Source organism: Delphinapterus leucas, chromosome 3 (assembly GCF_059928025.1).
Source record: "Delphinapterus leucas isolate spDelLeu-1000000601 "Yukka" chromosome 3, BTC_Dleu_Yukka2, whole genome shotgun sequence".
Lineage (NCBI taxonomy): Eukaryota > Metazoa > Chordata > Mammalia > Artiodactyla > Monodontidae > Delphinapterus > Delphinapterus leucas.
In genome coordinates this window covers 14,141,519-14,429,876 of record NC_143131.1, presented here as the reverse complement: position 1 = coordinate 14,429,876, position 288,358 = coordinate 14,141,519, and the positions used below count along the sequence as shown (strand labels likewise).

The window sequence follows — 288,358 nt, the reverse complement described above, 5'->3', positions numbered from 1 at the left end:
ATTTTACAACTGTTTATTTACCACATGCTTATTGTAGACCCACTTGATGAACTCCTATTTTGATTTAAGCAGAAAATAAAGAGTAAAATGTGTCATCGATGCATTTTTGCCAACTTTAAATATTGACGGGTGAAGAAAGAAGAAAATGCCCCCAACCTTTTGCAAACATTTACTATAAAGTCAATTCAAACACAGAAATAGTACTCACGGAGTTCAGGTTCAACATAAAATAAATAAGCATCGTACGAGAGGGCAGATCAGACGGCTTGTGTCAGAACTTGAGGCCCTGCTCTACCTGTTAGCATTGTACTGGACAGGTCTTAACCTCTCTGAAGTTCAGATTTTCCATCTGGAAAATGCCATAGAAGTCCTCAGTCTTACCAACTGCAAGGTAAAGCTGTCATAAGACTCAAAGAAAATAATGCAAATGAAAAAGTTTTAAACAGTAAACACAGTGAAAATACTAATGGATTATCTGGTGGGAAACCTCTGAGAGAATTAGATGCTGGGGGCAACAGAGTCTAAGAATCTCTCCCAGCAGATAAACTCGTCCTGACTGCATAGCTCACACTCCGGTTTCTTCTGTTCTTGCCAAAGCAAGGGGGAAAGAAATGGGAGCCAATTGCTTTTCGATGATGTGTACTTTTCTGAAGACCCTTGGAATCAGAGTTTAGAGTTGCTCTCAAAGGGGATTTTTTTTTGAAGTAGAGTTGATTTACAATATTGTGTTAGTGTCAGTTGTACAGCAAAGTGATTCTGTGATATATTTTTTTCTCCTTCAGATTCTTTTCCATTATAGGTTATTACAAGATATTGAATATAGTTCCCTGTGCTATATAGCAAATCCTGTTGTTTACCTACTGTATGTATAGTAGTTTGTACCTATGAATCCCAAACTCCTAATTTCTCCCTCCACTGACCCCCTTTCCCCTTTGGTGACCATAAGTTTGTTTCCATGTCTGTAAATCTGTTTCCATTTTATATATGGACTCATCTGTATTATTTTTTAGATTCCACATGTGAGTGATAACATATATTTGTCTTTCTCTGTCTGACTTACTTCACTGAGATATTCTCTAGGTCCATCTGTGTTGCTGCAAATGGCAATATTCATTCTTTGTGGCTAATATTCCATTCTATACACACACCACATCTTAAAGCAATTGTCTGTTGATGGGCACTTACGTTGCTTCCATGTCTCAGCTATTGCATATAGTGCCCCTGTGAACATTGGGGTGCATGTATCTTTTTGAATTAGAGTTTTTATCCTTTCTGGATATATGCCAAGGAGTGGGATTGCTGGATCATATGGTAGCTCTATTTATAATTTTTTAAGGAACCTCCATACTGTTTTCCATAATGGCTGCATCAATTTACATTCCTACCAACAGAAGAGGATTTTATTTCTTCCTGATCATTAGCTAAAAGTGTTTTCCTCTAGAGAGTTATTATCTCCAGTTCTGCTGGATTTTGGACTTCTAGCCTCCAGAACCGAGAGAGAATAATGGTTTTAAGTTTGTGATAATTTGCTACAAATAACACAGTATCTTTTTTTTTTTTACATCTTTATTGGAGTATAATTGCTGTACAATGGCATGTTAGTTTCTGCTTTATAACAAAGTGAATCAGTTATACATATACATATGTTCCCATATCTCTTCCCTCTTGCGTCTCCCTCCCTCCCACCCTCCCTATCCCACCCCTCCAGGTGGTCACAAAGCACCGAGCTGATCTCCCTGTGCTATGCGGCTCCTTCCCACTAGCTACCTACCTTACGTTTGGTAGTGTATATATGTCCATGCCTCTCTCTCGCTTTGTCACAGCTCACCCTTCTTGCACTGCTGGTGGGAATGTGAATTGGTACAGCCACTAGGGAGAACAGTATGGAGGTTCCTTAAAAAACTACCAATAGAACTACCATATGACCCACTACTGGGCATATATCCTGAGAAAACCATAATTCAAAAAGAGTCATGTACCAAAATGAGTCATTGCAGCTCTATTTACAATGTTCATTGCAGCTCTATTTACAGTAGCCCAGAGATGGAAACAACCTAAGTGTCCATCATCGGATGAATGGATAAAGAAGATGTGGCACATATATACAATGGAATATTACTCAACCATAAAAAGAAACGAAATTGAGCTATTTGTAATGAGGTGGATAGACCTAGAGTCTGTCATACAGAGTGAAGTAAGTCAGAAAGAGAAAGACAAATACCATATGCTAACACATATATATGGAATTTAAGAACACAGTATCTTTTAAAACATGGATACTGTATGCAGCCACCAAGAGAGTAGATATTGATAGAGAAGAGGATGTAGGGCTGAGCTTGAAGGCTCTTTTACTGCAAAAGGCTGAGGAGAAGGAGAATCTAGAAAAGGACAGTGATGCAGGAGGAAACTATGGAGGGTGGTTCTGGAAGTACGTGAAGAAGGAGTGTTGGCTAATGTGTCAAAAGCTGCTCTTTGGTCAGGTAGGATGAGGAGAGCTGATTGGTGGACTTGGCGACCTGGAGGTTGTGGGAGACCTCGACAAGAAAAATTCAGTGAAGCAAAACCTGATTAGGGTGGATTTAAGGCCGAACTGGAGAAATCAGAGACTGCGAGTATCTAGACAACTCTCTCAAGTTTTTGCTGCAAAAGGAAGCAGAGAAATGAGGTGACAGCTAGGTAGGAAGTAAGGTCAGGACAAGGCTTTTCAGACAGGAGGAACTCCAGCAGCATCCTTAGATGTTGATGGGAATGATCAAGACAGCACAAGAAATATATTACTTAAGAGAGAGGGAAAATTGCTGGAATGGTGTACAAAAAGTTTTTGTTAATTTTTTATACCTCCTTCTGCCGAGATAACTTGTTCAGTGAATTGCCTTAAAGTGCTTTCTATGCCTTTTTTACATGGTTGAGATTATAGCTCAAGGAATATATAGAGAGATATTTAAAGATAGTTAACTCAGTAATACACACAGATGCAGGATTGAGTATCATTTGAACAAGAGTTTAGGGACTAAAAATATATGCTATTTGAATAGTTTAAGAAAATGACTCAGTCCATTTACTATAATATGTTCAAAATGGTTAAATTCCTTGGAAACTAAATGGCCATTGTGGAATTCTCTGCAATTCTGCTTTTGTGAGAGCAAAAAAAAAGGTTTTTTGTTTAACAATTCTCCTTACACTATGTCCTGCTGTATTATTAGTTGGGGTATTCTTAGCAAGTGCTGGAAATTGAAAAGCACAGTAATTTTTTTTACATAGTTATCAAATATGTCAACAAGTCAATCTGAACGCTGCGTTGAAAGAGAGGTACATAAAACACGTTTCCTGATGTAGAAAAAGAAGGCAAAGAAGAGCTAAGAGGAAAGCAAGGAAGTATCAAGTTTCACAGTGAGCTCCTGAATTAAAAGGACAGCAAGTGATACAAAGGGTTCTTGATTTAACATTCCAACCTTCAACACAAGAATATACGAAATAGGTGAAGGGGATTAAGAGGTACAAACCTCCACTTATAAAATAAATAAGCCACAGGGATGTGACATACGGCATAAGGAATATAGTCAGTAATACTGTAATGACTTTGTATGGGGACAGATGGTTACTAGACTTACCGTGGTGATCATTTCATAATGTGTGCAAATGTTCAATCACTGTGTAGTACACCTGAAACTAACATAATATTATACATCGATTATATTTCAATTGAAAAAAAAGAATATACAGCATCCACATTCTTGAGTTCTTCATTTATATTTTGAAAACTTGCATACCTGATAGTTTATTTCTGATACTTTTCCTATGAGAGACAACTTCTCCATACATAAGATCATTTGATCACACAGTTTTCCCTATAACCCCTTTAGATTGCTCTCCATGGTTCATGGTCCTTAGATTCTGCAGAAGAGTATTACTTTTCTGTTGGAATTTTGGGTAATTTTCTTCTCCGTCATCCCAGTTCAAAATTTTAACTAGGATTTCTCTGGGTATGTATTTCTCTGTGGTTATTTAATCTGAAATAGTGTGAAAACATTTAAGGGAAATAATCAATTCTGTGTTCTCTCTCTCATATGGAAGCTATGCTCCAGTTATTCTGATTTTAGGTTGGATGTCTCTATTTATAATTTTCTATGTCATTATTTTCTCAGCTTGATCTTTTTCCTTAAGGGTTTCTGAAGTTTATCTTCTGTAGTGCCTAGTTTATGTCAATTTGAATTTTAACTCTGGTATTATAGATTTAATTTAATTTTTCATTAAAATTTCCATATCTCTTTTATATCTGCTTTCATATTATCCTGTTTGTGTTTTAAACGTAACCTGTTTTTTTCCCTTACAATTACTGTCTCTGTTACATAACAATGAGTTCCTTTATTGTTAAAGGATTTTCTAACATTTTTTTCTGATTCTTAAAATAAGTGATTTTCAGGTATTTCTTCTTCCTTGAGGATCAATTATTTTAAATATATGATTTTTTCCCTCTATTTCTCTATTTTTTAAATGATAAAACATTAAAATTTAAATCTTGTGCTCTTCATTCTTCCAACTACAATGTAGCCATTTATGATGGTATATTATGTCTTTAGTAATTATGAGGAACAGAGATATATTTAACTTGGAAAAAAGTATTCAGTCATTGTGAGACAAAAAAAAAAGTAGTTCCTGAAGAGACAGGATAGTGTGACCCCATATTTGCTTTAAGCATAAATATACACTTCAATCATTTATTGAAAAAAATTTTATTTAGCACCTACTAACTGCCAAAGTCAGCTGTAAACAAGACAAACCTCTCACTCTCACGACGAGTACATTCTACTCAGGGAGAATGATAAAAGCAAATTTAATATTTGATTTTTTTCTAATTTTACAATTGTCTGACAAATTTTCCTAAGTACTTAAGCAATTAAGTAATTAGTATAGGTACATTGAAATACAATGATTCTTAAACTCTCTTAAATGTCCCTATAATATGTATAAGCTTAGTATGATTTCAAATTAATCACAAATCTAAAATATTCATTTTTATATCTTTAAACTGAAATCACAAGGTTAAACTATTGACCCTCTAATATGTCAACTATTCTTAAATATTACAGATACTTAGTCTAACAAATGTACTAAATACTATGAGCTTTTTTTTTTTTTTTAAACCCCACATTTGTTTATTTATTTATTTTTGGCTGTGTTGGGTCTTTGTTTCTGTGCGAGGGCTTTCTCTAGTTGCGGCGAGCGGGGGCCACTCTTCATCGCGGTGCGCGGGCCTCTCACTATCGCGGCCTCTCCCGTTGCGGAGCACAGGCTCCAGATGCGCAGGCTCAGTAGTTCTGGCTCACGGGCCCAGTTGCTCCACGGCATGTGGGATCTGTCCAGACCAGGACTCGAACCCGTGTCCCCTGCATTAAGCAGGCAGACTCTCAACCACTGCGCCACCAGGGAAGCCCTACTATGAACTTTTATTTTCTTCATATCTATACTTCATTCTAAGCCTTCCTGGAGTTAATGGGGCTTATCCACTAAAGGAAAACTGTCACTTCAAACAATTTTTTGCCAGCTTGACTGAGATATTATTGGCAAATAAAACTGTATATACTTAAAGTGTATGTAATGATTTGGTATACGTTGTGGAATGATCACCACAAACAAGATAGTATACCTATCCATCATCTTATATAGTTAGCTTTTTGTATTTGTGGTGAGAATGCTTGAGATCTACTCTCTTAGCAAAGTTCAAATATATTACACAGTTGTTAACTATAGAGTCACCAGTCTGAACATTTGATCCCCAGAACTCATTCATCTTACAACTGGAAGTTTGGGTACATCTTCCTATTTCCCCCATCCCCAAGCCCCTGGTGACCACCATTCTACTCTCTGATTCCATGAGTTTGAATTTTTTTTTTTAGATTCCACATCTGAGTGAGATCGTACAGTATTTACCTTTCTCTTCTGGCTTATTTCACTTAGCACAATGTCCTGCAGCTTCATCCATGTTGTCACAAATGTATTCAGCCATAAAAAAGAAGGAAATCCTGCCACTACAAATAATTTTGAGCTTGTTTTCCCCAGGGAAGAGTTAGGATTTCTTGGCATACTGAGACTGCTTAATAACCAGACCAAATCTTGGGCATTAGAATATCCAGTGCCACAGACATCCAGGGCAATTCTACTTCCCACTCTGACTACCAAGCCAAGTCCTGTTTAGTAGTCCTTTTTATAGCTAGGAATTGTCATTGAATTTGCATGTCAGTTTAATCTATAATCCCCATCTAAGTGGCTTTCTCCACTTGATTGCATTTAACAAATCTATATACTGCTTCAGTCTGTCCTCAATTCTTGTCCTATTCTTCCTGTTTTTTAGAACCAGAATTTTTAACTGATATTAAAATAACATCAGATTGAATTTTGGAATGTCCTCATGTCTTTGTCTGACAAGAGCAGCAAGAAGTCATTAAACAATTTTGAGCAGGGCTGTGATATGAACAGTTTTATATTTTCAAAGTATTACTCTGGCAACTCTGGGCAAAATGAGTTAGAAGAATGCAGAGGGGATTCAGAGTTCAAAGCCCTTGCGGTCTTGCGGGCAAGAGATTGCTTTGTGATTCAAGCTGGGGGTTGGTTGCATCAACTTCTCTACCCTTGACCCAAGAATAACCCTCCTCCTTGGGAATCTCTGCCTTTCTCCACTCAGGGCCAATCTGTGGAGGGAGACACATGGAATTAGAGGGGAAGCAGAACCCAGCCAGCCAACCACACCAGTCCAGTGATCCTGTCTCAATCATATCACCCTCCTGACCACTGGGCATCGAACCTAAGAGTAATAAGAATTCAGCAAAGAAAGAGGCCAAGAAGGTGAGAAACCTTCATGGCAGGGATAGACCTGAACTGGACCCCATCATAGGGTGATGAATGTCATCCACTGAAATCTGAGGAGAATTGACCACCCTGGAAAGATTTATGTGTATACACTCTTTCCAAGCTCTACAGTTGGTGATGGGAGGGAGGGAAATAACAGTACCTGCAAATTATTTTGCACATCTATATTTATTTTATCATTTTATTCAAATCTTTGAGGGAAAAGAGACCTATTATTAATCACATTTTTATATGAAGACATTGAGGTTTAGAGACACTAAATAGCCCAAGGCAACATCCAAGTGTGTGTTTACACACACAGACACACACACACACACAACAGAGTTAGGACTAGATTCTGAAAGTATTCCTTCCCTCGGGCATCTACTCATATGGTTTAGGATTGTCAGTCAGGAAACTTCTCCTCAAAGCCACACTAATGCACATTCCTATCAATTTGATTTTTTACATTATAAAAATAGTATTAAATGCTTACTAGTGCGGAGTGCTGTATGTGGAGAAAATAAAGCCTGTGAGATTTCTCTTTCGTTCATTATTTTGTCCCCTGTACTTAGCACTGAGCCTGGCATGTATTCAGTGGTCAATTAGTTGCTAGGTATGTCCACTTTTTCCCAGATGGAAGCCTTTTGGGGCTCAACAGGAGATTTAAAATAAGAGTAGATTCTTGGACTCAGTTCCTATACAATAATTGCTAGACTGACCATCCCTAAGCCCTCTGCTCTGGTTCAAAGGTGCTTCCCACATGGTTCGCAAGGACCCTCCCTCCAAGCCCTGACTCCTACAGGTAGATGCTGGTCCCACTGCTTCTCAGACCTCCCCTCATCTGTTAGCACATTGGCAGAGACTCAAAGGCAAGTAGAGGAGTGGGAAAGCTTCATAGTGGAAAACAGACTTCAGGTGTGTCCTGATTGGAGGCTGTTGTCCTGGAGAAGCTGGGGGAGGGCTAGGGAAACGCAGGACACCCTATGTGACTGTTTAGGGGTACACATTTGACTTTCTCTGGTTAGTCCTAAGTTGGAAGCAGGGACCAAAATTAGGAAAGCTATCACTTTTTAATCAAGTCCTGGCCATTTAGGGTTGATTGTTACAGGAGTTATTGTTTGGCTTCCTGAACTGGCGCTAAAGATAGTGGTTTGACTTGCTACAAGTCTGACATAGATAGCACGCTGGCTTCCTGGGCTGGGTACCCATCGATAATGGGTTGGTTTCCTGGGTTGGTTGGGTCAGAGTTCTATTTTTACGTGTATGTATAATATGGCCATAGTCCATTTGTATATTCAGTCTCTTACCCCTCTTCTGAATTCTGCTCTTAGGCCAAGATCAGAGCTGCCTCTTATCTGTTTTTTTAATGAGGCTTAAAACAATGCAATTCTTTCCTGTGACTTGCTTCTTAGTATAACTTTTTTCTTTCTTGTAACCTTATCAGGAAAGAGGACTAAGAAATAAATATCAAGAACTCATAGTTGTCCCACCCTGTGACCCCCTTCCACTGACCCCAGAAGAAGTTTGGGGACCTATACTTTCTCTCTTTCCAAGGCAAATGTTCTTCCCTTTAGCTACTCTACTTGAGGCAGATGCAGATACGTGCTGGCCAGATGGCCCTTCAAGGAAGTACAGTCAGCAGACAGCCTCCACTGTCAGCTCTTTCGGGTTCTGACTCAGCTGCTCAGAGCCTCCATACCCCATGTCCTACCCTTTTGGGGTCAGCCCTTGCCCAGCAACTGAGCAAAGCAGGGGTATGAAGATGCCGCCATTTTGGCCCATGAGGACAACATTAACGGGAGTGCTCTCCTTAGAGGTCCCCACAAGTTCGGCCAAGATTCCTCAGGCTGACAGTACTATTTCGCTCTTTCCTCTGCACAGTTTTCCCCCTTACTTTTGCAGGTGCTGATTCCTGATAAAATCTTGCACCTAAGCTTCATGTCAGCTACCACTTCTGGAGACTGTGACTGAATCTCAGAGTCTCAGAAAACACCCAGGGTGTTTTCCCTACAGATGACAGACTGGTCAACATAAGTATGGATACAGTCTCAGTTCACAGCTTCACCTCTCACGTCCTTAACTTAAGTCTGGGAGTAAACACACACACACACACACACACACGCACGCACGCACACACGCCAATCTAACCATTGTGATCAACCTGCTCTCTAATTGTGTATGTAGGTCAGACCTAAGACAGAGATGAGCCCATAGTCTGCCACTTGGTTACTGATATGCAAGGATCGAATTTATACCCAGAGAAGTGTCCGTCCATCTGTTCTCCATGGAGATGGTGGTGCAGCTGGGTACTCTCACAGTTCCCCTGTGCCTCTTAATCTGAGGTATGAGGGTAAAGTGGAACCCAAGGTGGTTGGCACAGTAATAGAAGAATAGAAAAGTGAAAGAATAGAAATCTCCATAGAAAGAAGAGTAAGATTGGATTTAGCAAAGTTGTTACTTAGAGTCATTCCTAATTTACAGTTTAACCCCCGGGCTTAGTGTCTCAGACCATAACAGGAATTTTGCATGAATCCCTCGAGCCCCAGGCTGGTCTGGGAGCTAGCTGTCTGGGCTTCAGATGGTGCATGCACAGAACCATTGGCAATCGCAGGCGCTGGCTCCAGACAGCTACTGGATTAAGGAAAAAACTTTCATTGGTGCTAAATTAAACATGATCCAAATCCTCATGTGTATAATATTTTGTACTTTTTTCTCATCAAAAGGTGATTTATTGAGTAGAGGAAATGGACATTGGGAACCAATAGCAAAGTGAATGAGCCTGAGTGTGTAGAAGGAGGGAAATGCACTGCTTTAGCCTCCGTTTGCTAGTGAATCACCCCCTATAGAATTATCACCAGCAATGAAAAAATACATCCATCAAGCAGACAGTGTGCTAGAGAGGCTGTGAACAAAAGCCAAGGAAATAGCCATTGCCTCCTGTTTCCCAATGTGAAAGCATTCCAAAATTCAGACAGCAAAGTCCAGAGTCCCCAGTTGTTCATATTACGCTCAAATGAAACCTCATTACTATGAGTCATTATGTTCCAGTAGCTTTATCTCTAGTGCTTTTAAGCTGCAAGACTGAATATTTCACCTGACATGAACGGGCCTGGGATAACTGGGGGTTTGAGGCATTATAGAATCACAAAAGGCAACAACCTAGATCACATGAAGAACATCAGATCGAATAAGATCAAGATAGACTACCTCCTCTCCATCCCAAATTCCCATAAATATGGGAAACTGGGAAAAAGTGTGTGTGCATGTGTGTGTACAAGGGAATAATTGCTTACCACCATTAGAAAGAAAGATCTATCAGTACGCCAGAAATGTGGCTGATTCCCAAAAGACAGAAGGCAAATGAGGTTGGTCTGATGGAGTAAACAGGAGCCCAAAACTCAGCCCACAAAAGGAAAGCCATGAAAAATCAAAGCAGAGCTGGGTGTGCTCTAAGTGTGGACTGGCTCTTACAGGGAGCTGGCGAGCCTTCAGGGTTATGGGATCACATCTGGAGCGTATAGAGCATCCTGGCAGGTCCTTCCTGCCTACACTGACCCTTCACTCTCCACCTCCACTTCAATCAGAAGAGAGCAGTTTCTCCTCGACTGTGCCAGTTAGTTTGAATGCTCAAGGTGGTACAGTTGGCACCAACAGTAACTTCTGACAAGTAGGAGAAAAAGGAAGCCCCCAAGCCCAAAAGAAAGAGTAATCAAATGCTCCACCAGGGAGAACTTCCAATCTTCTCCAAAATCACTCGAGGCAGGCTGCTGCAAACAGAAACACAGTCACGTGAGTCAACAGGGAATCTCAGATTTTTTAAATGAGTATGTGAGCAAGAAACAGAAAATATTTAAGGAAAACTAATACTTTGACAGAGAGGCACAAAGGCCACAAGTAGAAAAACATGCACAATAGAACAAAACAGAGGGGACTTTAATCGATGTATAATTAATAACCTCAGAGTTACAAGAGAGGCTATCTCATTTATGAAATTAAAATGAGTTATTTTGACAAACAGCCAATTAGATATCTTGGAAATAAAAGAACATGATTATTAAAATAAAAGTCTCAAATATACCAATAACAAAATAGACACCCCTGAGGAATAAATTACTAAGTGGGAAGATGGATCTGAAAAATTCTTTCAAAATTCTGTACAGGAAGATGAAAATAAGGCATGAAATAAAGTCTAAAATATGAAGCCTACTTGTGAGAGTGCAAAAGTCCAGTTAGAAAAAATTTTAAATCCAATTAGAAAAATTCAGTGAGATGTAAATGAAAATTCCAACAGACCTTTTATCGAACTTGACAAGCTAATTATAAAATGAGAGAGAAAATGTTGAATAAAAAAGAACAATGATAGGAACTTGACCTACCAAATGCTGACAAAAGCTATAAAGTTCTATCAGCTAATACAATATGGTGATGTTGTATTGGTCTTAGTACATGAACAAACATGGATAAATATTAAAAAAATAGAAAGCCTACATTGAGATAGATTTCATTCGAAATGTTAATGTGATAAATCAGAGATTTAAACTCTTCTTTTGAGAAACAGCTTCTGGCTTGATAGCGCACCTTGGAAAAGACTGAAGGCCTACCTAATCTTGGGTCATCACGTGACCATGGATCCTGAGTTTCCCATCATGAACCAAGTGTGGTCTGACCCACCCAGCCATTAGATTGGGTGTGCAGTGATCTATCGTCAAATATAAATGGTATTATGATAGCTTTATAATGTGTCAACTGGACTAGGCTGAACTACACTTCCCAGAATTCCCTTTCTCATATGCTTCTGGTTATGATGGGTCACAAGGGAGATTCTCGAGACATTTAGAAGGCTGAAAAGAAGCAGCAGCTGTGTGTCATGCACATACAGTTGTTGCTCCTCTGTTGACCCACCTCGTTAACATGAAGCAGCATCTAGGCCTGCAAATGCTCTCTTCTACTATATCTTCCTTTAGATTTCCTGAGTTCTGGGCCAGGTATGTGTGTGTTTTCCTTCCACGATAAGGGGTCATCAAAGTCAGAGGTTTCGGTTTGTCCTCATGGGGCCCCAGCTCATGCTCACCAGGTTTCAGTCTACTTATGATCTGCCCTTCCTGACTACACACTCTGTGGGTCTGCAGGGACAACAGCCTTACACAGATTGCTTAGCCATCTCCACATTGCATAAGCATCAGAAGAGCTCAAGGGAATCCAGAGGGTACAAGTAAGCTACTGCCGATGATGGGCAGGTGACTCTCGGAATTGTCTCCTGTCCCTCACCCTATGCCAGGGGCCTCCTGCGATGTTCCTATGGCCAACTGACTGAGGAAGAAGAACTTCAGGATGACGTGCTGGCGCCACCAGGAAGTGGAAAGCTGCAGCGCTACAGCCTCACCCAGGGACAACACTGAAGCTCAAGGTGAACAAAAATCCCCCAGTGGGCAGCCGACTGAGCGGCACATGTCCACTGTGCTGAGTGAAAGATGGCCGGAGGCGTGGCTCTACACTGATTCACGGGGTATCACAAATGGTTTGGCTGGATGGTCTGGGACTTGGAAGTTGAAAGTTCTGGGAACTTCCAAGTTTGGAAGATGGGTGGCACAAGGAAATCTGAGGGAAGGGTATGTGTGTGAACCTCTCGGACTGTGAGATACTTTTGTCTCAGGTCAATGTCCACCAAAGGGCATCCTCTGCAGAGGAGACTCAATAATCAGGTGGACAAAATGACTTGCTCTATGGAGGTCAGTCAGTCCCCTTCCTCAGACGCACAGTCATTCGTATTTCTGTTCACATGTCACCTTCTCAGCCTTATCCCTTCATCCTCTGATTCCTTATCCTGATGGATTTCCTTTCTTCTTCACATTTATCACAGTCACTTGCTCATGATGTTTATTTCTCTCTATTCGCACTACCCTATGCAGGTCACCATCAAATCCCACATGGACACAGAAACCACTACTAACTGGTCTCATGTTTATTCTCCCACTTATTCTCCGCATTGCAACAGAAATGACGTTCCTTGAATAGAACCTGAATGTGTCACTCTTCTTTATAAAGGCTCCGCTAACTCCCCTTTACACTTCGTGTCAAAAGCTTCGTATGCACTTTGTGATACCTCCTACCCCCACTGACTCCCTCCCCTCCTCAATTTAGAGCACCTCCAGACTCCAGGCATACTAAACTTCCTTCTGTTCCTCAGACCACACCGCACTCCACCCTGGAGGCGTCTCCACGCGTTTCCCCCCAGACTGGAACCCTCTCTCCACCTAACACTTTAGCTCGCTTCTCTTTGTCCTCGAGTCTCAGAACGGATTTCACTTTTTCCAGAAGACCTTTCCTAAACGTTCCCTCATTGTAATCGCCCCATAGCACCCTCTGTTTTTCATATTATAACTATCACCATCCTTTCCTGCAATTCCTCACTTAATTATTTATTGAGAAGTAGTGAAGTATAGAGTTTTAAGAGTCTGTGCTCTGAGTCTGCCAGCCTGGATTTGAATCTCAGCTCTGCCTTTTACCAGCTTTGTGACCTCTGGTAAATTGTACCAACAATGGTAAAAAGTTGGTGTAAAAATTAAGTGAACTAATAATATACATAAAGCCCTTATAACAATCAAATCACAGCAAATGCTCAATCATTGGTGTTTCCATTGTTGTTACTGCTTTGTCCTCCCTGGGAGATCACCACAAAAAGTGGGGACCCTGTTCACCTCTGATTCACAGTACCTGGTGCCTCATAGACAGGCAACAAGTATTTGTTGAATGAATAGATAAATGAATGGATGAAATCTTCCTTACAGTCCTAGAGCGAGTAAATGTGGAAGCTGAGACTGGAATCCAAGTCTTCTGTCTTTTCTTGTATCGTTCCCCCCACCCCTTATAATTGTGCTTCTCAAACTGAGATGAGTTTACCCTCAGGAGAGTACATGTTAATATGCTCGGGTACTCTAAACCCTGACACAAACAGGATTCACCTTCCTTGAGCATCATTTTTTTCCAATGATAAGCAATTTAAAGTGTTATCTTTACATTGGGAAATAAAATGCAACAGTCACCTGAATATTTTAAGTAACATGAGACCAGAAATAAAATTTCCTACTATGGCTATGTTTCATCTCACCCCCATGCTCCAGCCCTGCCCTTCACCCACAAACAAGGCAACCATACACAACCAGGGATGCCACTGGACGCCAAATTACTCTCCGTGCCATTATTTGCAATAATGATCAACACAACATAATTTTCTCCAGTGCTCTCTAGAATTCTGGATAGCATCTCAGATCTTATTTTAATTAGGTTTTGGTACATATGTTTGTGAGGATCATTTGGATTTTAAACAAGATTTGAAATTATGTTTTATTATTTCTGATTATGTTTTTTAAAGACTATTCAAAAAGAAAGGATAAGCTGTTAAAACATATATTATTGCCTAACATTAATTTTAGGCAAACTGATAATAAGTAGTAAGCCCACTAGCAGTGACAAAACACAGTTGGCATCATCCATTTCCATACATGGGTACAGAGTTGGCTGCTGGAGGAGAATGTAGGGGATGGAAGAAGATGTGTCCAAGAGACCAGGGTTTCTCAACAGCAGCACTACTGACATTTGGGGTGGATTCTTTGTGGTGGGGACTGTCCTGTGCAACATAGGATATTTAGCAGCCTCTCTGGCCTCTACCCACTAGATGCCAGCAGTACCTCCTACCCCGACACAGCCAAAAGTGTCTCCAGACATGGCCAAATGTCCCCTGGGGGATAAAACCATCATAGTAGAGACAACAGAACACAGAAGACAGGAGACACAGAAGCTAATGTCTTTTAAAAGTAGATAAATATTCTATTTTGACCCTTCTGTCATTTCAAAAAGAGAATAAATTCTGCTGTAGAGCGATTGCCAGCAATAAAATGGAAACCATCCTCAACGTTGCAAGAGTTGTTTTTAACTGAAACGAAGCAAAGGTGTGGGAAAATCTGCTTTTTCTGGAGCCTCTTAATATTCTTGGATTTGAATCTAAATTCCATTCCTTAAGGCACTTGGAAGAGCAGCTTACATTTTTCTTCCCCACATGCCAGAAATTATAGTAGATAAGGCCTTTTTCACACTATTACTTTCAAAATGCCTCAAACAGCAGCCTTACCTGCAGTCATCTCTGAGTCGAGAATCATTTTCCTGGCTTTCACAACACCGGCTGGAAGTGCTGACATGCTTGGCATCTTAGGTGGCATCTGAAACTCCTCTTTAGCGAGACCAGAGCTGACCTAAGGGAATGCTAATTGTTCACCTGAACTTCAAGGGCTGACCTCTTTGTGTATCAAGAGTTTATTAATTTAATTCCAACTGGATCTATTGTTGAAAATATCTGTGACCCAAAAGTCCAAAAGTAAAACTAAAATCCATTTGTGAGGACAGCTGCCAAAGAACCTCTGCCCACTCCATGAAAATTACTTCCACCTAGAAAATCTGCATATATTTTTTTCATTGCCAAGAATGTGTGCAGCTCTGGCATGGTGCACTTGGTCCCTGGGTTCCTTTACATTCTGCTTCTGTTTTTAGGTTTTGCTTCTGCTTCGAACTTGAGGAAGCCCACTTTTCCTTGGGGAAACGAAGGAATCTGCCTAATGAATATGAAAGGAAAAACTGAGGGATAGCGTATGGCAGAAGAAGTGTCAGAGCCTCACTCCACTAAAGGGACCTTCCTGTACATCTTCACATTCATCAGGCTTTTTCCCACGAAAATGGTTTGTACCTAGTAATCTAGAAAATAAAGCAACAATACATGTATTAGATATATTTTTCAAGACCTTTTGCTAAAAAAGCTACTGAGCTCATTCCATTAAACTCATCTGAAGATTACTCTGGTGCTATGGCTTTTTAAAAATCAAACTCATGTTTACCTTTCTTTTCTGTGCCCTTTCTATAGCATGGTCCAATGTTGGGAAGTTGACATTGCTGTTAATTTTTCTGTTTTACAAGAAAGGAAACTTTTAAAAGGTCTCTATCGAGGGTGTAAGTCTAACTATATCTCAGTTCTCCAAACTTTTTCGCCCAGGGTTCTCCTCATGTGATTCATACAATCTGTCACTCTCAATATTGTGATAGCACCATTATTAACCATCACATGTGTTTTCTGAATGGCTGTATTTTCAAAATGAAGGGCATACATTGGAAACAAGACTTCAAGGATTATTCTTTGACAAAGATAAAAAAAGTTCATCGTTGTAAATCTTTATCTAAAAGAAATATAAAAGGTTTAATAGATAAAACTAAAAATACAAATGACCTTGTCTGCTATCCAATAAGTTAAATAAATAGATGACCGTTAAGTTAAAATATGTGATTACAAGAGGGAAAAGTGGTGAAATATAAATGTAATTTTTCCGTGAAGGCCTTGTAAAATCTATTTAAGGAAAATTGGCCTTCAGTGAAAGATTATTTGGGAGCTTAGGACAAAAGTGGGTTAAAACTGTCCTACTTTATAGCCCATCAGATAGGTCTGGCTTTTGTGAGAGCATTTATTGGTACATGAGGAACCTACAGAGATATAAATGTGTGCATGCAATCAGCAGTGAACTGAATAGTAGGAATCTACACAAAGGCTCAAGAGGGAGTGGAATTCTTTCTGGGTAAGAATATGGACTATTTGAGTCATTCTGACACCAGGCGCATAGTAGATAGAGATCTAACTTGCCTGATCCCTTCAGCTCCGCCGTATAGGTCTGGGAATGATTCCACCCATAAAGAAAAAATGCTCAAATAATTACATTGTCTTTCAAGTGAGTGGAAGAAAAGATGCTTTGAGTTTTTACTATATTTATTGCTCTCTTCACAGGTTGGGAACTCAGAGCAGAGCCACAAATACTCACGCTTGAAATCTCAAAAGTTAGATATAGTAAGACATTAAACATAAGGCACTGGGCTCAAAAATGGGAAAGTTACTGGGTCACCACATCATTTGTCTTGAACTCAGTGTTGCCAATAGATGGCAATATTGGCACAAAACACAGAAATAATTTCCCTCTCATGCCCTTCATTCCCAAAGTCCTGACTCAAGAATGATGAGTAAGAAGATGTTGAACTAAACAGTAATAAAAATGCCTTTCAACAGGCCAGGTCAAATAAGGTCAAAGGAGAAGCTAGAGAAACAAGACATGACATTTTCAAAAACTTACCGGTATGACTTAGAAAATACAAATCAAATGACTCATCAACATGGCTTAGAAAACATGCACGAAACCCCTGTTAAAAAACAAAATGGAATGCCAATAAAAAGAGAATGTCAAAATGGTTGATAAATGTATTTCATTTCCCACTTGCCTTACAGAATGCACTAGGGGTGCCAGTGTCTTTGAATGTCCAGCCTCTCCTGGCCAGTATCCCCATGCCCAATGGAGCATGCTGTTAAACAGAAAATAAAAAACACTGTGAACAGTGGAGAGAGACCACAGAAGAAATGAAGAGGTTTATATTTTAGTATTTTAATGGCACTTTTTCCTTCTTTTTGTAAAGGGGATTCTGCATTTTCATTTAGCGCTGAGCCTAGCCGATTATGTAGCCAGCCTTGCCTAGAATATTCGAAAGCTAAAAGTCCCCCATAGACAGTGATCAGTGTTCAAGGGATTTCTGGGAGGTGAACTGTCCATGCACAAAGCTGGAAGGGACCCAATAGTAGATTCACGGCTCTCCCTGAGACTGAATCTTGAAACATCCCAATGAAGATAAAATTCTGACTGTGTCCTCCATACAACACTCGTAAAACAAACTGCCAAGCCCAAGATAAAATCCTGATAGTATTTCTGAGGTCTCCCCAAGAGGATATCTACTCTAGATACTTAAGTCTCTCAAACCAATAAATTTTCTTTGTTGCTTAAACAAATTTGAGTCGGGCTCCTGTAACTTTCAATTGAAAGAGTCCTGAGCCGTACAGAGTTCTGAGGTTGGTGGTTGCTGGGAAGGGTGATTTCCAATCTCATTCCTCACATGCTGGAATGGGGCTTGGTACGGGATATGCCCATAACATCAGATCACGCTGATACCCTGGAATCCTGTCCCACATTGACTGAAGACCATTCTCAAAGAAAACTTTAAGTTAACGGAAAGTTTGTTCCAAAGTCCATTAAGAATAATAAAAATAGACAAGACAGGAGGCCAATTCTGAAAGGAAGATAATCTTAAACAATTGATTAACCGGAAATTAAAGGCAAAAGGAGTTTCTAAATCGTCCTTTTAGTGATAATATTTATGGGAAGAGGAGATCTAGTCTTATGAAAGGGTTCACTCTTTCTTTGAATTTTATAAATGATTCACAATTGTTGGCAATAGTGTCAAGGCAATTTTGGAAACAACAGAAAAGAGTAAGTTGCTCAGTCCAGAGAACAAAAATTATGACTGCTTTGCCTGCAAGAGTTTGAGAGAGGGCTTTACAGTTTGGGTTATAACATTTGCTTTGGGATTTAGACTGTATATTGATACATCATCGCTGAAAATAATTCCAAAGGCAAAAATCTATTCTTATTTGGTTCCAGAGTACCTTTTTTATTTGATAGCAAAACTCACTATTGCAAAGAATCTGTGATGTGTTTTTTATGTCATGGTCTCCTTTGTTAATGCTAATGTATACTGTCCTTGGCGCTGTGCTAAATGCCTTCACATGCTTTAGCCCATTTAATTTTATGTCTCTAAGAGATAAATTAGATTAGTTTTCCCATTTTACAGAAATTGCTATTCAAAGGTCATTTGCATCTCAGGGAAATCTAGCAAGTCTGGACTCACTCAGGTGTGTCTGCCTGCCCGTGGTGTCAATTTTGTGTTACAGTTTCTCACAAGCTAGAGAGGCCCTGGATGTTCACAGCTTCTAGAGAAAAATTTTAAGAGGGGATGGGAGCTACACACTGCAGACCAAACTTACCTGCACGTTGTCATTTTTTAATTCACATGCTTTTTTTTTCTCCATTTATAAATGGAAAATAACATCACTATCCTGATCATTCTCTTGACTTTGGTTTCCCAAAAGACAGCATCCCTGTGAGTTCAAAATAAAAATTTATTTGATTATACTCAGAGCAAGATGGGGGGGGAAGGTTAAAATTTATTTTATTTCAAGATATTTGTTTTGAAAAAATGGTTTTAATAAAAATCCAAACTATACATACTGAGTATAAAATTTTGCCACGTGTATGTGTATGTGTACATACGTGCACACACGTGTATGTATCGTACACCTACCATGTCACGCTAAGGGAAACCCTGAACATTTTACAAACACCTGAAAACAATGTAAACTGTTTGGTTGTCATTGAATCTTAGATGCATTAAGACTCCATGTCAGGGTCTGCTACGTACTTCACAAGATTTACACCACTATTCAAACTGGTCTTTTTTAATGGACTATTTCTAGTAAGCAAAAGAAAGCACGAGTGACATTTTCAGCTTTGTTCAAATTGAAAACCTTAACCCAAAATGCCACAGAGACCTGAAATAACAAGATGGATTTGTCTTTGCAGTCACGCTTGGACCGTCCGCCACCTCTCCCAGCATGAAATAAAAAGAAACGAGCTTGAACACTAGAGGGCAACATTGTTCCTCAAATATATACATAAAGGAAAAACTAGGGATGTATAAAATTCCTTAATATTTTTGTCTTCCCTTTAAGAAGACTCCCTTTCAATATATTCAATTTGATGACTTCGGAGGTATGCATATACCCATGAGACTATCACCTCCAAAAGCTCCCTCCTGCCCTCCCCCCTCACAGCCCCTCCATTTTCTGTGTCAAGAACACTTAACACGAGGTCTACGCTCTAAACAAGTTTCCAAGTGTACGATACAGTTTTGTTAGCTGTACAGTCTATGTTGTACAGCAGATCTCTAGAACCTGCTCACCCTGTGCAACTGAAACTTTATATCTGTTGAACAAAACTCCCAGTTCCCTCCCCTACCAGCCCCTCAACCTCAATCACCGTTTTACTATCTGTTTCTATGAGTTGACTGTTCTCCATACCTCCTGTAAGTGGAATCAGGCAGCATTTGTCCTTCTGTGATGGGCTTCTTTTACTAGTATAATGTCCTCCAGGTGCATCCACGTCGTCTCAAATGGCAGAATTTCTCTTTTTTTAAGCCTGAGAAATATTTCCCTGTATGTATACACCACATTTTCTTTATCCATTCATCCATCATTGGACATTTAGGCTGTTTCCGCCTTGTCTATGGTGAATAATGCTGCAGTGAACATGGGAATACAGATATCTCTTTGAGATTCTGATTTTAATTCTTTTGGGAAGGTACCCAGAAGGGGGAATCACTGGATCATATGATTCAATGTTTAATTTTTTGAGGAAACTCCATATTGTTTTCTACAGTCACTTTTTCCAGCCTCTGTTCCTAGCAATGGCCAAACCCTCTAGTCATCTCTCACTTCCCACATCCTCTCGTGTGTTCAGACATTCCTTCAGCTCTTTATGAAAATCACCTTTTTTTTTTTTTAAAGACCTTCCCTCGTCACTCTGGTAAAAATTACATCCACAATCCATATTTCTCCTCCATACATTATATTGTTTTTGCCTATCTTCTTGCTTTTCTTATAAACTATTTTTTTCTGCTCCACACATGCCGGTAACTTTGTCTGCTTCATTCACTTCATACTAAACTAGGAAAATTCACCTTTTACTAAACCAGGATTAGAATAGTGACTACCATATAATATATATGTGTATATATGTGTATATATATAATATTCATGTGTATATATGTATGTGTGTACATACATATATATATATGAAGGAGACGCACTTTTAGAAAAAATATTCCTATTTTTCGATGGCACTAGGAAATAATGTCTTATTTTTTGTATATTCCACCTTAAACTCAACATGTCCAGAACCAGATTCATTATCTTTTCTGTCTTCTGGACTTTCTGACTTGGTCGGTAGGAAGTGCTAGCAAACACCAAGATAGCAATCTGAAAGACATTCCCCCATACTCATGCTTATCTCACTTCACTTTAAATATGTGTTTAGTTGTTTTCCATCTTAACCTGACTTGAGTTTAGTAAGAGCAGGAACCTGCTTTATTGTGCCCACCATCACGTACTCAACAGTCTGGCACCATATCTGTCATGCAGTGGGAGTTTAATAAATCTTGATTAGATAAATGTCACTGAATACATTCTAGTCTCCTCCCTTTCCCTCATTCCTCCTGTTTTGGTAACAGGATGATGGTGGCCTCGTAGAAGGAATTTGGGAGTGTTCCTCCCTCTGCTTTATTTTGGAAGAGTTTGAGAAGGATAGGTGTTAGCTCTTCTCTAAATGTTTGATAGAATTCGCCTGTCAAGCCATCTGGTCCTGGGCTTTTATTTGTTGGAAGATTTTTAATCACAGTTTCAATTTCAGTGCTTGTGATTGGTCTGTTCATATTTTCTATTTCTTCCTGGTTCAGTTTTGGAAGGTTGTGCATTTCTAAGAATTTGTCCATTTCTTCCAGGTTGTCCATTTTATTGACATAGAGTTGCTTGTAGTAACCTCTCATGATCCTTTGTATTTCTGCAGTGTCAGTTGTTACTTCTCCTTTTTCATTTCTAATTCTATTGATTTGAGTCTTCTCCCTTTTTCTCTTCCCTCTTCTTCTTGACGAGTCTGGCTAACAGTTTATCAATTTTGTTTATCTTCTGAAAGAACCAGCTTTTAGTTTATTGATCTTTGCTATTGTTTTCTTTGTTTCTATTTCATTTATTTCTGCTCTGATCTTTATGATTTCTTTCCCTCTGCTAACATTGGGTTTTGTTTGTTCTTCTCTCTCTAGTTCCTTTAGGTGTAAGCTTAGATTATTTATTAGAGATTTTTCTTGTTTCTTGAGGTAGGCTTGTATAGCTATAAACTCCCTCTTAGAACTGCTTTTGCTGTATCCCATAGTTTTTGGATTGTCGTGTATTCATTGTTATTTGTCTCTAGGTATTTTTTGATTTCCTCTTTGATTTCTTCAGTGGTATCTTGGTTATTTAGTAACGTATTGTTTAGCCTCCATGCGTTTGTGTTTTTTACGGGTTTTTCCCTGTAATTCATTTCTAATCTCATAGCATTGTGGTCAGAAAAGATGCTTGATGTGATTTCAGTTTTCTTAAATTTGCTGAGGCTTGATTTGTGGCCCAAGATGTGATCTCTCCTGGAGAATGTTCCGTACGCACTTGAGAAGAAAGTGTAATCTGCTGTTTTTGGATGGAATGTCCTATAAATATCAATTAAATCTATCTGGTCTATTGTGTCATTTAAAGCTTCTGTTTCCTTATTTATTTTCATTTTTGATGATCTGTCCATTGGTGTAAGTGAGGTGTTAAAGTCCCCCACTATTATTGTGTTACTGTCAATTTCCTCTTTTACAGCTGTTAGCATTTGCCTTATGTATTGAGGTGCTCCTATGTTGGGTGCATATATATTTATAATTGTTATATCTTCTTCTTGGATTAATCCCTTATCATTATGTAGTGTCCTTCCTTGTCTCTTGTAACATTTTTTATTTTAAAGTCTGTTTTATCTGATATAAGTATTGCTACTCCAGCTTTCTTTTGATTGCCATTTGCATGGAATATCTTTTTCCATCCCCTCACTTTCAGTCTGTATGTTTCCTAGGTCTGAAGTGGGTCTCTTGTAGACAGCGTATACATGGGTCTTGTTTTTGTATCCATTCAGCAAGCCTGTGTCTTTTGGTTGGAGCATTTAATCCATTCACGTTTAAGGTGATTATCGATATGTATGTTCCTATGACCATTTTCTTAATTGTTTGTTTTTGTAGGTCCTTTTCTTTTCTTCTGTTTCCCACTTAGAGAAGTTCCTTTAGAATTTGTTGTAGAACTGGTTTGGTGGTGCTGAATTCTCTTAGCTTTTGCTTGTCTGTAAAGCTTTTGATTTCTCCATTGAATCTGAATGAGATCCTTTCCGGGTAGAGTAATTTTGGTTGTAGATTCTTCCCTTTCATCACTTTAAGTATATCATGCCACTCCCTTCTGGCTTGTAGAGTTTCTGCTGAAAAATCAGCTCTTAACCCTATGGGAGTTCCCTTCTATGTTATTTGTCATTTTTCCCTTGCTACTTTCAATAATTTTTCTTTGTCTTTAATTTTGGCCAATTTGATTACTATGTGTCTCGGCGTGTTTCTCCTTGGGTTTATCCTGTATGGGACTTGCTGCGCTTCCTGTACTTGGGTGGCTATTTCCTTTCCCATGTTAGGGAAGTTTTCGACTATAATCTCTTCAAATATTTTCTCCTGTCCTTTCTCTCTCTCTTCTCCTTCTGGGACCCCAGAATGTGAATGTTGTTGCATTTAATGTTGTCCCAGAGGTCTCTTAGGCTATCTTCATTTCTTTTCATTCTTTTTTCTTTAGTCTGTTCTGCAGCTGTGATTTCCACCATTCTGTCTTCCATTTCACTTATCCATTCTTCTGCCTCAGTTATTCTGCTATTGATTCCTTCTAGTGTATTTTTCATTTCAGTTGTTGTATTGTTCATCTCTGTTTGTTTGTTCTTTAAATCTTCTAGGTCTTTCTTAAATATTTCTTGCATCTTCTCGATCTTTGCCTCCATTCTTTTTCCAAGGTCCTGGATCATCTTCACTATCATTATTCTGAATTCTTTTTCTGGAAGGTTGCCTATCTCCACTTTATTTAGTTGTTTTTCTGGAGTTTTATCTTGTTCCTTCATCTGGTACATAGCCCTCTGCCTTTTCATCTTGTCTATCTTTCATCTTGTCTATGTGTTTTTTGTTCCACAGGCTGCAGGACTGTAGTTCTTCTTGCTTCTGCTGTCTGCCCTCTGGTGGATGAGGCTATTTAAGAGGCTTGTGCAAGTTTCCTGATCGGAGGGACTGGTGGTGGGTAGAGCTGACTGTTGCTCTGGTGAGCAGAGCTCAGTAAAACTTTAATCTGCTTGACTGCTGATGGGTGGGGCTGGGTTCCCTCCCTGTTGGTTGTTTGGCCTGAGGTAACCCAACACTGGAGCCTACCTGGGCTCTTTGTTGGGGCTAATGGCAGACTCTGGGAGGGCTCACGCCAAGGTGTACTTCCCAGAACTTCTGCTGCCAGCGTCCTTGTCCTCACGGTGAGCCACAGCCACCCCCCGCCTCTGCAGGAGAACCTCCAACACTAGCAGGTAGGTCTGGTTCAGTCTCGCCTGGGGTCACTGCTCCTTCCCCTGGGTCCTGATGCGCACACTACTTTGTGTGTGCCCTCCAAGAGTGGAGTCTCTGTTTCCCCCAGTCCTGTCGAAGTCCTGCAATCAAATCCCACTAGCCTTCAAAGTCTGATTCTCTAGGATTTCCTCCTCCTGTTGCTGGACCCCCAGGTTGGGAAGCCTGATGTGGGGCTCAGAACCTTCACTCCAGTGGGTGGACTTCTGTGGTATAAGTGTTCTCCAGTCTGTGAGTCACCCTCCCAGCAGTTATGGGATTTGATTTTACTGTGTTGCGCCCCTCCTACCGTCTCATTGTGGCTTCTCCTTTGTCTTTGGATGTGGGTATCTTTCTGGTGAGTTCCAGTGTCTTCCTGTCGATGATTGTCCAGCAGCTAGTTGTGATTCTGGTGCTCTCACAAGTGGGAGTGAGAGCATGTCCTTCTTTTCCACCATCTTGGTTCAGGCCCCCAGAATGGGCATTCTTACCACAAGTATGTAAAGTCACCTATTTCTGTATAATTGGGAGGGTGGGGGACAGTTTTAAATACAGGCACTTTTCTCTCACAAAATTTTACCTTAGTATTTAAAGAATTGGAAGAATTTTATGCACCACTGCTGTGTAAATCAGCCATATTTCTTAGTTAATTTGAGCTTTCCTTGAGGAAAAAAACTACACATCATACGTCCTTTGCTCAAAAAACCAAGTCATCTTTGTTGCTTTTTTATTTTAACTTGGATACCTTTTCTCAAGTTCACACCATGGTTATGCAGGATTCCGCCCCTTTCTTCTGCCCCTCAGCAAACACCTTTAATTATCACGTCAAGTGCCTAGCTCTGACCCAGAATCCCCTGACCTACCTGCCGATATGCCTGGTTAGTCTAAACATTCCACCCATAGTTCTGAGACTTCCTAAAAGCATCTTCCACAGAAAACCAAAGGCCACCCGGGCCTTGAGCCAAAGCAGCTTTTCCCCTGGAATCACTCTGAAGTAGAATAATAATTTTTTTTAACATCTTTATTGGAGTATAATTGCCTTCCAATGGTGTGTTAGTTCTGCTGTATAACAAAGTGCATTAACTATATGTATACATATATCCCCATATCCCCCCCCTCTTGCATCTCCCTCCCACCCTCCCTATCCAACCCCTCTAGGTGGTCACCAAGTACCATGAAGCAGAATAATTCTTGACCCTCTTTGTTAAGTGATTTTCTATGTCTCTCTCCTCTTCGAAGGTGATTTAAGGAATGATGTGTTAAGGTAGTACTTTCTCTTAGAGTTAAGGAAAGAGAGGCCCTTGAAGAAGACAGGCTTTTACTGTTGAGAGATTACTTTTGGCTTCCCACCGCCTTCCTCCCTGCTCCCTGTATCACTGTGGCAGGCAACTCTAAGAACCCAGTACTGCCAAAATACACTGGCTGAATGAAACCACAGTGCTTCCTGACATGCTGGTCCCTCAGCCTTTGGATGACGCAAGATACTGGTACCGTTCGTCATGTGCAAACAAGAGTAGCCCTTGACTAGCTTTAGTTGCTTGGATTCCAAGTATCACCACCTACACTGTAGCAAGCCTATAACAGTAACAATAGTACTAATTCCTTTCTCCATTGATACAGCAATCATCTCTTCAACAAGATTGATTCTTTTTTTTTTTTTGGTTTATCTCTTAGTAAATATCTTTTTAAAATTTTTATCATAGTTGCTTTACAGTGCTGTGTTAGTTTCTACCATACAGCAAAGTGAATCAGCTATACATATACATATATCCCCTCTTTTTTTGGATTTCCTTCCCATTTAGGTCACCACAGAGCACTGAGTAGAGTTCCTTGTGCTATACAGTAGGTTCTCATTAGTTATCTATTTTATACATAGTGTCAGTAGTGTATATATGTCAATCCCAATCTCCCAAGATTGATTCTTGTTCAAACCATGCTAGTTACAGCAGGAACAAAGTTGAATGAAGCAGCAACCATGGTCATCCATCAATAACTCACAATCTAACGGAGAAGAGGACAATTCCAAAACAATATGGAAACCCAGTGAGAGACATGCAGCATAAAAAAATAAATAAATGAAAGGAGCTTCTAACTCAGAGAACAGGTGGAGGAAGCAAAGACCTCCTGGAAAAGGCAATGTCTGCACTGAATGCTATACTTGAAACGTCAAAGATCTACAGAGATCAAAATATTTTTTCACGCTCAGGAAAGTCCCTGTGTTTCAAGGAGATTAACTCTCAAGCCAACTTGTTCCACAAACACCCTCCATTCCCCTTGCAAAATGGGCTCCAGGGCTGTGATTTCCTTATAGAATTAAATTTTGTCCATTTGCTTTTACTTCTCCTTCTTGGAGGAATGAAACCATAAATCCTGTTCACAAAATAGGTATTTCTCGACTTTCAAAACTTTGGTTCGGAAAACATCCATTTCCTGCTCAGTTAAATAAGGCTCTCGCAGATGCTGGTTCTCACCCTCCTGCCAAAGCCATTATACATGTGGGCTGTGGTGTTTGGACAGACTTTAAATAGGAGCATTGAATCCCAACGGGTGTGTCCTGATGTGATCATTCCTTTTGGGACAGGTTATTGTGCGCGGCTCTCAGTCCAAGACATTCAGCTTAAAATACATTTTGCATATTGTGCAAATCACTTGGAAAAACAAAATCCTTGGTAAACTGCTTATAAAATTTCTAGTACAGGCTAAGTCATATCCTTGAGTATTTCGTTTTTACATTGGCCCCAACTTCCCAAGAGTTTTTTTAAAAAATAGAGACTTTAATTAAAGGCAAATTTTATTACACTCATTCTAAGGGTGGAGAAACAGAGAGACTAAAATGAATCATCATGCAGAAAGAGTTAGATGCAAAATCTATTGGTAGATACTAGTTCAGATATCTATTCATTAGCTGTAACTACTTCTTACATTTCCCTTCCATAAGATATTTTTCCATGTTTGTGGTATAATACAACAAATCTGTAGAAGTGAATGCAGGGAAAAAAAAAAAAAAGCAAACTATTGAGACTGATGCCAGGATTGTCCTGTTATTGAGCTTTGATTATACAGTACATGATACATGAACAGCATGCCTTTAATTTTTTTATCCTTCTGATGTCATATTTATGCTACCCCTCAAGATAGCATATTGGGGGCCATAAACAAGCCTATTTCTGGTCTCCATAAAGTACATTCTAAAGCTATCTTGATAATGTTAGGCTGCTTTCATGTAAATCTATTGCTCTATTAACTTATTTTTAATTAATAGTCCATACCAGTGAATATTTACTGAGAAATACACTGTCAGTAAAGCAGTTTGCACCCTGATGTTCATAGCAGCATTATTTACAATAGCCAAGTAAGTTGCAACCTAAGCAACATACACACACACACACACACACACACACATATAATGAAATACTGCTCAGCAATAGAAAAGAATGAAATTTTGCCATCTGCAACAACATGAACTGACATGGAGGGCATCATGCTTAGTGAAATAAGTCAGACAGAGAAAGACAAATACTGTATGTTATCACTTATATGTGGAATCTAAAAAATAAAACAAACTGGTGAATATAAAAAAAAAAAGAAACAGACTCACAGATATAGAGAACAAACTAGTGGTCACCAGTGGGGAGATGGAAGGGAGAGGGGCAAGACAGGGGTAGGGGATTAAGAGGTACAAACTACTATTAATAAAATAAATATGCTAAATAAGAATATATTATACAGCCCGGGGAATATAGCCAATATTTTATAACAACTATAAATAGAGCATAATCTATGAAAATTTTGTATCACCATGTTGTACACCTGAAACTAATATAATATTATAAATCAACTATACCTCAATTAAAAAAAAAATGTGTAACAGTCAAGTGGAAATATCCTCTGTCTATTGAGTACTGAGAATGTTTTTCTTGGTGAATGTTCACTGCTGAAGACAATTAATTAAAAGTAAGTTAATAGGCCAATGCTTTGTGGGAGGACTGCCCAGTGATCAAATGTAATCCTTGGTAATTCTGGTTCTTGCCAAGGCCCAGCAATCGATGCATTCCCAAGGGCAGGGAAACACTTCTCCCCAGATGATGGAATTGTGGCCGTATCCCAGCAGGGAGTCGTCCTTTTCTTAGCAGTTGTTCCATTGACTCACCATGTGGGTGCAGGTATCTGAGCTACCTCAAGCTGCAGCAGCCCCTCCTTTGGAGAGTGCCAGCTACAGGTGGTGGGAAAACTAACAAATCCACATTCCGGCTTTCATTCTTCCCTCCTAAGTGTGAGGCTCTGTGCTACACCCTTGGAGTAGAGAGGTGGATATAACAGACACAGTCTAGCAGGAGAGGTGATCAACCAATGCTGAACTGTACAGAGAGCTATAAGAACAGGTAATGAAGGAATCAACGTAGACTGGGAAATTAGGAAATTAGGCATCTTTGTGGGGAAAATATTTAATCTAAGCAATTTTTCTCAAACTTGGCTGCAGACTGTAATCACCTGGGGAGCTTTGAAAAAATGCTTTATCGTGGGTCTCACCTCCAGAGATTCTGATTCAACTGGTATGGGGTGAAGTCTGGGCATCAGAATTTTTAAAACTCCCTAAGCAGTTCTAATGTGCAGCAGAGTTTGGGACCACAAGTCTAAGGATAAGTAAGAGCGAGTCCAGTGAAGATAGTCCTAGTGGAGGGAACGGCATGTACAAAGGCCCTGCAGTCTGAAGGAGCTCAGCACATCTGGAAACAGCATCTGGAGTGTTAGGAGGAGGCCTAGAGGGTCAGGAGATGATTCTGAGGATGAGTATGTGGAATGTGGCAGGAGCTAGATCACATATGGCCTTGGTAAGTTAAGCTACAGCTTTCACACTTTTTAGTAAGAACAATAGAAGCCACTGTACGGCTGTAGACAAGGAAGTGAAATCATCAGGCTTGTGTTTATAAAAGGCATCTCTGGCTGCTGGGCAGAGAGTGTATTAGAGGTGATATGACATCATGATATGAACCAAGACTCTCTCTATGTTCAAGTAGATCAGAGCTGTAGAGAGAGGAGGAACGGGGTCATGGTCGTGTCAAAGCAAAGGAGAAAAGAGTCGTGTTCTCTGAGCTGATCCTGGGCAATGGGAAGTGTCTGATTTTCTTTTATATAAGCCACATCGGGTCCAACTCCCTCCCATACACTGTCCTCTGTCTTCCATCCTCTAGACTTCAATTCTTTACTCATTCCATACTCTCAACCCCTCCGGCAGCCACCCCAGACCATGCTGCATGAGCGGAGACAAAGTCATAGAGAAGAAAGAGCCCTGAGGCAGGAGTTTTCTCTGCTCACCCATGGTGATCCCCACAGTGCCCTGAGAATCGAGAAAGAAAGCCAAGTGCCTTCTGCCAGGGCTGGAGGGTGTGCCCTTGAGAGGGCAGAGGGCTGTTCCCAAATCTCCACCACCCACAGCGCTATCCAGGCAGGAAGAGCCATGGGCCACCGTGTGAACCTTCTCTGGACGCCTCGTGTGAGCAAACTTGCCAACAACAGCAACGCTGCGATGTGAACGAGCCACTCCTTCCTTCCACGATAGGTGACAAATTAGAAACGGGGTTACACTACTTTCTGTTCTACTCCAGATTTGCTGTTGAACCCTAAAACAAAGGCTTCTTGTCTCATTATTTTCCATCTACAAAATGAGTCTTTTGATAGCTTGGGCAGAGGTAGAGAACTCCAATCATCGTATGATTTCAGCATTCAAAGAAATTAAAATAGAAATCCACAGAATCTTTAAAAAATTTTTAAATAGTAATCTAGTAATAGCCCTTCAATATTCCCTATGAGCCAGAATCTAAGCACACATATCTCACCCAACACTGCCAACTCCTCCATGAGCAGGGTAGTATCATTTCCATTTTATAGAAGAAAAAGAGGTTCTAAGTAGATACCATAATTTGTCCAAGGATACAGGGGGAATACCTGACTGGCTGTGACTTGAATCCAGTTCTAGTCTGACCCTGGAGTTTCCATTCTCAATCAGTACTCCCCACTGCTTCCCTAGCTGCAGGTCCTTTATCAGTTTGGGAAAAATCCTTAGCCCCACCTACTCATCCTAGCAGAGGTGCTCCTGATGGTACCAACATGAAAAGGCCTGAAGATTTAATGTCAGTAAGACAAGGAAGGTTTTTGTCCTCTAAATACCAGATGTGTAACCCAGGCCAGTTATCTGAGCACTCTGTGCCTCAGTTTCCTCACCTGCAAAATAGGAAAAGTAAGAATAATATCAACCTCAGATGATAAAAAGCAGTTAGTGCAAAGTCTATCATGTTAGTGCTCAAGAAATATTAGCGATTATTAGTATTGCTCTTATTACAATGGTTTGCACGCTTCTCCATCTTTTTACCCCAATTGCGCAGTACCTTTAACTTTCAAAGTGGAAAGTGGCAACAAATTTAGATAAAAGACTATAAATAGAGTTCAATCAGCTGTGCTTTGGTGGTAATTTGTTTGATTAGGGTCGTGGGAGTGAAGAAAGGCAGCTTTGCCCAGCACCACTAGGTGGTGCTAATATGTTACAACCACCCACAATGCTTTTCATATACATTTCACAATCAAAAATATGCTTGAGGGCTGGCAGGCGCCAGAGTATTATTTTCTAAATGTGGCCTATTATTCTATGTCCGGCACAAAGACTCCACAGTGCTACTTACATTAGGCCATGCACTACCCCGAGAAAAAGACAGGGATTGTATTCCAATTGCTTTACTTTAGATAGAGGACAACTTTAAATAGTTTCCTTTTGATATCACAATCAGGGTCACCCAGTCAATGCAAGAATCTACATTTTTTGCTAAATGTAAAATGTAATGAATTATTGCAGTGAAAGAGTGACTTGATACAGAGATGAATGAAAGCATCTTAGACAAAAGTGTTCCAGTTAGTTGTTTCCTCGATTAAGAAAAATCACATGACCTCCTGGAATTAAAATGTCCCTCACAGACTCTAACTGAACAGTAATTATGGTAAATTTTCCCTGCCTAATTTTAAAAGTAAATTCCTGCCTTTTCTCAGGTTTCCCGTATCAACAGAACCCAGTTTCACCCACAGATGGAAACCCTGAACACAGTTTCAGGCTTGTTTCCATGAAAGGGTCATTCAAGGATTCCCGTTGGTTGCCACATCGCCTGGGTGATGAAATGCTCCTGCTGTTGCTTCCTGGGAACCACAGGTGGGCAGGGCTTTGGGTGTTCTGCGTCCCAGTCAACAGAGGACCCGGCTTCCCTGAGTTGCATGCCTGATTATTTCTGAGCACCAATGGAAAAGCCTTCCCTTCACAACCCTTATCAGCAGATTTCACACAAGGTGTTCAGCTCTCTCTTGCTCACCCTTATTCCAAAGGATAAGGCAAGGAGCTATTTGCCAAATGGAAAATATCATGTTATTTTCTGTTCTCACGACCAAAAATAATTTCAAAGGGAGCCTGCTTTTAATTTCTTGTTTTGGTTTCCATTTGGGCATGTTGAATAACCCTTGAAAGCTGGATCATGGGGGATTCTAGATACAAAGGAGAAAGGCTTGCCTGTGCAACCCTGGCCTGATTCTGATACCTTCCAGGATTTGAATCCCTCGCACATTTTATCTTCCAGCTCACAGCCCATTTTGCATGCATTCTCTCACGTTGGTCTCTGCACCAAGGCTGTTGGAAGATAAGTAAGCAATTGCTATTGCCTCCTGTTGATACGTAGAATCTGATTTGTCCAAGATTGAAAGTTAGCTAGTGGTACAGCTGGGACTCAAACCCAAGTCTTTATACATCAGACACTGTTTCTTAATCACTCCTGCTCATCCGATATTCATCATCAATTGTCTTCAGTTCTTCATGGGTATATGTAGTCTCTGCCCAGCTAAATGTTAAGTTTAACGACAGAGACTATGTCTAATAAACCTACTGTTCCCACAAAGCCTTAAACACACAATAAATAATTATTAGTTGGTTTTTATTGTGTGAAGGATGAGAGTAACACAATACCCTTAAATCTAAATAAAACGGAATGGTTATGTTCTCCTTTGTATAAGGGAAAAACGTATCAGGGCTGAAAAGTGGACACTTTTTCCAAGTTCATTTTAAATGGAAAAAGTATGTCAATTCAGGGCAGACTCATTTCCTATTCTATATCCCTTATGGGTTTAGGTTATAATTTTGATGACAGCAAAGAGACTAGGGTGTTTTTCTGTTTTCCTTTGCTAAATGACGTGATTTGGGTACAAGGATAATTGTGTTTCTGTGGGTTCGCCTCCATATTTACTCTCTGCCTGACTCCCATTTTCCAGTGTTTCATAGTCTGGGGAGGAAGTGTGGTCTAGTGGTCAGAAAAGCAGTTTAGGAGACTAGAGTCGTGGTTTCTATTCTTGTCTTATTCCCTGACTCATCATAAGATCTTAGGAGAGTCACTTAAACATTATGAACTTCAGTTTATCCACTCTTTTCCCACCTAGAGATGGTGCTCAGAAATAATCAGATCATCTGACAATGTGAAATAAGAAATAAGTTTGGCTCTAAAAAGCAATAATACCGTCTGAATACAAGGCTTCGTGAAATGGGTAAAATTGGCTCTAGAAGAAAAACAGGATCCTCTAATTAACTCGACCAGCTGAAAGGAGTTATCAAAAACTCTTCCGGGAAGCGTTGGTTCAGCTGGGTATTAGTATCAACTGAGATAGTATCTGGAAAGCAATTTATGAAGGACAAAAAAAATCAAGGAACCAAGAACCTATAGGAGAGGATGTCAGGAATTTACCCCTGGCCTCCAGAAGGAAAAAGTAACTCAACAGAGGCACTCAAGTTTCACTTGAGGGTCACACTCTTGGACACACTAATGACTCTTCTCCGGAACTCCCATCTGGTCAGGCTATAAATTCAAGATCTACTTGAGATCTTGGTTTCTCTCCACCCTCCATTCACACCACATTATCCTTCTCCAAGAAGAAAAGCTACAGCGGATGTTATCCCATATTGAGTTAAAAAGGGAGGAATCTGCAAAACGAAAAATCAGAGTCACCCAATTACTCACACAGAGAGAATCATTTTTATTCCATCACATGATCTCCAGGCTGGTTCATTGGCTCTGGCATTCTTAGCCATCAATAGCCACCCTAGAGAACAGGACAGGGCTGCCTTCAGAACCTCACTGTTGGCTCAGTGATTGTTGTCATTGTGTTAGGGGTTGCTGTCACCTTTGTAAGATAGAATCTGATGAATTGATCATTCAGTATAATTCTGACACTAAAAATACTAATAGCTGGGATTATAAGAATAACAACTCTTTACTAAGTGTGTCCTAATTGGCAGGCACAATGGTTAGCATGCTCTGTACATGACCTCCTTTAACTCTCTCCTAAATCCAATAAGGTAAGAATTGATATTCTCATTTTACAAATGAGGAAACTTAGAAATAAAGTAACTTGCCTGAGGTCACAGAGTGAAGGATGAAACCCAAAGCTGTCTGACTCCAAGGTCATGATCTTGACCGCTGAGACAGGATGCTTCCCTCCAACTGGAACAGGTCAAAGAGGAGCTGTCCCCAGGAGGCGTTAGGGGAGAAGCAAAGGGCTTGACACTCAATAAACCTTATTTTCCAAGAAGTAGAGAAACAGAGCAGATTGCTTCTATGGCCTGTGGGAACTTGCTAGGGTTTTTTTTTTTTCTGCTGGAGACCACCTTTGTCCAAGCTGGTCTCCCTGCTTGAAGAACAGGTAGAGAAGGTGGAACCAACTCCCGTCTACGTGCCTGCTGGTTACACACAGCAAAGTGGTCCCAGAGGAAAATAACAATTCCAGATATCAAAGATTCTCAGGATAAGGGTTGGTGCAAAAGAAGAGGAAGAGGAAAAGAAGAGACTCAGAACCTGTTCACCTGTACAAAAGGGGGAGCCCATCTTCCCACAGACCCTGAAGGTGACCCGATGAGGATTGGTCAAAACGATACATCCTGCAGGAAAGAATCAGAGGAAATGGCACATGGAAACTAAAGGGTCAAAGACCCAAGAGGAAAATAACGCATCAGGGTGGATGGCACAGTCCAGCCAGATGTGGACTTGACATAGCCAGGAGCATGTGACTGGAAAAATGCCCAAAGGCTAGAAGTTCTGTTCAGGAAATTAAAGGTCTAGGAAGCACAGATGTTGCTTTTTATCTTTATTTCCAGCTTAGGATTCAGCCTTTGAGAGAGGATACAGAATGTGAGAGGAAAAAAAAAAAAAAAAAACAAACCTTGACAGAGTACTCATCTAATTTAGAGTGCAAACTAGCACACTTTTGAAAACAAAAGGGGAGGTACTAATTATTAGTTCGCCCAGGAAGAACAGATAAACTAGGACTGTCTCAGGCAGACTGGGACATATGGTCACTCTAACCTTTGGGGAAATCTATAAATACAAGAATAAAATTTTAGTAGAGAAATCTAGGTAATGGTAGAATATATACACATATAGTTGTGTATAATAGAGAGAGAGAAGAACCAAGGAGATACTGTAATGGAAGTACGCTGAAGAAATTGGTTAATCTTGACACTGATCAAAAAATCGGCATATTGGCAAGTTATGGAAGTAAGGAGAGACTTCAGTGACCTAGAAATTTTGGAACTTTCCATCTGAAAATCAGGTCATCTGATAAATGTCTGGATTTAACCTGCCTCACTTACAATTTCACTTCTCAGAAAGTAAAGGAAGTGACAAAGGAACTGCTACTTTGCATGTGATTCTCCTTAATTATGAGGAACTTCCAGGAGATGTGAAATCCAACGCATGCTTAGGAGTCCTGCTGCCGATCCTAACAGTTTCCAGGGAAATAGAGGTAGGATCCCGCACACTGAGATGGTTCAAGAAGGAAGGGAAGCCCATGAATAAGAAAATCACACAACACAGTCACAAACGATCTCTGCACAATAAAGGGCACGATACTAAAAAGACCTGTAAACATAAAGCCAGAGGTGCCAAAGCCAAGACAAGGTGAGGCCAAAGAAAACATCTAAAGCTACAAATGAAACTCTCTTTGGAGCAAGAAGGAGACATTCATGGGACATGTCCACCCCTTAGAGAACTCCCATCACGTTGAAGGAACACAGGATGTAGAAGAGTTGAGCATTAATCTACATTATTCCTTTAACTTCCAAATTCTTCAAGCTATCTCAGGTCATTCATTTATTTCCACTGAAGAATTCCCACTCTGTGGTTAGTCCTCTCTATCAATTGAAGAAAAAAAATAACAATTATAAATATATATGCACCCTACGTAGTTAGTCCTCTCTCTTTCTCTCTCAAAATATTCCCAAGAAGAATTACATTTGCAGTTAGTAGGGACAGCTTAGAGAAGAGATATAAGGCAGCTAAAAACAGCGATAGGATTTATGAAATTTGAAGTAAGCAGGAATGTGGTTTGATGTATGAAATTTCTTCCCATAAACGCAAAAGGGGAGAAATAGAAGCAAAAGGAAAGAAAATAGTGTACAAGAGACAAATTGAATATGGCACGTTTAATTAGAAAACTTCCAGGAATTGTGTTCTGGCTGGTTTAGAAGCCATCGTGCATTACCACATTCTCAGGCACTTGGGGTCTTGTGTCTTCCTGTCGCTTCACAGTGTTCTGCACATAGTAGCACTCAGTCAATATTTGCTCAATAAGTGAAGTTAGAAATGGGACTCCAGGATCAACATGCATCAATATAGTACAATCATATCTGTAGTGCATTCCTCAAAGAAGTTACCACTTAGTTAGCAACCCAAGAAAGCTGAGAATAAGAATACACAGCTCTTACCAAGTAAACAATATTTATTAAAGACTGAACTTACCCGCTTATTAAGTGGGGATCCAAGTGTGTCATGTAAACATAAAATAATAAAGTAAAATATAAAATGGGCAAAGCAGGCAGAATTTCTGAGAATAAATTTGTTAACTCACTTGGAATGAAACCCAGGTCCTAATAATGGCGCCACGGGATGGGGTCTGGGTCTCCCTCATCTCTCTGTCTGCATCTCCTTTCACTCCTCCTCTCTCTCTCCACTGCAACCACACTGGTAAAGGGCCTCTGTCTCTGCTATCATCTCCTGTATCTGGAAGACTCTCACCCCAATTATCTGCGTGATTACTACCTCTCTTCTTCAGGTCTTTTCTTAAATACACTGTCTCAGTGATACCTTCCCTGGAAACCCCATTTATATTTGCAACACCATCCCAATCGCTGTGTTCTCCATCTCGACCTGGGATCCCCCAAAACAGAGCCCAGACAAAGGCTTACATGCAGGGACTTATTTGAGAATTCAATCCCCAGGGAGCAGAAGGGCAGGGCCAGGTGAGTGAAAGAGGCAAGGAGGGAAGGGCTGCCAAGGATGTGCAATCCAGCTGGCGGTCTCCCTGCGGTGACTGATCCTTCTGGTGCCTTGGGAGGAAGCTTAGGAAATGCACATCAGAACTACGCCTCTGGGGGACAAAAACAAGAAGCATTTATTGACTCCCTCCTGCCCGCATTTTGGGGTCATGCACATCTGAATATAAAGCTGGTTTCCATGGAGTGTCCCAGGCTCAGTAACAGGGAAGCCCCAGAGCTCTGTGCAGCTCTGGCACAGCTGGCCAAAGTCTGCCAAGACTGGTCTTGGTGGCAGAAGTTGGGGTCAAAGGGAGGACCATGAAGCAGCCCACAAGAGGAGCCCCATTCCCTTCCCTGCTCTGTGTTCCTCCGTTGCTCTTACCGGCATCTGAAGTTCTGTTTCATGTATATATTTTTTCAGTGATTGTCTCTCCCAGCTACTGAGGAAGCTCCATGAGGGAAGGAAGTAAGTTTAGTTCACTACTGTATCCACCATACCCGGAAGGGTGTCTGGCAGAGTGAACACTCAGTGTATGACCTACAAGTGAATGAATGAATGAATGAAGGCAAGCATTCATTTTGAAATACTGTGAAAGACTGCATCTTAGTGGGATTTAATGAACAGAAACTCACAGACGATGTTCATTATCACACATTATCATGTTATCCTCAAAATTTATCCAGAAATAATTCTTCAAATTTTTTCCATGCCATAACCAAGCACTGGCCATAATTAAACCCAGAGACAGCAGACAAAAGCAATGCAAAAATCCTTCAGAAGAAAACGGAAACATTTTTAGCACTTTCATTTCTCTAATTTTCTAACCAACTTTACCCAACTATATGCCATTTAGAAATGGCCAAGATCAGCCACAAAATCTAATTCCTTTTGCCCAGTGCTTTCCATTGCTTCCAGAAAATATAGCATCAGCCCTAACTGGTTTGTCTTTCATTTAAAATATATATTTTCTAATATATATTTTATATAAAAATTGTATTTTTATATATAGTATATGCACACACACGCAAATGTTATCTTATTTCCTCTCTTACTTATACAAATTAATATGTCTTGCTTCCCTTTCTTATTCCCAAACCAGTTCATATTTCTAAGCCCCTTCCTTCATGTACAATACATTTAAAAGGTGACCTGAAACGTACTCATGTAATAATTCTAGGGATATTCATCTAATTCAGGTACTGACCTCTCTGTATCACTACAAATAAAGATACTGGTGTCTCCAAGAAAATCCAAATTTGCCAGAGACATATTGTTCTGATTCAAAGAGATTTCGTTATTAAGGAGCATAACCTCCTGGTGTTTTTAAATGACTGTTTAAGGGCGGATAGCTATTTAACAGACTTCGACCGGTTGCACAGGCCTGCCCTAGTCACTTCTCTAGCCTCCCAATAACACCAGAATGGAGCTGGATAGACCCCCACTAATGCTTTTTTTTTTTTAATATCTTTATTGGAGTATAATTGCTTTACAATGGTGGGTTAGTTTCTGCTGTATAACAAAGTGAATCAGCTATACATATACATATATCCTCATATCTTATGGTAGGCTTTTACCGTATTTATCTTAAGGTGAAAGACAGTCAATCCTCATTATTCATGGATTCCGTATTTGTGAATTCACCTACTCTATAAAATTAATTTGTAACCCCCAAATCAGTGAAACTCCAGGCACTTTCATAATCTTTCACGGACACAGGCAGAACAGCAAAAAATTCGAGTTGCTCAATGCACACATTCCCAGCGAGGTCTAACAAGGCAACACGCTGCCTTCTTGTTTTAGCTCTCACACTGTAAACAAGCATCCTTTCTGTGGTCTACTTAGTGCCACAGTTTTCACATTTTTTTGTGCTTATTTTTGGTGATTTTGTTGTTTAAAATTGCCCCCAAGCATAGTGCTGTCTAGTGTCTAGTGCCACAGAGCAAAAAGGCTGTGATGGGCCTTATGTGAGAAAACGTGTGTTAGACAAGCTTCATCAGGTGTGACTTAAAGTGCAGTTGGTCTTGAGTCCAATGTTAGTGAACAGTGTATATTAAATAAGGTGTCTTTAAACAGAAACATATAAAACAAGGTTATGTGTTGATCTGTTGACTAATGGCTGGCAGGTACGTAACCCTGTGTTTTCCTCCTGGAGCAATAGTTGTGTTCTATCCTTTGGTATCCACAGTGACTTTATCAAACATTACTGCAAATAATGAGAATCAACGGTACAAGGGGCTCTACAAGCAGAAACAGGGGTTTCCCTGCTACAGCGAATCCATCAGTCAATCTGCCGTATCCCCACAGCCCTTGCCCCTCTGTCTAGAGCAAGGCTGGCGATCCCGACCCCGTCTTACTGACCACAGGACGTGCAGGTAAGCAAGACGTTCAATCACATCCAGGACCCTGGAACTGCTGCCATATCAAAGATTATGTCTGGGGACACAGGTCAGATGACACCCAGCCTCTTGGAGCCTCAGCTGGGATAAGTCCAAGGCCTGCTCTGCACTGCTTCCCAGATTTCCCCAGAGGAGTTGGGCTCCAGTTGCCTACAGGTCACTGATCTAATTATGCCATATTTAGTGGCTTCGTCCCCTTCTTGTCTCACGTGCGTGGGACCACCTCTCAGATAAACTACTTGCACTCAAATCCCTATCTCAAGGTCAGCTACGTGGGAATCCAAACCAAGACACACTCTGATTACAGAGGTGTCACAGGCATCTCAGTTAAGGTGATGCCACAGCAGAGTCATCACCAGTTCAATGATACCCCACACCACGGACTTAGAGATACACACATTGCCCACAACGCAAGGTCTCCAGAACCCCACACTAGGGACCAATTTGCAGGCTAATCCTTTCACAACCTTCTGGAGCTGCTGGGAAATCTATGACAAGAGAGCCCGTGACAGTGTCTGGCATGAGATGTGTGCTCATAACTAGTTATTCAGTGAATGAACGCGCAGTAAACTTTCAACATCATCTTGTAAGTAATGCAAAACCACTGTGGGGTTTTGAGCAATGAAACACCAGTACCAGAGAAAGTAATCTGATATTAATATAGAGGATGGGGAAGAAAGGAGATAAACTCCAGTTTTCCAGTTAAATGAAAGAAAGAAGCATTTATTTATATATTTTAATGTAAATATATGCAAAAGCAAGAGATCAAAATCTAAATGGAGAGAGAAAGGAGAGGAGAGAGAAAGAGATGGAGAGAGAGAAATTGATAGAGAGAGAGAGAGAGAGAGAACGAGAGCCCACGTCCTGTAATGAGCAGAACAAAGCCAGCCACCCCAGACAAGGGCCCTTAGACCCGGGCTTTGTAAATAAACCTAGGGAACAAAGGCCCGGTGAGAGCAGGGCTAGTGGGAGCAGGTAGTTCAGGCTTCCCCGGGCTGTCGATAGCAGACAGTAGCAGACAGCATCCTGTGTGAGGGGCAAACCGCGGGCAGGAAGCAGCCTCTGTCTTTATGTCTTTCTAAGATATTTATATGCTTCACTGTGGCCAGCAAACATAACTGGTGGAACTTGGATGAAATTTTAATTATACAGGACTTTAATGATTTAAGTTGTTGTGGGTAGAGAGGGGAAGCCAATAAGGAAGGAGCAAAGGTTGACGCAATTCCAGCTGCCCGTTTCCCCTCAGCCCTGCAGAAAAGCTGGTTTTCCAGAGGAAGGTCTCCAGGTTCATTGCGTAAGGTGGGAGAGAGCCACATAATTCTAGCTCCTGGCTCTGGGTACTGGTTTTGTCAATCCTCAGTCTCGCCACAGCATGTCAACAAGTGGACAGATCTGGAGTCGGTCATCTTGCTAGGAAAAGGATTATGGGGCCGTTGTCATCTCCATACTCCACAGTACTCTTTACCTGCCCTTTTCCCCTGGACTTTTCTTCCTTCCCTTTATCTCTTCTTTATTCTTCTGGACTAGGCTTTCCACCTTCCTCTCCATTGTCAAGAGTTGTACCAGAAGGAGACCACTCTTTTCTGCCCAGAACAGGCTTATCCTTATCTTGCAAAGAGTAAGGAGAAGGTTGGCTAAACTGGTCTCAACATGGAGCTATAGAAGGATTCTGGATGAGACTTTCATCCAACACTCAGCAGGGCTGACACCTGCCTAGCCCAGGTTGGAATGAGGTCAGCGCTTGCTCCAGTGACACTCACCAAGAAATTCAAAGGCCCTTTTTTCATTATTCCACAATCCGATTAAGCAGACCTATAACATCAGACTGTTCCTGGGGGCTTTGCAAGGTGACTGAGTTGGCCACGCAGGAGTAAAGGATGAGTTTTCATTCACTCGACCATTTACTGAGAATTAAGTGCTGTGCTGGATGCCTTGACAGCTAAAATGATGAACACCCCCAAGGTTCTATCCTCAAGTTGTTAATAATTTGGCAGGAAGTGTGATGTGTGCTCAGACAACAATAGGACATGGCAAAGCATCCTGACAGACAAGATGCGGTGACTTGGCTCTCACCTGGGAGTTCAGGAAAGCTTCACAGACAGCACTTGAACTTGGCCTGGAAGGGTGGATAGGATTTCCCTATGGACAGACAAAGGTTTGCAGGTGAAATGAACAAGGGCAGGAATGTACAAGGAGGGGGAGGTGGGTGGAGGCCAGTAAGGGACAACAAGTATTTCATTGTGGCAAAGGTATACGTATGTTAAAGGAGTTAACAGCTGAAAGAGTTAGATTAGGGCTAGGAATTTTTTTTTTTTCTGTACACGGGCCTCTCACTGTTGTGGCCTCTCCCGTTGCAGAGCACAGGCTCCGGACGCGCAGGCTCAGCGGCCATGGCTCACGGGCCCAGCCGCTCCATGGCACGTGGGATCTTCCCGGACCAGGCCACGAACCTGTGTCCCCTGCATCGGCAGGCGGACTCTCAACCACTGCGCCACCAGGGAAGCCCTAGGATTTTTTTTACAGACAAGGTGAAGGCAATGGATGTCAGAGCACCTGGTCTCACCCCTCTCCTCAAAGATTAGAGCCCCATTACCTAGAGAGGTTCGAAGTCTTTCCCAAGGTCCCATAGCAAGTCAGAGCTGGCTCAGGGTTCCCAATCCAAGGCCCCCTCACCATGTGTGGCCATTTTATAATCACAACCAAGCCTTAGGGCTAATAATTGGCAGCAAAATAAAAAACAGATGACAGGGGTGAAGACTGTGGGCATGAGAGCTGCACAGAGGCCTTTACAGGAAAGGACTACTGGGCACCTGGACCCAGCTGCTGGCAGTAGGAAGGCAAAGGAAGGTATGAGTCCAAGAGGAATTGCGGAGGGAGAGTTTACAGGACAAGATGACTGTTTGGAAGTGCAGGCTGTAGCAGGAGAGGCGGCAGAGCTGACGCCGAGGCTTCAAGCCCAAGTGACAGGGAGCCCTCTTATGGACAAAGGAGACCGCCCACTCTTTCCCCAGCACCTGGCAGCGCCCCTTCCTCTCTGCCCCTCTGCTGCGAAGAGCGCTCCCTCGGGGTTTTTCCTGACACAGCCCTTGCTCCCTGACGTGTGACCACATGACATGTTATGCCCCCCTCCTCTTTGTTAGTCTCCCCCCTTCTTGGATTTGTCTCTGTAGGCTTTTATTACCTACTCTTTAACTTTTCTTCAGCCCTCTAAGTATAATTCTTTTAAGGTTATATTCTTTTCTTTTTTCATAGTAGTAACAGAAACCCAATTCAAACTAGTTCAGGTTAAAAAAGGAAGGTATTCGTTCCTGAAATTGAAAACCTTGGAGGTATATATGGCTTTAGGTACAGCTGGATCCGGGGGTCCACACTGCCTCTCACCCCACCTCTCTCTTTCTCTCTCTCTCTCTCTCTCTCTCTCTCTCTCTCTCTCTCTTTCTCTCTCTCTCTCTCTCACACACACACACACACACACACACACTCAATGGGAATTGCCCATGCATCTCTGAGGACCAAATAAATCTCTTTTGATTAAAAAACCCACTCAAATAAAATATTATAGTACTATAAGAAAGGTTGCATTACTATATCCTCATGCAATGTTTATCAAAGCCACTGTGTTTAAAAAATTTAATCAAGAAAATTATCTATTAAGTATTTAAGGACAGCAATACTTGATAATAAAGATTGCCCCGGCTTCCTGTCAATTAATCTGCCATCGTCCCAGACATAACCCATATCTAAAATGAATACTGTGACAATTCTACCATGGAAAGCTCTCCGTTGTAAAAGAATTTCTGGAGTAGTGGTAGAGGGGGCGAGGAAGAGGGAGATGTGTTTTAGAGTAACACGGCATTTTTAAATTAAATGAAAGACTATATTTGAGGACTATTAGAGAATCTTACACCACTTAAGTCTAAACTCAATACCGTTTTTTCAGTTAGTCCAATATTTCTAGTAGCTATTCTGTTTGTTGTTTTTATTCCATTTGTTCCAAGTATAGAGGAGAAGGAAGGGCTGTTTCCTTCTGTTAACAGGTGGGGTTGAAAGTAAAAATTTTACAGTCACTCATGAAAATGAGCCCAACTAAGAATTTTATTTTTGTGGAAAAAATACCACCAGATAGGTAGAGGCCAACCTTTACAAGATCATAAAATGGGAAGAAGTAGCAAAATAAGCCTGGTCCTGATTCCCAGCACCAAAAGCCCATTCTGGTTGCAGAGCTATTGTCACACTAGGTGTGTGTTCTGCCCCCTGGGAAACATCGTTTCAACTTTGCTCTTGGAGCCTGAACTATTTGAATCTTTGTCACTGCTACAATACCCACAAACGTTCCGTAAACATATATGAGCATGGAGCAATGAGGAAATACAAATGGGGCAAAGATGACCTGATTTTGAAGGTATGAGATGAAACCTGAAATGCTCTCATGTCACAAAATAGATGCCATGCAACCTGCCATCTATCTAATCACTTAGTTTCCCGTTATTATAAGGCTTGTAAACAAATTGTCTTTTCATTTCCTATTATTAGTTATGGCACAATGCAAGAGCTGGAAACACTTTTATAATTTAGGATAAAGCATTAAAAATAACAAAAAGAAAAATCTCCTAGATCAGGTGAGAAAAAATGATGGTGGCGATGTTATCTTTTATTGACTAGCCAGAAAAATTGGAAAATGCTGTAGAGAGACAAGTTCCATTCTGTTTTATGAGAGAATACCTTCAAAGAACAGACATGGGGAAAAAATGTAGCCCTGCTTGCCAGTTGTTTATCTATATCATATTGGTGGATATTCTGATTGTCTCAAAATGCAACCCTAGGGCTATTTTTTTTTAACCTTTGCTCAGTCTCTCTTCAGGGCAAACCTCAAATGGATTTAGCTTTAAAGGGGTCATAGAAACTTCTTTAACCTTACAGCACAGTGAATGTACACAGTTAGAGGAATCTGATAGGGCAGGGCAAAGACTTGCCTCCACTAGCACTGTTGTGATTCTGTCTTCAGAACAGTGTCTCTCTATAACCATTGCTTAGTGGTTACAATGTATTGCTCCAATCTGCAAAAAGAAGAGCTGATGACCAGGCTTGTTTTGTGCAGCCACTGAGAAGCTAGTCATAATTTCAAAATCCTAATGCTCCCTACACCCTCAATTTTGTTTATGGGTCAGGAAGTTCTAAGGACACGGAGTTTCCACCTGTATCTCTGTAAAAACGTTGTGCTATCTTTTTGCTCATTGAATGGTTAGAGCTAGACTTTGACATGGCCCCAGAGACCATCAATCTTCATCTCATCTCATAAGTGAGGAAATGGAAACCTGAAGAAAAGAAAGGATTTTCCCAAGGATCACACACCCAGTCAATTGCAGAGCAAGGATGAAAAATCAGGTCCCTAGATTTTCAGCTGAAAGCTCTTTCCATTTCTGAGAAATAAGTGACCTTGAAGCTCTTGGAATTAACATGTATCTCCTTGTACCAAAGTTGTTAATGATACAATGTGGAAAATGGATATAGAAAGTGAGAATTGTGCTTCCTAAGTACATCAGAATGTTTTGTGACACAGTCTTGCAATCTAGTTGAAGAGAGCATCATTGAGAGTCACAGTGAACTTGTAACATTTTTAATATTTCTTTATACAAAAGATATTCTAGTAAGAGTAATCAAGGGTTCCATAATGTTTAAATCACCTGACAGCACATGCTAAAATTGCTATACAGAGTACCAGAGAAGATAGCAAGTATTGCTTAATAACTACTGGACATCCTCTCATGTCATTCTGGTGGTTTTTCCCATCTACTCTCGTTACCAAATCTGGGATAGTCATCACCATCCTTGAACTTCATGCAACTTGCTTGATGCATTTGACCCCAGAAGTTAATATAGAGTGGAAATTCCTATATGGGGCATAATAGCTCTGACAAAGCAAGGCAACATAAACTCAACCGTCATTTAATAAACACTTGCTCTGTACCTACACTATACTATGTACTGTATTAGATGTTACAAGGAGTACAAAAAAAAAAAAAAAAGGATAAGCTTTGATCCTTGCCCTCAAAGATTTTATAAATTTTAGCAAACTGTTAAGTGTTAGTAAAATAAATTAAATACTAAGGAAACACAGAAAAAAGCAATTAGTTCCGGGCAAGAGAGAAAACCAAGAGGTTGTAAGAGTGGCTTCATAGAGGAGGTGCTTCTGCTATTTATTGTTGTTTAACAAACTACCCCAGAATTTAGAAGCTTAAAACAATGATGACATTTATTTTCCTTTTGAATCTGCGATTTGCTCAGGACTCAGTGGGGACAGCTCATCTCTGCTTCACTCAAGGTCAGCTGAGGCTGCTTGAAAGCTCATTCAGTCACATTTCTGGAGACTGATGCTGACTCTTCCCTGGGGCCTTACCTGGTCCTATTCGCTAGAACACCTATATGCAGCAGCTCCATGTTACTTGGGCTCCCTTACAACATGGTGGCTGGTTGTAAGGGTGAATTTCCTGGAAAAGGGAGAGAGCTAGTCAGTGGGAGCCACATGACCTATGACCTAGCCTCAGAAGTCACACAACATCAACTTGGCCACATTCTGTTCATTGACACAACCACAAAATCCTGTCCACCACCTGATGGGGAAACAGTGAAGTTCTGAAAAGTTAAAATATCTGCAGAGCTAGTAAGGGAATTCCATCCTAGCTGGACGGACTCATTCCATCCATGATTCCAGATCTCACGGTCTTAACAACAGTATTATTCTAAAAGCTGAAAAATGAGAACTGGATTTGAACCCCAAACCTAGGCTTATCATATTGGTTAAGGAATTGCCAGCTGATAAACAGATAACTCCCAGGTATATATCTGAAAAAAACAATAACCCTAATGTGAAAAGATACGCACACCCCAATGTTCATAGCAGCACTATTCACAAGAGCCAAGACATTGATACAACCTGTGTCCACCAACATATGAATGGATAAAGAAGCTGTGGTAGAGGGTGGGAGGGAGGGAGATGCAAGAGGGAAGAGATATGGAGATATATGTATATGTATAACTGATTTACTTCGTTATAAAGCAGAAACTAACACACCACTGTAAAGCAATTATACTCCAATAAAGATGTTAAAAAAAAAAAAAAGCTGGGCTTCCCTGGTGGCACAGTGGTTGAGAGTCCGCCTGCTGATGCAGGGGACACGGGTTCGTGTCCCAGTCCGGGAAGATCCCACATGCTGCGGAGCGGCTGGGCCCGTGAGCCATGGCCGCTGAGCCTGCCAGTCCAGAGCCTGTGCTCCGCAACGGGAGAGGCCACAACGGTGAGAGGCCCGCGTACCGCAAAAAAAAAAAAGCTATGGTATACATATGCATTGGAATACTACTCAGCCATAATAAAGAATGAAATTTTGACATTTTCAGCAATGTGGATGGACTTGGAGGGCATTATGCTAAGTGAAATAAGACAGAGAAAGACAAATAATGTATGAAATCACTTATATGTGGAATCTAAAAAATACAACAAACTAGTGAATATAACATAAAAGAAACAGACTCACAGATATAGAGCACAAAGCAGTGGTTACCAGTAGGGAGAGTGAGGGGGAATATAGGGGTAAGGGAGTGGGAGATATAAACTATTGGGTGTAATGTAAGCTCAAGGATGTATTGTAAAGCATGGGGAACATAGCCAATATTTTGTAGTAACTGTAAGTGGAAAGTAACCTCTAAAAATTGTAGAAAAATTAAAAAGTTTTCAAAATAAAATGGATAAACACCCAAACCTCAGCAGATTAATATGGCTGAGCTTTATTTTTGCTCATGAAAATTCTGAAATGGATGTTTCTAATCAAGATTCTCCTTCAAGCAATTATTCAGGGATCCATGCTCCTTCTCTCTTATGGTTCCACTATATTCCACATTTTCCCTGCAAGGTTGACTTTGAAAGGGAAACAGCTCGGAGATTTTATGGCTCAGGCTTGGAAATGGCACCCTTCACCTCCACTCATGTTCTATTGATTAGAACTCAGTCACATGACTATATTTAACTGCAAAGGAGTCTGGGAAATGTGCCTTGGCCCTAGCCACTTAGCAAGGAAAGTCACTCTGTCATAGAGCTGTGAAATCTGCTTGAAGTGTTGAGAGGTTTTATGGAAACAAATTAGCACTTCACTCACGTTGTTTAAATCAATGGATTTTTATCCATTTCTCCTCATACTAAGGTATGGAATTCTGAAAAGCATTAGCATGTGATCTAAACATGAAGTCATCAGGAATCATTTCCCATGTTTGTTTTTAAGTGAGGCAATAGATGTTATATAATGAAGACCACAGTCAAGGGGAGAATTATAGGCTGAGTTAACCATTTGCCAAAAACAAAAGTGAATAAAGATTTTGGGTTTTCGATAGATGAGCTAAATCGTAATTAAGAATTAACAAGGAGTGGGGCTTCCCTGGTGGCGCAGTGGGTGAGAGTCCGCCTGCCGATGCAGGGGACACGGGTTCGTGACCCGGTCCGGGAAGATCCCACATGCCGCGGAGCGGCTGGGCCCATGAGCCATGGCCGCTGAGCCTGCGCGTCCGGAACCTGTGCTCCGCGATGGGAGAGGCCACAACAGCGAGAGGCCCGCATACCGCAAAAAAAAAAAAAGAATTAACAAGGAGTAAAAACACAGTCCACATGTAAATCATATTAAATATACCCCACATTTTGGAGATTGGTGACTTACACTTATATACTAACTATATTGACTGCTTTTATCAAGGTGATCCATGTCTGCCCCAGGTGCACTACTTCCCCGCTCACTGTTCCTGAACCCCAGATGAATGCTCTTATCTCGGGGTCTTTGCTCTGGGAAACAGCTAGAACTTTTCCCAGTGTAATTCATGGACAAAGAAAGATAACCCACCCAGGATGGTACATACAGTTGGAAAGTGCCTATTCATGCTGATTTTGAGGCTTTGGGGCTGATTTGCAATAAGAGGGAAAAAAATGGAAGCAACTCAAGTATTCAACAATGAGGAGGATGGTTTAGTAAATTACAGTAAGAATAATCATAATAACTAACAACTTTGAGAGCTTATTTTGTTCCTGGCACTATGCTGTTCAATTCAGGTTATCTTGGCCAATCTTCACTAATAATCCTTACTTCACATTCGACAAATTTTTACATATGACAAACGTCTTATCAAAGATGTAAAGAAACTTACCTGAGATCCCAGAACTAATTCACAGAGGTTTGGATTTAAACTCAGGGTTCCAGGGTCCTTGTTTTTAAGCGCTCTCTTATGCTGCCATGTGGTCAGATAAGATCCTTTCCCAGAAAGGTATTTATAGTCTCTAGGAGAGGCAGAGGTATAAACTAGAATAACTGCAATACCTTGTACTAAGTACAATTATAGAATTAAGTATCTAGGAGAGCTTCGCGAAGAAAGTGATTCATTTGCTAAATTTTGAGGATCTGATTGATAGACAAGGGAGGAAAGAGTGGGAGAACCATTCCCAAGAGAAGAAAAAGGGTGTGCAACGGCCCAGGGGAAAGTACAGAGACATGAGATAGCTTGGCAGGTTAGAGGAGGGTCAAGTGGTACAGTGATGGAACATCCCACAAGGGCATGACTAAGGGTGAGACTGGAGATCGAGACCCAATCACAAGAGCCCAGCCCACCGGCTAACAGGCTTGGGTAATCCGCAGAAGGACTTGAACGGGAAGTAGGAACCAAATGCTCATTTTGGAAAGTTGCATTTCAGAAGAGTGGAGGAATGGGTCAGAGGGAGCAAAGTGGAGGCAAAGAGATAGATAGGTTAGAAATTTATAGCAACAAGAGTCCAGGCAAGAGATGATGAAGTCTTGTATAAAGACAAGGGAATGGACAGCAGCCGTTAAGTTCAGAAGATATTTAAGAAGTAGAATCAGTCAGACATGATGAATGATTGCCTATGTAAAGAAGGGGTCTAAACTGACTTCCAAATTTTGGCCTCAGATGACTGAGCTGATGGTAGTATCACCATTTGAAATAGTGAAAACAGAAGAAGGAATTTGAGGGCAACCCGTGGAGATTAAGTGCCTGTAGGACATTCAGGAATCGATGCTTAGGAAGGTCGCAAGCCTGGAGAAGAGGTCATCAATTTTAGCACGCACTGATCATTAGTACGCGTTTGGGAAACATTCCTAAGAAAGCACAACCACATCTTATTTAAAGAAATGAAGTTGAAGTACAGCTAAAAACCCTGGACATTGTGTACAAAACAAACACAAGAAGAGTCTGGAAGGTGGAGAGGAAAGGCCAACCTACTAGGGGCCTTGAGACCCCAGGACAGCACTCTGCTAAGTTCCCTGGTTTTCCTTTTGCCTCATGAATCCCATACAGGGGGCCAGAGAGGCCAGCAATGCAAAAACCACAACAGGAACAGACCAAAAAGCCCCAAGAAAAGGCGGCTCCCTCCACCTGAAGGACCAGGAAAGAGATAACCTAGCAAGACTGAAACACTTTCAACAATAACCACCCTACCCCAGCCAAACACCATGGAAAAACACATGGCTCCACCCTCCCTTCCATCACCAAAGGCCAAGCAGCAGTCAGGACTTCCACACTTGCTCACTCCCAATATGACAAATTTATAAAGATGGAGAACACTGGTGGTTGCCAGGGGTTAGCAATGGTGTGGGAAGGCGAGGTGATTATAAAGGGAGCACGAGGGCCATCTCCTTGGTGATGGGATAGTTCAGTATCTTTATTGCAGTGGTGCTAATGCGAATCTACACATGAGGCAAAATGCCAAAAATATATATATACACACACACATTGTACCAATGTCAATTTGCTGGCTTTTTGATATCACATTATTGTTATGTAAGATGTATAGTTATGTAAGATGTTGGGGGAAACTGGATGAAAGGTGCCCAGAATCTCTGTACAATCTTTGCAAGTTCCTGAGGATCTATAGGTATTTCCAAATAAAAAGTTTTAAATTGTCATAGAACTACACAGACACACACACACACACACAAAAAAAAAAAAGAACAAAATTATATATAGAAAACGGTCACCAGATTATATTTGGCTTTAGTACTTTTCTCACTTGTGCTTTTTTATAAGGATGCCTGAGTTTATTAAAATTTACAGCACTTCAACAAAAGGATGAATCTATATGCTACAGATTCTACCCAGAAAGAGCTAGGCGTTTCTCATTTTCTACAATGTGCTTGGTTGTAGACCCGGTTTGTGTCTCTAGCTCCACTGGTTTCTAACTCTGTTATCCTCTCAGAGCCTCTGTGTCATCTGTGAAATGGAGATGAGAATACATACCACCTGCATTGTTGTATTTAAAGTTCTTTCCTAGCACTGAATCCAAATCGAGGGAGGCCTCAGCAGTGGTCTTTCATGAAGAGAAAAAGAAAAGATGGCAACAGCCAGATCAAGAATGACAGGGACTTCCCTGGCAGTCCAGTGGTTAAGACTCCGCGCTCCCAAGGCAGGGGCTGCGGGTTCGATCCCTGGTCAGGGAACTAAGATCCCACATGCCTCGCAGACCAAAACCCCAAAACAACATTAAATAAAGCAAAAGCAGTATTGTAACAAATTCAACAAAGACTTAAAAAAAAATGCTCCCAGAGACACCATAAAGCTAATATCCTTGCCTTTGCTCCTTTAATCCCATGAGCTACCCCTATATTCCTCCCAGCCTGGAAACAGAGGCAACAGTTAAGAGGCTGCTTCAGTAATATCGGCAAACAGTAGTAAACTAAAGCATTAGCGATGGGAAATGAAAGAAGGGCAAACTTAAGAGAGATCTTGATGATGAATTGGACTTCAGGATTAAGAATGAGCGAGAAAAAGAAAAAGAATGGCACGCAGATTTCTGGTTCAGGAAAAATGGGTTTCAGTTAAGGAGAAAAGAAAAACAAGAGAAGACTTGGGGTAGATACCGTAAGCCTGTTTGGGAATACGCTAAACATCAAGAATCTGGATATACAGATGTGGTGCTGGAAGAGAGGCCTGTGATAGATGAGTCTATTGGGATTATTGACATGCCACTCGAAGCTCCAGGCATGGGTGAGGCATCTCAGGAAGAATATGAAGTGAGAAGAGCCGCAGTCAAGGACAGTGCTCTGAGAAGAGTGAAACACCGTGAGCGGAAGAGCTTCCTGAAAAGGCATCTCAGAAAGAGCATCTCAGACAGAGCAAGTGGAAAGGAAGGAGATGACTGGGGAGAGAGTGATGTCATGGAAGCCAAATGAGGAAAGAGAGAGACATGGTTGGGTGACTGATGTCACAGGGGGCTCAATAAGACACAAAGTGTCCATGGAATGCAGCATATGGATATCAGTGGTGTTGGAGCGGAGGTCAGGTTGCAGCATGTTGGGGAGCGAATGAAAAAAGATCATATGCAGCCAGCAAATGTAGAGTGTTCTTTGGAGGGGCGGGTCCCACACTGGGTCCCCAGGTGTCAGCATCACCTGGGAACTTGTTAGAAATGCATATTTGGGACCCTACCTCAAACCTACTGAATCAGAAACCCTGGGGATGAAGCCCAGTCACTGATGCTTTAATAAGCTCTCTAGACAATCCTGGTGCATGCCAACGTTTGAGATGCCAGACCTAGAGAAGTTTACACCTGGAGAGAAGGAGAAGAAACCATTGGTGGAAGGAAGAGGAGGACGGTCAAGGGAGGACTTTGTTTTCCAAAATGGGAGAGATTTTTAACATATTTGCCTGCTATGGGAAAAAGAACTTGCATTTTAAAAGAAGGGACTGGCTAGATAGGGAATAGAAGATCTGGGTTGGAGCTGGCTCTTAGGAGAACAAGAAAGTAGATGGTGGCTATTTTGAGATACAGAGACAGAGACTAAGCCTGAGAAATTATATCCCAGTGTCAGGACCCATCTGTCCATTAGGCAAAGTGACGACAAGATATTTTTGCTATGATAATCCTGCTTCTATTGCTTCAACCAATGCCTCCTCTAAGAACCTCAGTATTTTCACTCCCTGTGTCACTAGCATGTTGAGGGGTGGAAGCATTTCACTCCATCTGAGCGGCAGGCCCACCGCGGGTTAATGATCCTCCTAGACTAGGGCTCAGGACCACGTGTAACATGGGAGCTGAATTCCATGGTGCTCAGGTACCCTGGCTCTGGTATTTGTCTCCACACTGGATCTCCTCCATGCTTGAAGCCACATGAGCCACAGTCTGAGAGTCAGATCCAGCGAGGCCGGGAGGAGGAGTATTTTCCTAGGCCAGAGGCAAATGAAAAGGGATGTCTGGGGCTTTTTCCAGACAAAGTAGGTAGGAGCTGCTCACTCAGTGGCTTCCAAAAAAACCCACAAAAAACGAGAAAACACAATATTCCACCTTCTGAGGTGATTCAAAATGTCAAATACAGACAAAATCTTAAAGGGGGAAAAAAAAGAGGTTTGTCTGGTAGGGAAATGAAAAGGAGGCTGACAGCTGCCATTAGTAATGTTTGCTTTGTTATTCCTCTGGTCCTGCTGGTCTGCAGTGACCTGGTGTACCCAGACAAGAGACGGTGGCAAAACAAGTGTCGGTAAAGGAAACCTAACAAGAGATTCAAAGATTTTTAACTTTCATTAACCCCTTTTTCTTAAAAACATGGTGCTAAAACTTTGTGGTTAAAACCCTGGGTTGACAGCCTTTAATAAAGAAGTCCAGACACTGGAAAAACCAAAACATAAACACAACTATGGGCCAAGTCACATTCTCCTTTGATAGTTGCTTTTGAAAACCCAAGGCAGCACCATTAACATCACAGAAAATGTAGGCAATTAATTTCCCCTTTTAGGGGCTTTGAGAATGTCTGCCAGAATTGACCACAGAGAGCAAACCAATGCCACATCAAGACATTAATCCAGATTACCAACTGGTCTACTTGAAATCCTGTCTGGTAGTAACTTCCGTTTACTACTAGCATGGATGAGGTTTGAGAGTTGAAAAGAGAGTTCCCGTTCCAAGCACTAATCCATGCCCAGTTCAGTTTCAACTGACACTGATTTTCTTCTTCCCCATGCCACTTCAGGGAAAGGAAAGTCAAGTTTGGGGACTATGAATGGTAAAGAGTAGCACATCCCTGTGTGTATCTGTATCACACTGAAAGAGCACACCTTTACCTTTTCTCCTCTTTTTCCTTCTCACCTTGAGGAGGAGCAGGGCTGGGCAGGAATCAGTGTATCTGTGGGACCCGGACTGTTCAGTCCAAAAGAGCTTCTTTCATTCTCATTGCTCACAAAACTGCACCACCGCTGATTTTATTTTCTAGGAGTAGATCCAGTGTTTTCTACCTGGCATTAACATGTCATAAAATCAGTTTAATGAGTCATGCCTAGCATTTTGGATATAGACAGGATAGGATGGGATGGAATGGAATGGATGGGATGGGATGGGGTGGGATGGAATGGGATGGGATAAGATAAGATGGATGGGATAGGATAGAATAGGTTGGATAAGATAGGATAGAAAGGTTAGGATAGAAAATATCAGAACCAATCATAGGTAACAAGGTTGGGAACTGGTCTGTGAAACTTCTATTTAAGTTCTGTATGTAAGTGTGTGTGCACATACACAAATGCAGTTGTGCTCTAAGTCACAATGCAAGATGTATCTTTCATAATCAAAAAGTTTGTGCACTATTATAATAGAAACGGGACTTCTCTACCTAAATCCCAGTGATTGCCGGGTTTTCACCTATAAATAAAGAACTGCTCTTATTGGCTTAGCACATCAGCAAAACATTTTAACAAGCAGTGTTCAGAGGCGAGAGTAGGCCCCTCCATACTGAACAGGGTCCTTCCAGCTCTGTGAATCTCTGAAGCATGGCCTCGCTGGGATACCGTGGGACCAGTGTTCTGGGGCTGCAGGATGGTGAAAGCAGAAAAATCATGTGGCTTATTCTCAAGATTTCTCAGAAATAATGTGCCCAGGCCTACCCACACCTCACTCACCCAACATGGGCAAACACCGAGTCTTGGTCCAGACTTTGAAGACCATCCATGGACAAACCAGTGAATCCCACAGTCTGCATTTTCAATTTCAAAGATTTAAGAAAACACTTAAGAAGAAACACTTTCCAAGAAATCTGTTGCAAGAGCCTCTAACACGAACACTCCCATTTATATTTTTGCTTCAATCTAGATGAAAAGAATTGGGATAAAAATTTTCCTTTCCATGCAGCAGGTTCCAACCCCTGAGTTTCACCACCACAAGTTGAAAGGATGCCCTGGGCCACCAGCTTGACCGCCCTCACTGCGCCCAGATGGCTTCCCTGTGGGTCCTGCTCTTGTTGGCTGGCTGGCTGTCCGCTGGGGACACCTGGAGTCACCTCCCATTTGCACAAAATGAGGACAATGTTGCTTTTTATTCAGGCAGTAAATAATATTGCAGTGTTGCTTGGGGTTTTCTTCCCCTTAGAATTCTTGAGATAATTGTGAAAATCAAAATCAAAATATTTAGACTTCCCTTTTCCTCTTCATGTATAGTAGTAGAATTTGGAGGTCTTAAAAACTAAAAAGCCAAGTTTTCATAAGGAATATCTGTCATGCTCCAGAAACATCAAAGCATCTTAGTATGTGTTTAATATGTTCTTATCAACAGAACTTGAATTTTAAAGTTACATTTGATGAAATGCAGGCTACCCAAGAAATAAGAGGATCAAAAGAGCTTTCGGTGGAAGGAGAATTTCTACAATCCCATGACAAACTACACTTAACAAATAAGTTGAGGAATTATTCCCCTTTGTACACCACTTTTTCTGGGTCAGTAGTTAGTGACCAACGAATAGAATCTAGACCTAAGTTCAAAGTCATTTTCTTTCTCATTGGATGCGTGTAACATTCATTCTCAGAGCATTCATTTTGTACGATCCAGCGTAACACATACTGAAAAGTATAAAAGACTGAACAAACTAAAGAAATTATATGAGCCACAATAAACATTACTCCAGCTACTAAAAATATGAAGCCACAATGAAAGTTACTATGAATGAATACTGATTGGCCAAGTGCATGTTTTTTTTGTTTGTTTTTTGTTTTCTCGTTGTTGTTGTTTTTGTGGTACGCGGGCCTCTCGCACAGGCTCCGGATGCGCAGGCCCAGCGGCCATGGCCCACGGGCCCAGCTGCTCCGTGGCACGTGGGATCTTCCCGGACCGGGGCACGAACCCACGTCCCCTGCATCGGCAGGCAGACTCTCAACCACTGCGCCACCAGGGAAGCCCCAAGTGCATGTTTTTTCCCAAAAGGAAACATTACCCATATGTACAGAATCCATACCTACAGAAATGTATTCATTTTGATATATTTCCAGTAAAGCATCCTTCAGAACTAAACACTGATTACAAATTCTCAAAGGCCTTTCCCTTTACGCCCTTCTCCAGAAGCAAAGGGGAAGAGGCAAAGAGATGGTGACTGAGTGTGGCTATTCATTCCGTGCCTATTTCATGAAAAATAAGAAAGTTTTGCCTTCAAGTCTAGTGTCCTGAGCACATGTCCTCCCTTGTCAAAATATCAGGAACCCTGAGAGCAGGACAGCATGATCTGGGCTTTCTCTCACACCACAAGAAGGACTCCCTTAGGAGTTGGAAAGCAGACCACGCAGAGCAGGCCTCTCACGGTTGATGCTGCTTCTAATGACTACACTGCATGGCACTTCCAGATAATTCCTTTCAAAAGAGAGGAGAGTTTTTCATGACCAGTTGTCATGGTTAGTCTCACGTGTAAACATGGCAAGGCTACGGTACCCAATTGCTCAAACACTAGTCTAAGTGAAAGTATTTTGTAGATGTGATTAACATCTATAATCAGTTAACTTTAAAGAAAGGAGATTACCCTTGATCATGTGATTGGACCTCATTCAATCCATTGAAGGCCTTAAGTGCAAAACTGAGGTTTCTTGGTGGAAGAAGAAATTTCACCTGCAGATTGAAACATTAGTTCCTGCCTGAGAGTTTCCAGACAGTTCTTCCTGATGCCTGCCCTAGTGATGCCAGACTTGCCAGCTCCCCTAGTTACTGGTTCTGTTTGTCTGGTAGAACCCTGACTGGTATACCAGTCAACTGGTCTGGGATGGCATCAATCTAAGTTCATCGGGAAATACAGGCCCCCGTTATATCCTAAAATTTAGTCAGTTGACAAATCCCAAAACATTGGTTTTGTAATCTTTAGAACACAGAGTAGCAGACCTTTAAAATGATTTGCTACTGTGTCCTTAAATGTTGTGTTGATGGGAGTTAGTAAGAATATACTCTATTGTACAATCCCAATTTCCATCAAGCTGTAAAGACACTTGAAACTGATGTTTGTTCTTAGGGGAAAACATAGGCAGAACACTCTGTGACATAAAACACAGCAAGATCCTTTTTGACCCACCTCCTAGAGAAATGGAAATAAAAACAAAAATAAACCAGTGGGACCTAATGAAACTTCAAAGCTTTTGCACAGCAAAGGAAACCATAAAGAAGACCAAAAGACAACCCTCAGAATGGGAGAAGATATTTGCAAATGAATCAATGGACAAAGGGTTAATCTCCAAAATATACAAGCAGCTCATGCAGCTCAATATCAAAACAACAAAAAACCCAACCCAACCCAAAAATGGGCAGAAGACCTAAATAGACATATCTCCAGAGAAGATATACAGATTGCCAACAAACACATGAAAGGATGCTCAACTTCGCTAATCATTAGAGAAATGCAAATCAAAACCACAATGAGGTATTACCTCACACCAGTCAGAATAGCCATCATCAAAAAAACCTACAAACAGTAAATGCTGGAGAAGGTGTGGAGAAAAGGGAACCCTCCTCCACTGTTAGTGGGAATGCAAACTGATACAGCCACTATGGAGAACACTATGGAGGTTTCTTAAAAAACTAAAAATAGAGCTACCATACAAACCCATAATCCCACTACTGGGCATATACCCTGAGAAAACCATAATTCAAAAAGAGTCATGTACCACAATGTTCATTGCAGCACTATTTACAATAGCCAGGGCACGGAAGCAACCTAAGTGTCCATCGACAGATGGATGGATAAAGAAGATGTGGCACATATATACAATGGAATATTACTCAGCCATAAAAAGGAATGAAACTGAGTTATTTGTAATGAGGTGGATGGACCTAGAGACTGTCATACAGAGTGAAGTAAGTCAGAAAGAGAAAAACAAATGCCAACACATGTCAACACATATATATGGAATCTAAAAAAAAAAAATGGTTATGAAGAACATAGGGGTAGGACAGGAATAAAGATGTAGACATAGAGAATGGACTTGAGGACACGGGGAGGGGGAAGCGTAAGCTGGGACGAAGTGAGAGAGTGGCATGGACATATATACACTACCAAATGTAAAATAGATGGCTAGTGGGAAGCAGCCGCATAGCACAGGGAGATCAGCTCGGTGCTTTGTGACTACCTCAAGGGGTGTGATAGGGAGGGTGGGAGGGAGACGCAAGAGGGAGGGGATATGGGGATATATGTATATGTATAGCTGATTCACTTTGTTATACAGCAGAAACTAACACACCATTGTAAAGCAATTATACTCCAATAAAGATGTTAAAAAAAAAATTCACCTAGAGGGGTGGGATAGGGCGGGTGGGAGGGAGGGAGACGCAAGAGGGAAGCAATATGGAAACATATGTATATGTATAACTGATTCACTTTGTTATAAAGCAGAAACTAACACACCATTGTAAAGCAATTATACTCCAATAAAGATGTAAAAAATAAAAATATAAAAAAATAATAATAAAAAATTGATGTTTGTGGAATTCCCTGGTGGTCCAGTGGTTAGGACTCTATGCCTCCACTGCAGGCGACACGGGTTCGATCCCTGGCTGGGGAACTAAGATCTCGCATGCTGCATGGTGCGCCCAAAAATAATAATAATAATAATAAAATTAAAAACACATATTAAAAAAAAGAAATTGACATTTATGCTAGTTGGGTTTTCATTGTTAAATAGCTACAGCATTTCAAGGCAGAAAGGAACACATATGGAATATGTTTCGGAAACACTATCACAACCAAAGTCACCTAAAATAAGTATGACTTGATGAACGTCAAAATGAAGTTGAAATTGGTTTCAGCCCATTTTCTAAGTTGCAGCTGTTCTTCTGATAATTCCACTTTACCTGCCTTATTTCAGTAGTTTCCTGCAGGTTTGTGGTTTTTTTGTTTTTGTTTATTTTTTTTTCTTTAATCCACATCTAAGAAAGAATTGTACTCTGAATTTTTCATGCCAATTATCACTGATGAGTTTAACAGTCCTTTCCCCACCACAAAAGACTACAAATTTTCTTCCCATTACATTCCTCTTCTGCCAAAATAGACCCCTACGGCTGGGTGGCTTTATTGTGTTCCATCATAAGAGAGTTTAATATAAGCTTGTCAAAGAAAGAGACAGCAGTGACAGTTAAATGAAAAGTGGTACCAATTAATGTATTTATAGAACCCCGTGTGCAAACAGACAACAGATGAGGAGAGAATATTTATACATGAGAAGCACACCACGCTTCCGCGATAATCAATTTCTCAGAAGGGCTGTGCCCCCAACAGATTATGAGCAAAATAAAATCCCAGAGAGCGGAAGAACATACAATGGGGTCATTTTTCCTGCCACCTGAGTTCTCCTGGGCCACAACTGCAACCTGGGAGGCAGCGGCACAGGGGTAAAGGTGATCAGAGAGCGGATCGGTAACACCCTCTGTTACCCATCTACCGAAGGGCTATGCGTCCCAGTAGGAGACTAAGACAATGAAGCCTCCGGGCCCCTCTGGTTATTATGACAATGGAAGGACCACTTGCCTCTGTCCAGACACTGCCAGACACATGATCAAAATGTTGGCAGACTGTTTTCCTCTCTTCTGCCTCTTTCTCTCTGTCATAACGTGTCTCTCCCGTGCCTGAGTCCTGCTCTGAAGGGAGAATCTGCTGTCTGTCATTCACCAGAGTCAGTATGTTATCCCATGCTCTCAGAGTTTTGAAAAGTTTAAATGGCCTCTATGTACAGAATCTGCCCCTTATTGAGGGATTTCTGGCATCCACAGCAGGCTGGGCTTGGTGAGGCAGACAAGTGAACAGAGCTTTAAGCAGTTTTACAGAGAGCCAGGAAGACACAGTGGGCTTTGAGGCTGCAGAAGAGGTCTTGAGAGCCCAAGGTAGCAAAAACAAAGAGGACACCAAGAATGAATACAGCACTCCGCAGTGGTTTTCCCCAGTATGGCAGGCAGAAGACTACAACCCGACAATATGTAGGAATAATGAGCAATGTATATTTAGGTACATCTAAATAAGTATTCATTATAAAAAACAGTAATAAAATATTAATGTCTTGTGGAGATTTAAACATGATACTATCAGCAGAATCAAACATCTAACAAGACTGATTAAAAGAAAAAGAAATTCTGCAAAATATAAAGATAAGGAGTAGAAAGGGGTATATCATTGCCAATCCTACAGGTATATAAAAGATCTTAAGGAGATCTTATAAAATGTATTCCAAAACTATATTTTGAAAATGCAGATGAAAGGACAGATTCCTTTTTTAAAATCCCTGAAAGTGACACTAAAATAAATAGAAAATCTGAGTAGTGAGATATCTAATAAAGAAATTGAAAGTGTAATCGTGGTATTAACTCTATGAAGATATCTCCAGGCTGTTGGAGAAAATAAGACTCACACAGCACTTTAGACACCTCAGTTTAGAACTGGGCTCAATTCCTAATACAGTAAAGACAGCTGGGGATTTTAGCCAACAAATAGCATGTAGGATTCACTGGATGGAAAGTGGGGGGAAGGCAGAGATTCCTGCTAAACCAGCTTAACAAAATTCTTGCTGACGTCACGCCAGAGTGAGCAGATATCAATGGGGGGAGAGTCCCTCTAACTTAGCAGGATTCTTGCTATAACTGGGCCATGCAGGAAAGCAAAGCTGGTCGCCAAGGTGAAGGCTTGGTTGAGAAAGGGCTCAGTGGAGCCTGACGACAGTTTGCTAGAGGAGAGGGCATTTGTCAAGGCTCAGGCAACTTCACCAGTGGAGTTTCTCCAGATGTTTACAGAATAATTAATACCAATATTAAACATACTTTTCTACAGAATAGCAAAAGAGATCACATTTCCTGACTCATATTATGAAGCTAGCATACACTTGATACCAAAATCTGAAAAGGATATTACAAACAAGAAAAACCTTACACCAATCTCCCTTACAAGCATAGATGTGAGAAAGAGAAAAGCAGACCCTGACATGACATCTGGCTGGGAGCTGGCTGCTACTATCAGCCAGGCCTTGTGTTATCCTGTTGAACATAAACCATTCCACAAAACACCAGCATCAGCTAAGCTCCCTCTCTAATCATGAATGCATCAAGACGAACTGAGATTATCGTGTCTGAACACAACTAAACCAAGTTCATTGTTCAAACCATAAAAATGACTAAATACTACCCCACCTCTGTCCTGGCTTAGAGCCTCCACACATTCCTCCTGCCTAATAGATAAGATTTATAAAGACCCCCGCCCCCCGCAATTATAGAATAGCCCCAGCTTCTTGACAGCATGATTGGAGCAAAGTTCTACTTCCTAAAACCCTCCCTAAAAACACCAAATCTTATAATAAATTCTTCTTAACTCCCCCTTACTGGGATACCATGATTCCCACCGTGTGCAGTTTCCCTCGTTCCAGTGAGCAATAAACCCAAATTGTTCAACTTCATGTGTGTTCCTGGTGGTCTTTGGCTGGAGGGTATTGACAGATGGAAATTACTCATCAAACGTTCACATATAAAATCCAACACTATATTAAAAATAACAATACACACAACCAATTGGCTTGATTCCAGGAATGCAATGCAATATTAGCTTAACATTTTAAAAAATCAATTGATGTAATTCATCCTGTAACAGGAAAAAAGAAAGAAATGTCATATCACATCAATAAATGCACAAAATGCATTTGGTAAAATTCAACACTTATTCATGTTAACAAAAATGAAAACTTTCAGCAAACATAGAAAAAAATTTCCTTTATCCTGATGTGGTGTATCTACAAAAACTATACAGCAAACAACATATTTAATGGTGAAATATGAAAAGATCTTCCTCTGAGGTAGAGAATAAAATAACTATGCCACTATGATCACTTCTATTCAAACAACAGGAAGTTTCAGCTAGAATACTAAAGGAAAAAAAAGGAATAAATCTGAAAAAGATTTATAAGATTTCTACTCCAAAAATTACAAAAATTGAGAGAAATCTTTTAAAATGTAAGTTAGTGGAAAACTATACCATGACCACGGATTGAAAAACTCAGCTCAATGTTGTAAAGGTGTCAGTGATTCCCGAACAAATCTATATCCCAGCAGGAATTTTTATGAAAATTATAATCTGACTTAAAATTTATGTGGAAATGCAAAGGTCCAAGAACAGCCAAGACAATCTAGAAGGTTCAAGGATAAACCAATAGACCTATGTCACAGAACAGAGAGTGAAAATACTGTCACTTGATTTTTAATAAAGGTGACACTTCAGTCCAGGAGGAAAGAATGGACTTTTTAATCAAGTGCATTGAAGCAACTGGAAACTTATATAAAAAGAAAAAATCTTAAACTCCTACCTCACATCATATATAATAATAAATTCCAGGTGGATTGTAGCTGCAAAAGGAGGTGGAAATAAAATAAAGATTCTGGGGGGGGGGAGGGGAAAGGAGAATATCTTTATGACTGTAGGGTAGGTAAAAAATATATATATTTTTAAGAAGACACAACAGCAATAACCATAAATAAAATGACAGATAAATTTGACTAAATTTAAAAGTATTTCAATTCATCAAAAGACACCATTAAGGAAGTGAAAATGCAAACAACAAACTGGGAGAAACTATTTGCAATACAAATATCCAATGAAGGACTCATATCCAGCATACATAAGTTCCCACAAGTCAATGAAAAAAAAACAAAAGGCCATCCAGTAGGAAAACAAGCAATAGACTTGGACAGGTACTTTGCAGAAAGAACATCCAAATGGCCATGAAACAAAGAAAAGGTGCTCATTTTTAGACATCAGGAAAATGCAAATCAAAACCACAATGAAATGCCAGTACGTATCCACCAGAACACAACTTCAGGTGAGGATATTAAGCAAAAGGATTCACCAACAGGGGCTTCCCTGGTGGCGCAGTGGTTGAGAGTCTGCCTGCCGATGCAGGGGACACGGGTTCGTGCCCCAGTCCGGGAAGATCCCACATGCTGCGGAGCGGCTGGGCCCGTGAGCCATGGCCGCTGAGCCTGCCCGTCCAGAGCCTGTGCTCTGCAATGGGAGAGGCCACAGCAGTGGGTGGCCCACGTACCGCAAAAAAAACAAAACAAAAAAAGGATTCACCAACAGAAGGCTATAGATAATGTAAATTAGCACAACCAATTGAAAGCAGTTTGGCCATACCCACTAAAGCTGAACATAGGCTTCCCCTATGACCAGCGATTCTACTCCTAAGTTTATCCCCCCAAAGAAAATGAGGACATTTGTGTACTGAAAGATGCACACATGCTCATAGAAGCATTCGGCTTAGTAACCGGAAACCGGAAACAACTCAAAAGTCCATCAACAGTAAATGGATGGCGATATATCCAGTAATGGAGTACTCTTGGCAATGAGAATGAACAAACTGGCTACAGGTAACAAAAAATGAATCTCACAGGCAAATGTTGAGTGAAAGAAATGACACTAAAGGTAAATGGTACCTACCATACGATTTCATTTACAGAAAGTTCAAAAACTTGCAAAACCAACAATCAGTGATTAAAATAAGGATACTGGTTACCTTTTGGGGTGAGTCTTGAGAAGGGCTTCTGAGTTATCAGTAATGTTCTGTATCTTGGCTTGGATGGCATTTATAACTTCTGTTCACTTTATGAAAATTAATATCTTTTTCTATTTTTGTAATTCTTTACTTAAAAGTTTATGTTTTGTAAAGGTAGGAGGGATAAATTGGAAAGTTGGGATTAACAGATACACATTACTATATACAAAGTAGATAAACAAGAGGGACCTACTGTATAGCACAGGGAACTATATTCAATATCTTGTAATAACCTATAATGGGAAAGACTCTGAAAAAGAATATATATACATATAACTGAATATATATGTGTGTGTGTGTATATATATATATATATATATGAATCACTTTGCTGTACAGCTGAAACATTGTAAATCAACTATACTTCAATTAAAAAAAGTTTATTTTATAAGGTACAAAAAAAATACATTTACTATTGTATATAAACAACACGACCGTTATTTTTTTTTTTTTTTTTTTTTGCGGTACGCGGGCCTCTCACTGTTGTGGCCTCTCCCGTTGCGGAGCACAGGCTTCAGATGCGCAGGCTCAGCGGCCATGGCTCACGGGCCCAGCCGCTCCGCGGCACGTGGGATCTTCCCGGACCCGGGCACGAACCTGTGCCCCCTGCATCGGCAGGCGGACTCTCAACCACTGCGCCACCAGGGAAGCCCACGACTGTTGTTTTGGATTGGGGGACATTTATTTCTTAAAAAATATATAGGTGTAGCATTGTGTAAGGGATTGATTCTGCTTGGAATTTGAATTGGAAGCTTTACAAGGCTAGAGGACCACACAGAAGCTCAAAAAAATTACTTCCAAAAGCATTATACAATTTCCTTGCACATTGAAATGACCTTTTGTTGCTTTATGTCTCATTCCATTTTTTTCCTATCCATTTTCCGAATGCCCTAAAGAAATCTTCATAATACAGTCAACAAATTGTGCCTGTTTGTTCCTGGACTATTGATACCACGTCAAGGCTTGAGAAAAAAAAAATTAAACTCTTAAACCCAAATCTCCCCCTCACTGTATCAGTGCCGCCCAAAGCACCACAACAGCCCAGAAATGGAAACGAGCATCCTGACCATTTCCCTGAGGAATGCCACAAAGGCTCATTGTGGCATCGTAAAGGGCAAGGCTTCCAGGGCAAAATCCCTCAACAGGAAGAATTTTGCCTCACCCTGGTTGTTCCAACAGAGCTTATGTAGATTGTACTGCAGCAATAAGTTCTTCCTGTTAGAGTCTGGATGAATAATGTTCACAGAGGAGACAGTAAAGAAAGGAATAGGTAATAGTAAAGTGAGAAAACGCTGCTGAATTTAAACTCTGGCTCTGTTTCTAATGAGCTGTTTGGTGCTAGCCAGCTCATGGAACTTATCAGCATTTAATGTCTTTGCAAAATGGGTACTGTATATGAATGGATGGTTACTAAGCCCCTTCAAAGTGTGAACACTGATACTCTGATGAACCTTTTAAAGTGGTTAAAAAACAAAACAGAGCCTGTCTTGGTACTGTGGCTCTACTGCTCAACTGAGTCCTGGTGCCCTCCACTGGTTGGCATATGCTAGTGCTTTTTTTTTTTTTTTTTAAACATCTTTATTGGAGTATAAATGCTTTACAATGTTGTGTTGGTTTCTGCTGTACAACAAAGTGAATCAGCTATAGGTATACATATATTCCTATATCCTCTCCCTCTAGAGCCTCCCTCCCACCCTCCCTATCCCACCCGTCTAGGTCCTCACAAAGCACCGAGCTGATCTCCCTGTGCTATGCAGCACCTTCCCACTAGCCATCTATTTTACACATGGTAGTGTATATATGTCAGCGCTACCCTCTCACTTCGTCCCAGCTTCCCCTTCCTCTCCCCGTGCCCTCAAGTCCGTTCTCTACGTCTGCAACTTTATTCCTGCCCTGCCACTAGGTTCATCAGAACAGCTTTTTAAAATTCCATATATATGCGTTAGCATACAGTATTTGTTTTTCTTTGTCTGACTTACTTCACTCTGTATGACAGATTCTAGGTCCATCCACCTCATTACGAATAACTCAATTTCGTTCATTTTTATGGCTGAGTAATATTAAAAAATCTAGAAACAATAAACGCTGGAGAGGGTGTGGAGAAAAGGGAACCCTCTTGCACTGCTGGTGGGAATGTAAACTGATACAGCCACTACGGAGAACAGTATGCAGGTTCCTTAAAAAACTAAAAACAGAACTACCATATGACCCAGCAATCCCACTACTGGGCATAAACCCTGAGAAAACCATAATTCAAAAAGACACATGTACCCCAGTGTTCATTACAGCACTATTTACAATAGCCAGGACATGGAAGCAACCTAAGTCCATCAACAGATGAATGGATAAAGAAGATGTGGTACATATGCCAGTGCTTTATTACACATACTGGAATATTCACTGGGCATTTTGTAAGGCAGCCATTCTTCATCCATTCCCAGCCAGTAACTTGCATCCTGAGAACCTAAGGTTACACTCCCTGTGCTGAGCCTCAACCTGGCGATTTTGCTGTTTAAGCCCATGACTTCTAGTTCCTTGCTTTTCACATATCAGGGACTACAACAGTGCACTGTAACAAAAATAATTCTTAAAATGGAGCCCAAAACCAGCATCATTCTTTTACTCTAACCAGCTAGATGGTCATAAACAGGAAGAAAAATTTTACTTCTATTTTCCCAAATGTTTGGCCAGGATGTGATTGCCAATCAGAGGCATTTAAAGTTGTTCTGGGCAAAATTTTAAACCTGCATCCAATTAACATGTTCTAGAAATCAAAATCTCCCTGTTTACTTCTCACTGTATGAACGTGTTAGACAGCTTCCAATCTTCATCATTTGGAGCATGATGTAGCCGACATAATTCTAAGTTCCAAGTTACTCAGGACCAGATATGGAATGCCTACGGTCCCATGCTTGGATTCACAAACCAGCGCTGCCAACAATATCTTCAAACTTCTCAAAGTAGCTAAAGGGCAGCCTGCACAGTCCTTGAGAACTCACTGTGTGCCAAACACTGTTCTAAGCATGGGGAATGCAATGGTGTACAAAAGTAGACACAGCTGTCAACTTCAATGAAATGACGCTCTAGGACAATCTTTAAACATGCAAGCTAAGCACAAGTTCCCCCTGAAGTTTAACTATGTCAAAACCCTTCAAATACTTTCAGTTTAAAAAAAACTCATTAACTCTGTATATAAGGGATTTGGGATGGAGAAGGATCATTCCAAGAATCGCAATTATTATTATTATTTAACGTTACTATACATTAATGGTAACTACTATATAATATTTAAGGATGCCAATGAAAAAGCTCAACCTACAGCAGAAAAGCGGTCCAGTATAAAGTGTAAGTACTCTTAGTTTGGCTGTTAATCAAGTAATGAAAATTGAGATTTAGAAACTCTCCTATTTTCCTGAAGAAGACAAGAAGAGGTATAAATAGAGGCATGACTCTATATCACCTCTCTGGGTGGGTGAACCATGGGAAAGGAAGCTGCTGGAAAGAAACCTGTGATATTTAGGAAACCAGGAGACATTTAGACAAACTGAGTTCAGAAGATGATGTGACTGATGGAGAAGAATCATTCTGTTGGATCTTTAATTTGGGCTGAGTTGTAGGGAAAGATTGCTTCAGTTCTCAGGCAGTTTTTGTTTGTAGATTCTAGCGGGGTCCAAAGAGAGGCTAGGTTTGCTCACAGACTCATGAACAGTCAACTAATGTGGCTGAGAAAGCAGGGTAAGCCTGGGTGAAGGTCAGGTGAGTGACACGGGAAAGAGGGTGAGACAACCAGAGACTGAACCTTCAATGTGAAGTAATGACTCATTCCCTTATGAGAGGGACTCATTCCCTCTCAAGGGAATTCCAAAAATGTTCCATTATTTGAGCAACTACAATGCCCACTTTGAGGATGGATGCATTTATTGTTATGACTGTTTGAAACCAATCCCACGACTTAAGTCATATATCTCTATTCATAAACAACAATAGAAAAAAAAACAGCTCTAATGACAGCTGTGCTTTTACAAAGGTACAGTCCTGGCCTTTGAGTGGGACAGAAAGCCTTGCTTTGGAGATGTAGGATCACGTCCAAGCCTGTGTACCTTGAAGTCAACCAGCGTTTAAGTAAAAGGGAAGTTTTGACTTTTGGAAGAAAAAACTACCGAAGGAGAGATGAAAAGTTAAACAACTCTGGAAATAGCAGATATGCTTTGTATGACATCAGATGAAAGCTAACAGTAGTGGCAGCAAGAATAATCAAAGACACCTGAGAAATTTTCCCGAAGAAGTCCCTTCTTGGTTCCAGGATCCTGATGTATCTTTTTACTCATTTGATGCGTGATACCGTAAAATAAGACAGGACTGGTGAAAATGAGAATTCTGAACAATGCATTATACGATATAATTGTAGGGTCTAATGCATGTGTTTTTAAGGCTATAATGTTTCTCTTCAGGTATATCATTTACAGTTGATTAAACAGGATATCTTGTCATCTCTATGAAAAATTTGAGCATCTACACAATTCCCTCTCGTACCAATATTTCAATGTACAAGTCACTTCAGGTAATTAACCCCTTTCCTGAAATGTAAGCCCAGCCCAAGTGGCTTATATGCATATTGGCCAACACTCATTTGAACCCTAAACAAAAAAAAAAGAATGATATCTAAAGTGAAACTTCATTATTTTTAGTTGAATTTAGGAGTCTATTAAATAATATGATCTTGTCATTCTCCACCACCTACACCTTTGTGTGAGGCTTTGATAAATGTCACAGCGGTGAGTAAGGTAAAGAAATCAAACTACATTTAACGTGACATATGTAAGTAGCTGTCAGGTTTGGGATTGGAAGTCGGGTAATCCTTTAACTCCTGTCTCTGTGAATATCTGGAGATCAAGCAGTTCTCCTGAGACAATGAAATTTGGAGGAAAGCATTCTATGAATACAAGGATTTTGATGTGTACTATCAAATAGACCTCAGGGTTTTTTGTCTTAACTTCCATTTAGTTTTATTTTTGTTTGGTGCTTAATAGACTTAAAACATAGAACAAAAATACATCAAGTGACGTTCTTCTCAAATCCTACTTGTTAAATAAGAGCGGGATAATGAATTCAGAGGGTTACATTTGAACCAAGCTAAGGTCACAGTTTCGAACCTGCTGAGCCATCCTATACGCTGAGAAGTGAAAAGATAACCCAGAAATATGTCTAAGATGAAAAGTACACTTGATTTGATTGGATTTGGTTTGATAGGTTAGTTTTCCACAAAAAATGAAGGAAACACACTCCATGGCTCTAGGCCCCCTAGGTCTGTAACCATAGGAGGTAGGATTTTCAGCTAGATGAAGTCCCTTCAACTATCCACTGAGATGCTGAGAAAAGCTGAGCATTAGGGTCCCTGTGTCAGGATATTACACCAGGTGATTCACTTCTTTGTACCTTCAAGCCAAAATGCGCTCTCTGAGGAATTAATTTTCCCCTGACATCAAATATTAAGCTCACTGCAGCCAAGGAAAGAAATATATACCACTTTTATCTCTTTTAATTCCAAAGCATAATGGAAGGACATCCTCTATCAGAAGTCTCTGCCTTCTCTAGCTATATTAAAAACTAAAATCAAAGGCAAGAAATGCCCTGAGGTTGAACATTCAGAAAATATCTTTTCCGAATATAAAAGCATATAATACAGGTGCCATTCCCAAAAGGGGGGGGGAAGTTGATGACATCGCTGACTTGAGTTAAGAGCACTTAAAAAATTGTCTCTTTTGATGAATTTGGTCGACCTCAAGCTTATTCTTGTCACTTCTCTATAATATAATGTTCCTGAGGACAGTATTGTAAGGCTTTTCAAAAGGAATTAGTCCAACTATATATAAAATAGATAAGCAACAAGGACCTATTGTATAGCACAGGGAACTATACTCAGCGCCTTGTAAAAATCTATAAGGGAAAAGAATCTGAAAAAGAGTAGATAGATAGATAGATAGATAGATAGAGAGAGATGTATGTATAACGGAATCATTTTGCTATATACCTGAAACTAACATTGTAAATCAACTATACTTCAATAAAAATAAATAAATAATAAATAACTTTTTTGTGTGTGGCTGTGTTGGGTCTTTGTTGCTGCGCGTGGGCTTTCTCTAGCTGTGGCGAATGGGGACTACTCTTTGTTGCAGTGCACGGGCTGCTGTTGCAGTGACTTCTCTTGTTGTGGAGCATGGGCTCTAGGCTCACGTACTTCAGTAGTTGTGGCACATGGGCTCAGCAGCTGTGGTGCACGGGCTCTAGGGCGTATGGGTTTCAGTAGTTCTGGCTCTCGGGCTCAGTAGTTGTGGCTCGCAGGCTCTAGAGAGCAGGCTCAGTAGCTGTGGTGCATGGGTTTAGTGGCTCTGTGGCATGGGGGATCTTCCTGGACCAGGGATTGAACCTATGTCCCCTGCATTGGCAGGTGGATTGCCAACCACTGTGCCACCAGGGAAGTCCGATAAAAAACTTTTAAAAAAAAGAATTATTCCAGGGTATATAAAAGTTTTTGCTAAGCATTTTGAGATTAAAGGGTAAAAGTTTCTGTAAAAGAAAGGGGAAATTACTCTTCAGTTGTTAGTGCTATGAAACACTGAACACTGTTTTCCTATGAACCTCTTGGAGTCATTACCCTTAATTCCATTAGTCACGGTTCATGGGTAAATGATCCGTAGATATTTTTCTAGATGGTTTTTGTGCTTCATCATAAGCATAATGGGTTGTTCCTGCCATAACATCAAAAGTTCATTCGAATGTAAGAAAAGCAACAGAAGACAGAAAAGCAAAAATGCAGAGGCTAAGCCACACATGATATTTTAAAGATGTCAATCATCCAGGGAAACGAGTTACAGAACAGTTTAGGTAAATTGTCCAGGCCAGGAATTTACCAGCAGATTATCTCAATTGATATCAGAAGCTTGCGGTTCTCAAGTATTTCCTTCAGGGAATGGAAAAATAGAAATGGTTCTTCATACTGGCATGACTCTAATTATAAACACGATACACAGCTGCCATTGCGGACTGGTAGATGAAGACACAAAATAAATAAGGATGCAGTACCTTACTCCAACAAGCTTTCATCAAGAAGAGCACTTTTCATTCCATCAAAACATACATAACTTCTTGCTAATTATTTCTTGTTCATCAGACGAGAACTGTTTCTTTTATCAAGGAACAGATAGGAATGTCTCCAACTAGTTAGCCGTCCTTTTGGCACTGGGTCATAGTATTCTAGCCAGACTGACTACAGGCTAATCCAAACATCATGACTAAAACTAAGGCAACAAATTGCCCAGGAGAGAGATGTCAGGATTCAGAGGTAACATTTCTCTCCTGCCAAGACCCTGAGGCTCGTTTTTTTATGCAAAAGTCATCTTGATATATAACCAAATTCTTCTTGGAATACTTCAGCTGTGGCTTTCCCCTGCCATTCCAAAAAGAGTAGAAATTTTCTTTCATCACAGTGTCTTCAGTTGGAATTGTAGACTCAGTCTAATTGAAAAACAACATGGATGCATGGTTTAAAATTTATCACTACAGTACTTTGTCCAATCCACAGAGGAAAATAAGGCTCACATCCCCTGACTCCGCCTCACTTTCTTGTTCTTATTTCCTCAAAGAAATAAGAAATTTGATAGTGATGCAGAGCTAATTAGCACTTTTGTCTCTCCAACATCTGGCCCATCAAATTACAGTATGAGAATACACTGATCTCGCGCTGTGCTTTTTTGTTATTCAGAACAACACTCCCATGGGTGCGTAGTAATAGTTGTGGCAGTAGCAGTAGTAAGAGCAGTAGTTGTAGTAGCAGGAATGAACGTGAATTGGAAAGATTCATCAGAAAGAGCAATTCACTTCTGGTTTCTAGACACCAGGCTAAGCACCTTACATATAGTATCTAACTGAATCTTCACAACAGCCCTATGAGGTAGGCATTATTGTTACACTTATTTTTCCAAAGAGGAAACTGAGGTATGGAGAAGCTAATTAACTTGCTCACGGTCACACAGCTGGTAAGTGATGGAGCACCAAGCTTTGAATCCAAGTACACTAAGTCCAGAGCACCCCACTTTTAACAGTTTCAATGCACTACTTTGAGCAAGTCAATAAATGCAGAAAAAGAGGAACCTATAAAAGGCCATTCCAGCGGCCTCGCCTGTTGTTATCAATGTTCTTTGAGTTTCCAGGATGCCAACATTAACAAAATATTGTGAATACTAACACTTGGAAACATATTAGAGTCTCACCTACAGTTCTGGAAGCTAAGAAATAATTTCCCAAAAGGCCTTCCTTAAATTTGTGTGCAAAATCGTTGTAATGAATATATTTGCATTGGGGTGGGTACACTGAATGGAAAAAGGAGAGAGGTACACTCCATCCTTCACGTACCTCCCCAGAAAAGCTACATAGACATCTCAGAATAAACCAATTAGTGTGGCAACAGAATAGGGATGGGACTCTAGGTTTCTTCACACTGGTCATGGTCTGTGTGGGTAACAATGCGTGCAAAATGGCAGAAACGTTGCCACCTCCATCAACAAAACAGCCTTGTAAGAAGTCTACTCTGAAGAGTTTGCCTGAAAGTTAGGAAGTGTCAAATGGCTCAACCCTTCCAATCTGTCTTATTACTGTAGGACTGGTGGTTGGTTCCCTAAAACCCATCCCACTCCAAATGGTTAGCTGTGGTGACCCCATTCCTCTTTCTGGTAATTAACTTAGAGGAGGCATTTGGTACAATCCTGGCCAAAAAACTTTGGGATGAAGTTTCCTTTTTTCCCTTGGGATGATGCCCTGTATGCTTTAATACCTGGAATCATAGCCATGATGTCAACGCATGATAAAGGTCAAAGTAAACAGAATTTCCAGAAAACAAAGCTAAGGCTCTGAGATACCACAGCAGGAGCTGCCTTACCTATGCAATTCTTGTTAAGAGAGATTTTAAAATCCCTATGTTTCCTTACGTTTAAATCAATTTGAGTTGGCGACTTCTGTTTGGTATAACTTAAGTTGTCCTAACAGCTTCTTTTAACATTTAAAATCTCAGGAATTCTTAATAATCACTAAGGGTATAGGAGGCACTCAGAATTGTCCTTATCTATGTAGAAATTTTTACCTGCAAACAACTCATAAAGTAGCCAGCAAAGGCACTTCCATAGAAATCATTTTGAAAAGTATTTACAAGGAATGCCTGGGATGAAGTGGGGGTGGGGGGGTGGATTCTTTCTCTCCCTATCTTTTGCATCTCTACCTACAGAGAAGAAAATCAAAAAAGCTAAAAAACATTTCATACAGGTCACTCTATAACTGTGATTAAGACAGAATCTTAATAACTCCTTTCACAGTGCTTTATACTATGAAAAGGATTTTCAAAGCACTTTCTGTGCATCACATTTGATGTGCACCATCACCCTGGGATTCAGAAAGGTCCTCTATTAACTTCCTTTAAAGAATAAGGAAACTATGACTCAGAGAAATCATATGACTTGCCCTTATTAAAGACACATGTATGGCTAGGACCCAGGCCCCCTGATCTGCACCTCAATGATTTTTCCATTGTCTGCATTTAGGGATCAGGACAGCAGAGTGAAAAGGGTATGAGATTTTAATTCCAGCTCTGTTTCTCACTACTACTAACTAACCATGTTACTTTAGGCAAACTACTTGTGCCTAGTACATAATAGATGCTCACAGATGATCCTCATTACTTTTATCATTGTTCCAACAGCCTTTTTCCTCTAAGTCTTCAACGCAGGGATACAGAAACACAATCGTATATCACAGAGCGATTATTAAATGTAAAATCAGACAAGTAACTTTTACCATGCTTACCTAAACTAACTCATTTCTGGCTTTTAACCCTCTCTACCTTTAGCCCGTGGAATCATAAATGACATCTACATGATTAAGCATGTCCATGTAATAGTTTTTATTACATGGTGATTGCTTTGCTGTGAAATTTACTTATCGAGGGAATGGCAGGGAGTAAAACTATTCCTAATGAGAAGAGTTTTCTTGCTCATTTCCTGCTAATCCCTGGGAATGAATCCAGTTAAGACAAATTTTATGGCTTCTCCTCATTGTATGGGCCCTGGTGAAATGGAGGTGGTCCCAGGCTGCTTTGTTTTGATACAAAGTCTAAAAGGTGCGTGAGAATGGCCCAAAAGATCTTGGCTGAAGCAAGCTCTCCTTCACTGTGGTCTTTGCCTGGGCCCAAACCCACCAGGCAGCTCTGGATTGGCCACACTCAGTATCAAACTGATTTGGGTTGACTTCCGTCTAGGCTCACATCATCAGAACAGGCCACTCTAGAAAAGCACATAGGAAAACTAGAAGGGCAACCACCGTAACAATAGACTCAACTAATTTTCCTCTCCACTGAGAATCTGCTTATAGCTTTGAAGAATAAAAATTTTTCTTGTTACTAATTTTTTCCATGATAAATCAACAATAACATTGAGAATAAAAATTCAAGTGGTTTTCATTAGAATGACCAATCATCTCTGTTTTCCCAAGACACTAATGATTTACACCTTTTATCCTGGTATAATTAATAGTGCATCCTTTTCTCAAAAGGGTCCTGGTTTGGATAATAAATTATGTGGTCCCCAAAGATTTAGTTGCTTAGGAAATGACCATCTGTTCATTGGTCTAAATACTTATTGGTAGAGTCATACTCAAATTACCCCCATGAAGGCTCTTGTAGAAGAAAATTATCAATATGTTTTCACAAGGAGGAGTTACTGTGATGCTTCACATCCTTTCCCTAGCCCCTTCATCGGAAATATGTCAGAGAACTCTGTTTTAAAAGACTGTTTTAAGAATAAAATTTTGCCATTTGCAGCACCATGGATGGACCTGGGGGGTATTATGCTTAGTGAAATGTCAGACAGAGAAAGACGAATACTGTATGATATCACTTGCATGTGGAACCTAAAAAATGAAACAAATGAATGTGTATAACAAAACAGAAACAGGCTCCTCACAGATACAGAGGACAAAGTAGTGGTCACCAGTGGGGAGAGGGGAGGAGAGAGGGGCAAGATAGGAGTATGGGATTAAGAGGTACAAACTACTGTGTATAAAATAAATAAGCTACAAGAATATACTGTACAGTACAAGGAATATAGCCAATATTTTATAATAACTTTAAATGGAGTATAATCTATAAAATATTGAACCATTATATTATATACCTGAAACTAATATAATATTATAAATCAGCTATACTTCAATTAAAATATATATATAAGACTTTTAAAAAATATTATATATATTTTTAAACATCTTTATTGGAGTATAATTGCTTTACAATGGTGTGTTAGTTTCATTTCAAATAATGACTCTTTTCCCTGGCATTGACTAGGGATGAAACATGCAATGTAAATATAAAATCCATGAAATTGAACCTTTCCCTTCTGAAGATATTTAAATTTCACGTTTATAAAACTTTTTGTTAAACATACTGAATGGGTTATACTAAACATAATATGGTCTCTCATTGCTAACTCAAGGTATATATGTTGTTGATTGCATAGTGGGGTGATATGGTCACTGAAGTAGTTAGCATTTAGTTTGCCCTTTCCCCCAATTTTTTCTATCTCTGCTTTTCTTCCATTCTCCTTTGTTAACTGTCATTTCTCCAAGTGTCAGCTATTGGCAGTTCCCTACTCTCCCCACTGCTTTTAATTCCTTGTGTGTTATAATAAACTAGAAAGAACCACAGGTTACTAAGGAAAACACCAACCTTGCTAAATCAGTAGTCCTAATTTTAGAAGTGATCTTCAGTGGGTGGGCTTTCATCACAAAGTAGGTAGTCAAGTAAGACACATAGCTGTGTGATAGTCACCGTCTTCCTCCTAAGAGGACTATTCCAATATTTCTATGTTCTTAGATATGTTCTAATAGCAAATTTGCCAAAACACCTAACCTCAGAAAAATTGGGCCATTATTAAACCACTGGCTTTAGTTCGTGAATTGGAATAAATGAAAAATGTTCTGCAAAATCCATTACTCTCAGTAGTATGTTGAATAGCACTGGTGAAAATGGGCATCTTTGTTTTATTCACATTTTCAGTTATTCAGTATTGTACTGGAAATCCTAGCCAGAGTAATTTGGCAAGAAAAGTTAACAATAAAAGACAACCAAATTGGAAAGTAAAAATTAAAACTATATTTATTTGCAGATGGCATGATTCTATATGTAGAAAATCCCAATGAATCCAAAAAAAAAAAAAACTGCAAGAGCTAATAAACAAATTCAGCAAAGTTCAGGATAGAAAACCAACACACAAAAATCAGCTGTGTCTCTATACATCAGCAGTGAACAATCCAAAAAAGAAATTAAGAAAACAATTCTATTTACAATAGTATCTAATAGGATAAAAACCTACCAATGAAATTAACCACAAAGCTGAAAAATTTGTACATTTGAAAACTATAAAATATTATTGAAAGAAGTTAAAGACCTAAATAAATAAAAAGCCATCCACTGTTCATGGATAGAAAGATATAATATTGCTAAAGTGGAAGTATACCCCCAAAGCATTCTACAGACTAAATGCAATCCCTATAAAATTCCGATGGTCTTTTTTTGAGAAATGGAAACATTATTCTCAAATCTATACAGAATTGCTAGTGGCTCTGAGTAGCCAAAACAATATTGAAAAAGGAAAAAAGAGTTGAAAGACTCACACTTCCTGATTTCAAACCTAACTACAAAGCTACAGTAATCAAAACAGTGTACTACTAGCATAACAAGAGACTTACAGACCAATGGAACAGAACTGATAGTCCAGAAATAAATCCAAAAATCTATAGCCAATTGCTTTTGACAAGGGTGCCAAGATCAATAAATGGGAAAAGAATAGTCTCTTCAACAAATGGTTATGGGAAAAGTGTATAAACACACACAAAAGAATAAAGTCAGACCCCTATCACTCCATAATAAAAAATTAACTCAAAACTGATCAATGATGTAAACAAACATAAGATATAAAAATAAAAACTGTTGGAAGAACCACAGGGGTAAATCTTTATGACCTTGGATTTGGTGATGGTTCCTTAGATATGATCCTGAAAGCATGAGCAGTGAAAGAAAAAATTAGATAAATTGAATTTTGTGAACATTAGAATATTTTGTGCATCAGAGAATGTTATCAAGAGAACAAAAAGACAACCTACAGAATGGGACAAAATATTTACAAATTATATATCTGACAAAAACTTAGTATCTAGATTATATACAACTATTACAAATCAACAACAAAAAGACAAACAACCCAATTAAAAACTGGGCAAAGAATTTGAATAGACATCTCTCCAGACAAGATATATAAATGGCCAACAAGCACATGAAAAGATTTTCAACATCATTGGTCATTAAGGAAATAAAAATTAAACCGCAATGAGCTACAGCTTGCCATCTACTAGGAAGGCTATAACAACAACAAAAAAATCAGTGCTGGCAAGGACGTAGAGAAATAAGAATACTTGTACATATTTTATGGGAATTTAAAATGCTGCAGCCACTGTGGAAAACAATTTGGTGATTCCTCAGAAAGTTAAAACACAAAATTTCCATATGATCCATCAATTCTCCCCCTAGGTATATACCCAAAAGAATTGAAAACAAATGTTCAAACAAAAATGTGTTCTCCAACGTCCATAGCAGGACTATTGACAATAGTCAAAAATTAGACACAACCCAAATGTCCATAAAGAGGTCAACGGATAAACAAATTGTGGTGTATCCATATAATGAAATATTATTCAACCGTAAAAAGAGAATGACACACTTTTCCTACGACACTGATGCTCCTTGAAAACATTATGCTCCATAAAAAAAAGTCAGGCACAAAAGGTTACATATTACATGATTCTTTTATATGAAATATCTAAAAAAGGCAAATCCATAGAGACAGATAAATGGCTCCCGGGGAGCTGGGGGAGAGAGTAATGGGGAGTGAATACTTACCGTTCAGGCTGTTCTTCTGGAGGGATGAAAAGTTTTGAAACTAGAAAGAAGTGGTAATTGCATGACATTGTGAATGTACTAAATGCCACTGAATTGTGTACTTTAAAATGGTTAATTGTATGGTTTGTGGGTTTCACTTCAATTGAAAAAAAAAGCCATTATTTTTTTGGTAAATAATACTGTATTTCTTAAATTCCAGTCCAATGTTCGTGGTTCTCATACTTTTTCACATTAAATATCAATCACATTGGCTTTAAAAAAAATCACTCTTAGGGACAAAAAGTTTAAACAGGGATAAACCCGTCTCTTTTAAAGCTAGTTGACAGTAAATTGTAAAAAGAATTAACCAAAAATACATGACGAATAGAAGCAATTCCCTGCTGTTGTTTTGAAAAGAAAGTTATATTACAAATTGACATGAATCCAAGCACGGGAGATCCTTTAGCAGAGTCCAGTAAGTCTAGTGAATGTTTTTAAGGACCTGATTGTCTCAGTCTAACAAAAAACAAGACCACCCACCTCCACCTCTGAGTATCACCAAGAGAATGTTCTTCTGTATTCCTGGAAAGCCTGAAATATAAGCGACAGTTAAGGGGAAGATGCAAAGAGGGATGGGAAGAAGAAAAAAAATGAAAAGAGGGGATGAAAAGAAGAATATGAATAAGAGGTGATTCTAACCCCAGACAGTCCCTCATCTAAACAAATTTCCTATGTTGATCAAAATGTCGTTCAATCAAGTCCAGTCCAGGAGGACAGGGCAAAAATGCCTAACACCATTCACTGAAAAGGGACTCTTCATAGTTCAGAAGGAAATAATTAGGCCAGAAGTCATTTGGGTGAGAAGAGCACTGGATCAAGAGGACAAATTATTTGAAAGCACATCTCCAGTTACAGGTTTTTCACATACCGGTATTTTGGGGGGCACCATGGAGCAACCTTCCGTTTTTAATTGAGGTTAACACACCTAACATAAAAATTTACCAGTTAAACCATTTTAAAGTATACAATTCAGTGTCATTTAGGACATTAGCAATGTTGTGCAACCATCACCACTATCAAGTTCCTGAATATTTTCGTCATTTCAACCCCCTACTCATTAAGCAGTGACACCCCTTCTGTTCCCCCTCAGCCCCAAGAAACCACTAACCTGCTTTCTGTCTCTGTAGATTTATCTATTTTGGATATTTCTTATAAATGTAACCATACAAATATGAATGTTTGTGTCTGCCTTCTTTTACGTAGCATCAAGTTTTCAAGGTGCATCACTGTTGTAGCATGTCTCAGTACTTCATTCTTTTTTAAGGCTAAATAATACGCCACTGTATGGATACACCACAATTTGTTTATCCATTGATCCCTTTCTGAACATTTGGGTTGTTTATACCTTTTGGGTATTGTGAATAGTGCTGTGATGAACAAGCACAAGTTTCATATACAAGTTTTTGTTTCAACATCTGTTTCCAATCTGGGGTAGTATATACCTTGCAGTGCAATTGCTGGGTCATGTAAAAATTCTATGTTTGACTTACTGAGGAACTGCCACACTGCTTTCCACAGTGGCTGAACCATTTTACGTTCCCACTGGTTATGTATGAGTCACACTTTTTATGTCTCTAAGTTTTGGGGTCTATTTTGTAGTCATTTAGAAAGGGTTTTCAACCAGTATGATTGTTAAAATTTTGTTTTCTAACAATTATGCATGTTCTTCACTATTTACAGCAGCAAAATGTGAGAAACAACTTGAATGTCCAACTGTATGAGACTGTTTAAATCACATATGATATATAGTAGCTTAGAAAAGCCATTTTCCAATCTTCTGACTGCATTTAGTAATTTTTAAATCTTAATATAGATAAATGATAGCTTATGTCGCCACTTCCCAAGGTCATTTGACCAAGAAACACTCTTAAATCCTAACAGGAGTTAAGATAAAATACTAGCTTGAGTTGCTACAAGAAATGATCCCAAATTTACCTGAGATTTGTAAACTTTGTAATAGAACAAACAATAAATTGAGAAATAAAATTTAAAAAAAATTTTTAATACGCTGCTAGAAGGAAGAATGATGTTGCTAAATCCAATCTTGATGTAAGAGGCAGCGTGAATAATAACTAATAAAAAAAGCCGGTCTGCTCTGGCCATTACTACGTAATGCCTGAAACATTTTACATTCACCCTCAAAATAACCCTTTCGTCTATCTGCTACTGATTTTTTCATTCTGTAAATGAGAAAACAAAAGTTTAGTGAGGTTAAATAATACTCAAAGTAAGAGTAAATAGCTGGAGTCTGGATTTGAACTCATTTTGTTACACTAAATCCCAGGATCTCAGCAACTATGCAGTACTCCAAGTTTGCATATTTTGTTCTCACTGCGGTGCTGTAATATGAAAAATCCTATTTCTTATGAGTACACTGTAGCAAAGGCAGAGCTATGAAGTGCTGGTGTTATAATATTTGGGTAATCATGAATTGGGCTGTTTTTAAATGTGTAGCTTATCTTGAGTAATTTTTATAGAAGCCAAAGACTGTGATTATAATCTCTTTAAAGTATTCATGTTTCAGCTCGTTTACAGTAGACACAGTCTGAGTACCACAATATCTCACTTTTCTGGTTAAAGTTCCTCTGTCAGTGGTAGATCTTGGGAAGTGAATTTGAGTAATGTAACTGGTTGGTACCCTTAACGCCTGGAATAACACGACTAATATATATTGAAACTGAAAGACAGGACACAGAGCACAGATGAGTGATCTTCAAAGAGCACTCGTCAGTTTGACAGTAAGTCAATAAAAGGCTGTCTCCATGTCAGTGATGGATGGAATGTCATAGGCATTAAACAGTCTTCTCACATCTAATTTTTTTTTTTTTTTTTTTTTTTTTTGCGGTACGCGGGCCTCTCACTGTTGTGGCCTCTCCCATTGTGGAGCACAGGCTCCGGATGCGCAGGCTCAGCGGCCATGGCTCACGGGCCCAGCCGCTCCATGGCATGTGGGATCTTCCCGGACCGGGGCACGAACCCGTGTCCCCTGCATTGGCAGGCGGACTCTCAACCACTGTGCCACCAGGTAAGCCCTCACATCTAATTTTTAAATACAATTTAGAGGGGAAAAAATCTGTAGCTAGTGTTTCCTTTTGGAAAATAACCTATGGCATCTCATGGAATCCAACAGGGAAATTTTGAAAGTAATTTGAATTAAGATTCTCTTTGAGAAAAGGGAACCCTCTTGCACTGTTGGTGGGAATGTAAATTGATACAGCCACTATGGAGAACAGTATGGAGGTTCCTTAAAAAGCTAAAAATAGAACAACAATACGACCCAGCAATCCCACTACTGGGCATATACCCTGAGAAAACCATAATTCAAAAAGAGTCATGTACCACAATGTTCATTGCAGTACTATTTACAGTAGCCAGGACATGGAAGCAACTTAAATGTCCATCGACAGATGAATGGATAAAGAAGATGTGGCACATATATACAATGGAATATTACTCAGCCATAAAAAGAAACAAAATTGAGTTATTTGTAGTGAGGTGGATGGACCTAGAGTCTGTCATACAGAGTGAAGTAAGTCAGAAAGAGAAAAACAAATACCGTATGCTAACACATATATATATGCAATCTCAAAAAACAAAAAAAAAGGTTCTGAAGAACCTAGGGGCAGGACAGGAATAAAGATGCAGATATAGAGAATGGACTTGAGGACATGGGGAGGGGGAAGGGTAAGCTGGGATGAAGTGAGAGAGTGGCATGGACATATATACACTACCAAATGTAAGATAGCTAGTGGGAAGCAGCTGCATAGCACAGGGAGATCAGCTCGGTGCTTTGTGACCACCTAGAGGGGTGGGATAGGGTGGGAGGGAGGGAGACGCAAGAGGGAGGAGATATGGGGATATATGTATATGTATAGCTGTTTCACTTTGTTATAAAGCAGAAACTAACACGCCATTGTAAAGCAATTATACTCCAATAAAGATGTTTAAAAAAAAAAGATTCTCTTTGATGAGAAACCTTCAGTGAATAACACTGATGAAAATGCAGTTCAGATGCTGCCTCTAGCTAAGGTTTGCTTACATCATTCATTTAAAACATAGTGATTAATTCTCACAATAATTGCTGTGTATTTCCAAAAGAGCCTTTTATGTCATTCACTACTGGTACCTCGTGGTCTCCTCTAGTAGTTTTCTCTGGGAAGCTCCAGGAAAAGAAGGTAGAAATTGTAGCTCAATTTCTGATTTTTTTGAAGTAAAGAAAAAGCATGGGGAAGTCATTTAGGCCCATTCAGTATTTAAACTATAAAAATATAAACAATATTTATAAAGAATTTAATTCTACTTACATCCTGATGGACTTGTCACAATTTGACATGATCCAGAATTAGAGGTCAATTTTCCTTCATTCGGGTAATGAAAATATTGCAGGACAAGAGAGGCTAATACAGCTGGAAGTCTTAATGATCCAAAAGTATCAATAGTAATATTTTCTCTCTATGGAACTGCTCTCAGGCAAGAAGCTCAAAGCTGAATGAAGTCAGAGATACTAGCACCCCCTAAAGGTTCTTGAGATGCACAGACTAGCATTCCAGGTGGAGAAAGCTGACTGTGAGTGCTGGTGTTAGGACAGATTTGGAGCGAGGATGCCATAGAAGAAACAGTGATGTAAGCAAAAGGACTGCTTTCAGCTGACCCCCTGGGCTCTCAGCAGCATCCCAGGCCAGTGCTTCATGCCTCAGAGGACATCTTGTCATCTCATTCAAAGCAGTCCCATACCCTCGGCACCCTGACATACAACCAAGACAGGTGTCTGGCAATTCTGCACTCAGCTTGGTCAAGACTACATCTTCCGAGGGTAACTGGCTTGACGAGGACTCCAGTCATTCCAGAGGGGCGGTCTCCAGTAGGGAGAACTGTAGCCAAGTAGTGGAGAGAGCCCCACAGATCCAGAGGATAGGAACGTGGACCCACTTAGGACTTGACCACAAGACACTCAACTTCCTTGGGCCTCAGTCCCATTAGCAGCAAAGCAAGGGGAATCAGGAGATGGCACCAAGGTCTCTTCTATCTAACACCTGAAGCCCCCGAGAGGACAGTGGTGCCTGGCCCAATATTGCTGAACCGGGACCAGCCCAGCCTGTGGAACAAAATACAGAGACAGGGGATATGACTAGGTTACCAGCACTGGGTGAGTCAGCCTGGAGGTTAGGAAAGGCTGGCTGGCCGGAACTCGGCCCACACTGGGTAGGGATGTGTGGGTGGTAGAGAGAGCTCTCTCACACCAAATCTCTCACCACAGCTGCCTGCATCCCACCTTCTCTGGCCAGCCTTGGAGATGAGACGCAATAGTAGAAAAACACCCAGAAGGCAAAGGTGGTGATTAAGCGCTGTTATTACAAAGGGGACCCTGGCACTCTCTACAAGCCATTAGCTTTATGTGACCTTCAATTTCCCTTTTCTCTGGGCTGTGTATTAAGGATGCCCTGACTTCCGTCCAGAGTCAAACGACTGACACAGTTAAAAGAACGTGGGGCAGATTCTCAGGTAATTCTGGTTCTATTTCCTACAAAAAAGAATGTAATTTTTTAAAAAAATCAACTTTATCCATCATACACTACAAATTGTCCATGTGACTGAAGACCCATGTTCAGCGTTAACAAACCTCTTTGCCTTCACACCTGGTTTTAAACTTAAGCTTAAGAGAAAAGAGTTGTATGACATGTTTGGCTTTTTTTTTTTGTTTTTAATTATCTACACAGTATTCTTTTTTTTTTTTCTAATAATTCTTTCTTTCTTTCTTTTAGGCTGTGTTGGGCCTTCGTTTCTGTGCGAGGGCTTTCTGCAGTTGCCGCAAGTGGGGGCACTTCATCATGGTGCGCGGGCCTCTCACTATCGCAGCTTCTCCCGTTGCGGAGCACAGGCTCCAGACGCGCAGGTTCAGAAGTTGTGGCTCACGGGCCCAGTTGCTCCGCGGCATGTGGGATCTTCCCAGACCAGGGCTCGAACCCATGTCCCCTGCATTGGCAGGCAGATTCTCAACCACTGCGCCACCAGGGAAGTCCGACATGTTTTTAATAGTCAAACGTTTATGGCAGTGGGCATGTTTCACAGACTCCGTTTGTAATAGAAGCCAGGGTTAGACATTTAAAACACGTGTAACAGGCTAAAACCCTCTCCTTCCTGCAGTTAAAATAATAGAGAGTGATTTATAAACTGTTATCAGAGAGTTAACTCAGCTAAGTGATGTTGGTTTTTCTCTCATTTATTTGGCATGATTTAAAACTCTTGGCAAACAAAATAAAAAGTATCACCTTCACCCACTGTCAAACAATGAGATTCACAACCCAAAAGAGGCAAAAAAAAAAAAAAATTAAATGAGGGTTTATATGTATATAACCTTTCCAAAAGTTGGACTTAGATGTATATAGAAGAGTTATCTTGGTTAAGTATTGGTGATCTGTAACTCAGACCTTTTGGGCATAAGCTAATTGCTAGAAAGATCAAGGAGAATTTGACAGTAAGAAGCTAATGGTATCTTACTAACCTCTAAAAATCAGATACGACCTACATCTGAATGCAAAATACTATATGCAATAATTGCAAGGAAAGTTCCAATAAAACTGTAAAAACCTTATTGCCTTCTGAAGATCAAGCCCACTTTTCAACAACTGATTAATTCAAATTGAAGTCACTACCTTCTTGATTTTGGCCCAGCTTTAATCTCTTGACAGAAATCCCTCACACACGTCCTATTAAAGAGTTTGGCGGGAAACCACTAATGAAAGTGAAATTGGTAACTTACATAATATTCGCAAATATTCATTAATTGTCCTATAGTTTTACTCAATAGCTCTCATATTAACCAAGGACTATTCTCTTGGTCCTAAAATAGAGTAAAACATTTGAATGTCATTAGAAGTAAGTTGATAAACATCTAGGTGCATTAACGTCATCAGATTAATCAAACTTAATTGCCAAACTTACTTGAAATATAGAACATATAATAAGCTTAGTAGCCAAATAGCCACCATCTCCAGGAAACAAGAAAAAGAAATGTTCAAAACTCTCACAGATGGATGAAAGAATTATCATATGACAGCACCATAGAATATTATAGAGCCATTTAGAAAATGAATTGGAGTTATGCCAGTTGACGGGCAAGGCTTTCCAGCAGGTGGAGTAAGCACAAAAGACAAAATGCAGAGATGAAGCTCCTATAAATGTATTTACATAAGTATGTGTCTAAATGTTTGTATGCATGTATATGATGTATACATATCTATACATATTCATATGTATTTGTATATATCTACATAGAAAAAAGTACAAAATCACATGTATTAGGTCGCCAACACTACCTGGGGGAGTAGGTGGTGGCAGTGGTACAGGGGGAGGGGAAGGGTTAGAAGGAACAGGAAAAAGGAGACTGAACCAAAAACAATATGATTCTGTTATATGTGTGTGTTCAAGAAATTATTTTGAAAAGAGAGATTTAGGTCTATAGACTTATAGGGATGGCTTTGGAATATTAAAAGTTGCAGAGGGGCTTACCTGGTGGCGCAGTGGTTGAGAATCCGCCTGCCGATGCAGGGGACACGGGTTCGTGCCCCGGTCCGGGAAGATCCCACATGCCATGGAGCGGCTGGGCCCATGAGCCATAGCCGCTGGGCCTGCGCGTCCGGAGCCTGTGCTCCGCAATGGGAGAGGCCACAACAGTGAGAGGCCCGCGTACTGCAAAAAAAAAAAAAAAGTCGCAGAGTAACGCGTCCAACAAGATTCTCTTTTGCTTTTTATTTTTAAAGATAGCTTTTTATCTTTTTATAAAATTAGAGAGGTAGAAGGGGAAAAGATTATAATGCTAACAACAATGCAGCCACCACCAAGCCTTGAAGCACAACCTTCCAGGTTATGTTATTAAGGACAATGTGACCGTGTGTACCATACGCTCATCTTCCTTTATCAGGTCAAAATGAATAATTAATAACACCTGGGCAGGTGTTCCCTCCTCACTGACCTGCCTCCCTGTCACTGGAGCGCCCGAGTTGTCGGCACATCTTCCTTTAGTTTTTAGCTTAAGTGGTCCATCCCGGCCTCTGCTAAATGTCCACCTTCCCCCTCACCACAGGGAGACCTGGGCTGATCAGCTGGCCTAAAACCCAGCTACCTTCTGTGTCTCCTGCCCCACTCTCAACATCAGAAACATGAAGGAAAGTCTAGGCCCCATTCATGCCCCTCCAGAAGCAAGAGCAACTCAGGCCAGTGAAACCCCAGCCCACTCTGTGTTTCCTAGTTTACTTTGATGGGGTTGTCCCCAGGTTCACGAGCGAGAAGCCTACAAGACAGTCTGCTCCCAGAGCTCCAAACATAAACTTGGAGTCAAGGTTCCACACTTTCAGCATCTCACCAATTAATACGACACCCCTCCTTTCTCCGGATTCTCTCCCAGAAAGATGTGATCAAGATGAAGTAGAGAAAAGGGAACCCTTGTGCCCTGTTGGTGGGAATGTAAATTGGTGCAGCCACTATGGAAACAGTATGGAGGTTCCCCTCAAAATTAACAATAGAACTACCATATGACCCAGCAATCCCACTTCTGGGCACATATACAAAGCAATTGAAATCAGGATCTTGAAGAGATAGCTGCACCCTCATATTCATTGCCAGCATTGTTCATGATAGTCATGATAAGGAAACAACCTAAGTGTCCATTGACAGATGAATGGATAAAGAAAATGTGGTGTGTATGTCCAGTGGAATACTATTCAGCCTTCAAAAAGAGAAGGAAACCCTGCCATTTGTGAGAACATAAGTAAACCTAGAAAACATTTTGCTAAGTGAAATAAGCCAGATGTAGAAAGACAAATATTGCATAAACTCATTTATAAATGGAATCTAAAATAGAGAGTAGAATGGTAGTTACCAGGAGCTGGGGGGAGGGAGAAACGGGAGGTGTTGGTCAAGGGATACGAAATTTTAGTTATGCAAGATGAGTAAATCCTGGAGATCTGATGTACAGACTATAGTTAACAAAACTGTATTGTACCTTGGCATTTGTTAGGAGGGCAGGTCTTAAATGTTCTCATCACACAGAGAAAAAAGTAATTATGTGAGGTAACGGATATGTTAATTACCTTGATTATGGTGATCATTTCACAATGTCTACGTATATCAAATCATCAGCTGTGCGCCTTAAATATATACAATTTTTAATTGCCAATTACTTCTCAATAAAGCAGGGGTGGGGAAAAGACTACATGTCTTATTGCTTCAGAAACAGAAGGGCTGGGTTTCAGAAATCGATATGCCAACGTGGCACTCCTCTCGCAGCAGAAACCTCAAGCCTCCTGCTTGGAGGTAAAAGCTTACTTTGAATGTCACAAGTTGAGTGTTAATTTTTTAATTTCCCTTGACATTTCTGTTGTAATGTCAACAAATCCCTATTAGTGACCCCATCACCACACCCAGGAGGCAGATGGAGTCCTCGGGGTGATCAGGGATAAGGTTAACATATGCGAAAGTGCAGAAGATAAAGTACATCGACACCTTCCATAATATTACTTCCATATCATGAAGAAAGCATCTTTTAGTAACAGCATTAATGTTCTCTAACCTGATTCTTGGTTGCATTATAACATAATGGGTGACTTTGGTTACATTACCAAGTAATTTAAGCAGAAAGGTAATGCCGGCCCTCCAAGAGAGAAAACAGAAGGTTCCCAAGTAAGCAGATGCACTCCTTATACACAGACCAATGAGCACAACTTAAATCTAAAAGGTGTAATCAAAGCAGTTGAGTTCATTGAATGAAATTTCTGTATAAGAAGTTAGAGTTTCAAGTTTGGGTGAATGATGGGAGAGGTAGAACTTAGAAATCTCAAGCCCAAATATGGAATGACTGAAAGGTGCCCAGAAGGGGTGTCACACGTAACAATGCCAGGCCAACAGCTTCATGCCCCCCGGGGGACATGAAGCACCACACGACAGGACCAACAGGGAAAGGGCAGTGGCAGGATGAACGCCCGGGTCCCCAGACCAAACCAAAGAGCACAGAGAAGGTTTCAAGTCAGAGCATGGCAACCAGAGGTCCAAGCTGGGCAGTGAGCGGTAGGTTGGAACTTGGGTAAAGTTGAGTCCAGGAAGCCAGCACCCAGGTATCCAGGTAAGCAGGGAAGTGCAGATCAGAAGAGCCACAAGGTTGGAACCAAGCACAGAAAACTGGTAAGAGCAATGGTGCAGGTCTGCAGAGGACGGCACAAAACAGATCTTCGAAGTGGACTGAGCATGGTCTGCCCTCCGCCATGTTCTAAGCAACCTTCCTGGGATGGGCAGATGAGGGCTGGCGGCAGGTGTCACTCACCAGAACAAGGGTGGGCCCTGAAGCTGTTAGCGATTGCAGCACAAATCTGGAGAGTCTTCCCCAGTTGAGTAAGGAACTGGAGAATTCATGGGAGGGCGTAGGAACGAGTGAGAACCAGCCTTTATAAGGACAGGGGCCCTGACGCCAGATGCACCCTTTCCCTGCTGGTGCCTCCTCTTTCGACCCTGCAGATCGGGGCCAGGGGAATCATGAATGCATTCTCAGGGTGCCTCTCAGCTACATAAATTATGCCTTCCTGGGATTAGGATCAAAGTTATAGGTCAGGATGCTCCTGCAATGTGTGGAGCCAGTCATGGCTAAAGCAGAAAGATGGGAGAGGGAGATGGTGGGAGGGATAGGAGGGGAGAAGAGACAGACAGAGGCAGAGAGGGGCTGCGATGCTAGGGTAGTGGGGAAAGCCCCAGTGACTTCATAGGTACAAAAATTCTGAATTAAATGCTGTTTCAACGGGTCTTTATTAAGTATGGAAAGAAACACTGCAGAACCAAACAGATGGTACTCAGAACTTCAAAAACAATGAATATAGTGGTCATTCTAAAAAAGCCAGTTCCTAGCAATCACTTCTATCTGGCCAACATTCTCAGCTGGAAGCTATAAACTCACATTTCTGGGGACATCTAAGGCCTCAGGGCAGGATATGATGAGTCAATAAGTACCGATGATCCCTCTACAAATTCTTCCAGAACACATCACCTCCAGGCCATCCTCACCACCTGTGTTTGAATGCGAGCCCTCATGGTTGTCACCTGGATTACTGCAACAGCCTCCCAACCTCCTGGTGCCAAGCTCACTCCTCCACCCCCATCTCCTGATGGATGTACAATGTGCTTTTTTTAACGCTCCAGGAGTCATTCTGACCTAGGAAGTGAAAACTGGACATGCCTGCGGTTCACTCTGCTTGTGTGTCCTGAAAGCTCCCACTGTCTCCTGTGGGTGGATCCATGTGCAAGCACTTCTGCCCACGCTCGGGGAGAAGGCAAAGGGGAAGTGTGCAGAGGCATGTAGAGGCCCCGCCCTTTCACACACCCTGCTTTGATCTCCCGGCCAGCTGCCCTGGGACTCACATTTGGCCCCAGCCTGGAGGACACGGAGTAAGGTTCACTAAAGCTCCTCTCTGCCCTCCTTCAGCATGCAAACAGTTTATTCAATAATTTGTCTCTCCCTTCTTCTTTCCCTCCATCTATTCATCCATTCATTTAATAAATATTCAGGGAGCACCACGTATGCTCCAGGCACTGTTCTAGGAACTAGAGATAGAACACTGAGCAAATGTCATATCAAAGAGATATGAATGTCTTTATCCTTCATAGCCCACTGCCAGGACCCACATGTTTCTCCGCAGAGCACTGAAGCTGCAGAGCACTCTTGAGTGGGATCTCAGAAGGGTCTGGTTTTCAGTGTTGACTCTTGCCTTTGGCACCACAAACTCATCCCTGGTTTCCCCTGGTCTAACCTCAGGGTCTCCTGGGCAGTTCCAAGACGGGGGGTGCTCCACAACCTCCACCTATCCTGGGCAGCCCCTGGGGTTGCCTAGTCAGAGCATCCCCGCTTTAGACACAATGTATCAGCCCAAGGATATCATCCGAGCATCACTAGTTTTTACAGCAATTCTCCTGGGTCACTCTTCTTGGCCCAGAAGAGAGGAACGGGCTTTGCATTTGGAGAGACCTGGGTTCTGGTCCCAATTCATTCACTTGCTAGCTGTGTGGCCTTAGACAAATTGATTCACTTCTCTGAGCCTCTGCAAACTGAGAACTGTAATCATTGCCACTAACACACATAAGTTTTACCCTGTGCAAAGCACTGGTCTGGGTTCCTCACATGCGTGACTCAAGGCTCAGAGAAACCCCTCGAGGTGCACGTGCTTGTTATTGACATTTTGCAGGCAGAGAAACTGAGACACCGAGGGGTAAGTGTCAGGTTCAGGATAGGAACCCAGGCAGTCTCTCTTCAGAACCCTGGCTCTTAAAAAGTCTACTGCCTTGTTGGCTTGTCGACCAAGAGCAGGCTCCAAGCAAAGGGCATGTAGCTACCCACCAGCACAGCTCCCTCTGCTGTGCCACCTGCCATGGCCACCGGACTGGCCCGAATTAACTTTCCAGGTCTGGGTCCCCCATCAGGATTTAACACATACTCAGATATAAGTCTGAGGAACATAAAATATTGAAAGGTAGGGCTTTATTTTACCTTCTCACTCAGAGTTTGTTGCCTTGTTCATGGGACATGGGAAATAAAGATTGTACTTTTTGCCTGCCAAGTGTAGTCTACTATTTTCAGACAGGTTTTCAAGAGTAAGTAAAACTTATTGCTTTCATTATAAGTACTCCCTTCCAGCTCTAAAATGCTATGATTTAATGCACGGCATTGTAAGTGATCGCCTGAAAGAATGGCTTCCTACCATTTCCTCAGGTGAAAAGTTCAATCCTAGGGTCTCCCAGCACAATGACTGCCGCCATTACCATGAAGGATTGTCTTGCTGGCTAATGTTGGTGCCTTATGCCGTTGCAGTGGGTGGTGACACACAGCGATGCCCGAGTCATAAGAATCAGTTCCACCTAGAAGGAAAAAGCAAGAAAGTAAAGCACTAGTTGCCACCACCAGCTGGGATTAACCTCCTCCATGCAAGCTCAGAAAAACCAAGTTGTGAATTCTTAAGTTCCCATTCCTTGAAACAGCAGTTGGTCTAGTGTAAGAGTTTGGACTTTGGAATCAAACAGACCTGGCCTCTTAGCCAGGCTTTGCCCCTTCCCAGGTATGTGATCTTGGGCTGGTAACTTAATTCTTCTGAGCCTGTTTCCTCATCTATAAAACAGAGATAATAAAACCCAATATGTTGGGCTGCCCTGAAGATGAACGGAAATTTGATAAACATACCATAATGGTGTCTGGAATGTAGGAGAGAATCAACAAATATTTCTGACATTATTCAAAAAGAGTAAAACATATCACGGGGTCCTTTTCCTGGGTCTCTGTTTTATTAGTAACTTAGCAGTGTTCATAGGGAATTTTATAGTAGACACAGGATTATTATACCCAAAGTGTAGAAAACTCTAGTCTCTGGCTTTCTATTAACCAGACTTTCCATACATCTTTAGTGCTATTGTAATTGTTACATGACCAGACTATTAACCAGACTTTCCATACATCTTTAGTGCTATTGTAATTGTTACATGACCATGGCTCTTGAGACACTGCTGTCTACTGAAATACCTTCTGAATCATTAAAAGACAGATGGAATTATGTGCTAAATGGCACTTTTCCAAATATATTTTATAGTGTCATTTTTTTCAGATACACATTTGCCAAGGAGGAGATACTCTTCACTCTTATTTAAAGACATAGTAAAATATCTCCCCCCATTTCTTGTGAAATTCTTATTAGTCAGGGTTGAATATAACAAAGTGTTAATAAGTTGCTTTACTCATTCACCTACTGAAGGTTGGAAAATACACACACCTTCAAAGAAAGTTGTTTAGCCATCAGGACCACAGCAGGAACTAGGGGGCACCCATATTAACAAAGGTGTGGGTGCCCCAACTCACTTTTCTCCCATCCACCTTTCCCCTCCTTTGCATCCCACTGGCTGGATCCAATAGGATCCAGATGGCAGGAGAGCCACAATTTGTGTGGCCCAGTAAGTCCAGCCTCCCAAGCACAGAACATAAGGAGAAGGGGGAGAGTGGATTCAGAGGGGCAAAGATATTCAGCCTCCTTATCCGGAGATACAGTGTTGCCGTGAGGAAACTTTTTTTGAGTCAGCTACAGTGTGAGAGCTTTAAATACTCCCTGACATAAACAGGGGAAAAAATTATTCTATTATATGGAAAGTTACTTTCCATAACCCTAGAAATATTTTTAATGCATTTTATTCATTCAACAAGTCTTTAGTTCCTGTCTACCTGAAAAGAGACACTGACACTTCTGCTGGATTGCAACATAGCATACCTGATCATACCTCACATTCTCAAAAATCAGGCACTAAAATGACAGTTTACAAGAAAAATGGGGTTGGGCCAAACCTACGCAACTTTGTAACCTGAGTTACAAAGACCACTGCCAAACCTATGCAACTATGTAACCTGAGTCCTTACAAAAAAACAGTCTCACTGGTTCCAGGGGAGATAACTTGAACACAGCAGCAGACAGGCAGCTCGGCCTGTTAAAAATGCCCAGAAACAACAGGGTGAAAACGTTAGCAGCGTGCTAGTTAGAGCTGAGCTGGAGATGTGAACAATGAAGATGGGAGGAGAGTGCTGAGCTGGGGGAGACCTGTGAAGAGGCGTGACAACCTGACCCGGCCCAGAGCCACATGCAGCCAGCCTGTGTCTCTCGAAGGAAGGAGCTCCAGACACAGGCATTCATTTTAATTCTCTTAAAATGCAAGCGAAGGACTCCTCAGCATCTGGGCTGAAGGCTCTCGTGATGAAGGCTATAATTCCACTCCCGTTATCTATGCTGGCCCCCCTCGTGAAGGAAGACCCACATCTGAACCAAAATGACTTCTGTGTTAGTACACTGGCATTGTCTTGGCTGACTTCCCTGGAAAATAGAGCCCTGAGGCAAACCTCACCCAGGCTAGAGGTTGCGGGAGTGAAAGGAAAAGGAAAATGAGGCAGGGAAGGAGGGAACAGATTTAAAGTTGTTGCCAAGATGGCCACAGGGTCACAAGGACACCCTTGACTCTGGGTCATTGGGAACCATGGCAACACAGGAAAGATGCCAGCGTGGGGGTGCGGGGGGAGGGGAGGGAATTTCTCTGCCAGCTTCTTTTTGTCTCCTATCCTTCTTTGGTAAAGTTGACCCCAAGGTGCGTGAATTCTGCTGCCTTCCATGTTGTGTCACAACTCCCACCCCAGCCCAGGTAGCAGCAGGGTCCGGTTGGGCAGAATGAGCACTGCAGCTGCCCCAAACCTGGCCATCACATTTAGGGGAGACAAACAACTCTCTGGAAACCAGCTAGCAGCCCAAGCCATCAGGAGGCTTCTCTGGCTGGGTAGAAGGGAATGCAGGGGGTAGGGCCGAGCAATTTGGAAAGATGCCAAACCTGCGTTCAATACTGACCTTATTCTTTTTTTTTTTTTTTAATGAAAGCTTCTTTCTTTCTTTCTTTCTTTTTGTCCATGTTGGGTCTTCGTTTCTGTGCGAGGGCTTTCTCTATTTGTGGCGAGCGGGGTCCACTCTTCATCGCGGTGCGTGGGCCTCTCACTGTCGCGGCCTCTCCCGTTGTGGAGCACAAGCTCCAGACGCGCAGGCTCAGTAGTTCTGGCTCACGGGCCTAGTTGCTCCGCGGCATGTGGGATCTTCCCAGACCAGGGCTCGAACCTGTGTCCCCTGCATTGGCAGGCAGATTCTCAACCACTGCGCCACCAGGGAAGCCCTGACCTTATTCTTTTTTTAACAGATTGCATGTGAGTTTGTTCATGTCCTAGAAGCCCACAATACAGCAAAATAGACTGGACTCTAAACAAGGACATGTACCTGTGCTCCGGAAGCTATGTTCTTATTAAATACCGAAGATTGGTACCCACAAAGCATACCAAGACTTGCTCTCACCAGCATCCCCGTAATCACCCCACACCCACTAATCTATGCTTCAGTGGATACTGGAATAATTTTAATGCATATTTTATTCATATCATGCCCTGTCTAAAATTCTTCAGTACTTCTCCACATCTTCCATGCTTCGTAATTTAGCACACAAGTCACCTTTTCAGAGATTGTCCTTTGCAAGAGCATCTTTTCTGAGCCCTCAGTCTTCTGCCCCCCACCTCTCCGCTCTACCTGCCTCTTTTCAATGCCTCCTTCTGCCACTGAGGACCAGGGATGGTGCCTGAGTTTCGGCCAATAGAGAAAGGGGATAACACCTGTGATGAAGACATTGCTATCTCAATATGATAATCATCTATGGATTAACTGGACAAACTTCGTATTTGGTTTCATGTAAAGTTATAGAGCATGACAGTTTCCTGTGATCCACGTAGGATTGTCACATTCCTGAATGCAGATTTCAGGAAATTTTTATCAACTATTACATTTCCACACCTTTTGGCACTCAGACACTTACTCATCAAGTTTTCCAGGATGATAGGATTAAAGATGTTTCATTCTTTCCTTGAGTTGAAAAAGAAATAATAAGCCTATGAATATGCAAGTGGAAAAAAATAATGGCTATGTTTTCTTTTGCTTATGATTCCTTTTCTTTTTGTTTCTTTCTCAGATGGTGATTCTGTGTTAGTGCTGACAATAATGATAAGTGTACCTGGCGTTTCTCATCTCACCAGCTGTGTGTGGAATCCTGTGCTGGGGACCCTCCGTACACACTGAGTTGGTGGCAGCCATCATGCCCGCTCTGCCACTGTTCCTTGCTTCAGCGGGGCTTTTCATCAGGAATGAGACACAACTGGCAGTATTGCCCCCCTCCCCAATTAGACACTACCATTTATGCCCATGATCTTGACAGTACACACTCCCACCCCCATTTCTTTTTTTTTAATATTTATTTAATTAATTTATTTTATTTGTTCTTTTGGCTGCATTGGGTCTTAGTTGCAGTGAGTGGGCTCTTCGTTGTGGTGTGCAGGCTTCTCTCTAGTTGTGGCGTGTGGGTTTTCTCTCTCTAGTTGTGGTGCACAGGCTCCAGGGTGTGTGGGATCTGCAGTTGCAGCCTGTGGGCTTAGTTGCCCCGCAGCATGTGGGATCTTAGTTTCTCGACCAGGGATCAAACCCACGTCCCCTGCATTGGAAGGTGGATTCTTTACCACTACAACACCAGGGAAGTCCCATCCTATCCCCATTTCTATACCTCACTTCCCATCAATTGGTACAAGAACTGATAATAAGCGTCCAACAAATCAAATGCATAAACAGCCATTTAGGCTACTAGATTCAGTTAATGAAACCAGTTAATGAAGTTGATATCATCAATTTAACCCCATCATCATGAACTTACAGAATGCCTTATACATCATCATGATATCCACACAGCATTGCTTCTGATCAAGGAACTCACCTCACCGCAAATGAAGCATGACAATGGGCCCATGCTCATGGAATTCACTGGTTCCCCATCATCCTGAAGAGCCTGGATTAATAGAATGGTGGAAGGGCCTTTTGAAGACTCAGTTACAAGAGAACAAACAAACTAGTGATTACTAGTGGGGAGAGGGAAGGGGGGAGGGGCAAGATAAGGGTAGGGGATTAAGAAGCACAAGCTACTATATATAAAGTAAATAAGCCACAAGGATATATTGTAAAGTACAGGGAATAGAGCTAATATTTTATAACTTTAAATGAAGTATAATCATTAAAAATTTTGAAACACTATGTTGGATACCTGAAATTAATAATGTAAATCAACTATACCTCAATTTAAAAAAAAAAGACTCAGTTACAGTGCCAACTAGTTGACAATACCTTGCAGGGCTGGGGCAGGGCTCTCCAGGAGGCTGTATATGGTCTGAATCAGTGTCCAACAAATGGTGCTATTTCCCTGATAGGATTCATGGGTCCAGGAATCAAGGGGTAGGAATGAGGGTTACCCCTAGTAACCCACTTGCAAAATTTTTGCTTCCTGCCCTCATGACCTTATACTCTAGGCTAGCAGGTCTGGAGGTCTTAGTTCCAAAGAGAAGAATGCTTCTACCAGGAGACACAGCAATGATTCCATTGCACTGGAAGTTAAGACTGCTACCATCCACTTTGTGCTTTTCATGCCTCTGAATCAACAAGCAAACAAGGAAGTTACTCTGCTGGCTGCAATGATTGGCCGTGACCACCAGGAGAAATGGGGGTGCCAAGCAAGAGTATGCCTGGAATACAGGGGATTTCTTAGGGTGTCTCTAAGTATTACCACACCCTATGATTAAGGTCGCTGAAAACCTATAACAACCCAATCAAGGTAGAACTACTAATGACCTAGATGCCTCAGGAATGGAGTTCTGGTTCACCCCACCAGGTAAAGAACCCTGACCAGAGGTGCTTGCTGGAGGCAAAGGGAATACAGAAGGGGAGTGGAAGAAGGTAGTTATGAATACCAACAACTACCATGACCAGTTACAGAAGTGAGGACTGAGGATGTCATGATTGTTTCATGTTACTTTGTTACGAATATGTGTGTGTGCATGTGTGTGTATTAAGCAAATGTCTGCTTTCTCCCCTCTTAGTTCCTTATCTATGTTTTAAAGAGATGCATACGGGTGCCATGTTGACAAGGGATGGACTTGTGGTGGTTAATAGTATCTGTCAACTTAGAGGGTGTTTTTGGAAGAGGTTAATATTTAAAATGGTAAATCTTGAACAAAGCAAATTCACCTCCACAATGTGGGTGGGCCTCATCCAATCAGTTGAAGGCCTGAATAGAACAAAAAAGACCAGCTTTCCTCAAGCAAGAGGGAATTTTCCAGCAAAATGCCTTCAGGCTTCATTGCACCATTGGCTCTCCTGGGTCTTGAGCCTGCAGGCCCACACTACAGATTTTGGACTTGTCAGCCTCCATAATCACATGAGCCAATTCCTTACAATAAATCCCTTTCTAATTATATACACATGCATCACTTCTGTTTCTCTGCAAAACCCTGACTAATACAGCCAGGGAAATCCTTTTTCCATGAAACTTCTATTAAATTTTGTGAGACACTAGAGTTCCAAGAAGACTAGTCAGTTAGGGAAATGCCACCATAGACCATAGCCTTCTAGAAGATCTGCTGTCTCACAAATGCAGAATATTGGTAAGAAAGAGATGTGAAAAAAGTGAAGAAACCTAAAGCAATCATCACCAGGGGTTAGCAAGCTTTCATATTCATGACATCATTCACAGGATAATTTTTCTACCACTCAATAGCTGTTCATTCACATATCTCAAAAAAATAAGTTAACACAAATAGAAATATGATCTCAGAAATCTTTAGAAGGTGTCTTGCCACCTGACGCACCTATATTCCATTCTATGTTGTGTCACAGTTTTTCTTTGCGCATTAATTTTCAGGTGTGGCAACAGCACCGTCTATGAAGTAATTGATGTTGATGGACATTCCATCTCGGTTGCAGAAGACTGGCGTGCTTCCTGTGATGAGAGCCTTCTGCACTTCTATCCCCCCACACGCTGAAAGACAACTGACAAGGGCAAAACAAGTACCAGCTGGGCAATAACACTAAGACAAATGTGAATCCTTTGCTAAAATATAAGATAAAAGCACAAAGGACTCTAAGCATTTCTGTGGCACAATTACCATGCACTTTATTACAATCTTAAGCACATAACTTAACCCTTTTTTGCTATAGTTGGGGGAATGTTTCCTTATGTATGAAAATGAATGATTTCAGGCACTGACATCTTAGGAATAAAATAACTGTGTGCCTAAAATATTACTAATACTCAGGAAGTCCTTCCTGTGAAGGGGGGGAAAAATTAAATATTGGCTTACCAACTATTTTTAAGTAAAAATATATCAGCTCTAGAAAAATCCCATTTTGCTAGCACAGGCTTCTAAGGAGATTCCTTTTCTAACCTCACAGCTGATACTCTCATCGAGAGTTTTCTCACTTTACAAGTAGGACTGAAAAATCACCTTCTTACAAAACACTTTTAAACATTTTAAGTAAAAGGTGCTGAAATTCTACAATATTGTTTTGAATAATGGTAGCATTTTAGCCAGACTAGAGTGGTTTGCAAAGCACAAGGCTATATAAGCTTTCGGGTCACTGCCAAGGTTGGCAGTTCTGATGGGTTAAGCAGATCTGTGAGTAGATAAGGTTGCAACCATTCAAAGATGTGCTTTGCAATCTAGGGGAAAAGGGTTGAGACGAAATACGCCATCAGTGATAATGTGAGATCCACCTTAAAGCTAGTGTCTTTCATGGAATTGAAAGAAAAAGGCATATGAGAAAGTGTGGCCTTGAGAAGAATTATCCCCACAAAGATGATCTGAAGGAGGGCTGCCTTTCGGATAAGATAGAAAGTGTGGTCATAGTTTCTCTAAGTCATTCGGCACCATATGATGCTCTTCAAATAATGGGATGCCCTTGCCTCCCCAAGTCCAGCCAGAGTGATTATTCAGCATTTCTGAAAGAGCGCTATGATATTATTAAGATATAGGATCCTTTCCTTTCTGATTACAGCTGGATTTTATTAACGTGGCAGCAAGGTATTAAACCGGTATATCACCCTATGTGAATTTTGCAATGGTGAAAATGGTCCTTGAAGAGGAGTTTAAAATATTTTTCAAGTATTTAGAGTCTCCAGCAATGAAAGTAACTACATAATGAGAAATGTATTATTTCAATTGAAAGTCTTTTATAGGAAAGTAATAGGTTTAGAAAAATCCTTAAGGCAAACAACTCTATTCTGATAAAAATCACAAGACTCTGAAATTGCTAGAGGATGACATTTCTCGTTGCACAGCTTCTACCTAAGAAATTTCCCAAAGTTTAATGAGAGGTCACTCTCCTGTAGATTTCTATTAGCATCTGGTTAAAATAATGCAAGAAAAATTAGATTCAGGAGTACCTTGCCCTAAAACCTCATGTCCTGGAACAGTTCTATGGTTGATCATTACCCGAGAGGCCAGCACTGAGGCGGGAAGCTCGTTCCCATCACCGGGAACTGGCACATGGCTCAAAAGGGATAGGGTGACATGGAGCACACAGACAGAATGACCACTCAGATTACGTCTGCCATTTTTGCAGTGCTGAAAATGAAGAGGCTAACGCAGAGAAGGAGGGAAAGATAAATGATTTCTATGGACTAGTTTATGACAGATGAGCAACTTGTCACTTGTCACTGAGATGGAAATTTTTTATAAGGGATCTACCTAGAAATAAGAGCACCTAAAAACATCATAGACTCTCTACTTAATTCAAACGTATGTGTGACCTTTTAGTCTGAGGACATATTTCCACATACTTCACATCTTTGGGAGGAGGGGGGACTGTCACCACTGTCTCTGCCCTACAGCTTGAGAGGCCAGTAGTGAGAGGAAAAAATAATGTGCTCAATATCACCGAGTTCAATCATCTCCGGACTGAGGTTGGAATTCACATCCCCTAACCCCCTGAGCCTGTTCTAACATTTACCAGGGCTTTTCAGCTTTTTTTGGTTAATTCAGAATTGCTCTTTTGACTTTGCGATAATTAACAGAAATCTGAAAATCATCTGTCAATCAGGAAACTCAAATTGTTGACTTAATTGTTCAGAGCCTGTTGATACTTGGAAACACGTCTGCCACAAGATAAAGACATGAATGTAATTTGGTCACTGCCAAAGAAAAGAGATTGGATTTAGAAATTATATCCCATGCACAATTTTCAAATATGTGTAAACAGAAAGAACAAAGAGTGTCACCCATCATGTCTTTATACAAAATGTTAAGTCACAACCCACTGCATCACCCAGGACAATGCACCCTGAGGGGAATTCAGAATGGAAAAAAAACAGGATGGAGCATTCTGTGCTTTGGATAAATGGGCCCCTAGATAGTCAAGTTGCATGTCTAAGGAAGCATTTTAGTGACCCCAGATTCTAGCATCTTCCCACACATAGAAAAGCACTAAAATCATTAATTGAGATGTCTGTTCTTTGTGACTAGCAGTAATCTTTTTATGCTTAACATGTATTTCCCAGCCAAAAAAAAAAATCATATATATACTAGCTCTTCCCTACTTCTTTGGAGCAGTTTCTCAGAGCTATCTGAGAGGCTGTCTCCTACGCTACAGTCCTCAGTAAGGTCCCCGAATAAAACTGAAACTCACTGCTCTTACATTGCGCGGTTTATTTTTTTCAGGAGACAAATTTAATAAGTCATTACTTTCGAAAGAACACCTAAAACTCGAGGGAGCCATAATACACAATATGGAAAGCCCAGTAGGCTATGTTGCTTACAGAATTATTTTTTTCACGCGCCCTGAAACACCAAGAACTTCCACTTGCAGATATCCCAGTGTCATTGGCTTAGAAGAATTGTCTGTGACACCTGTTTCTTTGAAAGTTGGTAGAGTCAGCTTAGCTCTTAAGGATAAAATGTTCAGTGGCTACTCTTTCCCCTAGGAACTGCAGCTGAGAAGGGGGCAGCTGGGGGAGCCAGGACCTCGCCCAGCTGTGCCCTAAATCCAGGTGGCTGATCCCATCTTCAGCTCCTGGCCCTCATGTAACCAAGCAGGACCCTACGGGGCCTTCCCAGGACAGACCCCTCCCCCCATGTCCTCTGCCTTAACTCCTCTCTGAATTACCTAGATAACAGTATCTGATGCAAATGGCCTGAGCCATTTTACACATGCCAAACCCCCCACCAAATGGAAGATGTTAACCACTTGAGGATCAAAAGCACATAGCCCCCAGACCTCCTGGAGCCTGAGGAGTGATAATGTTAACCCCTGTGACACTGCCCTGTTACCTCACTATCAACCAATCAGAGAATTGTGCAAGGGCTGATCACATACCCCGTGACTCCCCTTACTCACCTGGCCTTTAAAAATGCTTTCCTGAAAACTATTGGAGACTGCAAGTGTTCGAGCATTGATGCTGCCCAGACTCCTTGTCTGGAGGCTTACAATAAATGCTTCCCTCTCCTTCATCACAACCCAGTTGTCAGGAGAGTGGCTTTACTGTGCTACAGGAGAGCAAGCAGACTCAAGTTTGGTTCGGTAACACTCACATCTGAATTCAACCCACCCTTCATACAGTGAAGCACTGGTATTGATCTAACAATGTATACTGGCTGCATTCCGACCATGGGATCCACGCATGAATGGACGCATGGCTAAAATAGCGTCATCTGTCAGCATTTACCTCCCTCCTCTGTCCATCAGAGACAGGGAAAGCCCCTTTGCACCATTAAATTAGTTCAAAGGGAGAACACACAAAAGAAGAAATGACTTGCAAAAGAAAGATCCCTTCACTTTATTCTCTTGCAGATTTAATTTCTGTGACACATAAAGGATACCTAATTACTGTTCCTTTTGATGTTTCAGTAACCAAAAATTAACTTACTCATTCTGCATGTACTATAGGTAAAAACTACAATATAAGGAGAAGGAAGGTGGAGTTTCTGCTTTCAAGGAGTTTACAGTCTAGAAGGTACACCAGCTGTGCACGTGTCTGACTGCACTGCAAGCTAGAAACGTGGAATTAAGTGCTGCAGGATAAGCCCAGACAATGTTAAGGGAGGTCAGAGTGAGGGAGATTATTCCAGACAGCAGAGGAGACTGAGAGATGGGATTGGCAGGGAGTCAGGAACAAAAGAGGATTGAGCAGAAGAGAGGTTGGGAGGTTAGAATGGGCTCTGACTTGGGAAAGCTTCAGATACCAGATTAACCAAGGGGAGGGACTTTATTCCCTACATGTGAAGAAGAATAATGCTTTCCATGACTATGAGTTTTTCTGCTTAACCAGACACTGAAGGGGAGTGAGAAGAGCCCGTCTATAACTTAGATGCATGACTCCAGGGACAGCAAGTTGCTTGTTTGTACTGAATTGAATTAAACTGGGCGGGTTAAAGGCAGGAAAGTGTGGAGGTGGGAAGTGACTGCACGGGGGTGAGCAATGAAGGTGTGGGCCAGGGGGTGGCAGTGGGACCTGAAATGCCCAACAGTGATCATTTGGAATATATAAGCTCCCATGTTATTTTGTGAAAACACAGAAAAGACAACAATAACATCCTGACCACAACAGAGGGACAGCAAGTGCAGGCCCAATAAAAGGGGGCTTTTCTTTAGAAAAGGAGCTGGATACTGAGTGCCTACAGTCTGAGGAAGACCAGAGACCCACCCTCTTAGGAACACCAGAGACCCACCCTCTTGGCTTCTTTTCCTTCATTCAAGATCATGCAGGAGGCAGGGTCCAAAACAGCTTGGTCTTCATGGTTTGTATTCCTCACTATCTATACTGTGATGCCTATCTCCTGTGTGCTCTCTGCATCTTGCTAAACGCTAGGGGAGATTGCATTCATCAAGACATAGAAGGCGGAGGGGAGCAGAATTTGCCACCCTTAAATATGTCTCTTAGGCGTATGAATTATTTTAAGCTGGTTATTTTCTAAGAAACAGCAGACAAGGGGGAAAGCTCTGAAAATCAAGTAGAAGTTACCCTTTTATAAGAAGTATTTACATTTATAAGGGAAATCTCCACTTGTAAGTGTGTCTCCCTCACTGTACCGGGAAAAGAAGGATGATCAGGTCTCTAGAGACTTAAATCTGCTAACGGCCTTACGCTGGCCTTACCCTTGTATACTGTGCTTTTCCTCGTCACCTCCTACGACTGGCTCTCCCCACCCTTGACACCCTCTTTCGTCTTTAGCTGAGAATGGTGTCTAAGGTGAGGGATTTGGCTATTTTGGTGAGTTACTCATTTTTCCTAGGCCTCTCCCATGTATACATGTTATTACACATTTGTTTGATCTTCTGTTAATCTGTCTCCTGTCAATTTAATTCTTAGACCTGTCAGAAGAAGCCAGAAGGGTGGAGGAAAATTTCTTCCTCCCAAAGACATGGGCCCTTTAACGTCACTGGGAATATATAACCCACAGGCTAAAATCAGGTTAATCCTCTCAAAGTAAAATGACGGTGATAATAGTAATAAGGTTAATAATAAGTATCATTTTATTGAGCACTGCGTGCCGGTGCTCTATACACTTAACATGCTGTTTTAATATTCACAACCAGTCTTTGTGGCAGGACAGCCAAATTTTGTCTAAATTCTAAGATGTTCATTTTTTTCACACATTAACATGTCCAGGAGTGGGTGTTTTACAATCAATATATATATATTTAATGTGAGAACAATGCTGCTCTTTTTGGTATATTTGGCTTGTTCCACTGAAAAGTTATTATTAAATGATGTCACTTAATAATGATGTCTTAGGATGAAGGAAAAGTGAAGATATTGTCTTCATTTTTTAAATGAGATGAGGCAAAGGTAGTGACGAGTTCTCAGCACTAGTAGGTGAGAAAGCAGATGAGAAAACCTGCCAGCTGTCTTAAAGGCTGTACTATGAATGATGCTCTTCTATGGCATGAGAAATAGTTTATCCCCTTGCAAGGAAATTGCATGCAAGGATACTCAGCCATTGTACTAACCCGACCAAGCCATCAGCCATACTATGTCGGTATCCATTTATTCATTTGACGAGCAGTGATTCAACACCTGTCTGCCCCACACTGTGCGAGCCATCATGCTTCTGGTAGCAAGAAAAGCTGCCTCTTTGCCCATGAAGCACAAAAAACCAATGAGAGACACAGACATTAAACAATAATGACATAAACATTGAATGGAAAACTATAAAGCATCACAAGCAAAAGCACAACATGTTACGATACCATTCATCAGAGAGTCCAGATGTAGTCTGGGGTATCATGGACTGCCTTTCCTGAAGATGTTTTTTTTTTAGTTCTTCTAAGGGATTCCACTAATACTGGGCAAAGGAGCCCCCTGGGCTGGGATCTGCTAGGCCTGGAATAATACAGGAAGAAGCAGACTATTCCATACCATGGAAATTGCATGTGCAAAGGCCCTGAGGTGAGCGTTTGCTCATGCTGAGTTTGAGATCTAGAGAGAAAGTCAAGGAGGTTTGAAGGGGAGAGTCTGCACATAATGAGACCAGACAGGCTTGCGGATCATGGTGAGGATGTGGCTATTTATACTAAGAACAGTAGGAGGCAGCTACTTTTTTTACTTTAAAATGTCTGAAGTCGTACGGTGACAGTTGAGTGTGGACATAATTTCTGTTTTATATCAATGTAAATTTAAATGCGACACAGTATCACCAGGTGGGAGGCTCTTTCAAAATAGTTGGGGCTTATCTCTACAGATGTCCTAGAAGTAAATACGTGGTCTGTAACAAATATATGTCACATGTCAATTCATAGGCCAGGACTAAACCATTAATTCTTCTACTGAACCATTTGATACTCATCAGTAGCCCCGTGACCAGACTCAATTTCAGGTACAGGGAGGTGTTCCCATATGTAAGAGAACAGTCATAGTGGACTTCAGGTCTGGATTATCCCATTTAGAAAGGGACAGCCACTCAGGGTGAATCTGTGTCTTTACTGAGAATAGTCTCACTGCCTTCCTATTGATATAAGACAGCAACAACTACAAAATAACAGGCTGTCTTTCCTCTATGAAGGCAGACTGCAGTGTAGGTGTCAGCCACAGAGTAGGAGGTGCTGAGCAGTAATAAGACTGGCCCTCAACCTAATGACTGGAAGTGACAGAATCCGTCAGAGGGAGGAGGCTGGCTCTGAGGCTCCCACTTGAGCAAACATTAGGGGAATCACCCACCATGCCTGTCTTCCAGCCAGAAGCCACTCTCTTCCTGAGGTCTAAACCATGACTGGAGGACCAGGATAAATAAATTTGCAGTAGAGGTGGAGTGAGTTAGGAGTTTTATCCAATTAATGGACCTTAAAATCAGCAGTTATCTCATACAAAACTGGTGGGAATATCAACCGTTTCTATCTTTTTTTTTTTTTTTTTTTTTTGCGGTACGCGGGCCTCTCACTGTTGTGGCCTCTCTCATTGCAGAGCACAGGCTCCGGACGCGCAGGCCCAGCAGCCATGGCTCACGGGTCCAGCCGCTCCGCGGCATGTGGGATCTCCCCGGACCGGGGCACGAACCCGTGTCCCCTGCATCGGCAGGTGGACTCTCAACCACTGCGCCACCAGAGAAGCCCCGTTTCTATCTTTTGGAAAACAATGTGTCAACGTGTATCAATAGCCTTAAAAATGCCCATGCATTTTGAACCCATAATTCTATTCCTAGAAATGTATCTTAATGGAATAATCAGCAATATGCAATATTCACAGTCTCATTATTTACAGCGCCAAAAAGTCAGAAATAGTTTATCGACCCAGTCATGGAAAAATGATAGAACAACTAGAGCATGTGCAGAGGGTGAACTATTTTGTAGCCACTGAAAATCATATCTTTAAAGAACATTTGATGACATAGGAAAACATAATCCATCAAGTTTAAAAAGCATTTTACAAAACTGTATATACAGTATAATTTTAAATACACACACATTGTAATAGGACAAAATGATAATAGTGATTATATCTAAATGCTAGTTACTTGCTTTTTCTATACTTTATTTTCTACAATGGCCAGGAAAAATTTTAAAACCAGAAGAAAGTACAGGAAAATAATGAACCCAAAATTAACTGTTGTTTTTGCTTCAAATATTTAATGAAGGAATAGAATGTTCTAGATGAAGTTTGAGTCCACTTTATTCCTATTTCCAGACCCCTCTCTTCCTGAGAATGCATCCATCTAATCTGTGTTTGTATACTTTTCTACACATTATGCTTTCATAAACATCATGTAATATGTTTATTTATATAAATTTTATCACACTGCCACTTACTTTTTTTTTTTTTTTTTTTTTGTGGTACGCGGGCCTCTCACCGTTGTGGCCTCTCCCACTGCGGAGCACAGGTTCCGGACGCGCAGGCTCAGCGGCCATGGCTCACGGGCCCAGCCGCTCCGCGGCATGTGGGATCCTCCCAGACTGGGGCACGAACCCGCGTACCCTGCATCGGCAGGCGGACTCTCAACAACTGTGCCACCAGGGAAGCCCTGCCACTTACTTTTTTCACTAACTTTAGATTTTTGATAGCCATTCAGGTTGCTGTGTATTGAACTAATTCATTTATTTTAACTGCTGTAGAGTATTCATCAAATATACCACAATTAATTATTCCATTCCCTTATTCACAGACATTTGTTTCCAATTTTTAGCTATTACAAATAATGCTGCAATGCAGGGCCTTCATAATCAGAAAAAAGTCACTAAGTATAAAAGAAGGAGAAAAGTGATGGAGGATAATGCTAAGTCTAGAGAAAGGAACGCTTCTGCTTCCCACACTCGGGTTTTTTGCGCATTGTCCCAGGCCCTCCGGAGGCCACCGGCCTTGGGGCTCTCTTGTGCTATGAAGACATCTGAAGGCCCAGAGGTCCTTAACCAGGCACCCTCTGCCCTGCCCTGGACCTTGGCATTAATACCTTCTAATGCTTGGACACCTACAACTATATGACTGACATGCCTCTTCCCAGAAGTAGCAAACAACATGAATCTTATCAACTTGTTTAAGCCTCAGATTTTCTCAGTTGGAGAATGAGGCACAGAGAGGCTAAGTAACTTGCCTGAGGTCACATAGGCAAATGGATTCAAACTTAGACAGTGTGACTCGAAAGTCCACACTCTTAACCTCTGTGCCCAAGGCCTCCCGTAATTTTCCATTTCCACTAGCCTACTCCTTATCTCATTCCCCTTTTTACAGCCGGCCTCTCACCTGCTACGAGGGAAAGACACAAGGCTGCTCTGCTTCTCAGTCCATGCTCATCAACCACACTGGCTCCTCTGCTCACACTGCTATGGCTTCTTAACCACCGCCCCCCAAATCAATCTTTGTATTTATGATTCTGATCTTGTCATCATTTATATATTTCTTGAGCCACTCAAATCCTGAGTGCCCTGATCCCTTTCTTCCTCTTGTCTGGCACTAATATCCTGCTGCCAAAGCATTGAGGGGCAGGAAATAAAGTAGTAAAGCTGCAAGCTATTCTCCCCACTGTCTTTATACAATGTCTGTGTTAACTGGTACAAGGAGGAAACTTGCTAACAATAAATAAATCAAAGCCCTGTCAACACTTGGGAATGACCCCACACCATGGACATCTATCTGTCAGTGACGTGGAGTGAATTTTCTGCCCTTTTTGGGCTCATGGCTCAAGCCCAGTTGGTAAATTGTATTGCTCAAATATTTTCTTATGTGTACTGATTTTTTTTTCCTGCTTATTCTATCAGTTACTGAGAGATGTGTGCTGTCAACATCCATAATTATGATATGGATTGGTATATCTCCTTTTAGTTCTGCTAGTATTTGCTTCATATGGTTTAAAGCCATGTTATTAGGTGTATACAATTTAAGATTGTTATGTGTTTCTGTTGAAAAGCTTATTTTATCAGTAAGAGTGCTCTGTCTTTTCATGTAATAGTCCTTAGGTCTGAGTCTACCTGGTTTGACACTAATAAAGCCACAGCAGCCTCTGTTGGCTAGAGTTTGCCAAGTATATTTTTCTCCATTTTTTTTTTTTTTTTTACATTCAGCCTGTGTCTTTTTATTTAAAGCGTGTCTCTTGGGCTTCCCTGGTGGTGCAGGGGTTGAGAGTCCGCCTGCCTATGCAGGGGACATGGGTTCGTGCCCTGGTCCAGGAAGATCCCACATGCCGTGGAGCAGCTGGGCCCGTGAGCCATGGCCGCTGAGCCTGTGCGTCCAGAGCCTGTGCTCCGCAACGGGAGAGGCCACAACAGTGAGAGGCCTGCGTACCGCAAAAAAATAAATAAATAAATAAAGTGTGTCTCTTATAAACAGCATATAGGTTGCTTCTCATTCAGCATGGCAATCTTTATCTTTTTTTTTTTTTTTTTTTGCGGTACGCGGGCCTCTCACTGTTGTGGCTTTTCCCGTTGTGGGGCACAGGCTCCGGACGCGCAGGCTCAGCGGCCATGGCTCACGTGCCCAGCCGCTCCGGGCATGTGGGATTTTCCCGGACCGGGGCACGAACCCGTGTCCCCTGCATCGGCAGGCAGACTCTCAACCACTGCGCCACCAGGGAAGCCCAATCTTTATCTTTTCATTGCAGTGATTGGTCTAGGTGTTAGCTTCCTAAGATTACCGTAACAAATCACCACAAACGAAATGACTTAAAACAACAGAAATTTATTCTCTCAAAGGCATGGATACTAGAAGTCCAAAATCAAGGTGTCAGCAGGGCCACACTTCCTTGGAAGGCTCTAGGGAAGAACCCTTCTTCGCCTGTTCTATCTTCTTAGGGTTGCGATAATTCTTGCTGTCCCTTGGCTTGTGGCAGAATAATGCCAATCTTTGCCTCTGTTGGCCTTTTTTGTACAGAAAGAAAAAAAAAAAAAACAAAACCTCTGTCTCTGGGTTTTCAGGTGTGTCCTACCGCTACTATGCTCCATGACCTTCATTTTAATCTTTTTGGCTGGTCAAGTTTTTCTCCCTGCCCGCAACTCTCCAGTCCCCTCACCAGTGTTGTCCATATAAAGGACCAATCAGCTCAAGCACTATTCCTCTGATCAAACACCTACAAAACCATTTTACAGACGGTCTATAAAGTGGGAAGTTTATGATCATTGTGGCTCTGTTAGCAAAGGAAAAAGTGAGTAAGTAATATCTGCGGCTTAGGCAAACAACAGTATCTGTCTGCAATAATCACATGCAGAATAAAAGTCAAACTCTTTGGTCTGGTTTTCAAAGCCCCACCACCACCACCATCTTGTCTTCAACCTAACTTTCCAAGGCTCATCACTAGGATCCCTCCATCCCATCTGCCCACGTGACCCCCGTGGAAAAAGCCTGAGCTTTCAGGCACATGCTGTTTCATTGTTCAGGAATGCACTCCTCTGTATCTATTTTTTTTTTAAACATCTTTACTGGAGTATAATTGCTTTACAATGGTGTGTTAGTTTCTGCTTTATAACAAAGTGAATCAGTTATACATATACATATGTTCCCATATCTCTTCCCTCCTGCGTCTCCCTGCCACCCTCCCTATCCCACCCCTCTAGGTGGTCACAAAGCACCGAGCTGATCTCCCTGTGCTATGCACTCCTCTATATCTTGACGTGCCCTAATTACTAAGGTAGTAAATGTTAGCCCTTCCTCTTCCTAGACCCCATCCCTGAAGGCTCAGTGCAAATAGCACACATTCCATGAAGCTGCCCTTCAAGCCCCTGCTCAGAGAAACTTTCCCTTCTCACTTCCTCTGTATCTCCCTCCAGCACATCACCATTTTCTATCTTTATGCACACACACATCTTACATTCCCATCTAGATTGTAAGCACCTTAAGAATAGAGACTCCATCTTACTTGTCATCATGTTGCCAAATCTCAAACACTTTCCTGGGAGACAGACGCTGAGGGTATTGGCTTGGTTTACTCAACGGAGAGATCCACCCACATGCAAAATCTATGGACACTTCAATCCCACCCTCACCAACAAATCAATAAAGACATCAGATACGTTTTTGCTCAATTTTGGGGTCAGGTCTCTCATGGGGGAGGAGTATTCCAGGACCATTCCCTCCTTTGCTAGCCAGAAGTCTCTGTGTCCTTATAATTATTGAAAATTTCACAGATGCGAAATGCCACCAGATATGATTCTTAATCATTGCTAATGTCAACAATAGCTGGATCAGAAAAAACATCAAGTATACGGCAAATATCATAAATATAATATTGATGCATAATACAATATTATATAATATATAATACAACAGACATAATGAACCCATTCTATAGCAGGATAGCTCCAGGTGTTTTCACCACATACAGCCCGTCTGACGTTGCTCTGATGCTTGTTACCTCGTAACGGTGGCTTTTTAACTTTTAAGCTACTTAGCGATGAGGGGTAGTTTTACTATCAGGATAGTGAATTCTGCTCACCTGGAAAGTGTGTCAAGAGTTTATTGGGTCATGACTCACTGAGGGGACAATGAAAATGAGGTCCACCACACACCAAGCCCTTTCTGGAGTTGTGGTCATGCCTAACCGTATCTTGTATTCTGTGATCTACCGCTCTACACATGGATATTCTTTTTGTAGTCGTGGGTACCAGATCAATTCTGTTAGGTAGGGCTGGATATTGTGAAGTGTGGGTAAGGAGAGGATTGTAATTACCTGTATTGATCCTGTCAGTCATTCTAATCACCAGACGATGATATGAACACAGTGAGATTGTAATAAAATTTGAACACATGATCCTGCATGAATTAGAGAAACTATAAGAATTCCAGCAGCTCGTCTGACACTTCCGTGTAGAAACTGGACCATTTCTGATGATATCATGGGAGTTTTGCTGGCTGTGTTTATTTCGATTTGGGATTTTGCTTTAAGATAGATTAATAGGTAAAATCTGAACTCCCCATTCTTTTATCTTCTCTCTGTGTGTTTGTTCAACATTATTCTGGGTGTGCCCATTATTCGAGACCTGCTCTCTCTAGCCCTGATCCCTCAACCAAACACCCCTGGCCTTCCTGGGTAGTCCCTGTTCCCATCCCTCTCCTCACCCACCTCGCTAGACATTCTGGTTGCCTGACTCTCAGTCTATAGAAATGTGTGCTCTCCAAGCACCTCAAAGAGTGCCCACTTAGGGACTTCCCTGGCAGTCCAGTGGTTAAGACTCTGCACTTTCCCTGCAGTGGTTCGATCCCTGGTTTGGGAACTAAGATCCCTCATGCTTTGCTGCATGGTCAAAAAAAAAGGCTGCCCATTTAAAAAGAACTCTTTTTTTTTAAGGCTGCGTTGGGTATTCATTGCTGAGCGTGGGCTTTCTCTAGTTGTGGCAAGTCGGGGCTACTCTTCATTGCGGTGTGCAGGCTTCTCATTGCAGTGGCTTACCTCGCTGCGGAGCACGGGCTCTAGGCATGCAGGAGTCAGTAGTTGTAGCACGCAGGCTCAGTAGTTGTGGCTCACAGGCTTAGTTGCTCTGCGGCATGTGGGATCTTCCCGGACCAGGACTCGAACCTGTGTCCCCTGCATTGGCAGGAGGATTCTTAACCACTGTGCCACCAGCGAAGTCCCTGAATGGAACTCTAAAAGATAAAGCCTGCAATCATTTTGTTCAAATTAAAGGGATGTTCCTCTCATGGATTTGTGTTCTTATTAACAGCTGCCCAGAGTCAGTGAGGCATGGTGGGAAAAAGGATATTCATGAGCAGGAAATTTTATTACAATCTCAAAATCATCCATTAAAGGTACGTGACTATTTGCCCTCAAGTAGAAGCTCTGTTGTTGATTGTTTCTTAACCTTCTCTAGAGCAGTCATTCCCAGATTTGGGGATTTCACAGAAATAACTTTTTTTAAAAAATAGGATTTCAACTCAGTATGATCGGTCTATTTTTCCAAGTAAGAATGTTAAAAAATAATAATAACTACCGATTCTTCTTGCCATTATCATGTGAAAGGAAGATCACTTGAATATCAGAAAAGAATGGACATGGTCCCATCATGAAGGCAGTTCTTCAATTAAATAAATTTAATTTTATGTTCATATTTTCCTACTGTCAAAAACTGGTGAATCTTTGGTCCTGAGCTGGAACTGGCCCATAGACCAGCACTCGGAAGCCATCACTCTGGATGTTGACATTGTCTGGTCAAAGCTATGATTAGCCACCTAAACTTTGCAGGTCATGGTAAACATAAAGTTCACTGTGGGTGCATTTATTCATTCGGTCATTCCAAAGCAGTTAGAAAGAACTTGGACCATGGAGCCACATACCTTCAACCAAGGCCAAACTCCACCACTTGCCAACTAGGTGACTTTAGGTATGTCACTTAACCTTTCTAAGCTTCCATTGCCACGTCTACAAAAGGGAGAGACAGCAAAAGCCACCATTATGAGTTGTTAAGAGGATTAAGTGAGGATTAGCAAAGTTTCTTTGTTTCAACAAAACCAGTCATTTGCTAGAACTGGAGTTGTCTAACATGCCAGACATTGTCCAAGACCTCTAAGACACAGTCAAAAGTCACCATCTTTTCCTTCAAGGAGTTTATAGGTTAAAGGAGGGGGACCCACGAAAGGAGGGCCAGATTCAATGAAACCAGTGCTAAAATAGAGACAAAAGCTTGGAAGCCACGGGGGCTTGTAGAGGTTTGAGAGAACAAAGAAAAGAGAAGGTGGAGTCAGAGCAAAATCTTAAGAAATATACAATTAAAACAAAGCAGAAGAATTATTAGGCTCTTGGTTGAGAACTAGACGGACCTGTAATGCTAGACCTGAAATGTGCAAATTAAAGCCTAGGGGACAAAAAAGCATGTTTGTTATTCAGCATGTTTATTGGTTGAAGAATTGGCTCATCAAAACAGTAATTTCCCTCTGTCTTACTGTCTCCATCCTGTTTGGGTTGCCCTAAGAAGATTGTTCTCTGCCAATTCGGACCTGAAGAAGATGAATTTTCAGTGAAAAAGGAAAGAGAAGTTACAGCTGCTAGTTTTGGGGAAATCCTGAGCGTAGATCTTTTGAGAAGACCAGAGTATTTGAGTGTCTGAATCCCAGGGTGTTGCCTCACCCCTTGCTACTCTAAGTGTGGTCCTCCACCCAGCAGTATCTGCATCACCTGGGAACTTGCTGGAAATGCAGAATTTCAGGCCCCAGCTAAGAGCGGCTGAATGAAAGACTGCATTTCATTGTATATATGTACCACATCTTCTTTATCCATTCCTCTGTTGAATTGGGAGATTGGGATTGACGTATACACACTACTATATAAAAAACAGATAACTAATAAGGACCTACTGTAGAGCACAGGGAACTCTACTCAGTACTCTGTAATGGCCTATATGGGAAAAGAATATAAAAAAGAGTGGATATATGTATGTGTATAACTGACTCACTTTGCTGTACAGCAGAAATTAACACAGCATTGTAAATCAACTATACTCCAATAAAAATTAAAAAAAAAAAAAAAGACTGCATTTCCACAAGCTCCCCAGGGGATGGGTAACTATTGTACATGAAGGTTTGAGATGCGCTACCCTAGCCTAATTCTTGGTGAAAAAAAGATGATCACTGGATCGGAAGTGACCAGCATTAAAACCCCTCTGCTGACTTGGATTGACTTTGCTTTCATTTCTTGGCATTCATTTCTCACCTCTATGCATTAAAGAATAATAGTTGTGGATCAAAGAGCAGGGCTACTCCAGAGGCGTGTGACTTATAACTGCCCAACTATCTTAAATGTAAGATAATTGAAGATACATTGAAGTTTAATAACATTTACTTGAATGTATGCCTATGGTCTTCTTTATATTCCGAAACAACTTACAACTGTTTTTTTGGGGGGGTTTTAATTTTTAAAATTTTTTTGTGGTATGCGGGCCTCTCACTGTTGTGGCCTCTCCCGTTGCAGAGCACAGGCTCCGGACACGCAGGCTCAGCAGCCATGGCTCACGGGCCCAGCCGCTCCGTGGCATGTGGGATCTTCCCGGACCGGGGCACGAACCCATGTCCCCTGCATCGGCAGGCGGACTCTCAACCACTGCGCCACCAGGGAAGCCCTTGTTTTATTTTTTACACAGGAGAAAACTAGAGCTCAGAGACATTAGACAGCTTGCAGGGTCCACACACACCTGGTCCTCAGGTTTCAAGACCAGGGCTCCTCCCTGAAGCCCGGCAGCCCATCATCCGCTCCAGCTGAGAAGATGGTCCCACCTGGACCCGTCGCTATGCCTTTCATTTCCAGTCCCATGACCAGCAGCCCCGTTCAGTCCACAGCTCTGAGCTGCCAACCAAGTCCACTGTTTGCTGCTTTCAGTTCACGGACAGCCACCGGAAGCCTAGCTCTGGGTCCCCTAATTAGCTAGCTTGGAAACATCTGAAGTAGCCTCCTAGTCCTGTGGGCCAGGACTAGCGCATTCATCTCTGTATTCCTCACAAGCCAACCTGATGCTTCAAAGAGTTGAACTGGGTAGATAAGAGTGACTACCAAAGGTTTCCTAAGGAACAGACGAGAAAATCTCCCATGACCTCTGGGCAAGGACTGAGTCAGTGAATCGGAAACATCTTGTGGGAACAGAGATCCTGAACAGACCAGTTGGCCGAGGCAGGATACGAGGAACCAGACCAGGGCTCTCACCTCGCCCCATAGCTGGGGGCTCCAAGGGTACAAGCTGAATGCTGAATGCATCAGGAAGAGCAAACAGGCAGCATGGCTTGGCTTGGAGAGAAGCGGGGTGTGGCCACTCGTAGAATCATCTAGGCTTGTGCTGGGGACTTGAAACTTAACAGCTCTTTTGATATTCTCAGTGGTACGCTGAGGTCAGTATTACAACTCACATTTCACAAAGGAAGAGACAGAAAACAAGCTAAATAAACTGCCAAGGTCACACAGCCAGCAAGTGACAGAATGAGTTTCAGCCCAGCTGGGTCTGATCCAGAGCACATTCTCTTTCTGTGGGATCTGGATCCTTGCAAGGAAGGATTGCAAAGTGAGCATCCTCTCCTCTCTCTCTCTCGTGCTTCTGGAAACTTCTTGCACATATTTGTTATATTCTCTTGAATGTGGTGTTGTGCGCAAACTTACAGAAGTGGACATCACAGGGAAGACTACATCCTAGGCCTCTGATTCCTTCCCACCACTTTAGGGTCTAACACTGTGTAGAGAGTTTTGGAGAGCCTCCAAAAATATACGTCCAAATCCTAAGCCCCAGAACCTGTGACTGTGACCTTGTTTGGAGAAACGGGTCTTTGCTGGGCCCTAAATCCAAGGACAGTGTCCTTATGAGAAAAAGTCAGAGGGAGATTTGAGACACAGGAGTCTCGAAGGAGAAGCCACGTGAAAGCAAAGGCAGAGATGAGACATGCTGCCAGGGAATGCCTCAGTCTCCAGCAGGGGGAAGAGGGAATCTCCCCTAGAGCCGGGCCCGGCCAACACCTAGATTTCCAACTTCAGGCCTCTAGAACTGCGAGAGAGTAAACTCCCGTCGTTTTAAGCCCCCCAGTTTGTGGTGGTTTGTTATGGCAGCCACAGGAAACTAATTCACACTGAAACAAAGGTTCTTTCATTTTGCGACTGTCGTCCACAAACTGTACCGCTGCGTAGAGCCTTTTAAAACTTACCTACTCTAAATCTATGCGATTTTGGATGGGAAGACCCCGATTTGAAAATCTAGGTTCAGAGCATTCCTGATTTTAAGAATATACAGTCAGAAAATAATATATATAAAGTAGGGCAGTGCATCAGCCACTTTTTTCTCAAAAGACAAAAATGCCCTTTCATGCAAAATATTTTGTAGTCGATAGATAACGTTATGTAGGGATGAGGGTTACTTATGCTATTTCTGTAGTATCCTAATTAACTTTTCTTAAATGGGCATTAAGCATAAAATACAGGACATGAAAAAGGAACAAACACAAATAGCCTAGACTTCACCCACAAATCTGTTATATAGCCTGCAATCTGTCAGAAAAGCCTGCAAATCCCCCATGGGTTTTTTGGTATAAACACTTTCTATTTTGAGCCTCTTTTCCCCTTTGCTTTCACGCTAATAAATTTTTAAAGCAATCATGAGCCCCAAACCTAGACAGGCTTCTCTCAAATGCTCTACGTTATCCTCCCTCTGTCCTCATTTTGAGTCATTCTCTCTGAAGATCCTGTAATAACCTGTCATCCTCCAAATGGAGTTGAGAAAGGTTTCCTCCCTGGAGCACTGTTTACCTGGGAGGTGAGGTTAAAAAGCCCAGGACTCATAATCTGGAAGTAGAGAAGGGAATGTGTGTCTCCAGGGTAGCCCTAGGGAGCCTCTGAGTTTAGTGGGTTTAATGTGCCCCGGCTCCATCTCTGACTGTGTGGCCCCCAGCAAGTTACTAGGCCTCTCTGAGCCTTGGCTTCCTCATTGGTAAAGTGTGAATAAAAACAGTGCCCACTGCCTAAGATTTCGTGATGAATGAAATACAAGTTGCTCAACCCTGTGATCAATTCTGTTTCCATCTCATTCAACTGATTTGTGCACTTGACATAGGGGGTCACTTTCTTGATTTACTGTCACAATAATAAGCACTCCTGGTTTTCCTCCTTCCCATCTGGACTACCCCCAGTATGTACCCCTTTTGTTTTTCTAATTTATTTATTTATTTATTTATTTTTGGCTGTGTTGGGTCTTCGTTGCTGTACGTGGACTTTCTCTAGTTGCAGTGAGCGGGGGCTACTCTTTGTTGTGGTGCACGGGCTTCTCATTGTGGCAGCTTCTCTTGTTGCGGAGAATGGTCTCTAGGCGTGTGGGCTTCAGTAGTTGTGACACATGGGCTCAATAGTTGTGGCTCGCGGGCTCTAGAGCGCAGGCTCAGTAGTTGTGGCGCATGGGCTTAGTTGCTCTGCGGCATGTGGGATCTTCCTGGACCAGGGCTCGAACCTGTGTCCCCTGCATTGGCAGGAAGATTCCTAACCACTGAGCCACCAGGGAAGCCATTTTCTATGCATGAATGCTGGAGTACCTTGCACCTCTTATCTTCTCACTCCCTTGTTGGCCTCATCCAGGACCGTGACTTCACAAAGCCCTTTTTTGCTGATGACATCCGAATCTAAAGGTCCAGCCTCCCCTCTGAGGCCCTGACTAACTTCGTCACTCAGGTCTCTCTCTGATGTCACCGGATGTGCAAGAAGCATCACAAAGTTTGGTGCTTTGTGTCCGCACCAAACTCTTAATCTGCATCTCCGGAGCGGCTCCTCTTTCCAAGCTGCCCATGTTGGTAAGTGGTACTGCTAGTTTGGCTCAAGGCAAAACATGCCTCTTCTCTTGTTCTCACCACACATCTCAATCCATCAGCAAATATGTCCATCATAACTTCAGAGTATTTCCAGAATCCACCACTTCTCACCTCCTCCAATTTTAGGTCATGGCTGCAAGCCATCACCATCTCCCTCCTAGATAACTGCAGTAGCTTCCTAACTGGGCTCCCTGCTCCCATCCCTACCCACAGCGTAACCTTTTCTCCACTAAACAAGCAGTGTAATTCCTTTCAAACCTATGTCAAAACATGTCCCTGCTCAATAATCTCCAAGGGTTTCCCCATTCCACTTGAATCCGGAGCTGCCCCATGGATCTCATCCCCAACTTCTCTTCCCCTTCCTTCCCTCCTGGAAAGCCATGCCCTTCCCAGGTTCAGGGTACCGCTGTTCCCCCTGCCTGGGATGCAGACAGATACCTACTTGGCAGAGCAACCTCCCCGGTCACCCTCTGTCCCACTTCATCCCGTGCTCAGGTTTATTTTTCTTCTTAGGACTCATCTACTTTGCATTATATATGTATTTGTTGGTCAGCTATCTCCCTACCTGAATGTAAGCTGTAGGAGAGTAAGGACTTTGTTGCATTCATTGCTGTACCCTTGGTACCTAGAGTGCTACTGGGCACATTAATAACTTCTGAACAACTGAATAAAGAAGTGAATAAGTGAATGCATGAATGAATCAATGAACGAGGTTCTACATGTAAAGCCCTAAGCATAGCACGGTGTGTTGTATGTAATTCATAAATACTACCTCCTGCTATGCTTGTTATTTTTATTTTTAATTATTATTTGTTTAGGTGCTTTACACACCCTGCCTTTCCTCCTGGCCCTTCGACTTTTTAGACTCCCCCCCTGCCATGTCCAAACCTCTCCATTGGAACCTAAGAACAGTCAGAAGACAGTGATGGAGATTACCACCATGGTGAGAAAAAAATGTCAATGGCCAACCCTCTTCTATGGTCACAGAGTTTGGTTCTGCCAGATACACAGATAAGGAGGATGGTTGGACTAAATTGTCTTCAGGTATAGCCATCAAATGCCCTGGATGCATTTTTGGACAGCCTCAATTCCAATAATGTGTCCTGTCCTTTTCACATACCGGCTAAAACGTAAATATTTCTGCCTCCAAATTACACCTCCCAGACCGACTTTGAAAAGCAGCCCAAAATAGTACTGGGCATTCAGAAAACACAGCCAATCTTACCTTTAATCACTCTTGTGTTGTTTTGGAGATTGTACAAATTTAAATACAGGGAATTTTGTGGGGAAAAGTTAGGTAAACCCTGGGAAATGCAAACCATATAAACTTGTCCTCGAGTTTGTATGGTTTGCATATAAACTGTGTATAACAGTTTATATGGCAACTGTTATATAAACAGATCTACATCCAATCTGACTTGTTATTCATCTATACATATTTTTGAGCTTTGGGCCACATATTCTGTGTGGACATGTCAAGGAGAGGTGAGCACACATGCAACAAACACATCCTTGTAAACACACCTGAAAAAAGGCTTAGCAGGGTCCTTGGGAACGCTTGGGGCAAGGACAAGATGCTTTTCTTTACTGCTGGGCTGAGGCCTTGGGTGAGCAGCTCCCCCGGCCTGGTAGGCAGCCGACCCACCTGAGATAAGGCCTGTCAGGGACGCCTGTTCTGTGCAGACCCCCCGGCGCCTACAGCTGATGGGGCTAGTTATAGCATCAAGCTCACATCAAACACCCACCTGTGGCCCCAGCTCTGGACGGAATTGGAAAATTACTAACCCAAAGGCCAAGAGGACTCTGTGTAGGTCCTGGGCCACCAGAGTCCCCATCCTCCCTGAGGGCAAAACACTCCTTTGGAGACAAACTGGCAGGATTCTTAGATAGAAGGAGACAAAACCACTGACTTGGGAAAACCAGACCCTCTCTGGAGGAGCTACCCCCTTGAAGACACGACTGGAACATTCTTGGGTGGGGCAGTTCACCCCCCAAATAAACAACTTAGCAGTTCTCCTCCACCCAAAACAAGTGCCTCTGTGAACTGCCCCAGTCACTGCCTCTAACCTCGGGCCGGGGCCTCGAGCTTCTCCCGAAGCTGCAGCCTTTCCTTCAGCCGCAGGGATCTCACCCTGGCGTGTCCTGCTTCCTGACCTGCCACAGACCTGGCCCTGCCTGCATGATGCCCTACCTCAGGCCAACAGGGGCCTGCTTCATAAACAATCCTTAACTCAGTCCACCTCAGGCAGCAATCCTGGCTCAAACCCTCCATGGATGTGGTCAAACTAGAAGCAAAAGAGAACAGTAGCTGGGAGAAAATCAGAGACCTAAAGTCCGATATCCACCATTTTCAGCTGTGCAGATAAAGCAGGACCACCCCGTGAATAGCTATGGGTGTTTTTCTGTGTTTTAATTTCCTGGCAACAAGGTAATGGGTCCAAGGACTCAGTCCTACCAGGCCAGCTCCCTGGTAGAGAGGGGACACCCCTGAATTCTCCTTCCCATGCCCAAGGAGCTCTCAGGGTCTCCAGGGGCCAGACAGCTGGTCTTTCCCAGCCCTCTCCTAGTCAGCGGGCACTGTAGCTTCATGGATGCTTATCTACTGGGCAAGGCCCATCCTACAAAAAGAGAGACTTGTGATAGGCTCCATAATGGTATCCAAGGATACCTACTGCCTGGAACCTGAAAACAACACCTACTATGGCGAAAGGGTGGCTATTGCTTTCTGTGGCAAAGGTGAGATTGTCTACGAATCGTAGACCGCAGTTCTGCAGAGAGCAGCTGGACAGGACCTTGAGCTGTCTTCTGTTGGGGAAGGAGAGTATACATTTGCAGTTGTAACCAGAAGAGTGGGCCTTGTTAGGCAGACGCATCTGTGAAGAATCGTAAGTATGGGATGATGCGTATAGGCGTTACATAGCCGGGGGGCAGGGGGCCATGTGCTGGATGCCTGTTGAGTTGCCTGCCAGCTCCTCCTCTCTGGGGTTCCCAGTAGTCGCTGGGGACAACAGGATCCCATCCCTTGACTCCCCTGATTAAAGCAGGGTAAGCACCTGGCCCACTCAGGGTCCCTTCTGTTGAAATAACAGCAGCAAAAGGGGTCCTGAATCCCTTTTAGGACTGGGAGCAAAAAGAACCTGATGACTGAGCTCAAGAGCTGTGGTTGTACACTTTGTAATCACTACATGGACCAGAAAGGCAGAGGATGAGAGGGGAGAGAGGGGACGGAGGGAAGGAGGGAAGGAGGGAGGCGGGGAGAGAAGAGAGATAAATCGTGGTTAGAGATGCAGAGAGAATCCTAATGATGTTAGTCCCTGGTTCCAGGTCCTTCCTGCGGCTGGGTTCTGCCGGGATATACCTATATCTTCATAATAAATCCGTCTTTTCAGCTTTGGCTAGTTTAAGCTGATTCTTCTTGCATTCAACCAAAAGAATTCAACCAATATACCTTCTCATAGATCAGCTATGAACAAGTAATGTAATTCATACGATAAGTACAATACTTTGCAAAGGACGCAGCAAATAGGGAGGCTACTTGTGCAATTATTATCAAGGCAGCTCCTGTCACTGCTCTAGCTGACGACCTTGCCTCCAGCTTTGGGAAACCCTGACTTCCTACTGTCTCTTCTCACAAGCCCAAGACACAGGCCTTGCTCCCAAGTCATCCCTCATTTCCCCATTTCTGAGAAACCAGCAGCACCGCTGCTCTGCCTCCAGGGGTCCGTTCATTGCCTTTTCTCTTTTTAACCTAAAGCACTGGGGTAGTACACAACTGGACTAAATAATCTGTAAAATCCCTTGCAGTTTTGCTATCGTGTGATTCTGAGTTACTTTAACAATCCACACAACTATACTGACCATTCAGACTACAAACTAGTGTAAACAGTCTGAATCAGGAGATCTTTTCAGAATCTCATGGTTTGCTTGTAAAAAAGGCAGGACTACCCCTGTTCTTCAGTCTGAATGCCAAGCTCTAGGTGAGGGCTGAGATTCTGATTGTAAGCATACAACATTTAAAAGGCCAGGACATGGGGATCAATATCTTTTAAGTCACGTATGTCTGGACTGAGTATCAACCTTGCTGCTTATTAGTTGTGAGAACTTAGACAATTTGCTGAACTTTTGTGTTCATGCTTCCATTGCATAAGAAGGAGGGGGTAATAGTAGCAAATGTATAGAATTATTTTGAGGATTAAATAAGGTGATGTAGGTTCCTTAAAAAACTAAAAATAGAACTACCATATGACCCAGCAATCCCACTACTGGGCATATACCCTGAGAAAACTATGGTTTCTCAAACTTTTTGAAAACTATGGTTTCAAAAAGACTCATGTACCACAATGTTCACTGCAGCACTATTTACAATAGCCAGGACACGGAAGCAACCTAAGTGTTCATCGACAGATGAATGGATAAAGAAGATGTGGCACATATATACAACGGAATATTACTCAGCCATAAAAAGAAACGAAATTGAGTTATTTGTAGTGAGGTGGATGGACCTAAAGTCTGTCATACAGAGTGAAGTCAGTCAGAAAGAGAAAAACAAATACTGTATGCTAACACATATATATGGAACCAAAAAAAAAGAAAAAGGTTCTGAAAAACTTAGGGGCAGGATAGAAATAAAGACGCAGACGTAGAGAATGGACTTGAGGACACGGGGAGGGGGAAGGGTAAGCTGGGACGAAGTGAGAGAGTGGCATGGACATATATACACTACCAAACGTAAAATAGCTAGCTAGTGGGAAGCAGCTGCATAGCACAGGGAGATCAGATCAGTGCTTTGTGACCACCTAGAGGGGTAGGATAGGGAGGGTGGGAGGGAGACGCAAGAGGGAGGAGATATGGGGATATATGTATATGTATGGCTGATTCACTTTGTTATAAAGCAGAAACTAACACACCATTGTAGAGCAATTATACTCCAATAAAGATGTTAAGAAATAATAAGATGATGTATGTAAAGAATCTAGTATAGTGGCTGGCCTACAGAAAGATTATAATTTAGCTATGACTTGTAATATAGCAAATAGAAGACTCTACCAAATTCTAAAGCAAATTAATTGGATTGATTTAATATTCAAGCATAAATTGCAATCTTCCTTATCCAGCCCTTCTTTATGAGATGGCCAGCTGTATTATTGAGTGCAGTATGTAACTGCATATCTATTTGCATGCTTATTTGTTTAATAGCTGCTCCAGGAAAGAAGGGATTATGTTTTATTTTGTTTTTTGTTTTTTTTGTTTTTTTTGAATTATCATTTTTTTGTGTGGTACGCGGGCCTCTCACTGCTATGGCCTCTCCCGTTGCGGAGCACAGGCTCCGGATGCGCAGGCTCAGCGGCCATGGCTCACGGGCCCAGCAGCTCCACGGCATGTGGGATCTTCCCGGACCGGGGCACGAACCCGTGTCCCCTGCATTGGCAGGCGGACTCTCAACCCCTGCGCCACCAGGGAAGCCCTAGTTTGTTTTAATGTACACATATACTTTACTTAAAGTAGGTTTATCAAGATATAATTTATATAAATAAAATTCACCCTTTTTAGGTGGACAGTTCTCTGAGTTATGGAACCACAACCACAGTCAAAATATAGACTATTTCCATCACCCCAAAAAGTTCCCTTATAGTACCACCTTGTAGACAATCCCTTCAGCTCCCCAGCTACTGGCAACAACTGGTCCGATTTTTGTCCCTACAATTTTGTGTTTTCCATAATGTCATTTAAATTGTATTATACAGACTCTGGATTCTTTTGCTTCTAATAATGCATTTGAGATTCATCCATATTGTAGCATGCATCAGTGCTTTGTTCTTTTAATTGCTGAGTAGTATTCCACATATGGATATATCACAACTTATCCATTCCTCAGCTGATGGTCATTTGGGTTTTGTGCAGTTGTTGGTAATTATGAATAAAGACTGTTATAAACATTCACATGCAGGTCTTTTTCTGGACATATACTTTCATTTCTCTTGGGTAAATACCTAGAAGTGGGATCGTTGGGGTGTTTGATAAGTGTATATTTAAGTTCATAAGAAACTCTCAAACTGTTTTCCAAAGCGGTTGTACCTTTTTGCATTCCCACCAGCAGTGCAATGTATGAGAGTCCCATCTGCTCTGTATCCTCACCAGCACTTGGTGACATGAGGTGTTTGTTTGTTCTTAGTTTTAGCCATTCTTATAGGTATTTTGCAGTTTTAATGTGCATTTCTCTAGTGATTAATGGAGAGTCTTTTCATGTGTTTATTTGCCTTCCTTACGTCTTCTTTAATGAGGCAGTTTTTCAAATCTTTGCCCATTCTTGAATTGTTTAATTGGGTTATATGAATTTCTATTATTGTGTTTTGAAAGTATATATATAATATTACATTCATATATATGTGTATATATGTATATATGTTCATTCTGGATACAAGCCCTTTATCAGATATATGTTTTGTAAATATTTTTTCCCAATCTGTGGTTAGTATTAATTTTCTTAACCATAGCTTTTGAAGAGAAGTTTTAAATTGTGAAGTCCAATTTAGGACATTTTTTGCATATGGTTTGTGCTTTTGATATGTATCTAAGAAATCCTGGCCTAACCTAAGGTCACAGATTTTCTCTTATGTTTTTTCTAGAACTATTGTAGTTATTACTTTAATCTGTAATCTATTTTTAGTTAATTTGTTTATATGACATGAAGTATATACAAAAGAATGAAGGGTTATTGCTTTGCCTATGGATGTCCGATTGTCCCAATATTTGTTGAAAATACTACTCTTTCTCCATGTAATTGCCTTGGCAATTTTTTGTGAAAAATCAATTGACTGTATATGTGAGGTCCTATTTCTGACTCTCTATTCCATTCCATTGACTTGTATGTCTATTTCACCAGAGCCACACTGTGATGATATGGTAGCTTTATAGTAAGTCTTGAAATCAGGTAAAATGAGTCTTCCAGGTTTTTTTGTTGTTGTTGTTTTAATTTTTAAATTTATTTATTTTTATACAGCAGGTTATTAGTCATCCATTTTATACACATCAGTGTATACATGGCAATCCCAATCGCCCAATTCACCACCCCCCACCACTTTCCCCCCTTGGTGTCCCTACGTTTGTTCTCTGCATCTGTGTCTCAATTTCTGCCCTGCAAACCAGTTCATCTGTACCCTTCTTCTAGGTTTCACATATATGCATTAATATATGATATTTATTTTTCTCTTTCTAACTTACTTCACTCTGTATGACAGTCTCCAGATCCATCCACGTCTCAACAAATGACCCAATTTCATTCCACTATATGGCTGAGTAATATTCCATTGTATATATGTACCACATCTTCTTTATCCATTCGTCTGTTGATGGGCATTTATGTTGCTTCCATGACCTGGCTATTGTAAATAGTGCTGCAATGAACATTGGGATGCATGTGTCTTTTTGAATTATGGTTTTCTCTGGGTATATGCCCAGTAGTGGGATTGCTGGATCATATGGTAATTCTATTTTTAGTTTTTATAAGGAACCTCCATACTGTTCTCCATAGTGGCTGTATCAATTTACATTCCCACCAACAGTGCAAGAGGGTACCCTTTTCTCCACACTCTCTCCAGAATTTGTTGTTTGTAGATTTTCTGATGATGCCCATTCTAACTGGTGTGAGGCGATACCTCATTGTAGTTTTGATTTGCATTTCTTTAATAATTAGTGACATTGAGCAGCTTTTCATGTGCTTCTTGGCCATCTGTATGTCTTCTTTAGAGAGATGTCTATTAGGTCGCCTGCCCATTTTTGGATTGGGTTCTTTGTTTTTTTTAATATTGAGATGCATGAGCTGTTTATATATTTTGGAGATTAATCCTTTGTCCCTTGATTCATTTGCAAATATTTTCTCCCATTCTGAGGGTTGTCTTTTCAACTTATTTATGGTTTCCTTTGCTGTGCAAAAGCTTTGAAGTTTCATTAGCTCCCATTTGTTTATTTTTGTTTTTATTTCCATTACTCTAGGAGGTGGATCAAAAAAGATCTTGCTGTGATTTATGTCAAAGTCTGTTCTTCCTATGTTTCCTCTAAGAGTTTTATAGTGCGCGGTCTTACATTTAGGTCTCTAATCCATTTTGAGTTTTTGTGTGTATGGTGTTAGGGAGTGTTCTAATTTCATTCTTTTACATGTAGCTGTCCAGTTTTCCCAGCACCACTTATTGAAGAGACTGTCTTTTCTCCATTGTATATCCTTGCCTCCTTTGTCATAGATTAGTTGACCATAGGTGAGTGGGTTTATCTCTGGGCTTTCTATCTTGTTCCATTGATCTATGTTTCTGTTTTTGTGCCAGTACCATATTGGCTTAATTACTGTAGCTTTATAGTATAGTCTGAAGTCAGGGAGCCTGATTCCTCCAGCTCCGTTTTTTCCCCTCAAGACTGCTTTGGCTATTTGGGGTCTTTTGTGTCTCCATACAAATTTTAAGATTTTTTTTCTAGTTCCATAAAAAACATGATTGGTAATTTGATAGGGATTGCATTGAATCTGTAGATTGCTTTGGGTACTATAGTCATTTTCACAATATTGATTCTTCCAATTCAAGAACATGGTATATCTCTCCATCTGCTGGTATCATCTTTAATTTCTTTCATTAATGTCTTATAGTTTTCTGCATACTGGTCTTTGGTCTCCTTAGGTAGGTTTATTCCTAGGTATTTTATTCTTTTTGTTGCAATGGTAAATGGGAGTGTTTCCTTAATTTCTCTTTCAGATTTTTCATCATTAGTGTATAGGAATGCAAGAGATTTCTGGGCATTAATTTTGTATCCTGCAACTTTACCAAATTCATTGATTAGCTCTAGTAGTTTTCTGGTGGCATCTTTAGGATTCTCTATGTATAGTATCATGTCATCTGCAAACAGTGACAGTTTTACTTCTTCTTTTCCAATTTGGATTCCTTTTATTTCTTTTTCTTCTCTGATTGCCGTGGCTAGGACTTCCAAAACTATGTTGAATAATAGTGGTGAGAGTGGACATCCTTGTCTTGTACCTGATCTTAGAGGAAATGCTTTCGGTTTTTCACCATTGAGAATGATGTTTGCTGTGGGTTTGTCGTATATGGCCTTTATTATGTTGAGGTAGGTTCCCTTTATGCCCACTTTCTGGAGAGTTTTTATCATAAATGGGTGTTGAATTTTGTCAAAAGCTTTTTCTGCATCTATTGACATGATCATATGGTTTTTCTTCTTCAATTTGTTAATATGGTGTATCACATTGATTGATTTGCGTATATTGAAGAATCCTTGCATCCCTGGGATAAATCCCACTCGATCATGGTGTATGATCTTTTTAATGTGTTGTTGGATTCTGTTTGCTAGTGCTTTGTTGAGGATTTTTTGCATCTATATTCATCAGTGATATTGGTCTGTAATTTTCTTTTTTTGTAGTATCTTTGTCTGGTCTTGGTATCAGGGTGATGGTGGCCTCATAGAATGAGCTTGGGAGTGTTCCTTCCTCTGCAAATTTTTGGAAGAGTTTGAGAAGGATGGGTGTTAGCTCTTCTCTGAATGTTTGATAGAATTCACCTGTGAAGCCATTTGGTCCTGGACTTTTGTTTGTTGGAAGATTTTTAATAACAGTTTCAATTTCATTACTTGTGATTGGTCTCATCATATTTTCTGTTTCTTCCTGGTTCAGTCTTGGAAGGTTATACCTTTCTAAGAATTTGTCCATTTCTTCCAGGTTGTCCATTTTATTAGCATAGAGTTGCTTGTAGTAGTCTCTTAGGATGCTTTGTATTTCTGAGGCCTCTGTTGTAACTTCTCCTTTTTCATTTCTAATAGTATTGATTTGAGTCCTCTCCCTCTTTTTCTTGATGAGCCTGGCTAATGGTTTATCAATTTTATCTTCTCAAAGAACCAGCTTTTAGTTTTATTGATCTTTGCTATTGTTTTCTTTGTTTCTATTTCATTTATTTCTGCTCTGATCTTTATGATTTCTTTCCTTCTGCTAACTTTCAGTTTTGTTGGTTCTTCTTTCTCTAGTTCCTCTAGGTGTAAGGTTAGATTATTTATTTGAGATTTTTCTTGTTTCTTGAGGTAGGCTTGTATAGCTATAAACTTCCCTCTTAGAACTGTTTTGCTGCATCCCATACGTTTTGGATCCTCGTGTTGTCATTGTCATTTGTCTCTAGGTATTTTTTGATTTCCTCTTTGATTTCTTCAGCGATCTCTTGGTTATTTATTAACGTATTGTTTAGCCTCCGTGTGTTTGTGTGTTTAACGTTTTTTTTCTCTGTAATTCATTTCTAATCTCATAGCGTTATGGTCAGAAAAGATGCTGGATATGATTTCAATTTTCTTTAATTTACTGTGGCTTGATTTGTGACCCAAGATGCGATCTCTCCTGGAGAATGTTCCGTGCGCACTTGAGGAGAAAGTGTAAGCTGCTGTTTTTGGATGGAATGTCGTATAAATATCAATTAAATCTATCTGGTCTTTTCCTTATTTCTGCTTCTGTTTCCTTATTTATTTTCATTTTGGATGATCTGTCCATTGGTGTAAGTGAGATGTTAAAGTCCCCCACTATTATTGTGTTACTGTCAATTTCCTCTTCTATAGCTGTTAGCATTTGCCTTATGTATTGAGGTGCTCCTATGTTGGGTGTATATATATTTATAATTGTTATATCTTCTTCTTGGATTGATTCCTTGATCATTAATGTAGTGGCCTTTCTTGTCTCTTGTAACATTCTTTATTTTAAAGTCTATTTTACCTGATATGAGTATTGCTACTCCAGCTTTCTTTTGATTTCCATTTGCATGGAATATCTTTTTCCATCCCCTCACTTTCAGTCTGTATGTGTCCCTAGGTTTGAAGTGGGTCTCTTGTAGACAGCACACATATGGGTCTTGTTTTTGTATCCATTTAGCAAGCCTGTGTCTTTTGGTTGGAGCATTTAATCCATTCACATTTAAGGTAATTATCGATATGTATGTTCCTATGACTGTTTTCTTAATTGTTTTGGGTTTGTTTTTGTAGGTCCTTTTCTTCTCTTGTGCTTCTCACTTAGAGAAGTTCCTTTAGCATTTGTTGTAGAACTGGTTTGGTGGTGCTGAATTCTCTTAGCTTTTGCTTGTCTGTAAAGCTTTGGATTTCTCCATCGAATGTGAATGAGATCCTTGCCGGGTAGAGTAATTTTGATTGTAGGTTCTTCCCTTTCATCACTTTAAGTATATCATGCCACTCTCTTCTGTCTTGTAGAGTTTCTGCTGAGAAGTCAGCTGTTAACCTTATGGAAGTTCCATTGTATGTTGTCATTTTCCCCTGCTGATTTCAATAAATTTTCTTTGTCTTTAATTTTTGCCAATTTGATTACTATGTGTCTCAGCATGTTTCTCCTTGGGTTTATCCTGTATGGGACTCGCTGGTTTCCCCAACTTGGGTGGCTATTTCCTTTCCCATGTTGGGAAGTTTTCGACTATAATCCTTCAAATATTTTTTCGGGTCCTTTCTCTCTCTCTTCTCCTTCTAGGACCCCTATAATGCAAATGTTGTTGTGTTTAATGTTGTCCCAGAAGTCTCTTAGGCTGTCTTCATTTCTTTTCATTCTTTTTTCTTTATTCTGTTCCACAGCCGTGAATTCCACCCTTCTGTCTTCCAGGTCACTTATCCGTTCTTCTGCCTCAGTTATTCTGCTATTGATTCCTTCTAGTGTAGTTTTCATTTCAGGTATTGAATTTTCCTCTCTGTTTGTTTGTTCTTCAATTCTTCTAGGTCTTTGTTAAACATTTCTTGCATCTTCTCGATATTTGCCTCCATTCTTTTTCCAAGGGCCTGGATCATCATCACTATCATTATTTTGAATTCTTTTTCTGGAAGGTTGCCTATCTCCATTTCATTTATTGTTTTTCTGGGGTTTTATCTTGTTCCTTCATCTGGTACGTAGCTCTCTGCCTTTTCATCTTGTCTTTCTGTGAATGTGTTTTCTGTTCCACAGGCTGCAGGATTGTAGTTCTTGCTTCTGTTGTCTGCCCTCTGGTGGATGAGGCTATCTGAGAGGTTTGTGCAAGTTTTCTGATGGGAGGGACTGGTGGTGGGTAGAGCTGACTGTTGCTCTGGTGGGCAGAGCTCAGTAAAACTTTAATCTGCTTGACTGCTGATGGGTGGGGCTGGGTTCCCTCCCTGTTGGTTGTTTGGTCTGAGGCAACCCAACAGTGGAGGCTACCTGGGCTCTTTGGTGGGGCTAATGGCAGACTCTGGGAGGGCTCACGCCAAGGTGTACTTCCCAGAACTTCTGATGCCAGTGTCCTTGTCCCCACGGTGAGCCACTGCCACCCCCCCGCCTCTGCAGGAGACCCTCTGACACTAGCAGGTAGGTCTGGTTCAGTCTCCCCTGTGGTCACTGCTCCTTCCCCTGGGTCCCGATGCGCACACTACTTTGTGTGTGCCCTCCAAGAGTGGAGTCTCTGTTTCCTCCAGTCCTGTCGAAGTCCTGAAATGAAATCCCACTAGCCTTCAAAGTCTGATTCTCTAGGAATTCCTCCTCCTGTTGCCAGAACCCCAGGCTGGGAAGCCTGACGTGGGGCTCAGAACCTTCACTCCAGTGGGTGGACTTCTGTGGTATAAGTGTTCTCCAGTCTGTGAGTCACCCACCCAGCAGTTATGGGATTTGATTTTTACTGTGATTGCGCCCCTCCCACCAACTCATTGTGGCTTCTCCTTTGTCTTTGGATGTGGGGTATCTTTTCTGGTGAATTCCAGTGTCTTCCTGTCGATTATTTTCCAGCAGCTAGTTGTGATTCTGGTGTTCTCACAAGAGGGAGTGAGAGCACATCCTTCTACTCTGCCATCTTGGTTCAGGGCCAGGCGAGTCTTCCAGCTTTGTTCTTGTTTTTCAAAATTGTTTTGGCTACTGTCAGTTCTGTGCTTTTTCTTTTTCCAAAGGATTTTGATTGGGATTCTGTTTAGTCTATAGACCAATTTAGGGAGAACTGATTAATAATACTGAGGCTTCTGATCCATTCACACATCACAGCACTCCATTTATTTAGGTCATCTTTGAATTCCTAATGTTTTGTAGTTTTCAGCAGAACATTCACAGTTTGGGACTTCCCTGGTGGTGCAGTGGTTGGGAATCTGCCTGCCAATGCAGGGGACATGGGTTCCATCCCTGGTCCGGGAAGATCCAACATGCCACAGACTAACTATGCCCATGTGCCACAACTACTGAGCCTGCACTCTAGAGCTCGAAGGCCACAACTACTGAGCCTGCATGCCACAAGTACTGAAGCCTGCATGCCTAGAAGCCATGCTCCACAACAAGAGAAGCCATGGCAATGAGAAGCCCACGTACTGCAATGAAGAGTAGCCCCTGCTTGACACAGATAGAGAAAGTCCACGTGGAGAAATGAAGATCTAATGCAGCCAAATAAAGAAATAAATAAAAACATGCATGTGTTTTGTTAGCTCAATCCCTAAGTATTTCGTGGATTTTAAATGACAGTTTTAAAAATTTCTATTTCCAATTTTTCACTGCTAGTATACATAAATACAATTCATTATTGTATATTGACTTTGTGTTCTGTGACCTTGCTAAGCAAGCTCACATATTCTTTCTGGCAGCTTTCTTACAGAATCTTTGGTATTTTCTACATAAACTATCTCATCTTTTGTGAATAAAAAATTATTTTTTCTTTCCAATGTGTATGCCTTTTATTTCTTTTACTTGCCTGATTGCATCGGCTAGGTCCTCCAGCATGGTGTTGAATAGGAGTGAGAGAGCACATCTTGCATTGTTCCCAGTCTTAGGGGGATCATGTTTTTTTTTTTCAATACTATATACCCAGCACCCTGCACCATGCCTAGCACACAGTAGACACTCCAAAGAAGTTGCTGAATGAATTAAAACAAAGTTAATTGATCTATATAGAGATTAAAATGACATCGGTTATGTTAACCCCTTGTCCAACCAGTCTATCTACTGAGTCACAAGCAAAATCATGTAAATAAGTAGTAGGATACCATTTTGGAATCAGGAACATTTTCAAGGATAAAAATGCTCTGGTGGAGGTAGAGGAACTTAGGGATAACCTATGTACTTAATGTGAAGACGACTGTGCACTACTTGTTTGCCTGATTAATGAATCAAATAATACCTACTTTACCATAATTAGTAACACTGCAAAGGAAAAAATAGATTTGATTAAAATGCAATAACAATTAAAGGAGTGTTGTTTGCCTACCTCTTCTCTTGGATGGTAAAGTCTGAGAAGCTGGAAAATCTGATTTCTGTTTCTATCACCCAAATGCTAAGGATGTCCAGTCAGTATTAACTATATAACAGAAAGGGTAATACACTTGTCAACTTGGAGGTTAAACATAAAAATAGCTTATGGAAAACTCAATTCAAAATGTGTTATTTAATGTCTATCATTGTTCTGGGGTGAGGTGAGAAATAAGAGGGTGAAACCAGATGAAATAATATCTTAAATAGTTCCCAGCCTCAGGAAATTTAATATTTTGTGGCCGATGTCAGACTTGCAAACTAGAAGTAAAGACTAATGCAGTTCTCATTCTGATTGTCAAAATATAAAACAGAAGAGAAATTATCAAAATGAGCTAGAATTACACAGGATATCTTTGTGAGATATTTTAATGATATTTTAAAAGTGCTTTTAAAAGTAAATAGACCTTGGATAGGTAGTGAGAATAAAAAATTAAGCTTTATTAAATGTATTTATAGGCATACCTTGGAGATAATTTGGGTTCAGTTTCAGGCCACCACCATAAAGTGAATATTGCAATAAAGTGAGTCACACAAATTTTTTGGTTTCCAAGGACATACAAAAGTTATGTTTACACTACACTGTAGTCTATTAAGTGTGCAATAGCATTATGTCTAAAAGAACAATGTACATGCCTTAATTGAAAAATACTTCATTGCTAAAATATGCTATCATGAGTCTTCAGCTAGCTGTAGTGGTAACATCAAAGATCACTGATCACAGATCACCATAACAAATATAATAACAATAAAAAGTACGAAATATTTGGAGAATTACCAAAATGTGACACAGAGACAGGAAGTGAGCAAATGCTGTCGAAAAAATGGGAAAAAATGGCACTGATAGGCTTGCTCGACACAGGGTTGCCATAAATCTTCAGTTTGTAAAAAAAAAAACCCAATATCTGTGAAGCACAATAAAGCGAAGGGCAATAAAATGAGGAATGCTTATAATTACAGACATTTTATGTTATCCTGGTCATTAAAAAAAAAAAAAAAAAGCAAGAGCAGAAGTTGGAGAAAGAGAAAAAAGGGAAATGAAAAGTAGCTACATTTTCATCGGTTCCATCCTCCATTCCATTCTATTCATTAAGATTTGCCAGACCTAACGTTTGAGGAGTCAGGGTGAATTACATACACACTTACCTTGTATGTTTCACCATAAGGAGCCAAATATAAGTCAGCAAATCATCAAATGCTCACCTATATGAAGAATCCCTATAGAATCCTGAAAGTCAGGTGGTGGTGGTGGTGATGGTGTTTTGAGTGGCAAGAGCAGAATCCATCCCAAAACTTACTTTTGTTTTTCAGGTCACTTTTCAGATGTAGGAGTAAGTTACCAGTTACCAATACACAATACCATCAGGTTACATAACTGACCTGGCAAGGGGCTCCCCGAATGTTTTATTCCCTAGCATTTATAGAAAAATCAAAATTTATAAAATGCTTAAGGCATACACCTGTACTCTGATTAAATCTGCCTCAAATCCTCTTCTCAGAATAAAAGAGGAATAAACAAACAAAAAAAATGCATGAGATTTATCTATCTGCTGTCCATAATTATTTTCTTTTGATTTAATTTTATGTTTCAACATGTAAAACATAAATGTTTCCAAAGCCAAAATTAGATAATAAGGTACATTCAGAGAAATTCTTCTTCTGTCCCTATTCCACGCTGGTCTCTTTCTTCTTCCCCCATAGATAAACATTTGAATAATTTTTATTTATACTTCCAGTGGTCTTTTCACAAATATAAGTAAATACACACAGGCACACAGAGCCATAGTCATATTTCTCTCCCTTTTTACCCCCCAAATAGCATACCATTTCATGGTTTGCCACCTTGCTTTTTTCAAAATATTCTGCAGATCACTCCATACTAGTATGTAGAAATCTTCTCCATTCCTCTTTACAGCACAACATTTTGAAGCATCTGTGTGGTCCCTTTAAAAATATTATTAAAGAATTTATTAAAATTGAGAACTATTACTCTTTTTTAAAAACTTTATTGAAGTATAGTTGATTTACAATGTTGTGTTTAATTTCTGCTGTACAGCAAAGTGACTCAGTTATATATATATATATATATATATGTATATATTCTTTTTCATATTCTTTTCCATTGTGGTTTATCACAGGATATTGATTATAGCTCCCTGTGCTCTACAGTAGGACCTTGTTGTTTATCCATTCTGCATATAATAGTTTTTATCTGCTAATCCCAAACTCCTAATCCACCCCTCCCCCACCCCCCACCCCCGTCCTCTTGGCAACCACAAGTCTGGAGAACTAGAACTCTTGACAGAATGGAACTAGCAAATTCTAGCTTATCTACAACAAATGTTCGATTTCAGGATAATTTACCCATGCCACTCACCTCCTACCTCCAACTGTTGAGATATGCTGAGAGTATAAAATTGGGTTTGATAATTAGGCCAAGCAAATTATAACTAGGCTTTGGGCTGGAATGACACAGAGATGGCAAAAGTAAAACTTGCAGTTTTGGGGAAGGAAACAACTTCTCTTTCTGTTCTCTGGAAGCCTGGATATGGGCAGAAATCATGACTTCATGAAATAGGACAATATTTATATGAACACAATTAAGTAATCTGAATCAGAAGCTCCCCCTCACTGCATTCACAGTGAGCCATGTAGTAACAGTTCACTAGGCCCAGATGTAGGACCACAAGGCTTGAATGTATATCTAGTCTACTGTATTTTGGAGTAGAGTCTACTCTACTCTATCTTACTGATCATTTCAAAACTGGACACCAACATCTGGGACTAAATCTTCCATAAAAACTATCTGTTAAATAAGTTGGTTATACTAAATACATGATATGGGATAATTCTGTGTGACCAGTGTAGATAATTCTATGAAGTCAATCTTACACAAATCTTTATGGCAACTGCTTCCAGATCAAGTCCACTGCTATGTTTCCAATTTGATCCCATTGGGCTCCTCAAATCAAGAACACTGAGTTGTAGAGTTGTAGAATTGGATGATCTTAAACATGACCTTTCATTCTGTCCTTTGAAGCAGAAGCTCCTTGAGGGTAACTTGAACATATTCATTTATGATCAGTTACAGAAAAAAGTAAATCAGACACATATGTAACTTTTAGTTTCTCTTTTCACATTAGCGTGTTCAAAACTTAGCATTAATAATTTTAGGCATCAAAATCAGTATATTGCTAGTCATCTATGAAATTGTTTTGGGAAGAGTAATTTTTTCCATGCTCTGAAATCAATGCTAACTTGTACTTCTAAGGAAGTTTTGTAAATATTTTTTTAAAACTCTCTTTTTCTTTTTATAAGCTTATATAGGCCCATTGTGTTAAATACTGAAAAGTATAAATGAAAAGAACACTATACAGCTGTAACTAACCACTGTTAATAGTTGACCATATTATTTTCCAGCATTTTTTCCTATAGGTACATAATTTTTTCTTACACTGTTGAATATAAAGTCTGTAGATCTTGTAATGGTCTTTGGCTGAAAGCAATCAAACCTAAACTAAAAACTTTGTACATTGAAAGTAAAGCTGTACCCTCTGAAAGATAACACTCTCTGAATCTAATTTAAATGACTTTGTGATCTCTTCTTGGCTTCCGGGTAATTTAGAAAACTTCCTATTCATTACCATCACCTGTATTATGGAGTTATCTTTTCAAACAACTGCTAAGTTAAAAAGAGGAAGAGAGAGAGAGAAAGGTCCAAAACTCCCTTTGAAATCTATCAGATTTTTAAACTTTGACAGAAAAAAAAGTAATTAATTGTTCCATTCAGTTCCACATTGCCATCGTGTGATTGAAATGCAAAGCCCTTTCAAACCTAAAAAGTGCTCTTTGCCAGAATCAAAGATGACACTATTAAATCATTTATTTTACAAAACCACACTTAGAATACTCAAACAAGGATGATGACCTCTCATTGATTCACTGGAACTTTCTCACCGTTCCTTCTTAAGACCAAGGTGTGCGTTTGTATCAGCACCAGCAATGAGGCTGGTGCTTGTTCAGGGACCAACCAAAGCAAACCGGGCTTCCTGAAGGTCTACTGAGAACCTCATCAACCCCACATTCTAGACAAAGGTCAGTGTAATGAGATTGCTTTAAGTAAAATTGCTAGTCGACAGAATGGATAAACCATAAGGTGACACTTGCTCTAGAAAAAAACTCCTTCCCTGAGAATTCCTTTAAATAGGCTGTCTCGGTATATCTAAAACAAGATCCAACTATATTAAAACACACCTTTCAGGAACTTGCTATTGAGCAGAGTCCTGTACCCAAGAACTTCCTGTTTTGCTGGGACATCGCTTAAATAATACTATTTGACAAATCTAACACAATAAATAATTACCAGAATTTCATTTTAATTATAGGGCATGTAATTTGAGCTACGAGGTAAATTAGCTTCCTATTTCTCAAGGCCTTGCTCTGTTTGGAATTTTAAAAGGTCTTTTAAAGGCATAAAATATGGAAAACATTTAATGTTTTCTAATAATTGTGAAATACCTGAACCCAGGAGGTGGAGATCTCATGCTTACTATGAACACAACTTTTACACTGCGAAATGTGAGGTAATAGGCTCGTTCCTGGGTGCACACTTTATTACTTTTAATAATAAATTAATTTATTATGCTCAGTAAACTTCAAAAGATGCGTTGTGAGGGAGCAGTTCAAAACAATATAAGCAGGACAGGCTACATAACTTGCCGACCCCTCCTTCAAAAATCATTAATTTCCAGAGGCAGAACATTAAACCGGGCACAGCTCCTTCTAAGTCCTGGGACCTTTGCGAGCCTCCAGGTCACACATCAGTGAATCCAGACCTGCACACGAGGCCTTCTTTTACCCTCCTTTTAGGTACAATGATGTTCACGCACTCTCTCCCTTCTTGAGGCGCTTTTCATTCGCGGCCTCGACCCTCTGGTCACAGCGCGCTGGGGCAGAGATGGATGCTGGCTTTGCTGCCTGCCGTACTGTTCTTCAGTTTAGGTAAAACACTCAGCATGGCTATGATTAACCCTGAAATCACTGGGGCAAGTATTGTAAAACAGATTTTTCTTTCTCCTTCTATATTGAAAAGAGACTTTTCGAGTTTGGTTGTTCTTGCTTACAATAGCGGTGCATTGAGGAGAATCTCAGTTCACAGTAGGCAGAGTCCGCTGGAAGCTCGTCTGGGTACCCCGAAGGCCGGCCGGCCCAGCCTGGGCGCCTGAGGGGACGGTCCCCGCGGCTCTCCTCGCATTTACCTCCGGGATGCGGTCCCCGTCGCCCCTGGACACCCTGAGAGAGATGCTCCTTTTCTCGGTCTCTCGCGCCCGCCAAGAGCGACGCCTCCATCTCTCCCGGGCCCCCAGCTGTCCAGGTGGGCCCCAAGCAGGTCCCCTCCCGGAGCGGTCTCCTCCTCACGTCCCCGCCTGCCTCGAGGCGGCCACCCGGGGATGGGGTATGGCGCGGTGCCCGCCAGGCGGGCAGTGGGAGCTTCCCAAACCCGCTCCCTCCCGGCCCCAGCGCGCCCCGATCCCTCCTCGCGCATCCGCGCTCACTTCGCCGGCCCTGGCGGCCAGTCTCCCACACGCCCCGGCCGGTCCCCGGACAGCGCGGCGACCCCAGGCCCGAGCCCCGCGGGGCTCGGGCGACAGGGCCTGGCCAGTGAGCCCGGGCTACCCCGGGGCCTTCGGATCTCTGGGTGCCCCCGCCCCTCAGGCTCCCCGCGCGGTGCCCTCGGGCTTCGGGCCACGCGCCGGCCCCGGCCCGCTTCCCCACAACGTCGCGCCACCGCCCCTCGGTCGACAAGGGGCACCGCGGCGAGTCCCACCCAGCGCCGCCGGGACGCGGCGGAGGCGGCGGCTCCGCGGCCTGTGCGTGCGCAGCGCCCCCCGCGGCCGCGCCGAGCGCAGGCGGCGGCGGAGGGAAAGAGGGAAGGAGGGCGCCGCCCGCCCGGCCCGGCCCCTTCCCCAGCCCGCCGCCCGCCCCCTGGCCGCCGGCGGTGTCCGCGCCTCCGCGCCCGCCCCTGATTTCCTCTGCGCGGCGGCGGCGGCGGCGGCGGCGGCGGCGGCGGCGGCGGCGGCGGCGGCGGCGGCGGCGGCGGCGGCGGCGGCGGCGGCGGCGGCGGCGCCTCGTGCGCGCGGTTATTTATTTCCGGGCCCCAGAGCGCTTATAATGGAGCCGCTGTCAGCGGAACCTTCTGCCGCCGCTGCCGCCGCCGCCGTCCCTCCTCTTTTTTTTCCCGACAGATCTTTGTTGTGTGGGAGGGCAGCAGGGATGGACTTGAGCTTGCGGATCTCCTGCTAGAGCAGCCGCGCTCGGAGAGGGCGCCGCAGCCGCGACGAGGAGCCGCCGCCGCCGCCCTGAGACCCGGCCGGTCCCGGCCTCAGTCCGCCCGCGCCCCCGCCCGGCCTGCTCGGCCCGCGCCTCCCGGCAGAGTCTCCTCCCGGCGGCAGATGTGTGTGGGGTCCGCCCACGGCGGGGACTATGGTGAAATTCCCGGCGCTCACGCACTACTGGCCCCTGATCCGGTTCCTGGTGCCCCTGGGCATCACCAACATAGCCATCGACTTCGGGGAGCAGGTAAGCCCCGGCCGCGCCCCGCACCCTGCGCCCTGCTCCCACTGCCTTGGCCTTAGACGCCCGTGCGGCAGGGGATGGGGACAGAGGAGAGTCACCTGCTCCGAGTCTCTTTTTATCCTGGAACATTTGGTTGGGTTGACAGCTTGTCAATGACTTTCCAGCATTCCATTTCCCCCTCCGCCCAGTTCTTCCGCAGACTTCTCCAGCTCTCCCTGGAAAACGTTAAAAGACCGGAGGGTTTGGAGCTTCACTTACAGAAGGATTTTTAGTGCCCAGGAGTATTATGTAATTTGTGATTATGTAAACCTCTGGTTTGTAAGTAAATTGTAGTCTCTAATAGCTTGAGTGCTGGGGTTTTTATTTATCCCGAGTTTGTGGTGACGTGATCATGGGGAGAATTTTGTATTAGAAAGTGTCCAAGTTGATTTCCCAGGTACTTTTTTTTTTTTTTTTTAAGCTCATGTATGGATTAGAGGCGTCCCATATGTGTCCTGATAAGCCGACCATTGGCCATCTCTAGTTTGGGTTTTTTTTTTTTTTTTCCTTTCTTTCCGTCTTGCACCACTAAAGAAGGGGAGCACATTTTTGTTTGTTGCCTTCTCATCCTTGTTTCTTCTTCATGTTTTCCCCCATTTCTCTCCATGTGGCGTCATTGCAAATCGAGCGCTGCAGCCTCTCCAGCAGCGGGGCACTGGTACTCCGCACTTTGCCCGTGCGGCCCGTTTTCGCAGGCCTGCGGCGGGATGCAGTTGCATTTTTAAGGCCGGGAAGAGGATTGGGGGAAGAGGGCAGCAGCCTGTCACCTTGATGGGCAGGGGTCAGCACTGGCCCCGGCATGTGATTGAGCAGCTCCTGACGTTGTAGTACTCTTATTTCTTTTCCTTTAAGTCAAGAGACCTCAAAGGATGTTTGTATAGAAAAGGCACCTATCTCGATGCACCTTTAGTTTTCAAAAACCAAACAGTTTTTCGGAAGGGGGTTCATTTGACTCCTCCTTTTGATGAATATCTGCTTGCATTTGTCTCTCTGTGCTCAGAACTTTTGATTGATTGGAACTGTTTAGCTCCCAAATACTTAGCCCATCTTGTAAGCCACTTTTTAGTTCGAATTTTATTGCTGACAAGTGTTCACAATGTATTGCAGCATAGCCTCTGGAGACCTTTGTCTAGCTAGTAAGCCAATTTATTTCCTTCGATGAAATATTATATCTTTTCTGTTGCCACTTTGTTCTGCCAGCACCTCCCCAGGGTCCCCCAAGGGCTCCTCTGTTGCTCCACCTCCACCCCCACCCCCCAAAACCTTCCCTTTTTGCATAATTAACTGGTGACTTTGGGCATTTCCTCTAATCTTTGGAAAGGTTTTTAGGCCTGAATTTATTACACTGCACATTTTAGATGAGTCAAGTGCTGTGTATTCACTTCAACCTTTTACTGTTCTAAAGCTTATCTAATTGGAGCTGCCCCAAAGGTTGTCAGAAAGCCCAGGCTGCTCACCTGATCGCTTCTCCCTGAAATGTAGCAGCTGTGTGTGTGTGTGTGTATTATAGGGATAACTGGAAGAAATGAGTATTCTTTGCCATAATTAAATGGCCTGAAACATACCACAGTATTGCCTCACATTTGCCTTGATTTAATGCAAGGTGATATAACTAAGGATTTGATTTGAGTGTAAAGAAAGGGGTCTCCCTGAGGTCACAAAAGGGAAGCTAGACATAAAAGACGACTACACAGGTGGTCTATCCTAGTGGGTCTAGTAATTCACACTCATCCTTGAGACGTTGCTAAGCTCCTTGTCATAGGTGACATAAGCAAAGTGCTGGAAGAGTTGTCTTGTTGCACCGAAGCAAGTTTTATCAGTAAGTGTCCTTTGAGGTCCTTATCCCATAAGCACCAGTGTATTTATGAGCCTACATGCTGCCTGGTGGTAGAGATATTTTATCAGAGTTAGGGGTGGGGAGATGGAGGGAAGAAATTGATATGCTTCCAAAACCTTGCTTTGCCTTCCAGTATCAGATGATAATTCTGCAAAATGGGGCAGGGTGCAAAGAACAGAACTTACTTTTTCTTACTGTTAAACTGGAGGGAAAGAATTGCAATGTGAGCTAAAGAGTGACCTGGTCATAGGTGGGTCGTGAATAAAAGAACATTTTACCCCAACTGCTTTGAGGCACAATAAAGAGGAGGAACAGTGAACCTATTATATACAAATACGGGTCTACGGTAGACTTCTGAAAGTATGCAGCTCTTGATGTGGAGTCTTGTCATGTTCTATGGACAGATGGACACACGTAGGTTTCTACCGTTCTTCTTTCAGAGTGGGCAGGTGTATATTATACCTTGCTATGAGTGAACAATGATTCACATTTCAGTAATTTACTAATTCTAAAGTAGGTTAGGTGACATGGGAGTCCAAAGGTCAAAACAATCCCTGGTTCACGGGTGTTCGAGATGTTGAAGAAACCCCAAATTGAAAAATAAAATAGCCCATTAGCTTTTAAGTCTCTAACTTGTCAAGAACAGAAGGATACTGAAATCATTGTAAATGTTCCCTAGATGAGGTTTTTTTTTTTAATGGTAATAAACATCTCAGTTTGTGGTTTCTGTCGGAAATGTGGACAGAACCTTTAAAATGAAAACCCAGCTATAGGCAAGGTTCCACTGAAATTTGAATAAGCAGCACATGTGACTGTGTGAAGGCATTACACATTATCTCAGAGCTATTAGTGTCACGTGTGGGGCTGCTGTGAAGAAGCCTGTAACAGCCCGTCCAGGGCCTCCTCATGTTTTCCATGAACGTTATCCGTTATGTAGAGCTTTCCCTGTAATGTTATAGGCCAGTTAGGGAAGAAACCCAAATATTATGGAATATTTACTCTAATGAAATCTATCATCACATTTTTCAATTTTGATGGTGGCGGTAATTTGGGGGTGGAGGCAAGTGTTGAATTCTGCACTGAAAAAAGGAAAAAAAAAAGCTGTATGGAATAAAATGACCTGCTTTTTAATATTAAGCATATGCACCATGGAAGAAATGAGAATACACCCTTATTGCAGAAACTAAAACAATGTTTGTAGAACCCTTTAGGTGTGTAGAACACTTGGTGATAGTTGCAGTATATGTGGAATTAGCATTTTATTTCTATTTTTACAGATTGAGAAGCAAAAGTATTCATTGCTTCCATTCATCGAGCACTTAGTATGTGCTTGTAACATCTCAGCACGTGTTATATATGAGGAAAGAATAAGAGGCCTAGGCATGTTAAAGCCCTTGTCCAAGTTCACATAGGCAGTGCAGGCCAGAGCCGGGGCTCCAGCCATATCCTCCTGGCCCTTAGCCACACTTAGCTTGCACACTGAGAGCCACCCCCAGGAGTTCTTAGACATTTAGAAGTAAGTTCTGGCTTTTCGGAGTTCCAGCCTTGGCTTAAATGTAATCTTAGCTGTCATAGTTTGAATTTTAAAGACTCAACAGATGTAAGCCAATCATAACGAGGCTTCTCAGAAAAGGGAGATTGTGACCAAGAGGGTCATGTAAGAAGGGCCAAATTATCCAGATAATTAATTAAATCAATGCTGTGTCTTATTTTGGCAAGGTTGGCATAGCCTTTGGTTAAAAGAGAGGAAAAAAGATAAGAAACAACTGACACTTCACAAAATTATTTAGAAATCACTTAGTCTTTATCATTAGAGCAATATAGATTGCTAAAGAAAGATGGAAGATATGAAGATACATTGAAGAAATACAATGTATTTCTTCAGAAGGGTCTGCAAATGTCCATTTGATCTCACCATATTCAAAGGACTGTGATTTCTGTTTAAAATTAAACTTGGTACAAAGTCCCTGAATTCCTTAAAAGCCAAGTTCACCAAATTATATAGAATAAATCAGTGATCTTTTTTTTTATAAGGTACCTAATGACACTTAAAATGTTAAGGACAGCTCTTGTGAAGACTTGAAAGAGAAAAAGTTGAAGTTGTTCTCACTTTAGAAGAAACGTGTTCTGCTCAGTGCCAGGCAGTCTACTCTTTGACACTCGCGAGATTGAGTTCTTTCAGGTAACCCTGAGTGAATCACTGAATTTGGTTGGGTCCAATATAATAGATCAAAGACCCAAGGGATTTATCTGTGAACGAAGAGTTTTGCATATGGATTGTTGATTACTAGAGTAAGATGTATAATAGGAATGTTTCATGTTTTCCCCAGCCCTCCTTTCTAACTTAAGAAACCTAGAGTTAGGCTTCCACAGTATAAGAGGGTTTCAAGTTACTAACATCACAAAATGGGGAAAAAAAAAAGAGAGAGAGAGAGAAGCCCAGGAAAAGTAGCTTAATAAATGTTCTCCTCATCTACTAAATAGAGAAATGCCCCCCACCTCACCCCCCTTTAAAAAAAGGTCTCCAGGAGGTACAGGAATTTTTTTTTTTTAAGTGAATGTTGTGCATGGCACTGGCCACTACTGGGCAGGGACTCGTCATCCAAGGTCACTAAGTGATGGAAGAGACCTCCCCAGGCAGAGCTTGCCCTAAGTAATAACAAAAGTGTCCATTGTATGTTCCACTTTCCAAAGTACTTACAGACAGAAAAGTAAATCCCAGGTTAAGTTTCTAAGTAACGGTCGGTGAGAGACTTTTTTCTCCTCCAATCTATTCTATATTAATGGACTAAATCTCAAAACAACATTTATTTTTTTCTAATTATTAAAGTAACATATACCATTTAAAGTTTGGTTACATATTAAAAAATGGAGGAAAAAAGTAAAAATACCTCTAATTCGACTCTGAAGAAAAAACCCCTTTAATGTTTTGGGTATCTCCTGCCAATTTTTTTTTTTTTTTACATAAATGAGGATATACATATGTGTGTGTACATATATATATATATATATATATATTTCACAGAACACAGAGACATTTTTCCCATATCACTTAAAAGTATTTAACTGTGATTTTAAATAGCAGTATAATATGTGATTGCATGTGCATACAGTAATTTCCTTTGCTGTATATTCCCCTGTTGTTTAAATGCTGAGGTTTTTTGTTTGTTTTTTCCAACATAAAGTTTCAGTGAGCATCTCTGTGTAAGAAGTAGATAATGTGTTTTCTCTGACTGCCTTGGGCTTTATGCCTAGCATAATTTGATGCCTGTTTCAGCTTCTCATTCATACATAGAAAATGAGGTCACTGGCAGTCCGTATTTAGTCAAGGACACCGTGACCTCCTTAGTCCAACTGATACTTCTCCACTGTGTTTCCCAGTTTTCTTTAGATGTACATCTGTGTTTAAAGTACCTCTCTTTCACTGCACTTAGGTAAGTAGATTATTTCTAGAGCCACAGAGGTATAATTCTGCGGTTTGTTTCTTTACTCATTGATTTATTGAGGTGGTTTGATGACCAGCCTAACTACTACTTTGTCAGAATACGTCTTCCCAAGCATCTCCTTCAAAAGATAATCAAATACTTCTTACGTCAAGACGATATCTAAATCTCTTTCTAGTTTTACATCTGATTCTTTAAAAGCAGTTTTAAAAGCGTACCAAGTAATATCGTTTATAGCATCATCTCACTTTTTTGATGTGACAAGCCCAGTTTTATATTAGTGGTCAGTAATTGGTTCCCATGTCTTTTTGCTCTGAAATAAATAAACCTCTTTAAACTTACACCAGAGTGACTTGGGTCATATCTACATTTAAAAAATTAAATCCAGTGTTTTTTTAACACCTATGACTTTATTAGTTGATGTGGCAATGTCATAGAAATATAGAAAACCCTGTTTTATTGCAGAATTATCTAGATGTGAGCTACCTCTGTGAGTGCATTTTCTTGATAACTGAAGCTTATCCTTTTTATTTTTTAAAGTTTTTTTTTTTTGATGCGGACAATTTTAAAGTCTTTCTTGAATTTGTTACAGTATTGCTTCTGTTTTATATTTTGGTTTTTTGGCCGCAAGGCATGTGGTATCTTAGCTCCCCGACCAGGGATTGAACCTGCACCCCCTGCACTGGAAGGCCAAGTCTTAACCACTGGACCGCCAGGGAAGTCCCTGAAGCTCGTCCTTTAAAATGCAAATCACTGGTTTTCTTTTTCTTTTTGTAGTACAAGAAATCTATATTGCACCTTTCTCTACCATATTAGATAAATACTATATGCAAAACTCAACGAACATTTTTTTGGTGGCGTGTGAATGTTGTACTGGCAGTCAGCTGACAGGATATCCGCTGACAGGTGATGCTCAAAATACTTAGCAAAGAGTTTGGCACCGACCGATCAAATAAAAATAATAATTAATAAAAATAGCTAAGACATGTTGAATACTTGCTTTTTAATTTTCTGCTTTGGGTCTGCTCTGGGCCCCCCAAACTAAAATCCATTAGAAATCCATGAAAAAATGAAGAATAAATAATCTTGGAGGTCTCCCTTGCGAAAAAAGTGTATACACTTTGTTAAACTAGCTCTCCTGCCCTGCCCTATTTTGGTTTCTGTTCTAGAGAGATTCTAGAGTCAATGTCAGGTAAGTGACCTTTGTATAAGGGAAGTGTTGCCAGATTTGACACAGGCCCTGCTCTCAAATCAGGTCCTATTTGAGAAAACATACATGAAACACTTTTGCAGTCAGAGCATCACAGAGCGAGATGCCTGATTGCACACTGCAGTTTGTGATAACGTACGGCAGGGTACTCAGTACTTGCAGTAGCGCGGTGAGTCTGTGGTCATGGCGATGAACAGTAAACCACATAGAGGCAGTTCTTATCTGGAGGTTGTCACCCCTGCCTCATTCTCTGTAAATTCTCCTGTCCCCAAAGTGGATACCACCCATCTGCGAAGATGAGAATAGAGTCACAGGATAGGGATATTAGCAGACTTCATATCAAGCCATACAAACCCCAGGTTTGTTTCTGTTTTGTTTTAATTTTGCTATTTCTGTGGTTTGGGAATCTTTCAGTGGCTATGCCAAAAACGAAGTACCGCTCACCATGCTGAGAACAAATGAGCTTAAAATGACCAAGACTACAGTTAGTCAAGTGAAGACTTATGCATCACAGCTTTCTGGTTCTATATGGCTGCTTCTCCATGGCAAAAATGTTTTCCAGGTCCGCCTTGGCAAGGGAAAGAACTTAGTTATTTGTCAGGGCAAAGGTGGTATTTATTCTCCTAGATAATGAGTTATCAGAAAACAGCCTGGACAGCTGGTCCAGGAATGCCACGTGGTCCCAAGGGACAGATGGACCAGCTTCATTTCTTGTGGGAAGAGTACATTTTGGTCTAAGTTAGCTCACGGGCCCTAGCTGGCTTTTACATTTTTTATGGGGTTTTGATACCACAAGATCAGCGAGGCTTTCCATGAGTCTGACACCCAGCACTGTTACAGGGTTGCCTTTCTGTAGATGGGTTTGCCAGTATGAATAGGCAGTCCGCTTACAAACGTGGGTCCACATCTCTGTCCCCAACCTCAGGGCGGGGGGAGGGGCTGTGTGTATGGCTCCTTCTTCTCCAGCACAAGGAGGCGAGAGGCACCTCCAAGCCCACGTTCCCAGTGCACTTCCTGTACCTTGTCTGGGCACATCCCACCTGGATGGGGACTGCGGCTGGCCGTGGGGACCTGTGACTTCAGGCTGGGAGGAAGTTAAAAGCAAAAGTGGGACTCCCTGGATAAGAACTTTCAAGGGTGACTAGAAAGGTGAGGCTGAGGCTCCTCGGGACATTCAGTTGGAATTAAATGGCTGAAAAGCTGAATGTTTTTAAAAGCAGATTAACGAGGCTTTCTAGGGAGAAAGCTGAGGCAAGAATGAGAGAGGGCAGAAGTTGGCTTTGTGGCCGTAATCCTCCCAGGATGTGAGAACTAAAAGTAGCTTATTTTGTGAGAGAGACAGAAAGGATTAGTTTGGGTCAGGAAGCTTTCCGGGTTGTGGTCCAGCAAGAGCATTTACATGGTGAAAGCTGGTCACTCCTGGTTGTTCTCTTAACTAAATAATAATGAGTCCACATCAGTAAGCTAGTCAGAATCCCTGCTCAGTTTTTTTAGAAATATAACATTAAGTCTAGGGAAGGTTTTGAGTCCCGGACTGTCGTTTTCTCATGTGCCAGTTGTCTTAGGTGTGGCTGCTTTGTGTTTTCAAAGCTGTCTTTGGGATGATAAGAAGTAGCTATGCTCTTACTGCTGCTCCATAAACAGCCCCGAGATCTCTTGGCCACTGGGTCATGCATTTCAATACAGGGGAATGGTAGTGTGGAGAATCTAAAATAGCAGATTACAAAAAAGAAAAACAAATTGTCTGAGTGCTCTAAATGGTTTGGCAGGAAAGTTAATGCGCTGGGACACGGCGGTCTCCCACGATGTGTGGCCTAAACTTGACATTTTATAAAGACAGACAGTGCAGAGCAGAGTAACAAGTAACCACGCTTCATAAGAAAGAGGTAACTTTCACCTCTTCATGATCCTAGCCAAGACCAACGCAGAAGCAACTGGAAAGACCCTTGCCACCCGCCCGATCCAAAATAGGAAGTGAAGGGTCTTTTCTCTGCTCCGGACTCACATTCAACTGTGGTTTTTCCTTGGGATGGGTTATGGTTCCCACCCCCTCCCTTTTCCGACACAGCGTTGCATCACCTGGAGCCCCACTTGAGGTCAGGGCGTACCTCCCCTCCTCCCACACTGAGGCCCACACCTTTATGTGCCAACACCACCTGGGCCTCACACCTATTGGGCTGCTTACCAAACCTGGGCAGTTCCCTGACACTGTTGGTAGTTAGTCCAAGTGTTTACCAGTCTTCCCCGGATGAACCAGTGTTTCAGCAGCGAGGAGAAAGGAGCTTGGACTGAGTTCCGAAGATCCACTAAAGGGCCTTAAGCAGTCGGTGGCAGCGCGCATCAGTAGCTGAGCTGCGTAACCACTTTTGTTTTTCTAAAATTCTTATTTACTCTAATTGCTTTTAGGCTTAATATGTCTTCTGTCAGGGGAGGAGGCTGGTGAACCTGTTTTTCTTTCCTTTTTAAAAATCACAGTATCGTTTACCTACAGTGAGGTACACAGATCTTACATGAACAGGTCCATGAGTTCTGACAAATGACAGATGCACACTGACATAACCCACACACCAGGCAAGATATGGAGGGTTTCCATCAGCCCAGAAGGTTTCTGGTGCCCCTCCCTCCGAGGCCACAGCTGTTCTGAGTGCTGTGGGAGCCTTTTTAATTGCCAAGACAAAGTGACACATATGCCTTTGGTCCCAGATAACTGAGTTCTCGGCCACTCACCGTTATTACAGTGCGTAGCGCTGCTACTCTTTCCTGTTGCAAACTATGGCTCAATGTTGTGGATTTTAGTGGATTTAAGGCAGGTAGAAAATTTGACTTTCTGTGTAAAATAACTTTTCCCCTTATTTTGTACGATTTGGTGTTTTTAATTCTTCAGTTGATATACATCCTTCAGTTATATGGACTGCTGATCATTTTGATTTTCAGACATGCTTAAAAATTAAAGTCTGCTTCACATCGTAAAACGTAAAGCTAGCATCATAAAATGAAATGTGGTACATACATACTATGGGCTATTTATTCAGCCTTAAAAAGGGAATGAAATTTTGATGTATGCTACAACATAGATGAACCTTGAGGACATTATGCTAAGTGAAATAAGCCAGACACAGAAGGACATGCTTTTGTGTATGTGGAAGTATGCTTCCACTTATAGGAGGTACCTTAAGTAGTCTAAGTCATGGAGACAGAAAGTGGAATAGCAGCTACCAGGGTTTACGGTGGGGGAGAAATGGGAGTTATTGGGGTTTTTTTGGTTTTTTTTTTTGCGGTACGCGGGTCTCTCACTGCTGTGGCCTCTCCCGTTGCGGAGCACAGCCTCCGGACGCGCAGGTTCAGCGGCCATGGCTCACGGGCCCAGCCGCTCCACGGCATGTGGGATCTTCCCGGACCGGGGCACAAACCCGTGTCCCCTGCATCGGCAGGTGGACTCTCAACCACTGCGCCACCAGGGAAGCCCTGAACTGTATACTTTAAATGGTTAAAATGATAAATTTTATGTTATGCGTAGTTTATCAACATTTTAAAAATCTTCATTAACTTCATAAGCTACTCAGAAAGCTGGTGGCTTTTGAAGAGGATCTCTCTTTAAAAAAAATTTTGTTAATTTTTTTCTGGTTATAGTCATTGTATAAAGAAGAAAAATAAAGTATCAAGAAGCAAATGAGGATATATAGCATTATCTCTAGGCCCACGACCTAGAGGTGTTGCTATTTATTATTTTAGTGCATGTCCTTCCCATCTCTTTTCTATCCGTGTATTTTCAAACAAAATTGTAACCTCTTTCCACTTTATATCACAGGCAGTTTCCCTCGATTTTAGGTATTCATCTCAAATATGATTAATGGCATTCTTTCACAAGGACACACCATAATTTACTTAACAATACTCTGTAGCTAGGCGTTCAGTTTTTCCTGTTTCATTCTATTACAAATAGTGCTCTGAAACATTTTTGTTCAGAGATCTTTGCTTCTGATTATTTCTTTGGGTTAACACTAGAAATACTTGTGCACGTGCGCACCTTTTCACGCCTTCCACTGTGTGCGACACCACATGGCTGTAGAAAGTTGTCCCAGTTTCCCCTGCAGGTGCCTGTTGAATGTGGCCCCGGCCCCCAGTGGACATTCCCAACCAGGATGCCATTTTACTGTCCAGTGAGTTCTGCCCTGGAAACTGTGTTCTAGTTCTTTCAAAGCCACATGGTACTGAACTCCTTCAAATGATTTCTTTTATTAAAAGCATTTTTTAAAATGCTGAGACATCAATTCCGTTTTTCATCATGTCATACTTTTAAACTCTTTCAGGACTTTCATTCTTTTCAGTAAGCACATTTTGGACCGAATACGTACTCCACTTGGGACTGGGCAGAAGCACAGGAAGGAAAAGGAGTGAGTGGGTTTTACTCATACATCTGGGGGGATATCTGTCCCTGCAGGTTTCACGGCAGAGAAAAGTGCTTTTTTTGATGAGTTCAGTGATGCTCAAGAAGTTTGCGTCCCCAAACTTCCTGGGTGAACTCGTGGGAGAGGAGGAAAAAATTAACCAACCTTCCAAGGTGCCAGGTCCTGCCTGAGGCTCCTGGCATGTACGGTAGGGTCGTCACCTTCCCCACTTTAAAGATGAGCAGATTGAACAGCTGTGCCGGGTCGTTCAGTCTCTCTGCAGAGCAGCCAGTCTTCTCTGACCAATAGTTCACGCTTAGGGTCTCAGAGGAGAGTATTTGGAGTTGACTGTTCTAGGGAAATGTGGAGCTAGTGATATTTAGGGGAAATAGAACAGAAAGTGTTCTTCTCTCTTTTCTACCACCCTGCCCCTGGGTTCTTCAGTTTAAACTGGTCTTCTTGCTAGTTAGAGCCCTCCTTGGAGAAAAGCAGCAGAGCAAACAGAGAGGGGAAATAGTTCATGCTTATTGAGAGAGGCCCTGAGTCCCTGTGGCTTGTCTGTAGTTTCTAGTAGTGCTGCAAGCTGACTGCAACATGGTTGAGAGGAAGAATGTCCACTCCTGATAGGCCCCCCTGGACTTGACCTCCTCCATCCCTGCACCCACTGGCTCTATGACCTTGAGCAAAGAGCTCGACTTCTGGGGGCTTCAGCTTTCCCAGCTGTTAAACAGGTATAAAGGGTTTCTGTACCTTCTTCTGGAAGGGCAGACCACACAGAGACTAGACACAGAAGAGCTTTGAAAAGTCTGAAGTGCTGCCCCTGTGTAAAGCAGTATTACTAAGACTTTGAGCCAGGCATGCTGCCGCTACACCTGTTTATTGTCACTCATCCTTGACTAGAGCCGACTGACTGTTCTTGCTGTGTATTGAATCCGTGAGTCGCATTAAGGGGACTTGCTCAGCCAGAGCCAGCTGGGTTAGGGGCGAGCAGGGGCAGAAGCGTGCTGGAGGACAGATGCTGGAAACGCTGGGATTTTACATGTGTGTCAGCAATACTTTTGCTGGGTTTTTTGTTTTGTTTTGTTTTGTTTTTTCCTACTTTGGGGAAAAGATGTTTAAGGCTGGATTTGCTCAGTAGTGGGTTGTTTGTTGTTGTTTTTTTTGATTGTTTGGTCGGTTTTAGTTGAATTACTAGGATTTAGGTAACATGCACTTTTTGAAATGATAGGTTAAATTTCATTTTCTCTTTATCATAGGCTGCTGTTTGACACAAATTTGGGGGAGGGTAGCTACATGTACCACTGGCCCCTTCTCTAATCTAGACATACAAATGGGACCAAACCTTTTTCAAATTTGTTGACAATTATGGCAGTAACACACCAAGGTGTTTGAAACAAATTATGGGGGCTGCTTAATGAGCTGAAAGTTGTAACCCTCTTTCTCAGGTGCTTACTATACTGTTTTGGGGTGTTTTCCCTATTAAATGGAGAATAGTTTCACTATTAATGGAGAACATGGAATGCAGGGGGCAAGAGTGTCTTCATGAATGTGTTCATTCAACAGGTGTTTCTTGAACACCTACAGCGTGGCAGGTCCAGTGCTAGTCACTAAAGAGGAACAGGAAAAAGGACTGACTTTTAGCTGTGCAGCGATGAATCTAGAAGGGCAAACAGACAGGCAGGCACCTGCCAAAGAATGTGATCAGGTCTGAGATGGGGGAAGAATAGGGTGTTTATCCCAGGATCCTATAACCCATCCTAAGGGTCAGGGAAGCTTTGGTTCCAGCTGAGACCTGAGATCAGATCAAGAGAGTGGCGTATCTGCTATTCTGGAAAGCAAGAGAGTTCCAGGTGGAAAATGGCAGATGCTCACTGTGAGTGGGACAGTACCCCATCAGTCAGGCTAAGGAGTTTGGCCTTGATCATTAGGCCACTGGGGAATGCTGAAGTGTTCTCAGTGGGGGTGTGATGTGCTTGGATTTGCATATTCGAAAGATAACTTTGGTTTCCTTGTGGCTAATGAATTAGAGGGAGGTGAGAGCAGAGGTGGGGAAACCAATTAAGAGCCTCTTGTGGCCACCACCAGCGAGCTGCAGGAGGCCTAGAGTAGGGCTGGGGGCGAGGAGGGAGCACTAAAAGAGAAAAGCTGTCTAGAATCAAATGGACTTGGCCACCGGGAGAGGATGCAGCTGACAGCGATGTTACCCAACTTTAAAAGAGCTGGTTTGGAGTGAGCTGGTGAAGAGAATGAGTTCCATTTCAGTCACGGTAATGCGTTAATAGATCTAGTGAGATGTTTTACATTGCTTGCCTGAGAGAGAATACACCTTATGCATAACCGTGGGAACAACAAGAAATGCTTAGTATCTGGATAGCACTGCTGCTCTGTTTCTCTCTTCTTGCCCTCCTCTCCAAGGGGCCACTGCATTACATTATCCGGAATGGGAGCTTTTTGCATTTTCACCTAAATGCAAATACTATGAATATTCATTTTTTCCTTCAAGCTTTAAAAATGCTTTATTATAATACAGTCAGTGCTCAGCCATTTGCTTTAATGCAGTAGTGATTGGAAAATTCAAAATACTTCAGAATATTTGGCATTGGACTACATTAGGACTCTGGGGGAAGCAAGTTTATCCTCATCATCGTTGTGCTGTGCTTAGGATAATATTACAGTTTAGACCAGGGCCTGGTGACAGCAGAGATGTCATCTGGAATTAAATTTGATGAGGCTCCTTTGTTTTGCTCCCTCTCTCTGTATATTAAATGTTTACTGTGTAAACAGCAGGGAGTGGACCAACCTTAGAGGGGTTCTTTTTATGGCTTTATGTTTGTGTGTTTGTATTTTGGTGTTGTCTACAGCTTACAGCCTGGTTGTAATTCATAAAAATCATTTAGAATACATTTTGCTGTAGAAATAATATTATAAATTGTGGTTAGGTTTCCAGGCCACTTGACCAAAGTTACATTACCCCTAATGTTATTAAAATATTATCTATTTGCAACAAGCAGCAGTAGAAAACCATGCTGTTAGAATAGTAGTCATTGGAAAAAGCAGTAATGTTGAAAAATACCATTTGTCCTAATTACCTGTATGAACAGTTGGCTTAATAACAGTGTAGGGAAGGTGCTGGCACGTGGGAGGGGAGGAGGTCGGTGCCACGGGCCTTCGAAACTGGGTGAATTTAAAATCAAAATGTCTTCTCGATCCACGTGCCTCATTGGCTGTGACTGTGGTCATTTGAGAACTCATAAATGGGAGTGTCCAACAGCCCTCGGAGGATGAATTGACAAGACTTGGAAGAGAGATGGGTGGATGTGAAACAGAACCCCTGGGGTGGAATTAACAGGTGAGACTGGGCAGATTCTCCTGGGTGGACTGTGGGAGACGGAAGAACAGGGGAGCCTGAGGCTGGACGCCGCTTCAGGCTGCTGTGGGAGCCGCGCTTCCCGCTGGCGTCCCGGACCCAGGACAGCCGGGGAGGCGGGGGTGGTGATGGCGATGGCAAGAGGAAGGTCACGTGCCTTCAGCTATTTCCATGGGAAACCATTGCCTGTAAGCTGATGTCATCTAAAGTCTGTAGTAGTGAGCTGTCCCCTGCTAGTGCGACATGGAAGGCAGTTTTGAATGTTTTCACATGCAAAATAACTCTCATTTCTTTATGGCTAGAGAAAGACTTGTTCTGCTGTTCACAATCTGTGGCTCCCTGGACTTTAAAATTCATGCCCCCCGCCCTGTAATTTATTGTGACCTAATCATGTCTTAAGTGCCTAGCTAATTTCCAAGGGGCCTGCCACTTCTATATCATGTTTCCTTTTCCCTGATAAGTGGCATTCAAATTCTAATTTTAAACGTGTTATCACTAAGTTTTCTAGTGTTGTTGCTAAGTTTTCTAGTGAGAACAAAATTTTAAAACATCTACCTGTATCTGTTGATGGAGGCTTAGCTGTGCCCTCATTCCATTGATATCTTGATGCCCTCTTGAAAAGTAGTCAAAATGCAGCATTTAACAATAAGAAACCAAGAAGCTACTAGGAAGCTCAGAGCTGAGGTGAAAATTTGTGGAAATGAAAACATTTTCTGTAATGGGACCATATCCATATTGTAAAAGGAACACCTCTAAATAAATAAATATATATATATATTTGTACATTTCTTTCTTTTTTTAAGAATCGGCCAGTATTAATACAAATATCTTAAATTAAGCAGGTGGAAAACAAACATTTAACCCAGTTTTTTCTTTTACGTTCAGCAGAAGTGGACAGTCTTTTTTCAGGAGGCTGTAACTGAGAAAGGGCTGGTGAGCCCCAAGGCTCAGGAAGCCAGCTCTGAGAGCAGGTGTCGGCAACAAAGTAAGGGTTTATTGCAGGGTGCTAGGCAAGGGAGTGGGAGATAAGCCTCAGATCCACTCCTATTTGGTCTTTGAGTTGCGGGGGGGGGGGGGGGGCGGGGGGGCAGTGTTTAAAGGGGAAGAGCAAAGAAGCTGGGGTAATCACCCTCTTGTGACCTTTCTTGACATTTCTTCATCAGTTTCAGGGGGTCAGGATGTCCCCAGTGTGCATTCTCTGGCCAGGTGGTCCATGGCTTGCGGGTCTGTTAGCTCATCTTGACCTGGAGGAACAACCTGAGTCTGTACATTAATGATTATATGTATAATAGCAATTATAGTACAATAACGATGTTAACACCAGCAATTTTAGTCCTCTGACTCTGGTTGATTGGTGTTCAGTTAGCAGAGAATTGAGGTCGGAGGGGACAAGAAAGGGATTGAGGTCGTCAGAGGGGACAAGAAAGGAAATAAAGTTTTGGATAGAGAGATTAATCATAAACTCAGCAAGGGAGCTCAGTCGCAGGGGGACTCAGTTTTAACGCAATAAAATAAACATCGCCCTTTGCTTTGCCTGGTGCACAGTTCACATTTGTAGAGTACTTCACAGTTTGTAAAATGTATTCTCACTGAATGCAACAGTTGTTCCACGACCCACGGGCACGCAGGGGAACCCTGCCTGGAGGCCACCCGCAGCGGGTGTCTGTACGAGATGAGCCTGGACGTGAGAGCCCACTCACCCCAAAGCCCACATACTCCTCTCTGAGGTGAGCTCCGTCTTCCTTCCATGCCCAGGATGGTGCTCCTTAGCAGGGGTCCTCCTGAGCACGGAGGAGTATGGAGTCCAGTCTTGGAGTCACAGACATCGGCATGACCTGTAGGGGGCCCCTGAGAGGCCGCGATCTGTGCTCCGATCAGAGGACCACAGCCGGAGGACGGCCTTCCTTTCCTGTGTGTCTCCCTGACCTAACCCTTCTCCCCATTCTGTGTGAGGGTCTTCTCTGTCCTCAGGAAGAGGATGGGGGTACTTCCCTTTCAGCATTGAGCGGGGGTCACGGCACAGGCCTAGCAGTTCAGAGTCACATGCAGGCTCCACCTGGGTCCTCCTGGAATTCCATCCTCATATTTATTCCTGGCTCTGTGCCTTCAATATCACAGCCTGTGGCTTTGCTTTCCCCAAACCACCAGAAGTTCCCCCCCACCCCGCCCCTCCACCTTCCCTCCTCTGAACCTGAGGGCCTTGCATTCCTTCTCCTTATTTATGCTACAGAATATTACTTTCTTCAAATCTAATCATCAGGTGAAAAAAAAAACACCCCATGTGGGCTCTCATTGGCTGTGTCTTCTGGCCGACGTGTTGAGTTTCCTTGCTTTTCGGCACCTTTTCATAAATCAGGTGTCTTTTAATTTTTTTATATTTTTCCTTCCAAGCGTTCATTAATTTCAGATTGGTTTCCACGGGTTTCTGCCTTGCTGAGTTTGTTGCTTTTTCACGGCAGTGGGCTCCAGAGAGGCGGGGAGAGTGGCCTTCGTTCCACCCTTCCTGGAGATGCCAGGCTACTGCCCTCTGTGCCTCACCCCTCTGTCTTCACAGCCCACAGTGTCTCCATAGTTACCCATCTGTCTCCCCATCTCCCTACGAACCACCCCCCTTCCCGGGGCAGGGCTGGTGTGTGATGTCACCTACTGTGCCTGCCTTCCGGCTCCCCTTCCTACAGCACTGGGCACAGATGGAACCTCAGAAGGGCTTGAGTGAAATCACTGGGTGAGGTGACCCCGTGCCTGAAAATATAAGCCACATGACAAATGTGATTTGCTCAGGGTTAGCGTGTACGTCCCCCGTCTTCTATCAGCTGAAGCACGTCTGTCCCCCTAAATGGAGGGACAGCTATCCGAGTCCACTCGATGTCTTCCTAAGCACAGTACCCCGAGCTTGCTTCGCTGAGGGTGTGCGGCCAGAAGGGGACAAGCGCATCAGTGTGCAACCAAGGTGGCCTCCCTCCCCGCCAGCCAGGAAGCAGCTCGCCTCCAATGCTGAATCTGGAGGGCTTACTAGCGGCACAGGCTTGATATTCGGGTTTGTCAGCCGGTCATAATGTAGACACCAGGGAGACTACCTACCTTGAAAACCAGTTATTCTTGTGTTTGGGTGAGAAATCATTTTCTGGTGAAAAAAACCCATGCAAAACGATGCCTTTGTGGGAGGTGATTTCACTCAAGGGGAAAGAGTCAGGGTGATTTGCGACCACTGAGGCGCTCCCTGATGTGGAGATGGCCTTAACCCTGCAGGGCACATCCCAGGGACGTGGAGGAGCGTGCTGGGGAGACCCCTGTCCACTCCCAACCCTTAGTCCTGAGAGCACACAAAGACCAGCTTCTCTTTAGGGGTGCAGAGCAGGTGACATTAGAGCAGTGTATTAGTGCATGGCGATCTTGTTTGATTGCCAGGTACCTTCATCCAGGACAGAGGAATCATCCTGCACAACCATGGCTGGAATTAGACTGAGTAGACCCGGATGTGACGAACAGCAGTATGATATTACCTATTGTCTCCTAGTAAAGAGTATTCTGCACTTTGCACTTTTGGTCATCAGTGTGGGCCGTGGCCAAACCAAAATGCTTTGAATGTGACATATTATATGTCATAGCAATGCAATAGTATATTACATGTTATAGCATGGGATCCAAACAGAATAACACTGAAGTAATAGTAATCTGATAGCTTGCAAGCACTATTGCTAATAAGCCTGCCTTCCCTCCCTCTGTCTATCCAATATATAGCCTAATGACCTGCAAGGATTTCTATACAAATAAAGTTTAGCAATCAGAGTTTATGAGCTATCTCTGTGTATTTAACATTGCAAGAGGGGAAAGTCCTTTGCCGTAGGGATTCTGATTTTATTACATCATTTACCATTACACAAAGGGAGAAAATATGGTCAAGAATAGAACTAGACTGCTTTCCCTCCCCAAAATCCAGATGAGAGAGAGAATGCATTTGGGACTTACCTGCTGTAACAAGTTTATAAAGAAGAAATCTGATCTCCAGTATATGCCAGTTCCTCAACAACTGAGGCTGACGTGCAACAGTGGAAATAAGAGTGATATGTTTTTAAAACACAACACTGTTTGGTAAACTAAACCCTGTCCTCCTTAACCCAGAACTGTGATATGTACTTGTTTACATGTATTTCCCTTTTGAGGTTATTCAATCATTGAGTACGTAACCTTGGCAACATTTTGATAGTTTTCTGTTGTTTGAGGTTTCCCTCAGAATGATGTAAAATATTTATAGGTTGTTTGAAATAAGCTAGATTTTCTTTTTAATGGGATGGAGTCAATTTAGAAAAAGGAAAAAAAAAAAGGAAAACCTTAGAAAGCAAAGCATGGATTTCCTGTAAAGCTGATGGTGGGGCTTCAAAAAATAAAGCCTGCAACCCAGACTGGATGAGAACACAGTACAATTAACCTCTTGGTGACTGTCGCTCCTCTAGTCTGCATGTTGCTGTGGTTTCCAAAAATGTACGATAGAAATAACCATTTTATACACGTGCTATTGTCCTTTTTAAGGGTGGACAGCTCCTAGGCATGAAAGCATTTTTCTTCTTTTATCTCTTCTGAGGTGTGTTTTTGTTTGTTTTTTTGCTTTTTCTGTTTTGTTTTGTTTTGTCTTGTTTTGGTGGGGAGGGGAGTGAGGGGAGGGGGAGGATGGAGGGAGATAAATCACTCTTTTTCTTTCAACAGAGCATTAAAAACAATGTATACCTTACTTTTCCTGATAATAAGATGTCATCTTCTTCTTAATAATTACTACTGCTTTATCATAGAAAGGTGCAATTGTGACATTTTTTTTAATAGTAGTTTTTATTGTGTATGAAATTTGGAGTGAGTTTTATAAATTAATTTATTATTGTTTGCTGTGTTGGGTCTTCGTTTCTGTGCGAGGGCTTTCTCTAGTTGCGGCAAGCGGGGGCCATTCTTCATTGCGGTGCGCGGGCCTCTCACTATGGCGGCCTCTCTTGTTGCGGAGCACAGGCTCCAGACGCGCAGGCTCAGTAGTTGTGGCTCACGGGCCTAGTTGCTCCGCGGCATATGGGATCTTCCCAGACCAGGGCTCGAACCCGTGTCCCTTGCATTAGCAGGCAGATTCTCAACCACTGCGCCACCAGGGAAGCCCCTAGACATTTGAAGTTTCTCATCATCATAGAACTGTAAAACTTAAAACAAACTAAAATTCCTTCTTGAATTTTCACTTGTAGTTTTTCATGGGAGTCTCCTAACAAGCCGCGGTTACTTGGAAGCACATAGTCCTCCCTTTCTCTCTATCCTAAGCTTGTCGGAAAGGCTGGGTCCGTGGTCCATGTGTGCAGGCACAGGACAAATGGCCTGTCCCTCTGCCCACCCATAGATTTGGGCAGCCTGAGCAGTAGATGGTCCTCGGCTGATGTGGCCCTGGCAGTCCCAGAGGACAGCTAAGATGAAAGCATCAGCCCTGTGCAGAGCTGCTTCACAGGAGCACAGATGAAGTCCCTGATACACACCATCCTTCTTGATTACGACCCTTTTGTTCACTTAGTGCTGTGAGCTTGCTGCTTCTCTTGGCTGAAGCCCGCCCGTCCCGCAGGAAGAAAGGTACCTTCCGTCCTTCCGCAGTCAGGGCATCCTCGTACACAGCTGTTATCCAGAGCACTGCAGTGCAGCCTCCATAGCAAAGACTTCATTTCAAAACCAGTAACATCTCGTTTTTCCCTCAGTGATCTCTGTTTTCTTTACTGGCCGCATAATCGCTCATTTTGAGATGCCTACTTTTACATCTTTTTCTCCCCCCAGCAGTATGGATAAAAATAATAAAGGTTTTGCTCTTCTCAGCTAACCCTGTGCCTGTAGTGGTTTATCGGCCCCCTTCCTCTCCCTAAGAGCAATGCACTGATTTTGAGGAAGAGCCCTTCATCTCATAAGACAACCTGCAAGACCACAGTTTGAAAAGCTCCAAACTTGATGTTCATTCTCAGTCCATTTCCCAGTGTGTGAGATGGGTGTGTTCTCTCTCATAGGAGTTGTGCTGGATGATGTAAACTAGATCTCTCATAGAAACAGCCCAAGAAACGAGAATCAGTTGCTTAGCTATGGCTTCATCATTTACGCTTGAGCTACCATTCCGTCGCCCACATATGAAATAGCTGAAAAAGAAATCCTCTGAAAAGCTGAATGACTAAAAAGCACTTAAAAGTGGTTATTAAATAAATCTTGCCCACTTCTTATCATAGTCCAAACTCCACTGACTGTTAACACTAAATACATGTAAATGATAGCAATGCCTTCTTCAACCCTTGACTCATGGAAATAGTCATCGTAGACACTTTGGTAACAGCCTTTAAACGTTAAGCATCACAACCACTGCCTAGCAGTTTGACCTGGTGCTTTGAGCATGATTTACCAAAAGATACTCATGAGGTTAGAATTTGGCTGTGTCAAAATAAGAGTTTTACTGGGATCTCTTAGATGGTGAAAAGCCTACAAGGAGAGTTTTCAGTGGCCAGTTTGCAGTCCTGGGGTGATTAACCTGTTACCTTTGGCACGTCGCTGGTCAAACATACCCTGGGTCCCCTTGTACCTTTGGTCATTGACCAGTGTCGTAGGACATTAAAGGTACCCCACAGAGCCCAGTGTGGGGAGAGTCAGATTAAGCTCTGCCTTCTCCCTTGGTGGATTGGAATCCAAGGGGAACTCCAGCAACCCTGTGTGGCTTCTCCTAGGGCTGGACCCAGAGTACCTTCCTCTCAAGTCATTGTCAACCCAAGTCTTTGGGTAGGGTCTTACAGAAGACCCTGTAAGTTTATGGCCCTATATGGTAAAAGTGGCAAGCACTAAAGTCTTATGAGGGACTCCTGAGATAGCTCTTCCTGGACACTAGCCCCTAAACACACATACACACCGGTTTTGTTTGATTACTTTATACTGTCTGCTTTCCTTGTCCTTTCTTAATGAAACCAGGAGGGTTAAAACAAAACAAACAAAAACCACCCTATTTTCTTCTGCCAGCAGCGAACGAAGCCTTTAAACCTCAGGGTGGTGGCTTCACGTGCAGGATAGAAGGAAGAAAGACAGCTCTGGACTCATTTATTCACCCAAACTAGACTTTCACCAGATTCACTATTAGACAAACAGGTAAAACGATACTCATTTTTGTTCTTTGCCAAAGTAACAAAAGGGAGGATTTATTGGAAAGCACGTTTCTGTCAACACCATTAATCTGGATGTTAAATGATCAGATATCGTATTAAAGTCTCCTCTGAAAGTTCAGTGGTAGAGAAAGAGCTGTTTTCCCCTTGCATGCTTAGCTAAACAGGAATAGAAGAACAGGAAAATGTTGATAATATGATAGGCTGGTAAGTCATTTCTCCCCCGAAGGACACATTTTTAAGTAGAAAATGGATACCAACCTGATGGCTCCAATCCTCCCTAAAAGACGGTCCTAGAAGCGCCAGCATTCTCAGACCCAGACAAAGAGCTTGTTATACACAAAGGAAAGGCGGGGGGGGGGGGGCAGGAGGCCAAGAAAGACAGAAATAAGTCTCAAACTCAAAGCAAATGTAAAAAATCCCTAAAGTGTGGAGAGCGTGCTAATAAACAAATCCCAAATCTGCAGGCTCTTCCTGTGCCGCTGTGAAGCGGGATGCTACACACAGTGGGCGGGGCTCATCTGAGTCCAGGTGGACTGGCTCCCGCGTGCGGTGGGAAATATGGAAAATCTAGTTATCTTTGACTTCCTGTGTGTCCCCACATCTCTGAGTTACAGCTACACGCCTTAATAAAATCTAAGTAGTCACCAAGAAAGCTCACCCAAGTGAGGGCAAACCTAAAGAGTTAGAAGGCTACAGTGGAGATCAAAACGGCATTAATGTCTTTCTTTAGGTTAAGGACCTCTTCTAAATTAAAGTCTGACTGCTGCTTTTGAGCCGACAGTCAGGAAGTTTGGTGAAAGCGCTGAAATAGTACATGTAGCTAGAAACACGTTAGGCCAAACGTAAGGTCAGGGAAACTTGGCAAGTGAAACATAATTGTGTGTTTAGGAAGTAAGTGAACCTGTTCGCTTATCGTTCAGAGGAAGAATGGGCTGCAGGGAGAAACATAAGACATCACAGTTGTCCCAAGACTGCCAACCTTGGGGATATTAAAAAATTTTTAAAGGCTTTAGGTTATACTTGAACTCAGGGGAAGTGTAAGGCATGAGGCAGAGGAAGACAAACCCCGCAGCCTAGCTAATGAGGTCATCCTGCTCTGCGGCGAAGGGGCTCATTTGCTGTACTGTGAATGTCACCTTGACTGCAGGTCAGGATCTCGGGGATGATGCAGGAACACCCTACTCTTCCCCTTTACCCCCGCTTCGTGGATTCACAGGAGGACGAGAAAAGCATCATGTCCGTTACGGAAAGGTCACATTCGGGTGTCTAAAATAGATCCCAGGTATCTTTACTTACCTGAGTGTGCAAAACGTGTGCGCGCTGTGTGAGTGGTGCTGCCTGACTGTCAGCTTGGAAGCCGGGATTTCGTGGAGCCTGGAAGGTTCTCCTTACTGCTTCTGTCGCGTAGTTTTCCTTTGGTGAAGGGCCATAACCTCAGAGCTTATGGCCAGAGCCAGGGCACATAGAGGCGGCTGAAGAACCCACGTTAGCTGAGTTTCCTCCCTCCTGCCCACTGCCTGCTCAGGCTCAGGCTTCTGACCAGGGCCTGGCCGCCCGCTCTTGCTTCAGGGATGTCTGCTTCACCTCTCCTGCTACCAGGAGATGGGCTCTTTTCCTTCCTTTTTGGCCAGCCCCCATGCTCATCGGCAGAAGTTCCTATCTGTTGGGGTCCAGTGTGTTATAGAGAAATGAGAAGCAGGGCACTTATTGGTTGGGGAGCTGAATGGCCCAGGAGATGGGCTCCCACTGCCGCAGGGCAGGCAGTTACATCCTTGGCATGTTCTAATCACCCCAGCGCTCTGACCACAGCTCAGCACCCGCCTTACCGGGGAGCTCTCAAGACTCTGCCGTCCTGCCGCGGAATCCCAGTGGGAGCAGAGGAGAGGGTGGGGAGGACAGATTTCCTCTCTAGGCATCTTCACGTGTTCTGCCTTGTGTCCAGAATGTCCAGAACATTCTGCTGTAGGCTCTATCACTGAGAGGAAGAGGGATGGAACACCACCATTCAGGGGTGACATGACTGCTCGGTCATGGCTCCTGAGCAGTTAGTGGATGGAGGGGACTTGGGAGAGACAGAAGGAAGCTCCCACTCCCACAACCCCCAGCACCGTCTGATTCAAGTCCAGACCAAGAAGCTTAGCTGAACGTTTTCTCAGGATGCTGCAAGCTACAGGCTCGACAGGCCGCGTGGATGGTCAACTCACTTCTGTTTCCCCACATCTATGCAGAGTGAGACAGAGCTCGTTCCCGAGGAAGACCTAGGTGGGGCTCACCCACCTGTGTGTCCTCTAGGCTGAACCACGCTGGCCAAACCTGAATGACTGGCCGGGCCCAAGGCTCCAGAAGATGTTGCTGGACTGGCGTGGACCCTGCAGTCCAGGCGCTTTGGGGGTGTTGCTTGGTCAGAGCTGGTCTCTGTCCTTGGCCTTCAGATCTGCCAGTGAGCTGAGCTTTCGATGTGGTTCACTCCTGCCTGAAACATACCAGCAGTCTCCAGACCTGGCAGGTAGGAGATGATAGCCAAGGCCATCCTCCCTCCGGGTAAGAAACCACCCGCCAACCCCCAGCCTCAAGTGGCTCTTAGGTGAGATCAGTATTATAGAGGACACCAACTAATATTTTTACCAACTCTACCTTAAACAGAGCATGCTGAAATGATATTCTAAATTTCCTCACAATACATAGCCTTCTATGCATCTGTTACCTAGGAATCCATCTAATTTTAGTGAAAGCATTTATCTAGTTAGCCTTTTACTATCTTCTGGGGGTAGAAATAACTCAACGTTTATTATCCCTTTGTAAAGCACTGGTCCATTTAATTTTTCTTAAAAAAAAGCCAAAAAAACGAAAAAACCCAGCTAACTCCTTAGAGCTTCAGAGTTGACACGTAATTCTGGAACTGTAGGATTTGGGGAGAACTCAATTATCACATATTGACACGTGCTACAACATGGATGAACCTTGAAGACATCACGCAAAGTGAAAGAAGCCAGTCACAAGAGGACACATACTGTGTGATTCCACTAGAGAGATACCTAGAGTGGCCAAAGTCACAGAGGCAAAAGGAGAATGGTGGTGGCCAGGGGCTGAGGGCAGGGCATGGGGACCTAGTGTCTGATGAGTACCGAGTTTCAGCTTTGCAAGGTGAACAAAGTTCTGGAGGTGGATGGTAGTTATGCTTGTGAATGTACTTCATGCCACTGAACTTCACACCTTAAAAATGGTTAAAATGGTAAATGTTGCATTATGTGTTTTTACCACAATTAAAAAATAAATTTTAGGAAAGAAAAAGATTATCACTTATTTTATGCTTTAATTGTTTTCCCATGGATCCCTCATCTGTGCAGATTGAAGAGGTCCCGTTTTTTCTTTTGTTTTTTAACAAAAATTTGTGTGTTAGCTCTTTGTCTCTCCAAATATCTTGTTTGCCCATTTCTACCTAACGAATGTAAAAGCAGTAGTGACAGTTAGTACCTTTATGCATGTTAGTCATATAAATTCCCCCTCGAAACTTTTAGGACAGTTCCAGACATGTGCTGCAGGGTGAAGAAAAAAATCATGATTGAGGTATTAGCCCGTCAAGTTATGTAAAACCAACAGGCACACTGATCTGGGGCAGCTGTGGGTTCTCTTACTGAGGCTTCACTGAGTGGGAACTTGCCTGTTTTCTATTCGTTTTCTATTTCATAGATGCTCTTGGAATCACCTTCCGGGTTGCACCTTGGCTGTCTTTAGGTGCAAACCTTCTCCTTTTGGACAGACTCTGAGTGAGGCTGCCTGGGCATCATTAGAGAGCCAGAGGGAGCGCTGACAGATCAGTAGAATTAGGAAGCAAACCTGAAAATGCAGTATTTACTACATCAAATCATTTGTCATTTCCAGAAGCCATCTTATACAGCAAATTCAAAGGCATATACCTTTGCTTACAGCTGGCAACTAAATCAATCATTAGAATAATCGTCACACTGTAGTTAATAATGCTATATTGTATGTTGGGGTGTTGCTAAGAGAGCAGATCTTAAAAGTTCTCATCACAAGAGAAGAGGTTGTAACTATGTGTGGTGATGGATGTCAACTAAACTTATTGGGGTGGTCATTTAGCAACATATAAATATATCAAATCATTATGTTTTACACCTAAAACTAATACAATGTTAGATGTCAATTACATCTCAATTTTTAAAAAAAGTTTTTTTAAAGCAAATGTTTGAGTTATTTTGATAGTGGTGATGGCTTCGCTGGCATATATGTATGTCAGAATATCAAATTGAACACCTCAAATACATATGTTAAATATACCGCAATGAAGCTGTTTTTTACAAAAAATTTGAAGAGAAGAAGAAATGATATGTAATGAAAAAAGAGTAGCTGTCACAAATCAAGAAAATGCACAGATCAATTAACCTTATAAATAGATTGTTTGATTTCAAATTTAACGTGATAAAGACCAAGTTAAAAAAAAATCAAAATTTGGTCGAGTTCTGAATCCAGAAAAGAATAATCCATGTTTCTGATTTTTTTCAGCAGTCCCCTCCTTCCTAGAAAATTGTAGCAGAAAGAACTTTCTTAATGTGGTTCTTAATATTTTAGTCCTAGCACAAAATAGAAAATCGTAGGCACATATACTCGGCTAGAATAATGTTTCTTCTTTAAAATCTAGGAACCATAACTTGGATACAGAAAGAGGAAAAGCAAACTATTATTAAAAAGTGTTGGGGGAATTCCTTGCTTTGGCCAGTTGCTCTACTTGTTGAGAATTTAAAAGAGTGTTGGGATCGCTTCATGAGCAAACTGTTTACAGGAAGTGTGAGGTGTGGTCAGGACAGAAGCAAAATGTTACCATTCATCACTTGTGTGGCAAGAACCACCCTCCCCTTTTAAGACATGTAAGAACATTGCATATATTCTCTTGCTTATTCTCAGAAGGTTTCTGGGACAGTCATAGAGGGGCATGGCTAAATGTCTTAGATGAGGCCAGCCTGGACGTTTATTATAATATGTTAGGTCACAAAAAAGTCAGACATTGGTCATTTTCGCAGGTTTGACTTGTGATTGGTTACATGGTACTTGACAGTCAGGGCTGGGAGTTGCTACCTCTGGCGGTGAATATTCTGTCTTCACAGGTCAAAATAAACGCTGGGTCCCACAGACATCCATGACATGCATAAAGTGTCTTATTTATGGTGCAGAGTTAGAATACTGAGAATGAAAGGTCAAAAGTGACTGTCCTTAGGACTTGCATTCTGTTATCCAGTGTCTGGTAGTTTCTTCTAGGAAAAGGAAAATCTAGGGCTTGGCATGTTCTAGTCTTGATTTCAGCCTAAAGGTAATAGGAGTTTGGAGACTGATCAAAATCTAGCCAGTGTTGAAAAAGGAACCAAACAAAAGCCTTTTTTTAAAACTAAGGATTAAAAAAAAAAGGACTCTCTGTTTTTTGTTCTTAACTGATAAAACTCTAAGAATGGAGTCTAGACGCTTAACCTTGACGGAATACGCTCGTATGGTGTTCTTTAAGACCAAGTCAGCCAGTAAGATAAAACCGTGTGTGTGTGCGTGTGTGTGTGTGTGTGCGCGCGCACACACGCTTGCGCTTTCAAATTATGAAGTTTTACTTCCCTGTGTTAGCATTCTTTTTACCTGTCTTCACTACTCTTCACTTGGGTTTAAACTTAAGGATGCAGGTCAGGAAGTAAAAATGTTGGATGTTATGGTCACTATGGTGATCACTTATACATCTCTTGCTTTACTTTCTAGACCTTTCCCCTTGTTAAACTAGCATGAGACTAGGCTCAATTTGCTAAAAATGAAGTAAAGATCCATTGGGATGACTAGATCAAAATTACTTTAAGGGACTTTGCTGAGATGTTTATGAACAGCTTTTCACTTGCCTTATTGTTCGAAGAGATTCTTGTGTTATTAGCAAACACCAGAGTCCCTGGCGCTCAGGCCCTGGATGTTCTTTGTCTTCACGTGGATAGTGATTCTGTTCCGTGGCCAACATAGGCACACCTTAGGGGCCGGGAGGGATTTGGTGGGATTTTTGCCTGGGCACACCTGCAGTTTGTATACCCTGGCAGAAAAATTTCACTCGTGGAGTGTTTTGTTATGCTCATTAAGCGATTTACTGAAAAAATACACTGCTCCTAAACTTGCCTTTATCAGAAAGTGTACAAAGAAGCGTCTGCCAAAGAACACAATCCCGGTGGAATTAAGCAAACAGCCCCTCAGGGACCAGTTGCTTGTGTTGGAGCTTTTCGCCTCCTGTCTCCTCCCTCTCTGTCACCCCAGGCAAGGGAGTGGCCCCTCCAGGGCTTTGTAATCCCAGGCTTGCACAGCAGAAGAGCATAGCTCTGGAGTAAAAGATATTTGTGGCTTTCTGGAGGTAGAGAGGATTACCTCCTGAGCATGATTCTGTCGGCAGACAGTGCCTGGCTAAGCAGAAAGACAACCAGGAAAAGTAATCTGTAGCCAGCAGGAGCATCTGCTAGAATCTCACAACCCCAAAACTCAGAGTAACACTGCTCTGGTGTTTCTGGATCTTCCCATGGCTTGAAATTAAATGATGGAGAGCAGGATGTGGTAGGTGCCTCCTAGGGTACAGGGTAGGACTCATGCTGTTTTGTATCACCAGCACACCTAACTATCAGAAGGATTAACGGCCCAATTGTAATCGTGGTTTGCAATGTCAGTGATGCTGAGGAACGTTTCAACATGCACAGAGCTGGCCGTGGGTACGGACTGTCAGGTGTTCTAAGGTTTCCTTTTGCAACAGGACAGACTTCCAAGAGACAAATTATTTGAATGATTAACTAGAGGCACACATTCATCTCTTTTAGCAACAAGTCTCAGCAGAATTAAAAATATTTATGGAAGCACTTTAAAATTTAACCATCTCTGTCCAAATCCAGAATTATAACTTAAAAAAAAAACAAAACAAAACCTTGTAAGGATACCACCATAAAAATTAGTTGTACTAGTATCAGGAGTCATGATTAAACCTGCGTGATTCATAAATGTTAGTGAAATAAGTAACATTTTCTTCTCTACCTTGGCTGACCTATTTGAGAACAGTGCTTTGCTTTGTCTTAATGATGGTAATAATAACAAAAGGTTAAATAGCCCTGACTCTGTTCCAGGTAGTGGCTCTAAGTGCTTTATGTATATTAATCCATTAATCTGCTAAATAACCCGACCAAGCAGTTAGAATCCTCTTTCTCCAAAGGAGGAAATAAGGCACAGACAGCATAACTGACTTGCCCAAGACCACACAATAGATCTTAACATTTTTTTGAAGAGTCTCAGGAAATTTCCTAGTCAGTCATCAGTGTATGTGCCCTAACACTGCCCTTTTCTCCCTAACTCTTTGAGCATGCTTGCCTTGACAGTAATTAACAACAGTGATAATAATGGCCATCGCCATTTATGGCACGCTGATTACTCTAGACCATGCAAAGACTGAGTATTTTAATGGGTGTTTTCCCCTGTAGCGGCTCCTGTGATTATCTCCATTTTACAGACGGGGAAACTGAAGTTGAAGATGGCAGATAACTTGTCCAGGGTCAGACAGCAGCGCTCTCCTCTGTGCCCACAGGCCAACAGCAGAGCTTGTGTTCTTTGCCACGTCCTCGGTCCTTCTTTCCTTGTACTTTAAAATTGTATGTAAAATCACCGTAGTCATCTCCGTATTTTAAAGATGCTTGTGCATTCTGTGGAAGGGGAACCACGCTCTGAATTTAAGCCAGGTCAGTGCACAACGCATGCATGTCAGTGTGAGCCGCACGCGAGCCCCACAGGGGTGCTGTTTGGTTTTCTAATTCCTTCCTGCTGCCAAATCTGAGGTGGTGTGTTACTGAGAAGAGTTTTAACCCAAGAGAGAGAAGGGAGCGTGTTGTTGGCGGATGGCAGAGCCCCTGACGGTCCCTTTGCACATAAAGATTTCTGTTATGTGAACAAAGGAGTGACCCACTAGGGGGATGTAATTATGCACCAGGTCGTTCTCTTCTTGCAGAATCTGATGAGCTGGCAGGGACCTCATCAGGTCAGCCTGGCTCATCTCCCTTGGGCCCAGCATAGGCCAGTCCACAAAGGTGGCATCTTGGCTATTCTCAAACGTCTCTGGCAAATAACATCACTTGCTTTTAAGGCTGTGCAGCAGCCTTTTCAGTCTTGAAGGCTTAATGTGACCCTCATCCTTGTTTTTATTCCCATAGCCTTGGGAATCAACCCTAAGACCCTACACTCAGGCCAGGGCAAGAGTGTTACAAGGATGGGTACAGGGATCCCCGACTTTTCTAAAGTTCGCTTTGCGCCACTTCACTTTTACGAAAGAGCTACATTAGTACCTTGTTGCTAACTGAAAGAAATCCGAAAAGGATTTTCAAATTTAAGGAAAAAGTCAGAAAGCAAAATAGCATTTAGCATTAGTTTCTCAGAGAACCGTTATAGAGGCAGCTCACACCCAGAGACGGGAGAGTAGCACCTCCAAGCTCCTTCCCTGGGATCCATACTCAGCACCTCAGCATCAAGCTGCCATAGCCTTGAACTGTGTCTGTGAACACCTGTGCTTCATCTTGATTTATTTTGTGCATCCATTAGCAAGATGTGTCTTAAGGTAGTCGTATCTTCACTTTGCACCATTTTGGCTTAGGAAAGCTGTCATAGGCACGCCCTGCTTTCGAATACCGGGGGGAACCTGTATTGCTAACAGCTCAACAAGCTCTACAGGTGCCAACTGAAGAATGCCGCTCGCGGGCTTCCCTGGTGGCGCAGTGGCTGAGAGTCCGCCTGCCGATGCAGGGGACACGGGTTCGTGCCCCGGTCCCGGAATATCCCACATGCTGCGGAGCAGCTGGGCCTGTGAGCCATGGCCGCTGAGCCTGCGCGTCCGGGAGCCTGTGCTCGCAGCGGGAGAGGCCACAACAGTGAGAGGCCCGCGTACTGCAAATAATAATAATAATAATAATTAGGTCATTAATCACTGCAGCCGCTGACCTCCAGCACATCCCGAAAGGAATTCAGGGTGGAGATTAGGAATGAGGCATGTGCTCTGGGAAATACTGGCAGAACAGGCCTTCGGAGAGTTCGTTTCAGAAGAACTTGATGAACCTAATTTCTTGCATCTTCTCATACCTAGAAAAGCACTAAAATTGTTAATGGAGACATCTGCTCCTCGTGACCAGCAGCAACCTTCTACCGAGACGTGTGCTTGATTGCACGTACCCCTTCACCAAATCTTACATACACTGGCCTCCCCACCCCTCCTCTTCAGGACAGAGCTCAGAGCTCTCTGAGAGGCTGTCTCCCAGGCTATAGTCCTCAGTAAGATACTGCATAAACTCGACTCACCGCTTCTGCGTTGTGCAGTTTTTCTTTCTTTGTTTTTAGTAGGTGAGAGCTTTGGCCAGCCTGTTACCAATTACCGTGCAATTAGCTAACACTCTTGTCAGTGAGCGTAAGTGAATGAACCTCATCCCCACCCCGGGACCTGAGCTCTACAGAGAGGAGGTATCAGAATATCAAGACAGTCCCCTTATTTTTAATGAGCGTGTCAATTCTTCTTTCCAGTCTTCTCTGCCAAAATGTCTGGCTGCAGTCTGATCTAAGAATGGAATGAGTATTCACCTGCCTTGGGGACATATGATCTATCGAGAGCCTTAACATGAGTGCAGAAAAGCCAGTGACCTCAACATGGTTATGTTTGCTGCCCGACTGCTCCATCTGAGACACAGGGAATAAGAAGCAAGTTGGCCGAGCTTGGGGCCCACCAAAGCAACTGTGTGATTACATCAAGAAGTTAAAAACGTATTAAGCACCGGAAATTGTCTCTGGCCATGCAGGCATTCAGCTGTAGTTAGATATGTTTTAATTGTCAATTGGAAGGTAGCTGGAAGTAATTTTTGTGAACTAGTCCAGTTTCTCCTTTTCAGGAAGGTTAGGTGTTGATGCATTTCCCACTGTCTCGATAGTCATAGTCTTACCTACTTTTTCATTGCTTTTAAGGTAGAACAGATAGCCACAGTCCCATTTTAGAACTAGAAAACTAAAAGACGAATAGTAATTAAAACTTACGTCAACTTTTGGGGAACTTACCTACTCTGATTCCTCTTGAAGCAGTTTTAAATAAACCTATTAGAATTTGTTTTTAATTCTCATGCTGTGTTTTCTGGATGACTTGAACAGCTCTATAAGTCTGCTTATCTACTAAATGTAATCTGTTTATTTTGCTTTTTCCCCGTGTGTTACCCCCTAGGACCATTAACTAGCAATTGGGTCATCAGCTTTGGTTATCGAATTTTTTTGGAAAGGATGCCGCTTGTTTATAATCTAGAATTTTTTTTCCCCTCATTGCAACTATTTAGGGACCTTATGACAAAGCCCAATAGTGGAAGTAATATTTATTTACACATGGAAAGTTGTCAGAATTTCCAATGAGACAATAAAATTTATGTCTGTGACAGCAACCTTTTAATAACTTTAAAATACTTTTTGTTATGTTTTTAAGTTTTTGAATTGCATTCTATTTTGGAAAGGTAACTGCTTAAAGACTAATTTATTCACATGATTTTCAGGCCAGAAAATATTTTTTAAAACTTGTATTTGGAGGTTATTGATCTAAAACTTGCTTTTCTTGGTAGGACGCTACCAGGAAATTTCACTGTAGTATTGAGTAGAGCTGTGCACTGTTGGTGTTAAGAGCTCTCAGGAAATACTGGGGGAGAATTGGGTATTTCGCTGGGCAGGGAATTTTTACCCTCAAAATTTAGGTTAAGTTTTCCTTTTTTTTTAGGTTAAGTTTTAAAAGCAGAACATCTTTCATAAATGGTTAATATTTGTTCCTTAAACTTTGTCTCTCTTCCTTATCTTTCTTAATTTAACTTGGTGATGAGAAAGATTAATCTATGGGAAATAGCCTGCCATCTGGTAACTGCCTTTCCTCAGTTAGCAAGATTAATATGCTAGTTGAGGAAAAGATACTGCTTGTTTTCAGTTCTGCGAATCCCTTAGTTGAGTACGTTTCCCAGAATATACTGCAGGATAATAAGAAGCCTTTGGTGAAAATTGGACCCTGTGATCAAGTAAGTTTGGGCAAAGTTGGGTTGACTACAGTACAATCATTTTCAAAGATATTTTTTCCTGATACCTGATCTTTGCAAACGATTAGCATACACTTAAACACCCATTGAAAGAAATGGGGCTCTATGACTACTTCAAAACCAACAAATAATCAGCAAAACCCAGGCAGCCTCACGCTTTGTGTCCAGAATCCCAGAGCAGTAAATTGAGTGAAAGGATGCCATCAGGCAGGCAGCCTGGGGTCATACAGGACCCTGAAGGGGCAATCAAATGCCGGATGAAGTGGCCCCAGGGGTTTGCTGCAACAAGGGCCAAATCATGGTCATGGCAGAATGAGGAAATCCTGCAGCCCTTCCTTGCTGGGGTCCTTCCTTGCGTCCTCAGCCTTTTCCTGGCCACTCTGCCTTGAGAGTGTGAGTGAAGCACTCTAGGATGGGAAGCTGGCATTTTAGGAATGGCAGTGGAGAAGGGGTGGAGCTAAGTATCAGTCAGGGGAGGCTGGAGATCAGGGATTAACCATGGGTCCCCTTTGCTCCTGCCTCGCCCCCCCCCCCCAGGGGCGGAGTTCCACAGGGGAAGCCGCAGCCCAGCTCAGGGGCTTCTGGGGGTTATAAAAGTTGTAAAACTTTGTGCACGTTTGGGTTGCAAGTATATTGCTTTTAAACGCACCAGCAATAGTACTATAAATAACATATCTTAATGTAAAAACAAAATACATGAGAGGTTGCCTTATATGACTTTTAAAACAGCTTTAAATGTGTTTGGATATGTCACCTTATATGTGGTCAAGCATTGGGAATATTCAGAATTATAGTTTCCCTCAAATTATATTCTATTGATCAAAAAAGTCACTTCATCTAAAAGTGTGTCCTTAAAAAGGAAAAAAAAAAAAAAAAAAGGACAGTTGAACTACCTCTCCGTGAAGCCTTACCGAGAACGTGAGATACCTTTCCAGTGACCAACAGGCCCAGCCTGCCCAGGACTGAGGGGTTTCCTGGGGTCCGAGACTCTCAGTTCTAAAGCCAGACAAGTCCCAGGCAAACCTTCGGAATGCCAGGCACCAGACTAGATGTGACGGAAAGTGGGAATCAAATTCAGTGCTTCACGGGCAGGGCCAACTCCAGGGCTGGCCTTCCTGGGCAGTGCTTGGGAGGATGGCCAGTGGGAAGGCACTCTGGGAAACAGACAAGACCTTGGGCTCTTAAGTAGCTCTTTGCTAAGGTGTTTGTGTTTGCTGTTTCTGTAATCTTTCAGTTATGACCAAATTATTTTTCTAAGTTAGAAATGTTGCTTTTTGCCCCCAAAGCATCACACTCCCATCGCCATTCCACAACACACACACACACACACACACACACACACACACACACACACACACTCTCTCACCCTTCCCAGCCCACAACTCGTAAACATCCCAAGCCATCAGGGGGTATCTTTCCGGGCATGTCTCCCCCCACCCCTGCCCCCAGGCCCCGGAGTGTGTTTGGTTTGGCCTTTTAACTCAGCACAGGGACAGCGTTCCTATTGGTGCCATCCCCACCTTCGGGTGTTCCGCCTGTGTGGGTGTGTGTAAGGGGCGAGGCAGTGCCAGCATTGGGGTCTGGCCACAAGTAACGTGTTCTCCGCATGATTGGGCCCTGCTGTAGGAAAACACACTTGCCCAACAAGCCCAGGCACAAAAGAGGATTGTTTTGAAGGGCAGCCTCAAATAACCAAGAAGACTTCTGCCCAACAGTCTTGCTTACTACACCCATGTTTTAAAAACCTGTTTAGTGGTTATCCTTAAGTATGTATTCAGTCTGGCTTGGTGATGTTAGCGTATCATCTAAAGAGGTGCTTTTCAACTTAAACCACTGTACTTTCCTGTCATTAATTCATCCCTCCCTCCACCTTACAGATAAAGAATAGATAGGTGGCTTCTTCCCCCCTATCCAAAAATTGCAAAACCAGGATCAGAAATTGAGCATTAATAATTCCCCAACTTATAGAACAGGGCACTAATATTGCAAAGGATCATTTTAGAGGCCAGGTGGATATTTTCTTGGCTGAAATTATTGGTCGGTTAGAAGAGAACTGACAAACTTTGATGAAGACACGGAACTTGCTCATGTATCACATCTTTTATAGATCTTGAGGATGGGGAAAACACCTTATATTTGTCTCAGGTCCCTTGCCTAAAACACAGGACATGTCTAATAACTCTTTTTATTTGATTTGATTTCTTTTTTTTTTTTTTTTTTTTTTTGAGGGGAGGTGGTTTCAAAGACTGAGTCTTAAGACACACATAATGTGTGATATTTGGGTAGTACTAGTCTGGCTGAAGTGGATTCCAGATCATATATCAAGCATTCCTGTTGATTTGCACAGGACAGGCAACTTGCCCAAATGCATTTTTCATAAGCATTTGGTAGTTTATTTATAAAATAGGAATTTGACACTTCTTATATCTCAGAGAGAGGCTGTGTTATTTGTAGAACTCTGATATTTTCCAATAGAAGCTGACTCTCAACTGTATAGTATGTTCAGCTTTTGATTGTTTGGATTATTTCTAGAAATCTGACCACCAAGATGAGGAAGGAGAACAGAAGGCATCTGTATATCAAAATAAGTGTTTCTGGTTATACACAGTATGGTAGTGGTTGAAAATACTGATGAATTCACCCGAGTTCAAGTACAGGCTTTGCCACTCACTCACAGTGTGATCTTGATGAAGTCACTTAACTTGTCGCAGCCTGCTTCCTCCTCTGTAAAGCGCTGGTAAAAAGATAATAGAAAACATGTTTCATAGGGTGGTAGTGAATGTTTGACCAGTCCTTCTGGATTCTGTCATTCCTCTTCATTATAATATACAACAAAAGTCATCAATTAACTAAAACTGCAGTAGAGGTTCATGCTTTGAAATTGCTTCTTCGAGTCATTGCCCCATAAGGAATTCCCTTGAGTGATTCAGACCTTAAAAATAAGGACATTTGACTTGGACAAGGTCATTTGCTAGCTTGTTCTTTTATCTCTGATTTGGATGTAATGCCCTTATTTTGGTAAGGTGATATTTTCCTGTAGCACGGCTAGAGTCTAGGCCATGAAACATTTTCACAAGTAAATTTTCCATATAATGAGATCCTCGCTAGACAGCATATTACCAATGGTTTTTTGGTTTTTTTTTTTCTTTTGCGGTACGCGAGCCTCTCACCGTTGTGGCCTCTCCCGTTGCGGAGCACAGGCTCCGGACGTACAGGCTCAGCGGCCATGGCTCATGGGCCCAGCCGCTCCGCGGCATGTGGGATCTTCCCTGACCGGGGCACGAACCCGTGTCCCCTGCATCGGCAGGCGGACTCTCAACCACTGCGCCACCAGGGAAGCCCAGCCAATGGTTTTTATTCCATGGTATGGACCCAAAGAACTGCATTACACTAAAGACAAACTTGTTTTTATGATAGAGGATATCATTGGGTGGTATCCAAGCCGACCTGTCATGTACGGCTTCATGTCCAATTGTGTGGTGGGATTACCATGGTTCCTTTTTCTAACTGGCATAAAATAGAGGCAGTGCTTGAAGTAGGGTGCTGCAGCCACAGCCTAGAAATGAGGCGACGTGTTTTACAGTTTGTCTGTAGTTACTGTGCTTTACCCCGTTCTAGAGTAGGTGCCCGCATGGTGTGATCTGAGGTGTGCCGAATACTCCCCTTTCTCCAAACAAATGTGGGTCCTATACCTACCCGGAGATGTTGGAAACTGTCAGAAATCAAATTACCATTTCAGATTATGGCCTTGTCTGTCAAAGGCCTCTGTTAAAATCTCCGTTGAAATGGAGAATCTGAGAGAAAGAGAACCTTGATATAATGTATCAGTTTATGAGCAGGATCCCAAGAAAAATAGGGTTTAAGACAGGGCAGTTTTGATAAAGGAGAGATAAATTCCATAAACTTATGGAATGTGCCCAGACAGGACCCTTAAATTAGGAGCCCCAGGAAGCCAAAGGAATGGAGTGATACCCAGTTAACAGAGGAAGTGGGGTGGGCTATGAAAGGTTGCTTTGGGGATCCTTTATTGACAACCAGCCTTCTTCTCAACTGTGCCTGGACCCTCTGTAATACCAAAGTGAATAATCCCAAAGGTGTGTGTGCATTTATATTTAAAAGGCAGTGCATTCTAGTGGTTGAGAATGCCGGCTCTAGGGCTAGACTGCAGTTTGCACCCCAGCTCATCAACGTACTTTGACTGGATACCTTAGGTGAGTTATTGAACTCTTTGTGTTCATTTTCCTTGTCTGAAAAAAAGACCTGGCTCTTAGGATTGTGGAGAGAATTAAAAGAGCTAATATATGGAAAGCACTTAGAACAATGTTTGACACATGGTAAAAGTATTAGCTGTTACTGTTACTAAAGTATGTTATATTCATGCCTGCAGAAAGGAAAAACCATGGATAATGGTCTGATAACTCCCTGAGCAAAAAATACTGACATCTGTCACTTAGCATGTTAAAAGTTTCTTTCTTTTTGATGCCTTTTGGTCAATAAGGTGGCTATGCTCCAAGCAGACATCCGGAATCTAGGTCCCTTGTATACAATAGTTGTGCCATATTCTAGGGCATATTCGGAGTTCACTGATTTTCAGCATCCAACTGGCAGGTGAGGAAAGAGGTTTGTTTACTCAGGAATTCTTAGGGACCAAACTTTCTCCCACACTCCCATGTTTCATTGGCTTCATTACTTTGCCCACATTCTAGTGACTTGATTTCACATTCGTTACTTCTCCCATGTTTCATTGGCCAAAACTGGTCACATGGCCCCACCTAACTGCAGAGGAGACTGGGAAATGTAGTTTAGCTGTGTGCCCAGGAAGCAGAGAAGAAGGTGGATATTGGTTAGAACATGGATAAACCAATAGCAAATAGATGATTTTGACTTTGGTTTATGGTTTCACTATGAAGCATAAGCATTTCTCAGTTTAATTTTAAGAATTAATGGGGAAATCCACTCCCTCGTTTTGGTACACAACACTCAAATTCTAATGTTTATGTAGAACTTTAGCTCCATTATCATTTCTGAGTAAAATAATCATAAAAGCTAACATTTATGGAACATGTACTGTATACCATCATACTAAGCAATTTACATGCTTACTTTATCTTATTTAACAAGCTGAAATTAATTTATTCAATCTCCACCACAGCCCTTATGAGGTAGCTACCACAGTTGTCTGCATTTGATGGATGAAGAAACTGAATTACAGAGAAGCTCTTAATTCAAATGAAAAATATATATATATGAATTGATGAAGAATCACAGGATTAACAGAGATTAACAAAATGTGGTAGAGAGCAAATTAAAGTCATCAACTCTTTCCTTCTTCGGAGACCAAATCTAGATATACAGCAGAAGAGACTTAATGCAGTATCGGGTGTTCACTCTACCTGACACAGCACTCATTAATTTGTCACGAGCTGGGCGGTTTGTCAAGGAGACCTGATACACATGTGCATGGAAAAACACACATTGGTGTGTACTTTATCCTTTGGTTTATTTTAGTTTATTTGCTTAGCTAAACGTGCTGTGTTTATTACCAGGTGAACCATGCATACGTTGCATTAGTCTGGAAAAGTAGCTTTACTGTCTTAACCTGGTATCTGTTTAGATATTCCTTGAAAAATCAGTTTCCTAACTTGTATCAGATCTTAGTATTTTAATCACAGGGCTAAATAATCTGATGTCACTAGTATGTGTGCTTTAATCTTTTGAATTATAGCATTATAAAGAAAAAAGATAAAAGCACAATTCTGTGAGCCCTCATAGGTGGACAGTGGAAAGACTGATCGTTGAATGAGGAGTTTATTTTCTTAAGAGACCCTGCATGATCCGTTAAAATGAGTCAGCTCATTGCCATCTTTATTAATTCCATAGACTGCAAGTCCCTCTTTGAAACTAAGATAAGCTTACTTAAAGTACTGAAAAAGCTGAGATTTAAACAGATGTCGGATGGAAGCAGCAGATGTATAACAGTACAAAGGGTTTTGATAGGCCATGGAATAGCTGAGTAAGTAGAATTTCTGTGTGCCGGCGTATCTACACATTTGGCCAAGCCTCAAGAGCATGTGCCCAGTTGTTTGTGGCCTCATCTGCCTTTGAAAAGTCTCAGTGTGGCAGCTGAATAAGGAAAGTACCTACTTCAGAATATTTGGCTTTATGGCCATGGGTTTTTTCTTTTCCATGCTGCCTTGTTTTGTAAAAACATGAGGAGAATTTAGGCTAACCATCAGAGCTGTCCATTACCAACAGGTGATAATCCTGTGCTTTTCACCTCTAGATCTCAGAGTATTTTCCACTGTGTGAAGCTATGATTTTCCTTATCATATTTGTTCTTCAAAGTAATTTTCATTGAATTGAGAAAGTGACACTGCTTGCCTTAGAGGGTGTGTAACCAGAGCCCTGGGGCACTGAGGTGAGCTCCGAGGCCAGGCTCAAGGCTGGGGCCAGGCAGGAAATGGAGGTATCCAGGGCCAACTTCTTGGGCTGTGACATACGTAATTAAGTAAGGACTTGGGACTTGGGACCTCATTCTTGAGAGCCAGGGATACTCATAACACATTAGGAACCAGGAGTAATCACTCATATCAGGTGGTTAAATGATTGCACAAACTGCAGGAGGGCTTTTCACTGTATTTATTAGCTGGCATTGTTTGCAAGTGACTGTTTATATTTGTGATGAATAACCTAATATGGTAATTCTCATTCCATGAGTTAAATTGAGGGTAGTTTGGGTTCTTATGGCACATTGGGTTGCTGTGTTTTAGATTTCATGACCATGGACATGCATTTCATTCCTTTTCTAATTCAAATGCAGCTCAATTTTTTTTTTATTAATTAATTTATTTATTTTTGTTTGTGTTGGGTCTTCGTTGCTGTGTGTGGGCTTTCTCTAGTCGTGGTGAGCGGGGGCTACTCTTCATTGCGGTGCACGGGCTTCTCATTGTCATGGCTTCTCTTGTTGCGGAGCACGGGCTCTAGGCGCACAGGCTTCAGTAGTTGTGGCACGTGGGCTCAGTAGTTGTGGCTTGCGGGCTCTAGAGCGCAGGTTCAGTAGTTGTGGCACATGGGCTTAGTTGCTCCGTGGCATGTGGGATCTTCCCGGACCAGGGCTTGAACCCGTGTCCCCTGCATTGGCAGGCGGATTCTTAACCACTGCTCCACCAGGGAAGCCGCAGCTCAATTTTAACATTAAGAAAGAAGGCACTTTTCTCTATCTGTGCTCTAGGACAAATCGCTGTCATTATTGCCCTTTAGGCTTCTAGTCCAGTTTTGGTTTTGATTTCTAATCAAGAATAGGGTGTGTGCAGCAGACAATTTCTAGGCTAGGTCTGCACAAGTCTAACCCCCTCTCCAACCCCCAGAGATCTGGGAGGAAAAATCAGCTTTCCATAACTTTTTAATTTTTTCCTATTCACGTTTCATCAGAACCTATTTTTTTTCCCTCTTACAAGGAAGGATGTAGTCCTGCTGGAGGTAAATCATTTCAGCCTTTATATTTGTGGAGACAAAATGTAACAGAGATGGTGTTTGTCTTCAGTCAAGGCTGTCTGAAGATCCTGCAGACTCTTCGTCAGTATAAGATATTCTTGCTACCACCTACTTGTTCAGTGGGTTTCTGTCTGCTGCCTGTTTATCTGGGCAACGGCACCACAGGAAGAAAGGAAAGTTTAAATGTGGAAATGACTTCTTATGCGTCAGAGGCTGTGAACTTGAAAGTCATTTGGTAATTCTGCTCCCCCGTTTGCTTGAAAATAACCCACTTTCCCTCTCTCAGTCTCTCAATTATTTAATTATTTGTAAGAGGATCTCCCACTCATACTCCACACTTTCTTGCCATATAACGTTGTAAATTGTTCATTTCCACAATTGTTGATTTCATAACCAAGATCTCTCTCCTTTTTTAAAATTATTTTTTATTTTTAAATTATTGCTACTGTTATTCCTGATATTCTGGGAGATAGACACACTGATATTTAAATGAATCACAGCTCAAAGCACTTAGGACCAATAAAACAAATGAACTAAAGTCATTTTCTTCCATTATAGGTGTAAAATAGTATGGATTCAGTTTTCTGATGGCCCAAGCAACTGTTAGCAGTAAACTGAAGTTCATACTTTGCCCTTTGCAACAAGTATCATCAATATCAGATGTATAGCTGAAAGTCTGATTTCATTTAGAGTTGTAAAATTTCATCACGGTATACTTAATTTCGCCAAGCCCAGATAACCTCAAATTAGTACAGTATTAGTAATATTTAATGGCAGGTACTTAGGGCAGAAGAAAAGGGCAAAGTGGTTTTCATGTATTTCTTGGATTTGTAGATTTGTGGTCATGAAATTTCTGTTGTTTATTGGCAGAGTTTTTACTATCGCGGTTCGCATTGCTTCTGAATGCGTGCTGTATATCGTGAAAAATGAAAGCCACTACCTTTAAATATGCAGTCCGAAGATTATGTAACAGAGTTAAATCAGTATCTGAGCAGATGGGCCCATTGTAGGGTCATTATGTGATTCTGCTGGCGTGCTATTTCTGAAGTGTGAACTCTTCATTCTGTTCAGATGGCTAGGAAAACAGCCTACCCCAAAGCACTATCCTGGTGCAGCACTGCCCAACGCAAATGTCACGTGAGCCACAGATGTAACTAAAAATTTTCTAGTAGCCCCATTTAAAAGGTGAAAAAAAGATTGTGCTGTATTTTCTTTAACCTAATATTTCATGCTATCGTTTCAACTTGTAATCAAAATAAAATTATTAAGGAGACATTTAGTCTTTTTTTTGTACTAAGCCTTTAATAGCCAGTGTGTATTTTACACTTACAGCACAACTCAGTTCAGACCAGTCACATTGCAAACGCCCAGTAGCTACGCGTGGCCAGTGGTTGCTGCAGTGAGCAGCCCAGGTCTAATGTTTCCACAGAGTAAGTCCATTAACGGCTCGGTTGCAGCTTCAGATAGGAAGAAGAGAGGAATCATGTGAAATGTCTGCTCATTTGCAGACAACTAAATGTCAGTTCTTGAAAAGGAAAATGTTGACAGGACTTTCTGGAAAATACAACTTGATTTTTGAACTGTTTATTTGTACAGGTCAAATGCTGCTCCATAGCAGAACTGACTTTATTTTTATGGAAAAGCAAACAAACACTGATTTAATGTTAGTCGTTACTTAAAGGAAATTAAAAATCAGCATCAGAGAACCTTAAAAGATTCCTTTTTTCACTCCTTTATCTGGGTCTGCCGTTGCCATAGCTACATGGAAGAGATCCAGTAGAAATTAAAGTCTCCAATTATAGTTCCAAAACTTTCTTTAGTTATCATATTCCTTTTCAACTAATGGTTGTTTTTATTGTATTGGACTTTTTTCCCACTGAAAATGTGGCAGTTTTGGTTAATGAAGGCTTATGTTTTTATTTAGTATGGTCAGTGGGAAAATGGCACATTAATGCCATTTCAAATGCTTTGAAGCCCTCACTTACAGCAAGTATAAGCCATAATTAACAAAAACAATTAGTGTTAACTCCTAGTCAGAACCTGTCATGAAGTGTTTATTTGTGACGATTTTCCTCCCTCAGTCCTTCCTCTGGAATATAGGCTATTTCATGTCATTCAGTTTTTGGAGTCCAAGAGCTGTCACTTTAATTCTAAGTAAGGTGATAAGAGGCTCTGTCTTTCTGGCCAATTGAGAGTTGTTGCCAACCAGATGACCCTCACTCTGAAGAAGCTAAGACCTTTGAGCTTATTACTGTTCATTGCAGACGGAGGTTTTGCTAGATTATTACCCTCCAGGGATGACTAATAGAGGCATGTTCTCCGAATTAACTTGGAATGTCTCTACGAACCCACAGATTTATCATCCTTGTGCTGTCAGGCTCTCATAAAGTCTTCGCATGTTTTTGAAGTTTAATAACTTAAACTCATGGTAGAAATTGACAAAGATTCTCTCCTTAACCAAGTCTTGGCTAGCCTTCTTCTGAACTAGGCCTCGACCTTAACCTTCAGGGTCTGTGCCTTTAGCAAGAGTCCTGCTATGTCAGTTTAGAGAGAATGCCCCACCTTTGCTGTCTCGTCACCCTCAATATCTGATCAAGTTCCACATCCCCCAACTTTGATGAATAAGCCCTTGGCCTGCTCTTAGCAAGAATCCCCCATCCTTGACGTAATTTTCCATCCACTGACCCCCTCACTCTGCTCATTGGCTGTAAATCCCCACTTGTCCGGCTGTTTCCAGAGCTGAGCCCCATTACAGCAGTGCTGACCCCCTAGTGCAATAGTCCTGAATAAAATCTTTACTGTCTTAACACGTGTCAGAATAACTTTTCCTATCAACTATACTTCAATAAAAAATAAACAAGAATAACTTTCCCACTAACAAAATAATAAGTTGCATAGGAGTCCCACGTATTAAAACTTTAGGATAATTTTATTGTATAATGATACACAGTAAGTTCTTATTTCATTCCAACTAAAAACACTACTTTAGCAGGCTAAAGTCAAGCCTATGGTTAGAATCGAAGCTCATACTTAGAAAGTTCTCTCATCTATTACTCTCATTTTATGTAGACATTTTATTATACTTACCACCAATGTGTAGAAGCTGGCCTAAAACTATAAAAAGCTTATTTATAAAATACTGTATTTCCCTAGTTTTAACTGTTTCTGCAGGAATAAGGTGTTTTTAATTTCTAGCACAGTGTTTGGTCCAAAATATGTGAGCATGTATATCTCCCTGTGATGCTCTCTAGTGAGCTGCAAAGGTCGTTTGAGATGAGGCCTAATTTGTTTTAACCCACTTGCAGGAAATCCATAGGACTTGGCTTGGAAAGTGGTCTCTCTATGGCAAAAATAAGACTAAAATGAAGGTGAGAAAGAATTCCATTTAACCTTGGAACAGCTTTCACTGCAGAGAGGACCTCTTTGTATACACGCTGGGCTAGTTAGGAGGGCTTATTTCTTTAGACAACCCTGACCCATGTTGCCCACCTTCATGAAGGCGTTACACGAAAATCGTCCTAGATTAAGATATGGGTACGTAGATTTGTGTATCAGTCTGTTTCCTGCCAGAATGCCTTCCTTCAGGGTTTAGTTATTTTACAAGTTATGCAAAAGAAAGAGCAAAAGCCAGCAGAATAATATGTAGTTTTGGTATTTCATTTTTCCAAAGATAATTATGGAAACTTCCCAGAGAGTCACCTTCCAGAACTAGATCAGCTCTTTCTGGACACTGGCTGGCAGTGCCCATTTGTGACAGACAAGGGCCAGCTTGTGCCAGTGGCCTTCAGAGTTGAGCCTTATAGTGAAGCCACTTTCAATCTCTGTGTTAAAACCTCAATAAATTTCTGTTTGTTTTTAGAATAAAATATTTAACGATTTTTTTTAAATTAGCTCTTTCAAAAGTAGCTGCACAGAAGCAATTAAATATAAGTTCTTTGTTAAGACCTTTGCTGTAGGATCGTCTACTAAGTGTGTATTCTGTGTACATTTCAACAAGCCGTAGACTGGAATGATAGTATTTCAGTGTCACTTTTTATTTCTTTCTGAAAGAAGCCAGGGCAGAATCACTATATTCACATTAGGAAAGTGACAGCCATGATACCGGGGGTAGTATGGAGGCCAGTTTGCATAGATGTGCTTACTGACATGCTTATGATCCTTTTTCCTCTTTTGCTTCATTAAAAAAATTTTTTTCATAAAGCTGGACAGCTCAAGGAGAGGTAGACATGTAAAGTGATGGCAGGGGTCACACTTTCTGAAGCCAAGTCTCACCTCTTGACTCTTTCTATATAAGATAAATACAGAAGGAGGGCAGAGGAGAAAGAAGGAAACTGGTTGGACAATCTCTGGTGGATGCACAGTGTATAACTGGCAGAGGATTAATTCAGCACTACAAACGTATTTCATTTCATGGTATTTGAGAAATACGTGTGCTCTTGCTTACATTCACGTGAGCTCTTCGTTTTTTCTTTCATTCCCTTTTGGCACTAACTGTCTCCATTCTTGCACTTCACTCATTTCCACTCACGTTTAACAGTTTCCATTGTCTTCTTCCCTGTGTTTTAGCGGCACATGCCGAATTCTACCCCCATTGACCGGCACGCAGGGTCAGACAGCCTCTGACACATGTACCCCAAGGCTGCCAAAGTACGCCACGGAAAGCCAAACAGAATCTGTAAGCTTTGATTCATCATTTCTACCCCACGGTGTCCAATCCTAGACTCTTACACAATACATCCTTTCCATCTGTCTATTTGGCAAAAACAACAGAAAAATGAGAACCCATGTCATAAAGGAACTGAAGCACTTTATCCAGTGAAATATCTGAATTTAGAAAATACCATGCCACGGAATCATCAAAGTAGATTTTATATTATTTTTTAGTTTAAAAGAATGTATCCAACAGAAACTCGTGGCAATACATGTAGGAAAGCCAAAATCCATAGAATTAGGTAAAAGCTCATGTTTCCCTTTCTTTCTTCCCATCCCAAATGAGTGTTTTTCTTTTCCCTGTGGGAGAGTTTGTTTTGCCGTCATGTTGCAGAGCAGCTAAAGCTCGTGGCTTGTCGTGTCAACTGCCCTGCCTCTTGGTCGGGTGAATTTTGTAGAAGCTTTTCTTGGTTCCAGACCAGGCTATTACAGAGGCTCCACTGAGGAACAGTTAGGTATACTTGACATTCATGTTCCAAGAAACTCATGGGCCTCATGAAAATATTGATGCCTGAATAAAAACCTTTTGTGAGAGAATAGAGCCGGAGAACAAGAAATCAACAAGACTTCTACATCCTTTATAAGGCGGTCATGATTTATTCCCACTTCTAAACTTAACACTTTCCAATCTGAACCGTTCTCTTCCCTCTCATGCTAGGTCCTGTTCCTTTCGTACGCTCCGAATCACTCTCTGGTGCTAAGTTAGATCATTTGGGAGTGAAAGCACAGTGAGAAATTAATCACCAGTCCAGTTATTTGAGGTTTAGAAGAAACTAAACTTAGATTCATTTAAAGTAGCTCCTCTCTCTTTTCTTATAGCTTCTAAATCAACCCTCTTTTATTTTATATAAGGAAACTGAGCCCCAGAGAGGTTATTTGTCGAAAGTAACACACTCAGATATGGCAGATCCAGAGGTAGAATGTGTCCTAAGACAACCATCTCCTTCCTTCAACTGCTTTAGGTTAACAAAGTAGAAGGTTTTTAGGTTGGGAAAAGGAAACTTCAGCCTAATAATGTCTCCACATGAGAATAACACTGGGGGGCATTTTTAGGTCAGGAATACTTTCTCACCAGCTTGTCTTCAGTGCTTTGTCAGTTGATTTACCAACAATATCTTTAGCTGGATTGGGCAGTCCAGTGAATGGGACCTGCAAACAGAAAAATATAGGGACTGGAGCTCAGACTTGGCCGTGTATAACAATAATCCATCCACCTAGCTTACTGGCTGGAGCCCTTGATCTTTACCGTAAGAGTCTGAGCAAGCTGACTTTTAGAATGGCTAGACTCAACAGGGCAACATTCGAAATCCTTTCTAAGTTGTTTTTAGCAGTTTTGGTCTCTGCACAGTTTGGTGCCTCTGTGCTCTTTGACACTCTGGTCATTGTTTCTGTCTGCCTTGTAGCCCCTGTCTCTGTATGGACCCCTGGTGTTCCTTGTTGTATTTGTCTAGAAATGGCCAAGCTGTGGTTATCATCTTATAAATAAAGAATACTCCTTGGTAGGAGCTAATGAAGACTTTGTCATCCATGAGAACTGACTTTGACCAAAGAAACGGCACATCTCCAGGGAAATGTAGAACCCATGGAGTTCCCTGGAAATCATATGGATTTGGAATTATATGGAAAATCAAGACCTCTCTTGTTTTTATAATAATCTGTGGGAGGAAGTAAATGGTGAAATAGCTAAGACTACAAATGATAAGAATGGCTATCAATGAGAAATGTCAAGGCTGTGGCTTCGTGCCATTGCAACACATGAACTTGCATGCACACACCCATTCACATACGTGCACACTATTAACTAGTGAATTTATGGGGGAAGGGAATCCCTTTGATTACAGCACAATGGGCATCAATTGTTAAATCTTCACCTGTGGTACAACCCAGGAGACTTGTTAATCTCTCTTGAACACATCAGCCCAGAGGTCCTGCTAGAGCCTTGTATCAGTAAGTGGAGGGTATTGAAAATGAAACAGAAAAATTTCCCTTATTTTTCTAAATAGCCACAGACCTAAAATATTGAGCATAGTTTGTCTATGTAGAATGACAGAATTTCCAGAAAGGGCCAAGTGAAATGTTGAAAAGGACAGAGATAAGATGCTGGTGTATAAGAATGTACTTCAGAGGTTAGGACTCTTCAGACCGGAAAGATGAAAACTCTGTTAAGTATTCCAATTCTATTTTCAAGTATAGAGTGAGTAAAAATGACCTTGTTTAATAAATATTGGCTTTCTGGATTTAGGGCTCCACTGCCCCTAGCACCCCCCATGAAATTTGAAGGAAGTAAAATTTTATTTAGGGAGGAGAGGGAGGGAGGGAGAGAAAGAACTGGATTGGGAGACTGTGAGTGAACTTAATGACCCCAGGAGATGCTGTAGGTTGGAAGTATGAGCTGTTGAGATAAATTCTTAAATGGATAGAGCCAAGGTGTATCCTTGAGTCGGAGTCAAAGAATGCTATAAAATGCACCTTGGTGTCAGAAACAGACTATTGAACTTAAAAAAGAGAAGATCTGGCTTAATCCATCCACTTTGGGGTCCGTTTGTTTATATGTTTAGATACTTGATATCTGCCAGAAGCTGGGCTAGTACATTAATATCCCTCCCTCTCTCTCTCATACACACACACACACACACACACACACACACACACACACAGTCTTCTGCCCTCCCATGATTTATGATCTAGTGGAGCAGGCAAACATACAAATAACTAACTTTATAAAGCTGTATGTAAATGAAGTAAATGTCATGCAGAGATTGACAACTGTCTATCGAAACTATATTGAAAAAAGGAATGATTGATTCTGATGTGAGAGGTGGGAATGCCATCTCAAAGACCTTAGCACCTGAGCCGTACCTTGAAGGATAAGGGGGGCATTAGGAGAGAGGTGTGCATGACCTGAGGAACTCATCCAAGCGAAGTAGGAGGGGAGTGATGCTCAGGAACTGGTGAGGGGTTGGGGGGAACCTGGAACATGGGATGCAGGGAAAGACAGGAGGAGAAGAAGCTGGAAAAGGACCTGGCACAAATCATCCACAGGTAGGAGTTTAGACTTATGGTTGTAGCCAGTGGGAGTTCTTATTGGGTTTTGAAGATGAAAATGGCATGATTTTGTCCATGTCTTAAGAAGATGACCCTGGAGCAGTATAGAGAAGCAGTAAGAGAGCTAAGAAATTCGAGGTGGAGTTGATAAGCTGTGGCAGATATACTGATTGGGAACCAAGTGCCGGTAAAGGTCAGCCTCTGAGTGATGCCCCACCCAGGGGTCCACAGGGAGAATCCAGGCATGGACGGGTATCCTGGTGCACACAAATATAGATCCTCTTCACATTGGTAGTTTCCAGAATGATACGGAACTTTGTGATCCCCTTAGCACTACACAGCTGAGGATACTGTTACACATTTTGATTAAATTTAATTCTCCTTTCTTCTTGTGACTGTTCTTTATTTGTATTTTGGCCAAAATAACTCTGTAGTAGTCACCTGAACTTAACATTTCCCTAGGGAATTCAGGCTTCAGTTGGCATTGTGAATCTGCACAGTTATTTTTGCTGAAATTCGTACTCTCGAGAGTATCTGTGAAGCCTATTTTAGCACCACCTTGTAACGTCCTAAAACCTTTCTGTGCACTGACAACTGGGTTATGCTCAGAAGAACCTGTTCAGCCATATATAACTGTAACAAGGATGATTACACAGAAGAAAGTTAAAGCGCAGCACTTTGCCTGGATTGTTAACTGTTCACGGCACTCAGTTCATGACGCCTTGTATTCATGTTGGTGGTACTGCAGGTCTCTTTCCCCATCTAGACAGTCAGTTGCTTGAGAGCGTATATACTTTATTCATCATTTGATTGCCCCCCGTGTCAAAGAAAAAATTAGTCTGATATGTGTTAAAATGATAAGGAAGATTTTATTCAGGACTGTTGCAATAGGGGTTAACACTGTTGTAATAAGGGAGAGAGATCAAGTTCAGTTCTGAATTCAGCAGGACAAGTGGGGACTTATAGCCAATGAGCAGAGGGAGGGGGTCAGGGATGGAACATTACTAAGAGGAGACATCAAGGATTGGAGGATTCCAGCTAACCTGACCTAACAGAATTCTTGCTCAGGGCAGGCCAAGCATGGGGGATGAGGCGTTTGACCAGAAATCGAGGGTGATCTGATATCAAGGGTAGGAGAATTCTTGCTAAACTGACGTGGCAGGATTCTCACTACAAATAAACTAAGCAGGCTGAAAACAGGGCCCACGTCAATGAGACATAAGGGAAAAGAGGGCTCAGCGGAGCCCAACTGATGTTGGGTCAGTGAGAGAGTCTTATCAGCTACAAGGCCCAGAATTGCTTGTTCGATGTTTTAAACCTGGAAAACGTGTGTGTGTGTGTGTGTGTGTGTGTGTGTGTGTGTGTGTGTGTAGGACCTGTAATGCCCCTGTACAGTTTGTTTCCAGACCAAGAGGCATCACTAGAGATTTGTGTAACAGTCAAAGGGTAAAGGAGGTGGCCAGTATATTAACGTGGGCAGAGGGAAGGGGCATTTTGAGAACGTGGTCCAAATCAGAAACATTTACCCAAAGGTTGGCTACCCAATTTACTTACATTTTGGTAGAAAATGACTTTTTGATTTTGATTTTAACTTGAGGAAGCATTAACCCTTAAAGAAAAATCTGTTTTCCCTTGGTAGCTTTCATACTTCTCGGTGCCCTATTTGGTTTATTTTTAAAAATAAATACTCTTAACAGTAAAAACAATAAAAACAACAAAAAAAAGCTAACTTCAGGATCAAATGATTTAAAGTATCCAATCAAGAATTTTATAGAGGGAAATATGGAGGGGGAGAGGGAAGAAAGGACTCTGATGGTGCCATGAATTAAAGTAGAAAAATACATTATTTTCTACGTTCAAACTTGAGGAAGGATTTCTAATGAGCCACAGTGGTGCCATGTATTTTCCTGCTGGTCTTCAGACCTTGAATAATTAAGAAGACAATTGAATAAAGATGGATAATACTGGGGGCTTCCCTGGTGGCGCAGTGGTTGAGGGTCCGCCTGCCGATACAGGGGATGCGGGTTCGTGCCCCGGTCCAGGAAGATCCCACATGCCGCGGAGCGGCTGGGCCCGTGAGCCATGGCCACTGAGCCTGCGCGTCCGGAGCCTGTGCTCCACAACAGGAGAGGCCACAACAGTGAGAGACCCGCATACCACACACACACAAAAAAAAGATGGATAATACCAAGCATGACTTTTTATGAAAAAGTGGGTGAGATATACCAGCCCTGGGACCTCGCTGCCATGGTGGATGTGATTGTTTAACTTGGAAAAGGGTTTGTAGCAGTCAAGAATTTGTTCAGCAGAAAACAGGAACTTAACAGAAAGCAGTCAAAGTTTCTCTTTGCGTTAGACCCTGGAACTATAAGGAAAGGGGTTTCCTCTGAAACAGAAATGTGTTCAAATGTTAGTAAACTAGAAATCCAGTGGGTTGACGATAGAAGTTTCAGTATTCTTTTTATTCGTGTGGTGTCACACAAGGTTAATTGTTGGCTTGCACTTGGAGACAATGAGTAACGTCATCAGAATGCTGTTACACTGTTAGTTCCAGCAGTGCACGCCCACGAGGCAGCTCAAAGGCCTCTACAGTGTACTGGGGTTTTTATGAGCTGAAACCAGCAGCCCTGCCTCCCACTGACTTTGCACAGTTGTGCATGGGAGCTTCTTCATCTGGAAAAGAATAATGTATCTAGTCTGGATGTCCAGTGGAGTCATCAGAGAAGAGAGTCCAGGCGCCCAGACTCCTGGTTTCACCTCTTCCACCTCCCCTGTCTCTGGGCTGTCCATCTTTGTCAGCCCTGTCTTTTTCTTCTGTGTGAGTCAAGTCATGAAGTGGCTGAGTTTGTTTCATTGGCAGAGCCAAGTAACTATTTCATTACAGCCGAAGTAAAGTGTTGGGAATGCAACATGCTGCTGGGGACAGAGGTTCCCTTATTTAGGAGGCTGTGTGGGCTTGTGCCAGAGGGATCGTGAGCTATACTTGTGGGAACATAATTTATCTTCTGCTTTGAATAGTCCATTTATTTCCCACCTCCCTTCTTCACCCCATGGTGCCCTATTGAAGTCATAATTCTCTGTCAAATGACATTTTGTCACCATGGAAATGAGAGCATTGAATCTGGAATTTTATGAATGCACTATACCATGCAGTGGTCTAGGTGTAGAAGAGGTAAAAAAAAAAAAAATGACCTTAACACTGATTCACAAGGTTTGATCTCATACTGAATCTTTTGTTCTTTTGCTGACTTTTTAATTTAGAAACAAAAAGTCCACCGTGGAATGATAAGTTGGGAGCCAAGGACAAGTAATGGCTCCTCAGGCCATAGAAGTGGAAGTTAAACATGCACTTGTCTCTTTAGTTTCTTAGTGTTGTAAGAGATTCCTGAATCCTGAAAATACGGGGGTGAATGGCCAGGCACTGAATTCATGGTTAATGTAATTAGTCTTGTCACTTGGGTACTTTAAACTCAAAATCAGTGAAAGTTAATCCTGGGCAAACTTATCAGTGCAATCAGGTACAAACATGCCCTTCATTATTCTTGTTTACATCTTAAAAAGTTAATAATTTGCTTGCTTTCATAAGTGTTATTCTCCTCTCCCATGCAACTCAGAATTGCATCTTGCATCTTCCCTCCCTTGGATGGGATTCAGAAACCGTTGGTGGTACACAGCCCCTGAAACGTCAGAGTAATGGGCAGCAACACCACCAGAGACTGAAAACAGAGTCGGTGTCTGTGGCTGCAATTCAGTTGGCATCCAAAACCTCACTTCCTGTTTAGGCTCCTTTGTGAGCAAAAGCTTGGTTTCAGATCTTAATTCTGTTTTGGCGTCAGGAGCCTGGTGCCCACTCCAGGGTCACATTGAGACCAACTGGGCTGACTCAGAGGAAGGAGCTGTCCTGTTGAGTCATCCACTCCACTTCCTGTGGGTCCAGAGTTTTCTTTGGAGGCTTCTCATCCAAGTGGTGGTCCCTGGCCTTAGCCTGAAAAGCCTGGGAAACTCAGAAGAATAAGAATTGAACATCTGTAGGACATACTTCTGCCTTGCATCTCTATAGAAAGGCATCATTTCATCCCATGAACAGTTGGTTTCAAGAAGAAATAGAAAACTGGGTGGAGGGGGGAAATCAGAGCTTTCTGCTGTGGTGGATACATATCTCATCAAAGCATTTAAACACTCCCCTTACCTGTGCCACTTTGCTGGCTTACAGACTTACTGTAGGGGACACAGTGCCTGATTTTTAGAGATTTATAACCTAAATAGATGACCCTAGTGAAGGTACATGTAAAGATGTACACACAGAAATTGAAAATATTTCAATAGGCCTTCCTTTCTCATAACTGATTCAGGTTAAGAAAATTGGTACCTGAACCACCAAGAAGTATTCGAATCCTTACCTCTCATGAACTCAATGTGTTGACTCGATAAGATAGGAAGGATACCTGTGTAGCTGTGACTCTGTGATAGTTGGTTTAAGGCTGGGCTAGTAAGGAAGAGGCATAAGAAACATTTCATCACATGGAATTTTTTTAAAAGATGAGTTTTTAAAAATAGAACCATCTTCTCTGAATTCACGACAAGCGGTACTGTGATTTTGTATCTAAAATAATTCTGCAGTGCAAAGGTACTGCATGCCCGCTGTCTTTCTCCTTTGCTACTTCATCAGGTATCAGTTCAGGTATTCACTGTCTTTTCCACATTTCCTTATAATACTTACAAGAGGTCACAAGGGGACAGTTAAAACTGTCTTGAAGATGGATCACATCTGATGGAAGAGCAGCCGCGGCCCGTTCCCATTAGAAGGGTCTCCAAGATCAACACACACAGGAACTCGCCCTGGTGGTTCCTGGTGCTCTATGGAGTCATCCCTGCCCCCCTAGCATGAGGGTGACCTCCTGCTGCAGCCACAGCGAGCGTCACTCCCCTGACTTCCTGAGAAGAAGGTTCTTAGTGCGTGAAGGGAAAATAGCAAATGCTCATCAGACACTGCCGGAAGGGGAGTGTTCTGTTGCATTCTGACATAAGTATTAAATGGTAATCAGTAAAGTTGCGATTAACGTTCCATTTAAAACATTAAAATCCCTTGTTTTAACTCTGTTCAAGCTGCAGGCTTACATAGGTTGTTTCTCCCCTCCCAAATATATTTTATGACAGAATGTTTAGAGTTCTGTTGTTGTTGTTTTTTTTTTTGCGGGGGGGGGGGGCGGCCGGGGACAGGTAGTGAGGGGGGAGAGGTGCTACATGGGGATAATTCTCTTTAACCGATGGTTTTATTTTATTCAACAACTATTGAATTAGGCAGCTTGTTCCTTTAGCGTTTTTGACACAAATGTATTGAGATGGCAGAAGTGTGGAAGTATTGAAAATTATGGTTACAAAATTGCACCCACGTTGCAGATAACTATATGTCTACTTGTATAAGTTTTATAAGTTTATCTTATCTCTCCACCTAGATTGTGAACGAGTCAGAAATTGCCTATTAATTTTATATGTATCTCCTCAAAACGTCTAGCTCAGGTGCTAATCAAAATACTTAAAAGCACAAACCGCTGGAGCTGGAAGATTGTCAAAACTACCTATTGACTGACACCTGGTTAGATTGGGAGCCCTGGGTAAACAGCTAGCATCATGTGCTACCCGGTGACAGTGTTGTGTTAACTTCGTGTGGGAAGGCAAGGTGAATATTTTTGCAGTGGATGGAACCATCTACAAAGTTGCTATACATCCAGCCTTGATAACATGTGTCAACTAATCAATGTGAATTACTATCTAGTACAGAAAAGAAGTGTATAGATTAGGTCTATAGATACCTAAAAGGTAATTAAGAATGATGAGGCAGATTCCATGCAAACTAGATACCTCAGAATAAATTCCTAAAGCAAGAAAGGCTAAACTAACTTTCAGAAGAGTCCTGGATAACCTCTAGCTGTCATATAAATATACTGAGAATCACACAATTAGAGAAACTTAGAGGCCATCCAAATCGTGCCAGGTGACCCAGTGACTGCTTCAAGATCCCAAAGCCACTTGTCCCAGAGCCGGAACTAGATCCTAATGAGCCTGCAGCTCCTTACAGTATCACCCTGTTTGAGCCGTCAGTGAGCACTGATAACTCGTCTTTATTCTCCTGTTCAAAAAATATCCTCTACTCTGTATCCATTTCCTCAGCTGTGTGTGCACACCTAGCAAGACCATATCTTATTTAGAAAAGTCAGCAGTGTGACATGTGCCTCAGAACTGGGATTCTGTAAGCAAAAGCATTTGGGAAGCTCTCTAATACCATTGTCCCCTTAGAGGTTGATAACACACGTTGGCATATAAAGGCTTTGAGATGTTCTTAAAAAAAAAAAAAAAGTTTGTATCCTAAAGTTATTTGCCTGCCTTGTGCTTTTTTTAAAATTTTTATTTATATGTTTATTTATTTATTTCTTGCTGATCTCCTAGCCTTTTAAAAAAATTTTTATTGGAGTGTAGTTGATTTACAATGTTGTGTTAGTTTCCGGTGTACAGCAAGGTGAATCAGTTATACATACACATATATCCCGTCTTCTTTAGATTCTTTTCCCATATAGGCCATTACAGAGTATTGAATAGAGTTCCCTGTGCTCTACAGTAAGTCCTTACTAGTTATCTATTTTATATATAGTAGTGTGTATATGTCAATCCCAATCTCCCAATTTATCTCTCCCCTCTCCCCCTTGTGCTTTTTTTATATACAGCACTTATTAACATGCAGGAAACTGTTCCTGGAACATACTTTCAGAAACACTAGCTTTCAAAACCTAGACTATTTCAGAGTGATGTTGTTACTCACCAGGTTAGGCATTAGGGACAGAGTGGAAGTAGTGGAATTTGTTTTCAGGAGAATTCAAAGACTTAGAGGCATCTAGTAGGGTCCTATGTAAAGAGAAGAGGTAAATGAAACAGCCTGGGGAAAAGAAACATTTTAGTCCAGTGATTCTGTTAAACCTTCTAAAATATATACATCAAATTATACTCAAAAGGCCCAGATACAAATTCCTTGGTAAAAAATATCACAGGAAAAAGGATTTTTTCAGCCGCGATTCACTCTGACAATCTGAAAGGAAAATGTGTCCAATATAATTTTAACTCTACCAGGCTCGAAGGAACAGAACCCTACTAAGGTGTTACATTGCAAGAGGAATAATTAACCAGACTCACAGTCTCTGGGCTCATCTCAGGATATTTGCTTTTATACATTTTGAGCTACAACCTGCTTTTGCACTATGTCTTATTAAGTTCTCATTTGAAAAGGGTGAGGGTTTGCTTAAAGAATGCAGCATTTTCCTTCTTCATTTTTTCCTATCTCATTAGTCAATTTCACATGATTTTGGACTTACTTTCACTTAAAGTGAGCTTAAGAACCACAAAGTATTGTTAAGGGAATTGTCTAGTTTAGAAGAAAAGCTGCATCTTTTTTTTTTTTTTCAAACGCAAAAAAAATGCTGCCTGTTCAAATAGCAGACAACGATGCTTAGTAGGTCATGATTGGATTTTACTATGCTAGAAGGTCGATTGTTTCCACCCTGTTCTTGATTGATTTTTATGTCTGGTGATAGGGCCTCCAAATCAGTGACCAAATTCTGTGCGGCCAGTAGCATGCCATAGAGAAAATGGTAAATGTTCCTGTGCAGGAACGTGAAAAATCCAGCTTCAGAAAAGAGCAGCTGTTTGCAGCAGCGTGTCATGAGTGAGGTGCGGTGGATAAGCTTTGCACCACACCTGGGTCCCCGCATTTGCTGTCCCTCAGTCAAGTAGCAGAGAGTACGCACTGTTTCTGTGCCTTCTAGTTCCATGACCTCCGGAAACATACAACACAGCAAAGGGAAACACAAAAGCATACCTCCCAGAGCACAAAAGGAATTCTATTTCCATTGCCTCACCTGGTGCTGAAAGCGAATGCAGTATGGGTTTCTTTGAAGTTTTAGGACAAGGTAGTGCTAAGTGCAACCTCAATCCAATTCCAAGAAAAGAAGACCGGCCTGTTCCAAACCTTGGTGTACAGATCTTAAGGCCATGTCTGTTAAAAAGCAGGCTTACTGTTATGATTTATCTTAAGCTGTAATTTGCATATTAGATTTATCACCTCCATGGGAAGAATTCAGCAGTGCCTTAAGAAGTGCTCTGTCTGTGGGTTCAGCTTTTAACCACTGCACATTTACAAATTACAGCAGTTAGTAAACCTGAGAAGATTTATCTTGAAACTGATCTAACAGCAAGCAAAAGGATTTTCTGCGGAAGGAGAACTATTAACAAATTAGGGTGACAATGAAGAAAGGAGAGAGAAAAAGGGGATTTCATTGGAACATCCCCAAAGCTCCGGTGCTGCACCAGCTGCCTTCAGGTCACGGTCAGGGCTTTTTTCTGCAGCCCCTCTTCCTCCTTTCTTGGGTTCGCCATAGATGCAGAGGCAGGGCTGGGCATACAGGAAGCTGCGCGTTACACTTCCAGCTTGAGTAATTCAGCTTTTTCCCAGGCCTCCACTGTGGCTAAAATAAGTGTCCTTTGAAAAGGGGTTCTGCTGCCCCAGGACAGCTGGCGTTCCCGGCACACTTCCCGACTATGCTTCCCTGTCTGAAACTGTGAGGACCTCCCAGGGTGCACACACCGTGTTACCCTTTGCTTGAGAGAACAGAGCAGCTGCATGGACTCCGTCTGTAGCCCACGGGATTTCGTTCTCACCAGTGTCAACAGGTCCCGGTGATATTTCTGTTTATCCCAACAGAAGTTTGCCATCAGATAAGCGTTAGCTTAGCAAACACATTTACTTTGCAGACTCGAATGCATCCTTGGTTAGCACGACTTCTAACACTTAGAGAAACACATTTTTCCCCCCCATAGGCAGTCACCCCATTCATCGCTCAACAGTCACCAACAAAGAAAATCAGTGATGGCAAATGAAGAGGGAGAGGACTTACTGCCCCAGGAGAGAGCAAACGAGGCAGGAAACAGCTCCTGCCAGGACCTTGCTTGCTGCACTTCCTGAGGCCACCTAGCTAGCTAGGCCACTAGGTGTCACCTGCAAATGTCCACGGCAAACTCACTTGGGATAGGGTTTCTCAAGCGAGGAGCAGAGGCAGTAAAGCTGGAGCAGCACAGGGGCCCCTTCTTGCCTGTCTTCCGTCCTGCCGTCTTACTCTGTGTTCCGGGGCCCTGTAGATCTCCTGCTTCTGGCTGCCCGGCCCTTGGCCTGTGTATGCTGCCTCTTCATGCCCTGTGCATCCCAGACCACGTAGCCTGGGTACCTTCCAGCAAACTGTGCTGGTGGATGTCAGGGGATCTCACTGGCCCCGATCCCTGCAGGCCTCGCCGGGCTGCGAGCGCTGCATGGACACAACCCCTCGGGGTTGTGGGAAATTCCTGTGAGCAAAGATACGAGGGGGGCAGGACACTTAGGGTGAGGTCTGTGGCCATGCGTGGTCCAGAGATAAACAGGGTCCCATGAGCTGTCACTGCACACGGTGTGGAACTAGTTGAGGCTGCAGCAGCTCACAGTATCCCCGTGGGCATTTTTCAAGTCCAAGATCCTTAGACGTCAAGGTCAAGGAAGCCTGGCTCTGGTCAAACGTCCCTCCCTAAAGATTACATCCCTCTTTAAACTTGGTAAGAATGTCTGCCTCTCTTTTTTTAAGGCTCTGTTGTAGCTAAGTATTGTTTTATTATTATTATTTTTTTACATAACTTGGAGGATGGACAGTCCCAGGTAGCATTTTCAGCTTGCGTTCTCTGGCACCCAGCTTCAGGCAGTGGCACCCCTGCTGTACCTCAGCTAGAAACCCTGACATCATTCTTTCCTTTCACCACTGTTGATTGACAACCTAGATAAGGCTCTGCCCTCAGGGAGACTGACCCGGGAGCGGGGTGCTCAAGGCAGATGAGAAGCAGATCTTACTTCCTACATCAGAATAAATGGTGGCCCCCATCCTCTTCTACTACCAGCGCCATGGGTCCTGGACTGAACACCTGTTCCGTGTGGTATTGTGATAAGAGGTGGTTCTCTGGCTGTTTCCTTCCCGTTTTAGTCCATTACACACACTCCTACCAGGTCAGTCTTCTAAACTCTACACTCACAAGCTTTTGGTCTTTCCTGTGGCCAGTCATGTCCAATCTAAACTCCCCTGCCTGGGGCCACCTGACCCCACCTGACCTCAGATCCCTCCACTCCCCCAGGCCCAGCCTCTTCTCCTTGAGCCCAGAGCAGGCTCTACTCCATCACTCCCATCCCCCAACCAGAGCCGTCCCCCTTCCTCCCAGCCAGCCCAGGACCGTTCAGGTCTTCTTGGGCACACAGTGGCTGTCGCTGGTGGAGTTGTCTCACTGCTAGTCCTTATGTTACCACCACGGAGCATTTTAATCACGCTTTACTGGTTCCACATTCCCACCGTAGCCTCTTTGAAGGCAGGGACCTCATCTTCATCTCTTTTGTACGCTCCATGGCACTGGACACATAATAGCTACTGAACCAGTCTTCCTAATCAAGTGATTGCCAGACAGGCCGGGTCCATGTGGCACCTGCGTGGCAGAGATTTCCAGGGTGGAGAGTAAGAGCTGGGAGGGCCGCGAGGTAGTTACCTGTGTATTATGTTTGACTTAATGAGCTATCGCTGAAAGCTGTTTTTGAACATGTAAAAACCAGTACTGCATTACATACACTGTGCACATTTCCTTCTAAAGCTGTCAGATTGATGAGGATATATTTTGAGTAATGAGAAGTTTGCTTGGTTTTGTTTAGCTACTACTAATTTTGACTGCATGGCTGAATTTATTGAAAACCAATTTCCACTCATCTTTTAAGCAAGGGAACCAAGTTTATTAAGAGAAAAAAAAAAGAAGAGGCAGGAAGGGGTTATTAAAGCTGGAGGAGCCTGGCTGGCAGCACAGGGACTTGGTATAGAAGGTGCTTTGGGAATTCCTTCATTTATCTTTAAGATTTTGATGGAGATCACAAAGCACCTATCACTGTTATCTTCTTGTTGTCCCTCTCCTCCCCACTGACAGGGGAGCTTTAAATTTCAGGCAGTTTGAGTCAACACGGTCACTGCTGGAGGGCTAAACTCATCCATCACCCAGAAATAGGGTCCTGCACCAACCCCGTGTGACCACACTGAGGGCCATGTGTGTGTGACCCAGTGCCTCAGGATGGAGTTTTTGGCCTGAATCTCTCCACAGGCTGTGGCTACCCTAAAAAGCAAGTAAATTCCAGAAGATATTTAGACCTGCCACAGGTCTTCAGGAGTAATTTTCAATCTACCCTGAACCAAAATTTCATCCTGAGATCCCATGGGGATCCTGGAGATCCCTGATGTGCTCTGGCTTAGGTCAGAACAGACGTCCATCGTGTGTCCAGAATTCTTATTTGGGGGAGGGAGAAAGGGTTGGTGATTAGCCTACTTTGGTAGTAAGCACTTTCAAGGACATAATCTCAGTTAATCCTAAAATCTGTCCTACGGGAGACCAGTTTGGGCGAGCATTCCTATTTTCCTAAGCATACTGCATCTCAGAGAAGTAAAGTTGTGTGCCCAAGAGAACACAGCTAGTACGGGGGAAACTCAGATCTGACCTGATGGGCCACATGCTCCCCAGCTTACTCTGCTGGGTTTAGAGGCCAAAGTCCCAATTCTGCCACTAATAGCTTTCTGACTTTGGGTAAATTATTTTTCCCTATGAGTGTCAGCCCCTCCATCTCTCACAAGAGCCAAGACTCCCTACCTTGCTGGGTTTTCAGAAGGATTAAATGAACTGTGACAAACTCATGAGAAGATGGCCAGCACAGACACCTATACACATTTAGGAGAGCACTTGAAAACAGTCAGCGCTTCATACAAAGCTGTTAATCTCTACAGGGATGAATATGTAAGTTTAGATTTCTACCTAGCAGTTCCTTTAAAATACATTTTCCAAAAAGAAAGAAAAAGAACCAGTGAAAATGGGATTTGAGTCTCACTCCAGGTATATTTTAAGGTTCTATTCCCTTTCAAAACTTACAGCCAATGTCAACAAATACTTGGTTTGCCTGATCTTTTTGTGGTTTGCAGGGAAGGTGGATTGAGTGTTTTTCAAAGTTGGAACTTCCTGTTTTTCCCTGATCAGTGTTTTTCTCTTTGAATTCTTCAATTTTTGCATCAGTCAAGAAAACATGTGGTATGGTCACGTGGGACTAGTCTTACTTTCATATGTGCCTGTGGTATGGTCATATGGGACTAGTCTTACTTTCATATGTGCATTAGAAATGAGGTGATATAATAGTTTATGTCATCTTTTATCTGTTTAGTGTCCTTTCATCTTCACGTAGAAGTAAGTATAGAGAAAGAGCATGCTTTCATTTCATGTAGAAACGGTCTTTTAGTAACACCAAGGGAGAAATCTTAACGCATTTTAACTTGTGAGGAAGCATCATATTCTATATCGAGCAACTGAAAGGGATTATAAAGCTTTCTTTAGCACAGATTCAGATATACTGTCAGAGTTATTTTATGCAATGAGAAAATCTATTTACTACTCAAAATCCAGAATTACCATTGGTCTTCTCCTTAATGTGCCATTAAAAAGAATTTACACTTTACCATTTAGAAACTTAACAGACAGCCTTGGGAAATTCCCTTTTACTGTCAGTGCAGTAGGAAGAAAAGTTTACTTTGCTTTATTCCTAAGTGTTAAGGAGAGGTTATCAAGCCAAAATCCTGAGGACTTCAAGGAATATCTAGCAAAGGAGCTTAGCGTTTTTGCCACCAACACTCTGGGACACACGAGTTTAGAGTAATTGAAGTGGACCTAAATGTATAGTGGGGATGTTAAAGTTGGTTTCAACAACATGCATTTAAGCCACAAGGAAGCTCATGAGTGAGACTGGGTAAAACAATCCTAACACTGAGGTTGGAATGATTCTTAAATTCTTCTGTAAATGCTGTTATGTGTAATGCCAAATGAGTTTAGATGTAGTTGTACCCAAAGAGTAGGCCTTTTCTTATACATTTCCTTTTGCACAGCTATGTAGGGCTCATTCCATACACCTGCGTTCTAAAGTTCCCTTTTCCACTCATTCTGAGCAGTTAGAATTATCATACTATCTATACTGCTTTTACAGCTGGACCGCTATGTTCGTGTCTTAGCACTGGTTGTAGCAGTAACCCTTCTATGTGTACTCTCTCAGCCTTTGTGTTGCCCCCTCCCCACTGCTTTTTCCATCTTCAGCTCTTTGAGTCTGTCCTCCTCCTTGTCATACAAAACTGCCCTGATCCTCAGGACAGTCTTTCACTAATTAACGATTCATACAAGCCCTTAATTATAAGGTTTGTGGTGAATATAAAGAAATATTCAAAATCACTTAATGAGTACAGCATGTTTGCCTGGTCCTGTGCTCTCTGTTGATCAGTACGCGTGACATGGTGCCCATAAAAGGTTAACAGTCTGACCATCGTGTCATGTTTATTGGTCAATAAAGGGCACAGTTCCAGGCAGATATTCTATACTCATTAAGTATATGTGAATGAATGAAATTGTTCCATGAATAAAGAAATGATGACAATAATTCCCATGACAGGAGCGATCATGTGGCTGAAACTGGTTAGAGAGGGGTTCCTGGGGAAAGAAAGGCTTAACTTCAAGCTCAGAGGATGGGCAGATGCTGGCATTTCAGCTAGGATTAAGAGCTAGCACAGCAAAGAAATTCAGAGGTTGGAGTCTTCCCAAGGCGAGCACTGATAGCCCCGTTAAGTTCACAGAACTCCAAGAAGCCTTCTCTGCCCCTGCAGACTGGATTAAATGCCCTTCTGCTATAGTCAGACTGTGTTATAATTGTTGTGTTACTTATTCGTAAGTATATCATGACTTAGGTGTTAAAGTCACCAAAGGCAGAGGTAGGTAACAAAGGGCTTAAACAAGTGGCAGCAGGAGGGTGAGTTAAACAAGAGAAGGCTCCTCTTTTCTCATGCTCAGAGGTCTAGGTTTTGGAGACTTGCACCTTTCTTTTGGACAGCACACGGCTTCTGGAATTCAGCCTTGTGTTTAAACTGTCGGAAATCAGGACGTTTTTCAAGCGAGATGAATGGAGGATTCCTTTTAAGAGGCATCATGCCAGGTGATCACAAAAAGCACGCCAATAACCTATCACCCTTTGCTTTGTGGGGTGGCCCTCTGGCTTTGCCCCTAAGAATTAGACATTTCATCTATTTTGTGTGTATTCTTTGTTGTTGTTTTAAACTATGAAAGTAACGTGTTCTTTGTCATAAGTAAATATCATACAGGTATGAGTGTAAAGTTGCGAATTTTCCTCTTCCTGCCCCCCTTCATCCCACCTCTCCTAAAATAACCAGTATTAAGAGTGTGGTATATGTCACTCTCCAACCTTCTCTCTGCTCACACCCATATACTTACACATTTTGAGTGTCTTTTTAATTTTTTTAATGGAATGAGAATATACTATATTGCTTACAGTACAACCTTCTTCTACTTAGCACTGTGTCACGGGCTTCTTTCTAGTTGGATACGTTTAGTTGCACCTCATGCGCTGTGATTGCTGGTCAGCATGCCCCTATGTGCATGGACCGTGCATGCACCAAATAATGACCGTAATTACTTAGCCTTTCCCATATTGGCAGACAGATTGTTGTCAACTGTCTGCTATTACAAAGAATGCTTTAATGAATGCCTTTGTATGGGTGGCATCACTTATTAGGGCTTTATTTTGTTTGGATAGCTTCTAAAGGGGCATTGCTGGATCAAGGAGTTGGTACACTTTAAATTTTAATACTTTTTGACATATTCCTTTGCCACAAGACTATAACCGTTCACTCCAGCCAGTACTGTATGAAACTTCCTTTTCTGCCGTATCTTCCCCAGCCCTGGATTTTATCCGTCGTTTTCGTGTTTAATCTGATGGCAGTCTTGTTTCCATTTTTACTTCCCTAACTGCTTTACTCTCAGAGTAGAGCATCGTTTCAGGTGTATACGTTTCATTGGTACTTTTCCTTCTGTGAGTCGCCTGTTCTTGGGGACTTTAATACCTGGTAAACGAAGCTCCCCTTCACTAGACTTCTTTATCATAGTTTCTTGGTTATCCTCCCATACAAGGTTGAAAATCATTTTACCCAGGTGCAACTGAACACCCAAGTTGCTGGAATTTTTACTGAAGCTCCATTAAACTTACAGGTGAATTCAGAAAGATTTCTGTTACATTCGTAACACTGTCTTCTCATCAAGGAACATAGCTTGTCTTTTTCTTTCCGTCTTATGAACTTCAAGAAAATTCTATGGTTTTCTTTATTTAAGAACCGTACTCCTTGTTGAATTTATTCCCAAGGATTGTGTAGCTATCGCTCTTTTATAATGGGAGTGAGGCAGTTTATTAGTCTCATAAGACAGACTGTGCCATCAGAAACAAAGAAAAATTGGCTTTTCTTTGTTTCCTCAACACATTACTCTTAAATAACAAACATATGATAAGGAGTTTTACTAGAGCGTGCTCCTCCTATCCATTTATATTAATATTTTCTTAAATGATGCTTTAAAATAATGTCAGTGTCAACTGGTGAGACTTAGGGCTGGTACCACGTATCAGTCGTTTTTCCTGTGGGGTCCCACGTCCGTGGGAATGTCCCAGGACTTGAAAAGGCTTAAATAAGCCCATGTGGGCAGTGGGTACTTGGGGGAAGCTTCACCGTGCGCTCTTATTTTGTACCAGGAGATATACATTAGCTGTCGACTACATCCTGGAGTCACAGAAGGAGCACTGAGTATGACCAGTAGGCCTGTCTGCACCCAGGTTGTGCCCGAGCTCCTGTCCCACTGTCAGCCGGGACACCACCTTACCGCCTGGAATCACTGGGGCCTTGACTGGAGCTGTACTACTCTAACAGACGCCCTTCTCGGGTGGTCACGGGAAGCTTGGGTCCAAGGAGCATTCCCCACTGCTCATCCTGTAGGACCTCTTTGCCCAGACTGCAGGGTCGAGGCTGACCAGACCACGCTCTGCCACCAACGGCAGCATCACTCAAAGCCAGGAGCCTGCCCTTGACTCCTTTCAAAGGGAAAGACCTCAAGGAAGTTTTAACTCAGCCTCTCCTACCTTCCTTATAAGGGCTCTCCAATTTCCCAAACGACATTGCCATCAGGTAAAAGTAACAATCTCCTTTAGTAATAATTATCTCTAATAATAACCATCTGGATGGGTAAGGACATTTCTGTGTGAGGACATGCACACCCCTCCCCCTGCCTTGTTGACAGTGGGGGGATGTTCATCCCAACGCCACCCCTTCACCCACCGTCTTCAGTCTAGTGTTGAAGGAGGGAAGAGCATCGGGCTGACGGTCTCCCAGCCTTCCGGTTTGGGCTACACCATATATTAACCAAAAGCCTTGGGCAAGTCAGGGAGTCTCTTTGAACCTTGTTTCCTTTTTTGCAAAATGGGAATTTTTGGATAAAGAAGATGTGGCACATATATACAATGGAATATTAGCCATAAAAAGAAACAAAATTGAGTTATTAGTAGTGAGGTGGATGGACCTAGAGTCTGTCATACAGAGTGAAGTCAGTCAGAAAGAGAAAAACAAATACCGTATGCTAACACATATATATGGAATCTAAAAAAAAAAAAAAAATGGTCATGAAGAACCTAGGGGCAGGATGGGAATAAAGACGCAGCCCTACAAGAGAATGGACTTGAGGACGTGGGGAGGGGGAAGGGGAAGCTGGGACGAAGTGAGAGAGTGGCATGGACATATATACACTACCAAATGTAAAATAGATAGCTAGTGGGAAGCAGCCGCATAGCACAGGGAGATCAGCTCGGTGCTTTGTGACCACCTAGAGGGGTGGGATAGGGAGGGTGGGATGGAGATGCAAGAGGGAGGGGATATGGGGATATATGTATATGTATGGCTGATTCGCTTAGTTATAAAGCAGAAGCTAACACACCATTGTAAAGGAATTATACTCCAATAAAGATGTAAAGAAAATTTTTAAAAAAACAGGAATTTTCAATACCTACCCTGTTGTTGAAGCATTGTTAGATACAGCCAATAAGATAACGTGTGAAGGTACATGCAAAACTCGGCCATACTGCATATGTAAGAGGTTGGTGTCCTTCATGTGATCCATAAGTCAGATTTCTTGAATGAATTATTTACACCCTCAACAAATATGCTTCTATGACTGCAGCATCCTTTGGGGCTCCAGGGGCCAAGTGGACAGGGGCGCAGATGTCTCCTTTCACTGGGTCACCTTCGTCCCCTCGTTCACGTAGGCCAAAGGGCTAGAGCAAGACAGCACTTCAGGCTACTCTGATTTTCAGAGATCCAAAATCTGAATTACAGTAAATCTGGATTTACAGAATGAAGTTCAGCATGTGTGTTTACTAGCTCATTGTTATGTACATGAAATAGTAAGTGACAAAAATGTATTCATTCTCTCTTTAGTCTAGAAATTTTCAGAGCACTTCAGTTTTACCCGCACTGTTCTGTAGCTTATTCCTTGATCGTGTCACTTTTCTTGGTGAAAAATATTTGGCACAAAGCATGGTTATAGTTGTAAAGACAAAATAAGTTCAGGATATATAATTCTTAAATCCTTGCTACCACTATTGACACCATTGGACTTTCCCGATTTGCTTGTGCTACAGTGACATTCTTTGTCCTTTCTTGTTTTGTGTTCTAAACAGTCTGTTCAGTGAGATGATTTTACTTTACCTAGAATCTCATAAGTCGGATCAGTAATTTAGGCCAATAATAGCAATGGCGTCATGGGGAGGCCATGACAAACCTACTTGCACCCAGCAAAGCAACCACTGAAGACAGCTTTGTCACATTAAATATGGTCCATCTGAATTTTGTCGGGGTTCCTCTCTCAGCATGTGTACGTGTCTGTGCACATGTGCACGTGTGTGTGCAACACTGGTTTGTAACATCCATGGGCTGGATGGACTAACCTGTTTAATGACTAATTTTGACTCTCACTAGCCTCCTAGAAACAATCAGATCAAACGCCCCAGGACCTTAGAAATCATTCACAAAACTTGACATGTGCCCGGTTATATAAATACCGGCAGTGAGTCATAGCTGAACCCCAAGCAGAAATAACTGAGTCCCACAGTTGAGAAGCAAGTAAAAATTTTGCACAAGTTAAAGATACTAGGATGGTGCATTATCCCATGTAGAAAAGAAGCTCATAAACACTCTCGTCCACATCTCCAGAAGGCCGCCGTGGAGAGCCTCTTAGCATTTCTACCACCCTAGTGATGGCGGACTGGTGCATGAGCTTGGGAAGACAGCCCACGCGGTGCTGTGTTCCCAGGTTCCGTCTGTACCCTTCGCCATGCTGTGTGGTGCTGATGTCAGAGCATTAGTGAGCTGATTTCTCTTATCCTCATTTTCTTGGCGTGGCTCAGATATATGATGACTTCAGCCTCACTCTGTTCATCCTCCACATTTACGCTTGTAGTGCTTGCTACACATTATAGTTTAAAAAATAATCTTTGCTTCAGGGTCTTTGGAATTTTCCATAAAAATCCATCTTTATCCAAAAGTTCTCTTTGTTCTGCTCAGCTAATCCTCTCTGTTTAGAGTAAGCATTTGGCCCCAACTGCGATATCTAATTCAAAGTGGAAAGAGGGCTTGGTTCAGGATAATAGAGTGATGGTTAGGACCTCAAGCCCAGAGGTCAAGAAGTTCTGGATTCTTCTCCCAGCTCTTTGTCACCCTGGACAAGTGGCTTAGCCTCTCCGTGTACCAGTGTTCTCACCAGTAAGCTGGGAAATAATCGTACATCCCTCACAGAGCGGTCGGGAGACGTAAAGATCTCAGAACAGTGTCCGTCAGAGAGCTAGCGCTCAGGAAATGTTAGCCGAGATAGTTTCATCATCATTATTATGGTGGTCATTGGGTTTCATAAGCTCCAAATGCAAATAGGCATATGCCGCTTCTTCTTCTCTTAGAATAAATGCATTTGCAAATGTCAATAGAAGTTCATAGATGACATTTCAGAATGTTGCAGTTGAGTCAGAAAAAGGAACAGAGCCTTGGAGCTGCTTGCTCAGAGATCTACAGCCAAATTTAAGGTGCTAGAGAAATCAAGAAAAAGAATCTACTCCTAATCATGGAGAGAGTATGTACGTAAGCAGGGTGCGTAAGTACGTAGGCAGAGAGAAAGCATAGAAAGTTAGTAAAAAGACTCCCCCGATCCCAGAGTCAATCTACTCCAGACTATTGTTTATGGAGTTGTTGTGTGAGCTGTTTAGTTTAGTTTTGTTCTGTTAATAAAGAAGCATTTTAAACTCGATTCTACAGTGGAATAGACGTAGTCTTAAGATATTAACCAAGAGATAGCATCATTTGGGGACCATATAACCTTATAAGTATTAAAAAATTAGTAGGAAATGGAAATTTTCACAACAGTAAAGATATGAGATCAAGGTGAGAAATAAGTAAGGAATCTTAAATGACGTGGGAAGCTTTGGTTTTTTTTAAAGTACACTAGAATTTTCATAGTAATATTTCTTCCTTGTCAAGCCTCCTACCGTCTTGAATTAAAGTTAAATTTAGGTATATAAGCTTCATGTTTAAATGAAAGGTCAAGAGGATCTGAGGAGGGACCTATGACACTAAAATATATCCTTGAATGAACTAACACATTTCTAGATTAAAACATCAAGCGTGAAATGCTTTTTGTTTTCCCTGAAGTATTGAAGAAACCAACAGGAGAAACCTGAGTTAGCCAAATGTGGAACCTGTTCGGTAGTTTGTTCTTTGTAGAAACTCCTGTCCAGGTGTGAGAAGTGACAGAGAAAAGCAGTGGTATATTTTGGACTTGCCTTGTGTTGTCTCTGAGTTTCCAGGAAGCACTAAATATGGATAGCACTGCCCAGAGCAATGACTCTGACGACCAAAGAGACCAGGCTTCATTTTACTGCCACTCCCTGTAAACCACAACCTCATGTGTGGGTGTCAAGTTCTTGGCCAGAGCTCCAGCTAGACAGAGCGAGGTGTCTCCTTTAGAGGGGTATATAGATCCTTGAGAAAATAAAACATGGCTGGAAAACTACCGGCAAGACAAATGATCTAATTTAACCCAAACCACTTTTTAAAATACAGACGAGCAGAACAGCAACAGTGGGAAGTTATAGGAACCCAGTCTCTCTGGGGGGATTGAAATCCGAAGGTTGCGGATTAGCTATGTCATTGGAAGACGCTGTTCCCACAGGTAGCTTTGCCTCCACGCGTACTTCTGAATTTTCCACACTTTCACAAATGCAAATTTTCTGAGGACCTTGGGTTTGAGAAAGATTTTTAAACTGTATTCTTTTGCCACAGTAATGGTTGAGTGTGCTTCATGTCATAGAAGGTGTAACGGGAGCGTTGAAGCTGTAGACAGAGGAGTGGTCTTTTATCAAAGACAGAAGATTACCCAGCCCTGTGTCGCATTGGTTTTCCTAATCCAGGATGAGGCAAGTAAAGGAAGTATTCATCTTACTAAAAGTAAAATAAGGGGACTTTCAGCCTTTCATATAATAATCTCACTGCTGTTGTAGGGAACAATACCAGTTTCCAACTCAACACCTTTTTCTGACAGCAATATGGGTTTTTTTAATTGAAGTATAGTTGATTTACAATGCTGTGTTAATTTCTGCTGTACAGCAAAGTGAACCAGTTATACACATATATACATTCTTTTTTTATTTTCTTTTCCATTATGGTTTATCTCAGGATATTGAATATAGTTCCCTGTGCTACACAGTAGGACCTTGTTGCTTATCCATTCTGTATGTAATAGTTTGCATCTATTAATCCCAAACTCAGAGCCCATCCCTCCTCCATGCTCCCTCCCCCTTGGCAACCACAAGTCTGTTCTCTACTGTCTATGAGTCTGTTTCTGTTTCGTAGATATGTTCATTTCTGTCCACTCAGCACCTGTTCATGGAAGAATTTGAAGAGCCATTTCTGTATGAGCAACGTGATCATTTTTTTACCGTATGGCCATGAATGTCAGTTACAAGATCCGAGTCCAACTGCCCTTGGCACTTCCTGAACTGTGTGGCCATCTCTCTCCAAGCCTTGTTGCCCTTACAGGCACCCATCTTCTCAGATTTGGAGATTATCACCCTGGTTACCTGTCGGCACACTTAGCTCTCAGCAGGGTTCTCTCAGCTTCTCCGAGAAGGTTCTCCTTTGAATCTAAACTTCTGATTTTCTTTTCACGGCAGCTGACTTCTGTTATAGGATTTGACTTCATAGGGGAACAGCTTGTCCTATATGCCAGTTGACATCCAAAGGACATGAAAAAAAAAAAGTCAGAAAAATATCCTTGTTTAAGCTTTGTACTTAAGAGGCTAATCATGTGTCCCCCCTGTTGCATCCTATCTGTGTCTGTGTGTCTGCAGTTAAGGAGTCACCTTTATCCAGTACTTACTGGGTGCCCATGTGACATAGTAGAAATAGCATGAGAAATCTCTATCTCTATCTCATGAGAAAATATCAGGGGTACAGGAAGGTGTATAGTGCCACTGCCATCTCTTTGCATATTTTAAATATATAGATGCTGTCACAAATGGGTTTATTTACCCAGAAAAACCAAACCTGCAGTTGGAAGATTTTTATGAAGGACCAGACAAATCAGCTGGATGTTCGTTAACACATCTCTTCATTCACATATTGAATATGTGAATTCAATATTGAATATTGTGAACATGAATATTGTGAATATTGAACATATTTAACTATGTGTCAGGCATTGTGCTGAGTAGATGCAGGAAAGCTGGCGACAAGTAAGCCCAAACCCTGCCTCGAAGTAATCTGGCAAGGAGGGCAGTCTGGTAACCGGGCAACCACAGTACAGCCCAATGAGTGCAGCACTGGGACCCGGGGTATAGGGTGCCGGGGGGCACGGAGGAGACCAGGCCTAGGGGCGGCTTCGCAGAACTGTGACTCCTGGGAACTGAGCTGACGATGAGTTTGCCAGGTGAGTGGAGTGGGGACAGGCGCAGAGGCGAGCCTATGTAGGGAAAAGAGCTTGAGCAGAAACCTTTAGCCGAAAGGGAGCACGGCGCATCCAGAAAGCTACAAACCGTTTAAGCCTCATAAAACATAGTGCAAGGGCAAGTGTAGAGACCAGGCAGACAAGCAAGGTCAGATCGTGAGTGGCCTCTGTGAGTGGTCACTCATTGAACAAATACTTACTGGATGCCGTCTACCCGTGTGCCGGACACCGTCACAGACACTTAGAGCAACATCTGTGGGGCCCACGGTCTGTGAACAGGATGCAGCCCTGACGCACCTCGGATACCCTTGTAGGAATTTGGATTTTTGTGATCTGACCGTAGTGTGGAGGGAAGGAGGGCTTGGAGACAAGAAGACCACGAGTGACCTGACCCAAGGCATGGTGGTGGGGCTGGAGAGAACTGGACAGATTAAGAGTGACTAGGCGGACTTCCCTGGTGGCGCAGTGGTTAAGAATCCGCCTTCCAATGCAGGGGACACGGGTTCAAGCCCTGGTCCGGGAAGATCCCACATGCCGCGGAGCAACTAAGCCCGCGCGCCACAACTACTGAGCCTGCGCTCTAGAGCCCGTGCTCCACAGCAAGAGAAGCCACCACGAGAAGCCTCTGCACCTCAACGAAGAGTAGCCCCCACTCACCGCAACTAGAGAAAACCCGCACACAGCAACAAAGACCCAACACAGCCAAAAATAAATAAATAAAATTTATTAAAAAAACAAACAAACAAAAAAAACAATGACTAGGGAAAGAGTATATTCGGGACCAGGAAATCTGTGCATATGAGGACTGAGAGGGATCCAGGGAGATCCTCAGGCTTCTGGGTGGGATGCATTCATTCAAAGGGAACCCAAGAGGAAGGCTGGGTCTGTGGGAACCCAGGTAGTCTAGTAGATGGTGAACCCAGTTTTGGAAATGTGGAGTGTGAGGTGCCACAGGGGCACTCAGATGGAGATGGGTGGATCTGGAGCTTAAGAGAAGCCTGAGAAATCTGGAGAGATGGATCAGGGACTCCTGAGCAGACAGGGAATAATTGAAGCTGTGGGAGGGGGAGGGATTGCTGAGCCAGAGGGGAGAGGGAGCGGAGGCGAGGGCCCCAGGTAGAACCCTGGGGACACCGATATTTGAGACAAAGGAAGAGGAGGCATCAAGGAGAAAGAGCTGGAGCAGAAGAGCTAGGAGGAGAACCTAGAAACTTCAGCATCACTGAAGCCAAGGAGGAAACAGTGTTTCACAGAGGGAGCGGCCCACAGGGTAGATCCGCCCAGGGGTCAGAAAGACGACGACAGCAAGTGCCCGTTTGCTTTAACAGGAAGAGCATGTGTGAGGGCCGCGGACAGAGAAGCCAGAACCCAGTGGGTGCGTTCAACACAGCATTATGTGCTGGCTCCCTGTCATGTGACCAGAGCCTGCTAGAGCTGTGGTTCTGGGGCCACAGACGGGGTTCCTGCACTTCGGGAGCTGCTGTTCTAACAGGCGGAGGAGTAGATGGGAAAAACAAAAGTGGGAATAAGGAGCACAGGTACCACTTTATAGAAGTCATCTGTGAAAGGGAGGTGAGAAAGAGGGCGGGAACAAGAGGAGGAGAGGAGGCCAGAGAAGGTTTATTTTTCACGTGGAAGAGACTTAAGCATGTGAGAATGAGGATGGGAAAGAGCCCGTCAAGTAGCCAAGATCAGACGAGCAGGAGAGGAAGATGGCGGCTCCTGCCAAGGTCAGAGAAACAGAAATGCAGAGACCCAGGGGGATAGCCCTAGACTCGCCCTGCTCAGACTGGCCTTTCCAGCATAACGAGAGAGAGGAGGTGAAGAAGGGTTTGGGGCAGATGTGTTTCGTGGAGGGTCGTTTTAGGGAGAGAAGCAACAAGAAATTTAGTTTCTACCTGATGGATTCCATATTGCAGATGAAGTAAGAGGTAAGAAAGAAAGAGGCTGAGAAAGAGGAAACGAGGCAGCCCAGGAATACAGAGAGCAGTGGTGGGAAAGATGGACCGATAACTGAGCAGTGAACAGCCCGGTTGAGGATGGAGACAATGAGTGTGTAGTGGCAGCACCCTGCGTTGTACATTTGATTCCAGCCGCTCCCAAAGCCCAAGTAGAAGTCTGCAAACCTAGATAAGAGTGGAATAGGTAAATAATGAGATGAATCCAAGGGCAGAGATTTGCGGACAGTGAGTTGTGGGTACTGACAAGGGTGAGGTTAAGGTGATGACTATGAAATGTGGGGTAGAGTGAGGAAGGACAGGCAGCAGGAGGGAGAAGATGGGGCGGTCAAGAGGGTGACGAGTTTAATGGCGTTTAGAGTAGCTAGAGGGGGAGGTGCAGAGAGAGCCTCACAGATCTCCCGGACAGGAGATCAACGGTGCTGCCTGCAGCACCTGCCCTCCGGGACAGGGTATCACCTTCTGGTCCCGCTCCAGCTCCTGGGGCCGGGGGAGGGGAGGAGGTACAACACTCCACCCAGCGCCCAGCTGTTAAGGAACACTCGCTGTTAACATTGGCGTGAAATGATTGGCAGGACGGAGGTGAGGTGGTGACTCTTGGTTTAAAGACGCTCAGTTGGCAGTTAGAGATGTTTCTGGTCTCTCGAGCCCAAGTTTAAAATGTCAGGATCCCTTTTAGGCTTTAAAGATCTAAGACAGTTCATACCAGGGAGATCACATGGGATTTGTTAGCCATTTCCCTGGAGGCTGCGGTTTTTTGGTTTTAGGGTTTTGTTTTGTTTCACTTTTTAATATCCTGTAGTTTTGCTGACTTTCTGGGGGAAAAAATTAGGCATTAGAACACCATGAACCTGGCAGATACTGGGATTTACTAAGGCAGGTAGGACCCAAGAAAAGCCTTCTGGAGCCAGATAAGTTTGGAAGTCAGGCATTACATATGGACGACTACCCACAGCACAGAGAATGCTGATTTGGAGTGTGACGAGGCCCCCGTGCCATGCCATCTGGAACCAGAACCAGGCTGGGCTTGAAGGTCAGCTTCGTATTTACAGTGGTGGGAGTCTCGGTAGATGTGGCCCTAATTTAAAGTGTCTTTACTCTGGAAAGCCCATGAATGTTTAGACACTTGCCTCTGATAGACACTTGCCTCTGAACAGCCGGTGAACCTCTGTACTTAGAACAATCTTGGGACAGAATTGTGACTCCAGGCCTAATTCATTCCAAAGACTTCTCAGACACTTTCTTAGCTGAATTTCAAGGCCATAGCTCTTCCTCTTTCCCAGCCACAGTGGCTGTTCTTCCTGGTGTTGGCTAGAGATGCAGCAAGGTTTGTGAGTGACGTGGCCAGAACAGTAGTAGCTAACTGATGGATGCTGAACTACAGCATCCTTATAACCCCCAGGTAACATGGAAGGCTTGCCACATACTTAATGTTTAAGTTTATTTCTAGGGTGCTACAGGGCTGAATCTCAGACTCCCTTCTATCTATACCTTGTCTAGATAATCTCGTTTAGTCTCCTGCCTTTAAATGCTGTCTGTATGCTGACGACCTTCAAATATCCATAGCCGAGATGTCCCCTGGACACCAGGCTCACTTAGTCAACTATCTTACCTGACTTCTGTGTTTGGAATGCTATGGGTGTCTCACACCCAGTAGGGGACTCCTCAGTGGAGGTCTTGCCTTTTCCTCCCAAACCTTCCCTCCCCCAGTCCCTTCATCTCAGTAAGTAGCAACACCATTTGACCAATGACTCAAGCCAAAAAAGTCAACAGCCAGCTTTGATTTCTCCCTTTTCCTCACACCCACCACATAGTCCATCACCAGGTCCATTTATTTTACCTCCAAAAAGCTCTCAAGTCAATCTACTTCTCTCCGTCTTCCCTACGTCCCCTAGTCCAAGCCATCGCCTTCTCTTACCTGGATTACCACAGAACTCCTGGCTTCCTGCTCTGCCTGTCCCTCTCCAGGCCACGCCCATCCCTGCAGCCAACAGGAGCCTCTATCCCACCTCTGCGTGGACTGTTTGATGCCTTCCCACTGCTCTTAGAACAAAGCACCGTGTTCTTCGCTGTGACCTGGAATGACCTCAGCATTGTCTTCTCTTCCAAGTTCACCTATTCCCCTCTACTCTCACTGGCTGCCTTTCTGTTCCTTAAGAACACTAAGCCCTCCTGCAGGCCTGTGCCTTCCTCCAGCTCTTTATACAGCTGTTCATTCTTCATCTCTCAGCTCAGATATCACCTCTTTGAAGAGGTTTCCTTGTCTAGTTCATCTGAATAAGCTCCTCCAAGGAAACCCCAGCTCATTAATTTCATTTCTTCAGTACCCATCACAGGAAATGTTTATCCTGTTCGTGTGTATTTCACTTCATTCTTTCATCCTTATCGTTCACCTATCACGTGATCCCCTATCATGTTTAGGTCTGGAGATGTGGTGTGAACCAGACAAAGTTCTCTTTGTGCCCTGGAGCTTACAGTCAAATGGAGAAGATAGACAGGGAGACAAATAACAAGTAAATAGACAGTATAATGTCAGGTAATGAACATGCTATGAAGAAAAACAGGGTAAGCAAATTGAGACAGACAGGTAAAGCAAACAATAGGTGATGGAAGGAAGTATAAGAACTAATGGCTGATAAGAAAACATCACAAATAAGTGGGCAATGGGTGTTTTATTCAAACTGGTGTTGAAGGAGTAAACTATTATGAGAAAATGAATTTTAAGCCATACCTCACAGCATAAGTTCCAGGAGGAGTAAAAAGCTAAATGCGCAAATGAAACTATAAACTAGACAAAATTACCTTAGCTAAAGATGGGTAAGAATGACAGAGTCCAAAAGTATGGAAAAAAACTCCATGAAATGGAGGATCAACTATATAATAACTTAATATTTCTGGTATCAAAAGAAAATCATAGAATTAGGAAGTGAACAAATTGGGGGCAGTACTGAAAATGGAAATAATAAAAAGGCTAATAATATTAATATAGCATATCTCCTCAGTTCTAAAGCTCTTTTTTCTTGCATTTTAATGCTTCTTGAAATCAGGATATGTTTTCCCATCACAATGTACATTTAATTTGGCCAATAAAAATGTTAAGTCAATAGTAAATCTTACAAGTAATAACATCTTCATCTTACAATCAAAATGTGATTTCCTTAAAGTGCATACAAATTAGTATCAACATTGAAATTCCTGGCAGAAAATACCTGATTCATTCATTCATCCAACAAATATTTGTGTTTATAAGGTAGCAAGGTGGTAGGTGTACAGTGGTAAGCAATATAGACATAAATCCTTGCTTTCAAGTGCCTTTTCTAGGCCGGTCATGGGTGGTGCCCTGTACACTACTTATAGACAATCTAAGATCCATTATTTCAGCGAGAATAAGTACCATGGGCAAGGCCACTCAGTAGTTAAGTGGTAGAAGTGGACCTAGTCAAGTCTGCCTGGCTCTAAACCCTGTGCTCTTTCCTCAAATTACCATAATTGTTGAGCTCAGTGGAGTTTTCACACCGAGTCTTGCTGACAGAGCTGTTCTTCCCTGTGCCCTTCTTTCTGCTCTCGTGCCTCAGCGCTGGGTTTAGGACTTCATCAAGGAACAGTTGGTGGAAGTAGAAAGCATTGCCGTTGATGCCCCAGCCAGAGCTAATGTCTTTTTAGCAAAGAATAAAATTTTACCCACAAGACATATAAAAAGACTAATCCTACATTATTTAGGGGCCCTCCTGTATAGTTTTAAAACTTGTGCTAATATACAATTTTATCATTTAAGTTCGAACACGTATTTTAGCAATAAAAAGTAAACAGTTTTCAGTCATAGACTGGGGAAGGATGAGAAGGAAAAAGAACAGACCATGCACTGTTCTCTATGTCTGAGAGAAACGTAATTAGAAGTTGTATTGAGCTGGGGATTCTGGAAGCAGAACCTGCGTTGGGAAATTCTTGTGCAAGTGATTTATTGACTGTGTGCTCTCTCCGGAGAAGGGGAGAAGGAAGCAGTGGGCAGTGGGGAAAAATTAAACAAGGATGTGGTCTCCACTGGAGACTAGCTTCCACCTGATCCCATGGGGAGCTCTGGAGCATGAATTGGACCAGCGTGATCAGTCCCACAGTGAGGCAGGGGAGGTGACCTTTTATACCCCTGTGTCAGCTAGCTTGGCTTCGCAAAAAAGAATGAAATAATGCCATTTGCAGCAACATAGGTGGACCTAGATGATCATACCAAGTGAAGTAAGACAGAGAAAGACAAATACCGTACGATATCACTTCTATGTGGAATCTAAAAAAATAACACAAATTAACTTACTTACAAAACAGAAACAGATTCACAGACTTAGAAAACAAACATGGTTACCAAAGGGGAAAGGCAGGGGGAAGAGAGATAACTAAGGCATTTGGGATTAGCAGATACACACCACTATATATAAAATAGATAACCAACAAGGTCCTACTGTATAGCACAGGGAACTATATTCAATACCTTGTAATAACCTATAATGAAAAAGAATCTGAAAAAATATATATATATACACACATATGTACAACTGAATCACTTTGCTGTACACCAGAAACTAACACAACACTGTAAATCACCTATACTTCAATGAAAATAAATTAACGAATTAAAAGTGTATTACTATACAGAAAGCTGACTCTCCTGCCCAGTCAGTTGCCTGTGCCTAAAGACAGAGGCGATGTACTGGGGACATTTTAAAAATAAAGTTCTTCTTCCTGGACATCCATTCCCACTACCTCCAGGCTACTTTATTGTCTACTAGGTGGGAAAGTTAGTTTGGAAATGCCATCCTGACAAGGCCACCAGTACCTCAGAGGGTCCCTCATGGTTAAAACAGCATATCCTATGACCACATCTTATTATTCAAAATGGTGCATTTGGTTTAAAGATTTTCTTTTCCTGTTTGTCTGCACAGAGATCATGAATCTATTTCAAGTTAAGATACAGTAAGAATCAGGTGAATAGCATCCATTGATTGTATAATAATTTCCTTCAGTACCTGTTTTCATAGCATAGAACTTACTTTATGCTGTGAAGGATACATACATAACAGATACCTAGTATTTCACACACACACACACACACACACACACACACACACCCACACCCCTTCCTTAAAGGAAAAGAGAAACCATCACCTACTCCATATAAAGTGACTGACCCATTTCCAGAAGCCTGTTGCCCTTATGTAGGTTCAGCCTACAAATAAAATTTAACATGTTAACCTTTTAACCAGAACTTCTCCGAATTATTTTCTGATATTAACATAAAATGCTTGTTGGGTTTTTTTCTATTACTTTCACCCCAGTGGACAGCTATCTCCCCCACAGGAAGATATTTCAAAATGAAGCTAATATGGATGAAAATGAAAACTAATAACCTTTATCAAATTACAGTGAGATTTGCCCTATAAGCTGCTTAGACTGCCTATGGAAACATGACCTGCTGAGTTTTCTTGTAGGAGATATAAGACGGTGTTTCTTATTTATTTATTTATTTTTGGCTGTGTTGGGTCTTCGTTGTGGTGCGTGGGCTTCTCATTGCAGTGGCTTCTCATCGTGGTGGCTTCTCATCGCGGAGCACGGGCTCTAGAGCACAGGCTCGGTAGTTGTGGCTCGCGGGCTCTAGAGCGCAGGCTCAGTAGTTGTGGTACACGGGCTTAGCTGCTCTGTGGCATGTGGGATCTTCCCGGACCAGGGCTCGAACCCGTGTCCCCTGCATTGGCAGGCGGATTCTTAACTACTGCGCCACCACGGAAGCCCCAAGACACCGTTCCTAACGCTGTTTGTGGGTTTCTTCCCTCCACAGGCCTTGAACCGGGGCATTGCAGCTGTCAAGGAAGATGCAGTGGAGATGCTGGCCAGCTACGGGCTGGCCTACTCCTTAATGAAGTTCTTCACAGGGCCCATGAGTGACTTCAAGAATGTGGGCCTGGTGTTTGTGAACAGCAAGCGGGACAGGACCAAAGCTGTCCTGTGCATGGTGGTGGCTGGTGCCATAGCCGCTGTCTTCCACACCCTCATAGGTAAGGCTGTTGGCCATCCCTTAAGAATCTAGCTTTGCTAATTCCTTCTTCCTCTTAATTCATTTTCGTGTATTTATTGTAGTAAATGATTTCTTCCATAATTATTAAATATCAAGACAATTTTAAGGGATGGAAGGAATGGAGTTTGTGCTCTAGGTCAAGAAAAGAAAATGTCCTTTGTCTGGCAAGCTGTATGTCTCTGGTTCCCAAACCCTGGTCAGTGAGGAAGGAGTTTCATTAACAGGTGAGCAGATCTAGGATTAGCCTTCAGTAAGGTCAAAAAAATGTCAGGTGCTTTTGTTAGAGACAGACATTACTTACTCTTTTCTTTTTTAATTGAAGTATAGTTGATTTATAATGTGTTAGTTTCAGGTGTACAGCACAGTGATTCAGCTATATACATACATATATGTATATCATATATATGCAGTATATAGATATGTTCTTTTTCAGATTCTCTTCCACTATAGTTTATTAGAAGATAATGAATATAGTTCCCTGTGCTGTACAGTAGGACCTTGGTGTTTATCTTATCAGACTCAATCTTAAGAATGAAAATAGAATGAGTGTTATTCAGGATTAATTCTTATCAGCAGTGAAAACAGATGAGATTGTTTTACGTATTAAAATTATCTCCTTTTAGGGCCCCATGTTTCTATTTCAGATGAGACTCAATACTCTGGGCATAACATTCTTTCCGTGAAACAAGAAAATTTTATCACACACAGTGACTGGCCTACGGTTTCACCAAGACCTAGGAAAGCACCTTCCTTTAGAGCTGGAGTTCTACTTCTGCTGCCTTCTTGGTGGTGATAAAAAACCCTAAGGGCATGATCTCAGAGCCCCTTGGCTTCAAAACAGCTCAGCTTACCTGGCATAAAAATTGAATGGCACACCTACTGAACCCAGTTACATAAACCCTGTGAACAACACTTCACAAACCCATTGTGTGTCTTCAAATTGGCACTGGTTGTATGAGAACCATGAATGTCCGTGGTGAATGAAGAGCCAGGAGATTAACCCAAACCATTTACAGTGTACTCAGATGTCAACTCATGTTTACTCATATAATTGTGAATCTAAAAGTAAATAGACTGAGGCCTTTGTGGTCTTCCTTTTTTTTTTTTTTTTTTCTTTTTGCGGTACGCGGGCCTCTCACTGTTGTGGCCTCTCCCGCCACGCGCAGACTCAACGGCCATGGCTCACGGGCCCAGCCACTCCGCGGCATGTGGGATCTTCCCGGACCGGGGCACAAACCCGTGTCCCCTGCATTGGCAAGTGGACTCCCAACCACTGCGCCACCAGGGAAGCCCCTGTGGTCTTCCTTTTTAATACAACATAGGATTTTGTGCTAAGAACAATGTGGGCAAGAGGATGCTTCTCATGGGCCAAATATCCAGGCAAAGTGTTGCTATTGGTCATTTCATTGGGGCTCAGAGCTTCAGGGCATGGGACAGAGAGGAGATGCCTTTCTTTCCCTTAACTTAAACCCTGAATACTAACTTATCCGCTGAGTTTTAAAGAAAACTTCTGCAGCTACATTTGATCTGGGCCATTTTCATAGGTGGTATACGTACTTGAGAAAATTCCATATGTGCAATGAGTGGGTCTAAATAAATTTTTGCCTAAAAAGGAAGATAAATTAGTTTCTTTTTAGCTGCTTACTTCCAAATAAACCCAACATTCCCTGTTTTAGTCATGCTCAAATGAGACTTTGGGGCTAATAGCTAATTACTAGATGTCAGTAATTAAGGAAAACTTGAGTGTACTGTGTTATTGACACTGTTGGGAGGGACATTTGGTCACTGAAATAAAAATCAAAGTCATTTTCCAAGTTAAATGCAAGTTTTTCAATTTTAAAATGGAATCATAAAATCTTACATTTGAACCAAAATGGTTCTACATCCCAGATATATTTAACAATTGCTTTTACCACTGTTGATATTTTTACAATTATCACTTCTTTTCCTTCCAACAAACAAATGCTTTCTACAGTTACTAAGAAAGCAATATCAATTTCTCTCAAAGACTTAAAACTCAGATTTTAATGATTTTCCCTCTTCTAGTTTGTTGGCCTCATTTCAATTTTCCGCCTAATGGTTTGATTCTTCTCTTGCCTTCTACTGTCTGCTGCATCAGGCATCTTTGCTCACCTTCCTTTCTCCTTTTTTTCACTAATCCCGTAAGCTTTTCTATACTCAGATCTTGCCAATTTTTCCCCATAACCTTGACCACAAGCTCCAGGTGGGATGTTGCCCTCTTGTCATCCTCACCTCTTCCAACATTATTTTCCTACCATCCATAAACATCCCCCCGTTCAGTTTCTACTTTACAATGTGTCACCTACACTAGACACTAAAACCCATTTTCACGTCTTAGTAATGCTAGAAACAGCCACTGACATTTCTACTTTAACAGTCAGCTCTCGGCTCTCTATGCTTGGGACAAGCGAACAGTGACATAGATAAACAAAAAAGCAACTATTCCAAATAATTTGACTTAAGAAGCCATTGTCTGCTCTCAGGCAGTCTTCCTAATTGTATTTGCTTGGCCTGACACTGAAATGGGTATGTATTCCCCACATGAACAGCTCCTCAGTAGGGCTTAGAGTAAGTACAAGAAGCCGCATGTTACACGTTCACCAGCTTAGCCCACAGAGTGAGATAGGAACCAGAGTAACCTAGGCTTAAAACCAAATTTCTCTGTATTATTTTGTTTAGGCGAAACTAGTCTAATTTCCTGAAACTTTCCTTTTTAGGTGCTATTTCCCTATCTCCTTAATAGATTTATTTCTGTTATCTAGACCTTCTAACTTTTCCATAGCATTTATATAAGGGCATCCAAGAGCATAGAGGAGGAAGAAGTTCTTTCTCTTAGGGATTGGTTCTGAAAGGCTCGTGGGGTGGGTCATCTCTTAACTGGCTCTGAAAGTGTTGGTTGTATTCCAGCACAACTCTTTGTAATTTTTCCCTTATCTTTGATACAAGATGGAGTGGAGAATTTGACCCAGTGCTCTAAATGAATATTTTGCTGTAGCCACTTAAGATTACAAATGGTGACTCTTCTTGTCTATTATATTTCTGTTAACTCTGTCTAACCTCAGGCTCACGGTTTTAACAAAATCACCATGTTCTATGCTTTTTCAGTTTAATGGCCAACTCCTTGGTTTCTTTTTGCTTTGTTTCCTAATTTACCTGTTTATTCATTTTATTCTTTACAATATTAGTTACTTTTCCCAGCAAGATGCCTTCTGTATATTTAATGAATATTTCTCTTTTTTTAGATATACTCAAACACTGATAAAATTCATCCATTTCCCCTTATGATGTTATTAACATGAATGTTTAACTCTAAGCAGACACACCACTAATATTAATAGAGCTGACCTTCCTGCTTTGAATGTGGGGGGCTTTGACTAAACAAGAGTGAAAGAATTGCCCTTTGTTTAACTCACCTTTAAAATAGTCCAATCCCCATCTGTCCTATCAGTGGTCCAACAAATTACTTATTGAACAAATAGTACGTGCATGTCATTCAGGTCCTACTAATCAAAAGTTGGATACAGAGGTGAGATAAATATAAAAGATATTCATCCTCGGGGAAGAAAAGAAGTGGGAGGCACACAGCCACCACGCATTTATGAATCAGGGGAGAATAAAGCAAGAAAATGAGTTCTGTGTTGAATATCACAGGTAACAGGGTGGATGCCCAGTGCTAGGGTGCAGGTAACCAGGTAAAGGAGGTGTGCAGCCTGAGACTATAGAAGAGCCTGTTAGGCAACAGGGACAGGAAAAGGGGGAGAGAGGAAGAGAGAAAGGGAAGGAGAGCAGGGAAGGGCAAAGTAGAAAGAGGACCAGCAGGGAGGACGTTAGGCATTGAGCTTTGCGGCTGTAGCTGGGTCCCTTGGAGAGCCTTTGACACCAGTGAAAATTTTTTTGTGACATCTCAGGGACAGCTATATTGAATAAAGCAGATTGAGTCTAGTGTTCGTGTAAGTATGTTTAATACAGCTTTAACAACAAGGAAGATCTGTATATTCTTATTTACTGCTTGATAACGTTATGGTCTCTAAAGAAATTTTTAATATTTAGAAGAGTTCAATATATTTTGTCAGTCTGCATAATCTCCTGGGTTATGAACTAGTGCTGGGGCAAGGTACTCTTAAGATATTTTTTTTTTAAGTTTGTGTATTGCATGGCACCTCCAGCCATTGGAGAAATCCTGATTCCCAGCATGATCTCTATCTTAGATTTTTTTTTTCCCAATCTGGATGAACTTTGACATTTCAAACTTTCGGTATCTACCGATAATCTACCAACTGCTGGAGGATCTTCTCACTTAGAAGGGACTTCAAAGCTAAGCGTCTCCAGCTTTGAAAAACCAGTTTCAACTGTAGCTTCTTTCCTTCGCTAACCTGGTGTCACATCTGGGCATCCATTTACTAATCACAGTGAGACATTAGAGGTAGACTCAGGTCAGAGAGGACCAAAAACTCCTTTGTAGGGTCAACTGTTATTGTGTTTGCCCCAATAAAGGAGAGAACTTTCACTAGGTCCTTTTTATTACATTTGCTGTAAATAATGTTTTTTCTTGTGTTTCATATTCATTTTCTCTGATTTTTTTCTCTTTTTGGACCAGACTGGTAAGCCACGCATTCTCTCATCCTTGAGAGATTTGCGCATGGCTGGAGTGGGTCCCACTGGTCACACGGGCACTTTCCCAGGAATGTGTGGTGCAGATGGTGGGGAAAAGATGGCTGCAGAACATGTACCACCCAAACCTTATGCCATCAGCCAAATGAGTAGACACTTGGAATTGTGTTGGACTGACAGACTTGAAATCTAGAGATCCACTGGCCAGAAAGTTGATATCTATTCTATGTGTACCTGGAGCCTGGCTCAAGATACCCAAGTTGCAGGAGCCTTGGTAAACAGAACACAGTGGGTCAATCCGTAGCACTTGTGAGACTTTTAAACATGGGAACTAAGGAATTAGAATTAGAATAAGGGCTCCCAAATTTGCCCCTTGGAAATGCACATATTATTCTTTTACTAAAAATGGAAAGAGGGCTTTTTCTTCAATTCCCATGGGAAAATTATAGGTAATGAGGCTTATTTTTATTAATACTAAATTTCATGGCATTTTGCAACAAGTGCTGGCGACTCTGGATGAACAAGTTTGAGAACCAGTGATTCTGGAAAGGTCCATCGCTCCATTGCCCCAGAGTCTCACGGGAAAATAATTCTGAGGTCAGAGGAGCTAGGGATTTGAATGGCCCTTCCTGCTTCTTGTTTGGGCAGCTCAAAGCTGTCTACCTGTAAATAGGTTAAGTCTGTGTCCTCCTGCTGCAGCCAGGCCATGAACTCCATTTACATCTATTCAAAAACCTTGCTTAATTTTTCTTTCTCATGTTCTACTTTTCATAAGGACTATAAGCTATTTCAGAAGAGTCTTGGTAAGGCAGCTTATAGAAGTTGAAGGTTACTAAATGTCATTAATGCAGCTAGCCTGGTAATTATAGACTCTATGCAAAGTGCTTTAAACAAATTACCCCCAGCCTATACCTCCAGCCAGAAACAGCTCTGGGACACGGGAGGGGAGGGTGAGGCGATACTGGGTGGAAAACAGCCGCTGGGATTTTACTCTCCCAGCTCACAGGGTGGAAACAACCTTTGTAGTTATAACCAGACTCTTCTTCTACTACATATGGGAGGAGTAAAAGGAAGGAAGAAAGTCGGGAAGAAAGCTTCTTCCCTTGGCCTCCAAAGTTTTTCTCTAGTAGCTAAAGGAGGACAAGAAGTAAAAAGAAGCAAAAGCATCCTTGGGCCCATTGGTCTCAAAGTACCCCTGGCACCTGGGGACCCTGGAGCTGCCGACTGAACAAAGCAGGGGGGTGAGGTGGGGGAAACATCCTGGCAGAGTCAGAGGCTTGGTCGAGCTCAGCACCCAGCAGTCCTTCAGACCCTGTTAAACTTTAGATGTCAGCTCTTCATTGCTCTACATAAAGGCACTATTTTTGATGTTTTAGTTAAAATAGTGTAATAAGTTGGTACACTTAGGTATATTCACAGAGGTAGAGAAGCTTAGTTATACTGATCCCTATACACTCAGGCCACGTGAGCAAACTGCACGCCCTGCTCTCAGCTGTTCAAATTCACACGTCCCTTCTTTTCCTGCCATTACCCCAGAGACTCACAGGAAAATAATTCTCCCCTTCCTAGAAGCCACCTGTAGGAGTTTGTTAGGTCTGTCCTAACAGAGCAACACAGACAGCAGAAGTGTGTGGTCTCACGGTCTGGAGGCTGGAAGGTCGAGGTGGTGGCAGTGAGGTTGGTTCCATCTGAGGCCGTGATGGAGAGTCTGTCCCAGGCCCCTCTCCAGCTTCCAGTGGTTTGCAACGTGCGCTGTCCCTTGGCTTGTGGAAACATCTCCCCGATCTCTGCCTTCATGTTTTCATGGGCTTCTCCTTGTGCGTGTCTATCTCTGTGTCCAAATTCCCCCTTTTGAGAAGGACACCAAGAGCCCACTCTTCTCCAGCGTGACCCCATCTCAGCTAATTATACCTGCCATGACCTGGTTGTCAAATAAGATCACCTTCTGAGGTCCTGGGGACTAAGGACTCAGCAAATGAATTATGCAGGGACACAGGTCAACCCATATATTGCCCTCCGGATCTCAGCCTTTTCTAATCTCAAGGGCCCAGCTTTAGCCATCCAGTCCAGTCCAGTCACCTGGCGTTTGTTTTTGCGCTAACCTTTACCAGGGAATGTTAGTTCCTGAGCTCTTCAGAGCCAGCCCCAGGCTCGTGCACTTGGCATTGCTCTGCTCGCCCAGCGTGGCCGCCTTTACTATTGCCAGCGGTCTCTGCTGGGAGGGGCAGCGGGGTGGGGCGGGTCAGGACCATCTCTGCACAGGTCTCAGCGCAGTGAACTTGACTGAATGAAAAGGAGTGTACAAATCAACAGCAGCCACGATTTCCAAATCTCGGCACCCAAAGTAAGCTGTGTGTGTGATCCAGCAACATCTTTATCCCGGCTTTGTGTTTCACCAGCTAATCTCAGGTCTGAATGCACTTCTCACCTCGCTGCCAAGTCGGGCTGGAGGGCTTCCTCCTGCTTTCCAGGATCAGGTCACCCACGTGCCTTCTGATCCAAGCAGGACATCACAGCTGCCTTCCTTGTCCCTGGCCGTAACTAATCCCATTTCCCCAGTCTTTTCTCTTTCTGCCAAGTGCCACCCTCCCTCCTGGATTTCTCTTCTTGCTGCCTCAGTGGTTTTGCTGGTCCCGCCACGCTCCACACCTGCCACCTGGGCTCACCTGGCAGCTCGCCTCTTGGTTTCCACCTCTGCCCTTCCTGGGAGGACTGGGCCCTCCTCTCCTGCATTTGCCTGTCCCACCAGCATTGCATGCTGGATGTCTTAGCCATTCCAGCCCCCTACCCCTTGAAATCACTTACTTGTACCTCTACCCTCGCTGAGATTTCTATTTATAGACATTTAAACAACTTGGATATCATCCTGAAGAGCACACTTAATCCAACATCCCCATAATTCCAGACTAATCCCGACAGAGGATGGAGGATTATTTCTTTTTACCAGTTTATATGGTAATAAGTCGTCCCCCAAACTCTGAGATGGGAGAAGGGATTCTTATTATTTCACAAAGTGAGAGAGACACTAAATTTTATCTCCTTTCTGATTTCAAAGCATCTTCTGCAGTTGTCAAGTGCATGGATGTTCATATTCATAAAAGAATGAACACGGCGGGAGCACTACTATTAGAGCACTATGCAAACACAAAGACCATTGTTTTCCTATACAGTCTAAACATGGTATCAGTGAGGTAGCAAATAGCTGAATATTGTATTTAACTTTACTAACAGTGTCTGCCAGAACGCCTAGCAGACAGTAGGAGACCTTTCTCTTTCTTCCTTTCTCTCCCTTTGGCACCAACACATTCATTCAGCCTGCGTTGGTTAAGGCCCATTATGTTCCAGTCACGCACTGGCCACAGGTCCTCATGTTGGAGGGACTTGGAAAGCACAGAGATAGCATTTTTGCACTGGGGAGACTATACCCACAGTTACCACCCTCCTCCCAAAAAAGTGATACAAAAGGAATGACAAACAGTGAAAAGCTAGCTTTGACATTTTTATTGAAAGGAATGTTATCCCATTGTTATGTTAAAACACGCACACATAATCCACCACACACACCTGTAAAAGAGCTGGGCAATTAGAACCTAGAGTGTCAACTGTGACCCCTTCTGGGCAGAGGGATGAATGGGACTGTAGATGATTTTCTTCTTTTTGCTCATCTGAATTTTCTAATTTTTGTACCAAAACCCAAATATTATATTTAAAATTGTTTTTAAACTTTTGAGGGCTTCCCTGGTGGCACAGTGATTAAGAATCCGCCTGCCAATGCAGGGCACATGGGTCCGAGCCCTGGTCCAGGAAGATCCCGCATGCCGCAGAGCAACTAAGCCTGTGCGCTACAACTACTGAGCCCACGAGCCACAACTACTGAGCCCGCGTGCCACAACTACTGAAGCCTGCGCGCCTAGAGCCCGTGCTCCGCAGCAGGAGAAGCCACCGCAATGAGGGACCCGCGCACCGCAATGAAGAGTAGCCCCCACTCGCCGCAACTAGAGAAAAACCCGCGGGCAGCAACAAAGACCCAACGCAGCCCAAAATAAATAAAATAAGATAAATAAATTTATTTTAAAAAGAACTTTTGAGATAAAAAGCTTATGAGGATAATGTTTTCTAAATATCGCCGTGTTTTGTTTTGTTTTGTTTTACCTTCTGCAGCATATAGTGACTTAGGCTACTACATCATCAATAAGTTGCACCATGTGGATGAGTCAGTGGGGAACAAGACGAGAAGGGCCTTCCTGTATCTTGCTGCCTTCCCTTTTATGGATGCAATGGTGAGTAGAGAAGATCGTTGGCACTGTTTAAAAAACTTATGGTAAAAAATACATGACCTAAACTTCACCATTTTAACCATTTTTATGTGTACAGTTCAATGGCATGTAGTATATTCACATTGCTGTGACTCTTCAGAACTCTTTTCATCTTGGGATACTGACTCTATTCCCATTAAACACTGCCTCCCCACCCTCCCCTCCCCCAGCCCCCAGCAACCCAGAAATGGAAATGGCTCCACTTATTCCCCCCAGGAAATGACCAACGCATCTGAGGCTGTCTTCCCTGCCCACCACATTTTTTTTCCGATTGTGATAATATGCATATAACATAAAACTTCCCATCTTAACCATTTTTAAGCACCCACTTCAGTGGCATTAGGTGCATTCGCACCGTGGTGCTCCCATCACTGCCATCCACCCTCGGCCCCCTCCACCTTCCCAGCTGAGCCTCTTCCCCATTGAACACTAACTCCCAGCCCCTGGCTCCCACCGCTCTACTTCTGTCTCTATGGACTTGACTGTTCTCGGTACCCCGTGAGTGGAAGGAATCGTACAATATTTGTCTTTTTGTGACAGGCTTATTTCACTTAGCAAAATGCCTTCAAGGTTCATGCATGTTGTAGCATGTGTCAGAATGTCCCTCTTTTTAAGGCTGAATGGTATTCCTTGTATGTGTAAGCCACGTTTGGTTTACCCTTTCATCCATCAGTGGACACCGGGGTTACTGCCACCTTTTGGCTACTATGCATCATGCCGCTGTGAACATGAGTGTGCAAACATCCCTTTGAGTCCCTGCTTTAATTCTTTTGGGTGTACACCCAGAAGTGGAATTGCTGGGTCATATGGTAGTTCTGTTTTTAATTTTTTGAGGACCCGTCACACTGGTTTCACCAGCAGGTGCACCATTTTACACCCCGCCGGCAGTGCAGAAGGGCTCCAACTGCCCACTGACTTTTAACCAGCCCGTCTTTTCCGTTTATTTTACGAGAATTATCTATATTTGCCACGAGTTCTGGCAGTAGGCAAGAGAGCTTGTTTGAAAAATTGATTCAAATATAAATTCCTTTCTGATATATTCAGGATCAAGGGATCAGAATCGCTTTCAGATAAACTTACCACTTGTGTGGTATAAGCACCCAAAGCTTTTTAGAATAAGACTCGCTTGAATATACTGATAGGATTTTATTACTTTAATAGCCAGCTTTGCTAGATTAGCTGAGGGTGGCTGACTTCCATAGATTAAATTCTTTGTTCTGATACTGAAGAGTTCTCAGAGAATGCTTTTTTCCTCTTCATCTGTGTTATAGATATAAAAGAGACTTAGCCAAATATATATATATTTATATATTTCCAACAATGTCTAATGCTAGAAAATAAACCTTTTCTTTGGGCTCCCTTTTAAATTACCCTTGGAAGGAGACTTTAACATATGATAATCTATATAGGTTTTTCTACCACTCCTTACCTCCAGTTCTATATACATTAGACGTGTGAGATGAATGGAGGTATTGAGGTATGGCATTAGCCCCCAATCCTCAGAGGAATGATGCAATGTAAAAATGTATGTGGTCCATCCTCTCAAATGTCATCAGAAGTCTTAATGTGCCTGTAGCAGGGTTACAGGGGCGGCCTTCTTGAATCTGACAGCTTCCTACTGGTGGGCCAGGGAGCCTTAGATATTAAACCCTTAGTTTCCACCGGAGGTCCTGATTTTTAGTTGTTGTGACATCACTTTGGGTGGAGAATTTGGCCACTGGAACACTTGTACCTGGATTTTCTTTTCCTTGCTTATCACCAGGTGTGTTTACTCTGGTAGTTGATGCATACCCCCTGCTCCCATACCCCCTACCCCAAAAAGAAAACAGCCAAGGGTTTGGAGTATGTAGAACCAGAGTATGTAGAACCCACAGGGCCCAGGCTGGACTGAGGTAGTACCACAGTGCTTTCAAAGCAGTGAGAGAATTGAATGGAGTGACCTTTTTCACAACCTAAGAGAGTAAAAGCCCAGCTTCTTCAGCAGAGTCCATGATTCTGCTCTAATGCCTGCCCTCCTATCTGTACTGGGACTGTGTAAACACATAGAAGAATTACAATTATACAGTGAACTCAGGGAACTCAGGACTAAAAGTGACTCACAGACTCTTTAGTGCCCTGTGTTCCACTTCCCTTCTTTGTTTATTTGCCACGGAAGTTTCCAAAGCCCAGTCTAACACCAGAACATCTGTGATGGACACCCTTTTCTTCCATGTTTCATCTCTCAGCTCCCCCAAAAGGCCCAGTAGTAAGAGATTGCTAATAAAAACCAAACTAATACATATCATCACCCCAAACACACACACACACACACACACACACACACACACACACACACACACCTTGCAGCATGGCCCTGATGTATTTGTTGGAGAGATAATATTTGCAAATCACAAAGTTTATCGTCCAGACAGCTTTTGGTCAACAAAGGTAGCCTACAGGCGACAATTTGCAAATGTTATTTACACTTTGCATTTCTTTTCACATTTAGCACCTTTGGCCCTACAAGCTGAGGAGGAAGTAGATATAGCAGCAGCTATAAAGTCTTGACACAGACCTAGGAAATAAGTCATACTTGTCTGATTATGTTTAGCTCACGTGAAATGTTATTTCTTTGTCAGTTCAGGTCATCCTTTACTGGTTAGAAGGATGATGCTTAAGCGGATCCTACTTTGAACTTCAAACCTTCTCCAAACCTGCCATCCCCTGGAACTTTCATTGTCTGTAACCCTTGGAGGACCTTCCTCTTAATTTTCCTCAAAGGCACGAAGTGACAGATCAGATCCTGCCCAAACTTAAAGAGAAGGAAACAGTAGAACCCTGATCAGTCAGTGAGTGCCTGCAATGACGGTAGTAACTCGGATCCAGTTTAGAACCCTCATGCTTCACGGATGGAGAACGCTGTGCTTTGTGACTCCCACTGGTCCCCCATTCCTGGTATTCAGCCAGGTTTCCTGCCAAGCACACAAACCAGTACACGAGTCTGCATAGAACTGGTACCAAATAAACACTGTGCAGTCGTTGGTTCCACTTAAGTCTCATGTGGTCCTAGCCGCCAGGCTAAGTTACAGTCATTTTACCAATGAAAGATTTATGAAACCTGTGCTACTAAGGTTGGGGGGTGCATTTCTATTCTATTTCAGGAATGCCCAGGGACTCATAACGACCAGAAATAACCTAATCCCAAAGGTGTATCTCATACCCTATTCTCTCCTTCCTGGCAGGCATGGACCCATGCTGGCATTCTCTTAAAACACAAATACAGTTTCCTGGTCGGATGTGCCTCAATCTCAGACGTCATAGCTCAGGTAAATGTGGTTCGTGTGTCCATCAAAGCTGCTCAGAGCCCCTTTCAGGTGATGGACAGAACCGGCTGATGCCTCATTTACAACCATCCACTCCGTGAGCATCCCTGCATTACTCAAATCAAACGTGAACTTCCATAAATGCTTAAGTGAATGAGAAAATGGAAACCCCCCCCCCATGATACAAGCGTGTAAGATCTTGCAGGAATGGGTGTTTTAGGAATTTAAATTTACTATCAGAGGTTTTGCCCTTTATTGTTAAGGCACTTGCACGTGAAATGACTCTGAAGTCAAAGCTAGTGGGTGGTCACAGGGTCGCTGTGCACACGTGGACCTCTGTGTGGCCGAGTCACTAGGTGCTAGTTTCTAGAGAATGCTCCTAGGAATTATTCTTTATTTATTTTTTATTTATTTTATTTTTTGCCGTATGCGGGCCTCTCACTGTTGTGGCCTCTCCCGTTGCGGAGCACAGGCTCCGGACGCACAGGCTCAGCGGCCATGGCTCACGGGCCCAGCCGATCCGCGGCATGTGGGATCTTTCCGGACCGGGGCACGAACCCGTGTCCCCTGCATCGGCAGGCAGACTCTCAACCACTGCGCCACCAGGGAAGCCCTAGGAATTATTCTTAAATGTTGTTGTCACCTGGGGCTGCCACTCACGCATCATTCTCCCACATTTGGAAAGAATCAGGAAGTCGGCTTCGTCTGAGAACATTATACTCCTGTCCAGTTCCCTGAGGTCTGGCACCAGCCCTGGTTTCCATTCTCCTTCCTGTCTTCTTCCTCCAAAGATACCATGAAAAATTTTAGCAGCAAATTAGATTTAATTCCCATAGTCTGTAAGTTAGACTTAGTTCCTACACTCAGGGGTTTGGAGAAAGATTTCTTCATGGAGAAGGAGGTGGACTGATTTCTAAGCTCCCTTCCCAATTCTCAGTTCCATTCTATGAACATGTCCACACATTTCTTCCTGGTTTTTCCCTTTTGTACACGCTAGTCTTTCAGCCACCTTTTTGAAATAATCTACTGTTCAACTGTTAGTACCTCCCTAAAGACCAAGAATTAAATTTCCAAATTAATTGCATTTACTCCATGGATCACTATTAAAAGTAATTTAAATTACTTCCTGCTAACGTTATTTTGTGTGTGAGGAGTGTGTGTGAGCGTGTGCACACGCACATGCTTGAATACTAGCTAACGTCATTCTTTGATATATCTTTGTTAATTTTCTCAGTGAGTTATTAGAGATTTTTTGGCCTGGTCTCACTTTTACTTCATCCTCTGAGGGATGAACTAAACTGCCTTGTTCACTCTAATCACTTAATTTGAAATTAAGGAAACAGCTCTTATTTTTAGCATTAGCATCAGCAACTCAGTGAGCATTTGTAGATGTGTTATCTCAAAAGCAAAAAACAGAAACAAAAAAAACCCCGCCTATCTTCGCCTAAGGTAAATATAGCAGCATCCAAGGGTAGAGGAAAAAAATCACATCCCTGAAAAATTCTTTGCCAGTGCCCCCACAGCCATTTTCCTTCTTAATTTTAAACCTGGTCCTGTCCGCTGCCTGTTGGGAGGGCTCAAAATCTCGGAATAAACATAACTGGTTGGTAGGGGCGATGGAAGCTGGATTCAGGTGCCATCTGGCCTTGGGCTTTTCCTGGTGAAGTTTCTGTTTTAAACCTTATAGTTGGAGTTCCTGCCGCAATTTGGTTGGGGAAATAAATTCAATGTTTGTTCTTAAGTCTTCTGCTTCCCCTCCCACCCCCAGCTTCAGTCCTCTCATTACTTGAAAGCATTTGTTAATTACCAGACTTGGTAATGAATAAATAGATCCTAGGCAAAGTCCTTTGAAATGCCACCTCGGCATAGATAGATAGGGAGCAATAATCACCAATGATAAAATGAAAAGAGTTTATAATGCCTTGAATTTCAGTGGCAACTCCCAGTTTGAAAAACTTTTACTAAGCTAATTAATTTCCCATCATAATACAAAAAAAACCTCTTGCTTTGGTTCCAACATGCCATGCTTTTCTGTGTCACCATTATTGTAATAGTCATATGTTTTTGATTTATTCTGTGATCATCTAGACTTTCTTAGCTCGCTCAGTATCAAATGAGAATTCTCATGGGGTGTTGGGCCTCAGTGGGACCTCTAGTCCTTTCCCCTTTGTGCTGCCATCAGCCCTGGCCTTCTGAAGCCAGCTGAGATCCCAGGGATGGGATCCCAGGATCCCAGCTGAGCAATCTGGCTGCACTACCGTAGGTCCCTTTGTCTCCTGCCTTTCCATCTCAGCCTTCGGGCAAAATCCCCGACCTGAACCACCCAATGGTGTGCACCACCTGCACCCAGGTAGCAAGCACTCCAGCAAAAAGTTACACAGCGGGACAAACTGATCAAAGTATAGACTCATCCTCTCATCACTCACCTCGGCGGACTCTAGTAACCATGTCAGAGGGTCTCCACCCACTTCAGTCTCCCTGGCAGGTGACCTCATTGCCTACCCCACTGAGAAATTTAAACCCACATGCCTACTTTCAGATCCTTGCCTCATCTCCGTTCCCCCTCCCATTCCAGGAGAGGAGGTGTCCCTCCTCTGTCCAAGGCCACTTCTTCCTCCTGTGCGTACCTTGAAGCCTATCCTGTCCTGCTTTCTCAGGAACCTTATTTGATTGGTTATCAGTGACTCCTTCTCTCTCCCCTGGATCATTTCTCTTTGACATGGAAACATGCTCAGACATCTGCCATCTTAACACAACAACAACAGCAACAACAAGCTTTTTCTCAGGTACGTCTTTAGCTACAATTCTCTATTGCTTCCCAGCCACACCTTTTGGAAGGCCAGTTTCCTCTCCCTGTCTGCACTTTTTCACTTCTCTTTCTTCCTTTTACCTACCCCACGCTGACCTCCACTCCCATCGGTTCACCCACACTGTTCTAACTAGTGACCCTCTTGCCACTGAATCCAGCGGGCACTTTTTGTTGACTTAATGGGTGTCTCAGCAACTCTTCACTCTGTTGACTGCTCCTTCGTCCATGAAACATCCCTTCCCATTGGCTCTCACACCACCACGTCCTGGTTCTTCTCCTACTTCTGATGGCTGAGCTCATCTACTTATGTGTAAATGTTGAAGTTCCTCAGATCCATCTCTCTCCTTACTGCGTATTCTATTCATGAAGAATCCGCTGCATGCCCTACGCTTAAACCATCTGTAACATGATTGATGATCACCAGATAAATATCTGTGGCCAAGCCCTCTCCTCTGAGCTCTAGACAAGCCATCTAAGTATCTCTATGCTGTGTCCACTCACATCCTTCAGAGGCATCGTAAGCCTCAGTTCATACTCTTCATGATCTTGACGATTGTGGTTTTGAATGAATCTGTGCCCCTACCATCAGCTCAGAAACCTGGGAGCCACCCTAGGAGCGTCCCTCTTCAGGACCATCCGTCTAAAATTTTTAATCCTAGATGTATCTTTATCTGCCCTCTTCTCCCCATCTCGGCTGCCCTCGCCCTGGTCTGAGGGATCACCCCTCCCACCTGAACTCTCAGCGATGCCTCCTGACTCGGGCCTGCCCCTCTGCTCTGGCTCTCCTCCGTCCTTCCCCACTGCGGCCACAGGGATCTATTCTCAGTGAAATGCTGGCCGTCTCACCCCCTGCCTAGAACCTGCTTTAGAATCACCTCCTGGTGTCCTTGAGATAAAAAGCCAAAATCCTGATCATGGTCTACAGCGTGCTGAAACCCCACGGGCTCTGCTTCTTCCCCAGCCCCGTCACTTTCCTCTTGTCCCCTTGCTCTCTACCCTCCAGCCACTGGTCCTCCCTTGCGACCAATTCAATGTGGCCGAGCTGCCTCCCGCTGGGGGCTTTGCCTGGCTTCTGCCCAGAAGGAGATGCCCTGCCTCGGCTCCCACCTAACCCTGGCTCCTGTCGGCCCCTGCCGGCTCCTGCCAAGGCATTGGGTCTCGGCTCAGATGCACCCCACGTGGGGCGCCCTCCCTCACCCCACAGCCTGGCTCTCCCAGCACCACCGCCCTCTCTCCTTCACAGGCCTTTTCACAGGTTGATTACCATCTCTGCCTTCCCCACTAGGCTGTCAGCTCCAGGATAACAGAGCCTGGGACAATCTTATCTATCATTGAATCCCCAGCACCCAGGACGGGGCCAGCACGTAGCAGGCTTTCCCTGGGAAAATCCTCACCACCGAGGCAGTAGGTTACCCGCAGAAAATAGTCGGACAAAGTTTTGATGATGGTATCAGAATCAAAAATCTTAATTCTGGATTGAATTGCAAAAGGCCCAGGTGTTATTTTAAGTTGATAAATGATACAACCCACAGCGAAGGTGTAAGATGTATGGTATGTGTTGGACCACCTGGCATCAAGCTATTAACGACATGAGGGAGGCTGAGAAAATCTTCACTTCGGCCTTGATCGCTACCGGCCCAATGCCTCCTGCCCACCCTCTGCCACACTCCAGCCTGCTGTGCTCCTTGGGCCACTTTCCTGTCATCTCCACACCTCCCCCTCCCTTTTCCTTCACTTCCAGATCCCCTTCCTTGGTCTTACTCGTCTTGCATGGCCATCCTGATGGCGTCACCGGGAGCCTTTCTGGACTGGGCAGAGGAGGGGTTGGTCTTCACATATCCATTTTTCCTCCAGTGTGTTTTCAGTCTCTAAACATGACCATCTTCGTTTACACTGTAGGTCTGTGTATGTCGAATCTTAAGCTTGCGGCAGACAAGACTAGTCTGTTTGCATGTTAGGGCCCCTTAAGGCCTCTGATTAGTTAGAGAAATAAATGGGCATCTTGGCCACATTACAGAACGCAATCTTCTGTTCCAAACACAATGGATCCTTCACCAGGTTTCCCCCAGCTGGTCTTTGCATCCCGCAGTTAATACAGTACATTTGTTCCACTGGGAAGCAACAGGCATGGAGACAGTCACGGGCATCTTTATTTCCATCAATGGGCTCCACTGTGTCCTCGGTGAAAGTGAATGTGAGTGTGTGATCATGAGCCTGAGTGGACACTCACGCGCCCGTGCTCTGGGCAGCCTGGTCATGTCCACGCAGCCAAGTGGTAGCTCTGTCCCCTGCATCCCCCTAAGGGCCTCTCTGTCCCATTTACCGGTTTGAGAACAGCAACCCGGGCACAAGTGTCGGTTTGTGTTTTGTGCTACAAGCAAACCTCCTCTAACGTCTCATACTAGTATCTCGTTCAGAAGAGCTTCTCCGGATTACCCTGCTTTTCTCTGTCCTCCGTGGCAACTGAACGCACTCATTTGATGAACTGTGCTCGTTCTCCAGCTTCCTTTTTAACTTTCTGTCATCACTGATTTCTTGAGAATGCAGTGATCAGGGCACGCCTCCTTTGGTCAGGATCATTTAGTGGTGGCCTATCATTCCATGGATATTTGGCTATTAAGATTGATGTAGACCCCCCCCCAAATTTTAAAAATTTTAAAAATGAAAAATAAATAAATAACTAAAAGAAGGAGGGGAAAAATGGATACTACTTAACAAAAATCTCTAAGGACAAATACAAAACTATTGTAGGGCTGATATTCAGCTGGTTCTTACCATAACAGCCAGGCCCGTTGTCTGTTCTGTTCAGTTGTTCAGTCTGTTGGTAAATATTTAGAATATTATTCCTGAAAATAATCAAACAGATTCATTGCTGTAGTGGATAGAAAATGGATGGATGGGGTTCAAAGGTACTAGGTAGACTTTTTATAAATCTTGATATTTAATCACTGTGTTCCTCTTCAAAATAAATTAAATAATTTTTTTAAACAAACAACCAACAACAAAAAAATTGATGTAGCCCGGACAATCTCTCCCCTCCCCCATTACCCTATTTGTGCACTCAGTACGCCTCAGTTGTCTTCCAAACATGTGAATCCCAGGAAGGACTCTGGACAGAGGCGGGGCTGATTCTCTGATTTCTGCAGGATGGGAGGTTAAATACATTGATAAATTTGCTTTAGAGCCTGTACTGTTCAATAGAGATTGACACTTTACTATTATTTCAATCCCTCTTGACTTTGTATTTTTTGACTTATGCCACTTTTGTAAGTTAATATCTTAAATTTTAATTATCTTGTTTTATAATAATTAACATTGGTGCTTTTGCAACATTTTTAGTGGATTCCATGTTATAAATGTTAATGTCCATTTTTCTGTGTACCATCATTGGTCACTGTTCTATCCTAAGTGGAAGGTCACTTAGGTCCTCTGGTGTGGATTACATGTGTACATCGATAGGGCAAAGCTCTTCTGCATCCTTTGGGGTCTGGGAATCCAAAGTTTCTAGACTTTTTAAAATTGATAACCTTAACCGGATGTGCAGTTGCCTTAAAAGAATCTTAATGATGAATATAACAGAATGATCGTGTGCTCTTCCAGTGAATCCCAAATGCATGACCCTGAATTCTCTGAGAGCAGTATTGAGCTGTAGCCCAATACTGTTTCTGTTCTCCTTCTCATCAGTGTCAAGGTTTTCGCTCAGAGATACATCTCACCTGGGTGCAAGAGGTGGGGCCGCGCTTCCATTGATTGGTTCCGTCTTCTCCCTACTGACTTGTTCTTGTTTCCCCATCTCTCAGGTCGTTTTTGTCGCCATTTTGCTTCACAGTCATCTGGAATGCAGAGAGCCTCTACTCATCCCCATCCTATCCTTGTACATGGGTGCCCTTGTGCGCTGCACCACCCTGTGCCTGGGCTACTACAAGAATATCCACGACATCATCCCGGACAGGAGTGGACCAGAGCTGGGGGTAGGTCCTTAGACCTCGAGGACATGCTCTCTGTACATCCAAGTGGAATATAGTTTCACCCCATACGTGTGAAACGAGACATCAGTGTAACAACCACATGCTCTGGATGTTATATCTCAAGGCCAAGTGCTTCATAGTGTCCACAGGGAAAGACAGTTGGAGAACTGATGAACTCTGGAGATGAAAGAGTCCTTAGAGGTCACTCTCCAGCCTCCTTACCTCCATACGAGGAGACCAAGTCACAGTGAGTCATGTCAGGCCGAGGAGGAGACACAACACTGACGTCCTCCTTACTCTCTGTTGTCAAAAGGAAGTCATTCTGTTCTCGACAGAGATTTTAGGACCCCTGGTACCACTGAACTCACATTTGATTATTTTTAATTTCACACCAGGGATCCAGGCTGTGTTTGTACTTTCTGTACTGGCCAAACACAATCACTCATTCAGGTGCCTTCTATGGAGGGAGCAGAGTATTTAGGTACCACAGGGCAACACAGGAAGTTTTTAAATACGGTCTCTGGCCTCAAGCAGCTTTACGTCCCATTTGGCTTATCCAGCACAGAAGCAACATTCAGACATGAACCCAAGAAAGTACAGAGACTGCAATGGGAGTTCAAGAACTTCTCTCACTGAGGCTGAGAGAGGGTAGATAGGGATGAGGTCTAAAAAGCCCCCTTGATGGAGGCAGAGCTTGGCCTGTGCCTCGAAAGGTGAATATGGTACAAGCAAGATACAATGTTATACAAGTGACCAAAGCGTTCTTTTCATCATCATTATAAACAGTATCTGATTTATATGTTTGCTAATTTCTCTATCCTTAGGTATCATTTGGGTTGGTATCCATCTAGATATAAGGCAGATATGCATGATTATGTATATATATATTTTTATATATATATTTATATAAATATGGCCCTGAACAAATTACCACACTCCACCCCTTGATCCCACCTTTGACCACATGTTACTTTTGTCATGTCAAAACAGTAATTGCGGGACTTCCCTGGTGGTGCAGTGGTTAAGAATCCACCTGCCAATGCAGGTGACACGGGTTCGAACCCTGGTCCGGGAAGATCCCACATGCCGCGGAGCAACTAAGCCCATGTGCCACAACTACTGAGCCTACACTCTAGAGCCCACGAGCCACAACTACTGAGCCCGTGTGCCACAGCTACTGAAGCCCACGTGCCTAGAGCCCGTGCTTCACAACAAAGAGAAGCCACCGCAATGAGAAGCCCGTGCACCGCAACGAAGAGTAGCCCCTGCTCACCACAACTAGAGAAAGCCCGTGCGCAGCAACAAATACCCAACGCAGCCAGAAATAACCAAAAAACCAGTAATTGTATTGACCACCCACCTTGATCTGAGGTCAGGCCATCAATAATATCAGATCTAGGGCTTCCCTGGTGGCGCAGTGGTTGAGAGTCCGCCTGCCGATGCAGGGGACACAGGTTCGTGCCCCGGTCCGGGAAGATCCCACATGCCGCGGAGCGGCTGGGCCCGTGAGCCATGGCCGCTGAGCCTGCACGTCCGGAGCCTGTGCTCCGCAACGGGAGAGGCCACAACAGTGAGAGGCCCGCGTACCGCAAAAAAAAAAAAAAAAAAAAAAAGGGGGCGCACATCTTTGCTGTAGGATTCTTAATAAGTCGCCTTCTCATTACCATGCTTTTGTTTTGCTTGTGCTTCTGAACATTTACATGACTTCTGTCAGAGCTTTGAAAATAGGAACCTCTGAGTAGATTTATATAGTGCCCAAATAATTAGGCACATTTGTGAGCAGACTGATTCCAAAATAAAGTATAACAATGTTTTACTTCTAAGACTTACGTCTTACTGACATGGCTTCTAGCCAGTCAGTTTGGTAATTTAAACAGAAAGTAATTTCCAGCCTGTTTCTTGGGCTATGAAGTTGGGTTCTGCTTGGGTTAAAGTTGCCCTGTTTGGAAAATAGGCATTTGGATCCATCAAGCTTAAATGTGTGTTTTGATTTCACAGTAGCCTGCCAGCTGTCTGAGTTCATTTCTATTAAGACTGTACATTTTACTTTAATTCAACTTGGCTTGTCTACAGAGGCTTTTTCTATATTATTTTTAAGTATAGTGAATTGACTCATGATTGATATCGAAAGAAAAGGCTTTGACTCTGAATTGTTTTTTTCTATTCTGCTTCCAGAGTTCAGTGAACTTTTATCCCCTTTTCTTGATGCAGGGAGATGCAACAATAAGAAAGATGCTGAGCTTCTGGTGGCCTTTGGCTCTCATCTTGGCTACACAGAGAATCAGTAGGCCAATCGTCAACCTCTTTGTTTCCCGGGACCTTGGTGGCAGTTCTGCAGCTACGGAGGTAGGGCACCTTCTGGGGATGTGGGTACCCACTGTCACCATGTAAAAACTGGGTGCGGGGGAGGTGGATTACAAATTTGTTTCCAATTCCTCTTGAGAGCTCAAGAAATTCTGTGATATTAAATTATGTGACACCTTCACACAAGGAACCCATAAGGATCTCCATCAGTGACTTAGAATCATGTGATTTTATATTTATATGAGTATGGGAGAAAATATCTCCTTCATCCTTCTCTTTTACCATATGAGAAAACCGAGATTAAGGACACACAACTAGCAAGAAGCTGGGCTAGTGTTAGAGTCCAGATTTTCTCTCTCCACTCAACGGCCTCTCCACTTTCCCATGGAGCCAGCATGGTGCCTCTTCACTGTAGTTGCAGAGGACAGCGGAAGATGCCATGCACAGCAGCAGAAGTGAAAGTACCAGGGGGTGAAGGGCTGCTGCCTCCGTTTTGACCCACCTAGTCTCACCTGTCCTTTCTCCACCTCCTGTACCGAGCCTACCGTGGCTTTATGTACTCTGGCAATCTGCCCTCCTCCAAAGGAGGGTCTCCATTATTTACTCAACTCAAGAAACTGATCTGGAAACCGGCAGCTCCTCCAAAGACAGAGTTGAAGCACTTTTTTCCATCTTTCAAGTATGGTATGAACAAGTAGAATGACTTCATTTGTTTCCTCCTCCGCTGCCCTCTGGAGAATTAATTGTCTCAAGAACTGCTGATCCTTCAGGAAGGCTGGTGGCTACTCATGAGAGCCTCCTGTTTACATATTGCCCTTGAATGCGCTGTCAGCATGTTTCCAGGCTGAGGTCTGCTGCCAGTTTCCATGTCCTGGGAAGCAACTCATGTTGGCTTGGAACAAGCAGCCCATAAATCACAAGCAGAAGGCTTTCCCTTGTCTCCATTGGTTCCTGGATTTTGTTTGTTGAATCATGAATGCCATCTGGGCTGGCTTCTGTAACACAGCAGCTTTTTTACTTCAATACTTCAGTTTCAGCTGCCCAGTAAAAAGTGTGGGACCCCCATCACCTGTGTGCTAGAATTCCATCTTCCCCTAAGAAAAACAAGACATTATACATTTGAGCCATTTCTAAATGACCTCAGTGCACAGAGACAGACCTTAGCATTAGGGTGACAGAACTGACATAAATTGATCGTCTGCTTCTGATAATGTCGGCACTTACGGACGTTTCGTTGACTCCCGACACCCCAGCACGATAGGTGTCGTTATTCTCATGGTTCTGCCGGAGGAACAGAAACGGGGCCTGAGAGCGTTCATGCTTCACGCAGCTGGGAAGAGATGAAGTGAGGTTTGAATCCAGGGCTGCCTGATGCCACCACCCACTCCTCACAGCAGTGTCTTCAGCAGCTGGGGACCCACCTCGCTCACGGTCCTGGCATCGCTGTTATGGTCATTAGAACAGACGAAGCCTGATTCCTCCTGTCCTAGCTAGTTAGGGAGTTGAACTTTGCCAAAAATGTAGGGTTAGGTGCTCTGTTTTAAATTTTCTTCCTCTTCATTCACCTAAGAAATGAAACTCTCATTTTCATGGAAGAACCTGTGAGCCTTCCTATGAGAAGTATTAATTTAGTTTTCTTAAGTTAAACATCAAAATTGGGCTCTCCTGGCTGAACAGATTGAAAGTGAGTTGAGTTGGATGGAGGATACCATAAAGCCATCGGCCAGCGCACACCGTCAGCTTCCCTGGGGGATGGCGTGGAGGCAGAGCGGTGGACGCTGAGTGCAGAGTCTCCAGAGAGCATGGGTGGGGCTCAGAATCGCATTTTGAGACTCAAGAATTGGGCTAGACTAGAAGGTTCGGTTTAGCTCAGTGAGAATTTGGTGGACCTGGGTTGAAATCTTGGCTTCTCAGGCAGTGATCTGGACCCCTTCCTCACTGGATTCATGTAAAACAAGACTCATCCCCTTGGTCTCAGGTGCACACCCTGGGTCCACTCAGCCCACTCCCGGGATGCAGGGGAGCACCTGCCCCTTCCTCCTGCTGTCACCCAGGGTGGAGTGACCTGTCAGTGGGGACCACACCCGAGATGGCTTGCTCTGCCACGTGGCAGACGGCAGGCAGGCAGTGGCTGGACACAGGCTCTGCGGATGCCCTGCTAACTGCCGGCTCTTCCTCTTGCAGGCCGTGGCAATTTTGACAGCCACATACCCCGTGGGTCACATGCCATATGGCTGGTTGACGGAAATCCGTGCTGTCTACCCTGCTTTTGACAAGGTGAGAACCCCGTGCGCCGTGGTTTCTGAAACACACTCTTTAAAATTAGCGTTTGATAGACAGGGATCGCCGTTGACGGACGCAGTGATGTTTCTAATCTCACCTCGCTCTGCAAGATTAATGAGGCTTTGGGGCTGGCGGAGGAAACTCAGAAAATAACAGAGGCGAATTTACACTTGCCTTGATGCCGCTCCCATGATGCCTCTGCAAACCGATACTCACTTCAAGGTTATTCCTGTCAAGAAATTATTTGCAAAAGGGAAATTATACTCTCAAAAAATTTTAGTATATTGGATTTCATTTCTCTTTTGTTGTTTTTTAGTTAAACTGATACTTTATAGCAGATGTGAAGGTACAGGAAGTTGTGTGCTTAAGTTCATAAGCTTAGGGCTCTCTTGCGGGGTGCTGGGTTACCTGCATGCCGAAGTTGTCCACGCAGCAGCCATGGGTCCAGGTTGGTTGGGATGCAGCGCAGTTATTCCAGCTGGAAGCTTCTGGTGACGGCCACTGTGTCCTTCCACAGCTGCTGACACAGCCCAGGAAGGCGCATAAGCCTTCAGACCTGTAACCTGAGGCCAGGTCAGGACTGACCTGCGTGCAGATCATTTGAGAAATGCCTATTTCATTAAAGCTTAATTATTTGAACCTGTAGACTTGTATCCTGAAACAAAGAAGTAGAAAAACAGACCCCCAGCAAGATAGTGTACAATGTTTTAAAATAAAAAATAGGAAAGAAGCACAGAACCTGCCACTGGTACTCTTAATAGCAACTGTTTGGCCTTGAATTTCTATAGAACTAGGTCAGAGCCATTGCTGATATCATTTCATGTGATCCCATAAAGAGCCCTAGGAGGTGAGGAGAGGAAGCCTCTTCACCAGGGTCCCCAGCTGATTACCTGCCTCTATTCCCACACCTATAGTCAATCACCCACAAATAGCAACTCACCTCCAAGTGCTTCAGGGATGGCCCCCACGCAGCTTAACGTGAGAGAGGGTAGGCTATTGCCCAGAACTCTTTACTGGGTGTGGAACTTCCCCAGTAAACTATAAGCTGGACCCTCCACTGATTGCCAACATTCATTCACAACGTTAGGATGCAGAGCCTTTCCGAAAAAATTCTTTTGATTCCTGCTTCCTAGGCCTTTGAGAGTGGACTTCCGAAGGCCTGAGTCATTTGCAGGAGAGAGCTGTGTTTGAGTGGGTTTAATCCACTCCATTGATAGAAATCAGTGTTTTCATGTCAAGGAACATGTGTATAGAAGTAACTCCTCAGAAACCAAAATGGATATAAGTCATCTTGCTAAATGTCTAGCTCTTGGAATATAAGATTATATAATAAAACTCAGTAGCAGGTTCTAAAGTGTTAGAACCTCGTGGCTGTGAGCGTCTCATCTGAAATTGTTTTTGGCTACCTTGAAATAGTAAAACTTAACAATGCAGCGCTGTACAGTTTCACTAAGAGTGTCCAAGATAAGCATTGTTTTATTCACCATCACAGAGGTAGGCATTACAAAAAAATTCTTTTTTTTTTTTTTTTTACATCTTTATTGGAGTAGAATTGCTTTACAATGGTATGTTAGTTTCTGCTTTAAAACAAGGTGAATCAGCTATACACATACATATATCCCCATATCTCCTCCCTTTTGCATTTCCCTCCCACCCTCTCTATCCCACCCCTCTAGGTGGTCACAAAGCACTGAGCTGATCTCCCTGTGCAATGAGGCTGCTTCCCACTAGCTATCTATTTTACATTTGGTAGTGTATATATGTCCATGCCACTCTCTCGCTTTGTCACAGCTTACCCTTCCCCCTCCCCATATCTTCAAGTACATTCTCTAGTAGGTCTGTCTTTATTCCTAAAAACCAAAAAATTCTTTTGAGGAGCGTACCTCTAGCCAGATGCTGGAGTTACTCAGAACCCTTTTGAAACCTCCCCCATTGTTGCCATGCATTCCACTGCGCTACTCCAAGCCATTCCCATGAATGCCGTCTATTCACCCGAATCTTAAGACACCTCTGTGTGGACTTCCAGAATCTGCTGCACTGACAGTTGAAATCCTTAGCCCCCTTGTGCGTTCCAGAATAAGAGATTTAAAATTTCTCGCATAACTCCTGCTGTGTCTAGCTAAACAGTGAGCTGGGAGAGTTTTCCACTCATCCAAATTCTCTCTAATGTTCAGTTATTATATGCAAAAGACTATGTTTCTGCAAAAGAGCAGATGGGGCAAACAAGGTGAGACACAGATGCTAATCTAATGATATGTGCTAGTTCATTCCAACTGTACTTGCAGAAATATTTTCTATTTTAAAAATAAAAGCACACCTGAAGGAGCTGGGGCCCGTGGCTGCCACCAAGGGTGGCATGTGCATTTGGAGGTTCCTAATTCTTCCCGGCCTGGCCTCCTTCTCGCCCAGGCCACCGGGGCACCACCCTCGCAGATCCTTGGGGGAGAGGAGATGGAGAGATATCCTACCTGCTGTGATTTGCACTGTGCACAGTCTGTTTTTCAGAAAAGCAGATGTGCTTTAGAGACCGGAGGTAAGAAAATGTCAACCCCTCCAGAGGTGGCATAAAGGGGAAGGGATTCGAGAGATTGCCTCAGCCTCTGAAGGGAAGCAAACATCAAAAGCTCCTTTGCAAGTGGGACCTGTAACACCTCTGCTTGTGTGTCTCTCATTGGGCTGGATATGGGAGCCAGGGGCTCGCCGTTTGTTCTTTTCTTTTTTTGAATTTTATTTTATTTATTTTTTTATACAGGAGGTTCTTATTAGTTCTTGTGAGTCGGCTCTGGGACTAATGGGATCCGTAAGGAGGCTGGCGTTGTTTTTCCTCTGCTGCCTTTCAAGGCTGAGGGCCGGACGCTCGTTTAGATTGGGTGACGGGCACGCCTAGCAGTGACCCTGGAATGGCCCCAGCAATCCCTCGGGCACGTGTCAGAGGACCTCTGGGCCGTCTGCATCATTTGCTTACATTTCAATCTAATAAAGCCTGTTTGAACATCTTCTCTACTCAAGAAAGATGGTGCTAAGTTGCAGGAGCTGAAGAGATGGGTGAGGGACTTCCCTGGTGGTCCAGTGGTTAAGACTTCACCTTCCAGTGCAGGGGGTACGGGTTCAATCCCTGGTCGGGGAGCTAAGATCCCACATGCCTCGCCGCCAAAAAACCAAAACATAAAAAAAAGAAGCAATATTGTAACCGATTCAATAACGACTTTAAAAAAATGGTCCACATCAAAAAAAAGGTCTTTAAAAAATAAAATAAAATAAACAGATGGGTGAGACACACAGTCCTTTATCTCGGAGAGCCAACGCACACCTCACAGGGCCTTGACATGTGCCCTCAAATACGGGCCCAGATGCCACGCCTGCCTGCAGAGCTCCAGGGCAGTCGGGAACTGCAGGATGGGCTGGGGCCCTGGACTAGCTGGGTGGGCACCCAGCGCCCAGGAGAGGGGACTCATTCAGGAGACACTGCCAGGCGTTCAGTCCAGAACCCCCTCTGGTTAGCATTCATGTCCAGAAACATGACAGCTGTCTGAGAGAGACTCAGAGTGACAGCTGTCTGCCAAGCTGTCACTTGACATCTACACTTTAGACGCATCAAATACAACAGAAATGAGATGCTCTGTAAGATGCACGTGTGGTCAGCCAAGGATAACCTGGAGCCTTTTCTTGCCCCCCTAGAATAACCCCAGCAATAAGCTGGTGAGCACAAGCAACGCAGTCACTGCAGCACACATCAAGAAGTTCACGTTCGTCTGCATGGCCTTGTCGCTGACGGTAAGGAGAGACCCATCCCCGCCCCCACCTGTGTTTGTTTTTGGAAATGGGGGTAATCGCCATTTTCAAGGGAGAGTTCCAGTAGTCCATAATACGATGTTGTGCTAGATTAGATAACAATCTCTTCGAGACATTTTCATCTCAAAATATGAGCGATCGTCGTTCAAGGAGGCCGTTGAGTCTAAGAATAGAGGGTCAACTTCTGGCGTTTCTAAGGGCTTCTTACGTGCTGACGAGAGGCAGGCTTTGCCTTTCATTTTTAATACTCTTACTAATAATTTCCAGCCCATTTTTAAATACCCAGAGTCAACTCTATAACCATCTCTGTCCCTTTTCCAAATTTAATTGGTGGTGTTTGTTTCGCTGGTAAAAGTGCCTTTCCTCATACGTTTACGCTGATATATCCTCCCCATTTATTTATCATTCAACACTTGCTTGTCAAGCACCTACTGGATCCCAAGCCCTGTGCCATCTTCAGGGATACGGGTGTGAACAAGTGTGGATAACACCTCACTGTTGGCAGGGCCTGTCAGTGACTCTGCGCAGCCTTAAATAAACAGCACACATCCTTCCTTTATCAACTCCCCTGGGTAATTCAAATGTAAGAGACATAACGTTCAAAAAAACATGGAAAAGGTTCCTACATGCTCTATAATCCAAAGCACATGGTGTATAATTTAAGGTTGTTTATGACATTTATCAACAGTCGTAAGAAAATAACATTTATAATCAACTTCACATCGTAGACTGTGCCTTTTGGGTTCTAAAGATGGAGATGAGAAGAGGATAAAAAGAAATAGGGGTCTTTTGAACTCAGTTCCTTGTTTGTTGTTGTGACTACATGTGTCCTATTAAGTCCTGTAGCGGTTCTCCGTTTTTATAGTACAACGTAAGAATGTAGCAGAAATGCCTGGGTGTGTGCAGTTCCATCATAAATGACTGATAAGGAGGACGTACGGCAATAAGAGGTTTGGGGACATGGTGATGACAGGAACACACTGACCGTGGTCCCTCTGGCCATTATCACAAGAACCACTTAGCTAGATAAGCCCTCATAGTGGTCCTTTGAAATCAAGCCCGACACACATTTTAAGCCTTTCATGGATTTTTTTTTTCAAAACCCACAGCTTAATATTTGATCCATTGATCCAACACCTGAATAGATTGTACCAAGGGCAACACAAGATATATAGCCCATCACCTAACACCTCTGACACTGAGTCATGACCTTGCATTCTCAGCTGTCCCGTCACTCCAGCCCAGCCCTTCCCTCCAGTCCTTCCCTCCTGAAACTGGGAAACTGCAAGGGGGGTGTCAGAAGCCTATTCCAGGCCACGTCCCCGGGGTGGGGGGGATCTCTGGTAGCATGCCTGCCTGAGTCAGGACAGGTTGCCCCCGGCAACCCTGCTCTCCTGGCTGCATTATTTCTCCCTGTGGTGGGCAAGTTTTTCCATAGTTCCCTAAAATATTAGCGAAACACTGCACAACCTTGAAACCGTTCAAAAGAGTATTTGGGGAAAAAACAGAGAAGATTTGTGTCCCAGGAACAGACCTCAGCTTTTGGAGACCGTGTTAAGTGACCGGGAGTTGAGAGCTCAGCTGGTTTCGGGTGCCAGGCTCTGCGACTGCGACCTCGTCCGACGCCGGGAGTTGGGAGCTTTCGGTCGTTGCTCGCTCTGCTATCCAGAGTCCGGCCGGGTCTCCCCTCTCTGCATTTAAGCCTCCTCCCGCAGCTGTGCTTGAGTCCAGTGGAGAACTTTACCAGACTGGGTTTAAGGATATGCCTTTCCTCCTTCAGTTCACGGGCAATAACCTGTACTTCTCAAACAAGAGCAACAAGTGTATTTTGAAATGATAACCAAGTAAGATCTAGAAAAATGCTTTGATTTCCCATGTAGAGGTTTTATTTACTTAATAAATTCAATTAGTCTAATCCTACCATCTGTAACTAGAAGTTACAGATCTATCTCAGGGTAGATTTGTCACCGTAGAAACAGAGACTCAGAATCCTGTGTTGGAAAGGAACTTGGAGACGAACTGATCAAATCCCATGATTTTTTAGTAAAGGAAATGACCCAGAGAGGATAAGAGGATAAGTGACTTGCCCCAGGACACACCAGTACAGACTGGCAGACCTCGCTTTATTGCACTTCCCAGATAATGCATTTTCTTTTTTACCAGTTGAAGGTTTGTGGCAACCCTGAGTTGTCAGATGATGGTTAGCATCTTTTAGCAATGAAGTATTTTTAAATTAAGGCATGTACACTTGTTCTCTAGACATAACGCTATATTGTACACTTAAGAGACTACAGTATAGTGTAAACATAACTTTTATATGCACTGGGAAACCAAAAAATTCATGTGACTCGCTTTGTTGCAACCTGCGCTTTATGGTGGTGGCCTGAAACTGAACCTGAAATATCTCCAAGGTATACCTGTAAATAATAAAACTTAAGTTTTTTTCCTTGCTTTATCGTGATATTCACTTTACTGCAGTGCTCTGGACCCAAACCTGCAGTATCTCCGAGTTCCGCCTGTAACAACGCCAGCTGGAAGCCAGACTTCCCAGCTCATTCTCTGGGGCCCTTTCCTCTGTATTGTGCTGTTTCCAACAGGCAGGAACAGATATCTGGCCCTGAGGCTCTGGACTGAGGCACTTGCTGGCATGCTTGAAGCGGTGGTTTCTTCAACACTAAAAACAGCAGTATCTGAGTTTGCAGCTTATGGTGTGTCTCACATACATTATCCTTATAACGATTCAATCAATCGGTCCAACATCTTGGCTAGAGGAATTGCCATTAAAAGATACACAGAAAAAAATGTTAGGGCTTTTCCCCCCTAAATTCAGCGTTTCACTGTCGCTATAAAGCATACACCTTTTTACAGTATTTATTCATTCTTCACATCTGTGATTCCTTGGAGGCTCTGAACTTCCCTAGGCAGGGTCTGTGGCTTAGTCACCTCTTATCCCCAGGGCTTAGCATCCTGCCTGACACAGAAGGGGCACAGTAAGCAGAACACAAATACATGAATCAACTAATACTTACCTGTGAGATAAGGATCAGAAAGGCACCGATGGCACCCACCCCTCATGAGCAACAACCTCCTCATTTATACTCAGGTTATCCTATTTTTAAAGCTTTGAAGATGCCCTTTACTCTCAAGTCTATTTTCCCTTTTTTAATTTTGAAACTTCTCAGTGTCAGGAAATTAACGTAGCAGAGCACTTAAGATCAGCACATCATGTATATTCCAGTGGATGATATGGTGTACAAAGTACGAGCCTTCTGATGGTTCCACAGCTTTCTATGCGTCACCTAGGATTAGAGCACTTTCCTGAGCTCTGATCCTTTGGGCATAAATAGCTCTTCTCCCTGGGACTCTGAGAAGAGCTGACCCCACAGATCCTGCAGACACTTAATGACCCAGTGATGCTACTTGCTTTTCAAACGAAAAGGTGTACTGTCTCTAGCAAAAACTCATCTTGCAGTCAGAATGGGTTCACTCTTCAGGCCCTGACACTTTGGGTTCAACATCTTCGTTTGCCTGTGAAAGATACTTTCGACAGTTAGTAAGAGACTAATATTTCAGAATGCTACAATGCATGTATGTGTTTATTCCCTAGTATAGATTTTCCATTTAAATTTAGAGTATCTATCCAACTCTAAAAGTTGGTTCTTCCCTCATTTTCTTATCCAGGAGTCTGTCTGATCCAGTGGGCTTCAAGAAAAGCAGCAAATGCCTTCTGCCCAGTTGGAAGAGGAAGTGGATTTAGGAAGCGAGTAGAGTAGGAAGATAGAAGTATTTCTCAAGTAGCATCTTGCTTTCCTGCCTTCAGAGCTGCCTTTAGGAATGCTTAGTGAAGTGCTCATTGATTTCTTTAGACCATCTGATGCGAATGAGGACAGGGGGAGCTTTAGTTGATCCAGAAGATTAGCTTCAACATGGTAGAACCATCAGATAAAAATTAATCCCCTCAATAGCAACAAAGGAGTGGGCACGATGCAAACCAGGGTTAGCAAGGTGACTGCAGACTGACACGCCGCTGTTAGGGGCAAAGGAACACGCAGTTCAAAAATACGTACAGTTTAAATCGATTTGGAAGAGCAGCTTCAGATGGTATGCTGCTTGGTGGGAGCTTGTGGTGTAGTGGCCACACACAGGAGAAAGCATCACAGACCAGCCATCAGAGGTGCACAGGAGAAGGCAGGACCACAAAGAACAAGGCTGCAGACGGTGTTGGGGTCAGAAGCAAACAACCAGTTTTGCCCTGAACCTTCTGGTAGAGCCATGGTCTCCATTGCTTATGTGACTGACTATAAAGCCCCATGATAATTAGTGTGTCCTGAAAGGCTGCGTTTCTCTAGTAGGCAATCGTGGTGAGCACAGACAGAGGGTGGTGGAAACGAGCTTGTGATATAAGGAAGCAGGAACATCGTTCCTTCCTCTTAGGGAGAAGAACTGGTAATGCTAAACTTACAGAAACATGGCCACTTGTAAACCCCTTGGGACTTACCATGATTCCCTCTTGGATTCCAGATTTGGGGGTAAGATAGTAACCGTGAACCAAGGTAGGATATGTCTTTTCAACAGCCTTTTTGGTGCAGAGGAGCATCCTCAAAAGGTAACAGACCTCCATATTCTGGGATGTTAGGCCAGTTTGCTGAAGCCAATGGATGGGCTTGCTAAATTTACCAGACTTGCCAACTTACCCCAAACATGTGTTTGTTTGTTTTTTTAATTTTTTTAATTTTAATTTTTTAATAGTTTTCTAATTTTTTAACTTTAATTTTTTTAAAGTTCGTAGCAAATCATATTAAGTGGGGAAGTTTTAACAGCTTTAGATGATTTTAGTTAACCAGTTTCCATTTTGACTTCACAATGGCATTTTTTAAACATTTGGTGTTTTCTTAAGCCCCCCACTGCTCTAGTTTGGGGGAGCTGTTGCCAAGAGAGGGGGCCCCTCTGGGGCCAGAGCGGTGGGGAAGAATCCTTGCAAAGCACAGGCTGGGCTGCTGCTGAGGCCTTCCCAACCCCCTTTTTACAAGATGGAAGTGGGAGTCCATCCAGATGGATGCTGGTAGGCGGAGCCAGCAGGGCAGCTTTGTGCAGCGAACAGCCTACACGGTCACACTGAGCACCCCCCGGATGCCGAACCCGGAGGGGCAGGAGGGCAAGTGCAAAGAGCAGGAGATGGGAGAGACAATGCCAGAGAGATGGAGGGTGCAGGTCAGAAGGAGAAACGGAGAGAGACCATGGGGTCGGGAAAGAAAGGAGAGGTGGAGAGTCAGAGGAAATGGAGCAGAATGACAGAGGTGGGTACAGTAGACAGTGGGGAGGAGGGAAGGCCCCAGAGACCCCTAGAGCCTTCACAGCCCCCCACGGCCCTGCCAATCCTTCCAAGACATATTGCTGTAAACTTCAGAAAACTTTAAAAGAGGCAGGTTTCTAAAAAACCAGTAACTGTGACAAATTGTTGGTTGGCCAAATAGGCTATTTTCACAGGTTGATTTTGGGTGAACTGGACTGTTTCAGGATGGCAGGTGTGAAGAGGGATTCTTTTTTTTTTTAATGTTTATTTATTTATTTTCTTATTAGTCATCCATTTTATACACATCACTGTATACATGTCAATCCCAATCTCCCAGTTCATCACACCACCACCCACACCCCCCGCCGCTTCCCCCCCTTGGTGTCCATACGTTTTTTCTCTACTTCTGTGTCTCAATTACTACCCTGCAAACCGGTTCATCTGTACCATTTTCTAGGTTCCACATATATGCGGTAATATATGATATTTGTTTTCCTCTTTCTGACTCACTTCAATCTGTATGACAGTCTCTAGATGCATCCACGTCTCTACAAATGACCCGATTTCGTTCCTTTTTATGGCTGAGTAATAGTCCATTGTATATTTGTACCACATCTTCTTTATCCATTCATCTGATGACGGGCATTTAGGTTGCTTCCATGTCCTGGCTATTGTAAATAGTGCTGCAGTGAACATTGGGGTGCATGTGTCTTTTTGAATTATGGTTTTCTCTGGGTATATGCCCAGTAGTGGGATTGCTGGGTCATATGGTAGTTCTATTTTTAGTTCTTTAAGGAACCTCCATACTGTTCTCCATAGTGGCTGTATCAATTTACATTCCCACCAACAGTGCAAGAGTGCTCCCTTTCCTCCACACCCTCTCCAGCATTTGTTGTTTGTAGATTTTCTGATGATGCACATTCTAACTGGTGTGAGGTGATACCTCATTGTAGTTCTGATTTGCATTTCTCTACTAATTAGTGATGTTGAGCAGCTTTTCATGTGCTTCTTGGCCATCTGTATGTCTTCTATGGAGAAATGTCTATTTAGGTCTTCTGCCCATTTATGGATTGGGTTGTTGTTTTTTTTATTGTTTGGGGCTTTTTGTTTGTTTGCGGTACGTGGACCTCTCACTGTCGTAGCCTCTCCAGTTGCGGAGCACAGGCTCTGGACGCGCAGGCTCAGTGGCCATGGCTCACGGGCCCAGCCACTCCGTGCCATGTGGGATCTTCCTGGACCGGGGCACAAACCCGTGTCCCCTGCATCGGCAGGCGGACTCTCAACCACTGCGCCACCAGGGAAGCCCTGGGTTTTTGTTTTTTTTTAATATTGAGCTGCATGAGCTGTTTATATATTTTGGAGATTAATCCTTTGTCCATTGATTCGTTTGCAAATATTTTCTCCCATTCTGAGGGTTCTCCTTTCATCTTGTTTATGGCTTCCTTTGCTGTGCAAAAGCTTTGAAGTTTCATTAGGTCCCATTTGTTTATTTTTGTTTTTATTTCCATTACTCTAGGAGGTGGATCAAAAAAGATCTTGCTGTGATTTATGTCAAAGAGTGTTCTTCCTATGTTTTCCTCTAAGAGTTTTATAGTGCCCGGTCTTACATTTAGGTCTGTCATCCATTTTGAGTTTATTTTTGTGTATGGTGTTAGGGAGTGTTCTAATTTCATTCTTTTACATGTAGCTGTCCAGTTTTCCCAGCACCACTTATTGAAGAGACTGTCTTTTCTCCATTGTATATCCTTTCCTTTGTCATAGATTAGTTGAGCATAGGTGCGTGGGTTTACCTCTGGGCTTTCTATCCTGTTCCATTGATCTATAGTTCTGTTTTTGTGCCAGTACCATATTGTCTTGATTACTGTAGCTTTGTGGTATAGTCTGAAGTCAGGAAGTCTGATTCGTCCAGCTCTGTTTTTTTCCCTCAAGACTGCTTTCGCTATTCGGGGTCTTTTGTGTCTCCATACAAATTTTAGGATTTTTTGTTCTAGTTCTGTAAAAAATGCCATTGGTAATTTGATAGGGATTGCATTGAATCTGTAGATTGCTTTGGGTAGTATAGTCATTTTCACAATATTGGTTCTTCCAATCCAAGAACATGGTATATCTATCGGTTTGTTGGTATCACCTTTAATTTCTTTCATCAGTGTCTTACAGTTTTCTGCATACAGGTCTTTTGTCTCCCTAGGTAGGCTTATTCCTAGGTGTTTTATTCTTTTTGTTGCAATGGTAGATGGGAGTGTTTCCTTAATTTCTCTTTCAGATTTTTCATCATTAGTGTATAGGAATGAAAGAGATTTTTGGGCATTAATTTTGTATCCTGCAACTTTACCAAATTCATTGATTAGCTCTAGTAGTTTTCTGGTGGCATCTTTAGGATTCTCTATGTATAGTATCATGTCATCTGCAAACAGTGACAGTTTTACTTCTTCTTTTCCAATTTGGATTCCTTTTATTTCTTTTTCTTCTCTGATTGCCGAGGCTAGAACTTCCAAAACTATGTTGAATAATAGCAATGAGAGTGGACATCCTTGTCTTGTTCCTGATCTTAGAGGAAATGCTTTCAGTTTTTCACCATTGAGAATAATGTTTGCTATAGGTTTGTCATATATGGCCTTTATTATGTTGAGGTAGATTCCCTCTATGCCCACTTTCTGGAGAGTTTTTATCATAAATGGGTGTTGAATTTTGTCAAAAGCTTTTTCTGCATCTACTGAGATGATCATATGGTTTTTCTTCTTCAGTTTGTAAATATGGTGTATCACATTGACTGATTTGCATATATTGAAGAATCCTTGCATCCCTGGGATAAATCCCACTTGATCGTGGTGTATGATTCTTTTAATATGTTGTTGGATTCTGTTTGCTAGTATTTTGTTGAGGATTTTTGCATCTATATTCATCAGTGATATTGGTCTGTAATTTCCTTTTTTTGTAGTATCTTTGTCTGGTCTTGGTATCAGGGTGATGGTGGCCTCATAGAATGAGTTTGGGAGTGTTCCTTCCTCTGCAGTTTTTTGGAAGAGTTTGAGAAGGATGGGTGTTATCTCTTCTCTAAATGTTTGATAGATTTCACCTGTGAAGCTGTCAGGTCCTGGACGTTTGTTTGTGGGAAGATTTTTAATCACAGTTTCAATTTCATTACTTGTGATTGGTCTGTTCGTATTTTCTATTTCTTCCTGGTTCATTCTTGGAAGATTATACCTGTCTAAGAATGTATCCATTTCTTCCAGGTTGCCATTTTATTGACATAGAGTTGCTTGTAGTAGTCTCTCAGGATGCTTTGTATTTCTGCAGTGTCTGTTGTAACCTCTCCTTTTTCATTTCTAATTTTATTGATTTGAGTCCTCTCCCTCTTTTTCTTGATGAGTCTGGCTAATAGTGTATCGATTTTGTTTATCTTCTCAAAGAACCAGCTTTTAGTTTTATTGATCTTTGCTATTGTTTTCTTTGTTTCTATTTCATTTATTTCTTCTCTGATCCTTATGATTTCTTTCCTTCTGCTAACTTTGGGTTTTGTTTGTTCTTCTTCCTCTAGTTTCTTTGGTGTAACATTAGATTGTTTATTTGAGATTTTTCTTGTTTCTTGAGGTAGGATTGTATAGCTATAAACTTCCCTCTTAGAACTGCTTTTGCTGCCTCCCATAGGTTTTGGATCGTCGTGTTTTCATTGTCCTTTGGCTCTAGGTTTTTTTTTTATTTCCTCTTTGATTTCTTTAGTGATCTCTTGGATATTTAGTAACGTATTGTTTAGCCTCCATGTGTTTGTGTTTTTTACGTTTCTTTCCCTGTAATTCATTTCTAACCTCATAGCATTGTGGTCAGAAAAGATGCTTGATATGATTTCAATTTTCTTAAATTAACGGAGGCTTGATTTGTGACCCAAGATGTGATCTCTCCTGGAGAATGTTCCATGCACAATTGAGAAGAAAGTGTAATCTGCTGTTTTTGGATGGAATGTCCTATAAATATCAATTAAATCTATCTGGTCTGCTGTGTCATTTAAAGCTTGTGTTTCCTTATTAGTTTTCTGTTTGGATGATCTGTCCATTGGTGTAAGTGAGGTGTTAAAGTCCCCCACTATTATTGTGTTACTGTCGATTTCCTCTTTTAGAGCTGTTAGCAGTTGCTTTATGTATTGTGGTGCTCCTATGTTGGGTGCATATATATTTATAATTGTCATATTCTTCTTGGATTAATCCCTTGATCATTATGTAATGTCCTTCCTCGTCTCTTGTAACATTCTTTATTTTAAAGTCTATTTTATCTGATATGAGTAATGCTACTCCAGCTTTCTTTTGATTTCCATTTGCATGGAATATCTTTTTCCATCCCCTCCCTTTCAGTCTGTATGTGTCCCTAGGTTTGAAGTGGGTCTCTTGTAGACAGCATAAATATGGGTCTTGTTTTTGTATCCATTCAGCAAGCCTGTGTCTTTTGGTTGGAGCATTTAATCCATTCACGCTTAAGGTAATTATCGATATGTATGCTCCTAGGACCATTTTCTTAATTGTTTTGGGTTTGTTTTTGTAGGTCCTTTTCTTCTCTTGTGTTTCTCACTTAGAGAAGTTCCTTTAGCATTTGTTGTAGAACTGGTTTGGTGGTGCTGAGTTCTCTTAGCTTTTGCTTGTCTATAAAGCTTTTGATTTCACCATCAAATCTGAATGAGGTCCTTGCCAGAGAGTAATTTTGGTTGTAGGTTCTTCCCTTTCATCACTTTAAGTATATCATGCCACTCCCTTCTGGCTTCTAGAGTTTCTCCTGAGAAATCAGCTATTATCCTTATGGGAGTTCCCTTGTATGTTATTTGTCATTTTCACTTGCTGCTTTCAATAATTTTTCTTTGTCTTTAATTTTTGCCAATTTGACTACTATGTGTCTCAGCGTGTTTCTCCTTGGGTTTATCCTGTATGGGACTTGCTGGGCTTCCTGGACTTGGGTGGGTATTTCCTTTCCCATGTTAGGGAAGTTTTCGACTATAATCTCTTCAAATATTTTCTCGGGTCCTTTCTCTCTCTCTTCTGCTTCTGGGACCCCTATAACGCGAATGTTGTTGCGTTTAATGTTGTCACAGAGGTCTCTTAGGCTCCCTTCATTTCTTTTCATTCTTTTTCCTTTATTCTATTCCACAGCAGTGAATTTCACCATTCTGTCTTCCAGGTCACTTATCCATTCTTCTGCCTCACTTATTCTGCTATTGATTCCTTCTAGTGTAGTTTTCATTTCATTCATTGTATTGTTCATCTCTGCTTGTTTGTTCTTTAATTCTTCTAGGTCTTTGTTAAACGTTTCTTGCATCTTCTCGAGCTTTGCCTCCATTCTTTTTCTGAGGTCCTGGATCATCTTCACTATTATTATTCTGAATTCTTTTTCTGAAAGGTTGCCTATCTCCACTTCATATAGTTGTTTTTCTGGGGTTTTATCTTTTCCCTTCATCTGGTTCGTAACCCTCTGCCTTTTCATCTTGTCTGCCTTTCTGTGAATGTGGTTTTTCTTCCACAGGCTGCAGGATTGTAGTTCTTCTTGCTTCTGCCGTCTGTTGTCTGGTGGATGAGGCTATCTAAGAGGCTTGTGGAAGTTGCCTGATGGGAGGGACTCGTGAAGAGTGATTCTTAACAGGCTGCTCCAGGGTGGGCTTCATGACCCCAGATTCGAATTATGCTGAGGTCATGGGACTGTGCCAGGGTCTCCAGGCTGTGTCCTACTGGCCTCCCTCAGCTTCAGCAAATGGAGGCTGCGTGGTGATGGCCCCAGTGGCAGCAGTGGCGGTGGTGTGTGTGTGTGTGTGTGTGTTTGTGTTGCCGTCATTTAAGGTAGAGAGAGAAGGGAGACTTGCCATTCAACCACAGTGCTTCACACAATAGGATGCAAGGGTATTTGAGGCCAGTGGCTGTTACTACTTAAGGATCTATTTCTTTTCAAAAAAGAATTAAAATAGGTGTTTACTCTGGATCCACCCTGAGCCTTGCCTTTTGATGTCAATGCGTGGTAAAAAGGGGAAGTGTGACTCCGCACTTGACCCCGAATCTTCTATTCTGATGATTATGGGGTGAATTATGTCCACCCCAAATTCCTATATTGACATTCTAGCCCCAGTGCCTCAGAATGAGGCCTTATTTGGAAATAGGGTTCTGATGAGGTCCTGGTGGGTGAGTCAGGTGGACCCCTTATCCAGTCTGACTAGTGCTCTTAGAGGAGGGGGGGTGTGGACACAGACACGCACACAGGGGGTTGGGGGGCGGTACGTGGAGACTGGAGTGATGCTGCCGGAAACCGGGAGGCCTGGAGCAGATTCTTCCCTGGCGCCTTCAGAGGGAGCATGGCCCTGCCCACACCTTGATTTTGTTGTCACTCCAGGACTCTGAGACAATAAATTGTTAGGCTGCCCGGTTTGTGGTACTTTGTTACAGCAGCCCTAGCAAACTCATACACTGATGTTTCTGAAAGAACAGAGTCCTCTTGTCATTTAAGGCCACATGGATTGATTGACCAGAACTAACTAATCAACTGATCTGCTTCCTTTTTAAATTCTCCACTTACTGTTTCCATAACACATTTGTATTCTTGTGTTTCCAGCTTCTCCAGGTGAGAATCTGAGTGTAGGGTTTGCTTAGAAATATTGTTCGTGCAGGTCAGCACTGTCCCCAAATTTATGTGCTTAACTATGTCCGTGCTGATGGGGCTTTTTTTTGAGGGGGGGGGTGGTTGTTGGCATCATAGAAGTACCAGTGTTCTATTTAGGTTGTTTTGCGTTTTGGTTTTATTCTGCTTTCCATTAGTTGAACGGTCCAATGCACCTCACCCCGGCCCTGCAGAACCACCATCACGAGCACTGAAAAGCCGAAACATGTTCGCAATTTTCAAGGAACAAATTAAGTTGCTAGTATTTTATCCAGTTTTATTTATACCCCCAAATTGTCTCAAAACCTTGATCCCTTCTGCTGCTTCCTGCATCAACAGTAGTATCTGATTTGGCACAAAACCATAAAAATTACTTAGTTTCAGCGTCACCTGTCAGTACACAACTGTGTTCTATAAAGAACAGGTGCAGAGCCACCACCTGAAGGGGTTTGGGAACCAGGCAGAAGACAACTGTGTTCTCCCCCAGCTCCTGCAGAAGAGTCTTGATTGGCCCGTGGGTCCTACACATTCCCCATGCTGCCTGCCAGACCCCAGCCTCACATCGAGGATGTGGTTCACAGGCTCCACTCCGAGGGTTTTCTGATGCAAAAGCAGATTTATCAGAGGGAGAAAGCAGTCAGGAATCATTCCACACAATATTCAAGATAACCCAGTGGGGATCAATTCATAGATTTCCAGGAACTGTATTTTATGACTCTGTGGCTTTTTTAAAAATCACTTTTATTCATCTCAGCTTAAAGACAGAAGCAGTAGGGGAGCGTTTTTCTTCTTATCCGGTGGGTACATTACAGTATGTAATGGTCAGATGTGTGGTCCAGACCCTCCCAACAATAATCACGATGAGACGTGTGGACAAAACGAGGCCGTGACATTCGTGGCCGCTCGGTTTTCTGATTTCAGCGTCTGCTCTCACTCCCAGGTGCTTTGGGCTCTGAACACAAGCAGCTTCCTGGTGAACTTTGATATCCTGTTGATTTATGCTGATAAGACATGTAAGGAGTCAGCAAAGCCCATGTAAAATATCTTTAAACTTTTTTTGTAAATTATCTCAGGAAACACTGAATAGACGTAGTGAAATCAGCACGTGAGGACATAAAGCGCCGTTAGGTGCGCTAAGTGATCATTTTGTGTTTAGTGAAGCCAGAGAACGTTGGACCCAGAAACAAGAGAAAACAATCAAGGATGATTCTGGTTACACAGAGGTATTTCCCCCAAACATTAAGGTAACATAAATCAAACACTGGTGCTTCTATTGAATGCTGTGATACCAACCACCCTCTACCCTCACCCCCTAAAAGCCCCATCAGCAAAGACATAATTAAGCACATAAATCCGGGGACAGTGCTGACCTGCATGAACAGTATTTCTAAGCAAACCCCACGTTCAGATTCTCACCTGGAGAAGCTGGAAATACAAGAACAGAGATGTCTTACGGAAACAGCAAGTGGAGAATTTAATACCTGCTTTACTTCTCCCAGCACTTAGGTGTCTTCTGCACCTGTAGGCAGACTAAGAGTGAACGGGGAAGAAACGTCAGTCTTAGCTAACTGATGCATGGCCTTTACTGAAAATGTTCTTTATGTTATCTTAAAGCGTTTTACTGCATTTCCAGCTCTGAGCAGGAGTGCCCACTTGTTCAGGCAGTGAAGGAAACACGATTGAGTTGTGCCGTGAGATTTTTTCCAGAGTCCTTCTGAACCTTCTGAGCCCAGGGCCAGCCTCAAAGAACCACCATGTGACACTGAGAAAAAGCACGTGTGGCAAATAATAGTGCCCGGGAAACTTGCTCATCATTCATCAGCCAGTTTTCAAAGGCCCGCCTTTAATCCTCCCTCAGAGATGGCTCTTAACCAATGTGGCTCAAGGAATGAATCGGACCTTACCCGAACAAACAAAAACAAGAAGGTTTGGAGAGCCGGCCCCTGTGAACCAGAGATGGATTCAGATGCAGGGCTGGGCATGGTGCCAAGGGCCCTGGGCTCTCAGTGACACTTGCCTGCCCTCTTTGTGGATTTTGATTTAAAAGGGGTCGGTTGGGAAGGGTCAGAGAACCAAAGGAGAGGGAGTAGCTTAGGCTTGAATTCAGGGCCACATAACACAGTGTTCATGGATGTGGGCCCGGAGGCCCCAGGGCCTGGGTTCAAACCCTGACCCTACCACTCACCAGCTGGGTGGTCTCTGAAAACTATAAGCCTGGGCTTCCCCAGCTGCCATGTGGGCATGAGAAGAATACCCACCTTATAAGACTTTGCAAAGGGGTAATAGCTTAGCATATAGCGCCTGGCACGCTGGAAGCAAAGAATGCCGGCTCTCTCCTCCTTGGTCCCCAGACACGTGGGATTCCATGTAAGGAAAGGATGGCTGTATCTGTAAATAAGTGGCTACTGGTATTTTCGATGCCAGTGAATAATTTTATGATTTTTTCTAGTGATATCTATAATACCCTTCCAAATTTCTGTGGGATTTCTTTTCTTTTGGTGTTTAAAATAAATTCAGCTTCTTGATAGATTTATACATACCTTCTCTAGACAGACCTCACCCACACACAAGACACATATTGCACGTTTTTCCCCCCGAGAACTTGGGAAAGTTCTTTGGATGTCCCATCACCCCTTCCTGTTTAAAGCCTCCAGTCCCCGGTGCTGACAGTGTTCGTTCCAGCCTTTGTTCGTCTTGTTAATTCAGAAATGTCAGTTACCCACAAGCTTCAGTGAGCGCTGAAAGAGAGAAATTGATATGTTTAGTCCTCTGGCTTAGACATCTGATACATCAGTACACACCAACCAAATATTAGAAATGCCAGTGAGGAAAGATTTTTAAGCACGCTTGGATGCGTTGCCAAACTTGTCTAGAGCATGGGCGATGGAACACTTTCAGTGGGATGGGTGATGCCTAAGGTTTCTCTATTTACAGCACAGCTCCCCAGAGAGGGGGCACGTGCATATTTGTTCATGCAGTCATTCAACAAATGCTTGCGCCCCTGCTGCATACCAGGTCCCAGGGCTACCATGGTGAAACTAACACACAGAGTCTCTTTTCTTGGGGGGGGGGTTCATAACCTCATGGAGAAGACAGGCAATTAACATACACTATGGTGTTGGACGGTGCGTTAGTTTCCTGTGGCTCCCGTAACAAATGACCACAAACCTGACGGCTTAAAACATCAGAAATGTATTCCCTCCTAGTTCTGGAGGCCAGAAGTCGAAATTCAGTTCACTGGGCTGAAATCGAGGTGCTAGCGGGGCATACTCTCTCCAGTGGCTTTAGAAAAGAATTCATTCCTTGCCTCTTCCAGCTGCTGGTGGCGGCCGGCATTCCTTGGCCGAATCACGCCAATCTCTGTCTTCACATCGCCTTCTCCTCTGTGTGCCTCCCTTTTCTATAATAAGGACATTTGTGACGGTTTTTAGGGCCCACCCAGACATTCCCAAGCAATCTTATCTCAAGATCCTTAATTTAATCACCTCTGTCCACCGTATAAAGGAATGAATACTCGTTCTGGGCATTAGGAAGGGAATATCCCCCTGGGTGGCCGTAATGCAGCCTTCTGCAGGGAAACACAGCTGCTTGGCAGAAAAAAATGAAGTCAAAGGAAAGAGGAGGAGGGAGATGCTACTTTGGATTGAGGGGTCACATTTACAGTAAGCAGGATGTCCTCTGTGTGCTCGCGGCCGTGGAGGCAGGGACATCCCCCCCCAGCCCCCGGCCCCTAGCTGAGTGGTACCTCCATGCACTCGCCTGCACGACTTCAGCCATCCTTTGTGCTCAGTGTCTCCCTGTCCCCACTGCCAACTTCTCCCAAATCTCTCCTTCCTATCTACGTTTCAATATGCTTGTCTCCCAACTTTATATATAAAAAAAAAATCTAAAGAAAGCATGAAAATCATGTCTTTATCCAGCAGCCCCCCTACGTTTCTCCTCCCCTTCGCATCCAAGCTCCTTGAGAGAATTACGCAAAAGCACCTCAAGCCCACCCTTCCCGCTGCTGTTGGCCACATCTGTGCTCCCCACCTGTGCCATCTGCTGTTCCCACCGCAGCCCCCCGCCTCCTTCTTCAGGGGCGAAGGGCCCCACTTCCTTCCTAGATCGTTCCTGTGGGCTGCGTTCTTGTCACCACTCCCTGTTGTCTCCCTAGAGAGCCTGCCCCGGTCCCTGTGGGCTCACGCGGCAGCTCCCCCGGGCGCCGTCCGGTTCTCACCTGCCGTGTTCGATGCTGCCGTTGTGTGCATCCTTTGCTCATTTCCCGTGGCTTCTGCGACCCTCTCCCCGGCTGCTTTTCCCTCTTCCTTTCTGAGTGTTCCCACACAGGCTCCTTGGCGGAACGTCCCTCTTCCTCACTCTGAGTGAGCATCCCCCTCTGTCCATCTGCCCGCTAAGCCCTCTCTCTGCAGGTCGTGGCTTCAGGTGCCGTGTCTGGCTGATTCCCCGATCAGCGTCTTTGACTCCCATCTCCCTCCTGAGCTTCAGGCGCAAACATCTAACTGCCTCCTGCCCAGAGATGCACTCTGGTTTCCCACGGGCGCTGACAGCTCCTCCTGTCCCAAAGCGGACTCAATGGTCTGCTCGTGGCCCTGGGCTTTTTCTTCTCTCTGTTCCCTATTTCAGTGACTAGCAAGGACTCCTGCCTGCTTAGTGTTGCCGGAGACAGAAGCCTGGGCTCATCCCCAGCTCGGCTTTCTTCCTCACCCTGACATCCCCTCGGGGACAGAGCCAGGTCTTAGCCTTCCCCTAAATACCCCTCGGACCTCCCTCTCCTCCATTCCCCACATCGCATCCCTGTTTCTGCTTCTACAGCTCCCGCTCAACTGGGACTACAGCCCCCAGTGGGGGCTCTACACACTTCCCCTCCAAACCAGTCCTCATGGAGCGGCTGGTGTAGAGACCTTCCAGGGGCTCCTCTGTGCGACAGAAACCCAAACCCTAAACGAGCAGTACAAGGCGCATCTCAATGTCCTGCCCCCCGTTCTAGCCATGCAGAGCACTTGGAGCTGAGGGGCCGTTGTGTGTTCTCGCGGCCCAGGCCTCTGCTCACGTTGTCCCTTTGGCCTGAAACCCTCTCCCTGACTCTGTGTTCAGCGTATGTTACTTGGACTGTCAGCCGGCTTCCCACCCCGAGGCCCCCGCTGTCCGCGTCATGCCCCAAGTCCCCCATCATGACTCAGTGCTCTGTAGCCAGCGGGTCTCCGTGAGTGCTGGCGTCATCTCTGCCGTGTTCGCCGTTGTAAATGCCCAGCATCCGGCACAGTGGCTGGCCCAGGACAGGGGCCCAGTAATTATTTTCTGAATGAATTCATGTATGAAGCCCATTGTCGTAATAACAAACTGATCGCTGCGGGAATCAGTAGGTCACTGTAGAATCAAAACTATAGAAGTAACTAAGATCCGACTCCCTGAGAGGCGGGAAGGAGGCTGTGAAGACGGACTGCAGTATCCACAGACGAAGGGATGGTGAGGCGTCGTCCTCATCTCTGCCCTTAGTGTCCGTCTAATCCCTCTTCCACGTGGCAGCCCTTCAAACAGCCAAAGCCTGTTTCCAGACCTTTTTAACAGGCTTGGCTTCCAGACCCTGCGGGGTTTTCGTTGTGCTCCTTGAAATTGTTCCAGCTTGTGAGTGTCCTCTGAGAATGTGGAACACAAACGCCAAATCAGGTCTGACCTCGGCTAATGGACTAGAATTATCCAGTTTTGACTTTATAGTTTTTATTAATGCAGCCTAAGCCTACATGGGCTTTTTCATTTAGCCACATGGCACTGTTAGCCAACAGTGAGACCCCGTTGGCCGTATTCTCATGATAGTCGGGGGCTGGCCCCTTCTCGAATCCATCTTCGGGGGATTTGTCAACCTCGAGGTTCCTGGTATCTCCCCACTTCTTTGCCTTCTCAGCCACGCTGACGAGTGTTTTCACTTCAGATGATGTTAGTGATCTGGGACTTGCACAGGCAAAATGCTTCACTCCCTCTTATCGGTTTCGATCTTCAAATTCCTTTTAACGATGTTTGCTCATTTATTTTAAGATGACCCTCCTTCGTGGAAAAGGCAGACTCAAAGGAGGGGCTTGGAATGTACCCTCGGCCCCTACCGGTTCTTTCCTCTTCCTCTTCTTACCTCGAGTATAGTTCTGTAGAGCCCTTTCTCTGGATCTCAGCACCTGCAACCCATTCAGCGTAATCTGGGCTTTTGCCTTCCTGTCCTTATTCATCCACGAGTTGGTGAGCCCTTGAAGGTGGTAGTTCTTAGACTTTATCTAGGCTTACCTCCCGGGAACTGGGGAAGAGAGAGCCTGTGAGCCAGCAAATGAAGGCAGGGGGATGGCCGGTACCCCCTTCCCCAGCTGCCGTGTTCCCTCCCCCCGAGAGCAGCCTGGGGACCACCTGACGTCTTCAGGTGCCTTCTGTTCTCTTTTCTGCTTGTTGCAGGGGTTGGGGGAGAAATCTTCTCTTTTGAGAGGTTTCCAGCTCCTTTCAGAATCTCTGGTGTTATCAGATCTTACTTGCCTCTTTCCCGTAAATTTTGAAATCTCTTTTCTTTACTTCATTTTTTAAATTTCCCTGGTCATTGTGAGCTTAACAAGAACGTGGTCACTCTCTCCCACGTGAGTGGCCATCTCCTCCTTGATGGTCACAGTTCCGTCCAGTGAGGCTGTTCTTTGTCTTGGTCCCCAGCTTCCTGAGCTAATCCTCGTCTGGGGGGCTAGCTTGCAGGTTGCTGGAGAGGGACGGGGTGAGTGTGTGCTCTCCAGAAGCCAGGCACGGAATTGCAACACCCCTGGGTGCGTGTTCCATCTTGCCAAAGCCAGCGCGAAAATACGTGTCATCCAAGGGGTGGAGGCCACCTTAAAATTTAAGGTGATGATGTTTCGTACTTAAAACATTTTAGTCCTAAAGCTTCAGAACTTCAGGGCCTCACAGGGGCCCTCCCAGAGGGAAAGAAAGCAAAAAGCTTTCCATCAGAGAAAGAAGCAGTCGAAAAAATCTGCACCATCAGCTTCTTTCTCTGTGACACACGAAATAATCCCTTTCGGGGAGGTTCAGCTAATCTTAAAATACTTCTTCTGCGGCTCACACTAGGTATGTCCTCGGGAGGCACAAATCCCACAGATACAAACAGAGGAACTCCACTCTGCCCCTCCCCGCAGAACGGCCACCACCTCTGAAAAACAGCGAGGTCACTGACAGTGGCAGTATTTATAGCGCCCCTAATCCTGCCAGGTCAGCACTGGTCACCTGCTCCCCGCGAGGTCTGGGCAGCTTGGCTAAGGCACTGCCGGTAGAAAACACCAGAAAACGCCCTGCGCGCAGGTCACAGGCCTGGAGTCTCGTCCAGTCTTGCCTGTCACAGCCTCAGTTTCCCCCCAGTTAGAGGACTTTTTCATCATTTAAGGATCAGTTTTGCATCTTGCAGTTCAGGATGAGCTCCCCTACTTGCATTTCTGTATATGATGGACAATCTCGAGTGCTCTGGTCGGCACACTGATTCTCCTCTGTTGCTGCTTCATGGGATAGCATATGTCAGCGTCCAACGTATGTCAACATCCAACAAGCACATCAAGAATCCCTTTTTCTTCGTTGCGTCCCACCAGTCAGAGCTGCATCTCAGTAAAGCGTTGAGCCCTGAGCCCTTCAGTCGTGTGCTGGACAGCGGCAAAATCTGAGCTGAGAAATAGCGAAACCCACCATCCCACAGGACCTCAGCCTGTGCTCAGAGTTAAAAGCTCAGCTCAGGAGGGTGACCCAGTCTCACTTCCTGTGGCTAAACTGACCCACGAGCTGTCCCTCAGCCGTCAGGGTGGTGGACACCACCGGACTTTCGCTGAGCGCGGTCCCACGCTGGCCCTGTATCTCCCACAAGGACGGCCTGTTTGAGGCTTTGTTTCTGCTGGGCTGCCCTACCCCCGTGCCCCGAGACTGCCTTCTCATTGTTCACATTATCCGGGAGAAGAAAAGGACCTCTTGTGCGTGGGGGAAGGACGAAAAGGACCAAGGATGCTGAATTTAAGACTTTCTCATTTGGCGGCCCTCACGGTGTCTGTGTACCGTGAACCATTGGGCCAGTTGGGCGCCTTTAGACATCCCAGAGACATGGGGAGAGCAAGGCTTCTGAGTCCCCAAGGCCGGGGTTGAAATCCTGGCCCTACCCTTTACAAATGGGCTGACCTGGGGAAAGTCACACAGCCCCTCTGGGTCCTGCTGTCCTCAATAGAGGACCCAAAACAAAGCCACGACCCTGGGACTGGGGTAAGGATTAAATGACATAGCCTATGGAAGGCTCTTGGCGTATAGTAAATAATTGATAAGAGTTAGTTCCTTCCCACTGAGCCTCTGCCCCCCTTCACACTTCTCCCCAAAGCTTCAGTCATCCAGCATTTGCGTTTTAAGTCATCATATGTTGTAGATTTGAGGGTTCGATTGGTTTGTTCAGGGCAGATTAAAACAATTGAGACTGGTCCCCAACTCTCTACCTCATAACAGAGTGACAGTACAAATCCACAGGTGCGTTCCTTTTTTTTGGTTATTTTATTGAAGTATAGTTGATTTATAATGTTGTGTTGATTTCTACTCTATAGCAAAGTGATTCAGTTATACCTATATACACATTCTTTTTCATATTCTTTTCCACTATGGTTTATCACAGGATATTGAATATCGTTCCCTGTGCTACACAGTAGGACCTTGTTGCTTATCCATTCTATATATAACAGTTTGCATCTATTAATCCCAAACTCCCAATCCATCCCTCCTCCCGCTGGCCCTGCCTTGGCAACCACAAGCCTGTTCTCTACGTCTGTGAGTCTGATTCTGTTTCGTAGATAAGTGCATTTGTGTCATACTTTAGATTCCACATATAAGTGATATCATAAGGTATTTGTCTTTCTCTTTCTGACTTACTTCACTTAGTCTGATCATCTCTAGGTCCATCCATGTTACTGCAAATGGCATTACTTCATTCTTTTTTATAGCTGAGTAATATTCCATTGTCTATATGTGCCACATCTTCTTTATCCATTCATCTGTCGATGGACATTTAGGTTGTTTCCATGTCTTGGCTATTGCAAATACTGCTGTTATGAACATTGGGGGGGTGCATGTATCTTTTCAAATTATAGTTTTATCTGGGTATATGCCCAGGAATGGGATTGCTGGATCATATGGCAACTCTATTTTTAGTTTTTTGAGGAATCTCCATACTGTTCTCCGTAGTAGCTGCACCAATTTACATTCCCACCAACAGTGCACACGTGCAGTTCTTAAAGCAATTAGCAAATGCACGTGCATATTGTGTTGTTATAAGCAGGTTCCTTTTTTTTTTTTTTTTTTGCGGTACGTGGGCCTGTCACTGCTGCGGCCTCTCCCGTTGCGGAGCACAGGCTCTGGATGCGCAGGCTCAGCGGCCATGGCTCACGGGCCCAGCCGTTCCGCGGCATGTGGGATCTTCCCGGACCGGGGCACGAACCCGTGTCCCCTGCATCGGCAGGCGGACTCTCAACTGCTGCGCCACCAGGGAAGCCCCAATTTTTTAATTTTTTTAAATTGTGCTAAAATACACCTCACATATAACTTAGCACCTGAACCGTGTGTAAGTGTACAGTTCAGCACATTCATATTGTTGTGCTCCTGTCCTCACCATCCATCCCCAGAACTCTTCAACTTGCGAAACGGAAACTCTCTACCCATTAAATAATCACTCTCTATACCCCGCCCAACACACGCAGCCTCTAGCAAGTTCCAGTTTGACTACTAGCAGTCAAAAAAAGTAAAGGCTAAACATAAGCTAAGGTTGGAACTTTCTAAATATTCTTCAGATCACGTAAGGAAAGAATTACCATTCTGCAGATATAGATGGGATGGGCGGGAGTTCACAACTGGAGTGCCACCTGCGGCCTTGGTGCATGGCGCCCCCTGCTGTTTGAAGTGTGTTGTTTCTTTCAATCAACCCTTTGTTTCTTACCAAGAATTCAGTCAGCTTACATGGGAAAAATGCACCAACTGCTCTTAAGTGTGTATACGGCAATTTCACTGAATCGAAATGATAACAGGGATGACTTAGTTTTCATATTCTTAAGCTGATTTTTTAAATTACATCTGAAAATGTTAATATAATATTTTATCAAAAATGTGCTGTAACCGTTCATGGTTACGTCAACTCCCCTATGAGAATATTCCAGGTAGATGTTTATAATAATTGTAACTGTCAGCAGGCCACGCAGAGAATATTAGGCGGTACCTAAATACTCGGTACCAGGCTTTGCCATGCTCCCTAGCTTAACCGAAAACCAAGCTCTGTTTCTCTCAGTAATAGAGGTGGTTTACTCCATCTGTCTCAGCCTACTGAAACTTTTGTGGGCCTGACCTTGCGTCAGAAGTCACCCTTTTTATGGATCTCTTCACTGTGCACTGTTGTAATTCTCAGTGTGCTACCCATGCCTCTGTCCCGCCCGGAAGTGCTTTTCTCCGTCGCCTCCTCCCGTGCTGCCCCTTCGCCTTCATGCCCGTGTGGCTGTTCACCCCTTCAGAGGATGGGTCAGCGGTCCCCGATCGGCAGCTCCGAGGGGCAGCAGCCCGTTCCCTCTGGAGGTTACTACAGGCTTGCTCCTGTCACCCCCTTTAATGCTGCTCCCCAGAAATTGGGTTCGTCAGCCTTTTCACACATGGTCTGCTTGAGCATTTCCACACTAGTAAAACAGCACTTTTTTTCCCTCAACACTGGGACTCACCCTGGTTCTGAAGAGTCAGTCCTGATGAAATGCTGTCGTTCCGCTGGGGATGTGGCGACTTCTCACGAGCTCGCCGATGGCACTAGGAAAGCTCTTAGAAGCAGCCCCATCTAGTTCAGGCAGCCGCCAGCAAGGAGAGTAACTGTGGAGAGCGCAGGCCGGGAGGGCTCCCCCGTGGGCAGCCAGGCCTCCAGCCTGAAGGAGAGTGATGCTTGCTCAGTCACCTCACATCACACCCTCTCACACTGCACGGGGACACCTCAGCATACCCCAGGGGCCTAACTTCAGGCGCCTCCAGGTTTGAGCGTTTCTCACCTCCTGGTCCGAGGCCATCTCTCACCTGGATTGTTATAGTAGCCTCTCCTCCACAGGGCTCCCCCGACCTCCACAGTCTGTTCTCACACGGCCCTGGGAGAGCCTGTCAAAACAGCAGTCCGATCGCGTCACTCCTCCAGTCCACAAAGTCCCGAGGCTCCCAGAGTCACAACCATGACCTGCAAAACCCTTCAGGAAATGCCCCTGCCCCACCCCTACCCTCCTCCACTCCCACCACACATGTGCAGACAGCGCAATATCGTGATGCTAAGAACCAAAAGGCCAAATGGCATTCCCGGGTCTCTGAAAACTCAAGCGAGGTAGGCGTGTGTGTATCCTATCGAGTCCGCCTTCTTTTGCCTCCAACCTCAACCCTCAAGTAAATCGAATCAGGGTGCCTTCTGCCTGGAGTGACATTAGATGCAGTTTGAAAACCGAGCCGGCGGACACCTCTGAAAGCCACCCCTCGTTCTGAAGCAAGACTGCTTCATCCCTGTCATCGGCACATACGAAGGTTGACTTTATCTGTGAACACAGACGCACGGGGTCCTTTTTATTCTAAATTATTTTCTGAACCAGAAGAAAGAAGACCCGCGCTTTGTGGTAAAACAGGGAAAAGTACAAAGAGGAAATAAAATCAACCCTAATCTCAACACCTGCAGATGACCCCACCGTTGGTATTTTATTGCGGTTCCAGGAAACCTTTTACAGTGATGATAGCTGAGATTGATCACATTCGCCGTGCCCGGCACTGGTGGGAGCATTTTGTGCAGATCCTGGGCTCCTCAGCCTGGGCCCCCAGGTGGTGCTGGCGGTCTGGTCATCTGAGGTGCACTAAGGAGCTGGCACCAGAATGTAAGTCAACTTACTCATCAAGCACACAGTCCAGAGCCTAGCCTGTAACCACCGCTTTGTGGGCGGCATTGTTGAAGGTTACCACTGGTTTACCCAGTGGGGACTTAACCCCAATTAAACATCAGTTGATCCCTTCTTTCTAAGTAAAACCTCCAAATAAGACTGATGCCCAGGGCCGGCTATTTTAATTCAGAACAGCTGCATGTATTTCACTTCTTCTAAATGCAGGGGTTCAGAATGTCTGACTTGATGCTAATGCTGATTATTCAGGGTAATGGAGACAGCTTTGTGAGTTCCTCAAAAGCGTGGTCAACAGCTTCTGGAAATTAAGTCAAGACCAGAGTTCTTGGCAGTGTTCCTTCGTGGAATGGAGTCCTCTCAGGATGCACGGGAACGGCTGTCTCACTGTGGCTGGGTTTCTAAGTTCTCTGAGTTCAAATGCTGACGGAGACAATTAGCTTCTTCAAATTCCAATCCCAAGTCCTTGGGAAAGAGATTCAGTCCCAGGGCAAGTCAGGGACTGACTCTGTGGATGAGGAAGGTCTTGGGAAAGATGCCCGTGGTGTGGTTCTAGTCACATTGATTCAGACTGTAACATCTTAGGCCCAGGAGTGTTATTTCTGTACGTTTTGGGGCTTCCTTCGTCCTTGCTGTACACTCTGATCCTATCTGGGAATCTCAATACATGGTAAAACTGTGTCAGAACTTAGCTGACTACTGCGTGGATTTAGAAGTGAAGGGTTAGATACTGCCCCCAACATAGAACAACTACATACAGCCGAGGCCTACTAACAGGTTGCTTCTAAGGGAGGTGTTAGATTAGTCATTGGTTTGCCCAACCGAACCCTCATTAGAAATGTGACCATGACACACATGCTGACCAGAAACTTCATGTTAAGCTTGTGAATAAAAGGGCTGCAGCCCTTTGGTTAGTTTCTACACAGGCTAACATGATTTTTTTTTAAAAAAAAAAAGAAGCCAATGGTCATGGAGACAGAAGGTTTGTCTGGAGTGGTCTACACTCTACTCGAGATGAATGTATCTTGAAATACAGATAGGTATTTCAAGACAGCAGAAGCAAGAAGAACTACAATCCTGCAGACTGTGGAATGAAAACCACATTCACAGAAAGACAAAATGAAAAGGCAGAGGACTGTGTACCAGATGAAGGAACAAGATGAAACCTCAGCAAAACAAATAAATGAAGTGGAGATAGGCAACCTTCCAGGAAAAGAATTCAGAATGTTGATAGTGAAGATGATCGAGGACCTCGGAAAAAGAATGGAGGCAAAGATCGAGAAGATGCAAGAAATGTTTAACAAAGACCTAGAAGAATTAAAGAACAAACAAACAGAGATGAACAATACAATAACTGAAATGAAATCTACACTAGAAGGAATCAATAGCAGAACAACTGAGGCAGAAGAACGAATAAGTGACCTGGAAGACAGAATGGTGGAATTCACTGCTGTGGAACAGAATAAAGAAAAAAGAATGAAAAGAAATGAAGACAGCCTAAGAGACCTCTGGGACAACATTAAACGCAACAACATTCACATTATAGGGGTCCCAGAAGAAGAGAGAGAGAAAGGACCTGAGAAAATATTCGAAGAGATTATAGTCGAAAACTTCCCTAACATGGGAAAGGAAGTAGCTACCCAAGTCCAGGAAGCTCAGAGAGTCCCAGGCAGGAAAAACCCAAGGAGAAACATGCCGAGACACACAGTAATCAGATTGACAAAAATTAAAGACAAAGAAAATTTATTAAAAAGCAACAAGGGAAAAACGACAAATAACATACAAGGGAACACCGATAAGGTTAACAGCTGATTTCTCAGCAGAAACTCTACAAGCCAGAAGGGAGTGGCACGATATTTTTAAAGTGATGAAAGGGAAGAACCTACAACCAAGATTACTCTACCTGGCAAGTGCCTCATTCAGATTTGACAGAGAAATCAAAAGCTTTACAGACAGGCAAAAGCTAAGAGAATTCAGCACCACCAAACCAGCTCTACAACAAATGCTAAAGGAACTTCTCTAAGTGGGAAACACAAGAGAAGAAACGGACCTACAAAAACAAACCCAAAACAATTAAGAAAATGGTCATGGGAACATACATATCGATAATTACCTTAAACGTGAATTTATTGGGCTTCCCTGGTGGCGCAGTGGTTGAGAGTCCGCCTGCCAATGCAGGGGACACGGGTTCGTGCCCCGGTCCGGGAGGATCCCACATGCTGTGGAGCGGCTGGGCCCGTGAGCCATGGCTGCTCGGCCTGTGCGTCGGGAGCCTGTGCTCCGCAACGGGAGAGGCCACAACAGTGAGAGGCCCACGTACTGCAAAAACAAACAAACAGACAAAAAACGTGAATTTATTAAATGCTCCAACCAAAAGACACAGGCTTGCTGAATGGATACAAAAACAAGGCCCATATATATGCTGTCTACAAGAGACCCACTACAAACCTAGGGACACATACAGACTGAAAGGGAGGGGATGGAAAAAGATATTCCATGCAAATGGAAATCAAAAGAAAGCTGGAGTAGCATTACTCATATCAGATAAAATAGACTTTAAAATAAAGAATGTTACAAGAGACAAGGAAGGCCACTACATAATGATCAAGGGATCAATTCAAGAAGAAGATATAACAAGTATAAATATATATGCACCCAACATAGGAGCACCTCAATACATAAGGCAAATGCTAACAGCTATAAAAGAGGAAATGGGCAGTAACACAATAATAGTGGAGACTTTAACCCCTCACACCAATGGACAGATCATCCAGACAGAAAACTGATAAGGAAACACAAGCTTTAAATGACACAATAGACCAGGTAGGTTTAATTGATATTTATAGGACATTCCATCCCAAAACAGCAGATGACACTTTCTTCTCAAGTCCACACGGAACATTCTCCAGGATAGATCACATCTTGGGTCACAAATCAAGCCTCGGTAAATTTAAGAAAATTGAAATCATATCAAGCATCTTTTCCGACCACAACACTATGAGATTAGAAATCAATTACAGGGAAAAAAACGTAAAAAACACAAACACATGGAGGCTAAACAATACGTTACTAAATAACCAAGAGATCACTGAAGAAATCAAAGAGGAAATCAAAAAATGCCTACAGACAAATGACAACGAAAACACAATGATCCAAAACCTATGGGATGCAGCAAAAGCAGTTCTAAGGGAAGTTTATAGCAATACAAGCCTACCTCAAGAAACAAGAAACATCTCAAATAAACAACCTAAACTTACACCTAAAGGAACTAGAGAAAGAAGAACAAACAAAAATTCATCTAGACTAGATAGGTAAATAATGCACTGGGTAAATAAGAATAGATGGAGAAATGTTATTAATAAATGTATTAAATAACATGATACTCTCATTTACCTAAACTTTAAAAAACAATGTAAATAGTTCAAGTAGATTCTGTTTTCATCAGTATCTAGGGTAGGGGTTCAAATGGGGAGACCCCTAGAGGGATGCATGAGAATCTGAGATTGTAGAAACCACGCTTGTCTCTCCCAACCTGGAAACTGTGATCTGCTGCAGGTATAAGACCCACACCTCCATCCCCGCAAAGATACACAGGGGAGCTCAGGTATCCTCCAGCTGCATCGGGGCAGATAAATGTTGTGAATGAATCAATGTGCATTCACCATCATGTACATTTGTAAATTTGTCTGTGATGGTAGATGGCAGTGATCCTGTCCTGAAAATTACTCTGGAATCATGCCCACAACACTGACACGCTGATCACGTGTTTGGGGGCTTAACCAGAGAGGCAGGGATCCTGTTTGGGCCACTTGCTAGCTGTGTGGTCCTGAGCAGGTGAAGAAAACTTTATGTGCCTGGTCTCTTCATCTGTAAAGTGGGTAGTAATAGTACAGCTCTCATAGGAAAGTAAAGATGAAATGATTTAGTATGTACAAAGCATTTCTTCCGGTTCCCGGCCCATAAGAAGTGCTACATAGTGTTTGCTATTTTAATATCCCCGTCATTGTTGTCATAGACATAGATGCCGAATCTTCCCAAGAAATGGATTAAAATGATGCAAGCAAACAAGTCACTGATTCTTAAAAAAAAAAAAGAAAGAAAAAGAAAAACAAATAAGTATCTCAAAATTCAAAGTAAAAATTTCGTGGTCAGTGCCTGGACCTCAGAAAAAGAGTCACAGTCTGTCAAATAAAAGAGGAGTGGGTCATGGGTCTTCTTTTTTTTCTTTTTTTTTAACCTTTTGGTTTTAGAATTATTTTAGATTTACAGAAGCATTGTGAAGATAGCACGGACCCTTCACCCCACACTCCATCTTACTCCGCTGTGGTACATTTGTCACAAATAAGGAACCAAACCCAGTACGTTATTGTGAACTAAACTCCACAGTTCATTCAGATTTCGTGAGCGTTTTCCTCATGTCCTTTCTCTGTTCTAGGATCCCATCCATGCCACCACGCTACAGTTAGTCATCTTGTCTCCTTAGCCTCCTCTGGTTTCTGAGAGTTTCTCAGACTCTGCTTGTCTTTGTGGCCTTGTCAGTTTCGAGGAGTACCGGTGAGGCACTATGTAGAATGTCACTCAGTTTGGGTTTGTCTGGGGTTTTTCTCATGGTTAGACTGGGCATATGGGCCTTCGGGAGGAAAACCACATAGTTAAAGGGCCGTTCTCATCACACCTCCTCAAGAGAACACGCTCTCGGCATGACATCACTGATGATGGTACCTTGATCACCTGGCCCATTATGTTTGCCAGGTTTCTCCACCTGAAGGTTGTTTTCCCCTTTTCCATCTTGTCCTTCTTTGGAAGGAAGTTACTGTGATCAGCCCACACTCCAGGAGTGGGGAGCTATGCCTCCACCTCCCTAAGGGGGGAGTATTCTATTCTGTGCTGGAGATTTGCCCCTATCTGTTTATATATACCAGTATAGACTCATGGGTATTTGCTCTGTGCTGTGGCTCATAATTCAATACTACATCATTTTTTGTTGCTCAGATTCCTCCAGCTTTGCCAGCGGGAGCTCTCTCTTCTGGACTCCCGTGTCCTTCGATGTATCGTTCCAAGCTGATGGTCTTGTATAGTTCCCACCCTAGTCCTAGAGTGAGCCATTTCTCCAAGGACCCCTGGTTCCTTTTATTGGAGAATAGATAGAAGAACCAAGATCGGGGCATGGAGTGGGTGGTTGTGCTTCGCTGGCTGCTTCCTAATGAGATAATGTTGACAGCAAGCTCAGCAGCAGAAAACCCAACCCTGCAGCTACTCCCAGGAACAAATCATGTTCACTGTCAGTAGCTTATGAGGTTTGCGTTCTGGTGTGGAAAAGTCAACGTCATTAGGCTCTGCAAATATTTGAGGAAAACGGCATGTCCTGGTCAACTAGGAGGGCACGTTCTAAGTCAAGACTACTCTGGGTGAACTCCTCAGAAAGACACTTTTCCTGAAATATTCTTTGTTAGGTTAGCTTCTAGAGCGTCTTATTTTCCGCAACAGACTGGTTAAATCTCATCTGATCATGACGCTAGGGGTCAATATGTTTCCTGGAAAAATTTGATCTGCATATAGGGATTGCAGCTTTTAACCAACACCAAACCTACTTCTGAGTTGCATGTATTTCTTTCTGGGCAATGCTGGAAATAAGTCACTTTTTTTTAAAGAACGTGCTGGAAGGTAAGGAGCATTTTCATAGTGGAAGTATAGCAAAGGCAAAGGGGCAAATTCAGAGACTTCAGGGAGGAAAAGAAAGGAAGTGTCGATCCATGTGGCATTGCTTCCCTTTAAACCTGTGATTGCTGAAGCCCCGGACTAGACTGAGAGCATTCAGTTACACCGATCTAGAAAGACCCAATCTAGGCTGTAGGTACGTGGGGCTGAAAACCCGAGAAGAAGTACCTCGGTGGCACGTGGCCTTGATAGGAGCCTGTAGGGTGTCTTTGGCACAGACAGATACCAGATGGACAACAGAGGGGCTTAGTGGTGTCAAGTTAAATCATACTGTCGACTTTTAGAAATGACATATCAAGCCTCCCTCCTGGGAAGCTCTATTAGAGATCCACCGAGCCTTACTGTTTTGCTTTCAAGGGACCAGAATTGCAGTCACCCGCCCTGGTTACTCGATATTTATGTCAGCGTCTCCGGTAATTTGGATGCACTTGCTATCTTGCGTCCTCAGGTTGGACGCCTCCAAAGGTTACTGACCTTCTCTTCCAGGGCAGTGGAGAGCCTCCAGGTGACCATTATCTGTGCAGAGAAACCAGAGGGAGGACTGACCTTTGCCACCGGTGCCTGCTTGCACCTTCCTCTCTGACATGCAATTACACGCTCCTTTTTCCTCGGTTTGTTGTCATTTAAAAGGTACTTCACGGCGATTTCGCAAGGCACAGAGAGATTGCAACAGGAGGCATTATCTCACATTCAGATAATCACTGGCTACAAAATAAGTAAAGCCTGCCGATGGTTTTCCTGGAAGCTTAAGTTTTTTATTTTTTTTTAGCAGAACGCAGCCTAGAGAGCTCCCTCCAGCCAGAGAGGAAACCCAGGATAGCTTATCCTCCGTTAGTCCTGATGCACAATCAAGTCCAGAGTTGGGGCAATGCTCACTTATCTTAACTCTTTACAGCTTTACTGCTGTGGAAAATATTTGAAGGGAGGGATGATCAATCTACTTGTCAAGAAAATGAACCGTGTCCCAGTGCTGTGCTCAGTGTCGTTGTGAACGTATCACGAAATTGCCACTATTCCTGGGCCGTAGGTGTGAGTGACAGCTCACCATTTCAGGCTGGCAGCTTTGCAGTGAGAAAAGATGGCAGGGCTACTTGTCCAGGACACTAGGTAATACAGCCTCCGAGCTCCGAGTTGCTAGATCTTAGGAAGTATTTTTCCCTTCATGTCAGAGATGGGGTGTAAGTACGTGCATCAGGCAGTAGGGTTAAATGATGGTACATCTGTCATCTTTGAAAATCAAGTGGGATATTCTTCCCAGATGCTGAAAAATACAAGATAGAATAAAAGTTCCATTGCATTTATAAAAGTGAAACGTATTTATAACAGACCCTCCAAGGTATTTTTTTAACATATTTCAACATGACATAGTAAACAGGACCAGCCTAATTCCATGAAACTTAATTTACCCAAAGCCTAAAGGTCGTAATAGTCTAAAACTTCAGTGTTCTGTTTTTACACGAATGCAATTCGTTTTATAATGCATTCACTTTCATTTTAGAGAAGAATCACTTACATCTTAAGAAAGGGAGAGAAGTATCTTATGCAACTGGCATTTTTCTGACATTCTCTTCCAAAGTTATAGCGTTACATTTTTAAATTCAGCTTTTCAATCGGTTATACACACACAAAGCTTAAGAAGTCAGGCCTCTAAGAACTGGTCCCCGCAATAGCTTTCTCCCAACCTGCCCTCGCCTTTTCTCCTACTCCCAGATCCGGTTCAATGCAATTCTGCCTGCGTCCAGATGCTTTCAGGTCGCTTTTTATTGTTTGGTTAAAATTAATGTAAAAATTACATGAATAGACATGCTCACCCTGAACTAACTGAGCTGTCCAGCAGCCTAGGTAAGCCTTCCACACTGGCCCGGCTACCCGCTCAGATGCCCGCCTGTCACATGGGCCCCGCTGCCAGGCTCCCTTTGGGGCAGGTGTGGCGAATGGGCCAGGGCCTGTGTTGTCAGGTGAGAACAGAGCAAGGCGGAGGCAGCTCGAGGACCCATGTGCCAGTCCCCCAATCGGGCAGGTTCACCCTCTCTCCTAGCTCCTCGGGGATCACGTGACACCTGCCTTCCCATCTCACTTACGTACACCTTTTTCTAACAACCTCGCTTCCCGCCTTTCTTCCCCGCAGCTCTGTTTTGTGATGTTCTGGACGCCCAACGTTTCCGAGAAAATTTTGATAGACATCATCGGCGTGGACTTCGCCTTCGCAGAACTCTGCGTCGTTCCCTTGCGAATCTTCTCCTTCTTCCCGGTTCCAGGTAAACAGAGAATGAAAGAAAAACACCTATTTCCCCTCATGCCCGATTCAGTCTTCTTTGTTGGCAAACATTTGCAGTCCTGTCCCCCCCCAAAAAAAAATTTTTTTTAAGTTTTCAAATTTCACAGTGGATTAAAAAGATGCGAAGACAAGTATCCAGTCAGTTGAAGGTTTGAGAAAGCAGTCGAACAGGTGTCGTTTGTTTCTTAAAGGACAGTGGTTGCAAACTCAGTCAAAAGAGCCCAAAGGGATAGCATGAGACGTTCCAGGGGCAGTAGAACAGTTCTGTGTCTTCACTGCGGTGATGGCTACACAAATCTATACCTGTCTTGAGGCTCTAAAAGGACTGCTGGAGAAAAGAAGAATCCACAGTCAGAGCCGAGGCCGGAAATGGGCCGTGGAGCTAGTTGAAGCTGGGGCCGATGGCACACCTGCCACCCTGCGCCTGTTCCCAAGTCAGGTCACGAGCTGCCCCTGCTCTGAGATGCCAGGCATTCCTGGAGACTGTTGGGGTGCCCTCTGGTCCTTGGGGGTGGGGTGGGGGTCACCGGGGGAGCCAAGCTTTGGCGCCACCTGGAAGAGGCTGCACTTGGTGGAGATCAAGGCACGTGTCGTTGACTCCCCAGTCTGGACTTGAGCGGGCGCTGGAGGTCCCAGAGCTAGGACTGGGGTGGGACTCGCCTTTCGTCTTTCCTTGCCTGTCAGACCACGGGGCGTGCAGACAGCCGGCCCCACCTGTCTTCGCCACCTGCTGGGTTTGGGCCAATCAGGTTAGCATCCCGCCCGTGCGGCCTCACCCTCTCCCTTGGCCAAACACAAGTGAGTGTCTGTGTCTCATAAATTCAATGCTTCCACCTGGGGCGGGCAGAGCCCGGCGTCAGACCAGGAAGACTGCAGATTCTTCCTCGAGAGGTACCCTGGACACGAGCTTTCACCCCAGGAATGAGCACTTCCTCCCCCTCGATAGGCCTATGCCTGCTGCCGCCCACACGGGATGAAGGGCTAAGCCTCCCGCTTCCCCAAACCCCACCCGGTTTCAGATCAAACCTAAATGTCGCCCAGGGTGTCTGTGCCCCAAACCAACCCGTCAATACTTGACGCACTGTCCTTGGAGCCCCTCCTTGGAGCTGGGGCTGGTGCCCTGCCTGCCCTCCGGAAGCTCACAAGTCAGGGTGGGGAGACGGGGTACCGGGAACACGTTGTGAGGCCTTTATGAAAACGAGGGAGCCAGCTGAGGACCCAGTGGTCAGGATGCTGGGGAGGAAACAGGGAAGGGATGCCTGTCCCTCTTCCTCACCCACGCCTCCCGCCTCTGCACCTCCCCCAGCCTGCGGGCTGGGAAACCCAGCTTCTGGTCCAGCTCCTCTCCTCCCAGAGTCAACCTGGATCACCATCAAGTTGCCGCTTCTCTCTGAGTTTTCTAGACCGGCGTGATCAGAGCTTGAGGCTGAGCGGGGGCGGGGGCGGGGGGCGGGGAGGGACCGGCAGCAGCCCCATGCCCCAGGGATGGCAGTCACGGCGGCGAAAGGGGCTGCCCACAACCCACTCTCTGGACACTAAGGCTGTGAAGCGAGGGAGCCGAGGTGGGCACGGGGCTCCCCCAGGCCCAGAGGCGGGGGGATCTGCAGCCCCGGCGGGAAGACGAGGTGACCAGTGCAGGGCAATGGCAGCAAGGCCTGGGTCCCACGCAGCCGCCCAGGGACCCTGGATGCGCTGCGGGGTCTCTGGGGGGTTAGGAGCAGCAGGACGGGAGAAGCGGGGCATTGCTGACGAGTCCTCGGCTCTCCCCTCAGTCACCGTGAGGGCCCATCTCACCGGGTGGCTGATGACCCTGAAGAAGACCTTCGTCCTGGCCCCCAGCTCTGTGCTGCGCATCATCGTGCTCATCACCAGCCTCGTGGTCCTGCCCTACCTGGGGTACGTGGTCGGGGGGACTCACACGCTCTGTCCAGAAGGTTACATCTGCTCTTTCCCGGGAAATCCCCAAGCACGTCTAGAGTTAGAAATGCCGGGGGATGCATGCCTTGGTTCGCTGCCCAGGCCCAGGCGGGAGGCTGTCGAGATCCATTCTAGAAAAGTACTTTCGGGGTCAGGCCCGTACACAAACCGCATTGAGCATCTATCACGGCGTGGCAGGCACGGGAAGGTGAAAAACACAAGGGAGCAAGGGCGTCGCCCTGGTCCTCAGGGGCTCCCGGTCCCTTGGGGAAGGGGCATGGTCCGTCCCACGGCTTGGGAAACCTCACCGTGCAGAGAGGACGGGCGGGATGCTGTGGGCTCACGAGCGGGAGCCGTGCCCCTCCCCCCAGGAGATGCTGAGCTGAGACCTGACGCAGGAGTGAGAGCTGCCTGGGCCCGGAGTTCCAGGCCCCTACCCCCGCAGGTGGCCCGTTTACTAGCTGCAGCCCTAACCAGCAGATCTCGGACGCGATCGTCAGGTCCCCCTGTTGTCTACACCTCTCCTGGGTTTTGGCTGGGTTTCGACTCTCTTTGTGCCTCAGCGGGGCTTTAACAGACAAATGGCCTTTGTGTGCTCATCCCCAGGGTACACGGAGCCACCCTGGGCGTGGGCTCCCTCCTCGCGGGGTTTGTGGGAGAATCCACCATGGTCGCCATAGCAGCATGCTACGTCTATCGGAAACAGGTAAGAGACGGAGACAGAACCGCGCACCTGCCTGGCACTCCCCAGGTGTGGGAGACAGAGTCTGCACGGTCTGCGTATGGCCATGAAGGGGAGGGGAGGGGAGGGCACAGCCCCCCGCTGGCAGGGGCTGCAGGGAAGTGGCGTCCCTCGGGCAAAGGCAGGTCTCCATCAGCTGATGGGCGGGCGGGGAGGTGGGAGACAGGATCCGCCCACCCCTCACCCGCGCCCCGAATGCTTAACGCAAGAGCCAGGCACACAGTCCACTCCCGAGTAACCCCACTGTAAGCAACATGCTGGCCTAAGATGCAGCCTCGGCGAGGTCGCCCCCAGCCGTTAACGAGATCCCAGTCCGCGGCGAGGGGTGCCCGTGGCCTCCCCCTGCTCTTGGCTCTGCTGCGCTGCGTCCCTGCCCCGCCCCGCGCTGATGAGCCTGCTTTGGTCTAGAAAAAGAAGATGGAAAACGAGTCGGCCGCCGACGGGGAGGACTCGGCGATGACGGACGTACCTCCAGCAGAGGAGGGCACGGACGCCGTGGAGATGCAGGAGGGGCGCGAATGAGGCGCGGGCGCCCGGGCGCTGCAGGGACGGCCGAGATGACACTTCAGCGTCATCCGCTCTCCCGTCGTGTTTTGTTCCGCTTTCGTCTTTGGTTTTCGCTTGGGTAATGAAAGAGGCCTTGATCTTACGGTTTCACGGCCACTCTGGCATACTGGGTATGCCCACGCGGATGTGAGGACCTGCAGAACGGTCTCGCCGTTGCTTCGTGGAAACAAACCAAACGACTGACTTCATGCCCCCGCTCCGTGAGAACCCCGAAGACATAGCTGCCTCGTAGCCCACGTTGCCTCCGCACCCCCTCGGACAGTCTCCCCTTGGAACCAAAGGACCGCGGCTGTGCCGTCCATCGCCCCTCAGACACCACCGCCCGGCGGGCCACAGACTGACCCTGTCCCCTTGCATCGCTCTTGAGAACCAATAGGTGACAACTCGGCTTTCTTTGGTCGGCTTCCCAGTAACGTGACTGTCAAGAGATGTGGCTCAGAGGCATCGCACTGTGGATGCGAACGCGCTGGACAGGTGGACGGACGGAAATAATCTCCCGTGGGAAGGTGTGAGGTGCCTTGGGGGCAGAAACTGACACATGCAAACGATAGCACTTCACCTCGCCTCTTCCTAGGTTTGAGTGCGCGCGCACTTTCAGGCCCTGTCCTGTACATACATGGGCTGCCTTGTTAAAGTTGTCCCGAAGCACATCTCCGGGTTGCCGCGTCCTTGGGCATGACTTTCCCTGAAGGCTTGTTTTTCCACTCACCTTTCCTGAAGATGGCACTAGAGCAAGGGAAACGGATGGAGCATTCTAACTTTACGTTTTAGTTTTTAAAGTGAACTGAAGCTTTAAGTCATAATCTAGCATTCTAATGCCAGGTTGCTGTATCATCACTTTGAAAGTAGAGTTACGACCTGGTCCTAACCGTGCGGCACAGGTAATTCCGAGTGTACTTCTGTACTCCCCTCTCACACCACACGAGAAAGCAAGACATTTTATAAACGATAGCAAAGTCACTATGTGATATTCCCTGAAATGACACATTTGAAATCCATTCAGTGCAGTATATTTTTCTAAGTTTTGGAAAGCGGGTTTTTTCTTTAAAAAAAATATGGACACAGTTCACTAAATTCTTGATTTAGTCAAAATTCCTAGACTGAAAGAACCTAAACACAAAAATATTTTAAAGATATAAATATATACTGTATATGTTATGTAATTTATTTTAGGCTATGATACATTTCCTATTTTCGCATTTTCAATAAAATGTCTCTAATACAATACGGTGACAGCTCGTGTGCTCAACATACCTGCAGTTGAAACGTATTGTGTCGATGAACAGTGTGTCTTGTTTGCAGCAGTTTTACAGTCTGTCATTTGTACATAAATGTAAGGGTCAGCAAATGACAAGAGAACTATTTTTCATTATGAGCAACAGGGGTATAAATGGGTCAGCTGACGTAGACAATGGTGGGAATGGAAATATATGCCAGAAGGGCAAAAAAGAAAGAAGTCGTCAAGCCTTTTGCGTTTATTGCTTTCAGTGCCGTGTAATCATATTGTTCCTCATAGAAAAAAGAATGTAAAGGCTCGGAGTCAGCCATGAATATCACAGGGTTCGTTCACATGTCTGGACACCCAGCGACCCCTGGGGGACAAATCCTCACGTGCTTCCTCTGAGCGGGTTTTCCGCTGAGAATTAAGAATGCATCGCTTTGGGGTGGTTTCAGGGGCAGATCTGAGAAGATGGGGGGAAAAATCTAATTGTATCGGCTTTTTTAAAGTACATGACTAGAAAATTAAACAGCAGTATTTTTTAACATGTGTGACTAGTATTTCATGCTTGTGGGGTTGGAGCTTAAAGAGTAAATTGAAAAAGCAAATTCTTTCCCTCCGAATCGGGGAAGACCAGCTAGGCTCTTCATTATGCGATTAGAACACAGCATTACAACCTCAGAGACACCTTCGGTGATAAGAGTCACGGGCCAGGGTGTTTTGTTAAGAGTTTCAGAAAACACAGGAAACAAGCCCCGACCCAGGCCACCATGACGGGGCTGCGATTGTGCAGGGCGCACATGTCCAAAACCTTTCTCCTCCAGCCATATGCCCTCTCCTCCCAGGTTCCTTCATTCGCTTGGGCTGCTAAAGTCACTTCACAGCTTGGGCTGACAAGCACACACCTTAACCTCCAGAGCAAACCCCGCGGCTGGCAGGTTCTTCTGCAGCTGTTCTAACCAACACAGACAGGAGAGGAAGAGGAATGGGTCTCCTTCCCACTTTTCAGCGTGAGGGGGGCACCCCTTTGACTTCGCCGCCCAAAGAAATGTGCCTCCAACCCAGGTTTCTTTTTCCATGCGAGTCACTCAGCTGACAGAAGTATTTAGGGAAGCCGTGCCTGGAGGGTCTCAGGTCAAGGACCGTGGAAAGACCAGACGTGACTTTCACAGTGTGGACCCATGCCTCGTAGACACACGGGATCCAAAACCACGGGGGCATCAAGCTGCTTGTATTTAGATGCTGAGAAGTCTGGGCTCCTCGGAGTGGTCTCTCCACCCCGAGGGCCTTCTCTGGGCCAGCTCAGGTCAAGAGCGGCTTGTCGCGTGGCCTCTCTGCTTTCTGAGGGGCACAGGCGAGGTCATTCTCAACGCAGCTGCTGTGGGCTTTGAGCGGGACCTCAGTGTCACTGGCGTGGGCGAGACACCAAGATCTGAGCCAGAGGAAGCAGGCTGGGCTTGCTCCAGGGCCGCCACTCGGCTCAGGGCGTGTCCAGAGGTTTGCACGTTAACTGGAAGCCCTCACTTGAGACTCTTTCATTTGGGCACAAAGGCCGCTGGTTTACGTCACTGTGTGAGAGCCAGGCACGCCCCCCTCGTTGCCTGCCTCAGGCTGGTCTTGTGCAAAAGTCCATCTTCTTTGTTCTGCACATGTGTTTTGCACCAGCAGTTGGTTTGGCTCTGAAACTGTCCAGGGATGGCCCATACCCTCAGAAATGGAAACTTTTAGTGATAGTTTAGGGTATATGGGATGGGGCCAGGCTTCACGACAGTAGTAAAAGCGCTTGGTTTTTCACTCCCCAAGTCCTCCCAGCAAATAACGTCTGGAGGTGCCCGGGAGGCCCACGAGAAAGGAGGCCCGGGGGCTCTGCTGTAGTCCAGCTCCATCAAGACCCCAGGGCACTTCCCAACCAGGAGCCGGCTCTGTGGTCCCCACATGCAGCCTTTTCTGGTCTCTCTTGGGATTGGGATAATCACTGCATTTCCCAAATATCAGAAAAGTTATTCAGTGATACCTCTAGAGCAAGAGGTGAAAAAGTTAACACCTCCCTACCCTCCTACCTCATTCTCATTTGGGGGTCTTCTGGAAGGAAGGGGCAGGGGGAGGGCCACCTTTTTGTACCCTTAGTTTCCAGAAACACATCCATTTAAAGACTCAGTAGTTCTCTGACTGGATTTTTTTTTTTTTTCTTCAAACTGAAGTGGGAGAGAGACTGAGAAAGTATTTATATAGTTGTAATTAAATGACATTATCTTGAGAAATATTTTCTTGTATTTAATAATCTTTCTACTTACGTAAATCTCTACACAGACCAGTGCCCAGGACTGCATGAGCTGGCGTGTACCCACTAGTCAGGGTTTCTAGCCTCTTTGCAGGCGAGCTGACTTCTAAACCTAGGATGAGGTCTTCATCAATCAAAGCAGTGCATGGTCCAGGAAAGGGGCCTTTTATGTTCTAAGTCCTAACCTTTTTTTTAAAATATATAACCAAAAGTGCAATGAGCAGGGCTGTATAGCTCGTGGAGATTTGTAAGTGTTGAGACACCTGTGTTGCACGTGCAGCCAATTCCCTAAAAGCAGGCTCCTGCCCACCTTCTGAGAAGACAGGCACCCTCAGGCGTGCCCTCGCACTGCTCTTTCATAAAAAGCACTTGAAGCTAGAAAAGCATGTTTTTAAGCAACGTGTTTGGTAAACATTCAGGACGCTCCTCTACGTGGTTACTTGGAGTCTCTACTTCTGTCCTTTGAAGCAGCAAAACATCACGTGATTCATCGACTGATCTAACCACACATAAAACAGGATGTAGAGAAAATCTGAAGATACACGGAAAGACCCTGTTGCCTGCCCTTTTAAAGGTTATATGTCTAAAATTAACCACCCAAATGTGCAAAATGAGGGATGTTATTACATAATCAAAATAGCCCAAACCCCACTCCGAAGTCAGAAAAGCTGTAACGAATTATAGAGTTCACTGTCTGATCTCAAAAGGGCAAACAATGAAGGCGAGCTGGTGAGAGCTTAAGATTTCACTTTCTCCTCCAGAGGGGAGGTTAGAACTATTAGCTATTGCACTCCGCGCAAAGAAGAGCACCAAAGATGTGCCTCCAAAGTCTTTTTTTTTAAATCATCCTTGCCAAGTCCAAGTGGTTCCGGGAGAATTTTCTTCTCTGCTTCATTTGCAATCAACCAGGGTCTCTGAAAGACTGTGTTAAGATCCACGCACTTTTATAGATTGCTGTCACCTACCCACGGCTTCAGCACACGTTTCTATATGGTACCCTTTTTTAAGTTAGGAGATGTAACCCGAAGTGCGCTTCACTAACAAGATTTGGCATCGGCTTCTACAATCCGTACATGCAAACAGAAGCGCACAAGAGCCAGGAAGCCTTTCTCTCTCCAGCAGTATATGTATGTGGTCTCCTTAGGTTCAAGAAGGGGGGAGACGGGGCAGACCAGCTAAAAATGCTTGTACCATTCGTTCACCATCCAGCTTCGTGGAAATTCAGTGACGTATGGAGATTGGTCGTTACTATAAGATTTAGAGGCATAGATGTTCTCCAACCATGAACCAGGGACAAGAAATGGTGTCTTGGGGGTGGGAAACACTACGGCCAGGTGGACTCTGGTTCCCTGAAGTGTGGGGCTGCGGACATGGGGGACCCACAGTTTGGATGAACCGGACACTGAAGGAGAAGTTCAAGCTACTCTGGTGGAACAAAGGCGGTACAGGGTTCCCACGACCACCAGTCACCCAGCAGCCAAAGCATGGAGCAGTCACTGGGAAGCAGGCCACGCCCCCAGGGGTACCACATTCGCAGGGCTTCTGGGCAAATACACTGCTCCCTGGGCCATGCTCTATTTGGTTTGTTTAGTGATGTATTGAGAGGGCAAATATCTAAAGCTGGAATGACCAAGGAGCTAGTCATAGAGCTTCAGGAGTCCTGACAGCGCCACAAACGGGATTCTGTCCAGGTTGGTCACCTGAACGATGAGAAGCTCAGGCCATTATTGCGAAGGCTCCTTCCTGGTCTAACAGTCTATGCAGGATCTGGGGTTTAGAACATGGTACGGGATCCTGCAATGGAAAGATAAAATTACCTCGTTCTCCGTTTCAGATCTGAATATTAGCAGTGATCCAGAATTTTTTTTTTTAACAGAAGTTAGGTCTTCTGGGAGTCATTTTTCTCTGTGTGGCTGTCAGCTTACAGGCTTTTCAGTTTTTCATCAAAACTGTGGGTTTAATTTAAACTGTCGAAACCAATCAATCACATTAAAATATTTGTGGAGCCTTGATTAAAACTGACTGCAGAGGTCGGTATAAAATATATGTTGCATTTAAACAGGTGCTGTGTATGGATTAAATAGATGTAAGTTTTCGCACTGTTAAGAGCATTTATATGTGCTTCTTTTGTGGACTTTTTTTGGAGGGGAGGAAATTTGTGCTCATATATTGTCAAATAGCTTTCATACTCTAATTTGACTTTAAGTAAAGCTTAAACGGCCAGCATATTGATTGAGATTGCTTTTAGTTTCTTGATTTTCTTATTCTAACCATTAGTCTGTTTACACACCCCAAATTACGTGGTTACCTAATTCTGACTACAATTTCCCTTTTTTTGTCAAACGTACATGGATATTAAAATTTCGCCCTTTACCTTGGTAAAGAGCTGAAACCTCTACCCACTGGGATACTTCCCCAAACTCTGTGTCTTACTTAAATATGACCTATTTCTTCAACTTTTATTCTGTACTAAAATGAATTTTTACTTCCCATAACTGCAATAATATTGAAAGTTCTCTGAGGCCCGGCTTCTCCCCACCCCTTCTAGAATGGGGATACCAGATAGCCCTGCTTTAGGAAAGTGAGAGGAAAAGAAGGTGAAAACCCCTCCTGCCCACATCTAAGGGACTCTTGCTCTTATCAGTCTTTATGTGAAAAGCATTTCTCTTTTTAAACCCTAACGTTTTAACCTCAGAGAATGATGGCTCTCATTTTTTTAACCTCCTATGAAAGATTATATGGAGAATGTGTTTTATTACCTGCCTGTAATCAACAAGGATGTTAGCATGCTACTGACTTGCTTGAGATCGCATATTTTCTTTACTGTTTCATGACGTTTTTGAGTTAAACCAAAGATCTCAGCCCTACCTCTACCATGCTTCCCTATTACTTGCCTCTAATATTACACGTTTTTGAAGTCGAAGAGGTCATCGTTCTTTCCACCCATGGCACTTGTGATATGGCATGTCTTCCTGCTTGGCTGTGATGCCAGGATGTGGAGCTGTGCTGGCCCAAGCATTGTCGATTTTCCCCATGGGGAGCAGTCCTACCACAAGGGGCAAATCTTCACCCCTCCCATACTTTCTCCTGATGTCCCAGATGAATCACATTATCATCCTCCCCAAAACCTACTCCACGACACCCCCGTCCCCCGCCAGTGGGGGTCCCACTAACCCCAATCAGTTTCCCTCCTAGTTTCTCGCACATCCCTCCCTCCCTCTGCATCTTAAGTCCCACCGGCTTAGCTCAGGGGCTCCTGGTCACCTAAGGCCCGGATGCTAAAGAAGCCCCCAAAACAGTTTCCTTCTCCAGGCTCGTGTGTCCCCCTGGACAGCGATGTAAATGGCACCTGCTAGAGTTTTGCAGTGCACAACCTGCACAACCATTCCCAGCCGCCAGCCCACCTCACCCCCACCCTGTCTCACATTGCAGAAGACCTTTAGTGTTCATACCTGTCTTCGTTTATGAGGGCTGAGGGCTTCCAATCAGGAGGATGTCAAAGTAACCATCATGAGCCAGTTCCTGGTTTTGAAACGCCTGCCTCTCCCCCCTTTACCTATCTGTGAATTATCCCAAGCCACCACATCCACACCTTATACAATGGTAGCAAACTTCCAGAATGTTTCCGCTTATGATAACTAGTTTGGATACATTCACAGATGCAATCTAAGGGGTGTTTCTGTTAATATCAGGGAGAAAACTATGCCGTCTTCTAAGTTTTCCTTTTCAACACTGTTAAAGGCAATGCTGGGATGAAAGGTATACTGGCGTTGCTTATATTCTTACTTTCTGCCCCCAACAAGCTCCAGGCTCCTCACTGGACAATGCAAGCCGGTACATACCGTGCTAATTTCACAGTTCAACACACTGGTCTTTGTGCAAAAGGAACAAAAGCAATCAGGAGCCGCTGAGGCCTAATTCTATCTCTGTGGCTTATTAGCTGTGAGCCAGGCAAGTTACTGGATGCCTCTGGTTCCGCCTCCTCTGCTCTAGAGCGAGATCTTTTCTAGCCCTCATCTACTGCGACATCAGGATTTGCAGAGCTGTCAATGGCAGTGCGTGAAGACGGGCGTGCACGTCTGCTAACCTTCCAAGTGGTTTGGAAGTGCCCCGGCCAACAAATCTACGAACATTACTGCCAGCCTGCTTTCAACAAACTACTAGAGCTTTTACAGAACAAAACAAAGACTAATCGTATATCTTAGGTTCAGAACCTTTGAATCCAAAGACCAAAACAGAATGAACAAATAGAACTATTATGATCAAACTTTACATTATACTACACAACTAAACTTCTTTCATCTGCTTCACGTACCAGGCTCTCTTGCTCTAATGGCAAGTGGCTGAGGAAAGCTGGCTGTGGTCGGCTCCGGTGTCCCCCAGCCCTGGGGCCCTGTTAGGACAGAGGCTCCCAAGTTCACGCATGATGGAGTCAAAAAGCAATTTCTTCCCCGTGCCTGGCAATGCCACGTCCTATTTCAGCTCTGTTCTTCTGCCTTTCCCCTAAATGCTGCCACGGCCCAGACTTCAGCAGCCTTCCTCACCCTCCAACTGTGTTTCTCAATGCTATTTAATTCCGCTCTCTTTAAGAGAGACTCAGAGCGGCCCCCTACACCCCAGGCCCCAGGCCTGCTCCCACCTCAGTTGGGAATCCAGCTCTACACGCTCCTGGGTGACCTAACCTGGGCCTGTTTCCAATTCCAAATACACACTGGGGATCCCCAGGGCTGTTTTTCCAGCCCTGACCTGTTCAAGAGCTGCAGTCCAGTCACCTCCCAACATCTCCTCAGAGGGTCCCAGAGGGGCCTTAGCACCCTTCCCGCCCCGCCCCCTATGCCACCTCCTGACTAGATGAATCACATGAGCACCCACCCGGAAACCAGCCCACACCGTGTCCCACCTCTCCCTCAGTCAAGCCACTAACCCTGTCGGTTCTCTCCCACTATCTCTCACTTCTGTCCCTTCCTCTGTACTGTCTTAGTCCCACTGCTTAGTTCAGGGGCTCCGGGTCACCTCAGGCCTGGATGCTAAAAGCCTCCAAGCTGGTTCTTATTTCTCCAAGCTCACGTGTCCTCCTGGACCATCATGTGAATGACATCTAGAGTTTTGCAGTGCACAACCTGCACAACCGTTCCCAGCTGCCTGCCCACCTCACCCTGCTCCTCCAGGCTGGCCCCTCCTGTCTCGCTAGGCATTGGGGTGCTGAAAGGAGGGCCCTGCGCTTACATGGGTGGGCGCCAGGCTGAGTCTGGGCTACATGCAGTAAGCAAGGGCTCAGCCAGAAAGGAGGATGCTAACACCCAAAGAGAAGCAGCAATATAAAACGGGGACTCCTGATGGCGCCCCAGCCTCCTGCACCAAGCTTCTTAACATCACACCCGCTTCCAGAACCTGTTTCCGCTTTCATCCCTCACTCACCATGAGCGCATCAAAGGACCAAGAAGAGGTATCTTAAAAAGCGAATTTGGAGAGACGGTTTCCTCGAGGCGCTACACTGAGCCTGCCCCTCCTCAGGGGTGTGTGTGCACGCGTGTGTGGTGGGGTAGGGGGAAGGGGGTCCCTTGAGACTTTAACCCTAAAGACCAGGCTCTGCAGGAGACACTCAGAGACCTTGAGATGGGCCCCTACCGTGGTGGGCGCTCGGTGGACGGGTGTCCAACTCGCCCGTCCGATCTGACGGAACAGTGAGCCGCACGAGAGGGGGCCCGGCGGGGGGGGCGGGGGGGGGGCGGTGGCACGTGCCACGTTCACCAGGGCACCGAGGTCTTCCCCATGAACAAGGCCTGGGCGACACACATCAACCAGCTGACCTGCGGGTCATCTCAGGTCCTGAGGGGGTGAATGGGGCTCAGAAGAAAGAAGCTGGAGGTAACACTGCACCCTTGGCACTGCAAAGGAGGAAGTGGTGGGCCAGGGGCGGGGCCGTCAGCCTCCTCAGGAGAACTGCCGAGGAGAGGACCTGAGCTGGGGGCAGCGGGGTCTCCAAAGGCCCCCCGGAAGCACCCCGTGTGAGAACGAGAGAACAAGAACTGAGCCCCGGCAGGCCCAGGGCGCAAGGCTGGCGTAAGACAGCAACCACCAAGAGTAAAACCTCTCACCCTCCGCCCTCCCTCCTTGCCCCCGCTCCAACTCCAGCGGGGCAGTAAGTGATCAGCGATTCTACCCCTGGTCCAGCGCCTCTGTTACAAATGCACGGGGAGGGGTGAGAGGGCCTCAGAGGGGCCGGGAGGGATGCAGAGCGGAGCGCTGGGCCGGCTCTTCTTGCATCCCATTTTGGCACGTGCCTGCCCAGAGCAGACATTCTTTGGTGAATGAATGAAGTCATTCCCACGCGCCTCCCCTGAACACACACTGGTTCTACGCCCCCTGCATAACAGCCCTCTTCTTTGCAGCCTTCTCACCTCCAACCCCCTCTTCTTGTCGCTAAGGTCAAGCTCTCCACGAACTAAGATAACCTGCGCCGGTTCCCCCAAAAGGGCTTGACGCGGATCCCTGACAGCCCCTCTGCTGGCCTTCCCTTCTGGAAGCTCCCAGCCCTAAGTCTCTCTGTGAAACACAGATGGGAAAACCGGAAGTATTCTCACATACAACTGCCTAGTTAGAGACTGTTATCAGCTGGGCAAAGGGAATGAGCACACGGCTCCCAGCAAATGCCCCGTGAATGGCTTCTACAAAGGCAAACAGGCTCAGCCTCGCTCGCGGAAAGGAACACAGACTGAAAGTCCAACTATCAACTCAGCAAAGAGCAAAGGCTGGCAAGGGCCTAAGGAAAGTGGCCCTCCTCTGCAGCGGAATGTTGAGCAGTGGTACCGCTTCAGAGGACAATTCGGTGACATGTTTCAAGCTTACACTCAACTAGGGAAAGAGGTTAACGTCATGGGCAAAGGACGTATAAAAGCAATGCAGGGAAGAAATACCACTGACCCATAAATATCTAGGAAAAATGCTCACCATTATGAGAATCAAAAGCCATTTAAAGCTGAACGCCTTCCTTTCTCTTTTCATTTTCTTTTTTCTTGCCAGGTGGTCAAAGTTTAAAATTAAATTACCCCTAGTGTCACCCAGGGGACAATGAAGTAGGTTCCGCAGTACCTGCTGGTGAGGGTGAAACTCCTGCAACTTTTTTTTTTGCGGTACGCGGGCCTCTCACTGTTGTGGCCTCTCCCGTTGCGGAGCACAGGCTCCGGATGCGCAGGCTCAGCGGCCATGGCTCATGGGCCCAGCCGCTCCGTGGCATGTGGGATCCCCCCGGACCGGGGCACGAACCCGTGTCCCCTGCATCGGCAGGCGGACTCTCAACCACTGTGCCACCAGGGAAGCCCCCTGCAACTCTTTTAAGGGAAGGTTGGAAATACGTTCCAAGAGCCTTAAACAGGGTCAATTTAAGGATGCATAAAAAGATCGATGAATGAGAAGGCTCATTATAGCACTACTTATAATTGAGAACACTGGAAATAGCCAATGATGTTAATTATAAAATTGTTCTAAAGATTTTGTTTTAAACCTTAGTGTATCAGTTCCTCACCATCTAGCACAATCAGGATGTGATCTCCAAGTACGTGAAAAGACAACTTCCACTGCGTGTTTGCTCTTTATGCCCTCAGCATCCTCCCCAACATTCCGAGGCGTGCGGTCTCCTCAGGGATGGCACAGCATGGCAGTGTCTTTATCTGCCATAAACTGCATCCCAGTTCCTGATTTCGGGAGACGGCACTAGGCGGGTATTTGGAAGACAGTGTCCTTAGCTTAAATGAATATTCCAAATTGTAACAGGGAATGAAAAACCACCATCACCAGACCTCTCAGCCGTCTTGCTAGGGTCTTGCAAGGGTGCAGGGCTGGGCTGCAGGGTCGTGGACAGGGGAGGGGAAGAATCCACACTCAGCCCTAGGGAGCTCATTGGGAGAGTGTCACCCTGGGCTTTTCCGCCCCAGGGCCAAATCGGTTTTGCCTCTGGAGCTGTGCTGGGGGCTGGAAGTCTGGAATGAGCCCTCCAGACCCAGCAAGTCAGAAGGTCATTACCAGGCCACTCACACGGAGCCCAGATAAGAGGCAGGGGCCGGAGGAGTGGGAAGGGGAGACAATTTAGAGAATCTGCAGAACGAATGCCCAGGTTTCGAGCAAGGGAGACATGGTAAGTGGGAATGTACTGTATATACACAAAAATACTCTCGTTTTACACACATATGACAGTTGGTATTTTCTTGATCATTTGATGGTTATAATTCCTAAGGGCCTCCCTAGGATCCACAGCCCAGATCCCTGTTTTTCTCCACACTTCCTACCATGGAGGGAGGTGATGGAGGAGAAATGCCAGAAACACTGCCCTCGGAATTGAGGGCAGCACCACAACTCAGACAAGAGGAGGGGGAAAGGGGAGAGTGTATTTACAGCATTTAGTTTATTAACGCAACTGAATGGGGCAGTGAAGGAAGGAGAGCTTGCTGTTGCTGTTTGGCATGGGAGGTCTTTTTGCGGCCATCACCAACCTGCCACTGCTCCACTCTGGATGCCCAACCCCTAAGCAGTGGGTTCTTCAGAAGCCCAGCACCATTTTGCAAAGAC

The 288,358-nt window shown here is 43.2% G+C and overlaps 1 protein-coding gene across 2 annotated transcripts; it reads left to right on the top strand.

Annotated features, from left to right (window-relative positions):
• Positions 1–135,609: 135,609 nt before the first annotated feature.
• On the top strand, positions 135,610–277,518 carry ANKH (ANKH inorganic pyrophosphate transport regulator). Of its 2 annotated transcripts, XM_022581408.3 has the most exons (12): positions 135,611–136,053; positions 213,594–213,810; positions 222,624–222,742; positions 226,000–226,083; positions 232,690–232,860; positions 235,069–235,203; positions 237,346–237,438; positions 241,123–241,218; positions 272,918–273,047; positions 274,840–274,963; positions 275,591–275,690; positions 276,135–277,518. In XM_022581408.3, the coding sequence occupies exons 1-12, from the start codon at positions 135,958–135,960 to the stop codon at positions 276,246–276,248; spliced, it is 1,479 nt and encodes a 492-aa protein (XP_022437116.1). In that variant the 5' UTR covers positions 135,611–135,957; the 3' UTR covers positions 276,249–277,518. The 2 variants fall into 2 exon arrangements, with proteins under 2 accessions (XP_089764814.1, XP_022437116.1); XM_089908688.1 differs by lacking the exon at positions 226,000–226,083 and having other exon boundaries at positions 135,610–136,053.
• Positions 277,519–288,358: the final 10,840 nt, after the last annotated feature.

Bases quoted from the DNA above. Each gene is read 5' to 3' on its own strand.
- ANKH (XM_022581408.3), top strand. From the start codon at position 135,958: ATGGTGAAATTCCCGGCGCTCACGCACTACTGGCCCCTGATCCGGTTC. The intron at 136,054-213,593 runs GTAAGCCCCGGC...TTCCCTCCACAG, and splicing joins CCATCGACTTCGGGGAGCAG to GCCTTGAACCGGGGCATTGC. The intron at 232,861-235,068 runs GTAGGTCCTTAG...TTCTTGATGCAG, and splicing joins GGAGTGGACCAGAGCTGGGG to GGAGATGCAACAATAAGAAA.